General features: G+C 39.0%; 1 protein-coding gene and 3 non-coding genes across 4 annotated transcripts; 2 read left to right on the top strand and 2 right to left on the bottom strand.

Moving 5' to 3' along the window:
* The first annotated feature begins 59,290 nt into the window (after window positions 1-59,290).
* Window positions 59,291-221,587, top strand: SVEP1 (sushi, von Willebrand factor type A, EGF and pentraxin domain containing 1). The gene is made up of 48 exons (XM_010978720.3): window positions 59,291-59,875; window positions 89,924-90,179; window positions 93,278-93,454; window positions 114,551-114,709; window positions 115,564-115,743; window positions 123,211-123,390; window positions 128,663-128,860; window positions 131,336-131,454; window positions 134,202-134,331; window positions 137,802-137,909; window positions 138,656-138,787; window positions 139,562-139,756; window positions 141,054-141,175; window positions 143,459-143,567; window positions 147,313-147,477; window positions 148,000-148,233; window positions 150,304-150,465; window positions 151,898-152,059; window positions 157,685-157,846; window positions 158,246-158,337; window positions 159,450-159,546; window positions 161,439-161,552; window positions 162,203-162,316; window positions 163,293-163,494; window positions 165,269-165,426; window positions 166,705-166,906; window positions 168,828-169,003; window positions 172,102-172,226; window positions 173,177-173,300; window positions 174,059-174,229; window positions 175,257-175,430; window positions 175,855-175,974; window positions 177,335-177,511; window positions 177,718-177,802; window positions 178,442-178,633; window positions 179,639-179,806; window positions 185,184-185,856; window positions 187,529-190,308; window positions 192,200-192,425; window positions 195,752-195,907; window positions 199,864-199,927; window positions 202,535-202,708; window positions 203,871-204,047; window positions 207,202-207,372; window positions 209,055-209,150; window positions 210,921-211,016; window positions 213,551-213,644; window positions 218,197-221,587. Exons 1-48 carry the CDS (start codon window positions 59,327-59,329, stop codon window positions 218,216-218,218), a joined length of 10,719 nt encoding a protein of 3,572 aa, XP_010977022.3. The 5' UTR covers window positions 59,291-59,326; the 3' UTR covers window positions 218,219-221,587.
* TRNAA-GGC (transfer RNA alanine (anticodon GGC)) lies at window positions 81,332-81,403 on the bottom strand. The gene has a single exon. It is a non-coding gene; the product is annotated as a tRNA-Ala (tRNA).
* TRNAP-AGG (transfer RNA proline (anticodon AGG)) lies at window positions 143,057-143,129 on the bottom strand. The gene has a single exon. It is a non-coding gene; the product is annotated as a tRNA-Pro (tRNA).
* LOC116152820 (U6 spliceosomal RNA) lies at window positions 213,882-213,985 on the top strand. The gene has a single exon (XR_004136525.1). It is a non-coding gene; the product is annotated as a U6 spliceosomal RNA (small nuclear RNA).
* Window positions 221,588-236,690: the final 15,103 nt, after the last annotated feature.

The raw sequence follows: 236,690 nt of genomic DNA, 5'->3' as shown, positions 1-236,690 counted from the left end.
GCAGGAATTTCCAAAAGGAAAAGTTGTCTACTGAAATGGTCAATGTGCATCGTGTATGTCTTGGGCTGCTGTCTTGGTCCCCAGACAAAGTAGATGGCCCCCTCAGTAGAATAAAGGGAGGTATACAAAAGTGTAAGGTGTCAGTCAGGAAACCACAAGTATTAACACAGAAACCGAACCACTAACAGTCGCTCTTTGCCATCTCTAGGCCTGAGGGCTTAAGGAGCAGGAAATAGTTACTGGGACCTAGAGGCAGAGATGAGTGTGTTGAGAGAAAGCTTCCTAATAGGAGCTAAGACCTTTGGTTGAGGGATTCGACCAGCTCATGAGGGTGCCTTTGATTTCTGGCAGATTCTCACCATTGGCCAAACCCAACAGGAAACTAGAGGGCAGGAAAGGCCCATTGATAGAGTTCAAAGAAGTCAGTTTGCACAGGCACAGAGCAGGAGGGAAGCAGATCTGGACGACAAACGCAAGGACACCCGGGTGGGCCTCTTTAGGAGTTTCAGCTTTTTCTCGCACACAAATGAGGTAACAGGTGCGAGAGGCGTGCTAATGTTCCCATTTGCTGCAACAATTTCTCTTTGAATCATTCAATCATTATGTCGCACTTTCATCCACCTCTCTACTCGTTCCCAAAGACTGATTACACTGCTTCTATCTCAACCACTCTTTGCCCCTTTGAAATACATGTCTGATACTCCGAAGTCTTACAGGGGCTTTTCCAGACTACAGGTCTACTTCTCTGGCTCCTCTAGACTATGAGACAAAAGTATTCTCTGAGACCTCTAAATTTGTTGGTCATATGTCTGAATTCAGCACTTCTTCCTGGCTCATCTAACCCCTTTGGCAGCATCAAGAGATCAGTCTGAAAAATCTACGAAAAATTCTAATATGGCGATAGTTCAAAAACCCTAATGTTCCTACATCTGGCTTAAATAGTGCTGAGGGAAGAAGTCCTTCACCCTGACTACTGGGAATGCTGATTTCATCAGTTACCTGCTAGAGAAAACGTTACTCCTCAGGTTTTATCTCCCTTGCCTCTATTTTCTGCCACAGGCTTTTCAGCCCCTTAATGCTGCTGCCAGTGGGATTTTCAAGTAATTTAAAAAAATTAATCCCTACATATCTATTAGAATGGCCAAAATGTTGATCACTGATGACATCTAATGCTGGGGAAGATACAGAGCAACAGGAACTCCATCCATTGCCAATGGGAATGCAAACTGGTACAGCCATTTTGGAAGATAGTTTGTGGTTTCTTACAGAACTAAACATACTCTTAATTATATGATCCAGCAATTGCAATCCTTGGTATTCACCCAAAGGAGCTGAAAGCTTATGACCACATAAAAAGTTACACGCAGATGTTTATAGCAGCTCTATTTATAATTGTCAAAACTTCAAAGCAATGAAGCTGTCCTTCAGTTGGTGAATGGATAAATAAACTGTAGTACATCCAGACAGCAGAATATTATTCAATGCTAAAAAAGAAAGGAGCTATCAGGCCATAAAAAGACATGGAGGAAACTTAAATGAATGATACTAAGGGAAAGAAGCCAATCTGTAAAGGCTACATAATGAATGATTCCAACGATACGATGTTCTAGAAAAGGCACAACTGTGGAGATAGTAACATGATCAGTGGTTCCCAGGGCTGGGGGGAAAGATTTGTTGTAAATCTAAAGCTGCTCTAAAAAAATAAAATCTTAAAAAAAAAAAGAATTTTCCTACAGTATAGCACAGGGAACTATATTCAATATCTTGTAATAGCCTGTAGTGAAAAAGAATGTGAAAAAGAATATGTATATATATAAAATATATATATGACTGGATCACTACACTGTACACCAGAAACTAACACAACATTGGAAATCAACTATACTTCAATTAAATAAATAAAAAATAAAAGAATTTTTTAAAAAAGAATTGATGTTAAGAATCAAGTACAGTGATACTATTCAATTTATGTTTTGATTAAATTTTTATTATATATATATTAAAAATTTATAAGGGGGAGGGTATAGCTCAGTGGTAGAGTGCACACCTAGCATGCATGAGGTCCTAGATTCAATCCCCAGTTCCTCCATTAAAAAATAAATAAACCTAATTACGCCCCCCCAAAAAACCCCAAACAAACAAACAAGAAACAAAAAAAAGGAAACAATAAAAATAAAAAATAAAATTAACTATCATAAAAAAACTTATGACAACTACAGATGTCCTTTTATGGCCAAGTACTAATCATAAAAAATAGCAAGGAAGGCATTATCCTTTACATTGAAGTCTTGTTTTTATTTTTGTTTTTTAAACTCAGTATTTGAACTTCTTCCTCTGCCTGTGTGAGTTTGGGTAGGAGGCAAGCCTCTGCTCTCCCTGCAAAAGCCAAGAAAAGTGAGTACTTACTCTCGTGAACCCCTCTAGCTGAATATGCATAAGCGACCTCAGCTCAGACGACCAGACGCCTTTGCTGGGACTGTGAATCTGGAACAAGTGTCACAAAGGAGGAGGCAGTTAGAATTCATCCCAGTGGTGGTGGCATCAAGTGTTCGGCGGCAGTGGTGCCAAGAGCAGCATGTAGCCATGGCCGTGCCTCAGCAGTATCCAGTGTCCGGTGAAGGCAGTGCCAGAGGCTGTGCCCAGCGTTCAGCTGCAGAGCTGCGTCACCCTGACCAGGCTGTTCCTCTGCTGAGATCTTGGCCAGCATGCTTGCCACCTGACTGCTTTAGGTTCCTGCCTGGCTCTTCAGTGTTCCCAAGGTAACGTACCCAATATCCCTCCAAAAAATTCCTTTTCTCCCAAGTTAACCACAGTCATTCTCTGTTGATTGCAACAAGAAATGTCTATTTTTCAGATAAGAAAACTAAAACTCTGAAAGGTTAAAAAATGTGTTCCAAGTTTTGTGGCTGGTAAATGATGGAGGCATTATTCTCACGCAGATCTGTCGGACTTTTGAGTATGATTCTTCCCCACTGCCAAACCACTTCATCTACAATGCAGACACAGCATACACGCCATATGATTGGTGGGTGTTTTAATGGCCAATCAAGCTTAGAGTTTAAACTAGTCAAGGTACGCGGTGATTTTATCTTCTCTGATGAATATAAACTGAGAGATCAGGGAAACAGCAAACGTGGTTATCTAGTGACACTGGAAGAAGGATGGGGATGGCAAATCCTATCCCAGCATCACACTGGACACGATCTGCCACATGTAGATGAGTCATCCAGGCTTCTGTACAAATTGGTGCGAATAATCACGGCGAGCAGCCTGGCTTAGATGGTGACCCAATGTGTACACATAACTACTGATGAGATCAGCCAGAGTTCTGGTGGGACTGAGCCTCATTCACCTAGGAGGCCGGTGAGTATATGCCTCCTCCTCTCTGGGGCCAAAAGTAACTTCCTTAGCAGGCGCAGCTTAAGTATTCCTGAACTTCCAGGAGACCAGACAATTCATGCAGGGTTTTCATCCAACTGACCGCTCTCCTTCCACTTCCTGGTACCTAGTAAAAATAAATAAACAAACAAATAAATAAATCGTCAATACTTCCTTCCTTCAAACTTAACCTCATCCTCTCTATTTGTCTGCGGAGACGTGGGAGATTAGTGACTTCCCTGCAAGAGTAGGAGGTGATAGTGTTAGGAACTATTGACCCTAAAAACCTGAGTTTCTCCACTGAATCTTTATCTCTTGTGTTCACCCATTGCTTTTGCCACTGACAGGATTATGAATGGGGGACTTGATCACTGGATTTGATTTACTTAGCCTACTGTCATCAGTATGGACTATGAACTTCTTGGCCATCTACCTGTCTTGTGTACTAGTGAATTCCAGGGTAGTCATCAGTTAGTTACCAATAAATAGAAAACTGTAACCTGTCTTCGCTGATCAAGTTTGTTTTAATTGTTTTTATAAAACTGAATTTCTTCCAAGTGTCACTTAGCCTAAACAATAAGATGTTGGTCCAAGTTGTTTCTTTGGGAAGCTTGGAGTCAGCTGTATCCAATTTGAGCTTGAGCCGGTTAAGGCTGGTTGGGACCACTGACACTCCAACGGGGCATGCGTGAGTGTCCGCTCTGTGCCTGCGCAGAACTTCCGGGGCCTCAGGTTTGTTTGTTTGTTTGTTTGTTTGTTTGTTTGTTTGTTTGTTTGTTTGTTTCAATCTCCAATCTCTTTTCCCCATATTCCCCACGTTTCCCAGGCCCCAGCTTTATCCCATAAATTTCTTGAGCACCGCAACTGTGCGGAGGTGGATTTCAGATTTGTTTACCGGCCTCCTCGTTTGGCTGCCTCGTGAATAAACCATTTTGCTGCTGCAAACTTCCCCATCTCAGGGTCCAGCTTGCTGCACCTCAGTCAAGTAACATTAACACCCACGATATCAGGTGAGTATACAAGCGATGAAGAGGTTTGGGGGTTTGTTTTCTTCTTAGCGTATAGAAGAGTGTATTTCCCCCTCCACTGGGACCTCAATTTTACATCACTCCTATCTATGCATGTACCCTTAGTTCCGGCAATCTTTCTCAGAGCCAGAGATCAGACGCTAAAGGAGAGCTACCTGTAATAGCATTTCATTTATTCCTCGTTTAGTTTATGAAGAAGAAAAACAGCAAGCTGCGGTTTCAGCGGAACTGTTGCTCCCTGAGATACTGTGGTCTCTAGGCTAAAGGTAAGCCCAATTAAGTTCCAATAGTATTTTTAGAACTAGGAGAACCGATTTTAGGACGCGTATATGGAAACTGAAAAAGCAAAAACGATCAGGGAAAATCATTTTTAAAAAATAGAGTAATAAAGGGTAATTTGCCTACCAAATGTTAAAAGATACTGTAAAGCTTTAATAATTAGTGTGATACTGGACTATACGTAGATAGATGAAGGGGAAAAGAACTTATTATGTAAACTGCGTAGCCATCTAAAAAAAATCTTAATTGTATATGGACCTCATATATTATACCAAAGTAAAATTTCGAAACAATCAAAAGTACTAGAAGAATACATGAAAAAATGTATATATGTATACATTCTTGTGGAAAAAGTCCTTCATATGATACAAAACCTGGAAGTCATGTAAGGATGAATACATTTGACTACGTAAAGTTTTAAAATCTATGGAAAGCATATGCAAAAAGGCAAATATCAAAAAAACAAAAAACAAAAAAACTACTTGCTAAGCTAATATCTCAGTATGTATCTTACCTGAATTTTCCTCAGCATTTGACAGTATTGGCCAGCTCTTTTCACTTGAAGCTCTTTTTCACTTGGCTTTTCTGCATAATGTCTTTTCTTGTTTTTCTTGTTATTTTTTGTTGCCTCCTTTGGAAAACCCTTTCTTTCCCATGTAGAATTTAAATATTGATTTTCTCCAATGTTCAGTCCTTGGCACTCCTCTTGCACACCTATTCTAAGAGTGGTTTTGACCATTTTATAGCATTAGGCAACATCTATATATGTGTGTGACTCCTATACCTGTATCTTTGGATTAAATCTCTCTTTTGGAAACACCTGAATATCTGGTTACCTACATTGTTGTCCCACAGCAACTGAAACTCAACAGTTGAGATATGCATTTTTTAATTTCACTTATTTTATTTTATTTAACATTTTTATTGAATAATAGTCATTTTACAATGTTGTGTCAAATTCCAGTGTAGAGCACAATTTTTCAGTTACACGTGAACATACATATATTCACTGTCACATTTTTTTTTGCTGTGAGCTACGACAAGAGAGATATACTCTTTTAATCTTAAAAATGTTTAATATTCAACAAGAATTAACAATGAGATCAGAGAGGACAGAAAACCTTCAAACTTTGCTGTGTCTCCCCAACTTGGCTCAAGGGATTCTTTAAGAAAAGATGTCATTTATAAGTCACATCTCCACAATGGCTTTCTACTGTTCTCATTGAGCTAAAACATTTCTGGAAACCAACATATCTCGAGAAACTAGACCTAGTTCCAAACTCTATTAAATGAAGGTGAAACTTGGAGAATATGTGTTTCCTCTTATTGGTGAGTTCTAAGAAAGCAAGTATTTGAGAATAGTGATGGGCGTGTGGAATGTGTTTAATAAGTAAGAGTGGGACATAAATTCAGAACTTTTCCAAGTTGATGTGGCTCTAAACTGACCTGGAAAGCATGGTTTTCAATGCTGAAGTTTCCTTAGGGTAAGTTAGTAGCAGACAAAGAGCTAATCCTTCACACCTAGCTTTTCTTTCCTTTTTTGTTAACACATTTATTTTTTAAAATTTCCACTTCATTTTATAAGCTTCTTTTTGTTGGGGGAGGTAATTTAAGTTTATTTAATTTTTTTTAAACAGAGAACTAGGGATTGAACACAGGACCTCGTGCATAGTAAGCATGAGCTCTACCACTGAGCTCTACCCTCCCCACCGACAGCTAGCTGTATCATTATTTTTTTTTAATTTTTTTAAACATTTTTATTGATTTATAATCATTTTACAATGTTGTGTCAAATTCCAGTGTAGAGCACAATTTTTCAGTTACACATGAACATATATATATTCATTGTCACATTTTTTTCTCTGTGAGCTACCATAAGATCTTGTGTATATTTCCCTGTGCTATACAGTATAATCTTGTTTATCTATTCTACAATTTTGAAATCCCAGTCTATCCCTTCCCACCCTCCACCACCTTGGCAACCACAAGTTTGTATTCTATGTCTGTGAGTCTATTTCTGTTTTGTATTTATGCTTTGTTTTTTGGAGATTCCTCAAAAGACTAGGAATAGATTTACCGTATGACCCAGGAATCCCACTCCTGGTCATATATCCAGAAGGAACCCTACTTCAAAATGACACCTGCACCCCAATGTTCATAGCAGCACTATGTACAATAGCCAAACATGGAAACAGCCTAAATGTCCATCAACAGATGACTGGATAAAGAAGATGTGGCATATTTATACAATGGAGTACTACTCAGCCATAAAAACCGACAACATAACACCATTTGCAGCAACATGGATGCTCCTGGAGAATGTCATTCTAAGTGAAGTAAGCCAGAAAGAGAAAGAAAAATACCATATGAGATCGCTCATATGTGGAATCTAGCTGTATCTTTAAATAAGACAATCTCCGCCATTTGTTCCTCTTATGCCCCAATCCCCATACGGTAGTGGGAAGTTATTCTGGGGAGTTGTGAGAAGCAGCTTGGGAAAGTATGATGATTTCAGAGCTGATCGAATCTGATTCAAAACTTTCCCCCAAAGCTCTGAACACCTGGAGTCTAAATTTCTATGGACCGAAAGTTCTTCTTAATTTAAATGAATCCAAGATCCTAACAGAGGAAATTGATCCTAAGTCTGTACAACATCGGTGTGTCCAATACTAAACTCCTCTTCTCTGAAATGTGGAAATTCCTTTATCTCCTGTTTCAGTCAAGTATCAGCATCTCCTACGGAGCTTCCCAAGTCACTAAGCTGTGAATCATCCCTGACACTCTCCTTTTCCCTTCACCTTAAATTTAATGTCAGTCTTATCAGGCTTACATTCTAATTTGTCGCTCTGTCACTGCCCTCACTGCCTTACTTGAAGCCCTCTGGAATTTATTGACTGTTCACTACAGCAGCCCCCCAGTGGGCCTGCCTGCCAGTCATTTCTCTCCACTGATGTCGAAGTTCCTTTTAGTATATAAATTTGGCCACACTGTTCTGCCTAGGATGTCTAATGACTTCCCACAGTTTGTGGGGATAAAGGGCACGCTCCTTAGCACGGCGAACCTCTGTTCACCTCTCCTCCCCCTTCTCTCATCTTTCCGTCCTCACTCTTGGTTTGAGGAATAACTGTAGTGCCTTGAAATCACCATATTCTTTTTGGCCTCTATACCTTTTAACATGGCTTCCTTTCTACTGAAATGTTACTCTCCTGCTTCTTTTTTAGCCAATCCCGGCTTGTCCTTTTAGAGTCCACCTGGTTCTTAGCTCCCCAAGAAGCCTGGGCTAGTTGCCTCAGCCCAGGTAGGATGCCTTCTTCTCCAATCTCATCAGGGCTCCCACCCTGTGCTCCCCTCTCTCGGTATCACAAGACACAGTACAACAGAACTCTTCCCTGCTCGTGAACGTGATCTTATTGAAGGCTGACACACCTTATGGAAGGTATCTTTTATCTGTGTGGCTCCTGTGCCTAGCAGAGTTCCTGATACACTGTACCACTGGCAGCTATTTTATGATGAAAAGGTGAATGAATGAAACTGTATCGTCCTTTCTCCCTAGGAATTTTAGGCCTTGGCGGTGGTTTCTTTGGATAGGCGAACAAAGCATTAAAAGGGATTTCCTGGGCTTCCTTTGTTAGGTCTTATCTCTTTCCTTTCCTCCAGAGTAGCATTGGGAGTGTTAGGTTGTGCAGAATTGAATTTTGCAGCTTGAGGGAATGATCGTTTGAAGGCATGCTCAACACTGGAGAGAAGGCATGACTGGAGTCATAGTACTGGATACTTGCAGTCTATGCTTTTGGTAGGGGAGAAAGGTGATCTGTGATGTTTACCCGGATCACTGGGGGAAAAAAATGGCAAGCAGGAATTCTGGGCGTATTCTGTGTCCAAGAGAAGAGTGAATTAGATTTGGGCACTCCCTGGCCTTTATTGTTTGAGAACCTGAGGGTAGTGGTAAGCAAATGCCCTTCCTCGGTTCCTCTTATCCTAAAAGTGGTACCTGTAGTGTGAAGGACACAGAGAAGACTGGAAACCATCATCTAAACCTCTACCAGGATGCCAGAGTTGTCCGTATTTCTCACTGCCTGTCTCCTTCCTGCCCCTTCATCATAACAACTAGATCGTTCCAGATTTCTACCACATATTCCTCAAAAACATTAGATCTATTTTCAGGGCACTGTGGAAAAGACTGGGGAACACTGAACTAGTTCACCTCCAAAGGAAACATCCCATTTTTATAAGCTCGATTTCTCAATTCGGTTCCAACCATCAGCACTATTTACATATTCTGAGCCTGGCTTAGAAGACAATGCAGTTCAGTTCAGCAGGTCATTGTGAGGCCTCATGCCAGGCACTGGAATCCAAAAGAAACATGGACAACTGCTTCCACTCGGCCATGTGGCAGCGTAAGGAGAGACGTTCTTGGCAGGGCTCGGAGTGCTGCTGAGGGTCAGAGCGAGCCTCACCAAGCCTGCCTGAACAGTGGTGGAGTGTTTAGGCCGCCTCTAAGGTAGCCCCTAAATGTGGAATGCCCTTTTGTAATCCTCTTTCCTTGAATGTGGTCTGGATTCAGTGACTCACTTCTAATGAATAAAACACAGCAGAAGCGATGGTACTTCACTTCCGATACTAGGTTATAAAAAGACTGCTCCTTCATCTGGGGTGTTAGACCAACAGGACTTGGTGAGGCAGAAGGAGGAGCAAAAAGTGACGTCCAGGGTTTTAGGCTGAATATCTGGATGGATGTGGTGGCCTTGACTAAGATGCTGAAGACTGGATTAAGAAAAACCAAAAACAGCTTAAGAAGGAAAATGTTCTTAATCTCGGTTTTGGGTTTGGATGTGAAGTTTGAGACGTCAAACTAGGTGACATCCAAATAAAAATGTCTGCTAAGCAGGTTGGATTTAGGGCTGAAACTCTGAACAGAGATTTGGGCTTCAGTATCAACTTGGGCGTTTTTAGCCTGTTGGTGATGTTTAAGAATGTAGCAGCAGAATGTTTAATAATGGGCAGGGACAGGTGGAGTGAAGCTGAGGCCCCAGACCTGAGCTCTTAGGAAAGCCAACTTTTAGAGGCTGTATTGAGGAGAAGAGCATGTTCACAAGGCAGAAGGGAGGAAGAAACAATTGCTGGAGAAGCTGGAAATCCAGGTGTGTGGATTCCTGTGGGAAGAAGAAAGTTCCTCAAGAAGGACGGAGTGGTTGACTTGGTCAAATGCTGCTAAGAGGGTGAGGGGGTTTCAGGATGGAAAGTGTCCATCTGATTTGGCCACTTGGTGGTTGCTGGGGGCCTTGTCAGGAACATTTCAGACTTGCAGATTTAAGGGCCAACATTGCAGACAACTCTTCACATCAGGAGTTCTTAAGAGATCTCCATGTTTATTACGTTTCAATTTGATTCATCTTGATTTGTGAAATCCTCAGGTCAGAAAACAAAAGCCTAATACAGTTGTATGGTTGATGCCATATTTAAAACAGCTTTGCCGTTTGCCTTCCCAAATTACAGCCCTCATTTCTGCCAGGTGACTAAAAGAGCAGAAAAAGAATTGTCAGCCCTCCCGGCTTTTTGTCTTGCAGTAATTGCCAGTTGCACGTACAGATTATGAAAATACTTCTTTGTATGGTTGAATTCAAGCATTTTAAATGACTTTGACCAGGTGCTAGATACATCTTCTCGTGTTTGCTATAAATAGCGCAGTACCCTTACAGTGATGTGCTGGATAAATCAAGACTCAGGAAGTGTGTCCAAGTTGCCCTAGAAAGGAATTTTCCAGTTGTGAAAAACATCCCACCTCAGGGAAAGAGACGCCTTCTTTTAGCCCCCTCAACAGCTCAGTGGCACAAAACAACCCTCGGAAAATTATGCTGCACAGTGAATCAGTATGATGCAGTCAATTTATTCCGGGTTCTGTTTTTGCAGTGATCTCTATGAGCTGATGCAAGGATTAATAAATGTGGTTTATGCATAACTCTGACACTCTCAGGAGGTTCAATTTAATAAAAATATAAACCCAGAGATAAGTCTTATTTTTGTAATGTCCTGGTAATCACCAGGATTACAGTAGGCAGACCAACCATGCCTCTGGCCCTTTCTCAAAGCCTGGCTGCTTGTGGCCTGCAGACCAGACGCGAGGTTGCTTTTGGTTAGCCCAGGGCAAGGGCCAGCCTGAACCGTGCAGACGAGAGAACGTTCTGGAGATTCTGAGAGGCAGTTCACATAGGACTTTATGAATTATTACCATGCATTCTCAAAAAGACATGTTCTGTGGTTGTCTAGCTTTGGGAGTGAAGTAAGATTTTTGAGATGATTCTTTGTCAATAGTCTAATGAAACTGTTGGTTGTACTTCTCTGGATTCGGAAATATTTGAAGACTGCTGTAATCTGATGTGACTTTTAGGCACTCTTTGTTTGCTGGCATTTTCCTTTTAAACATCTCTCTGATTTTAGCCATCTGTAGTAAAAAAGGAAGGGGGAAGGGGAGGGGGAGGAGGAGGGAGAGGGAGAGAAAACAACACAAAACATTGAGAAGAATAAAAACACTAGTCAGTCATTTAATAGTAGTCCCTAGACTTAGCAAACAAACATTACTACCATGTTTGTGTATTTATTGCTCAACTTCTTACATGTTACATATGGAGGAGATATATGTTGAAGTTTGAAGAACACTGCACATTGTTTTGTGTACATTTCTTCCAACATTGATTGTTACACATTTTGTTTTAATATGCAGATATACTATTAACTGTGCAATCATTCACCCATTTTAGTGATTTCCAATTTCTAAGCTTCAAAATAAAATGTCAGTATCTCATCCATTCTCGCTCATATGATCCTCTGGCCTTCAGATAAATATAGAAATAGAATTACTGAGTCAAAGTGTGTGAATATATATGAAGCCCTTGATATATGTTTCCAAATTTCCTTCCAGATATTTTTTTTTACCAATGTCACCAATTTTCGCTCTATGGTGACATCATTTTCGAATTATCTATGATAATGTTTTTCTTCCAGTTATATTGAGATATAGTAAACATACACTTTGTAAGTTTAAGGTGTACAGTGTAATGATTTGACTCGTACATCATGAAATGATTACCACAATAATCATTCATCATCTCATATAGGTACAAAATAAAAGGAAAATTTTGTTCCTAATGATGAGAACTTTTAGGATTTACTCTTCTAACAACTTTCATATCATATGCAACATATAGCAGTGTTAATGACATTAATCATGCTGTACATTACATCCCTAGCACCTAACTGTTAATAACTGGAAGTTTATACCTTTTGATCACCTATATCCAGTTCCCCCTCTTCCCACTCCCCTACCTCTGGTAACCACAAATCTCATCTCTTCTATACATTTGTTGGCTTGTTTTTGAAGAATAATTGACCTACAACACTACGTTAGTTCCTGGTGCACAACACAGTGATTTAGTGTTTCTATACATTACAAGATGATCACCAAGCTAAGTCTAGTAGCTATCTGTCTGGACCATACAAAGATATTACATCATTATTGACTGTATTCCCCACACTGTATATTTCATACCCATGACTCACTTACTTTGAAACTGGAAGTTTGTACCCCTTAATCTCCCTCACCTATTTCTCTCATCCCCCCACTCCCCTCCCCTCTGGCAACCACCTGTTTGTTCTCTGTATCTATGACTCTGTTTCTGTTTTGTAAAGTTTGTTCATTCATTTTTTAGATTCCACATATAAGTGAAATCATATGGTCTTTGGCCTTCTATCTATGATAATTTGATGGGTAAAATAGGTATCTTGTGTTATTTTATGGGTGAAAAGTAACCTTTTGCAATATGTGTTTTGGCCATTAATGCTTCTATTACAAATTATGTGAGCTTATTCTTAGTCTTTTTTTCCCCCAAGATGTTTGTCTTTTTATTAATTTATCGGATCTTTATATATTAAGAACTTAAAGTATTACATACATTGTCAGCCTGTTCCTCATTTATTCAGTTTGCTTTTTATGACTGAAAAAAAAAGATTTTAATTTTTATAAAACATAATCTATCACTTTTTTCCATGTGCCTTCTACAAAGCCCCTATTTTTATGTTCATAAAAGCTCTCTGGATCCCAAGAAAAGATAATAATCACCTATGTTCTCTTCTAGACCAACTAGGTGTTTATTATTTTTATATTAAAATTTTCAATCAATTCAGAATTATTAGTATATGACATAAAGTGAAACTCTGACGTTATTTTTTAAAATAACAAGTATTAAGTAATCTAGTAAATAACCCACTGGTTAAATAATAATCACTTATTAAATTAAAATTAATAATTCAATGAATTAAATTGAATAATAATAATCTCCATTTCTTAAAAGGTAATCTCTTATTCATCCCATTGACCTGAGATCTCATTTTTAAAATATTCAATTATTGAGAATAATAAAATGGTAGGGAAAAGAAAAAGCAAAAAGGAATTACCTTGAGGGATGAGTAAGATGATTGCACTATGATAAACATACTCCAGAACAATTTTAGGATTAGAATGGAGTGCCATGACTGATTACTAAGGTCTCCTAGGATCTCATGAATGGGAGGGTAACAGTAAAGATGCTTTATATTTGTACATTGTGTTTCATTAATGTCTATCTATTCACCCACTATCATATACTGTAGCTTCATGCATCTAATGTATATATATAGCATACATATAAATTATATAGATATACACAGCAAAAATTTATGGAATTATTATAAGAAATTGTCAAATCATAGTCATTGCAGAACCATTCCAACCATTGTGGAAGATTTTAACACACCTCTTTGTAACTGATAATTCAAGTGGAAAAATTGTAGGTTTTTTCCAGCTTGATTGAGGTATAATTGACAAATAAAATTCTGACATATTTAAAGTATATGATATGGTGATTTGATATATGTATACACTGTGAAATGATTTCTACTACCAAGTTAATTAACATATCCATCACCTCACATAGTTCCCTTTTTTTTTTTCTTTTTCTTTTGGTGAGAAATCTTAAGACTTCCTCTCTTAGACAATTTCAAGTGTACAATATAGCATTGTTAACTGTGGTCATCATGCTGTGCATTAGATCCTCAGAACTTACTCCTTTTACAACTGTTTTATCAACCTCTCCATGTTTTTCCACCCCTACAAAAACAGTATTTGTCTTTCTCTGTCTGACTGGTTTTGCTTACCATAATGTCCTCCAGGTTCATCCAAGTTGTCAAAAATGGCTGTATTTCCTTCTGTTTTAAGGCTGAATGATGTTCCATTGTATGTATGTATGACATTTCCTTTATCTCTTCATCTCTTGATGAACGCTTAGGGTGTTTCCATATCTTGGCTATTGTGAATAATGCTGCAGTGAACATGGGAGTGCAGATATCTCTTTGAGATTGTGGTTTCATTTCTTTTAAACAGATACCCGGAAGTGGGTTTGCTGTATCGTATGGTGGCTCTATTTTTTAATAGAATTTTTTGAATATTTTAAGAAACCTCCATAGTTGTTACACCAATTTACATTCTTACCAACAGTTTTGTAAAGGGTTCTCTTTTCTCCATAACCTCATCAACACTTGCCATCGTTTGGGTTTTCTTCTTCTTTTTGTGATGATAGCCATTTTATTAGGTGTGAGGTGATATCTGATTGTGGTTTTGATTTGCATTTTCCTGATGATTAGTGATGCTGAGCTCTTTTTCATGTACCTATTAACCGTTTGTATACCTTCTTTGGAAAAATGTCTATTCAGTTCCTCTGTCCATTTTTTAATTTGTTTATTTGGTTGTTTTTACTGAATGTGAGTTCCTTACATATTTTGGATACTAACCCCTCATCAGATATATGATTTGCAAATATTTTTTTCCCATTCAGTCAATTGCCTCTCATTTTATTGTTTTCCTTTGCTGTGCAGAAGCTTTTTAGTTTCATGTAGTCCCACTTGTTTATTTTTGCTTTTATTGCCTTTGCTTTTGATATCAAAGCCAAAAAGTCATTGTCAAGACTGATGTCAAGGAGATTTTCTCCTGTGTTTTCTTTTAGGAGTTTTACAATTTTAGGTAGTGCATTTATGTCTTCCTCCATTTGGGGTTGATTTTTGTGTATATTGTAAGACACATGTCTAATTTCATTCTTTCACATGGGAATATCCAGTTTTCCCAACACCATTTATTGAAGAAACCATTCTTCCTCCATTGTGTATTCTTTTCTCTTTTGTTGAAAATTATAGTTAACATGTGTCTGGATTTATTTCTTGTCTCTCTATTCTGTGCTGTTGATCTCTGTGTCTGTTTTTATCCCAATACCATACTATTTTGATGACTATAGATTTGTAATGTAATTTGAAAACAGAAAGTGTGATGCCTCCAGCTTTACTCTTCTCACTTGAGATTGCTTTAGCTGTTTAGCTCTTTTGTTGTCGCATGTGAGTTTTATAATTGCTCTTTCTGTTTCTGTGAAAAATGCCATGGGAATTTTGATAGAGATTGCATTGAATCTGTAGCTTGCTTTGGGTAGTATGAACATTTTATCAATAGTAATTTTTCCGATCCATGAATGTGAGCTGTCTTTCCATTTATTTGTCTTCTTCAATTTCTTTTATTAATATTTTATTGTAATTCTGTTTTGTTTTGCTTCTTTTAAGAAGATGATTCAGTAAGCAAGATTTTTGAGTTCGGTCCAATGCTGAGATTCAGTGCACTGAGTTAGTCTGTGGGATATTCGTGTAGACACAGGTTAAAATCTTAAGGACTAAAGCAGAATTCCTAGGTGAGGGTATGAGAAAATGGAGATTACAAACAGGGAGAAGATGAACAAATTAAAGCTCAAATGTAGAAAGACATGTCAGAAGGGCCTGATTTGGGGTTTAATACCAAAATGGACTTTTAATACCAAAATGGACCAAAATGAACTCAAGAAAGGGGTAGGTTTTAATAAACAAAATTAATGCATCTTAATTTCAAGTAAAAAAAAATGCTCCATTGTGTATGAAAATAGTCTCTTTGAATAGCACCTACAGCTAAGGATCAAAAGCCACACTTAACGTATAGAGGATGGGGGTGAAAAGGTAGATGCCCTCACTTTAGTTGTTTTAGCAATGCGTTCTCACACATAACTGTGTGAGATTCTGACAACCATGGTAAGTTTCACCTTACAATATTATAATATATAGTTATTAAATACGGTGCTTTGCCCCATAGTGTTAATCCATAAAGCCTTTAAAACAAAGCAAATGAATAGAACAATGTTTACCTCTATTGTTACAGAATTATGTGTATTTATTATTTCTTCTTCTTTCCTTTCTAAATTTTATAAAATTTCCACCTTGAATATTGTTCATAATTCGTTGTTCCAGAGGTGGCCCTCCCAAGAACTCAGAAGTAAAGATGATACAGCTGCCGTTACAGTTAAGCTCTGACACCCATGCACAGTGGATCAGTACATAGACACAAAACATTGTGAAAAGAAGATAAAGTGGATTCTAGGCTGGAAGCCTTGTGTATGACCTGTTTTAATATAGTCATATATTTAATTAAAGGCTTTTTTAATTAAAAAAAAAGACGGCCTACTAAACCATGGAAACATAAGTATCTTCAGAGACACATATTGATTGTACCCATCCCAGTAATGTCCCACAGAAATTGAGTTTCAGCAGTCAGGCTTTCAATTTTTCATTGGGTTATTCTCTGCAAGAAACTGTTAAGAGCTAACTCTGCTTGAGTATGTCCTCTGTGCCAGTCACTGTTCCAAGTATTTTACATCGATTAACCAATTTAATCCTTATTAGAATGCTGTGAGGCAGCCACTATCCCTGTCCTCATTTTACAGATAAGGGGTCTTAGTTTGTAATTTGCTCAAGCTCACATAGTTATGAAGAGGCAGAGCCTGGATTTCAATCCAGGGAGCCTGAATCCAACACCTGTGCTCTTAGCCACTCCTCCGGGCAGCTTCTGGATCAACAGTCATGTATTCATTTAACAAATATGTACTGAATGCTTGCAGATGTGCCAGGCACCACGGTTGGTAACGGAGAATCCAGTGGGACTCCAGACAAACATGGTGCCTGCTCTCCCGGAGCTTACAGTCTACAGGGAGACAGGACTTAGATCAACAAATAAGTATCTAAGAGCAAACTGAGCTAAGTGCTATAAAGGGAAATGACGGAGTGCTCTGGAGTGTACAGTGGGGGCCTTTCTTAAATGAGAAGACCTAAAAAGTTCTCTCTAAGAAAGTGATAATTAAGCTAAGATTAGATGGATTAGTAAAAATTAGTGAAGAATGGGGAAAGAATGTCCCGGGCTTTGGGAGGAGCATGGCAAAGTGTTTCTAATCCCTTTAACAAGGGCTCATACGGAGATGGAGATATCAGACTCTCAGTGCCATTGAAAATCAATTCTGCCTGTCCCCTTGTTCTGACTTTATGTTCAGTAAACGATCTTAGCATAATTTGGCTTCACGTAGGGTTTAACAGTCAGAAGAGAATGCACTGATACAGACTCAGAGTGTTCTGGTTATTTTGAGAGTCCTTTCTCCTTGTGAATTAATAAATCCACATTTATATCAATCTTCAGTACACTCTCTTCTTGTTACCAAATTTGTCAGCCTCAGACCCTGAGTCTTCAAAGCAAAAGACCAAATCCCCAAATGGAATGATCTGCATTCCACGTTGAGTTCCTGCCCAGCTTCCTGCCTTTCCTTTAACGATTCAGACGTATATCTGTTCTCTCTCTCTCATTGCGAAGCCGTATTGCTAGTCAGTATTTGGTAAAGTAAAAGAAAGATGAATGCTTTAAGAAAAAGAAGAAGACATTTAGCGAGTACATGATCCACGACTATTCTGATTAGTTTTGCTGAAAAGAAAGTCCATCTGGGAAACAGTCTGAATGAAATCATGTTTTGAATATTTAGGGAATAAAACAAATACCGTCTTGTCTTAGTAGTCATGTGCTGGGTGAGTAATCCTGATATTCTTTTATGAGATTGTTTAAGTATAAAGCTGTAGTAAACTGTGGTAGTGAGTGTTTCCCCACTACAAGCCTGGAAACGAGACTTACTCATAATATTTATTTCTTCTCCGGAGTGCTTTTACAGACCTAAAACATCTGAACTAACAAAAGGCCTCCAACTTCTAATATAACACAGCTGCTCTGAGGATTGCGTGCGTGCATATGTGTGTGCACGACGTATTTATTCATTTACGTGCCCTCTGGAGCAGGGGCAAGTTCAGTCCAACTGGAATTCGAAGTGTCTTTTACTGGGCATTTGTTCGACGTAAAAAGTTGGCTCATGTCTAAAGTATCTTCCAGGCAGGGTGCAGCTGGGAGCCATAAAAGACAAGATTGTATATTGTTTAGCAGTGGTGAGGCTGATGGGTAACTATTTCGCAGTCAACAATTCGTTTTTCTCCTAGTGCAGAATAGTGCCTTTATTATAAGAAGTGGGAATTATATAGAAACTATTGTCAAAAGCTATGTTTATATACTCATTTGCTATTAGTAATTATTTACCATAAGTTAGCCTCTGACACGTGAGCTATGCCTTTAACAGAGAATGAACTAGAATGTTTATCTGCTCAATCATCCAGCTCTTTCTTTCTTTCTTTCTTTCTTCACATTTGTCTTCCCAAATTGGTTGAACAAAGCATGAGAGATCTTAAAATGTTTACCAGTGAAGGAGCCATCTAGAGGTTCTTAGACAATTTTTCTTCTTATCTTTTCCCTCTCTTTCCCAGATTGGTTCATTCATTTAACTAACCTAACTTGACCGTGGGGATCCAGTGATGGGTAGCTCTATCAGGGAGTTAAGTGTCTGGCTGGGGGATGGGTGGGTGCGTCAGCAGTGATGACTGAGTGCAGTAAATGTGACAAGAGGCGTGTTTAGAGCACTCTGGGGGAGAGCTCTGGGGATTGATGGGGGTCCCGCAATGGTGAGCCCAGTCTGAGGCAACTCCCCAGAGAGGAGACGGTTTGAGCCCAGCAGTTGTTAATGAGACAGATGTGAGAGCGGGGACAGGAGCAGAGATGAAAGGAAACGACGTCTCCAAGATGCGGGAGTATGAGAGAAACAGGCTATGTCTTTTCTTGCCTAATTCGTTTTTGCCTCAGACCTTTTTATGAATGCCAAAAGAAAGAAATGAGACAAGAATTCAAAGGAACAGGTGGAGCAAAATATTAAAAGAACTAACGCAGGTCACGCTGCCATCTGCGGGAAGGTAACTGCTTGACGACAGGTGTCTAACACGTCCCTTCCTGGGAGCTCGTGAAATCAGCCAAGACATGGAGAAGCAGCTCCATTCACAGGGGAAGCCAGGGAAGGGCGCCATCCCCACGCTAGAATTTCCATTCATTACAGGGCACGTGGGATCTGCTTAAAGAAGGTGAACCAGGATTGACTTGCAAGTCACCTGCCTTGGGAATTAGAGGCTTTCAAAACTTAAGAAGAAATTCTGAACACCATAAATACCTGTTAGTTTGTATGGTCAGGGCTTGAGTTGGAAACGCACCATCAGATCGTAGGAAAACCCTCCTCCTCGAGGGCCTTCAACACCTGCTTCTCACCAGCCTCCACTGGTGTTGGTGCCTTGGGGGAAGAGTATTCAAGAGTAGCTGGCCTGGGGGGTCTGAGCCCTAAATGGCTGTATCAAGTCACTGGCTGTGGGCAGTGGTGATACTGGAAAACTTTTGTCAAAGCCTAGGCCACTGACTGCTCAGAGGGTTAAAACGGGAGTGGGTGGAGGTAGCGAATGGTCTTCTGTAGGTGGCACATTTACGTCAGATTTCCCTGGCTTATGCTGCACCAGGAAAGAGTTCCAGCCATTCTCAATGTCATATCTGGCATGTAAGTTTTGAGAGCCAGTTAAGAAATTCTCCAGAAGTGAGATTTACCTGCCAGGACTGCCCATTGCCCCAGATCCCTCTGCACTCATTGTGGGCTACTGGATCAAGAACTGGAGACCAGCCTTCCTTATGAAGACCCAAGTGAAGTTTGGGGAAACCCAGTGGGTGTCAGCATTTTATTACTGGAGAGAGATACCAGGCCCTTATCAAAGGAATGAGTAAACAAAAAACATGTCTTTCAGCAAAAGTGGAAAAAAAACAGACCTTAAGAAATAGACTTTTTTTTTTTAATGGAGGTACTGGGGATGGAACCCAGGACCTTGTGCATGCTAAGCATGGACTCTGCCATGGAGCTATACCTCCACTCCCTCCAAGAAATAGACTTTTAAAAACAAAGTATTGCAGAGCACAAAAACAGATTTTTATTATTTAAGTAACAAATGTTCAAAATGTTGAAATTTCAGATATAGAAACCCATTGTTGATATATTTGTGTGTATATTTGTTTGTTTGCTGCCCAACACCCAGGCCTTCTCCTCTCCCTTTCTCAACAGAGTCTTGCTAAGGAGTCAAGGCCCAGCCTTACATCAGTGAAGCCCAAGTTTCCAGATTCTCTTCACTTGCCTCCCAATCCAGGTGGGCCCATGAGCAGGATCAACCAATCAGATGCTCCTGACCACGAGGTCGCCTTTTAAAGTAAGTCAGCAAAAGCCAATGGCACTGGGGAATTCATCCACCAACATGGCACAGGGCAGCAGCCGAGGCCAGAATAGAGGTACTGGTGACAAGACATCACCAGAGCCCACCTACTCCTGGGACCTGGCTTTGACATCATGCCTCCTGCCTTACTTTCCTTGGTTTTTAGCCATTTTTCAAGTTTGATTTGCTAGGCTTCCTGTTGATTCATTGAGCTTCACAGGATTCTTCCAGTAATTACTTTTCAGCCTAAATTCAACAAAGCTGGTATTAACTAGTGATATCTTATACAACAGATAGAAATTAAAAAAAAAAATACTTGCCTGATGAAGAGGTACCTTTGTACTCTCACATGGCCTTTAGAGTTTTCACAAACATAAAAATGTGACAATGTCTTGTCATAACCCATGAAGGTTCAGTGCTGGGATCTCCCCCAAGGCGATGTCCCCCTGGTTGGTGCTCAGTTACCCTGTAATGTTCACGCCCGTCCCGATCGGCGTCTCGCTACCTGCACACACGTCTCCTAGATCCGAGCTGCTCTCTCAGTGTATCCTTTGGTATCACCCACCTTCTGTGTTCTTAGTTGGTGCTATTTTCTTCTTACCTGGTCGAAAACCCTACTTCCAGCATTTTCCACCACCATGACTTAAATGCTCGGCCCTGTGCTCTACCTCACAGCTCAATCAGATTAAAACTGGGATCTAATTAATTGTATAGAACAAATCAAGTTTAAATCCTCTTTTTAAAATATAGGCCGATCTCTCCCAAATAGGTGTCATACAAACTTTAGCAAGACCGTCTTTCTCCTGGCTCAAAGAGAGAGACATGCCTGATTTATGATTTCTTGATCGCACTTAACATTTTATTTGGATTTAGAGATAACTCCAGACACATCAATCAAGCAGGCTGTTTTCAAATAGTTCTTCTCAGCTGTTCCTGGTGCCGGATTGTCTAACGAGTAGAGGCACAAACAGATGTAATCTGACTGGTGGAGGCCACTTTTGGTCGTGCAACAGGCCAGCTGGTAACACAGCTCCCAGGACAGCCCGTGCCCCTAACTCCCAGGCCGCCCATTTCTCACTCCTGTCACACGTAAACAATGTGTAGACATCACACTTACAAAATAATAAAAATTTATTGTGGGAAATTAAACATTTGCTTGCAAACTCAATAGCCAAAGATGGTACTTACGAGACTGTGCGGAGTAGAACCTTCCTTACCTGATTACAAAATATATATATACATAGGAAGCTATGGTGATTGAATAACTTTGGCAAAAGAGTCAGCAGGGTCCATAACTGACAGCCCAGAGACATGACATCTGCTAACATGTGTGTTAACACAGAGATATATATGTATATATGCATGTATGTGTAAAACATATGTATGTGTGCTTATTTTTTCCCCCAGTTGCTTTATTGCAAGTGACAAAGATCATTGGCTTAGTCTAGGAATGCCAAAGAAACTCAGCCCACTCGTCACATCTCTCCACCACTACCACCTCCCCCCATCCCTTAGGGAAAAAAAGGAGCTCCAGTTGGGAGGACAGTGGCAAGCCCCTCAGCACATGATCTGGTACATGAGGAGTAGTCCCTGGACCCTGGTGACCACCAGGCAGTTGTTGGGGGACATGTCACGGCACATGATGGAGAAGATCTCAGGTACCTGGAACACGCTGGTCGCCATGAGCATGCTGTAGATGCAGTCCAGGTCATCCATCCCAAAACTCACCCACCACGGGTGGAGGGGAGAGAAGTTGAGGCAGAGGATGGTTTTATCCTTACACCCCACCATGTACTTCTGTCCTCCTCCCCCAAGATGGACTGCAGCCACTGCTGCCCATTGGCTGAGCCCACCAGCACCCAGTCTTCTTGGGGTTGGGGGTACTGGCCCATTACCTGAGACACGAATTGGTATTTCTGGGGCTCCCCGCCGTCCTCCAGTCCCAGCACCACTGGCAGGAGTCCAGACTGCTGTAGTTTCTAGTCTTTGACAACGATGTTCTTGGTTCCATTTGGGTGACCCAGCAGGTCCCTGACCACACCGTGTTCCTGCAGGTTCCCAAATCTGACAGTGCCGTGGGTGAAGCCAAAAATACATATTGGGTAGTATGTGATAAAGTTTAAATAATGTATCGAGACAGAACACGTCTCCTAGACTCCCTGACCAGTCACATTTACCCGGGGAAAATGCCCCCAATTTGAATTTCTATGAAAGAACAGGGGGCCTAAAGAGAATAGAATAAGGAGTCTTATAAGGAAGATCATTGTTCTTGGTGACATAGTGAGAACCATACTCTCATACACAGAGAGTGGGTGTGTAAATTAATTGGAAATTTTTATCAAGAGTTTTATCAAGGTAATATCTTTTGACCCACTAATTTCTTGTTCAAGACTCTATCCAATGCAGAGATTAAAAGACATTTATATCTATGTTATACATAATAGCCGCCAAAAAGTAGAAATGACCTAAAGGCCCCTCCCAAAGGAAATCTTTTGAAATTATAGGATTTCTGTAGAATATAATATTCTGCAGAAATATAAAAAATCATGTTTTTTGAAATTATTAGATTTTATCCATTAGTAAGTTTTTTGTTTTGTTTTGTTTTTTATCAAAGTATAGTCGATTTACAATGCTGTGTTAGTCTCTGGTGTACAGTATGGTGATTCAGTTATACACACACATATATATATTCTTTTTCATTATAGATTACAACAAGATATCGAATATAGTGCTCTGTGCTATACAGTAGGACCTTGTTTATTTTATATCTAGAAGTTAGTATCTGCGAATCCCAAACTCCCAGTTTATCCCTCCCCCCGTCTTCACCCTGGTAACCGTAAGTTTGTTTCCTATGTCTGTGAGTCTGTTTCTGTTTCGTAAATAAGTTCATTTGTGTCATCTTTTTAGATTCCAGATATAAGTGATATCATATGGTGTGTTATTAAGTTTTAAATGTAAGAATAAAATGTGTTTATAGTATAGCTTGCAACATGATATATGTAGCAGGAGGAAATACACTGAAGTGTTAGGATTTTTTTTTCATAGGTAGAATTACGAAGGATTTTTTCTTTATTCTTTTCTGACTCCCTAAATTACTCACCATAATTTTGTATATTACTTTTAAATATACATATACATGTAAAGATGTATAAATAAACATTTATATATAATTTTCACATTTATAAACTAGTTTTGTGGCTATGTTTAAAACACTCTTTAGACAACTCTATATGTTATTCATGGGCTCATCTGTGTGTCTCAGAATCATCTCTGTTGGTGAATTTTGATTCATTTCTCTGTTGAGCAAAATATTTTTTCTTTTCAGGGTGTGTAGTCAGTGTGTTTTCTGAGGCTTTATGTAATCAAAGGATACCTGCTGAAGGCTCTGTGGGTAAAAAGCGAAGGATTTGAGTGTAGACTTTTCTTCATGTTCAGTCTGACGTCCAATATTACATAGAAGTTTGAGGCAAATCTAATTTTTGTGCCATTGGAAGTCACCTGTTTTATTTTGGTTTTGCCTAGTTATGCTAACAGAATTTCATTTCAATTATCGTTAAAATTCGAAAACCTTTGGGTCCGTTTGTCACTAATTTTACCCATAAGATAAAGGCCGGTTTTAATTTGAGGGTCATTGTCACTTGGAATAATATGGAAAGTTCTGTGGTCACCGTTGGTGGCCATAGCAAGGCTGTCACATGCATTCTTTCCCTAAGATCACGCAAAGCTCAGGGCAATGGGCAGAGCTAAGCTTCAACCCTGTGGGTGAAATTATAGACACTCACTCTGACTAGTTTAGAAGTCATTCATAAAAAACTACGATGTGTGACCCATGGGTGATTCTTTTAAAATCCTGTATTAGCTATCTTCCAAGCCCTGTCTCTTTTGTTTGCGGATGCTTTCATGAAAAGACCGCTAGTCTCAGGATCAGGATAACTGGATCTAAGCCACCATCAAGCAGGGCAGGTCAGGTATGAACTATGACTGTACAAACCAGCCTTTTGATTTTTGTAAGTGTTACTCCTGCCCAGTGGGTTACATTGCCTTTTCTTTGTCAATATAGCATCGCCCCCTCTCCCATTGTAGAATCCTGTATCTTCTATGCCATACTAGCCGACAGGTAAAAGTAGGACAGTTTGTCAAGAAATAAGCAAAATTTTCTGCTTTCAACTTCACCTCTTTATGTACATCAGGTCCTTTCTAGAATCTATCACATTCATTGGAAGTCCCCAGGGGTCAAGGGGAAGGGCAGGAATGTGCACTTGAATTTGCAGTTCAGTCTTTTTTTTTTTTTTTTTTTTTTTCAGTTTCACGGTCTTTACCTAAGAAGGTAACAGAAAATACTATTCATTTCAGAAAACTTTTTATGAAAATGTTGAACTTAATTTTCTAACTTCATGGCCTTGAAGTTATAAGCTTGAATTATCTTAAAGATGCATTTACCTGGAAAACCTCATTCTTCAAATATGCCAGATAAGTGAGGTGTCACTTTATTTTTTTTTAATTTTTCATTGAAATATAATTGATTTATAATTTTTAATATAGTTTCTGGTGTACAGCAAAGTGATTCAGTTATACTGTGTGTGTGTGTATATATATATATATATATATATATATATATATATATATATATATATTCTTTTTCATATACTTTTTCATTATACATTATTACAAGTTATTGAATATACTTCCCTGTGCTATATAGTAGGACCTTGTTGTTTATCTATTCTCTACATAGTAGTTTGTATCCACCAGTCCCAAATTCCTAGTTTATCCCTCCCTGCTTTTCCCCTTTGGTAACCATTAGTTTGTTTTCTATGTCTGTTGAGTCTCTTTCTATTTTGTAAATAAGTTTATTTCTATCATTTTTTGGATTCTACATAAGTGATATCATATGATATTTGTCTTTCTCTGTCTTACTTCACTCAGTATGATAACCTCGAAGTCCATCCATGTTTCTGCAAATGGCATTATTTCATTCTTTTTTATGGCTGAGTAGTATTCCATCATGTATATGTGTACACACACACACACACACACACACCCCACATCTTTATCCAGTCATCTGTCAGTGGAAATTTAGTTTGCTTCCATGTCCTGGCTATTGTAAATAATGCTGCTGTGAACACTGAGGTGCATGTGTCTTTTTGAATTAGAGTTTTCTCTGGATTTATGCCCAGGAGTGGGACTGCTGGATCATATGATAAGTCTATTTTTAGTTTTATAAGGACTCTCCATACTCTTTTCCATAGTGTCTGGACAAATTACATTCCCACCAACGGTGCAGTCGGGTCTTGACTACCTCCATATCTGCCATTATCTTCCTCTCTTGCACCAGCCCCTTCAATCAGCATCTTGCAAAGCCTTGGTTGTAAGCACCCCTCATCACCATCACTGCTTCTAAGGCTCCACCAGGCCCACCAAAGGAGCTGTCTCCTCATACTCCCTAAGCTGTCTAAACAGTCTCCGCCGTGGTTGCCACGGTGCTGCCTCTGGGCACCCCAGCCTCAAGTCCCCAAGCAACACCATGCCCCGCATGGTCATCTTAGAGTCTTGAATAAAATCAGCACTTTCAGTTTTCATTTGCAGACCTCTCTCTCTGGCATGGTTGTGGAAATAAAACCACAAACTCAGATGTTTTTGTTGAGGGGGTTTGGATCCTGGCTGTCTTACCTTGGGCGTCAACTTAATCTCTCTGTTCCTCATTTCTAAAATGTTTTAGTAATAATAATAATAATAATAGCTACATTGTGTAGATGTTTTGATGAGTAAATACTCTTATCCTGAATACCTCTCATTAAGTAAATGCCATTATTTTTTTTTAAATCCATTAATTTGAAGGAGAAATATTCCATTCCAACAAGACAGCTCCCCAGACATTAAGCGCATACGAGACACTTACATCCTCTTTTAGATCGTTTATATTATGGAATTCAAATTCTATTAATTTACAGTATGGGATGACATAGACCTGTGGTACAGGTTGAAGGAAGCCATTGAAAAAACATAGGAAACGTTATGAGTGAAATGTTTAAAGCTACTGAAAAGATCAACCTTTTCAACCACTTTAGAAGCATCTATTAACTGATGTATTAGTAATATGTGGATTGATATATTAATTAGGATGTATACTAAATACTATTAACTGACATATTAATATACTAATTGATATATTAGGACATATACTAAGTATAATTTGAGGGTTTTTTTTAAAGAAACAACTAAAAGGCTTTCTTTAAGCTAAAATGCAAAATCCACACTGAAAATATGAGTTATAAGTTTTAATGCATCAAATAGTATAATGATAAAATATAGCAAAGAAAAAACAAATGTTAAGTGTAGAAAAACATAACTGTCGAAAATTTTGGCATCTCTTCTTCATGAGAAATCAAGTAGTCAAAAAATAAATAACATTATGTAGGGAATTTGAGAAATATAACAGGATTGTAAAATTTGAATTCTATGGCATACAGTTATAAATGAACCCTTTTCATAACCCCTGGGGACACTTACTAAAATTAATCATAAAATAATACTCAAAGAAAAATTTCATAAACTTTAAAAAGAAGAAATATATTCTTTCCAAAGTAAAATAGTGCTTCGCTAAACAACTCTTGGGCTATTGGCATTGGGATATTTAGTGACAATGATAACCTTAATATATACAGAATGCTTATAAAATAAGCAGAGAAATCATAAATTATTCTGTTTTTCAGAAAAGATACAATTCATGAATATGAATTTTATAAAAATCAAGCAGATCATAAACCTATAAAGATTTTGAAAATATTTCATCAAAGAGACATTTTAAAAGTTACATTTTGTACCTATTTTGAAGCAAGTGATTTTTTAATAAAATATTTAAAGTATCAGTGGAAAAAGCAGAGTGTAAATTAGTATAGCCTTTCTTGGAATCAATTTGAAAATGGTACTTTAAAAGTAAAAGTATTTTGAAACAGAAGTTCTACTTCTAAAAATTTATCATGTGGGGAGACAGTTAAGTATGTAATGCTTGTAACTAAGGGATTAGATACAAGGATGTCCATGACAGTGTTGTTTATAAGAATAAGAAGTTGGAAATAATCTAAATTTTAGACATGTGATTCGTTAATTAAATTATGATATAGTTTTATAGACATAAAAAATCATGTTTCTGAGAAAAGTGACATAGCAATTTATTTATAATACATCATTAATTTTAAAACCTGGTTACTAAGCTCTTGTAGGATATACTCCATTTTTGTTTAACGTGTGAATATAAAACCTGGCTATGCATATGTTCATAGGGATTTTATCGGTTATTTATCTGATTTTTAAATTTCTTCTATCTACTTAACTTTATTTTCTCATCATTCTACACACTTGTACAATGAAAAAACTGTGACTGTTAAAAATTAGAGATGTAACTTTTTAAAAATTATTAATTTGTCTAGGAATTGGTTCTTCAAGTTAGCAGTGCCATCTGCTGATCATCTTGAGAGTATTTCCTTAGAACAACAATGAAATGTTTAGAACTTAGGGAAGAGAGTCGTTATCACAATTAAACATTATAAAAAAAATTAAGAAAAAGAAGAATATATATAGGAGAAATCTTGAGGAATTTACTTAGTGTAAGTTATCTATGGTGCCACTAAAATAGTTTTCAAAATCTGAATTATGGACTCTGTCACTCTTTTATCCCTTCATTTTACTTGGTGGTTTTATCATCTTTAAATCATAGCCATCCTTTTTCATAGAAGTAATCAAAGAGTGAATATGAGTTCCAGCCAAGCATAGCTGCAAGCCAGCAAATTGTAATGAGCAGTAGTTTTGAGGCTCAAGGTAAAGTCATAAATGGGAAAACGAATCAGGTCTGAAGTTGGGGTAAAATAAACATGAAACAAACAAGGGGAAATTGTTTAGAATGTGGTAGAGGAAAAGAATGTGTGGTTGGACCTCTTTTGTATGGCAGAGTGAGCGTCTGACCCAAAGAGGTCTGATAGCTTAGAGAAAATACTGAAAAGAAGATGATATTATAATACCACTGATATTTTTCCATTTTGCCCAGAAGGATGTAATGAAAGATTTGTCAAACGTCTTCTCAACTCCAGACACATTATATGTACAATAATTCCCAAATCTACCCATCCTGTCAAAAAAAAAATAGTCTAGCTAACCTGATGGTACTTCTTCCCGGGAACCCATGTTCAACTAGCACATCATCTGCATAGCTCCAAACTGCCTTTTAAATAACCATCCTACAACACTAGGTAGGTCAGAGTCAAAATTGCTATAATTATCTTACCTAATCCACCTTTCACATTGTGAAATTTGAAGCAGTTGTAGTATCCTTGCAACTGTCCCATGTCCCTTTGATAGCTCAAAGGCCATCAGGGGTGATTCCAAGGTCTCCATGACAACTCCTCTTGGAGCACAGGCCTGAAGACTTAAATATGTCTTTTGCTGTGAAGCATCTCATGCGACTTTGTAGGATTTTTTTTTTTTTTTTTTTTTTGCTGTTGAAAAAATACACATTATTTTCAAAGTTACTTTTCCCCCCTTAGATAATTAAATCATGTGAATGCTTTTATTTTTATTTACTTTTGGGGAATGTTTATGTATTGTTTTAATTGAGTTGATGATAATATATTAAAGTCTACCACTTAAAAATAACTGGGGGAATTTAGGGTTGCTAAAGCAACGTTAGTGGTGTAAATTCAAATCTCACAATGTATCTTCCGAAAATAAAAATCGGAATAACAAGAACAAATGAAACCATGCCAAACTCTAGTAGTCGAGAGTGTCCAAACTTCCAATTATGTGTAAAAGTAGAGAAAATAAAAACAAGATATCAGTGAACCATCACTTATACACCTGACAGAAGTGTCCATGGAGAGCAAAAGCCATCTATTAAAAACTGCATGAAAGAGAAAAGAGGGGAACTGGCAGTGGGCCTTAGATTAATCCAGAAATTACTTCCAGAGGAAGAAAACCAACCCTAAGTGTACAAATATTTTTAAAAGAGCTCTTGCCTCATGGAAAGGACTTAAAAATGTACAGAGGATGCAAGGAGGCAATTAGAAAAGAGTATGTTTTGGAGAGATATAAGGGTTAAAAAGATGGGAGGAACACATTATGGAAAATTCAATGTGAATGAGAAAAAGAAGCAAGAGAAGGAAATTTGAGATCCTGCGAGACAAAAGAAATAAAAATATTAAAGAGCACGTAATCATTCTCCTTACCTGCTGTGGAAAAACAAAAGCCATCTAGAAAGAAGTTGTGTTTTGCTATACTGATGGAAGAAGTTTCTTTTGAATTAAGAATCTCATCATCTGCCCCAACACAAACAGTCTTTGTGCAGATTATTATTAAAAGAGAACAGAAATGGAAATCAAAACAGTTTTCTGATAAATTTTTCCTTAAACAGAAGAAAAGCAAAGCAGAAGGAAACTGTAACACAATGTTCCAAACTGAATTAATATTCTCAAACAAGTACTTGGGAACTGAAATTAAAAAAGCACCTTAAATCAAAAATTCAAAAGTCAAGAATAGGAAGAAATGAAATGGGAGTTGATTGTATTCAGTAGAGAAGGAGGGAATCATATAAGAAGTAAACACTAAATTATGGGGCACCCAAGGGAAAAAAGATATGGGTGAAAATTTAATAAAGTGCAATGAATAAAAGTAAGAAAACAACCATGGGAATGAAAAAATAGAATTTTTTAAAGGCCAAAGAAAAATGGTTGAGATGGCATTCAAGCAAAGAAGAACAAATGTATGCATAATTGGAGTTTCAGAAGAAGAAAAATTAAACAACAGAACAGAACTAATACTTAAATGTATAATCTAAGTAAACTTTCTGGAATTAAATAAAACCTGTATTTACATTTTGAAATGATCTACCAGGTACCAGGGGAAATTGACCCCCAATGATCAGTGCTATGACGTATCCTAGTAAAACTATTAGACTTTAAAGATGAAGAAAAAAATTCTCAGGGCCACGAGGTTAAAAAAAAAAAATCAAATAAGCTACAAGGATAAGATAATTAGAGTAGCATCCCATTTCTTAGAAAAACATACAGCAAGGCATCAATGAGGCATACTTTCCAAAAAGGTCAGGAAAGGATGTGCAAACCAAGAGTGGTACAAAGCCAAGCTATCTCAAATATGCAAGAGATCAGGCCGTTCTGTATTCAGTAGCCTTTCTGGAGGGATTCACTAGAGAATGTGCATCTCCTAACCAAGATATGACTGTTGAAGCCAGAAAAATAAAAGACGATACGCAATTCATGTACTCAGTTGTAGATCTAAGTAAGACTAGAGTACAATAAAAATGAGGACAATGGTGGTAGAATAGTATGCTTTACGCAATGTAAGTTATGTGTTGTACCTTTGACAAGTGTAAATAATGCAACTAAAAATATGAGGGGAGAAAGGCGAGCAAGAGGAAAGCAGAATAATTTTGTTAACTTTTTATACATGTAGCGAATAGGTGAGAATGGATACCAGAAAAAACTAACAAAGGATTGAGTGAAAGGTTAAATAAGGAAACAGAAGACTAACGGCATTAAAAATAATGTAAGAATAAAGATAATCACTACAACGTTCTAAACAGCGAGAAAATGTTTAAAAGGTAAAAGAGCAAAGAAAAAATATATATAGAAAAATCTCTGCAAATGTAACAATAATAATTACAAAATGATAGACTTGAGATCACAAATATCAGATTTATGGTAGATCTTAATTAGTGGGTATTATTGCATTTTGTGATGTCATTGAATTTATATAATACATCTCCCCTTGATGGACATTTATTTTAATTCATTTATTTTTTTAAATGCCTCACTGTTACAAACATGTTTTCGTGAGAAAATTATTCTGTTAGGATTAGTTCTGAAAATAATTTTTCTTTTATAATATTCCCAATATATTGTTAACTGAAAACAAGTTGCAAAATTTCTGTGAAGCAGATAATAGAAAAATTATACAATTGTCAAGTAAACCCAGGAGCTTGTGCAAACATCAATAAAATGAACAAAATTCTAATAACCTAATGGATAATAAGAAAAACACAATTGTTCTTATGAAGGATAAATGGGACACACTACAGAAAAGGAAGAAATAATGTTTAAGTGGGAGACATAAAGTAAAAGAGTATAATTCAAAATGATAGACTATAGGTGAGCAAAAAAGATGGAAATAGTCACATCACCTAGAGGTATGGTGGCAGGTTAGGAAGGAATTTTGAATTTGGCTAAAACCAATAGGATATTCCAGAAGAACGATAATAACAAGGGAGGGTAAACATTTTAAGAAGTCGTCTAGAAGAAAACTCAACTGTAGATCATTATCTAAAATCCCAGGATGAGGTCTGAAGCACAGGAGAGCTGGCAGCTCATAGCCAAGGTCAAAACTCCATTTTCCTGGAAATAAAGAGGTTTTCTCCTGCACCTACTCCCGTGACCAGATGAATTCAGGATACAACTGTCACAGACCAGGGCCACACAAAGTCCAGCTCTGTGGTTCCCCCGGCTGCAGAACTGATTATTTGTGATGGTATTTGCTGCTAAGTTAACATTTTTCTGAGGTAGTGCTTTTAGATTACATGTAAGTTTCACGTACCAGGCTGCCCAGAGGGTGTATCATTTATGTGACCCTTCATGCATAATAGCACATGACAACACAGTCACCCACTTTTTATATTAACAATGGGCCAGAGCTGTTTCTAATAAAACAGTTGCAATTATTGTCGTCACGGTCACCACTATGTCTTATGAGGAGTTTTATGTGATAACACAAGTGAAAAAAATCTCTATAAACCATGAATGTACGAATGTTAGTGTTTATTGACATCATCTGTTACTAACTGCTGAAGTTTAACCTTCTGCAAATGGGAGGAGATGGATAATTCATTTGGTCTTGGGGATGGGGTCTTGATCCACCAAGGTAATAGCTCAGAGAACAAATACAAAACTCGTCTAAGAAAAATACCAAGCCCCCAGACCTGAGCATTCATACTCCTCTCACATAAAAATCTGGAAATGGAAGGCGCTTCAATTGAAGTCCTTCACAGTTAAGCCTTTGAGCCACTGGAGGGCAGCAGAGACAGAATTTTAATATACAAACTCAATTTAACAGTCATAACACCAATTGATGGATTTATTCCTTTCACACATAATGAGTGCTTATTATGTGCAAGGTGTTTACCTTTCATTATGACCGAAGTCATATGTAAACGTTTTCATTAACTATTTCTATTGTGAAAGAACATTTGACAGACATTTCTATTTGAATCCTTACTGTATCTAGTATGGACTAAAATGTACATTTTTTTTTGCATAGTACAATGGAGAAGTCATAAAATGATAGAATTTTAAAGATAGCAGGAAAAGTCACAGAACACCCACATCACTAGTCTCTTTTGACCAGTGTCGTCTTTCCTGCTCTTTCCTGTGTGTAAAAGTGTGTATTGGTTTTCTTTTGACCTGCTCATTGTCAATGTTTAGAAAACTAGCAAAAAGTAAAAAAAAAAAAAAAAAAAAAAAAAGTGAAATTCAACCAGAGAGAACTGTTGTTAGCGTTTTGCTGCAATTCTTCCCAGTCAAATATGCATGGATGTATGTTTATTTAGTTCATAGATATGATCTCGGAGTCTGTAGACATAGCTTAAAATCATACTATACCACTCGAGATCCATCTCAATAAACATTTAATAAAGAAACCAACGAAATAAAGCTTTTTTAGAAGTTCAGTAGTTTTGTATGCTATACTGTGCAGACTAAAACAATTTTTGCTGGCAAACATAGCTTTCATCTTTCTACTAAGGGCATATTTATGTCTCTAGGTTAGTTAATTTTTACTTCTTACCCTGCTTTCAAAAAAAAAACAGATTTAAATTTATTTTGGAGTTGCCTTGTATTTTGACTCATCCTAATACATCAAAGCAAGAATAAGCCACTTAATCTTTTCAGTAGGAAAGAGGGGCAGTACTGACTTCAGTACACAACGTTTTAATAATGAGTTAACATTAAAACGTGTGAAAAAGGAGACTATGCTTAAATGTGGGTATTTACTGTCACGTAGTTCAATCCCTGTAGTCAAGTAGTGAGTCCAGGGATAATTTCCCTTACTTCACACACGTGCCTCTATAAAGTGACTTCACCAAAATAAATGGGAAGAATGCATTTCAATTTTCCATTTACTCATTCAGCAAATGATCGCCAAGGCCCTGGTTCACATGATGAGATTTCCAGAGCAAACAACTGTCCTTGAGGGGTGGCCAGCCTAGTAGGAGAGGCAGATAAGTTAATAACTTGCTATGTTTGGTGCGAAGAGGTGGAAAGCATGGAGTGTTAATGTGATTCATAAGGGGGCCACCTGGTGGATGAAACTCAGGTGTAGAGCATCTGACTGCATAAGGGGCTCCTCTGACCAGGCTTTACTCCTGAGAGAAGTTTTAGCCAAGGAGATAGGCCAGAAACTATAAAAGGCAAGGAAAAAGAGTCAGAGGAGAGCAGGGAAAGCTTTTGAGCAGTGGAAACAGCATGCTAAGGCCTGACTTCTGTGAATGCTGAGTCATTCTGTGTGAGGCAGAGTGGCAGGGCTGGGGAGGTAAGCAAGTGTGAAACCATAGAGTGTTTGTAAACCATATTAGGGAGCTTGAACTTTATCATCTAACTTTAACTTTACAAAGTTAATTCCGGTTAGTATGTGGAAAATAGGTCAGATAAGAAAACACTGGAGGAAGGGAGTCCATATGTATCTATAAGATGATGGATCAGTTTTACTTAAAATTATAAGAAAATAATCAATTCATTACAGAAACTAATATAGAATCCAGACACAGCATGTTGTTGATATATATTGAATAATGAGTGAAAGGATGAGTATCTTTGTGAACAGTTTAACACCCACGTTTGGACTTCCTGGAGGGGGCTGTTGGCCTATTGCAATTTGTCTACCACAATTTCAGGATCATTATCTTAATACCACTTATTCCATCAGCCTTGCGTTGTGCACAGTGAAAAACTGGGCCACTTAATCTCCCATCCCTGCTGCCCCAAAACTGAAAGACTCAGATTTTTCTCTTAAGTATAAGTTTCAGTTTTACAGAAGAAGAGTCTATTTACTTTCTCAGATTTCTCTTACTGATGTTATTGCCTCTTGTTCAATCAGCTTTCCTTGGAGAACTTATTTTGGTAATCTAGTCATTTGTGAAATGTTTATCTATACAATGAATGAGACTACATGGAAATTCATCACATTTTATGGTTCAGATTATGAAGCTAGACCGGCATGTCTCAAAGGAAAATTATTGCACAAGTTGTGTGCACAGCACATAAAATACTGTTTCCTCCGGCACAGTATAGCTGTAAGGTCAGAGGGAAGATCTGAAGGAAAATGTTTGCTAATGACAACAGTCTTGCAGCTCTTTGTTTCTTGAGCAATTCATCTGCTGTTTGTCAAGAAACAAGCTAGGAGGAATGGAAATTCTTTCTCCAGTTTATTTTCTTTAAGAAACTTTCATGGAGATATTTCAAAACTGCAGTGTCTGAGAATGAAATTTTTAAGGCATGACAGTATTATAGAAGCAGATGGTGTGAAAGGATTTTTTTTTTTTAATGTGGAGGAAAAGTCACATCAAAACAAGACAGTAAGTCAAGGAAACATTGGAGTCATCTACAGCTATTAACATTTTAGTTTGATCACTTGATTATCTGTGATGTTTACTTGTAACTGCTTAAATATAAACCTTTTCAATTTTTTTTTGAATGGCAAGTTAGTTGTAATACGCTCAGAACAAATAGAAAGGGAAAGAAATTTAGCAATTAGCATTCCCTTAAGTAATTTTTAAAGATAAAAAACCAGTTGTCACAGATAATGATCAAAAACCCATCTCTCTTAAGACACACATGGCTTGAGTAAAAATATTAATATTTTCTAAGCCAAAAGTTAAAAACTTATAAAAGGTGGACCATTTTTGCATTGTACATTTGCATTCATTCAAAGACGGTCCATCATTTTAAATACACAAAAATGTATTTGAAAATGCCTTAAATAATTGCAAATCCCCTGCTGAGATACGTAGATGTTACTCTTCCTACTCATATATGCAGCAGGTGGTGATTAACGAGTGAAAACACCACATGGATCCAAGAATGTAGGTGATTGTGAATTTCACATGGATAAATTAATACCGGTGGTTATTATGGGGTAGTGAGAAATACCAGAAATTTTTTTCTCAGGCAAATGGTGGGAGGGAAATGGATGATAGGACTGTCAAGAATGATCACTTCATTTAGGACATGTTGAGTTTGATTGGTAGATCCAGGTTGTGAGCGGTTAAACAAGCTGAGTTTGGAGAGGGGGTCTGGGCTGGAAATGGAGATTTGCACAAATACTTGAGGAGTGGGTGAGGTCTCCCAAGGAGAATGTGTAAAGTATGAAACTCTGCCGCCAAAACCAGGAATATGCATAAAGGAAGCTGCTAAATGGTGGAAGGAGAAGGCAAAGCCTAGAAAGCAGATGATCACAGCGTGAGCAGAGTCCACAACCCACTGACATTCATTTCTCATTACCCATTGACATTCAGTGACAAACATTTATCAATTAAGTGTGGACGTGATGATCTTTACAAAAATTGGGTTTTTTTCTTCACAGCCTCGCAAGGAACATTTTGAAGTGGTGATTTTCTAGCTAATTTCATGTTTAGCATGAAACCAGGATGAATGAAAAAGAAAACAATGTCTACAGGTATAGAACATAAAATATGGTTCAGTTTATACCCCAGGTTGCAGGTTCCTGGGAAAACCCAAAGATAACAGAGAAGCCAGGTGGCAGTGTTGGAGCCATGCCAGGGAAAGGACAATTCCAGGTGGAACGGTGGTTAGAAGGGTTAAAACAGCCTCTGACTAGCAACCCCCAGTTTACCCTTTCTACGGCTCCCATTAAAATATTGACAAAAGCCAGACAGTCATGACAATCCAAAATAAGAAACAGTGAAAATTAATATTAACAGAGTGTTGCTAGAATCTGGAAGAAATTTTAATAATTATTGGGCCAATGAAGGTAGATTTTTTTTTTTAATGATCTGTGTTCTATACATTCTTCACTCCATGAAACAAATCTGTTCCTTTGTGGAAACAGTCTTTGGGACTGTTGGGAGTTAGCTGAAGTCTCCACTTCTTCGTTAGTAAGCCCTACTTATTTGGAATTGTTTGGTTGAGATGAGCTAATGCAGACTAACTGCTTATCAGAGTGCTTGGTACAAAGTAATTAAAGAGACTGTATTTCCTAAACAGATCCTCTCCCAGGTTGCCAGAAAATACTGATTCAAACAGAAAAATGAGTGCTGAAAATTACAAATACTGGTAGTGAATGTTGACGGACAAAGTGTTGCCAGAATCTGGGAGGAGTTTCCACTAATCATGAACCTGAATGAAACTCCATTTGGAAAACAAGTGGTTTTCTCTTCTCATTCTTCAACTCATGAAACAAAACTACTTCTTATCATCATCACCAACATTTATAACTTATTAAGTGCCAAGAACTGTGTGAAGTCGATGATTACCCTGAGCTCTAGGGTTGCTCACCCTTTGGTCATCCTCCGGGCATTTGGAATCGATGGAAATTATATGCAAAATTAGGAATTTTTCTGGGGAGAGGATTCATAGCTTTTATAAGCTTCTCAAAGCACTTTGAGCTCCTCCCACCCTAAACAGACTAAGAAAGAATGTCTAGTAGAACCTTCTCCTTTTACAGAGAGCCCAGATGGGCTGTCACCACATCATGTCACGTTCACTTGTGTTAGTCACCCATGGCTTCTATGCCTTCAGCTGTGAGCTCTCAGACTGGCGAGGGGAATCCTAATTGGAAACAAATAAGTACACATGTTACTGATTTTTATTTTTTTGCTAAAGTCTGCTAAATATCTTATTCCTAATTTTGAAAGATGACCATCAGATTCTTTAACACTTTCTGATATTTCTCTTTCTAGCCATTTTTATATCTGTCACCTCCTTAAACCTAGCACCTTAAATCTAGGGTTCAGCTGTCACACTAAAGCACCATCGTATTTGGCTATTTGCATCTTGTCTTAGAATTTGGAAATGTCACATTCTGATGTTTCAAAAAATTCGCGGGTTCCTAAAACTGAAGCCATTGCTTTAAAATGTGTATGAGCATTTAATGGGAACCAAATATTCTCTCTCCACCTTATTAGAAGACTCTCATCACTCAAGGTATAGAAAGTACTAAACGAACTTCAGAAACTGATTTGTCATTTACATAAAAATGGATAAACACTTAACGGAGTAGAATGGGTATAAAAATTATTAAGCCTAAATTTAAACCTAGAAAATAAAAAACTTAAAGTGGTCACCAGAAACACAGTTGTTTTATTAGAACTCTTCTGTGAAAATGACTCCCAAAACAGTTACTCGTGAGACTGGTGTTTCCAATTCTTACTCTAATAGGCACTTTTCAGACACTGATTTTTTTTTATGAACTACCACAAAAGTTATGTTTTTATTTCAAGATTCTTGGCACTTGCTTTTCTCTTCCAAATGAATTTACTTGATAGTGCATTATCAGAAAACTGTCAGGCCTTAATAGGGATTGCATTGTATTTCAGTAAGGTGCTGGGTGTACATATTCCAGTTCAGCAAAATGCACTGAAGTCGTATAAACTTGTTATTCCCGGTAAGAAAACTAGAAAGACCCCCACCCCGTATATTAGTAAACCAGTTACATTATACATGGAATCTTCATGTGTTCTTCCTACTTTTCAGAATGATCAGAATCAAATCTGAAACTGTTTATCATAGACTTAAAAGCAGAAATGTGGTTTGCTAGTTAGTTAACTTTTCCATTCTTGGATAAGACTGATTATTTGCCCTTGAAAAAACAAACATGTAAAAACTGAACATTATTATTTTTAACTTTTATTTTTATTAGGTATAGCTGATTTACAATGTTGTGTTAATTTCTGGTGTGCAGCATAGTGATTCTGTTACGTGTGTGTGTGTGTGTGTGTGTGTGTATGTTCTTTTTCATTAAAGGTTATTACAAACTATTGGATATAGTTCTCTGTGCTATACAGTAGGACCTTGTTGTTTATTCTGCATATAGTAGTTTGTCTCTGCTAATCCCAAACTCCTAGTTTATCCCTCCTCACCCCCTTTGCCCTTTGATAACCATAAGGTTGTTTTGTATGTCTGTGAGTTTGTTTCTGTTTTGCAAATAAGTTCATTTGTGTCATTTTTTTAGATTCCACATATAAGCATTATAATATTTGTCTTTATATAATATCTTTCTCTTTCTGACTTACTTCACTCAGTATGATAATCTCTAGGTCCATCCATGTTGCTGCCAATGGCATTATTTCATTCTTTTTATGACTGAGTAGTATTCCATTGCATATACATACCACATCTTCTTTATCCAATTGTCTGTCAATGGACATTTAAGTTGCTTGCATGTCTTGCCTATTGTAAATAGTGCTGCTATGAACACTGGGGTGCATTTCTCTTTTCGAATTTGAGTTTCCTCTGGATATATGCCCAGGAGTGGGATTGCTGGATCATATGGTATCTCTATTTTCAGTCTTTTAAGGAATCTCCATACTGTTTTCCGTAGTGGCTGCACTAAATTATATTCCCACCAATAGTGTAGGTGAACATTAATTTTTAAATATCACCAAAAAGAAAAACTACATCTGTATAATGCTGATAGGATTCTGTAATAGAGGACAGACACGGTGCTAAGTAAAGGCCAAGCACGAAGGCTCACATGTTGTTTATTCCCATGTATATGAAATGCTCAGAATAGGCAAGATATAGACAGAAAGTCAATTAGTGATTCCCCAGGGCTGAGGTGGGAAGCAGCTACCCAAGGGGGTGACGTTTCTATTTGGAATGATGAAAATATTCTTAAATTAATATCATTATGGTTGCACAGTTCTGTAAATATACTAAAAACCATTGAATTGTACACTTTAAATGAAAGAGCTTTATGGTAAGTAAATTATATCTCAATATAGCTGTTAAAAACAAAGAATCATTCAGTATTTTTTTAGAGGGGACATTCTTGAACAGTACACACTTTTATCTTAAAAAGACAGTCATTTTGAATTTCTCATTATATTACATCTTTTTTTGTAATTTCTCACAGCTCACGGAATTTTTATCATGTGTCTGTATAATGATATTGAAATGACAGTTGAACATTTCCTTCAAATTGGTGCTTTAGTACTAAGTTTTTTTCTCTTCACAAAATAGTATTTATTTAATGAATTCTCTACTCGTAATAGCTGACTTTCCAGGCTCTGATCTTTTGCTGTAGAAGTGTGGTCCAGGGATCAGCAACATTGATATCATCTGAGAGAGTATTAGAAGTGCAGAAACTCAGGTCCAGTCCCATTTTGACTGAAGCAGGCTTGTCTTTTAACAAAATCAAATGCACGGGAAAGCGATTCCCATGCACATGGAAGAGCTTTAAAGCAGCAGCTCTCAAAGTGGGGCCTCCAGTTCAGCACCATCAGCTTGAGGTGGGACTCCGTCAGACATGGCAATTCTCAGGCCCCCATCCAAACCGAGTCAGAAACTCTAGCAACCTATGTTTTATCAAACTCTCCTAGTGATTCAGATCATGCTGAAGTTTCCTACATAACAGTTACTTTGATGCACAATACAGTCACCAGGAGAAATTTTTAAAAATTTCATGCCCAGGCTGCAACTCATAAGAATTAAATCAGAATATTGGTGGATGGGATCCAGGTATGAGTATTTTTTGAAATTGCCTAGCTGATTCCAGTCTGCACTCAAGTTTGCAAATCAGAATTTTCAAGGAGGAAGACTATGCAAATTCATTTTATTAATTATTCCAACTGGCTCTGGTTCTCAGAATTACTTGAAGTTATTGGATGACATGCTTTATCAGGGAATAATCACTGACTGGCATTTCGATTTATTGGTTCCAAGAGAGTTTTTTCATTCTTCATTCGTCTCACACTCCATTTTTTTCCTTCACTTAATCCAATGTAAATCCTCTAGGGACGTTCCCACCACAAATGTGGGAAATGTTTCAAAATGAAAGTCAAAATATGAAAACAAATATATGTATGTATATGCATGACTGGGACATTGTGCTGTACACCAGAAATCGACACATTCTGACTATACTTCCATTAAAAAGAAAACATAAAAAATAAATTAATTAAAAAAAAAGAAAGTCAAGCCCTAACTTTTATGCTCCTCTGGATTTAGAAAGGGAAACGAGAACAAAAAGGAAAATACCTGTTTAGAGAAGGGGCAGGGCATAAAGAAAGAGGTAATTCTGTGACAGAAGGGATGGAAGCAGGGTTTGCTAGCCGCTGAAAGGTCGGAAAGAGGGCAGCAGGGATTAATTTTTCTTGGAGTCCAAGATGAGCACTTGCCGCAGATTCTGGTTCTAGAAAACTATAAAAAGACTGGGGCAAGGGATCAGCTCCGAGAGACACTGGTTCCGGCATTCAGCTGTTCCTGCAAAGGTGGGGATGACGTCAATGGGAAATTAGTCGTCAACATGTAACTAAGAGGAGAAGTCCGGTTTTGGAGAGACTACAAACACCACGTATTCCTGGTATTAAGCCAGAGGGAAGGGCTTGGATGGAGTTAAAATTCCCAGGGAGTGTGGGAGAGGAATGAGGCCCAGCTCTGGTGGTTTAAAGAAACCCATGTTAGTTATGGGGGTGGCTCTCGGGAGGTCCAGACATTACAACTTTTTGGCTTAACTAGTGAATCTGTTTGCACACTCCATTGCTTTTGCATCTTCTCAGAATATTGCCAGGAGGGCACCTTGCCATGCCTGTGAAGATACTGGCAAATGCTGCCTGGGAGTGTATGTTTGTTCCTCCCAGGCAGTGTTAGTTGGGGGATAACACTCCAAAATGAAAAGAAATTGGTAAAAAGCTAATCACTTTCAGACAGAGATGAGAACTTTGTTCTTGGTATCTGTCTTTTCCGTTTTGTAAACTAACACAAACTCGCTGGAAAGCTGCCAAGAGAGGAAGGACACTAAATGTTAATCCATGTACCATAATCTACAGATGGAAGCTGTATCCAACACATCACGTTCTTCCTTAACTTGGAATGAAGGGCCCTAGCAGATGTCCGTTTAGTGTCCTAATCTTGCCACGGTTATTCAGGCAAGGAGTTTACTTCCGCTGAGGACCCTGTGGGTCCTTTAATGCAGGAAATAAAGCTCATGAGAAAAGCCACATGCGACTGAAAACTGGCTGATTTGGGAGTAGTGTTGTGGGAGGAAGAGAACCCCTTGATTGAGGGTTTGGCCATGTGGAGAGTAGCAGGCAGGCACTTTGAACCTTCCTGAATGTGCGCTAATACAAAGTATACACATGCTGCTGAGAAAGATTTGGTAGAGCGCCCCAGGGGCAGGGACTCCTAAGAGAGGCTAATAAGACACTCCACATTTTTCTGCAGAACCTAAGCTGTCCAAGGTACCTGAAGGTTGTATTAATTCTCCCCTCAATAAAGATAGTCTGGGAAGGGCAGAGGGATGGAATTAGATGTTTGTAGCAAAAAGGGTGGACCAGTGAATCCAGGGACCAAGATTCAGGACTAAGCTTGGAAACTGGAGCTATGAAGATGAAAACGCATCCTGAGGCTGGAGGAAAAGCACACAGGTACAGGCAGTGGTCCTGGATAAAGCCTGGGGAATCTCCTGAGATAAATGCCCTCTAGTCTCCAAAAATTTGGTTTAGGTGGCTTTTGGTAGTTTATAGTTTTCAGGGGATTGGTCCATCTCCTGTAAGTTGTTGAATTTGTGTGATAAGAGTTGTTTGTAGTATTCCTTTGTTGTCCCTGTAATGTGTGGGGTCTGTAGTGATAGCTCCCCTTTCAGTCCTGATGTTGGTCATTTGCATCTTTCTCCCTCCATGGTCTGTCAGTGAACCATTCTTTCATTTCATTGATTTTTCTCTATTGTTTTTCTGTTTTCCACTTCATTTATTTCTGTTCCTTTATTTAGGGGATGTACTCCCCCTAATAATGCTTTTATTATTTCCTTCCTTCTATTTGTTTTGAGTGTGATTTGTTCTTTACTAGTTTCTTAATATGAGGTTAGTCAACTTGAGACCTTCTTTATTAAATACAAGCATTTAATGCTATACATTTCTCTGTAATGCGGCTTTAGCCACATTCCATAAATTATGATACGTTGTATTTTCATTTTTCATTCAGTTAAAAATACTATCTAATTGTCCTTGAGATTTTCTCTTTGGCCCATGGATTGTTTAATTTCCAAATGCTGGGGGATTTTTCGGATGTCTTTCTGCTACTGATTTATAGTTTAATTCCATTATGGTGAGCACATATTTCCTATGATTTCAATTCTTATAAATTGTTTAAGACTCATTTTATGGCTCTTATCTTGATGAATGTTCCATGAACATGTGAAAAGAATGTGTATTCTGCTACTGTAGTATGGGATGTTCTATAAATGGCAACTAGTGTTGATTAAGTCTTCTGTATCCTTGCTGATTTCTGTCAAGGTCTTTTATTAATTACTGACTATAGGTATCTCCAGTTATATTTGTTAACTTGTCCGTTTCTTCCTTCAGTCCTTTCAGTTTTTGTTTCTTATAGTTTGATGCCTATTGTTACGAATATACATATTTAGGATTGCTAGGTCTTGGAGAATCCACCCCTTTTATCAGTATCTAATGTTCCTTGTTATCCCTGATCATATTTCTTTGTTCTAAAGTTTACTCTGTGATAATATATTGAGTTTTGATTGGCGATTTCAAGAAGGTCTATCTTTTACATTCTTTTTACTCTTGTCAATCCATTATATTTACACTGAAGGTGAGTTTCTTATCGTCAACATATAACTGAATCCTTTTAAAAATCTAACCTGCAAGTCTCTGTATTTTAATTGGAACACGTGGAAATGCAGAAGCCCTACTCCACATATGTCCCTTTACATCACTTTCTTTGTTATAGTTGTGATAGATTCATATGCTCACATTAAAAACCCCATCAGACAATGTTACGATTTTTTGCATTTGATAGTTACACTGACTTGAAGAACTTAAAAGGAGAAAAACAGTCTAATCACCTGGATAGTTACCATTTCTGTTGTGCTTCCTTAATTCTGGAGTTATATTTTACCTCTTGTATCATTTTCCTCCATCTTTAAGAGCTTCCTTTAGCGGTTTTTTTTTTTTTTTTTTTAAGAGCAGATCTGTTGGTTTCTAATTCTTCCAGTATTCCATCAGCTGAAAACGTCTTTATTTTGCTATCATTCCTGAAGGAAATTTCATTGGCTGTCACATCTGGGGTTGACAACTCCTTCCTCTCAGTGCTTGAAAGCTGTTATTTAACCACTTTGGCTGTCATGGTTTTTGATCAGAAATCCATAGTAATTAAAATTGTTGTTTCCCTGTAGGTAATATGTCGTTTGTCTCTGACTGCTGTATTTATAATTTATATATATGTATTTCAATATAATATATATTTTAATCTTGGGTTTTTGATAGTTTGATTATGATGTATCTGGGCTTTTTTGTGTGTGTGTGTAAAGTTTATCTTGGGAGAGTTCTCAGAACTTCTGTGTATCTGTACATTTATATCTTTCTCTACATTAAAGAAGTGTTCACCTATTATTTCTTCAAAAAATACATTTTTTTCCACCAATTTATTTTTCCTCTCTTCTGGAACTCCAATGACACAAAGTTAGAACTTTGATATTGTCCCACAGGTGCCAGAAACTTTGTTCTTTTTTCCCCAAATCTTTTCTTGACTCTTTGTTCTTCAGATGGGATAGTTTTTATTTACGTATTTTCAAGTTCACTGAATAATTTCCTTGGATATCCCCTTCTGCCATTGAGCCCATCTGGTAGTTTTTTTTTTTTTTTTTTTTTTAGATATTGCATTTTTCAGTTTCTAAATTTCTATTTGGTTCACTTTTATGGTTTCTCTGCTCAAAACTTCTACTTTTTTATACATTTTCAGAATGTTCACTTTTACCTTAGGAACATGTTTACAATAGCTGCTTTAATATCCTTGATAATTCAAATATCTAGACCATCTTGGAGTTTGAATTTGTTGATTGTCTCTTCCTGGTTAGAAGTAGTCGGATTTTTCTTTTTTCATTCTTTTTTAAAAAATATAATTTTGAGTTGTATCCTGGACATTTTGAATGTGATTGTGAGATTTTAAGTCCTGTGATTTAAAATCCTCTGGAGATACAAATTTTGTTTGTGGGTTTTTTGTTTTGTTTTGTTTTTTGTCTTCTTGTTTTGTTTTAGCAGGGAGTAAACCTGGTTAGGTTTAGACCACACATTCTGTCTCTCCTTCTGTGGGTGGCGAGTCTAATGGAAGTTCAGTTTTCAAAGCCCTTTCTGTGCTGTTGAGGTCTGCTCCATGCACACACTTCACAGGGGTTAGTCTGGGATGCAGACAGTGGTCTACATTGTAGTTCAGTTCTCTCACTGTGGTTCCTTGTGTCTGTTCCTTGCATTTGCAGTTCATGACTAAGGACTGGTGTCATTTCATACACAGAATTAGAAGATCTCTTTCTCCAGATCTCTTCCTAGAATTTCCCCTACACTTTCTGTCCCTAATGGTCCCTTTTCCTGGTTTTTGGACTAGAAAGCAAGAATTTCTCTCCAGTTGTGCAATCTGTGCTCCTGAGATGGCCAGTAGGATGAAGTAGCAAGAGAAAAGAGAGATAGAAAATGATGGTAATTCCTTACATAGCCTTTGAACTACAAAGGTCCTTTTATTTGTTCTTCTAGCCAAAGACATGAGCTTTCTCTGTGGGCTTTAGGTGCCCACATTGCTGCTGCCATGGCAAATTACCCTAAAACACAGTGACTTAACACAACAATCACATCAAGCCTGACATTTTCTATGGCTCGGGGTTCCAGGTGTTGCTAAGCTGGGTTTTCTGGCCCAGAGTATCTCGTAGTTGCAGCCATGATGTTTCCCAGGGCTGCAGTCATCTTAAGTCTTGACAGTGGGAGGGTGTGCTTCCCAGCTCACTCGTAAGGCTGTTGACAGGCTTCAGAAGTTCCACTGCGAAGCTCACTACGTGGCTGTTGACAGGCTGCAGTTCCATGTTGGCTGTTGGCCAGAGACATCAGTTCCTTGCTCCGAGGGCCTCTCCATAGGGCATCTCACGATATGGCAATTGGCTTTGCTCACAGCAAGAGAGGGACAGAGTGAGCAAAATGGAAAGCAGAGTCTTTTTGTAACCTAATCTTGAAAGTGACAGTCCAACATTTTTTCCATATTTTATTTGTTGCAAGTGAGTCATTAAGGCCAACCCGCATTCAAGGGGAAAGAATTACAGAAGGCACGAATCTCAGGAGGCAGAGATTGTTAGGGTCCATTTCAAAGGTTGCCTACCACACTTTCTTAAACCAAATGCCCTGTGTGTGTGATTTTTTCTAACTGAAGTATACTTGACTTATGCTCTTAAATTTGCTTCAGGTGCACAGCATAGTGATTCAGTATTTTTATAGATTATACCCCATATAAAGTTATTATAAAATATTGGTTATATTCCTGTGCTGTACATTACATCCTTGTTTAACTTATCTATTTTGTACCTATTTGTTGGTACTTCTTAATCCCCTGCACCTATTTTGTTCTTCCCCCAACCCCTCTCCCCTCTAGTAAGCACTAGTTTGTTCTCTGTATCTGTGAATCTGTTTCTGTTTTGTTGTAGTTATTCACTTTTTTATTTTTTAGGTTCTACATAAGTATAAACATACAGTATTTGTCTTTCCCTGTCTGATTTATTTCACTAAGCACAATACCCTCTAGGTCCATCCCTGTTGTTGCAAATGGCAAACTTTCATTCTCTTTTATGGCTGAGTAGTATTCCATTGTATATATAAAACATCTTTGTTATCCATTCATCTGTTGATGGATACTTAAGTTGCTTCCATATCTTGACTATTGTAAATAAACCTGCTATGGACATTGGGGTATGTATATCTTTCTGAATTAGAGTTTTTATTTTCTTTGAATAGATACCCAGGAGTGGAATTTCTGGATCATACGGTAGGTCTTTTTAAAATTTTTTGTGATACCTCCATACCATTTTCCATAGTGGCTGCACCAATTTACATTCCCATTAACAGTGTACAACTGTTCCCTTTTCCCACATCCTCGCCAACAACTGTTATTGCTGGTCTTTTTGATGTGAGATAATATCTCATTGTAGTTTTGATTTGCATTTCCCTGATGATTAGTGATCTTGAGCATCTTTTCATGTACCTGTTGGCCATCTGTATGTCTTCATTGGAAACATGCCTATTCAGGTCTTCTGCCCATTCTTTAATCAGGTTGTTTTTCTGATATAGAGTTGTATGAGTTCTTTATATATTTTGGATATTAACCCCTTATCAGATACGTCATTTGCAAATATCTTCTCCCATTCAGTAAGTTGCCATTTTGTTTTGTTGATGATTGCCTTCACTGTGAAAAAGTTTTTAAGTTTGTGTAAGTCCTATTGGTTAATTTTTGCTTTTGTTTCTCTTCTCTGAGCAGACATATCAAAAAAATTTTTTTTCTAAGCCCTATGTCACTGTACTGCCTATGTTTTCTTCCAGAAGTATTGTGGTTTCAGATCTGAAGAAAAAGTTACTCTTAAAAATCATTACTGTGTGCCTGATTTTTAAGAGTGTATTTTATCTTCAGGCCTTTTCCATATAACATGGAAGAACATAAAATGCTGTTACATGTTTTGTTTTCTTTCTTTCCTGGCAAACATAGGTTTCATCTGGGTTCAATAGAAATTAAGGATGTTGAAAAATTCAAGGCAGACCTAGAAAGAGCCAAGGATATGGAAAATAAATGTGGGTATGTTTGGTGCATCATTCTAATGCTAGAATGGTTTTCTAGTCTGAATATTGTTAGGCAAGTTGAGCATAAGAAACATCTGGCTGGAGGAAAACAATGCAGAAATTCACAAGATGAACAGAGATTAGTGGAGTGTGTCGCTTCATTTTAAACTGTGCAAGTTTGCAAACATTGTAAGTCTGCGATCAAATCACATTCCATAAGGGATAAATTAAGCTACTGCAAATTGGTTCTTTATCAAGTAGTGAAATAAGAGAGACGTTCCCATTCTTTAGACTTTACATCAGCTTAAGACCCAATGAATACATTAAAGCTCTTTGAAGAACTAGAATCCTCAAGTATGAGGCTGGCAAGTTGAAGAGCAGGTAGGAGGTTCTAATTTGCTTCTAATATTGAGTTGGCAGAATGCATTTTCCAAAGAGGTCCACGATAATATTTTTCATTCCACATGATCTTCTGCCATGTGATCTCGCTACTGCCCTATCAAGAGGTAGAGTCTATTTCTCCACCCCCTTGAACCTAGACAGGCTTTTTATCTGCTTTGATCTGCTTCTGAATATGGTAGAGGTGAGGCCATGCTGTGTCCAAGAATCACTCTTAAGATTCAGCAGTTTCTGCTTCCTGCCTCTTAGAGCTGTGAGCTACCATATAAAAAGTCCAGGCTGTTCTCTTGGTGAGAGAACCACATGGAGATGCACTTAGTTTCCTACAAATGCTTGAAGAAGCCATCTTAGTCATCCTGCTTGATTGAGTCTGTAGGTGACTCCAGCCACAGCCTCTGTCTGATTGCAGTCACATGAGAACCAAGTGAGACCCAGTCAGCTGATCCCAGTTAACCCACAGACTCATGAAAAAGAATTATAAATTATTGTTTTAAGTCACTAAGTTTTAGGGTAGTGTTCACACAAGAGATCACCGGAAACCATTATTTACATAAAGCCAGAATTCGAAAAACACCTCTATATGATACACAGATATTTTAGCAATTTTCAAATATTACATTATTTAACCATTGGATACCACTGATTTTTATTTCATATTATCTGTCTGTTAGTTGATTCACAAACTTGGGAGCTTCCCAGGTGAAATCTGAAACTGGCCCTCGTACACCAAGGGCAAGGAGAGACTAAAGAAAGAGGTTTGATAAGCAAGGGAACTTACATCCAAGGTTTGTCTTGGACAAGTAGATCTGTGCATCCACAGGCCAGATTCTTAAAAGTTTATATAGAGGCCTTCACTGGGTCCAGTCACTGTGCTGTCCAGATGGTCTCAACACAGGCTGCATCCTTGAGAGTGATTCCCACTGTGGGAATAGTGGGCAGGACTACATTCCAAAGACAGGGGAGGGGGTGAAGAGCCTCCTATCACCCAGGTCCAGCTCCAGGGACAATCAGCAGTCACGTCCTCTCGATGACCTCTTCCAACACAATCTGGGTGTAGATACAAAGGTATATGCTGTAGTTTAACCATCTATATCCTGAAGCTTAAAATACAATGAATAAAATAACAATTGATAGCTAGCTGTTGCTCTACCTAAGATAAACATGATTACATGTTTGTATGTTTCCTTTCATCATTTTTTCTATGTGCATGTTTTTAAAAAAAAAAATCACGTGACACCAGTATGTTGTTTGCCTCTCCTCTCCCAATTTAACAGGATGCACTGAGTATTTTTATAGCGTTAATTTTTTGAAAACATAAGCATAATGATTATGTAGATTTTTCTTTTTGCATTTAATGTGCCTCAGCTAACCACTCTCTTATTAAGATTGTTTCCAATATTCCCAACACTTTACTTTTGTAATTAGTACTGTGAAGTGAAGTGCTGCCTTGTACATAAATATGTGTGCTTGTCTCTGATTATCTCCTTAGAAAGGATTCCTCGCTAAAAGATATGATTGTTATCATATCTTTTAAAAAATCATTTTGTTGAATTAAGGTGCCAAGTGCTAACCATGCGGAACAGCTCTACTTTCTGCAAACTTTAGGAATGGCAGATACATTCCATCTGGGCTTCCAGCATCAATTAATTAGTAGTGATGACTTGGTACTCCTTCAAGAGAAGGACTGCAAGACCACAGCTGGGTCCAGCAGCAAAGAACACTAAGATAAATTAGTGGTGTTTAACCTCGGTGAGGGGTGGAAGAGGGGAAGCACACATGCTTTGTGTCTGCCAGCCCTGCCTTAGCCAGTTCTGGGGCTGAATATATACTCATTAATTTTTGCCAGCATGAAATGCAAAAAGAAATTTTCTCGTTTCTTTGTTACGATGCATATTTCCATAGTAAATGTGGTCGAGACTTGAGTAGGTTTTCATATGCTTGGTGTCTGAATTTATTCTTCTGTGAATTGCTTTTCCATTATCCTTTGTCTCTAGTTTTAATTGTCTGGCTAATGTAGACTTACAAGAGTGCTTGATATATAAGGATAAGATTTTTTTTCTGCCATTTTCCAATTTGTTATTTTCCTTTTCATGTGTTTGTGATATTTTATGATGATAAAAGTGTTCATTGCCATGTGGTCAAATAAATTAATGTTTCTCTTTGTGATTTCTTCCTTTGTTTACATGCTTAATACATTCTTCCACACCCTACAGTCATAAATGTTCACCTCTGTAATCCTCTGGCTTCTTTAAGATTTAATTTACATTTGTCTCTTTCGTCCATCAGAAATCCAATATCCTCCAAAGGCATTTCAAAGATACACAGGCTAAAAAAAGGCAATAAAAAAAGACTGAGTGAGGAAATATCAAACAAATTGAAAACAGTGATATTTATAATGCTAATGACAATGATAATAATTATAAAAAAGCTGAGGTACCATCCAGACCTAGTAAAATTCAAGGTAAAATATGAAATGAGTAAAGGCTGATTTTATATTGTTGAAGTTGTGAAGTTACCTTGTTAATGAATGGATCTTTATTCATAGGAAATATATAACTGTTACAAACATTTATGCATACAATTTAATATATCACAAAAAACATAAAGCAAACCCTAAAAATTGGCAAAAATGACTGTACCCGATTTTAACATACTTTCAGTCTCAAACAGATGGAAAAGATTAAAGTGAATAATGATACAGAGTATTTGAATAATGTATACAATGAAATTGATTTATACGATAGAAGAATTTATATCTTACAACCAAAAATGGGTACTTTTTTCAAAATGGTACGTTTTACCATATGTCATATGTTAGGTCATAAGAAATTTCAATAGGAACAAAAAATGTGCAGTCCTGTTCTCTGACCTAAATGAAATAAGCTTGAAAATTAGCTTAAAAATAGTTTAACAAAATGTACAAACACTCAGTTAAAATAATAACGAAAATAAAATAAATAAATTTCCCACTTCAATAATTTCTGGGCCAAAGAGGAAATAAAAGTATAATTACACATTGTTTAGAAAACAATAATGACTCTACACATGAGATTTAGCTCACGTTATACTCAGTAGAAATTATATCTGTAAGAGCTCTGTTTGAAAAACAAAATAAAGGAAAATTAAGAGGTCAAGTCTAGGAACTACAAAAATTTTTTTCAAGATAAAAGCATGTATGAATATATCAGAAAACAAAGAGTCCAAGTGTTGGTTCTCAAAAAGGCACAACAGAATAGGCAGAATGTTCATGAGAGTGATCAAGAGAAAAAAAGTAAAATGACCAATATGTAACATTGGAAAGAAACTAAATAACACCACACATATGGTGGCAAATACAGTAATTGAAAATGTATGCTACTTAGACCTTTATGTTAATAAATTTTAAAATCTCCATGTAAATTAAGGACAATTTCCTAAGAAGATGTAAATTACTAAGACTTTCTTAAGAGAAAGTACAAAACTTTTAAATGAACAGATAACCTTGGAAGAGTAATGGAGGGGGATAAAACTGTTATTCAAAATATAAAGTAATGATTCTAGTTCTAAGATGGAACAAGTACACTCCATCCTATCTGACTACAACTATAAAATCTGTATAGAGTGCATGGAGCCGCCATTCAAGGACTTGGAAAAGTTAATAGTAGCAAATAGTGACTTGGGAAAGAAGACCAGAAAATACCACTGAACCAGCAGTGAGTTTATCATTTTCTTCCCCCCAGGATCCACTGGGGCTCAGCGCAACAGTCTGAAACCCACAAGTAGGTATAGATGTGGAAGGAAGAGAGCTACAGAAGAGGTGTTCAAGTGCAGGTTTAGACAGTGGGAAAGACAGAGTGTGTGTGTGTTTGTTTTTCCTCTCCCTGTTTTTTATTTCCCAAACCTCAGGCAGTCTCTTGGCAGCACCAGCGGTAGCAGAGGCTGCAAAGCAACAGAAATCTGCAGGAGCCACAACTTGGAGGAAGAACCTTCTTCTCTTATTAGTGGACTTGTAAATTCAGGAGGCTGGGGCAAAACCTCACTGTCCTCCTGCCATTTGGCCCAAATGCAAATATAGTCACAGAAGTGAGCAGGAGGGTGGGGCAAGTAAAGTCACAGCTTTTTGGTCGAAGGACTGAAAATGGGAGCCCTCAGAAAACTGGGATGTAATGGGGAGATTGTGGGGAGCAAATGTCTTGGGAACTTTTGAGCTGCCCACGCATATATTTGATCTTAATTAGTAACTGAACTATAAAAGAGAACACCACCCAGGTCCCAGATTAACCACTGAGGGCTCACACACAGGAAAAGTCCTAACAGCATTGCAAAAACTTTGAAATCCAAACTAACATTGGAACTAACTCCCACGGAAGGCTGGTTGGATCTTGTGACCAGAACCTCCCCAGGTTAACTGCCGGCTAAAACAAAAATATCAATACTTTCTATAGGACTTAAATAAGACCCAGAAACTCATTCAAAATACTCTGGATACAATTCAAAATCACTTGCCATCAAAAAAAGAAAAATCACAACTTGCATGTGAAAAGACAATACCAGCTGGCAGATATTGGAATTATATCACAAAGACTTTAAAGCAGCTATCATATAAATGCTTCAGCAAGCAGTTATAAACATTTTTGAAACACATGGGAAAATAGAAGTAGTTTTTCAACAAATAGAAGATATAAAGGAGAATCAAATGAAAATTGTAGAACTGAAAAATGCAATAACTGAAATGTAAAACTTACTGAATGGGCTCAACAGTAGACTCAATGACAGAGGAAAGAAGAGTGCAATCTAGAATTATATATTATATATATCATACATAAGTGTACACACACACACACAATACCATGTGCTGGATGAGATGCAGACCCACCAGAACACATATATTTCTCCTGTGAATGAGTAATGGTACATGCATCACTCTGAAAAACATTTTGGCAGTTTCTTAAAACATTAAACATACTTTACCATATGATCTAATAATCCTATCTCTGGGTATTTATCCTAAGTAAATAAAAATATAAGTTCACACAGAAACCTGTACGCAAACTCAAATAAATCCTGAAATTATTATACCAAGTGAAAAAAAACTAGTCTTAAAAAGTTACAAATGATATGATTCCACTGATATCAATCTTGAAAAGACAAAACTATAGTGATGGGGAACAGATCAATGGATTGCCAGGGGTTAAGAGTGAGGGGAGAGTGAAATTACAAAGGGAATTTTTTGGAGTGATGGAGCAGTTCTGTATCCTGATCGTGGTTGTGGCTACATGGATCTGCATATGTGTCTGAATTCATGGAACTGTATACCCACCCAAAGTCAATTTTACTATATGATAATTTAAAAATAAAATTCATAATGTAACTATAGTTCTGGCTTCTTCCAAATGGGAGTGGCGATAACATAGTTTGTCAATAGGAAATTAATTATCTTTACTGATTCCTTTATATTTCACACACTGGTGGGAGAAAGGGATAAATATAAAAAAGATATGCCTTTTAAAAAGCTTTTATCATTATTCTTTGTTTTTAGCAGAGCAACCTCTAGATTTGTGGTGAAGATCACACAGAGTTTGGTTCAACCTTGACCTTGGATATAATGTCTAGAAATATACATGATACTATTTTATTTTTACAGGTTGAAGATGATGAAGGGGGACCACATTAAGCTGCTACTTCTAAGTGGACACGGGGCTGGTCCTATCAGTGAATCGAAAGAGTCCTTCAGTGCATGTCCTTCTGGAAGAGAGCACCTTTGGGAAGCTGGTTCACAATTTCAAGGTCACAGGTAATGTTTTGGGCACACTGTTTTGTGGATGACTGTTTTTGAAGAGGGCAGGGAAGTGGTCACTGTGAACATAATAGCCAGCTCAAAGAGTGTTCTAGAAACCAGGGGTACCTTTTGGTACCACATGAAAAATTCTCAATCCACATGTCTTTCACCAGTTCAAGATGTAAATCTTGCAAAGTTTAGCCAAGGATAATCTCAGTGTTGTTGGTAATATGCTCGTGGCGCTCAGATATCTTGGATAAGAACACCTGCTTTCGCAAAGACTGAGACCAAACTACTTTCTATGTGAAAATGGAGGCAAACAGTAGATGCGATGTTGGGTCAGGAGCCAGTCAGGATAACCCACATGGACTTCATCCACCCAAACACAAGGCAAAGGTGATGGTGTGTGTGACCTATGGAAAGCACACGTCTCAGCCCATTTTTCTTTGAAGAGACGTATTTTATTGTGTTAAGTGACCAGTTAATGCCTACATATGACAGACTAGGCGAAGAATACCAGGAGTGGTTCCAACAGGCTGGCACACCGACCACCCCATTAAGCCAGAGGGCGAGGGACTGGTTGGATAATTTCCAAAACTGGATTGGCTGACACGGTTGTATAGAGTAAGCTGCCAGATCTGAACTCCCTTGAGTCCTTCCCCTGGGGTTTGTTAAAGGCTCAGGTTTTCCCCACAGAAATCAGAGACCAAATTATCTGAGGCAGAGCAACATAGATACAAATGCAGGGATTGACACGAGTGATGTGTTAATCACCGCCTTCACTGCAAGCTTGCATGGCCAGCAAGGGGCAACGTGATAAACATGCCGCACATTGCAGTGTAACAGCAGTAAACCGTTTCTATTTCCAGACTTTATGGCCACCTCAGATAGCTCTATTTCTTCTCCTATAAAAATGGAGTACCCAATATATTTATTTCAGGATTTATGGCAGGATTAATTGAGATAAAACACATAAAATGATGAGTATTTAAACATGTTTTATCTCTATCTAGTGGTATAAGCAGATTTACAACATTTATTTCTATTTACTGCTTTTTAATTGTTTGTGTCCACCGCTAGGACTTTTCCATCGTGGACTCCATCTTCAGCTAATTCTACCTAAAGAAACATACAGGGTGGCATATTTTTCCAATCTCTGTATGTGGGAGAATGTCTTCGTTACATTCACAACTGAAAGATATTCTTACAAAATACGGTCACAAGGGGGCATCTTACTGCCTGTCACTTTGATTCAGGAACACTATGTGATCGATTTCAAAACAAAACAAGACACTATTCCAAACATGCATAGAAACTGAAATTTTTCCTGCCTCTGCTTCCATTTCTTGGACTTGATTCTTGACATCTCAGAAGGACCTCTGCCAGTACGACTGTCTGCTTTCTTCCTCAGTTCCCTTCCATCTCCCCCTGCCCCCGCCACACATCCGTCCTATCTTTTTACAGCACCTGCTTTAACATAGGAAGAGAGCTGCAGTGAAGGGTGGGGTGAAGGTGGGTGTCCTTTACGTAAGTCCCAATGGATAGACAGGAATTGAGGTTCAGTTTCCTGTTGATCAGGATGCAGGCGGTGAGAAAAATATGTGTCCCCCACCCAATCCCTTATGCCACCAACACACATTTTTCTTTCTTTTTCTTTCTTCCTTCTTTTCTTTTTTCTTTTCTTTTCTTTTCTTTTCTTTTCTTTTCTTTTCTTTTCTTTTCTTTTCTTTTCCTTTTTTTCTTTTCTTTTCTTTTTTCTTTTCTCTTCTCTTCTCTTCTCTTCTTTCCACAGAAGTCTTGATGTCACAAGACGAATCCAGAGTCACTTTTTCTCAGTCTTGCTCCACAGTGTCATTTCAGTACCTTCAGGTTGCTTCTCCACTTTAGTTTTTGCTTTAGTGAAAATTTATCTTTTTTGTATCTGTTGTTAATTGTTGTATAGGCCAGCGTCTCTGAACCTCGGTGCTACTGACATGTTGGGCTGGATGATCCTTGGTTGTGGGGATTATCCAGTGCGTTGTAGGATGTTTAGTTGCGTTCCCAGCCTCTACATGAGATGCCAGTAGCACTGTTCCCCATACAGATATCTCCAGACATTGCCTAATGTTCCCTGGTGGTGGGGAAGGGAAGAGGGTTGCGGTGCAAAATCACTCTCCACAGAGAACCAGTGCTTTAGCCTAGAGAGGATAATATACTAGAGAACTCTGGGGAGCAGTGCCCAGCTTGGAGCATCAATCTTAATAACATACAGGCAAGACTTCTTTAGTCTCCACTCCTTCCCATTTGGAAAGTTAAGGTAGAAAATATACAATGCCAGAGTATGTTGGTCTTATGCTCTTGCCCCTAGGGCAGGTGTCAGAATTGTCCAGGGAGGTTTAAATGCATCTAGACCCACAGCAGATACCTCAAAATATTGTTATTACATCATCAATACTTTGGAAAGAAGCCATATTTATTAGAACAGTTGCTAGGCGATGTTATTTAATGTGATCATGAACAAGTCCATGTATGACAAATTTAGTTTTAAGAACCATTTTGATAACTGTATTTTAGTATAACTGGGTAGTTTTTGTGCTCCCCCAAACCAAAGATTCTAAGAAGGGCTGGGATGGAAAATGTCAGAAAGAAGAATTTAATCTCATACCCACAGCTGCTCAGTTACGTGGCCACTGCTATGTAATTCACCATGGTTATATGGAATAGAGCAGGCATCAGGTGAACTTACTATCCCACGCTAAAGATCAGAGAGTCATGCAGAAACTGATTTCTAATTTTTCCCTATTAAAACCCGCCCCACTTTTAGGGCAGACTAAACTTCCCAGGGTTTTGTCTCTATGTTGTTTTTTGAACTCAACTGTCTTCCATTTTATGTGACTCAGTATGGTAATTATTTGCTCTGTTCACCAAATATTTCTAGCTTTCTGGGGTTATGGTAGGATTGTACTTCCTACTTTGGACTTAGACATGGCCATGCATCTTTCTTTGGCCAATGAAATGGAGCAGAAGTGATGTGTGTCACTTTAGGTGGGGGGGCAGTGAGCAACAGAGGACATAGTGGTATGTCCTCTTATGAAAGCTTATATTGAGAGGATAGCCACCATGGCTGTAAGTTTGAGTTCATTCAACAGGATCAAGTTCAGCCAAATGTGACGGGAAAACTCAATACAGAAGGGGGAGGTAGGCAATCTGAGACAAGTATGGTGGTTCTGCTCCATGAAGTCTGCAGGAACTCAGGCTCTTTCCAGATTCCTACTCACCCATTGCTGTAACGTGATCATCATTCTCATAAGCCAAGATGTCTGCTAGAGGTCTGCCATCATATTCATGTTCCGGGAAGAAATAGGGAATAAGGAATGAAAGTAAGAGACAACAGAAAAAGAAGCAGCTGTCTTTGAAAGAAGTTTTCTGGAGGCTGCCACACAGAGCCATAATTTATATGTCATTGCCCAGAACCTAGCTACATGGCCACATCCATCTGCAAGGGAGGCTGGCATATGTCATCTTTATTTCAGTTACCTTTGTGCCCAGCTAAAACTCTGGAGCTCTACTGAGCATATGACCTAAATTCAGACAATTAGTAATTGTTACCCAGTCCAAGCTCTTGCCCCATGACAGGCCAACCAATTGAGAGACGAGTTGTTGGGGCAAGGAAGAGCGACTTTATTTGGAAAGCCAGATGGCAGAGTAATGTCCTAAAGAACCATCTTCCTCCCAGTTAGAATTCAGGCTTCTTTTATACTAAAAAAGGGGAGAGGGTAAAGTCCTGGTTCCAATGGCCTCTGGAGGGATGTGTCAATTTCTTCCTTCCTGCAACCATTCACAGGTGGGCTTGGCCAGGATGCCTCCTGTGAGCTATGCAAAGGTATTTTAGCTTAATGCTCTTTACCTGGGAGGCAGAGTTCCCAAAGATGGGCTATTATGTAGAATTTAAGCTGAAGGGCAACATCCCATTAACTTTGAATAGAATACAAAGGTTCTTCCCTACTACATAATGGCCAGTCCCCTCAACCACAGTGCTGGGCTAAGGGAGGGGTGTATAACCCACGCGTGCTCTTTAAGGTAGCAGTGGTGTTCATTTTTGTTGACTTTTTAAACCTGAGCTGGTGGGGAAGAGTCTTTCCTTCTCAGGTCAGAAATCTGAAGAAAGAAACTAAATCTAACACGGGAAGAGAAGCAGAAGCGAGAGAAAAACTGAAGACTTAGGTAGTTCTTGATTTCCTTTTCCAAGCCTTTCTGAGACCAGTCCACCCCTGCCTTTTCTCCAGCTGAGTTCCTAAGCCAAGAAATCCCTTTTTGTTTACAGCTAGAAGTTGGGTGCCTATTGCTTGCAACCAAAAAGCCCTAAAGCAATTGCCTACCTCCCTGGGTTTTTGTGGGGAACACAGAAGCTAGTACCCATAGTCAATGCCACGTTGGCACATAAAGGTTCTGAAACGTTAGCTCTTAATGATGTATTTGAAATAACACTGAGTCGATGAAATTTGGACACACTTTCTCTCTTTTTTTTTTTAAAGTCTCAGCTCAAGTGAGTCTTGCTTATTCGCCAGGAAGATGGAGAACTTTCTCCTCTTGCTCCCTCTCCTTCATTCCTACAGCCGTCCCACTGCTTTGTGATTGTTTGCAAGTTTATGTTTGCTTCTGATATCCTTTGAACTCCCACAGTACTGGAACTGAGGCTTACTCACCTTCAGATCCTCAGTATCTAACATTCTGGCATGGTAGATGGTCAAGAAATATTGCTAGAAAAATAGGGATTTGAAGAGCATTCATGATTAAATGTGGCAGTAACAGCAACCCGCATTTATAGAGTACATGCTATATTCAAAGCACTGACATGAGAAATTTGTTTTTATGGTTAAATCCTCACAATAACCCTTATTATGCTATTATTGCCAGGTACCATTCAAAGCCAAGGAAATAGACCTCTATGGGTCTCACCTGTTGAAAGAGACCACGGACACATGAAAAATAATTGAGGAAAAGGGCCTCTTACTCATTAGATCTTAGCACAAATTTCATGTCCTCAGCAAAGGCTTCCCTGGCCTTCCCAAGGTCAAGTCTGTCTGCCTAAGATCGCCTTCATAGCACTTAGCACGGTCAGCTATAATTATATACATTATTTCTGGAATACCTGGTTAATGGTCACCTCACTTGTTACCCTATAATTTCCTTGGGGAAAAGATCTTTGTCAGTCTTTGTTCCTCCTCATATTCCTGGTGTTTTTAGTATCTTTGCCAAATTGTTAGGTGAATAAAGGTACCATTTTAGCATTTCCCCAATCCTCAGCTACCCAGGCTGCATGGGGGTACATGCAACCCCTACATGGTGAGATCTGAGGGGACCCTCAAGAGTACACTCATACACACCACTGATGAGAAATCCTCACCTGGAAAGTCAAACAAACATCTACTTGGGGAGGGCTCAGAGGCGCCGGATGGGGAAGAAGAGACACAAAAGGTGAGCAAGCAGTTTTCAAAGGATGCTTTCAACTCCCTGGCCAGCCCGTGTGTGTTTTCCCCTACAAAGTGTTTCCAATTACTGTGGCACTCTCGGTATCTGGATCCATCTCCAGTGAATTCCTCCGCAGCTCCTGCCAGACATATGGGATCAATCAGGGCTTCGGCGCTGGTGCGCTTGCTGCGGGAATGTTGACAGCCTGACAGACGCGGGGTTCTGGTGTCATGGAATCTCCGCGAGTCTTTGGCTTGGTCCCGGGAGGAGAAATGAGAGGGGGAGGAGAGAGATAGAGGCAGAGATAGAGGAAGGAGAGGGGAGAGGGAGAGACGGAGAGAGGAGGGAGAGAAGGAGGGAAGCGGGAGGTTTTTCTTGACTGCCCCCTTTCCTTCAAACATTTTATAGGCTTCAGGGAGAGCGAGGAGCAGGAGGAGGAGGAGAGGGAAGAGAACAGGCGAGAGCGAGAGGGTGGCGAGCGCGCGCCGCTCCCTCCCTGGCCCCCCGGCTGCCGGAGGCGTCTGGATCGTGCCCCAGTGTCAGATGAGAGGGCGCTGAGGCTCGCGGCCGCCGCCCCGCGCCCCGCGCCGCGCACGCCCCTCCGCGAGCCGGCGGCCGAGCGTCTCTCCTCGCCGGGCCGACGCCTGCGCTCCGGGCGCCCGCTCCGTCGCCAGCGCAATGTGGGCGCGCCTGGCCTTTTGTTGCTGGGGTCTGGCGCTCGTTTCGGGCTGGGCGACCTTTCAGCAGCTCTCCCCGTCGCGCAACTTCAGCTTCCGCCTCTTCCCTGAGGCCGCGCCCGGGGCCCCGGGGCGGCTGCCCTCGCCACCCGCGCCCGGCGAGGACGCGGCGGCGGCGGCGGCGGAGGAGGAGAGCAAAGTGGAGCGGCTGGGCCAGACGTTCCGGCAACGCGTGCGGCGGCTGCGGGAGCTCAGCGAGCGCCTGGAGCTGGTCTTCCTGGTGGACGAGTCGTCCAGCGTGGGCCAAGCCAACTTCCTCAGCGAGCTCAAGTTCGTCCGCAAGCTGCTGTCTGACTTCCCGGTGGTGCCCACGGCCACGCGTGTGGCCATCGTGACCTTCTCGTCCAAAAACAACGTGGTGCCGCGCGTCGACTACATCTCCTCCCGCCGCGCGCACCAGCACAAGTGCGCGCTGCTCAGCCGCGAGATCCCGGCCATCTCCTACCGCGGCGGCGGCACCTACACCAAGGGCGCCTTCCAGCAAGCCGCGGTAAGATGCGCGCCTCTCTTGGCCCCAGCCGGGGCCCGAACCCCCGTCCTGTCCACCCTTCACTAACCCGGGCTCAGCCCCGCTCAAGCCGCAGCACCCCCCCCCCCCCAGCCCAGCGTCTTCATCCCCCAAGTCAGAATCGTACCTAACCTCCTGCTGTTCTGGGGGATCCCTTGGGATGACGGATTTTAAAAGCTTAGGGAGATGTCAGGTTCCTTATTAAGTAGTCTTTGAGAACCCTCTTAGGAGGGGGTCCTTGAGGTGCTGTTCACATTCACACTTGTAGGGACAGACCGTGGCCAAACTGCAACAGGTGGGTATGTTTTATGAAGTGTCTCTTAAGGTAAGAGGTGAAGTGACCTGAATGTTTCCCCAATTCTCTGGTACGTGATTGTATGTTTTCTATATGCATTCTGTTGCTCTGCATCCTTTACAAGAGTTTTAGCGCCTGGGGGAGGAACCCAGTTTCCCAAAATACAAGTTTTTCGGATTACAAAGTAGTATTAAGTTGAAAAAAATTTGGAACGTATAGAAATGTCGGAATAGCAAACCAGTGTTTGTGGAATGAATGAAACCGGGGGTGGGGGGGGGGGAGTCAAACCCTCTAATACCGTTCAGCCTTAAAAAGCGACTGTTTGCATGTTGTTCAACATCTGCACAGATTTTTAACCAAATTGTTGTCTTGCTGTTCTGTAGCCTACATTTTTTCATTTGTTGTACCATTGAAATGATCTACATTATTATATATCTGATATAACATAGATAGTATATATCTCTATGTTAGTTGCATACTATCCCAATGAATACAGGTGCTGTAATCTATTTGACCTGGCACCTGTTGTTGGACACAGGTTTTTTTATTAAGTAAGTTATGGTAAACAAATATTAGTGGATGCCTTTGATTACTGTAAACTTCTTGACACTATTGTCCAGTTCTTCCTTGGAGGGTTGTACAGATTTACATTCCCACCAGCAGAGTACCACAGCAGTAAGTTTGCTACATGGTCACCAGTAACATGTGCTGATATTTTTTTGCCAATTTGATAGGTGAATAGAGGTACCATTTTAGCGAATGTATTTTTTTAGTTTGTTGGGGTTGAACCTTTTCTAATACATTTATTGGCCATTTGTATTTTTCCTTTGATAATGATCTGGTCAAGAATTTTGCCCACTTTGCAATAATGGTGTATGTTTGTTTTAATGACTTGTGAAAGCTCTTTATATGGTAAGACTGGTAGCTCTTTTTTGTACTTTTGTGTATCACAGTGTTGTTAGGTGGATGATTCAAAGTTTTATATATTCAAATCTATCAAACTTTGCCCTTGAGATCTCATTTCCCAAATCAGAGAAATATTTTCCCATCTAACAGTTTAAGCCATCAGGAGCTCATTTCAGTGTATGGCATGACAATGATGTCTCACTTTATTTCTTAATAATTAGCTGACTAATTGTGGCAGCATCATTTAATAGCCATTCATCCTTTTCAATTCAATTGAATGCCACTCTTATCATACACTAAAAGCTTATGGGTATTTGATTTCCTGGTGTTCTATTAATTTTTTATTATCCTGAATGATAGGATATTCTATTCTATCATCTATCTATTTTTAAGCTTTGCAAAAGTGATTTAATTATGATAACTTTACAATATATTTAAGTATCTGGTAGTACAAATTCTCTCCCCTTGTTATCTATTTTTTTAAAATCAATTCTTAGGTACTTATTACTTAACTTGAATTTTTAATTCATTTCCACATATTCCAAATGAAACCAGCCAGGCTTTTGATTTCAATATAGAAAATATAGACTTAAGCTGGGGATTATTTACATTTTATAATAATAGTCCTTCCAAGTCAAAAGTATGGTATGTCCATTTATAACCAGTTCTTTTTATATTCTTTAGTAAAGTTGTAGATTTCTAATAATTAAGTCCAGGGTATACTTTTCAAATTTAGATCTAAATGTATTCTAGTCAGTATTGCTGTCATGAATAACCTCTTTTTAAATTAACTTTTAAACAATTATTCTTGATGTATAGAAACATTTTTGATTTTTTTTTTAAACATGACTTCTGCATCTGGATTCTTGTTGAAATCTCTTTGATTCATTTTTTAAAAATACATTTTATTTTACTGATAATCAGTGTTTACTGTAGAAAATAAAATAACTAGAAAAATTGTCTGTAAATCCACTGTAGTAGTTTAGTACATATCCCTCTTGACTTTTTGCAGTTGTCTAAGTAGTAGATATGTTTTTCAGACATGTACGTATATCATGCATAAATAAGGTTTACCCAAAAAAAGGATCCAATTGTATGTTCTCTTTTGTAACTTGACTTTTCCATCACATTTGCAATCTTCTCTCCATAATAAGAAATACACTTCTAGTTTATCATTTTTCGTGGTCACATAATATTCCACGAGGGAATGTGCCTTTATTTTCATTGTGCAGTTACCTTTTGTTGTGTATTTAGGCTGTTACAGGTAACACTGTGTGACCTAATCATTGCTTATATTTCTAATAATTTCCTTAATACAAATTTCTGAAGTGGTAGGTATTATTCCTTTGAAGAGTATTCCTGTTTTTTAAGGCCTTTGATACATGTGCCAAGTTGCTCTGCAGAGAATGGGTACCAAATTGCACTCCTACACACAGTGCCTGGGTTAGTATACAGAATTCAGGCCACACAGGTTAGTATCATTTGAACATGACCCCCTGGATTTATTTGTGAAAAGTAGGGTCTCATTTATATATTGCATTTCCTTGTTGATGAAGCTGAACATTTTTTTTCATACATTATTGGCTATATATATATATATATCCTTTAATACCCATTAAAATATTTGGGGGTTATTAGAACCATTTTTCATTTGAGGGCGGTTCTTTTTCTTATTGATTTGTAAATGTTCTTTAAATCTTAATGATATTAACCCTTCTGCTGCCAAGTATGTGGCAAGTATTTTTTCTCTGTGTTTCACTTGCCTTTGAATTTTGTTTATGATGGTAGCATTTACCGTTTTATCAATCTGTGGAATCTGTTTTTTCTTTGCATTTGTGCCTTCTTCCCTTTCCTATGAAGTTTGAAAGGCTCTCACCTTTAAGAGATGAAATAACTCCTTAAAGATAACCTCTTGTTTAGTAGTTGCGCCAGACAGGGTTCAGTTTTGCAGCCCCAGTTCTCTGTTGGCCTCCACTGGAGTTCCCATGTGGTCCCAGTGGCTGGCCTTATTCCTGATGTCACTGCCCACTCCATCTGAGAAGTACCCCACTGCATCAGGGAAAAACTTGCTGTAGACCAGCTCTTCTGTTTGGCTTGGCCACATCTGCGTGGGGCCTCTTACTACTGTTAATCCAAGACAGTTAAATGGATAATGAGTCAAGTATGAACTGCTCTCCTCAAGACCTGCTCCGTCTTTAGCTTTCTCCTTCCAAATACTACATCCTGTCTTGGAAAGTGGAATTGTCAGCAGGGTTCCCAGTGCCTTTCTTCGGTTTGGATCCATTTGTAATCTAACAAGCAGAGATTTCTCAAAAGTTTGTGTTGACTGAACTTTCCCTTGACATTATTTCTCTTTTCTCATTTTGGTTGGGTTATGGGATGGTGCAGGAGAGGGTCAGCTGGACTCAGCTCCTAACCTGGAAACCTACATGTCTTTATTGTAACTTTGCCAAGCCTCTGATGAGCATTCTTGGGTGCAATTAAAATATGATGCTTATGGAGAAAATTGAAAGAAGGTGCCCAGTGTTTAGAAATGACATTAGTGGAAGTTTGAATATGAATTTTTGCATAGAGATCAGGCAAACTGTTTTATCACAGGATTAGTTTGAAAGGGTAAGCTGTGTCATTTGGTTTGGAAACTTAAGACATTCTATCATGGTAATGAGACAGTTCGTCAGAGTTCCAAGCGTGTGCAGAATGGTAACTCTGGAATCGAGTGTGATCTGACATTTATGTGAAATTGACAGTCATAGGGACATTTTTAAGCTTATTAATTACTTTCCCCAGAAAAATTCATTTTTCACACTTTTCCCATTTGAAACTGAATGACCACACAGCTTACACAGACACAAACACAGGCAGATAAACATGCAAACACATAAACAGATGCACAGATGCACACTTGCCAAGTACACGGCTGCCCGTCACAATTTAGACATCTTCACACACCTCTTACGTAAAATCTTGAGATGTAGAATCTCCAGCATGAGATTTGCTGTATCTTTCAGCCCATGTGACTGACTGAACAAAAAGGATAACAGTGTTGCTTCATTTTCAAAACTTGGTGTCAGAATTGTACATCTTGATGGGGGCATCTTTATGTGGACACACTTTATTTGAATGGATAAATGACAGTGTAGATTTTTTTTTTTTGGACAATACCCCTGACACTCATCAGACAGTTCAGGACTAAAGCACTGAAATCTGGAGTTAGTACAGATCCTTCCAGAGACACAATCAGTAGAATGGGGGAAAAATTTAGCACCTTGAGCTTAATTACGTGAAAACCTTTACAAAATAAATGAGAAGCTCTTCTTTCCAAGGCATGATTGCTTCACAGGGACCTTTCTTCTTGGTTTTTCTTCCCATCACGTATTTATAAACCGTGTCTTCTACACAGTGTATTTTGGATTGGCCCCACTATGAATGCAAGACTCTCCATCTTGGAAGCATGTCACAATCAAAATAAAATCAGAGCTCCTCAGTCCCACTTCATATTTGCTAAATATCCATTAAACAAACATAATGTGGAGCTTCCTTTGAAAAATATTTCTGCTTCCTTTATTGTTCCAGAGTTCCAGAAATATGATCCTCTGGTGGGGAATGTGCTGTCTTGCCAAAAGTCTGAGCTTTAGATGGCCAGAAGACTGGGAGTCGGTAGGCAGAAACTCTCCCTAGCTTCAAGGGAAGGATATCATGGTCATATGGCCACATTGGTACACGTTCCCATCTTTAGCTGGGGAATAATCTGCTCTCCCAGGGAAAAAAAAGTATCTACTTTTAATTTTTCTAATAAAATCTGAAATTGTGTGAGATGCCACTAGATTAAAACCTTGGTAATACAATTAGAGCTGTATTATTTTCATACAATGGACCAATAATAGCCCAGGCAGCAGTCTTTCTATGGCTCAAATGCTGAAGGAGTAAGGGAAGTCTGGGTTCTCCTTTCCTACTGGAAAGGGTGGGGAGTCATACAATCTGTAGTGGATCCAGCTGTGCTAAACCCAGAGCCTGACTGAAATGTCAAGAATTGCTCCTTGTTGAAGGAGCTGAGTTCTTTTTTGATGCTGAAACGATGACCTTTCTAAATGCGCCTCTGAAAGCAGTCTCTCTTTCGTGCTGCTTAAACTTTTTAACAATTCTCATATTGCCTGGGTCTTATACAGGAACTTCTTTTGTAATCCCATCAGCACTTTCGAAGTGTGAATGAATGAATGAATGAACGACTCCTCAGTGCATACAACAGATCCAGACCTCTTGTATATTTCCCAGGCGAAGATGTTACTGAAATCCATTTGGAGAGAAAGAAAACAAATAATTCTCAAATAGTGAACTCAGATTTCTTCTTAGTCTAGCATTTGCATGTTTTATTTATTAGTTTTATTCCCAGCATGCAGAACACTGTGATACGTAATAAGAATGCACACCTAGGCTACTGTTCAAGATGCTTATCATTGGCTGCCAGTATTGTGTTTGGTTGAAATGTATCATGAGAGTACTTGGTCAAAGACTGAGTGCTTAAACATGGAAGGAGGGCATACTGCCCTGTCCCGCTTCACTTCTGTGGTCAAAGGACAGGACAGTCTCCCCCAGTGTCCTCGTGGTACGAATGTGCTAGAGAGGATTTCTCTTAACAGCAACCATGAAGTAGAATTATTAAATGTATTCAATCTTGACCAGATATACCTTTAATTATAAAGTGATTTATAATTACAGGGTGCTTTCTGTTATGATTTTACAGAATCAGTTTTACAGAAAAGGCATGGGTACTAGGATAGGTTAGCGAACTAAACGCTAATCACAAAGCTAAGTAAAAGCCAAAGACAGGATCAATCCAGGCGCCTGATGTCATCTGGTCTCCTCCTCTTCCCGCATCCACCATTCCTACCCACATTTTACTATATTCTATAAGATAAAATGTGTGTGTGTGCATGTGCATATACGTATGTGTGTATGTATTTGTGTGTATATTTTTAAATATACGTGTGTATTTAATCTATATTGTAATTTTTGGCAGGCATTTTCAAATCAGGAGATAGCATTATTTAAAAAAAAATCTTGAGTTTGGGGCTCACTCTTGACAAATTGGCATATGTAACAGAGTATGCAACTCATGTATGTATGTCGCAATTTGTGTGTAACAATTCTGGGTGTGGTTTCTCTCAATTCATTAGCATCCCCTCCTGGCCCCTGGAATTTCATTTTGTGGTCCTTCGTTGCTCTTCCATGAGCTATCATTGGCAGAGCCTGAGATGGTTTAATCCCTTCTAGTTTGTCTTCTGAGCCTCCTTTTTAAGCCAATAAATTAGCAAAAATGTGGTTTAGCTGGATGTAATAAACAAAATCTAAGGTACCACTGGCTTCAACATGATTAATGGTTATTTCTCCCTCAAATTAAGTCTTGAGTAGAAAATTCAGAGCTAATAAGGCAGCTCTCTGATGTTTTCAGGGACCCAGCGTCCTCCCTTTCAGCCCTCTGCTCTATCATCTTCAGAACACCTCATGGTCCAAGATGGCTGTTGAAGCTCCTGCCATCAGGGGCTCATTCCATACCCCAGGAAGGAAGAAAGGGCAAAGACAGTCACATTGCTCTTTGAGAAGACTCTGTGGCAATTTATACAATACTTCCACAGATATCTTATTGGGGAAAACTTGGTCTCATGCCCATCCTTAGTTTTATGAAGTTTTATCATTGAAGAGGAAGGAGAGGGTGGATATCAAACCAATGTGTCAGGAAGAGTGTGTATCTAACCAGAGAAGTGTCTAGAAATCTCACTCCATTTCTTCCTCAAATGGCACTGGCCTGTCCCAGCTCAAGATGGAAGAGTCAAGCCTTGCCTAACTAAAAAATACCTTTGTCCTTGTGCTAGGTTGTACTTTTCTTCTTCTTCTTCTTCCTCCTCCTACTCCTCCCCCTCCCCTCCTCCCCCTCCCCTCCTCCTCCTCCTCCTTCTTCTTTTTTCAGTAAAATCTATCAAAGGTCCTGAGCAATCCATTTAAATTTTGAAACAGAAATTTGCTATGTTAGCTTCCCAGCAGCTTCTTAAGAGTATGACATTGACTCCCAAATAAAAGATTATACAGAGAGTGATGGGGAAAAAAAGGAAACCCACAAAGGATAATCAATATTTTCTTGTTAATTTAGTAAACCTAAATGAGTATTTCTCAGGAAAGCACGGTTCTTTGGCTTTTTAGAGGAAGCTGGCAGGTTACGAGACTTCTACATTAAAAGGAATTTCCTGTTCTGTATTATCTCTGCCTTTCCCATTGATTTTTAAGACTCTCCTCTAACTCTCCCCAGGCTGTATGAAGAATGGATTTCTGGCATAGAATCTGCTTACATACAGTAACCTGCTTTGGTTTGGAGGCCAACTAGGGATGGGAAAAACTCTGTGAGATGTTGTAGAGCATGAATGTTATTACAAGTGAGTCACTTGAATGATGGTGGTGAGAAAGTGAAATCTGCAACGCATTAGTAGGTGCACTTCCTTATCAATCTGTATGAAACGATTTTAAAAAGTATTCATCTTCTTTGTTATCTGCCTTTCTCATGAGGTCATTCAAGCAGTTGCTGTTTCATTTGGGTAAAGAGTTCAGCAATAATGATTTATCAAATTCAGAGCATTTTTTTCTTGCATAGCTGCAGTGAATGTGAAAGCTGCAAACTTGAGGATAGAGTCTAATTTCTCCTTATGTTGAAACAGTGACGGCTACCTTGTTTTATGCGAGTAGACCTCATTCAGAGTTGAGGACAAAATAACTTCCTACAAGATTAGTAGAGAAAAACGTTTAAAAGAGTTCTTAGCAGGACTGTGATAAGATTGAATCATTTGCTGAGTTAAGGTAGTTTACTTAGTAAATTTGCTTAGTCATTTACTAAGTAAAGTCCAAGTTGGGTATTTTTTCCAGTAGTAAGTTATTGTCAGAGTGTATAATGTACGTTTCGAGGTACGTGGGTTCGATGCACTATTTTCTTAATTCCCGCTGAAATGCTCCTAATCACCTTAATTGTTTAATACCCACCCTGCTGCACCTGGTTATAGAATATGCTGGTTGCTAATGGGAAATGTAACTCTTTAAAATGTCAAAGATGATATTTAAAATGTATATATATAAATGTGTATGTGGTTAAAATACATACACTTTTAATTTTTACAGATATGAACTCTCTCCAGTTTCCCCTAGTCCCATCTATAGACTTACATACGTCTGTATTTAACCAGCTTATATTGGAATAAGAGGCTTTTCTCAGCTAAGCAAGACCTTCTACCAAGTATTTTACCTTCTTTCTTCTATCTTCAAGATCTTGCCCTTAACAGGTTCTCTTTTAGTGTAGAGCATTCACAAACATCTGTGTACTTAAAAATTGGTAGCATATTTTCAGGTCAATATGGTAAATTGTCAGTGTGTTTACAGGGGCTTAACAGTATACATCTTTTTTTTTTTTTTTGTCTTTTGGCAGTGGGGAGGGAGGTAATTAGGTTTATTTTTAGAGGAAGTACTAGGGATTGAACCCAGGACCTTGTGCATGCTAGGCATGCACTCTACCACTTAAGCTATACCCCTCCGGGACAGTATGCATCTTAAAACTTAAGGAATTGCTAATCAAGGCACTTCTCATAAGACATCATTCAAGAGACACAAAGATTCCTGTAAAAGGATGTTCATCCCAGCATTACTTGGGATAGGAGTTTAGAAACAATTCAGCGATGGTTGGAGAAGGCTTAATAAAAGACAGCTTTCTTCACCTCTCTTGAGTTCCCAATCAGGTGAATTATGACAGCAGAGAAGGCAGGTGGAGACTCCAGCATGCCCCCCCTCTCCCGGTTAGTGCAGAATGTGGCTCAGGTGCCTGGCGTCTGAATACTGAATCTCTAAATTAGATTCATTTGCCTCCCCAGGAACCAGCAGTGCTGGGCGCACGGAGCCTCTCTCTATAAAACAAAGATGGGGCAGCCAAAGACCAAAGAGAAGGGGAGAGGGAGGGGCCGAGGAAAGCCTCCTCCCCAGGGGAAGCGTGTGAGATGGGGGTGCAGGGACACCTGCGGGTAACTCTGATGCTGACACTCCACGCAGAAACTAGAGGCAGCACGCGCCAGGTTCCAAGTTTAACGGAATTAAAACGCATCGACACCGAAATGTCTACAAGTCGATAAAATCACATTTGTAAAGACTATTTAATGACATCGTCAATCGGCTGAATGTCGTAGAACAAGCCAAAACTACGTTTTTCAAACTGTGTATATGAAAGCCCAATTTAATAAAATACATGCACTCAGAAAAAAAAAATCTGAGAAGAAAAATGTGACACTATTAACAGTAGTTATATATAGGTAGTAGATTTAGTTGCTTAAATAGATCCTTTTTCTGCATTTGAAAAACTAGTTATAATGAATATGTATGACTGACTAGGATGTGAACCGTCATTGTTCACTTGAGCACAGATGATTGAAGACATGCCTTTGGGGCATTTGGAGGCACAGCCTGAAGGGTTTGGTCTCAAGTATAAAAATCCTTTTGAATCTCAGCTGTTAATCTAAATTTTCATGAGAACTTTGCATTCTATCCCACAATACAGCTCTGAGTTAAGAAACAAAATGTATATATATGTATGATTGAGTCACTATGCTGGGCACTAGAAACTATCACAACATTGTGCATCAGCTATACTTCTTTTTAAAAAAAAGAGAGAAAATGATGCTTTAGCTGATTATTAGGAAATGGAACGGAAATTATTCCCATCTCTTTGTGTGTGTGTGTGTCAGATGCCAAATGCTGTTGCACTGAGTCCATCAGGACTGGAGAATTGCACTGGGTTGAAAGCACAGATCTGACAGATCCTTTTACTCCCTCCAGCTGTCCCTCCCCAAAAATCTGCACACAGATGAGAGTGCTTGTCTCACTGCTTGGCAAGCTCCCGGTGGGTATTCGTGAAGGAGAGGAGCCTGGATAACTGGCCACGATGTGGCACAGAGCAGAGTGTTGAGGCTACAGATGGTGGAAACAGGTGACTCCGTCACCTTGCTGAGAAGTCAGGGGAACGTGGTCCTGCCTGGGCTGGTGACACACGGAGAGGGATGCCGACCCACTGCCCTGTCAATATGTCTTCCTCTCGCTCATCAAAGAACGTTCTCAGGAAAGAAAGATATTCTCCAACCCACTGATTTTTTTCACATGCAAATGAAATAATTGCCTCAGAGGACTCATTTCCAACAATCAGCTCTTCTCTAGCTCTCAGGCTTCATTTTTTATTGTGATTTTTGTCCTGTGCAGTAAAAGGCAGTCTATTTGCCTGCTGTGGATGGAAACAGTTCAGGCACATTCAAACGTGCTGTATTTTGATGATGGGATCTCTTTCAGCGTGGCTCGCTCATGTTGACCTACACCAGTTAAGTCATATCTGCAGCCAAGACCTCATCGTTTTGTATTTTTTGTTTGTTTACTTATTTTTTAAATTTATTTTTATTGAAGTATAGTCAGCGTACAAAGTTGCATCAGTTTCTGCTGTACAGCATAATGTTTCACTCATACATATACATATAGATTCATTTTCATATCCTCTTTCATTGTGGGTTACTGCAAGACATTGAATATAGTTTCCTGTGCTGTACAGTGTAAACTTGTTGTTTATCTATTTTATATATAGCAGTTAGTATCTGCAAACCCTGATCTACCAATTTATCCCTTCCCACCCCTTCCCCCTCTGGTAACCATGAGTTTGTTTTCTATGTCTGTGAGTCTGTTTCTGTTTTGTAGATAAGTTCATTAGTGTCTTCTTTTTTCTTTCTTTTTAGATTCCGCATATGAGTGATATCATATGGTATTTTTCCTTCTTTTTCTGATTTACTTCACTTAGAATAACTATCTGCAGATCTGTCTGTGTTGCTGCAAATGGCATTTTTTTTTTATGACTGAGTTATATATTCCATTATACACACACACACACACACACACACACACACACACCAGAACTTCTTTGTCCAGTCTTCTGTCATTGGACATTTAGGTTGCTTCTATGTCTTGGCTGTTGTAAATAGTGCTGCAGTGAACATTGGGGTGCACGTATCTCTTCAAATTAGAGTTCCCTCCAGATATGTGTCCAGGAGTGGGATCACTGGATCATATGTTAAGTCTATTTTTTATTTTTTAAGGAATCTCCATAGTGTTTTCCATAATGGCTGCACCAAACTACATTCCCATCAGCAGTGGAGGAGGGTTCCCCTTTCTCCACACCCTCTCCAGCATATATTGTTTGTAGATTTTCTGATGATGGCCATTCTGACCGGTGTGAGGTGATACCTTATTGTAGTTTTGATTTGCATTTCTCTGATAATAAGTGATATTGAGCGTCTTTTCATGTGCCTATGAGCCATTTGTATGTCTTCATTGGAGAATTGCTTGTTTAGGTATTCTGCCCATTTTTGGATTGGATTTTTGTTGTCGTTATTAAGTTGTATGAGCTACTTGTATATCCTGGAGATTAAGCCCTTGTCAATTACATCGTTTGCAAATAATTATTTCCCATCCTGTAGGTTGTCTTTTTGTTTTGTTTATAGTTTCCTTTGCTGTGCAAAAGCTTATAAGTTTAATTAGATCCCATTTGTTTATTTTTGCTTTTATTTCTATTGGCTGAGTATACTGACCTAGGAGAACATTGTTAAGATTTATGTCGGAGAATGTTTGCCTATGTTTTCTTTCTGGAGGTTTATGGTGTTTTGTCTTATATCTAAGTCTTTGAGCCATTTAGAGTTTATTTTTGTGCGTAGTGTGAGGGAGTGTTCTAACTTCACTGATTTACATGTGTCTGTCCAGTTTTCCCAATACCACTTTCTGAAGAGACTGTCTTTTCCCCATTATATATTCCTGCCTCCTTTGTCGAAGATTAAGTGACTTAAGAAAGTGTGTGGTTTGTTTATGGGCTCTCTCTTCTGTTCTGTTGATCCATATGTCTGTTTTTGTAAGGCCACGTCATTTTAATCCTATTTTTTCAGGCTTTACCTTTCCAGATGAGTCTGCAAATGACTTTGAAAGACATTATGTAATTTTTATTTGCTTATTTGTATTTTTCACAGCACTGTATCTAGGCACGATTTCTCAGTTTCCTTCAAAATAGGCAAGCTTGGCTTTTAAATGTTGCCCCCAAAGTGTTGATTTCAGGCAGTTTTTGTTGGACTTCCCTAGCAATAAACACACCAAAGTTTAGGCTTTTTGTATCTAATCAGTAGTAAAAACCTATAATTTGAATGCTCATCAGCAACAGGACGTGACGTAGAACTTCCTCTGTGTTCCCAGATTTGGCACCGGGACCCATGGCTTAAACTCATGAGCACTGAATAGCCCACCTTTTAGAGAGAGCCACCACCAATTGAGAATGATACATGCCCTCAGAGGTCATGGATGTGTGCAGAACAGGTCCTACACAATCAGCCGTCCCCACTACCCACAGCCGAGCATCTACTCTAGTTTATACCATCAGAGAGTTGAGGAGCAAGGGGAAAACTGAGACAGAAACAGAGCAGGCATTGGGATCTCTGCCTTTGGGGAGAGCAGGGTTCATACTGGAAGGCAGGTGTCTCCTGTCCCTCCTGGAGCGCTTTCCCCTTCCAGCAGCCAAGTGAAGGTGACACCGGCATTCTGTCGACTGGTTGGAAATTTACTTAAGTCGAAACCTTGACTTGCTCCTGTGTCTTTTAAATGGAGATAAAAGGAGCCAGAGACACGGCCAATGTCTCAGTTTGGGTTCTGAGATGAGGACTGAAGTGCAAGGAGCTTATTTAGGAGATGATCCTAGTAAACATCGCTAGGGGAGTATGGCTGTGTGACTGGAAGGGAACCCACAGTTTCAGGAAAGGGGATTTGTGCTTCACCCCACGAGGAGCCGGTGTGGAATTCAAGCCTTAGAACGGGCACAGCAGAGAGGGATCTGGAGCACTTACAGCCCTGCTCTCATCAGTCGCTGTTGAGGGTTGCTCTCTGGGGGGCATTCATTCTCTGTCACTCTGACCATTCCTGCAAGTGCATAGAGTGGTCTCCAAAGGAAGGCCTCAGACGGAGAGACTCAGATGCTGGGAGGTGGTGGGAGGGGCCTCAACAGGGAGCAGAAAGGGGGCCTCCGAGGAAAGCCTGCACCACCAACACTTGACAAAGCAAGGATGTGGGACTTTTCCAGGAGAAGGCAGGAGAACCATGGAAAATAACTGGACTTGCATAACTTTACTGGCCGCTAAGTGGACAGCTCCCTCGGTGAGAAATTATTGGGGGTACCACCGGAAGTGGCATCTGAGCAAAAACGGGGGATTCTCCAAAGAGCACACACGTGGGCCAGTGCTTGGCAGTCCACAAACACGGAAAGCACCAATGACTTTTTTTCTTTATTTCCTTTCACTTTTCCTCTTTGGAAATTTCCTCTTTCTCCTGTGGTTTCAAGACAGAAGACCCAGCATCTGAATGGAGGAGCCACCTCTGTGGCTGAAGTCCCAGCAGTACAGCTAGTTCTTTTATTTTTCCCAAATGTGGGGAAATACTGGAGGGAGGTATCTAAGCAGATTGGGAAGCGACAGGGAAACGTACCTGCTCGTAGCGCTTGTTGTCTGGGTAACATCTGCTCCCCTCTGCTCATTGAGGACAGAGATCATGTCTCATTTGACTTCAGAGCTCCTGTAGGACCTAGAAAGTGATAATTATAAGAGTTCTTGAGAAGACATCTCTTTAGTATATTTAGTATGTTTAATTTTAGTAGGTCAAGGATAGCATTCTGCTGCTCTGACTTCTAATTAAAATAAGGATAGTTCTGATGTCTTCTCAAAGGAATATTCAGTGGGTGCTTGTCTTCTTAAATGACAGATTGTAGTAATTTTAGCAGGTTCAGCCTTCAGACCACTTTCCTGGGAGAGCAATGTAAGGTGTTGAGTAGAATCTCGGGCAGGCATGAATCCTGCCTTGTTTCCCCTGAATCTGGTCAAGGAGGCAGACCCCACAGCATCCCCAGAGAGAACTCCATCCAGTGAGTTCAGAGGAGAGTGTGCAGGCATCGGAGGTTGGGAATTTGCGTCCTCTCTCCACACCACCGTCTGAGTTGCCCTTTAACCACCTCTGTAATGTCATCCTCAAAATAGCCCAAGTTCAAGTAGTTCTGTTTCTGTTCATCTGCCCGGGGCATTGTCACCTCCTCCTTGGCTCAGATGGAGTTCCCTGGGTTTTGGTTCGAGCGTCATTTTCCCTCCTATCTTGACCTATCTTATCAACCCCCACAAGTGTGATGACTTACTGTCATTCACAGCTCTGAATGAAGCGGTGGCTTCGTTGTCTTTGGTTTATCTCCTTGACAGAGAGCGATTCCAGCAGCATGTTAAAAGTTTCTTTTACTAGTCACAGTAATGGTAGCGTAATTACTGCTTGTCAGGTCCCACCCTAAGCACTTTTCCTCTGTAGATTCATTGAATCCTTGCACTTAGATTATTATTATTATTCCTCAAAAGCAGATGAAGAGACTGAGACACGGAGAGTGGAAGAAACTTGACCAGAGTTACACGGCGGGGAAACTGGTGTGAGGTACTGGAGTTCAAATCCAGGCAGTCTGGACCGAAGTCTAAGCTTCTAGCCACCATGTAACGCTGCCGCTGTGCTCTGTTGTCAGAGGGTCTAGCATGGGCAAGACCCACCGATACACACTCAGCGGTGAAGTTCATTGCAGAGACTTGAGGCAGAGGGCAGGTGCGAGGGGTCTGGGGACGAGGATGACCTCACAGAGAACCAAGTGGAACAGACGCAGGACTAGGGGGAGTGAACATTTGGAGACTGTCATTTGAGTGGACACGCTCTAAAGCACCTGATAATCCCAAGCGATGACCTTTATCCCCCATCCTCTTCACCGCCCCACTCAGTCAAGGGAATTGCTTCTCCGATGCCATTTTAAAAAATCTTTTCCTGTTGATTTTTTAAATTAAAGTATAGTTGACTTACAATGTTGTGTTAGTTTCCAGTGTACAGCATAGTGATTCAGTTATACCTACGTATGTTCTTTTTCATAATAGGTTATTACAAGCTATTGAATATAGTTCCCTGTGCTATACAGAAGGACTCTGTTGTTTATTTCTTTTGTATATAGTGGTTTGTGTCTGCTAATCCCAAACTCCTAGTTTATCCTTCCCCTCACTTCCCCTTTTGGTAAGCATAAGTTTGTTTTCTATGTCTGTGGGTCTGTTTTGTAAATAAGTTCATTTGCATCATTTTTTTAGGTTCCACATATAAGTGATATCATATGTGGTCTGACTTACTTCACTTAGTATGATTATCTCTAGGTTCATCCATGTTGCTGCAAATGGCATTATTTCATTCTTTTTCATGACTGAGTAGTACTCCAGTGTATGTGTGTATGTGTATATATGTGTGTGTGTGTATATATATACACACACATATATATATATATATATACATACACCACATCGTCTTTATCCAGTCATCTGGCAATGGACATTTAGGTTGCTTCCATGTCAGATGCCACTTTTATACAGTATAATTACATTGGCTGGCATCTCCCACCTTGTGTACCTTAACAGATGTCTCCACCAATCCTTGCAGAGACCAAGGCACTGAGGCAGTAGGAGATCACATCTTCTGTGTACAACACGACTGCTTCTGTCCTCTTCATTTATCTAGTTTTCTGAGTTCTTTGGTTCCTCTAACCCAAGGTCAGTGCTCAACCTCACATCTTTTGTTAAAATGAAAATGCGACTCAAGCAAAATCGCTGTTTTTCAGTCTTTGGTAATTCTAGTCCATGTCTCAAAATGCCATACAGTATAAACTTAAGTTTGTAAATTTATATGCCAAACCTCAGGATAAAACTTGGTCTTCCAGCGAAATTCAATTTGTCCTTATCTGGGATACTCAGTGTTCCCCTGCATCATAACATTCCTGCTTTTTTATATGCCATTTCATTTCACCAAAAGGGGAAAAAAACCTCCCTTATGATGATTTTTAGTAGTTTCTTCAGATAAGAAAACCTCATTTTAGCAATCAGCTCCATGGTCATCAATGCTTAAAAAAGTCTTTCTTCAAGTACCTTAGGTGATAAACGAGATTCATTTATATACCTCGTGCATATTTAAGGAACACCATCACTGTTCTAAGTGTAAGCATGCAATTAAATTATAAGAATTGTTTAATCCACTAGAGTTGTTTAATCCATTAATTACTATAAATTATTATAGTAATTTTAAAAGTTAGCATCTTTGAATGATGATGGATGTTTAAATATTACTACAGTCATTGATTATAATTTAAGTATATACATGTAGTAAGTCCTCTAATCTATGCAACTCAACCGTAACTCATTTGGGGTTGAATTTCAATTTTTTAAAAGATATGAAATGCAGTCTTTTGCCCTATAATGTTAATTAGTCATTCATACAAACTGAAATACAAAACAAAACTAAGAAAAGGAAAACAAAACAAACTTCCAAATGTCATTTATTTGGAATGCTAATAAATGTCACAGTTAAATGTGGAGATAAATTTAGGATAATTATAACAAATGAAATACACAGTAAGTTCATGAACTTAAAATCTCTGCTCATCTCCACCCCCTCTGAGTCTCCCATATGTCAGTACATTTGACTTGAATTACATCTGGCTTGTTGAAAAGGCGGGTTGTTCCTAAAACCCAGATATTTGCCATTTAATGATTAGATTCTCCATGTCTTCAGTACATTCTAAGCTCCTGCTAAACTTTTCCTTCATAGATACTCTTAAAATACCTGGTAAGAAGACGTCATTTCTTTCCTGATAGCTTTGAATCATACGTAGCATGTTTCTACTTTCTCAGGTGTATCTTTACACTTGAATTCTCCCTGTCTCTACACCATGTGTCCTAACATTTGGTGCTGTTTTGGAAGGACAGTTTGACCTGATAAGTTTCCAAAGCAGATTTTCTGCTGAATAAGTCTAGGCATGGCATTAAATTCTTCCTTTCCCTCATAGCTTGTTTCTTCTGTAGTCCGGGTCAGTCAACAACCATTTCCCCCGGAGAACCACACCCATCCTCCTCCTCAATCCTTTGCCCATGTCTGGAGGTTGTCCATTTCTGTGCAAATTGAGGGTAGTAATCCAGTGGTTGAGATGGACTTTTATATTTAGTCTCCTGGGAACTTGGACTCAGACACAAAGTGCTCTGAGAGAGTAGAATTTTTTCCCAGTAGGTAGGAAACAGAGTTAAGTCTATGCACAGAGAACCAGAGAAACCCCCTTGGTGTGACAAGGAGCGAATGAAGAAGTGTAGACAGAAGCTGAGACAAGGTATAGCATGACCCCAGAATGAAACAGATGGGAGCGTACAGGGGGTAATTACCACCCTGGTTCCTGCGACTTAGTCATTCCTGGTTCTAATCTGTCTTGGAACCCAATTCTTCTTCCTGCTCTTGGGTTTGGAGAGATATTCCTTATATGCTTCCAATAAACCCCCCATTTTGTTTAAGCTAATTCAGTGGATATCAAGTTTTTATTGACCATCATGTGTGATGAAAACATCTTTCATCAATTTTTATCTTGAAACTTTGCCGATACTTTTTATTCAAGGGTAACTATTCGGAATTTTTACTAACTTCCATTTGCAAGTGTTTCTCTAAAAATGATTTTTGCTTCTTTTCCTTTATTATGTAAATAATATACCAATGAATAGTTTCAGATAAAACAGAATAATATAGTAACTATCATAGTTTTTGTGTTTTAAACTTCTTCTATATTGTGTGAATACATATATAATTGTGTATAAATATGTAGTAAAAACACCTTTATCCAGTTTCATTTTTAAGGCTGCGTAATGCAGATTTCCCCATACAATCGAATTCTCCTAAAACTACCTTTCAAGTTTATTGTATCATAATTGAATTTTTAATTATCACCAGTCAGTTGTTACGACAGAACTTTGCAGTTAAAACAATTACCCTTGTGCATACCTTTCTCTGAGCTTCTCAGTATTTCCTTTCAGTTTGATTTTCTTTCCTTTGAAATATGAAAAAAAAATTTGTCACACATTTCCATTTCTTGCCTCATTTTATTAGCTAGATTTCCCACATAGAAGTGATGGGACCTTCTAGTCAAGTTACTGAATTTGATGAGAATGTTTCAAGCGTGTTTTCGCCCATTGGTTTATGATAGCTGTCTCTGTCACGTGAGTAAGTGCCTCTGTATTCCTTGCCTGAGTCGTTTGTAAAACCGTAAACTGATGCTCAAGTATCATCTGAGGTCTTCTTACTTTCTCCTTTGACCGCTTGATGTGAGACACATGAATAGACTCTCTAGTATCTTTGACTTTATGGGCTAATTGCTCCTCGGTCATATTGTGTAGACGTTTAACATGTTAGCGGAAATCCTTTTATAAATGTATTGAGAACAATATTAATCATCAATTTGACTTTGATTTTTTAAATAATTTTAAAAAATTCTTTATTTTATTTTATTTTATTTTATTTTATTTTATTTGGTAGTGGGGAGGTGATTAGATTGCTTCTTGGCTGTGCTTCCCCTGTTTGGTCCCTGTCCCCACATGCATCTGCTGCCAGCTTAGACGTCGGGTGGGCCCTGGGCCACCGTCAGAAGCTGGTAAAGCACTTTGTACCACAGGTTCTTTGAGGGGAGGATGCCCATCCCTTCTGGAATTTATTTACTTTTTATGGAGGTACTGGGGATTGAACCCAGGACCTCGTGCATGCTAGGCACACACCCTACCACTGAGCTTTACCCTACCCACCCTTGAATTTGATTTTATCATTTTGTAGTAAATTAGCAGTTTGAGTGACATCATTTTTTACCTCTTCCATTGTCATTCAGATTCTGATGACTTGACTTTCTGCTATCCAGATTTTCTTATTCCTTGCCTTTTTAATAGAATAAACGATGGAGTTTGGCATTGCTGGAAATTTGTTTGTTCTGTTGCGTGTTTATTCTGTTGTTTCCTTACAGTCTGGATTAATTCTGCTACTCATCAACTCCTTTGCACATCATTTCCCAATTTGATGTACTGTCCCAGCGGGTCCACTTCAGAATGTTTTGTGTCCATGTTTAATAACTAAAGCATGTATGTGGGTGGAAAACCTCTGTGGCCATAAATCTGAGATTAAGTTCTTTTTCTGACCCCCTTGTTCTTCTGTAATTTGGCTAGACTAGACTATAATAAATAGCCTAAATGTTACTTAAGCCAACATTTCTTTTTCATTTTAGAATTTCAGTCTAGGAAGCCTGAGTAAATACTTAAAATAAGTGAGACATACTAAATACAATTGATTTGATATTACAATATAAATAGGAAGTCTCAGTTATTACAGAATATTCTTTCCAGCTATATTTTTGTGATTGTTTTATTTTTTGTTGTTTGTTTTTAGTGAATGGTTCTGTTGTATCATTATGTATTATTATGATTAAAATAATAATAAACTAATAATATGTATGTATTAGTATGATTAAAAATCCCTAGCATGGTCTTTCCATGGTATATAATAGAGGCTCAGTATAGATTTGGTGAAATAATATAACATTTATAAGACTTTTCGTTTTGTAATTGCAGAACAGGATTTACTGGAATGACAATTTGGGCCTAGAATTTATTAGCTTATTCTTTATGTTGGACATACAGCTAGTGAAAATGAAGGCATTTGCTTGTTTACTCTTTCATCTACTTTTTCATACTTATTTTTTGATCATCAGTAGAGTGAAAACATGAGGCAGCCTTGCCATACGTTATCTTGCTGTCTAGCTTGGGATAGGGCCAGGTAGACGTGTTTAGTGTAATTATGATGGTGTCGGTCTAAGGGAATGTACTTGGGGGTGCATTGAGGTGGATTTAATATTTGGGAAAGTTTCAAGGAGGAGATGAATTTTGATCTGGAGTTTGAGGAAGTGGTAAAAGTAGAAGTCGAGTGGGTGATAAAGAGAGAGTTGTTAATTTCCAGGCAGAGCCAACATAAAGAATGCATGGTATGTTTCAAGACCTCCAAATGGGCTGGTATAGTGAGCAGATGGTGTAAGAGGTAGGTTGGGGAAGTAGGCAGGAGATAGGGATGCGGTAAAGGATGTGACTGGAGGTATTATTTAGGACTAGATGATAAAAAGACTTGTAAAGAAATTTAGACATTATTTTGTAGACAGAAGGAAAATGATGGAAATTTTAAACATGATTAGATCAGTATTTCAGGAGGATGACTTGAATGGCAGGTCAGATAATGGATTTGAAAGAAGAGCAGCTTTAGCTAGAGATGCTCTAGACAATGTTGTTTTTCGGTTTTCAGTAATTCAGACAGAATCAATGTCTGGTACCTAAACCGAGGCTGGGCAGTAGGATTGTGAGGCAGGTAGGTAATTCAGAGGTGAAGTGTATAGGTCTGGATGGGCTGCTAAAGGTGGTAGATCAGAAAGGAAGGATCATGGTTTAGTCTGATATTGCAGACTCGTAAAACAGAGTCAGTTATGGTGCCATATTTGACATGTTTTAAAAACAGGAGGAGGGGACCCTTAATTGTGCATGGAGAGGATATACTGAGTTTGAGAGACGTGTGGTCCACTCAAGCAGAGGTGTCTACTGGGCCATTGCAACTCACATTGGGAGTTTGAGTTGATTTGGCATAGATTTAGGAGTCATTAGTCGACAAGTGAGACTCAAAGTTCTGAGTTCACATGACATTCCCCAGGGGAAGCATAGAGGAAGGAGAAAGAGAAAATTTGGAAATGATATAAAACTACAAAATAGAAGTAAATAAAACCCCATAAATGTACTACCAGGAGGTAGTCGACATTTTGATGTACACGCTGTTGGTCGTGCTCATGTGTACGTGCACACGCATGCAGTATGTTCACACGTACGTGCATGCTAGTGTAATAAAATCATTGTTTTGGGTTACCTACTTCTTAAATTTAGTATTTTTCAGTAATATTATTATAAAGATATTTTGTGATTGCCCTGTAATTTAACCAAAATGTGTTGTTGGAATTTAAATTGTTTCCATTTTTTTATTATTGCAGCTCTTTCTGGGATATACCTCCTTTTGATCACTTTTTTTGTGTTATCCATGGTTCTTTCCTGAAGATAGTCTTAGATACAGAATTGTAGTTCAAATCGTGTGAAACTTTTGAGGCTTTGGTCACTGTGTCCCACTGTGCTCCCAAATATTACCCATCCAGGTGGCATTCCCAATAGAAGTAACTGTTTCCCCACATAGTTTACAACTTTTTGTAATTAATTTTTTTATGGAGGTACTGGGGATTGAACCCAGGACCTTGTGCATGCCAAGCATATGCTGTACCACTGAGCTATACCCCCACCTGCCTACAACTTTTTAATTTAAAACATCTTTGACCATTTAAGAAGTGAAAAAATAGTATTTTCATTATTGAACTTACCTTATTTTGGTTATTAGTGAAGTTAAATCTTTTTCACATTTTCTAATAAACAGAATTCCTTTTTGTTTTAGTCTTTATTTTAAAAAACCTGTGTTTCTGTTATTTTTCTCATTCTTTTCCTTTAGAGATAAATAAAAGTTCTTTATATTTTAAGGACCTTAATACTCCATTTGATAAGCATGATGAATATATTTTCTAGTTTGTTCCTCGCTTTCTAATTTTGATTTTTGAGAAGGAGTGGAAACTTCTAGAAATGGAATACTTATTGTGGTTTTGTCTTCTGGTCCTGGCTGGAGATTTCAAAAGGATTTTTAAATAAGAGTGAAAATACTTAGAATGGCTGACTTGCTCCTTATCGAATTGGGAAAGATGCTGGATTTTCACAGCTGAGTGTGATTTACACTGTGCTTTGCGACAGATAACTCTTTCATTTGAGGTATCTTTTTATTTCTGATTTTTTATTCATAAAAAAGCAGAACTTAACTTTATTGAATGGCTTTTTCATATTTTGGATTATTATGTTCTTTAATTGGCACAATTATTGTGTTGTATTATAGCAGAAGACTTAATTTTAATCTATTTTGGAATTTGAAGAATAAGCCTGAGTGAGTAAAGGAGAAAGGTCTTTTGAATGTTATTTGAATTCAGTCTGCGTGTATTTAGTTGAAATTATGCATCTTTGTTTATAAATGAGATTAGTCAGCTACTTCCTGCTGTATCTCATTACCACCGATGTGAATTTCTAGGTCTTTCATTGTCCTTTTGGTTCCCTGGCATTATTACTTTATTATCAGATCCCTCCCCCACACACCTCTTTTCTTTTCAGCCTGTTCTCTTTCTGTGGTTTTAGTTCCTGCTTCGTACAGGCTGTGCCTTTCCAAATCCTAGTGATGCAAGTCCCATTCCACGGTGCTTACTCTCTTCTTATTTCAGTATTAAATTCGGTACTTTTGTAAATCTTTAAGTTGCCTTTGCAGTTCTTGAGTTTACAGAGTATTTTTAAGGCCTGGCTTAGACTTTTTGTGTTTTTTCCTTTTGGGATGAGGCTCCATCTTTCTCGACCTACCTGGTCCAATGTTGTAGCCACTGTCTAGATGTGGCTATTTAAATTTAAATTAATTAAAAATTAAGTACAATGATGAATTCAGTTCCTAAGTTCCAGTAGCCTCCTTTCAGGTGTTCAGTATCCACATGTGTCTAGTGGCTACTGTGTTGAACTGAGCAGATAATATGTCAGTCCTTAGAGGAAATTCTGTTGGGCAGTGCTGATCTAGACCCCTTGTTTCCAGACGCAGAGGCTTATTTTTAACCGTCTTCACTGATCACTTGGGTAGGTTTTCAATTTGTTTTAGTAATAATAATAGTAGCAAATTTTATAGCCATATATTCCAACACTCATTTTATTCACTTGTTTTTTGTTTGGTGCAAACACTGGATATCTCTTCATTCATGGATGAGGAAAAAGGAAGACCAAAAAAACCTTGTATCAGGCTTCTTTGAAATTTTTTTGCTAAATAAAATAAAGGTAGAATATAAGATCCAGATAAAGTTCAAGAATTCACTATGAAAAACAGAACTAAATCCTAGAAAGCATTTGTTGCGTTCACTTATTAACATAAATAAATAAAACACTGATCCAGGAGATGAGAGATGAGATAAACAAAGGACTGAAATGAAAACAAAACTGGCTGAGAAGCTGAAAGGAACAAAGAGAAAACTGTGCAAAACAAAGAAATATTGTAACAAGGAAAATAAATGCAGTGCCTGGATTAATTCTTAATTAAAAGTAGAAGGGGAAAGAAACAACGCTGCGTAAAACCAGTGATATGGAAGAAAAACTTGCGACATTTCTACCAAATTCAGAAGGAAGTAGGATGAGATAAAAATGAAAAAAAGAATAGAATATTCCAGAAAATTATGAACCAGCACAGGAATAACTTCTTTTCCCAGATATACTCTTCAGAAATATAAAGCAATAAACGTTCCTTGAACTGAAGAATATTTGAGTATTCAAATTTGAAATATTAACTCCATAGCAGATGAAGCTTGGTGACATTTTGGAATTTGAATGATGAGGAAAGTGTTAGAAGTTGCTTATGGTGTCTCGTTTGTAATTAATGTTTCCTCCCATGGAAAAAAAAATATATGTGGAAAACAAGTTGAAACACTGGTATTGTTTATTAGTTTTCTGTTCCCTGGAGGAAAGTGGCTCTGATATAGTCACAACGTGTATCAGTTCACAAAATCAATTTTTTAAAAAGATAACTTATGAGTTTCTCTAGTTACTATCCTCAGTCCAGGTTGGCCACCGTGGGTAATTGCAGCTCAGGTTGTGATGAGGTTGGTACGCTGTTTACATGCAGTTTAATGAATGGATCCCAAGGGCAGATATTGTCCCCACATCAGCTTTGTTGTAAGCTCTCTTTTTCTTTCAAGGTCATTTTTCAAAACAGTCCCCTTGTGGCCTGACTTGGAGGGGCTGGGGGGCTGGGGGCACGGTTTGCAGTCTTGTGTAATGGTGATGGATCTCGGGTGTTAGAACAATGTTACACAACCCCGCATTTTTATCATTCTAATGACTATTACTGGACAGGGGGAGCTTACTTCCCTGCCAGATATTTATACAAGCTAATCAGAGGCTTGATACAATACAGATGGTGATAACCTTTTGCTATACAAAGTCCACGTTGAGTTTTTTTGTTGGCAGCAAAGGGTTTGCCTCATTCAGTATTCTGGACCAAAATATTCAATTTCTTGAATGTCTTTCAAAGGATTCCAGATGATGCAAACAATTTTAGGAATACTAAAAGGAGAATCAAGAGTTGGTCCTCTACCACATTCCTCAAATATTGCCACAGATCTATTTACTTCTTAGATCTGTGGAATGAAAAAACATTTTTATTGAGTTATGTTTTTATTCAAGTACCATGATGCACAGAGATTGGGGAAGCGGGGTAAATCATCCACTCCTCCTCTATCTTTAAAGTGCATTCCAAACCCAGATCTTGTGTTATTCTTTACTTGGACTACCCGTCCTGCTAGTCCTCTATTTTAAGCTTAATATATTGTCTTGCCAACAGATTTAATGGTTCCTGTAAGTACTCAGCAGTTCTCTGCAAGAAGAGAAGAAAAATAGGATCACCGCTTAGAGCGTTCTGTATGGGGTGAGCGGTACAGCCAGAAATCTCTGCAAATCCTAACCTAGATGTTAAGGAATGCTATTGACATGAGCTAAGATTAATATTACGGGTTAGTATTTATTTGTGTCTGAAGAACAATTAAGGCACAGAAAGGAAGGTCTTCTTTGGTACAAAACTGTACCGAATACAGCACACACACACCCTATACGTTCCCACTGCTTGCTCAAGACCAACTCACTCAAGTAACTCTCTCCAGAGTACCCTAGAGTTTGTCCAGTCCACTCATTCATTCATTCATTGAATAAATGTGTATGAGCACGTAGTCTGTACCAGGCACTGTCAGGAATACCATCCTGAAAAGGACATTTACTTTTTTGTTTTTAATCTTTTCCTTCTTTACATCAAATTTGTCTTTTTTTTTTTTTTTTTTTTAGTGTCTTGCTTACAGTTAACTGCCAAGCTTCGGGGAGTGTCCGTGGATGTTAGGTTATGATTTCGGAGTGGAACAACTCAGAATGAAAGAGTCTGTCACGTAGTAAAGAGCGAGGATGGTGTAAACACAACTTGCCACATCTTGGAGTATTAGAACTAGGCGCTACTCTTTGAAATCTGATGTCTAATTTTAAAGACAAAATAATGTCTAGGTCTTGCCATCCATAGCAAATAACTGGATTTTTTTCCACCAGTGGTGATGCTGCACTAAAAGACGTGTGTGTGTGTGTGTGTGTGTATGCTTTGATTTCTTCCAATTATCGTTTACATTGGTAAGGCTTTTCCCTGGGGTGTGTACTAACTGAAAATGTAAATATGTTCACACACACGAATATATATGTGTGTGTATCATACTTGCTACATTTAAATTCATTCCAATTATTATTTTTATTGATACTCAAGTTGCCCCTTATTTGGCCAGAAGGAGCTTCTTCAGGCTGGCCTCTGATTCTCTTTAGCATGTCCTTATAGCCTTGAAGAGCTTCTTTGCTTTCTGTCATGATAGAATGTTCCAAGCTCATGTTGTACATTTCTTGCCCTTGACCTGAAAGCAGTCATTTCTTCACAAATTCTTGGCCCCTGTCAGTGGGAAATGGTATTTGGAGACAGCAGTCAGGGTTCTGAAGATAGTTATTTTTACTGGGGCTGGGTTCTTGAGTCTGTCTTTCTATTTTTTGGCCAGTGCATCTTTGGGATAAATTTCTAGAAGTGGGATTGCTGATCAAACAGTTAGACAGAAACATTTTAATGAAGAATTTGATAAACTAACTCTCAAGCTCAATTGGGAAAGGGAATTTTCAGGGTTAACTACAAACATTTTAAAAGGGAAAAAAGGGATGTTAGACTTTCCTGACCAGATATGAAAGAAATACGGTAAAGATGCAGTACCCAAAACTATGTGGTGTTGGCCAAGAATAGGCAAATAAGTCGATAAAACAGAATGAAGAGACTATGACCAGGAAAGAACAGATCAACCTGTACATGATTTGGGGGATGTTCCTTATCAAGTTGAATGAAAATAAAGGGAGTGTCTGCTTCACACCAAAGATTAAAATAATGTATGGATTTAATAATTTAAAAAACAAGTATAAGAGCAAAGAGTATGAGAGTATTTTAATAGGCTTGGGGTGGTGAAGCTTTCTAAAGGAAAATACAGGAAGAGAGAGAAGATAAGGGTTAATTCAAGGTTGTATTTTTTTTAATTGAAGTACAGTTGATTTACAGTGTCGTGTTAGTTTCTGCTGTACAGCATAGTGATTTAATTCTCCATATATATATTCTTATTTAGATTCTTTCCCATTCCAAGTTATTACAAGCTATTAAATATAGTACCCTGTGCTATACACTAGAACCTTGTTTCTCTCTTTTACGTACAGTAATTTGTATCTGCAAAACCCCAAATTCCCAATTTATCCCTCCCCCCCTTTCCTCTTTGGTAACCATAGGTTTGTTTCTGTGTCTGTGAGTCTGTTTCTGTAAAGAAGTTCATTTGTGTCATTTATTAAGATTTTTAGAAATATGAACTCCAGAATGTTTGGCCTGAACACCTGCTGCATTACGGACTACTATTTATTGACTAATATTTATGGAGTGTGTACTGTTTGCCAAGCACTGTGCTAGGCTTTGGGAATTAAGGAATTGGAAAAGAAGACCAAAATATCTGCCTTTAAGGAAGTTTATTTGGGAGAGGTCTAGGCTTCTGTTTCAAGCTATCCTTGCCTTTGTTACCTCTGAATATCTTTGGGCTGTGTTGCAAAGGGGTTAAATCATGTTGACCTTCATCTCTCCCACCCCTGCCTTTCATCTCTAGACCTTGCCTCTCCCTCTAAATAAGGTGGGGGTGGCAGGGTTCCAAAAGAATTTTTTCCACCTACTTTCCCAGCTATCACTAGATTCCAAAAGGAAGAGAAGCTGTTTGTAAAAAAAGAAAATATTTTGCTGTCAATTCAGATTTTTTCTTTAAATTCTTTGTTTTTCTAATACTGTCATTTCTACATTGAGGCCCCACCGCACCAGATGACAGTTAACTCCATTGCTTGGTACTTCCAAGCAAACTCAACATCAGAGACTTCTCAAGCACTTCCCTTTTGAAAACTGAGCCACAGTCAGGAATTTCTTCCTCTTTCCTTTCTCCTTCTAGTTGAGTCTAAGCTTTGGAGCTTCTGCAGAGCTGAAGCAAAGGCGGAGATGTCCGCCTCTCAGCTCAGACATACCCTGCCTGTCCGGCCTCTGGAATTGTCTCAGTCGTCTCGCTGATGGTCATGGTGATCATCGTTGGGCATCCGCGTGTGGGTTTGTCAGCTTTGTCGCCCTTGGTGCAGCGATGTCCTGGGGCTTCCAAGATCTGTTCATATTGATACTGCCTGAGAGAGACACGTCTCCCATGGTCCATGCTGTCACCCACCGCCACATCCTTAATATTGCAAAACTCCTTCAGGAGTCTTCGTATTACACTGGCTTTCTCCTAAGCCTCTCTAGGAATACAGAAGTTTCATCAGATCCTCTCCCCTTTAATAGCCCACACAGTTATATTCTATTGTCCCCATCACTGTGGCACTTCTGAGGGACTTGCCCGCTATCCTGAACATCCACATAGAAAGAGGGCCCACAGATCCCTATACCCACCCCTGTAAAGGAATGTCAGTCATCTCACCTTCTGTGATGAAGTTGGGTGGTGTGCAGAGATGGGTGTAGAGCACAGAGCCTCACAGAGACATCTAAAATGTCTTGATCTCCTCTGTCTTTCTCTTCCCCTTTTCAGGGATTTTTTTCTTGTCTGGAGGGAGGAAATACCTCACACTTACCAAGTATTCATCCCACGTCTTCCTGTCCTTTGTCCAGAGGCCAGCTTTTTAAGCTTCGAGAGCCCAGAGTTTTGATGTAGACAGTAAACAGACAAATCCTATTATGATTAGTTTATGCCAATAAATTTGAAGCTAAAGGGAGGGAAAAAAAAAACACCAAGAATTTTGAGATCATTGATTGGGATCTTTGGTGTGTGTATTTGGAAGATGTGTGTTTGTATCTCATGTTATTCTGCCAAACACACCTTCCTTCTGTGCTGTCTTCAGTATGGTCCCGTCACACTATTTGTTCTCCTTCATTTTACTTGATTTTTGAGGAGTGTAGTGAAGTGTTTGAATACCTCTTCTCAAATTGCTGGCTTTCCAGATGGTTACCAGAGTAATTTTTAGTTTAATTGTCTTTAGATTCAGATTTCAGACAGAAAACAAACCATGGTTACCAAAAGGGAAAGGGGAGGAGGAGGGATAAATTAAGGAGTTTGGGATGAGCAGATACAAACTATTATACACAAAATAAACAGCAAGGACATACTGTACAGCACAGGGAACTATATCCAATATCTTATAATAACCCATAATGGAAAAGAATATGAAAAAGAATATATATATGTGTAACTGAATCACTTTGCTGTACACCTGAAACTAATACAACATTGTAAATCAACTTCAATTAAAAAAAAAAGACTTTAAAACTAAGAAAAACCCCAAAAAACAAAACAACAACAAAAAAAACCAAAACCCTTAATCCAAGTGCATTCATTACCTGATTTCTTAAAAATTGAGTTTAACAGCTTTATCTTTAGCTCACAAACACTAAAGAAAATTGGCAGGAATTATTGAATTAGAATAAATGCCTGTTGATTATACCATAATGAAGTATGCTTTCTTACAGACACGAATCTTCTAACATGAGAGAATCTGGACCTTATAGCTGAGTCTTTCCCCTAAAATAAATTGAGGCAAAGTTATTTTTTAAACTATAATATCTCCTTTTAACTTTAACAGAACATAGATTATGATAATTGTTCTTCCTAGCTATCTTCTGAATGTAGTGTTTCTTGAATCATTGCGTAAGAAACATGGAATTTTTTCTAAGAACCTGCCAGAAAATATACCCTTCTGCTTCTTTCCCTCTCATATCCATTTCTAATGAAAAGCAGTGACAGCAAATTTAGTTATAAGCCAAACTCATCACTGGATTTCTTGTGCTTTTACAGTTTGATGTTACAAAGCACTAATGGCAATAAATACATGCTTTTTTTAAAAGGGTTTTTTTTCCCCTTTATCTACAGAGAAGGAATAACATATAACATTAGAAAGCATAACTCGCTTGTCCTAAAATAATAACACCCGATTGTTGAATGGAGTGAATCCGTATTTCCTCATGAAGAGAAGATACCACCAAAAACAGCCGATTTTGTGCTAATCCTGGGTGGTCCAAAAAAGACAAAATATTGAATTAATTCTACAACTTTGGAGGAGCAGTGGAAAAACAAATATAGGAAGCAAATGAGCCATTATTAGCTCTGGAAATGACATATTCTGTGAAATTTTCTTCCAGTTCGGCTGTTATGGTAAGATGATGAGGTGGTCGAGCTCGGTTGGTTAAGTGGGTAGATAGATAGAGGTGCTAGGAAGTAGATACATGGGACTTAGATTTGGTCTATACTTTGAGCCTGAAAGTTGATGAAAAGTAGTCTAAGAATAATTGATATATTAATACAAATTCACTCCATAAACATTTGTTGCTCTTTGTCAGCAAGCTTTATGGCAATGAAGATGATGATGATAAATTTTAAATGCTTTTAAGGTTTATTGTGGTTCTGGGAGAAACCACCCCCAGAAGAGAGGCTCTGGTCTGTGTCTTTCTGTTTTACCCTCACTGATCAGTGTTCCATTCCTCACTCTTGTGGAATGTTACTCACAAGTACTCACCTTGTCAGGGAGGCACATAGTAGGTCAACCCAATACAACCTTATGCTGACATTCCCTATTTCATTACAGCAAATTCTTCGTCATTCTAGAGAAAACTCAACGAAAGTTATCTTCCTCATCACCGATGGATACTCCAATGGGGGAGATCCTAGACCCATTGCAGCATCACTGCGAGATTTTGGAGTGGAAATCTTCACTTTCGGCATATGGCAGGGAAACATTCGAGAGCTGAATGACATGGCTTCCACCCCAAAGGAGGAACACTGCTACCTGGTCCACAGTTTTGAAGAATTTGAGGCTCTAGCTCGCCGGGCATTGCACGAAGGTAATGGAAGCCTAATGGCATAACACGGTGCCTTTAAATGGGAGTTCCTTCTTGCTTACTGCTTGAAACCCACTGCACACCAAGCCCTGTGAGGTCTTTGCTGAGCATGATGCCCGTGTGTCCTTTGTGTATTATGAGATACGTTGAACTTCACAGAGATGACATTCTGACCTTGCAGCAGGAGTATTTATTTTGTTTTGTTTTACAGCTGTGATATATTTTCACTAAAATATCCATATGCTCCCACCTGGAATAGTTAGAATCAGTGGAATGAACTGAGGTGTGTTTTGAGGCCACACACAGAGTGGGAAGCCTTGACTTAGAATCCCATTTACAGTTATCTGGAATGAAGTAGAACTTCAGAGATACGCAGAGTGAATCTCACCAGAATGTTCCCAGAGATATACAGGGAGATTATTAGGGACAATAAATACTTAACACACCCTTCTTGACCTGACAATTTGAAGATAGGCTTATGTAAAGCTGAAGAGCAGTGCCAGCAACAGAATGGCATCAGTAAATCCACTCATTCAAGTTTTTTTTTGGGGGGGGGGGGTGCTGGTAATTAGGTTTATTTAATGGAGGCACTGGGGTCTGAACCTTGGCCCTTGTGCCTGCTAAGCACATACTCTATCACTGAGCTATACCCTCCCCCCTCAAGTTCTTTGTGTATTACTTACAAGGATGTTTAGTTGTGTGGCTTAAGTCAGATGAACTTCCAGGCGTGATATGGGCGTTTGTCTTGGTGATCCAGGGGAGCAAGGGCAGACTGGGAGGAGGCAGTAGGAGATCGAGCCTCAGCTCGAAGCCATGGAGCAAATTAGACTTGACCTCTGCAGGTATCCACGTGAAAGACTCAGTCTGATGGGAAGATCATGGCAACCCAAGGTTTCCTCGCAGTTTGTAATGTTCAAAATAAGTGCATCGGCCCTCCTGTAGTTCCGTGAAAGGTGGTTAGAGCATCATCTCAGGCTGTCTATGGACATAGCAAAAAAAAAAAAAAAAAAAAAAAAACCCCGTTAGCCACCTACTAACTGAGTGGATTTTGGCAAATATTTTAATGTTTTCACTCCTTAGATTTCTTGTTAATAGAATAGGGTATAAGAATAGTACCTTCTTCATAGGATTGTTCTAAGGATTAAATGGGTTAATATGTATAGTAATTAATAGTCACTGAGGTCTTACTATACTAAGCCATTGATTACTGTCCATTATTATTATTATCTTAGGGAATTTATCTAACATCTGTGAGCTTCAGTTTCCTCTACTTTTAAAATGGAGATATTACAATATGTACCATATAGTTGTGTCAGGAGGATTAAATGAAATATTTAAATTTCGCCAAGTGTAGTGTTTGGCACGTGGCAGACGTTCAGTAGCTGGGGCATCCTTTGCTTCCCCTTTTCTCAGGGGAAGTGATACGTTGAGTGGGAAGACAGAGTGGCTGTTTCACTAGACGGGATTATGAAATTCTGGGTGTTCCCAGCTGTGTCGTAGAGGACCTGTTTCCAGTCCTACCAACTTTCTGTCTTGTAGGTTTGGGGCCTTCTATCCTAATGCGAGTTGAGTCAGAAATTGGAGGGGACAGAGTCTTCAAGGAAAGGATTTTGGTTACCATATTACAACAGGGATTTGAAAGGCGTCTCTTTTATTACAATAAACTAATACCTGAAATGTGTAAGATTCTGATTGAGTTTCCAGGTTCCATAATAAAAAATCCTGTTTTTATTAAAAAGATATGATCGGGGCAGAGGAAGTGAACCTCATTTCCCCTGCCTCTGTGTTCTCTGAAGTGCCTTTTAATCTGGATGAATCTGCTTTTGGTCTCCCGACTGTCTTGTGTCTGTGGCCATTCTCAATAGACGTAAGTTGAGGAATAACAGCTTTCCTCATATGGAGCTTGTTCACCTCTCTCTCTCCCAGACCTGAATGCCAGTGCACCAGTCTTGACAGCTCCATTTTTCTTGCTTCCTAAGTTACTCTACTGCCAAATCTACATCTCAAAGTGAAGTCCTAGATGGCCGTGTTGCAGACCTTGTACCCACACCACAGTCTTGGATGGAGCTTTAACAGACTGCTTGGCTCTCCTAGTCTCTTTCCGTTAGGGCTGAGGTCTTCCCTTTACTTCGTCCTTATCTGTTGTTGTTCAGTCTTAAGGCATAGAGACGTGTTTCATAATGGAGGCCATCACCCGTCTCCTGGCCAGGTGTTCAGTGGCGGCTCACGTGTCTTGCTGAAACTCACCCATCGGCGTTCCGACTCTGGCCCCATCACTATATCCAAGGTTATTAGCACCACGGACCTAGCAGTGGAATTTAGGCTGAGAATTTTGAACTTCTTCCACAGGGTGAATGGAACTGCCTGCCTGATTCTGGGCCATCTGTCCTTGATAAGTCATATTCAACCGTAACCTGCCCTGTTAAGTCACTTTCTGAACAGAAGCAGCTCTGCCCAAGTTGTGGAACTCCCAGCATGGCTCAGGTAGTCAGGGTGGTCTCCTTTTCCGTGACTCGTGAAAATGTATTGAAGATTGAGAAGTAAACCAGATTCTGTTACTAGAATTCTATCATTCAACTTGTGCAGCGCTGTTGTTTCAGTCTTTAATCAAGTCATTATAGCAGTCGTGCTATTTCTTCTTAAGGCAGGAGCTCACAGTCAGCACCCCAGTGCAGCAGTCAGGATTGCCGTGTTATTTATTTATTTGAACAAGGATTCTGGAAATCTGGTTGCTGCTGCCTGACCTCATGCTGGAAGCCAGGGGAATGACCTGGAGAACCGACTGTGTTACTTCCTGCTGCATCTGGAGATTCCTCGCTGGAAAGTTCTGAATTTCTGCCTGACCCTGCCTGGCCTCGAGAACTTATGATGAGGTCCCAGACTGAGCTAACTTAACCGGCTGCAACAAATTCCCAGTCTGTGATGGTGCAAATCACACACATTCAGATTTGAGTGGGAGCAGGGAGCAGTTGGAAATTAGACAGATATGAAAAGATTCTTTCCTCCGGCTTGCACTTGAGTTGTGGTAACTAGAGAGTGTACCATTTAATTGCTAATTGCATTTTTCTTTTTAATTACCCCTTGTCATGTGTTCTGGATAGATCTGCCTTCTGGGAGTTTTATTCAAGAGGATATGTCCCACTGCTCGTATCTTTGTGAAGCTGGCAGAGACTGCTGTGACCAGATGGCAAGCTGCAAATGTGGGACACACACGGGGCAGTTTGAGTGCATCTGTGAAAAGGGGTATTACGGCAAAGGTCTACAGTACGAATGCACAGGTGAGTGCCTGGCTTGTGTGTACCTGTATCAGTTGTCGGGTGTGCAGAGGACGCCGCCCAAACTCGATGGCTGATGACATAAAGTATTTATTGCTGCTCATGAGTCTCTGGGCAGCACTGTTAGTCTCAGCCGTGATGACTCGTGCATTTGTCATTGGCTATGGGTGGGGTTGGCTGCCCTGCTGATCTTACCTGAGTTCTCTTACCTGTTTGGAGAGCAGCTAGCCGGAGTCTGGTCTAAAACGGCTTGTCTGGGACCACTAGGCTGGTCTTTATGTGACCTCTTGGACTCCATCAGGCTAGTCCAATCCTCTTCATGTGGTGGTGGCAGAGTTCCGAGAGAGACTGGCCCCCTGAAGCCTATGTGCAGAATGGGGTGGGGGAAGATTTATTTGTAATCCGTCAAGAGCCAGATCACCAAAACAGGCCTCAGTCTCTGTGCGAGATGGAAGCCAGGGGGATTCTGGTCCTCAGGTCCCAGGTAACTTGTGGGATTGTCACCAAAAAAATACGACATTCACTTGATGGCCTTTTAAGTCTTCGTAAATCTCCACGAAGGGACATCCAGAAGCTCTAAAAATGCCGTCACTTCAAAATGGAGTTCTCTTCTTTGACATGTGTAGTTTTACCTCCTCTAAGTTTCCTTACCAGAGGATCTTTTTAAAAAATATTTTTAACATTTTCATATTTATTATGTTAAATATTCTATTACAAAGGCGTGAAGACAACTTAGGGATCCCTGTGTTCTGTATTATATTTTAGGAAATCTTGGCTATTTAGACGTGTCACGTGGTTTTTCTGTGATAGCCTTTCATTCGTCTGTTCTGTTTTGCTTGGAAAGCAACGTGTGCTTTAGACCTCACGGCTCTGCCAGGGTTTGCCGTTTGGGGAAAATGTATTCCTGTGGAAATTAACGCCCACCAGGAGAGCTTAAGGGCGGGAGGTTTACTTTATTCTGTCCCATGTGGCCTTTCATTGCTCATTTCACGTGGACATTATTTTATTCTGACATTTGGAGGGTAGGTAGATCTGCTCTGTAACACAGATGTGTGGTTCTCCCCGGGGAGAACCTTCCAGGTCTTCTATCTGACCTGCTTTCTCTCTTTTCTTCTCCTCGTGGGATGTTTCCTCTTGTGTTCTTCTTTTACTCGCTTTCATTCTTATTGCCCCTCATCTCCCGTCCCTTAATTTCTCCTCCGCCCCCTGGCCCTGATCCTAGTAGGCGGACGTCCTTCCTGGGTCTGAGCATCCGAGCTCGCCCAGTAGAATCACTCCTTTCTTGGCCCTGCTCCCACTCCACCCAGCAGGATTCCTCATTTAAGCAGAAAAAAGGGGGGAAAAATCAGCCCAACTGCCTCTGAGTTGGCAAAACGCCTCCTCCTGAATCTTCCCACACTTTCATCCACAGCCCAGCTTGGCACTCTCCCTGACACCCCCTCCTTCCCTCCTCCCATCCAAGCCCACCAGACCCAGGCAGAAGCTCTCATTTTCTTTGCTTCATGCTGTGGTCAGCATGTCTGCTTTCCGTGTGGTCCTAGACTGAACTGCTCCCTGCCAGCAAGCCACTGCTGTGTGGCTGCCGGGCCACCTCAACCACACCTCGCCCAGCCCCCACTGCTCCAAGGCACTGTCATCTCACATCCCAGGAGATAAGATGCGGGATGGGGGGCGGGGCAGGCAGTTCACAAACTCACTGCCCCCAGTTACCCCTGTCACTGTGGCTGCTCGTTCCAGGAGTTATGCATTCCAGTCTGTAAAATGTGTGAGGTTGGATTGGAGCCTCAGTAGAGGGGGACAGGAGCAGTTTGGCTGTTGGTTCTAGCCAAGAATACTAAGTACAGAATTCATTTATCTATCCCTTCTCTTAAATTAGTAAGCCTTCCTTACATGCAAGCTTTCAGTTAGATATGGTTCATTGATATAAATGGTTGGGATTGTCATCTTCAACATTTGTTGAAGGGATGACAGTCAGGGATGAAAGAATGGTATTGGGACATGGAGCTGTACTTTGTACACTTGCAGGAGACAGTGCTAACGACTGGCTTCCCTGGCGTGCTAGGAGCTAAGAGAAAATAAGTTCTGTCCTTCCTAGGACATGAAAGACTCATTATTAGACACTTCTCGTTTGGGAAGGCCAAAAGAAACACTAGCTCTAACTGGAAGCCGTGAGCCCCTTTTAAAATCCATTTAGTTCACAGCTGTCCCTGAGCACGGGTTCAATGGTGAGCGGATAGAGCTGGTGCCCACCTTCTTGGAACTTACGATCCAACCTCACAAATTGATTTGTAATTGCATACTGTGGTGTATGGTGTGAAGAAGGGCCTCCAGGGAGGGCTGGACTGCCATCGGTCTCTCCACTGAGATATGAAGGATGCCTAAATGAGAGTTACTGTATTGCTCCAGGAGAGGACCGGCACCTTTCATTCAGAATAGCTGGAATTCTGAGCATTTATCCTCATTGTCAAAACAGTGCCCTTCAGCAGCAAGTTACCTCCCTTTAGAGCCAAAGGAAACCTTAGCAATTATCTGCTCTAAAACCTTCATTCTGCAAAAGGAAATTGAGGTCTCAGAGAAAGATGAGTAGTTTGCTCAAGATGGCATTTCCCTGTACACCAGAAATTGACACATTGTAACTGACTATATTTCAATTTTTTAAAAAAGAAAAAAGGTGGTGTATCCTGCCATCAACCAGCAGGACCCAGAAAGGGACCCAGGACACTTTTCTCTAAGTCCTATTTCCAAGATCTCAAACTGCTTATTTTGCAGTTTTTGAAAATAGCTTCTTGTATACATTGCTTTTCAGAGACCGTAAACATTGAACTGTGCTCAGAGAGTTTAAAAGCACAGAAAGATCTGGCTCACATTCAGCCTGTGACAATTACATACTCTGTGGCTGTGGATGATTAATTCCTCCTGATTCTCAGTTTCTTTGTAAAATATGCTTAATAATGGTATAGTTTTATATATACATATGTATAATTTTATGTATATGTGTATTTTCGTTTAGTTTTCTGTATATATGTGCGCGCACACGTATGGTCAGACTATTCAAGATGACTGATCTCTTGCTCTTTGTCTGTCCTCTGCTCAACCTGCTGCCTGCTTCACCTGCACCTACTCACAGGACTGACCTTCCTGCATACTTGCCCCAGGCCCCAGCTAGTAATTGTTCTTATCAAAAGAGTGGTCAGGGGTGTGCCCTTCTGCTGGTTTCCCTAGTAACTGATGAGCTAACCAGGTGTCAATTCCCCTATTACTGCTAACCTTCCCCTGTCCCCTGGAAGCCAAGATTGTCACCATGTCCTGCCCACCATGTCCTGCCTGCTGTCAGCCACACATGGTCGGGTGTCCTTCCAGGACCTTGCTTCAAATGAGTAAGCTCCCCCATCTGTTAAACCATTGATGTCTCTGTTGCTGACTGCAAAGGCTCTTTCTCTGGTCTTGAAGCTGGGTGAGTACAGACCTTGCAGGTCTGCAGGGTGCAGCCCAACAATAGATAAATATACAATATATATATATAGAAGTATACCTATAGATGTGTGTGTGTGTGTGTGTGTGTGTGTGTGTACACATATGTATGTGTGTGTAGATGGATGGTTGGGTAATTGAGAACATACTTAGAATGCTTAGGATAGTATCTGGCACATCAATTCTTTTACCTTTAATCGTTATTGTGAGATAATATACATATTGAGAAAGCTAATGAACATTCAAATAATTATCTCAAGAATGAGATACTTGAAGGTAAGGGACGCCATGTATTTTGTAAATTCCACTCTTCTGGGCTAGAATAGTGGCCCTAACCTGAGAGCTGAGCTATGGGGAGGACAAGGAAGATCCCTGCATGCAGGTGAACGCCATCAAGAAGCCTTGCCCCTACTGAGGGTACTGCATTGACCTGATGAGCATCCAGTGAAAGTCAAGAATCCGGAGTGAGAAAGGGCAGTGGGATCACGTGCCATTGGATGTTGAAGTGGAGGTTGTTTGCCTGATTAGGGAAGAGTTACATGCTGAGGCAAGTTGTGTTTGTTAATTAATTTCATAGAAAAGTAGGATATTAGCGCTGGCTGTAAAGGTTTTTCTCACTGTTCACTTGGGAGATGGTGCAGCTCTAGCCCATGATCATATAGGAAGTTTGGGGCAGAGCTAAAGTGGAATTAAGGTCTCCCAATTCCCAGTCCGCGATCCTTTCTTTGTACTATCATGTCTCGAAGGGTACCCGTGAAACTTTAAAGAAAACGGGTCAGCACGGTGTTAACTGTGATCCCCTCCTCCTTTTCCCTCTTTGTTCTGAGTGATTGCCATTCTGGGTTGCATGGGTCCTCAGTGACCTCCCAGAGCCCTGGCCAAGGCAGTGGCTCCACTCAAAATGGCCCAAGCACCTCTGTTATGGGAAGGCTGGACAAGACCTTGATGCACAAAAAAGATTATAATAATTGTGGGTCTGTTCCGTATCATGGACATCTTAACTTGAGCCCAAGCCTGAAGATATTCTTTGGAAATTACTAACAAGTAATATTGTGTCAAAGAGTTCAGTTTTATAAGACATTATTTAATATGTTTGAACTGGTTTTTCATTTCATTCCCCTTGGCTCAAAACTTCTTTGAGTTGGTTTCAAAATAATTCTGTGCTTTTAGCTGGTGGTCTTGAAGAGAGTGTACTAATAGGTTTTACAGAAGTGAGAACCATGTTAACATGTAGTCCAGAGTAGAAGGATGCTTTGTTCACATATGTCTCCGTTCATTCGTATAATGACACTGAACACAGAAACCGTGTTTGACGGAAGTGAAATGAACACATTCTCTGAGTCGTCCAGTCTAAGAGAGGCATTGCAATCGAACAAACCCAGTTCAGCAACGAAAATCAGTTTCAGCATAATACCAGTCCCTGTCGTGCCTCCCAAGCCCTAGCTGAAATCTCTTTTCCTTTCTGTTCTTTCCTCTCAATTGTTTTTTTTGGGGGGGGGGGGGGTCATAAATCAATTCTTTATGAAAGGCTGTTGATATTTTGTTTAAAAAAAAAACCCATTTGTATGATTCAGAAATTCAGGTATGGAACTTCACTACTACTTGAGCAGGTTTAATGGGTTGAGGAAACATCCTGCTAGGATTTGTTCCTGAACTTCAGCTAAGGGAAGAGGACTGAAAAACTGGAATCTAATGAAAAGAAGGTGCTTCCAATTTCTAGCTGTAGGATTGCTATCTTCCTTCTTCACATTTAACAGAGACATTTGGACAATGGTGGTGATGATGATGATGATGTTGAGAGAGCAATAATTAACTGATGATAATAATGGTTAATATTTAAGTAGCGCTTCCTATATCCCAGCCACCTTTTCAGCATCATTGATATACATTAACTCATTTAATGTTCACAATAACTCTCTGGAGTATGTCGCATTTTACGGGCAAGGAAACTGGAAGTCTGAGAGATTATTTGTCCAGGATCACATAGCTGATAGAGCTGGTTTATGAACCCAAGCTCTCTGGCTCCAGAGTTCACAGTCTAGCCATAGAGATAGACATGCAGCAAATAAACACAATTAAAAACATAATTTCAAATTCTGTTAAGTATAAGTGTGACCCTGATGAGAGCATCAGTATTTGATCATTTTCAACACAACAGCAGCTTCGTGCAGTTCAGTCAACCCAGTGGAAAGGCAGGAAAAGAAGAGAACAAGTTACATAAAATATAACTCTGATCATGCCACACCCCTGCTGACTGTTTTTTAATTATGACTGATTATTACAGGATAAACTTCAAGCTCCTTAGCATAGCCTAAAGTTTGTATGATTTGATCCCTCTTAACCTTTTGAGCTAAAAGCTGGAGCTAGTTATCATTTGCCCCAAATAGCATGCTATTTCATTCCTCAGACCTTTTTTCATGTTTCTTCTGGTTCCCTTTCCCACCCCACCCAACTATTTTCTTTCTTTCTACTTCATCAGACTAGTGATTTAATGGACGGAGATTTTCTAGTTCACTCTGTCCCCACTGCTTGCTTCCAGAGCCCATCAAGAAAAAAGATGTAGGTAAGAGGCCAAGTTTAATTCCAGGATCTTAAATGCACAGGAACTCATCCTTGAAATCTTAGGCGATTGCATGGTTTCCTTGTCTGCCTTGGGTACCACGAGATCCTTAGCACCCAGGCACATGGTAAAGGTGTTTAAGAACGTGTTTAATTTGTTTGAATGCAAAATATTTACATTTGGCTAAGTTTTGTCAACAATAAATCAAATACAGTGTATGGTTGATTTACTAGATTAGTCATTTGTAGATCATCATAACCAGTTGTGGGTAGCCAGGGAACTCCTGTTGTAAATCCAAGCAGTTGCAGCTGTTCTGAATTTCCCCTGAAGGGGTTTGAGAGCCACAGAATACAGAGACAATAGGCATCTTGAGGACACTGCTTTGCAGCCATTGACTCCAATTTCAAGTGAGTTTGGAATGATTAGCGGATTGAAAATTATAGCTGGATGGGAGCCAAGGCTGAGGACTAGATAATGAGCCAAAGCCCCGGTTATATGATTTTCCATAAAAAGGAGGAGACACTATAGAAATGGAAACACTGGCCTCTTTAACTGGGAATGCCTTATTATACATGGAAATACATGCGCACAAATCCCCACCCCCGTCCTGCGAGCACGCACACGCTTTCCTGTCTAAGTATTATATCATTGCTTTGGAAAGAGAAAGGACAGAGAGCTCTGGAAATTCTTGAACAGGAACCAGAACATTTGGAAATCTTGTTCTCTGAGCAGAGCTTAGCTGAGTTTTCTTCCCAAAAAGCATCCCCAGCGGTGCCCAATGATAGATTTGTAAGGTGTAGGAAATTTGTACAGTGTATTCCTGTTTGCTTTTTATGAGGTAATACTGCTAGCGTGTTGACACTGGTTCCCTTCAACTTGAGGAGGACGGGTTACTGTTGCCTGGACCAAGCTAGTTTGTTCAGTTTCCCACTGAATGAGGTGGGTGTTCAGTCCATCATAATTTTATAACAGGAAAACGCATATTATTGGTCTGTAGGTATGAAACATCACCAGACTCCGAAGTCAGGGTGCTGTCTTTTTAGTTCAGGTGTTGTGTTCTTCAGCTGTGTAACTTCTGTTTGGTTCTTGCCCATATTTGCTGTCTCTTTGTTGAAGTTCTCACTGTGTTCATCCATTCTTCTCCCAAGTTTGGTGAGCATTTTATGACCATTCCTTTGAAATCTTTATCAGGCAAATTACTTATCTCTGTTTCATCACAGGGTTTTTTTTTTTCCTGAGGTTTTGTCTGATTCTCCATGTTGCTTTCTGTGCATTAAGATGAAATTGCCCCCTCTCCCAATCTGCAAGGAGAGGCCCCATGTGGGAGATGAACCTTATGGTTCATCCCTCCCCTAGGTCTTGGTTGTCTCTCTGTGATTGTCCCAGCAGCCTATTTCATTTTTAATGGCTCCCATTAGCTGAGGTTGTGCCAAGACCTGTCAGCATCCCAAAGGAGAGTTATCTCAGACAGCACCTAGGTTTAGGCTGATTGGGAGCCAGACCCTCAGGGAGCAGCCTTTAAAGTATGTAAATATCCAGAACCACAAGTATAAGACCCACTGGCCACCAGAGTTGGATGATCTGGAGGTGTCCCCTGAGTGGCAGTCACAAAATTTGGGGCGCCAGACATGTGCAAAAACTCCCCTCCGGGTGGAGATACCTTAAAAAACTAAAAATAGAGTTACCATATGATCCAGCAATCCCACTCCTGGGCATATATCTGGAGAAAACTTTAATTAAAAAAGACACTTGCACCCCAGTGCTCACAGCAGCACGATTTACAATAGCCAAGGCATGGAAGCAACCTAAATGCCCATCAACAGGTGACTGGATAAAGTAGCCATGGTGAATAAACCATGCCTTCACTTCCACTTCCTCACCCTACAATGTATCTGAACTCAAAACGTCTTAGAAGTGAGCCAGAGTACTCTATTTCCAGTGTCAGAAAATATTGAAAGATATTTCACTGAACTATGTAAAAGGCAAAACAATTTCTTTGAGGTCTTGTTTATTGTGCCTTAGTCTGAAGGATCTCCAGATACTGAGATTTTGAATTGTGCTGGAGATTTATTGCCTGGGGGCAGTGCACCAAGATTTAGAGGGGATGAAAAGTACGCACTTCTTTTGAAAAATGAACAAAGGGCAATTGTGTTAAGGTTCCAGAGATACTTTCTCTGGCGCGTCAGTTTAGGTAAGAGTCCATATGAATGTTGAGCTTTCGGAAATCTACTGTCTCAAAAGATTCATGCCACATCTGCATGCCCCTTGCAAAGTCTTTGCCTGCTTGGGTGTTCTGATTTTGCAGAAGAGGAAACAGTGTGAAAGAATTTTAAGTTTTCCGAAGATCATTCGTCTCCAGAGAAATCAGTATGCAGACCCAACTCTCTTGGAGTCCAGCGTCCGTGCTGTCTCTGCACCATTATGTCGCCTACAGTCCATCCATGGCACTCACTGCACCGTCATTATCCATCAAAGAAATGATCCAGGAATATTTTCCTGCTCTTACCAGTTGCTTCTAAGTTGTAGCTGAGCATCCCAAATATCTGGTTCCGTGGGATCGGTACAGAGGTGGTGCTTACTAAATGGTAGATAATTAGCCAAGTTTGGATGGTAGCCAGTGTTAGCAATTTGAAAATGATAGTCCAAGTGAGAGAAAAATCAGGGTCAGTGAAATGAGGGCCTGTGTAAGTATCCTATGTGCTAGGGATGCCGAGATGGATGGTTGGGTCCTTGTACAACCTTGTGTTCGTAAATAGTTATGGGCTGCAGTTAGTGGCATGAATGCTACTGATGAATCCTAGTTCTGTAACTTACTCGCTGTGTATTTCTGGACAGGTTCTTTGATCTCTGGGCATCTTAGTTTCTTAGTCTATGAAATGGGGTTAGTAACAGTAAAATTGTTATGGAAATTCAATAAGATAATGTGTATAAAAAGCTTGTGGCAGTGTATGGTGTATAGTAAGTGCTTGATTAAAATGATTATGCTTTACTAGGGGTGGTTCTCAAAGGGAGAGATTTTTGTCCCCTTGGGGACTTTCGGCAGTGTCTGAAGACGGTATCAGTTGTCACAGCTGAAAGGAGCTACTGTCATCTAGTGGCTGACGGCCAGGGATGTTGCTCAGTAGCCTAGGATGCACCAAACAGCTGTGACAAATTCCAAACAGCAACCTCTACTGAGGTTGAGACACCTGTTCTGTATTGACAGACTGAATGCTTTAATGTAAGATTCAAAAAGCATTGCTGTATCTCATTTTAAAGTTTTAGAAGAAATATCAAAGCCGTGGGATGCTCCTAGGGTTAAATGATCTCTTGCAGGTGATCATTGCAGCGTCTAATGCTCCAGCCACCCCAGGCTGCTGGTGGCCGCTGAGACACTTCCAGCCCTTCTGTGGCTCCATAATTGTGTGCTTTTGTTCCCCTTTGCCTAGACTCTCCCACGTCTCGCCTGTCTGTTCAGTTCTTCCCAGTCTCTCATGATTCTTAACAATCTCACCTCTCTTGTGAAAGTTTCCTTTTCATTCCTTCTTGCCCTGGCACAGTTGGATCTGGACTTTTTTGGTTCTCTTAACTATCTTCTTCCTGTTAACACTCAGCACATAGTATCATCATTTTGGGTGGGTTTTTTCTTTGCTATTCTGTGAACTCCTTTAGGGCAGGTTTATGTCTGTCTGCCTCTCTCTCTCTCTTTCTTTTTTTATTGCCTCTGCTACATGGCAATGGACTTGGAGTAAGCATTAATAAATTTTGAGAGAATGAATGAGTGAGTAAATAAATACAGCGAATTGCATGTTTAGATACTAGAACACAGCATATGGAAACCCTGCTTGGTCCCCACCTTCCTTCCCGGGAATTTTCCATGCCTTTTTCAGAGAAATGAAGGTGAACAAGTCTACTGACCCTTAGAAGCACTGGCTTAGAATCAAAGTAAGCCATCTGGAAGGCCAAGTTCAACAATGGGAAGTGGCTAATCACACATTTATCTCTTTCATGGTATCTAGTTACTGAGATTATTTTCCAAATGTAGTTCTAAAACCAGGCTATTGCGATGTGTGTGCATGTATGTGTGTACAGCTATTTGCATGGACTGATGATGAGTGATGGTTTGGGGTAGTGTTACAGTTCATATCACAGTCAAGACAGCATTCCAGGATATGGTGGATTTTTACCATTTAGGCAATCAGTCAACAAATATAAAGCAAACCATTATTACTGTATGTAGCATAACTTTAGTGGTTGGGAAATTTTCCATAAAAGCTTGAGATATATAGATTTTGTCAAAATATGGAAGCAGGTATGTGATCATAAATTATGAGCGACAGAATAAGTTATGAGAAAAAAGTAATCAAATACACATTATATGTGAAACACGGGGTTGTGTGTGAAAGCACACCCATAAAAATTAATAAGGCAGGGTCACTCTTTTTCACCATCAATATTTCATATATTAAGCAAAAAAGAGCTGTTTTACTATTTGCGTATGATATGATTGTTAACCTAGAAAATCCAAAGAAGTCAATGGTCTGTCACTAGAATTAATAAAATACGTTCATAACGTGGCAAGATAATTATTTCAAATCAATAAATGTTTATGGAGAAAACACTAAGTTTAAGAATGGGATGAAATCCTATTTACAATAATTTAAAAGGTATGTTTCCAAAGAATAATTTGAAAGAGAAATGTGTGACCCTCAGGAGGAACTGTAAAGTTTTACAGATATATGAATAAGAGGGTCAATTTATAAATTTATGCGGGAGGAATACCCTACTCCGGTCATTCTAATACTCATTCATATTTTGCAGGAGAACTAAGGAAAAGTGCATGTGCTCCATCTTCCCAGAAGCAGATTCCTCTGCGTTTTGTGTGTATCATTTCTTCTCTGTTGACAGATTTTTCTAGGTTGCGTGTATCAATCCATCAGTGATATTGCTCTCCATGTGTTATGTTTTTAGGGTCACCCTTTGTAGAAGCATGGTGATGTCAGTTTTTCTCATATCTTATGTTGAAGGGTGACTTCTATTTCTAGAAAACCAAAAGGAACCAAAAGGAAAATGGAAAAAAAGTAGATAATTGCCAATAAATACAGGATAACAATTTTCGAAAGGGTTAAAGCAAAAAAACCGTAAAAGCAAGTAAGCAAAAAAAAGCATTAATTAATTATAGCTCAAATGTCTTAAATCAGCCTTATGTAGAGAGATATATGGGGATGAGTGAATCATAGTGTGTGTTTCAGAATGAATATTAATGTCCTTCAAAATCATTCTCCAAAAGGGATCCAAAGTGATCTTGTCATCTACCCTACGTTAAAATATTGTCATTATTCTCATTGTTTTAAGGATCAACTTCTAGTTTTTGAAAGTGACCTATCCAGCCGTGAAGATCCTGGCACTCAGTTTTCTAGCCTCACCCCTCTGTCCTCAGGCCAGAGTGAACTCGCATTTTCAAGCTTGCCCTCTCTTGCCTCTGGATCTGCACGTGTTGGTCCCTCTGTCTGGAATGCCATCACACTGTCTCTACCCCTCCCCCCTTACTTCTCTGTTGGATTCTGGTCTGACCTCCGAAATCACCTTGACCAGCAAAGCTCACCTGACCACCCCACCCTTGTCAAGTCTGGATAACATCTCTTTCGTGTGTTGTCAATAACATGATACTTTGCCTCTTTTTAATCATCTGTTGAAAACTGCAGACAAGGCTCTTATTCTTCTCTATCCCAACTATCCTATTACCTATCATATCCTTTTCATCACTACAGAACGTCATAAACTTTTAATTTTACAGCTACTTGGCTATCAACTTGATCACCCATGTGTTGTGGTGGAAAACTGGTTCTCCAACTGGTTACGTAACATAGAGAAGTTCAGACAGTGTGACAGCCAGTAGTAATTAGCAGAATTCTCACCCGAGGATTCTCCCTCGATCTTTTGCTCCACACCCTCATTTAATGGATGAAATGGGAGAAAGGTGGCGACATAGTGAAACTGAATGTGTTGAAAGCATTATAATTGCCAGAATAAAAGACTTTCCATTTTATTTACAGATTATTCAGAAAAGAATCCAAACATTTTAACATGGGAATATGGGAGGGGAAAAAAATGAGAGGAGTACTTCAAGGTGTGGTAGACTAGACCACACAGATCATCAGAGTGAATGCCAGGTGGAACGGGTCATTCTGAATCAGATTTTAGGGAAACTCAGAAGGAAGTCGTTTAAATCTGTCTACTGGCTCCTTTAACTATCAACTATCTTTTAGGTACTTCGGAATATATGATTGTGGCACAGCGTTTGCCTGAATGTTGTTTATTATGAAATAGAGCTCTAATTACCACAAAGAAGTCCAAATGTCTGCCATGAACCACGAATTGAGGTTCATCCAGTTCTAAGCAGTTGAGATTGAATGACGTTAAAAACTGATGTGACTTACGTGATCCTGAAAATGCTAGGACTGTTCAAAACAGATTTACTTTTAGTTATGGAGGTGATGGGATTTGAACTGGGTTTGAAGGATAGGGTTAGGACAGTTAGAAATAGTGGGTACTCTTGTGGACAATGGAAAGTACAGACTTGGGATGGGGCCTGAAGTTAGCTTGTATGATGGGAAAGCAGGCTAAATCTATGGGGAATGTGGGATTCCAGGCAAGAGAGGTAAGGAGCAGGCACTTGATTTTACTGGAACTTGAGTTCCGGGCTACAGCAATGGCCTTTGGTCCATTGGCAACTACAAGCCATTGAAGATTTTTGAGCAGGAAAGTAGCATGATGAAAATCGTGTTATAGAAATATTAATTTGGCATCTGGGGCCAGAAATCACTGAATCTGAAGTAACTTAGGAGAGGTGTATGTGTAGAGGTTACAGATCAATCAAGTCATAAATAATATAGTCCTAAATTAGTGTAACAACCCTGGGCATGGAAAACAGCAACTGAGATTATCTGTATTTTCAAACCCCCAAAGTCCTTGAAGTCTTATTGAACTGAAGTAGAGGAGAAGAGAGGGAACTATCCAAGGCTGCTATGGCTTGAGACTTTACTCATAACTTACCACCCTGTGGGAGACAAATTTGACAGCAAACACCAAACTATACTCACAATCTTTCTTCCTTTCTGATTGTGAAGGTCAAGTGTTACTAGGTCCAGTGTGTACCATTTCTCTTGTTCCTTAGGACAGGCTAGTATTCATCAGATATGCATCAGTACAGTTTTGAAAGTTGTTAAAATGTTGAAATATGGATGTATTGGTTGGTAAATAGTCACCACTCCCCAGTCTCTAAAGTTCCCTTCACTGATCTGACCCCTTTTTTCCAGGCTTACTGGTCTACCCCACAACTCAGCACCTATAGGGGTAACATCGGGCAGATTAGTGGGCACGCAGAACTCTGCTGGATGCTACAGCTGATGTCTGCTCTCATTGATCAGTGATCATGCCAGTGTGGTAACATTTTAAATATTACCCCTGTGAGGGATACAGTTTTCTCCCAGATAGTTCTCAAGTTCTTTAAGTAAACGGACTTATGTTAGGCCTACACCTGTCTGACTCTCAAAGAGAGATTCACCCTTGAGATTCAAGTTGAAAGCCTGTTGCATTGAAATTTGTGGGATTTCACATTTAAATAATGATTCATGGTTAATTTTAAAAACTGCTAATACCCAGTGCTAATGAGAGTACAGAAGATACGTACTTTTATTCCTGATAATGGGATAGAAAATAATTTGACAACCAGCTAATGAGTTTGAAAAGTTAATATTATTTTGCCTAAGGAAAAAAAATTTTCGATGGATGAAAGATACAAGGGAACAAGATGATTACGGAAAAGTTGTTTATAATTATAAAAAGTCAGAATCAACTTAAATATCAAACATTAAAATAACAAACCAGAGTGGTTTAGCTTATAGTAAATTTTATTTTCTTTTTTTATACAATTCTGCGTTATTAGCTATTTTAGAAAGAATAAATAAGGTTAAAGGTAATTCTAAAATCTTCTGAGGCTTCTTCTAAAAATGCTTACCCACGAAGATTTAGTTATAAAACTTAGGATGATTTCACATTTCCCACCCAGACATAAACACCTGAAGACAATTAAGAATCAGAGTTTTCAGCTAAAAAGACTGCCGAAGTGTTCTGTACTCGGCTAGGTTATATTTGTGCGCGATATATGTGGTTGGTTATGTGTGACACTTCACGCATGCATCCTCTTTTGAACACAGTTTTTTGAGGGCTTGGTTTTTTGTTTTTTGATAGACTTGTCCTAATCCATCGGTAATCTCCTTTCTAGTCCACGCAGGTGTTGATATTTGCAACATGGCGTCCTGCAGCTAGGGTGCCATTTGCTGGTACGGTATTGCACAGTTGCCCACATTCACAATTTGGTCCAAGTAGTCTGTGTTCCAGCCAAATGAGCTAACCATCATAGGGAGGTTGGCAGGATGCTAATTCATTTTACACAGTTTCAGATGTGCAGAATCCAGGGCAGTTAAAAAGTCTCCTCATCTAATTCTTTGATGAAAATAGAAAAGATCTTGGCCATTTGAGAAAAAGAAAGTCCTTCATCTGCATGCCTTGGTCCTTGTCTTGTATTGGTAATGAGAATTGGCTCAGCGTGGGGAAAGCTGGTTTTCTTCTAGTGCAGTCAGTCCCTGGGCTCAAAATCCTAGCACCACTATTTATAGGAACAGATTCCTTATTTGGAACAAATCCATAGAGTTGAGGAGAAGCATGATACTGCAGTAATAAAGAGCCTTCTAGGGGCCCAGGTGACTGGATTGATGCTCTACCTAGATAGAGCAGAAACGAGAGCTTTTGATTTGCACAGCTCCTGGGTACCATTACCGTTTATATAAACGGACACCCTTGGAGCTGTTGCGACTGTATTCTTTAAAGAGATTCATTAACCTTCCGACATGGATTGTGCAAAGAACAGAGTTCTTAATATTTATAGAGATTTTTTAAAAATTGCTCTTAGATTATGTATAAGAAGTAATTTTGTAAAAGGCAAGGGACTGTATAATATATATTATTAATTTAAATAGTCATCTAAACAATTGGTATTTACTGGGAAAGATAGATGAGAGAGAAGGGAAATCTTTGTATTTTACAGATTCCCAACTGGTTGATGTTTTTATTTACTTCAGTCAAAAAGCTGTGTTGTCAGCTGAAGAAAAACCTTATGTTAGCACAACATGATAACTTCAAGAAGCACATTTCCAGCAATAGTAGCTGATAACCACTGTTTCCTAAAAGAGAAAGTGCTTATTTTAACTGCACCAAAAAAGAGCAATTAAGAAATAATACTTGGTACATTTCCAGGAGGGAATCATTTGGTGTTATAAAGAAAACATCGTGACAAGTCAATCCTGACCCTTCAGCATCACTTGTGAAACTTGTTCAAACCACAGTCCATTTCATCTTTTCAACTTTTGCTTGGTTTTAGATGAGGAATTTTCCCCCTTGGGAATCAAAGAAGTTGATTCTACCTCTCCCACTAGAGTTGTGCAATGCCTTTAAATAGTTCTCCTGCAGTCTGTTTTCCATTATCATTATGAATTTCACAATACATTTCCAAAATGTACTTTTGGATATTTTTATCCAAAACACTGTTCTCCAGTGTTGTAAACTCTTTATTATTCAAAAGATTTCGGAGAGCAATAGGGTAAGATTAGTTCTTCTTTATGTAATATTATTTCTTTAATAATTTATGAAATCTGTAGCTAAAATCTGACTGCTCAGATGGAAGTTTTCTTTAACTTTTTAGTATATTCTATTTATGGAATCATCAAATATGAGCGTCGGAAAGGCTATAGCCATCATTAATTGTAACTCCTGTATTTTGTAGGAAAAAAGAAAAAAAAAAGTCACCTACCAGTGACCCTGTAGCTTGTTAGTGGAGGAGCCAAGATAGCAACTCAGTTGTCAAGACTCCTAGTCTAATGTCCTTTCACTTTGCCCCTCTGGTAGTCTCTGACTTTGGTCCTCCCTCCCCACTAACCCATCCTCCACCTTCCAGTTGAGCTTGTTTTATCTTGCCCTCCTTTGATCCGCTGCTGGCTCGGGCAGTGGGATGGGCAGTGGTTGGGTCAGATAATGGAGGACTTTCTGAATTAACAAGAGTACGTTGCCCACTGAGAGAGAGAGGCATGTGCGTCTGTTACATACAGTGTGACTATATACCAGAGCAGGGGTGAGGGTGATGTGCTCTGGGGCACAGAAAAGAAGGCAACGAAATCTGTCTGAAAAAGCTGGGGAAGCTTTGAAGAACCACGTAAGTCTTGAAGGATGCTGTAGGTTCACTCTGAGAAAGGACAGCATATGCAAAGGCAGAAGCTCAGTGGAAGATAGGAAAGAGAATGAGAATATTATTTACCAAGCCCCAGAGCATCTATTGGGCATAACAAGCCTATAAAAGAAGTACAATTATCTTTTTTATTGTTGAGAAAATGAAGAGTTGGGCACATTATTCTGACATTGACTGAATGCCAACTAACATGCCTGGCGTTGTTTTAGTCATATAATTTCAATTAATTCTAACAACAAATTTATCAGAGACATACTACTAATATTACATGGGAAGAAACCTAGTCTCCGAGAAATTAAGTAAATTGCTTAAACTCCCAAGTCCAGTAAATTGAGGTGGAAGAGGTGTGGTGGAAAACTAGATCCTACTGGATTCCAAAACACCTTCTAACCAGGCTATGGAATTCACTAGTTCATTGTAGCAGATGGTCAAGAAGGTTACACACAGACCAAAGATGTCCTTATAGGTCAGAGTAAAAAGAGAGGGCCTCATCCTCTTGGTGCAGTTTTTTGGTAGAAAGCGTTTTGATCATATTTATATGTTTATATTTGTATCAGGTGGCAGCGTCTAAGATAAATTGAAGAGTAGACATGAAGGCTTGAGGGACCACTAAACGGGCTTTGTAAAAACCTGGAAGAGAGATGATGAGTTCAGATCCAAGATAGGAGCAATGCTGATGGAGCAAGAAGCAAAATGCAAAGGGTTTTTAAGGAGTAAAATCTAAATGATATGGTTTTCATTTCGATATTGAACAAAAGGGGGAGAGAAGGAAGAATCAAAGTGATCTCCAAAGTCAGAGAACCAATGACTGAAATGAAATACAGCATTTGAGACAATGACTTTCTTTTATGTATTTTAAAATTTACTTTCAGTTGTTTTTACACACTGCCTATTCAGTGTAGCAAAATTTTAAAATTTAAATCAGCAAAAATAAACCTGGAAGCCTCATAATTCTACCATGAATATAACCCTGGATATATAACCTTGTAGATCAGTTTTAAATCTTATTATTTATTAGCCAAAAGGTCATACAATACATGTGGTGTTTGAAACTTGCTTTTTGTTTTTTACATTCAATCAGCTACACAATTTGATTGACTTTCCACGACAAGAATTATATTGTTATGGCTAATATTCCATTGGATGGATGTGTTATAAGAATTTAACAACCCCCTCATCTCTTGACATTTATGTTATCTCCAATGCTGTGTAGTGACAAACAATAATTATACATAATTAACAATTATATATACTTATATGTATAGGTAAAAAAATGTTCCTTTCACCTGGACAAATTCTTAGAAATGAAATGTATCAAAGGGAAAATTCCTTTTGAGGCTTTTGGTGTCTACACTCAGGCTGCCCTACAGAGCAGGACAGAAACTCTTTGCCCACATGCCGGCCAGCAATGGGTATTAGCATCCTTTAAAATTTTTGCCAGATTAAAAGCTAGTCATCAATTTGCATTTCTTCATTATAAGTGAAGTTAAAGTGTTTATCCTATGACTATTGGTCATCGTCCTTTCATCTTTAGTGAATTTCCAGTTCTTGTTCTTGTCAGCTTTTCTACTGAAGTATTCGTATCTTTTTCATAGATTAGAAAAAGCTCTTTATGTGTTAAGTTTCTGTTTCTCCTTAATTATAGTTTGTTTGCTTCCTGAAGATTTTTTGAAATATTTAAATATCTTTCTGCATCCAGTTATTTTTAACCTATGTGTCTGGCCTGTTTTATGTTTATATTTTATCAACTGGGTTAAATTAATCCATTATTATTATTGGTGGTAACTTATTGCCTTCCTTTAATGGTAAGAAATTCCTTTGCCTTAGTTTATGCCATTTGGTTATTAATTCTTTCTGCTATTTATTTTCTTTTCCCATGTTTTCTATCTTTGTTCTTTGGGCTTTTTTTTTTCTCCTCCATTGATTTGGAGGTTATGCATGCTTTTTCCGCTCATAGTTATTTGTAATTTTTCTGTACAAATTTGAACCTATGTTTGTCTTTCAGTTTTATCATATTGATATCTATAAAAAGAAATGAGAATTTCACTTTTTCCTCTTCCCAACCATCTCCCAGTTTCTCTCAGATTTTAAACCTTACTTCTTTATAATATGTTAAGATTATTCGTTTTTTCATTAGATCATGCCATTTTAAGAAGGGGCTTTATTTGATACTTGTTTTCATTTTCACAATTATTTTAGCAAGATATTTAACAATATACTATATGTCCCATTGCTTTCTTAGTCTCAAGCAGTTTATTAAATGCCATTTTTGTCATACTTGAGTTCTTTATTTTGATTACTTTTCAGCCAGTGAAATACATCTTTATTTCTAGAAGCAATGCACATTCTCAGATGTGTTTCTCTTCCTTCGTATTTACCAATAGCTTGCCCAGATATAGAATTTTGGGTTCATAATGTTTTTCCACCTAACTGAGTATCTGATTTAATTCTTTTTCCCGGCATTTGTTTTTGCACAGGAGAAATGAAATGTCAGTCTGATTTTTCCCATTTACAAGTATTTTGGTTTTCCTTCCTAGATGCTTGCAATACTTTTCCTTTATTCTGAGTGTCAATCACTTTTTATTAATTTTGCCTAGAACTTAATGAGTTTTATTGCACTAAAACATCAAGTAAGGAATATATTCTTGCCTTAATAATAACAACTCTTACTTCCCCAAGGTCCATTTAGTTCTGTTGTTCTGGAATTTTATGGCTTCTTTTTACTGCCTCCAATGACAACTTTAATTTTGCTGTTAATTTGTGTTTTATTTTCCGTCTGTGTGTTTATCTCAATAATTTTCTCCTACAGCTGCTGACTTCTGTTTAAAGGAGATAATGTTGTCTTGCATCTTCTTGAAGATCTGTGCAAATATTTACTGAGCTTTTTATAGAAGAGGGTATTTAGTAATATGAATTATTCAATAATAATTTAATATTAAATACTATGATGCTTTGAAGTAAGGTTCCCTTTTTTCCTGCTGAAGTATTTTTCATAAGTCACAGATCATTATAACTATTTTTTAAATGTTTCTCTCATTCTTAAATAGCTACATATTTATCATGCTCTAGAATTTTCCACCATATATCATGGGAAAATGTATCTTCTGTTTTTAAATATAACCCAGAATGTTAGAAGCATGGTTTTTTTTTCTAACAATTACATTATGGTATGCATCTTGTCTCTCAACGATTGTTTATATTTTTAGCATATTACAGTTGTTAAAACAAGGACTTTTGCATCCGAGAGACCTGGGTTGGAGACACAACAGATGTAGTGGTAAAGAGCGTGAGCGTGATCCAAATTCTCTGGGTTCGAATCCCAGCTCTGCCATTTACTCGCTGTGTAACTTTGGCAAGTTGTTTAACCTCTCAGTGCCTTAGTTTTCTCAGCCGTAAAATGAGATTAATAATATTAATTACTTCATAGGTTTTTAAAAACATTAAAAAGATAATGAGTATAAAATATGTAGAGCGGTTCCTGGGATATAGTGAATGCTAAGTAAATATTTGCTTTAAAATTCTAGCTCTAAATCTTCCTCTCAATTGTGTTGTAAACCTTAAAAAAAAGTCTTTCAAAAAATAAATAAATCAGCCAGGGCTTATCTACCTAGAAACAGGCCTTAAACAAATGACAGCGGGCAGAGGAAAGTATCTAAAAATATTTGACTTGCTAATTATGAACAAGATAAATGTGATTTAAAATTTCATCCTAAAAATATAATAAATCAATGTTGAATACTAAAAAAAACTTCCAGCTCAACCATCTATTAACTGAGTGACTTCAGTCAAATCATGAAATTAAGCCTCTATTTTCTCTTTAAAATGGACATAATACTAATAAAAATAATGCACTTATTAATAATAATATTAGTAATTATGAATACTACTTATTAATACTGTGAGGATTAAATGAGATCATTTATATAAAATATCATCACGTAAGTGCACATTACTTGGTTGCTACTTTTTAAATAATCGAGTGAATACTTGACTGTGCTGCATTTAATTGGCTTAACTAAGCACTGTAAGCCCCATTATTCTACAATTTCCCTATTATTGAGTTCTTAATTTTAAGTTGTTTTACACATGTGTAACTCCGGGGAGAGTAATTACAGATTCAAAGCCGCATTGTCAGTGTAGTTGGAAGATATGAAGCAACGTCAATTACAGCCTGCTTTTCATCTTTTTTTTCTTGAGCCTGGGAGAAGCAGGGTCTGTGATTCTTGTTTCTTCAAAAGGTCGACTTCCCATTGGTAGGATCCTTTCCCTCAAGCCCTTCACATCCTCTTCATCCTTTGTCAGGTGCTTTGAACAGAAACAAGGGGCTCTGTGCTTTCTGCCTATCTTCAGTTCTTCTCTTCTGCTGGGAGTGAGTTTGGGGGTGCACTGGGGGAGGTGCAGCTGCACAGGTTGGGGGATGGAATATGCAATGTACCATATTTATCAAGAATTTTTTGTGGGCTGAGTATCTTTGATTCCTTTTAGTCCCTGAATATCCGCTGCTATTTTGAGTTTTCCCACAAACGAGTACAGCCGTATCATGCTGGGATGTGTTGTGATTGTAACTCATTGTGGGACATGAGAGGCCACTTCATAACCTATATGTAGCAAACTACATCATCTTTAAAAAGAAAAAACAAACTTGGTTTCTCCCCTTGCTTGAATTATACCATCATTTCTATGAAAAGCTGTTGTGTGGGATTTTCCCCCCTAGTTAGTTTCCAAAATGTTGTTAACTTTCCATTGATGTCAAACTAAAATGGACTCCCACCCAACTTATCCACAGCCTGCCCAGCTGGGACATACAAACCAGAAGGTTCACCAGGAGGAATCAGCACTTGCCTTCCATGTCCTGATGAAAATCACACCTCTCCGCCTGGAAGTACAAGCCCTGAAGACTGTGTCTGCAAGGAAGGGTACCGGGCATCCGGCCAGACCTGCGAAGGTAAGGATCCCACCACTGGCAGAGAGGAAATATAAAGGCTGATCTCGTCTAGGGAGGCAGTGCTACTAGCTTCATCCAATTCATTGGGCATGATCTTTAATATTCCTTTCTCTAATCATATTTTGGGGGAAATTCTTTGTTTTTTTATGAAGCATTTCTTTTCACTGAACATATCAGTATCTTGCACCAGAGAAAGGGGATCCAAGACTCCAGGAGTAATTTAACTGTGAAAACAGAAAGATTTAGAATTGAACAAGATCAAAAATGAGTTGAAGAGAGAAAAGTCACAAATTTAACAACAAATTTGAATAGCAAATGAGCTAGTTTGGGCCCTGGTGGTCATTAAATTCATTTAAAGAAATCATTTTTATAAGTAAAATGGCTTAATATTATTTACACCAAAAAGTAAAAATATTTAATTAGCCTATAGCATGTCTAAGAAGCTGTGGCTCTTGGGATTTCTGGCAGACGTATTTTCTGGCCTTATTTGTTCTTTATTTCATGCCACTTTAATTGAGAAAGAAAATAGCTCATGACATATGAAGGCCAAGAACTAGAAAATTTCACATCCATATAGTTTTCAGAATTAAAAAAAAAATTTTAAGCTTAAAAGGTATTATTTAGTCTATTTTTAAATTTAATTGGAAGCGAATGTCTAGTAAGCGTGAGATATGTTCTTCCTCCAAAGATGTGCTTAGAAATTCATATGCAGTAAATGGGAATGCTGTAGGTAGTTTGGCTCTATATATAAAATATCCCCTTAAACAGAAAACAAAAAGAAAAAGAAAAATAGGGAGGATGCTTCATAGACAAAGGCTAACTTGGCTTTTTAATTTTACTACTTTAAATGCTAGTTGTCCACTGCCCTGCCCTGAAGCCTCCTGAAAATGGTTACTTTATCCAGAACACTTGCAACAACCACTTCAATGCAGCCTGTGGGGTCCGATGTCACCCTGGGTTTGACCTCGTGGGAAGCAGCATCTTCTTGTGCCTACCCAATGGTTTGTGGTCTGGTTCTGAGAGCTCCTGCAGAGGTATGCGAATTGCCAGTTCACATTTTTTATTGATGGCCTTGCTTGATTTCCTTGACTTACACTCTAATGGGCTAGTAAGTTCTTTGTTTCTTTTGATTTCATAGACCACAGACCACAGAAAGAGAAAAAAAAATTATGGGAAGTTTGAAGTCAAAACTGCTAAGTTCAATTGACCACATCATCGTAAACTAGACCCTTTGTGTTTCTTTCATGAACAAGCAAAGGAAAGGAAATGGACAGGTTACCCTAAATCTCAGATTTCAAGCAGCCAAGACAGGGTCCGGGGAGAGTTTGGGGATGGTCAGTGTGGGGCTTCGATGTCTACTTTGGTCGCAGGCCTTGGGGAGCCACGCCAGTATCCTGCAACGGGAGCAGTTAACCAGCATATACATCCCTAGCCTTCACTTTCAATGGACAGCATATCATAGAAAGTGGGAGTCAGCTAAAGTGAGATCCCAAAGGGCCTCTTCCAAGCCAACAAGAAAGAAGGCAGTACCACAGGTAGAACTTGAGGCTCCCACATCAGATACAGAGAAGCCAACAAAATGGAGGGCACATCAACTCACCTCCACTCTAGCCATCTCCAAGACCTACTTTCCAATTTCTTAGAACTCCAGCACGGTTGGGTAGGAAGAGGTAGATCTAAGAAGAGAGGGGAGCAAGCCAAAGGACTTGAGACTTTCTGCCCATGAAGCTTCTGAATGCAGTATTCACCCCCTACCTAGGGTTGCCAGATGAAATACAGGATACCCACTTAGATTCAAATTTTAGATAAGCAGATCCTTTTCTAGCATAAGGAAGTTCCATACAAGAGTTGAGACCTACTTATATAAAAATGTATTTGTTTATTTTCTGAAGGTCAGATTTAACTGCATATCCTCATTTGTTTGGTTGGTTGTTTGCTGAGCCTGGCAACCTTACCCCCACCACATCCCCTAGGCATCCTTTGGCAATGTATTTTGCTGAGGATTTAACTACTCCAAGATCCCATGTTGCCCAGGTCACTAGAGCAGGGTGAAAAGTTCTGTCTTCTAGTCTTCTCTTGGCTCCCACAACCATGGCGGGGCTGACCTGCTCACAACTCCAAGGTCTTTGTAAATCCCAGGAGACATTCACTGTTTATATTCATCAGCTACCAATACTGATTCCCATCTGTGAATCTGCATTTGTTTAAATCAGGTCACAATCCAAACTCTTATCTATATTTACAAGAAGAGAAAGAATAAGCAAATTGAACAAAGGAGACCTAAAGGGAAAGGGGGTGGAGATGGAATCACTGAGATTTGAAGGCAATTACATTGCCAAAATAAGACCAGGATTCCAAGAAATGGGAGAAATCTGAGAGCAAAAAGATTTCTTGGGGAGAAAAAAAGAGATTGCTGGCACAATGAATGGACATAGTTAAAAGCCAAATTAATAAATTAGAAAACCAACTCAAGAAATTCTTTTGAAAGTAGAGCAATATTTGAAAGATAAAAAAAAAAAAGATAAATGCACCCCGATGTTCATAGCAGCACTATTTACAATAGCCAAGACATGGAGGCAATCTAAATGTCCATCGACAGATGAATGGATAAAGAAAGTGTGGTCTATATACACAATGGAATACCACTCAGCCCTAAAAAAGAACAAAATAATGCCATTTACAGCAACATGGATGGACCTAGAAATTACACTAAGTGACGTAAGTCAGACAGAGAAAGACAAATATACAATATCACTTGTATGTGAGAACTGAAATACGACACAAATGAACTTATTTACAAAACAGAAGAAGCAGCACAGACATAGAAAACAAGCTTATAGTTACCAAACAGGAGAAGGGGAGGAGGGATAAATTAGGAGTTTGGGATTAGCAGATACAAACTACTATATATAAATTATAGATAAATAGCAAGGTCCTACTCTATAGCACAGGGAACTATATTTAATATCTTGTAATATACTATAATGGAAAAGAATCTGAAAAAGAATATATATATATGTATAACTGAGTCGCTTTGCTGTACACCAGAAACTAACACAACATTGTAAGTCAACTATACTTTAGTTTCTTAAAGTGATGAAAGAGTGAGTGATGTGAGAATAGTCCCAGGAAATAGAATCTTCCTGGATTAGGAATCGAGAAAGAGGATGGAGTGGAGGAAAAGCACTAATAGAAGATCAAAGAATATATCCACAAGCCAAAATCTCAAAAAATATGCACGACTGAAGTCTTGGATACTCAGTTTAAAATCACTTACTAAGTGCCAAAAAAATTATTGAAAGCAGATCCATGTCTGGAAATCATCTTAGTGCAACTTCTGAAAGCCCTGGAAAAATTAGAAAATTGTTCCTGTTTCACAGTTAGAAAGAATAACATTACCTGTAAAGGAAAGAGAATCTAACTCACCCTGAGCCCATGATCAGCCATTCTAAATATTATGAGAGAAGAGCATGTTTCCAGGATTCTGAAAGAAACGAATTAGACCCTGTATTTCTAAACTTTGACGAGCTGTCATTCATGTGGGCAAGCACAGACATTTGCAGTCATACAGTCTGAAATGGTAAAGAGCCTATTACTGCAAATGTTAATGATAAGGAACCTGTTAGATATATTCCTGTAAAGTCAACAGTTTTAAGTTCTCTGTGATATCTCTACCCCCATGGCAGAAGGTGGAAAATGTTGCATTTTAAATTTCCACTTCCTGGCCTTCCAAATTAAGAGTGAGAAAATCAGGCAGATGACCCATTTAGGATAAACTCTGGCCCCTGCCTCTTCCCATGAACATCTCCACCCTGAGCCTCAGATCCTACACTAAAGCCATAAGAAATGGCACCCTCCTCCCCCGGAAGCCATTCCTTTGAAAGCTGATCCGACAGCCTCGATTGTCTGATGACCCCACCTTTGCTCTCGGTCCTTTTATAAAAACACTCCCTGTGGCCAACCTCCCTGGCCTGGAAGGGGTGACCTGTAACCTCCGTACCTGTGTCCACAGACCTGTTGTGTCCCCATTCTGGCCCTCATGCTCTGTGTGTCGGGGTCAGTCAGAGAAGCACAGGAGACACACCATCTGTGTTCTGGGAAAAGGAACGTATTTTAAGAGTCAGCCCTGAAACAGTTTTGGGAGGAGCTGGCAAGTGGAAGATCCAGAAGAGAAACTGGAGCATCAGAGGAGTTACTACCGACAGTCTGTGAATCCAAGCCCACTGAGCTGCTGAAGCAGAAGCACAAGGGAGAAACGTATCAGAAAGTCCAGGAGACGCTTCACCTCTGATGCTCGACAGCCAAGAACCCAGCTGGGAGCTTGGGGCGACCTTAGGTCAACAGGGTCAGCAGTTGGGAGGGGAGATGGATGCCAGCAAAGACAAGCTGGAACCAACTGCACGTGTCAGCATTTGCCCATCCCCGAGCCTGACTGCAGTGATCCCTGCTTCTCTTCCTCCTTCCAAAGTCAAGTGCAAGTTCTTCTTTGCACCAGCCCCAAAATGGCCCATGTTAAGGGATTCTCACTGCATTTCCCAGCTTAACTAACTTGTTAGACTACAGACCACCATACTTTTATTAATTATCTTGTCTATCATCTCTGCTAGACTGTGAGCTCATTATGAACACAGAATATATCTCCCCCTACCCCGACTAATCCTTGGTGACAGCTCTGGTGAGTGATTGAAAACTTGACTTTAGCAAATAAACATGTGGATAAGGACACTGAGAAACAGATGCATTGATGGTCAGCTTGTGTCACTTCCCACTAGGCAGTCCCAGTTTTAAAAAGCAGGCTTGCTGTCTTTTATGCAATTTGCATTGACGTCCCAATGTAAATAAGAGAACTCTTATCAAAGTAAGAGCAATGCTCTGGGACGTGAATTGTCCCTTCAATTTCATCCCCAAAGCTACTCTCTAACGTGCTAGTGAACAGAATTGTCCTGAACAAAGGTGCTTAGTCAGGGTCTTCCCCATTAATGGATTTAGTTCCAGGCACACCTCATTTTATCATGCTTTGCTTGATTTTGCTTTGCTGCTACTGAACTTTATTACAAATTGAATGTTCGTGGCCACCCTGAGTTGTCAGATGATAGCATTTTTAGCAATAAAGTTTTTTTTAATTAATGGATATATATCGATTTTTAGAATAATGTTAATTTGCATACTTAATAGACTGCATTATAGTGTCAACATAACTTTTAGATGCACTGGGAAACCAAAAGAAAAGTTCTATGTCTTGTTTTACTGCAATAGTCACTTTATTGCTGTGGTCTGGAACTAAGCCCACGATATTGTCGGGGTCTGCCTATAGTTGAGATACTGTTTTATGAAACATCTACCATAATTCATTAATCCTAAAATACTTTCCCCCCTGCATGTTGACATCCTAAAACTGAGATCCGCCTTAACATCTGTGGCATTTTCATAGATATTATTGTTGCTTTATTAGTGGCACATAAAATAATGGTGTGCCTTACAATTGGGGCACCTGGTATTCAGTGAAATACAGCAGCTGTGTGAGGACTCACTTCTGTTTCAGGTTGGTTAATGTAGAGAAGTCATAACTAGCTAAACCACAACCACAACCAAGTGAATTTTGTGATAGTATTTTTTCTGAGAAAAAGATTCAAGCAACAGTGAGAACCCTACGTTTAACATCAGATTTATTTTATTTTCAGTACAGATGCTCTTACAATTGGGAGATTGACAGGAAGTGTGAGTCTGAGGAAGAATCTTATTAGTCTTTAAAAGGAGAACCAGAATGAGTTTTCACATTGTCTGCGACCTAGTAGACTGTTTTCTTAACAGACTAAATTGCCCTTTTCTTAAAAGACTAAATAAATATTTCAAGATTGCTTAAACATAAATATAAGTCCTTTATTACAATTTTTTCAGCTTACTGAAATCAACATTTTAAAAGTTGAAACTATAAGCATGTTCCTATCAAAAAATGATTTTAAAGTGATCATGATGGAAAAAGAGTGTAAAATGTTTAAGAACGAAATAGGAATTATGACATAGGCTTTGTTTTCCCTGAGCAGCAGTAAAAGTTTATTAAAAATCAATGTTTGAGAAGCAGTATAATTTGCATGTGTATGAAACACTAGCTCTAATTGACTGTCAGTTCTCTTGAGAGATGTTGCAAGTTCATTTCATCTCAAATTGGAATGCTGGAGTCATTTCAGCAGTTTATTGGATCGAAAAGCAGTTGTTGAGTATAATTTTTCCAGATTTTGTGTCTCTTGATCATAGTAATTTATCTTATTCACTTTTTAATCCTACCTGGCACTTGGCATTGGGCCATGCATGATGAGTGCCCTCATGAAACATCAAAATAATGAAGGCAAAATGTTTCTATGTACTTGATGGACACACTTAATAAAGATTCTATTTACATGATGGACACACTTAATAAAAATCAAGATGTGGAAAGCAAAATAGTTCTACTCATTTGTCATTAATAGTTGACTTTGGTCCAAACCATCCCAGTGATTGAAAGGCTGGGGCTGATGATTTAACCTCATATCTAATTTTTGAAGTTCCTCTAAGGAACAGTCCGTCCTAAAAATATATTTCATGCACCCAATATTTAGGCTCTGCCAACTAATATAATTGGAATGGCTTCCTTCAGAGTAGATTCTATCAAATTGTGACTTCAACATGCACTGAATATTTTACCCAGCTTCCTTTCCTATTATTGTAAAATTAACCTCTCATCATAAATAACTACATGCTTGATATGAAACGTTGACAAATGCATCAAAGTAGAGGAAAGAAAAAGACATCTTACCCAGAGTCTCAGCAAAATTCTGGAGTCCCACATGATTCTGTTCAAAAATATTTCAAGATTGCTGTGTTGTCTGCAGGCCTTTAGTGTTGCAGGAGTGTTATCTGAGAGCCTGTTGAACTTTGTTCTTTTGCAGGGGGTTGTGTTTGTGTTTGTGTTTTTGCAGTGCCTGGTACTTAGAGGATTATATCTGTAAGTTTTCTGAATGAGGATATGTGCCCAGCCTTTGGCATATTCAACAAGAATCCACTCTCTTGTCCTTTCAGTATCTCCGTCTATGACCAGGATGGACATGCCATCTGAGTGAAAGGGGGCTTGTCCTTATCTATGTAGCCCTCCACCTCTCCTTCTCCCTTCCCCATCCTCTTCCACGTCTTCCTTCTCCTCCTCTTTCTCTCTATCACCTGACTTTCTGCTCCCCTTCTCTTCCTTCCTTGCTCCCCTCTCCTTACTCCTTTTTCCTTTATTCTCTTCCCTTCTTCTCCTGATTGGGAATCCTGATTGAAGTGGGTCTAAGCTAGTACTGGAATAAACAAAGTGTAGAAAACATATAAACTCTTTAGAGATGATTTTATCTAAAGAACATAATAAATTGGAGGCTTCAGGAGGGTATAGAAATTGATGGAGTTGAAGCTCTTGAGGAAGTTATTCAAGAAGATGAGAGAGTTGAATGTCAGGGAGAATGATGCTTGGATTGGTGATGGCGAGGTCTGGAGGATAAGGCAATGGAGGAGAGGCTGAAATAGAATGAAAGATGTGGTTATTGGAGAAAAAGAGGTGAAGAATATGACTCTAGGATACTGGAATGATCATCTACGTTGATAGTAAAGTCACCAGCTTGTGTGTGTGTTTGAGAGAGAAAGAGAGAGAATATAAAATTGTCAAAGAATGGGAAGTGGTGCAGAGGTCAGCAGACAATTAGGGGAATAAAGGATGTTGGGCATACAATATGATGCTTCATTGTTGGGTATATAATATGATACTTCAGGGAGCTGGAGGTTTTTAGGAAGAAGGGAGAGAGAATGATCTGGGGGGGCAGTACGAAGTAAAGAAGACATCCCTGTCAATGAGAGACAATATGATTTTTACTAGGATAAGAAAGTGAGGGAAAAGTTCATAAGAGAAGTTTAGGATAGGAGAGGATTTGCTGAAGACCAGTCAAGTATTCCAGAGGGCAGGTGCACGGGTTTGAGACTTAGGTTTGGATGAGAACTGTATGGGGATGACCCTGGTGGATGAAGCGCTTGTCATGAACAGGAATATAGGGCGTGATGGAATTGACTGAGCTGGACACGAGGACACTTTATGGGGCTTTGGTGGGCTAGGCGGTGATAGACTCCTGCCAGAACTCAGATGTTATTTGTGGACCTGCAGGAGTAGTCCTAGTGCCTTCCTGTAGCTGCTCTGATGCAGCGTTGAGGCAAGTGAGTCGGAGGTGGCAGCGCCTGGGAAACTTCTTTGGACGTTTCGCTGGACACCTCATGGCATTTCCACTGCTGGTGCGTTGAGGCTGGCTGAGGTGCAGAGGCTGAGCACGGCGATGTTGTTCAGGTAGTGCATTTGATAAACACAGGCTCTTAATTGTCCCATATCAACTCAAAAAAAGAATGATGTGTTATTCACTGTTTGCAGTGTGTAGGCATTATTAAAATTTTAATTATCTTTGTCCTTATTAAGTAAAATATGATCTAATTGTTTTCATGTAATGTAGTGAGAACATGCCCCCGTCTCCACCAGCCCAAACACGGCCGCCTCAGCTGTTCTGCCAGGGAGATGGCCTACAGGACGGTGTGTTTGGCCACCTGTGATGAAGGGTACAGACTCGAAGGACGTGCTAAGCTTACCTGTCAAGTAAACGCCCAGTGGGATGGTCTAGAACCCCGGTGTGTGGGTAAGTTCTTAGAAGGCACGGTGCCTTGCATGATTCATTTCTCTTGCTGTCTGATTTCTCTTGTCTTCTGTGAAGACCCAGAACTAAAAACTGACTCAGAATGAGCATAAAAATACACATCCCTATGAATAGATGTATAGTGCTATAGATACATGTACAAATACGTGGTTTTATTCCTCTCCACTGATAAAAGGACTTCTCCAACAGAATCCAGTTTTCCAACTCCTTAAAGTTTACAGCTTCAGATGGTAATGATTTTTGTTTTAATTGGGACAAATTTGGATGGATTTTTTTTTTTAAGCGTATGTAATTCCCTCACTTATTTAAACGCTATCTACCTTTACCTTGTTGATGAAAGGACAGAATTATGAACCAGGGAATCTTAAGATGGGGCATAAAATTCGATCTCATCGGCAGATTTCCTGCCTTGTCCCTCACTAAGAGTTGTGACGTCTCACTCCTGGAATTGGGTCCAGCAGGGAGGGTATAGCTCAGTGATAGAGTGTGTACTTAGCATGCATGAGGTCCTGGGTTCAATCCCCAGTACTGCCATTTAAATAAATAAATAAATAAACCTAATCCCCCCCCAAAAAAAATTTAAAAAAAAATTGGGTGCAGAATGAATAAACTCAGTGACTTTTCCAGTTTTCTACATCTTCTACATTGTAGACACATTAACAATGATAATAATGATGGTGATGATGACAATGAAATGTTGATAACTACCATTCAGTGAATCCTTAGTTTCTGTCAGCGACAGTATACATGGAAGCACTAACAGGTATGTGATTAAATAACCGACCTCCAAAATAGGAAGAACTATATGTAGGGAATACATTGATGGGAAAACTGGATGCTGTAATGATCTCAATTCCTTTTCAATTGATTTACAGATTTATTCCAGCACAGTCTAGTATTGGGTCCAGAGCTGATAAGAAAGGAGGGTGTCACCAGGGGATTCAGTAACAGTGCAAGCGTTGACCCTTGTGCAGGCTCAGAAAGCGTATGGAGGGGTATTAAATAATTAAAATATTAATAATAGAAATAATAGAGTTTATTAACAATGAGATACCTGTTGCATGGCTACTGAAAGACATAAGCCTGGCCGGCATTGTATTTCCCTGTAGGCAGAAGCTACAAGGGGTCCCAAACCACAAACAGAGTTAGTTAAAGTGGATGCAAATCCTGATTAACCATCAAAAGGAAATTACTTCCTTATTTATGGTTTGTTAGGGAACAACTCAATTAATAGTCCCCAAATTCTGACAACAGCCATAATTACTATGAAAATCCCCACTTTAAAAAGCTGATAGAAATGAGTAGAAAGTGTCTTGAAGAATAGACAGGTGCAAAACAGGAAAATTTTGAACTTGAGTTATAATGAGAGAAAACTTATTCTAACCGTCATAAAATAGATTATGAACCCACAGTAATTAAAATAGTACATTAATGGTACAAGGATGCACAGAACAACGGAAGCAAACAAGGCTCAGAAACAAACAATAGTTTACAGAAGAATATAATATTCAATAAAGGAAATTTCAGATATCAATGGGGAAAAATAGGTTATCTAAAAATTAGTTTTGACTTTCACCTCATTTTAAAAAAAATCACTAAATTAAGTTAAATTAATGTAACTAATTAATTAAATCAGGCAAATTATGGGGTGAAATAGAAGAAAAAATACAGATTTTTAGTGGAGAAGAACTTCCTTAAAATAAGAAGAAAGGACAATATATTTGAATATATAAAATTTGAATATATAAAGTTTCTATTTAGAAACTAACACAGCATTTTAAATCAACTATACTTCAGTAAAATTAAAAAATTTTTTTAAATGAATATACAAAGATTTACATGTCTGTATTTCCAATGAATTCTCTATGGTATTAAAATGCAAACCAGAAAAAGGATAGGTTATTTGAACACATATAACAGAGTCAAGGTTCCTGACATTTTCTGACATACAGAACTAGACCAAAACATGAAAATACGAAGACACCAATGCAAAGAGAAATAAAGGAAAGGAATTGAATGGACAAAGGAGAAATTTTTTAAATTCTCTTAAAAAATAAAAAATGAAATTGAGAAAATTCTAAAACCAAAGTTTTGATATGTGGGCTAAATTATACACTGATATAATTTCATAGATATAAATTTTTTCATTATTAATTAGGAAGAATGAAAATAACTAACCATTAAATTCAAACGTTAGGAAAAGAATGATTGCAAGAAGAGTTGAAAGAAGTACATGATAATAATTAAGGAAAATGAAACTACAAAAAGGAGATGGAATGGAGTAGAATGAATAAGAGGGATATCTTTGAATAAAGCAATAAAACATTTCACAGTATAAGTAAGAAAAATGTAAAAGCAGAATTTTTCTAAGAGGCTATAACAAAGAACTATATAGAGGTCCGAGGTTTTTTAAAAGAATAATAAAATGCCATAAGTTTATTATGTATGATTTTCTAAGAAAATGAAAATTCTTAAAGGAATCAAGGAAAAAAGTAAGAATGCAAATGTGTAGTTACCTATGAGTAATTTATGAAGAAATGGAAAATGTTAGAGTATTAACTTCTCCTCCAAAAATGGCCATGGGATCAATGCAACTCTTTCAAACTTTTAAGAAACAGTAATTCTCATACCATGTAATTGGGCCCAAATAATGGAAAGCTAATCAATTCATATTATCAAGCTATTATTCTCCTGTTGCCAACGTGATAACTTTTGTCAGAAAAAATGTACAAAACTATGACAGCAAATATACTAGCAATCCACATTCAAAAGAATGGTCTGCCAGAAAAAGTAGAGTTTATCCTAGGAACGCAAGAAGGGTTTAAAATTAGGTATTCTATATCAACATAATAAATTACTTCATTATAACAAGCAGGAAAAACTTATATGGTAGAAGATAAAAATGTATTCATTATCATTTAAATGAATTTTTTAATAAAAGTCCAAGAAGCTCACATTGATAACTGACAGTTTTTTAAAAGTCCATCTTGAATCTGCATCTGCTTATGAAAATAATACAGACCATCTTACTGAATCTAGAAAAAGAAAAGGCTACTCAGAATCATTCGTATTATTTAGTATTGCTCTCTTAAGCTTTAGCTCTTGTAATAAGTCATAAGGTTAGAGCTTTGAGGATTCAAAATTATCATTTGTAAAGTGCGTGTCTACCTCCAAAATAGAACAAATCTACTGAAAGACTGAGCGTTCACTATAGTCATAAGAATACCAAATAAGCAACTCTTCTATGTAAATGATAAACAGAATATATAATGGGAAAGCACATTCAAAAGATCTATAGAAAATATAAAATATGTAAGAATAATGTTACACAGATAAGTGGAACCTGTATTACACAAACTACAAAATGTTACTGAGAGATGAAAAGAACACTTTAATATTTTTATAAAATTGTACCAAAATGTGCATTCTCTCCAAATATATATATATATATATAGGTAAAATACAGCCTCATTCAACAGCCCAAAAGGGATTTTCTTTTCTGCCCCCTTTTTGGAACTGGGGAGTAATTCCAGGATTCATCTGGAAGAATATGCAGGCAAAACTCACTAAAATCAGATTGAAAGGGAAGGGTAATAAAGAATAGAAAAAGTAAGTAGCTCTACTGGGCTTTAAATATACTAAAACTGCAAAAATGAAAAGCATGCAAGAATTGTTGTCAGATCAGCGGGACAGATAGATCCCAGAACTTTTGAGTTTCGTGTATTGTTGAGGAAGCATCACAGCTCAGTTGAGAAAATGAGGTTTATTTGACTAATAATACAGGAAAATTGGCTAGCTCCTTGGGAAAAACAAAATGAAGCAAATTGAAACTTCCATATGTCCTTAATCCACACCAGACATCGATATAAATTATTCATAGTTTTTAAAATATAAATTAAAAATAAAACCATTAAAAGGTAGAAGAGAGTATATTAATATATGTGTATGAATGTTAAGCAATCTCAGAATGTACTAAGCATAAAAACAATGAAGAAAGATTTTCCATTAGGTTAGAATGGATGAGATTAGACTATATAAAAATTAGAGTCACCTTCATTGAAAATACCATCAGCAAACGATAAGAGACTATTAACAGGGAATGAAATCTTCAACAATTATGCCAGCCAAAAGGAGAATTTTCCTTATAAATAACCATCCCTAAATAAAAGATGTTGAGCCCCATGTAGTTCTAATATTTGAACCACGAATTTGCTCTGTTCTTCCTCTTAATTGAAGCAGAACAGGAAGTCTGGGCTGTCACATGGTACATACTGTGCAGAAATAAAGAAACAAGCCACTTTCTTGGGGAAAAAATTGAGTTTGCTCACACAGAGGTTTGAAAGCAGTTGTTTCAAGGGGAGGCATGATGGTGGAAGGTTTTGGGAACACACGGGTTCTGCCACTTATCTGTTGGGTAACCTCAGGAAAATTAACTACGATACAGTTATTACAATGCCCCAGCATCCTTGTTTGTAAATGGGAATAATAACAATGGTCCTTTCTGCACAGGATGAAAGGAGTCAGTCCCTGAGAGTAATGCCTGGTGCATACCAAGTTCTGAATGTTAGTGATTATCACATGGACAGTACAGACTAAAGACGCTAGCAGTGCTCCAAGTAAAATCACTACTACAACACACAAATGTGTATATGGGTTCCGTGCACACACACACACAACACCCTACTTTAAGTCCTAGTCTTGATTTTCTGTTCTGTCTCCATTCTACTTAATTCATGTGCTATTATCCATCCCTGCTGAAGGTAACATTAAGAGTTAAGACCCTAATTATAACACAGTGATTCTAGGGAGAGGATAAATCCTTTTCTTGTAATGTGCTTGCTGAAAGATGGCACTCAAAAACTCATAAAATGTGGACTGATTGTAGAATTGTCACTTATTCCATGAAAGATAGAATCTCATTTACTATTTTATACTTCAGAGCCATAAAGTAATATTCTGCAAACTGAATGAAGATACTTCAAGCAAACGATAAAAGTTGCAGGTGGCATTGATTAAAATACCAGTTAGAAATTTTTCAAGGTTTTGATACTGGCAAAATAGCATGAAGTAACCAAAGAGACAGAGTTGAGCATTATTTACAACACAACATTTTTTCGGTGTCATAGACAGACATCATTTAGTGATTTATGTCAATACCAAGACAGCATAATTGTATGTTTCTTGAGTAAAGAAAATTGGTGGCATTTGTAGTTTGTGGGAATGCAGATAACATTTTCTCCCTCTCCTCTGACAGAGCGCCACTGCTCCACGTTTCAGAAGCCCAAGGGTGTCACTGTGTCACCCCCCAACTGTGGCAAGCATCCAGCTAAACCTGGGACGACTTGCCAGCTCAGCTGCCGCCAAGGATTCATTTTATCAGGAGTCAGAGAAGAAGTGAGATGTACCACCTCTGGAAAATGGAGTGCCAGAGTTCAGACAGCAGCTTGTAAAGGTCAGTCCCCACACTGGTCAGGTTGAAAACCAAATTCCTATATGATGACACATTGGTGTAGCATGAGACTGTCCCTCTTTGGAACTTAATGCTGCAAATCCGTGGTAAAATGGTAGATGTTACCCCAGTACGTTCTCTGAAGATTTCTGTTTCAAAATGATGGATTTACAAAATCCAATTACCATATGCCAGGCAATGACAGAAGACACAGAAAACCATGGATGGCATTAGAGCTGGAAATCAGGTAAGTTTTCCATTGGGAGTTGAAAATCTTTGAGGAATTTCTGGTCCATATAAAGCAGGGGAAACTAAATCAATTAAAAAAAAAGACCCAAACAAGTCACCAGCCCTTTGAAACCTGCATCTCAATCTCAGTGTGTTCACAAGAGAACTTTGCCTCTTCCTTGCAGCAAGAGCAGACGTATATGAAAAGGAGGTATTGAGAGCAAGAAAGAGTTCTTAGAAGTAAAAATATAAATGTCTCTTAAGAGAAGAGCAAAGAAGTGGAATGGATATTGTTGAAAACAATATTAGTGATTTGAGGAAGCAAATTGAGAGTTTCTTCAGAATGGAGAACTGATAAACAAGGAACTTGACTATTCCAATGGATCAAGCCCAAAAGATGGATGTTTAGAGATACCTACGATTGACTGAGAAACCCTAATGTCCATTTAATAAGGAGTTCCAGAGGAGAGGGGAAAAGGGATAGAGGAGGAGAATTTTCCTACCAATAGAAGAATGTTGCCCTGAGTTACAGAAAGGCTTGAACCACTAGAACAGAAATAGCGTCTGACCTTGTTGTTTATCTGTTTTACAGAAAGTAGTGTATATCTGCTAATCCCAAGCTCCTAGTTTATCCCTCCCCCAGACAACAAGGACCTACTGTGTAGCACAAGGAACTATGTTCAATATCTTGTAATAACCTATAATGAAAAAGAATCTGAAATATACATATATGTATAACTGAATCACTGTTGTACACCAGAAACTAATACAACATTGTAAATCAACTATACTTCAATATAAAAATTAAAAAATGGAGTACCATTACCAGTAAAAAAAAAAAAACAGTTTATTGATCTATATTCAAGTACACAGTGAAGAATATGAGTCAAAAAAAGAAAAAAACAAAAACTTCTGAATGTTGGGCAGGCATTCTTTTACTCCCCCTGGTTAAATTTTCTGAGGTCTTAAAGTTAAGGATTAAAATCTGAAGTTTCCAGAAATAAAAGAGAAATTTCACACAGGAAACAAGATTCAGACTCACACTTACTTCTCGTTTACAACTCTGAATGCCAGAAGGAGATGTAGCAGTGTCCTAGGAATACGGAGGGAAAATAGATGTAAACTTTAAATTCCACATCCGTTCAAGCTATTATTCAAGTGTAAATGGAAAAGAAAATACTTCTTTAGATTTTAAGAGTCAATATGCTAATGTATCTTTGTGGGGAACAGTTGTCTAAGAATTAGACCCTCTGAGAAAAAGAAATTATAAATTGAATAAAATTTTAAAGAAACAAGGTGAGACACAAATCAGATCAATTCGGATATATTCAGCTGTGAGTTACAGGAGACATAATTTAACGTAAACTTGAGAGGATTTGTTGTATTATCTAATAAGAACTTAGCTCTACAGTGACTGATGTGGCTCTGTGGAGTGTTTCCACCTCTAATTCATCCTCTGTGCTGCAAAGTTTCAAACTGCAAAAAATAATCATTGGCTTTAATTTGTTGTTTATTTTGCCAGTACGTTTGAGCATGCTAATTAATTCTACTTGACAGCCTTGTTTTCCAGTTCAGTTTCTTCCTGCCACACAGTCAGCATTCATTTTTTTTTTTCTGTTTGTTCCTTTATTTCATTCCAAAAGTATTTATCAAGTTCCCATTCTATGCCAGGTACTGTATAATACAATGGGACGAGAGATATCCTGGCATTCAAAGAACTTAAATTCTTTGCAGGGAGAAAATGCAGTTTCAAAATGGCGTGATGAGTTGTGGTTAGAAAGGACAGGGGGCTTTGGGAACTTGTGGAGTGAGCACCTAAAATGGACCAGCAGGGTCCAAGAAGCTTCCAGAGGAGGCTGTGTTTGTGGTGAGAATTCATGGACAGTGGGAGTTATCCTGGTAAAGGGGGAAGAGGGCATTGATTCAGGCAGATAAAAGAACATGGACAAAGACTCAGGTAAAAGAAGGACCACGGAGCTCTCGTGGGACTGAGAGTATTCAACCTGGAGACTGCGTTCTGGTAGGGGACCTTAAGAGATGAGGCTAAGATGTAGCCGTTACCAGTACAGGAAGGGCCTCACAAGCCATGCTGATCCACGGTATCCTGAAGGCAGTTGCAAATCCCAAATCAATCAGGAATTGGGATGTAAAAAAGGAGCCACAGAGTATGACTATCTTTTTACCTCTTTCTTTGATGATGTAGAATTACATTATCAATATGTTCATTAATTTGAGTATTTTCTGAGTCAGATGTGGAAGCTCCTCAAATCAACTGTCCTGCGGACATAGAGGCCGAGACTCAGGAACAGCAAGACTCTGCTAATATCACTTGGCAGATTCCAACAGCTAAAGACAACTCTGGGGACAAGGTAAGGTTTGAGCAAATATTTGCATCCTTTTTCAAATGGTTTCTAAACATACTGCAAATACGTGTGATATTGAAAACTTACTAATACTCTAATGGTAGTACACTCTCTAGAGGTACTCATAAATGTTAATGCCTCATCTGATAGAAGAATGATCAGCTTTGAGCTTCTAATTAGGAATCTCAGGTAAAAATCTCTAAAAACGGAAAACCTTTCATTCTGTGGGTTTGTTGTATTGTGCATCCACTAGGATGATTTGGCTGAGAATTTTTTGCCTTTTACTAAGCTTTTAAGAAAAAGAAAGATGGGGACTCAATCTTGGTTCCTATTTATAAACAGATCTTTTATTTTTCTTTTCTTTTTTTTTTTTTTTTTTTTTTACTTTTCAAGGAAATATGTTTATTAAAAATACAAGCCCCACACATGTGCTTTCCTTCACATCTAAAATAATTATACAAGCTCTCCGGGCAGTGGCTTGTGGCTTGGACTTGGTTTTTTTGTTTGGTTTGTTTTGTTTTTTGTTTTGTTTTGTTTTTATTGAAGTACCATCAGTTACAATGTGTCCATTTCTGGTGTACACCACAATGCCCCAATCGTGCATATACACACATATATTCATTTTCATATTCTTTTTCATTAAAGGTTACCACAAGATATTGAACATAGTTCCCTGTGCTACACAGCAGAAACTTTTTTAAAATCTATTTTTATATATAGTGGCTAACATTTGTAAATCTCAAACTCCCAAATGTATCCCTTCCCACCCCCTTTCCCCAGTAACCGTAAGATTAAACAGATCTTTTAAAATATGATCCTGAACTGGTTGCATATTGGCCAGTCTAAAGAAGATAACATCAGTGTTTCTTAGTTGTTTTAAAACCAGCATTATTCAGAAAGCAGTATTTTAATATTCTATGTACAGTAGCTTGAGATAATTATCCATCAGATGCTAGAAAAGGAATTAATTTAAATCTTAAATCTGTACTATTAGTATTCACATACATACAGATGCCCTTAAACAGTATATAATTTTCACACCTGCATGTAAATATGTATGTAACTTATGTATCATTCAGGACATGTGGTGGGAGGACGGACACACACAGACACACACACACACACAGACACACACACACACACAAAACCTGTTCTGATAATTGTGTTGAAAATACTTAACTATCAAGGTAACTTTTTAAAAAGAGTATATTGTTAAATATAGTCATCATTCTGTATATTACATCTCCAGGACTTACTTTTTTTAGAAGTGGAAGTTTGTACCTTTTGACCACCTTTGCCCATTTCGACCACCCCCACACCCCTCCTCTGGCAGCCACCAAACTGTTCTCTGTATCTGTGATCCTTTTTTTTTCCCTTCTGCATATAAATGAGATTGATTATATGTTATTTATCTTTAGGTCACTAAAGACAGGGACCTTTTAAATCTGACTTTAAAAAAGCAAAGGTGATTTCTAGGAGTAAGTGTACTGCAGGTGACGTGTGTGTTGAGTGCTCCTTCACGTGTGGTTCCCACTGTCCACTAAAAGGCCCATGAAGACATGCATTATCAGCATCATTGTCATCGTGATCAATGTCACTGAACACCAAGAAGAGCACAGGGACATACTTGAGGAGCTATGAGAATTTACTCTAAATGTAGCACCTGTGTGTTAAAATATTTTTTAAAATATAATGGAAAACACAAATGTATTTGACTACAAGTGTATTTTTCAATTTGTATTTTAAAAAATTTCTCAGGAGGATGGATATAGCTCAGTGGGAGAGCACATGCTTAGCGCTCTCGAGGTCCTGGGTTCAATTCCCAGTACCTCCAATAAGAAGAAGAAAAAAAATACAAAAACATTTTTTTCTCAATTAGAAGACAAATAGCAAACTAGAGAAAAATTCTTCAACCTTGTCAAGTTTTAGAATGTTTATTATATAATATATTAATATAAATTTATCTTTATCACATAATTTTCAAATGGACTAAAAAGGCAAACATATAATTCAAAAAGGAAAGAGTATATGTATCATTCAGTTATATGAGAATTTAATCTTAGCATAAGACATTAAAAAATTACAAAATAAAATAATGGCCTGGTTCCAGATTTTTGACTTACCAGAAAGTAATGTTACTTAATATAAATCAGAGAACTTTGAGTAGGAACTTTGACACTGATACTATCAAAGAGCAACAGTAGGAAAGCAAATTTTTACCATGATCAGGAAATAAACTTTGTATTACCTGTCAATAAGATGTTCATGACTTTGAGGTTAATAATTCTGTTCCTGGAAATTTATTATAAAGACAAACTAAACCTTTAAAAATTTTCTGTGCAAAACTGTTCATCCTAGTGCTGCTTACAATAGTAAAATTTGGGACCAATTTAAATGTCCTTGAATAGATTTTTCTTTAAAAAAATTACTGTGTATTCTATATGTTATGGAAACTTTCGGGAGTCGTCTTAAGTTCTAAAAGCTATGTAATAGCATAAAATGTTTTAAAATACTTTGTTTAAAAAACAAGGAACAATATTTCTTATGTATGCCAACTCTATAAACTATGTAGATAGAATAGTCTGGAAAGAAATGTACCAAGGGTTGTGTCTGCTCCCCCCACCACACACACACTAGGTATAAAACATTGTGTCATTTTTAACTTCATTTTGCTAATAATATATAAGCCAAAAATAATAAAGTTACTATTGATACTAACGGAAACTTTCAAAATATTTGTGTATCTCCAAAAGGTGGCAATCCACGTTCATCCAGCTTTTACCCCACCTTATCTTTTCCCAATTGGAGATGTTGTGATCACGTACACGGCAACTGACCTATCCAACAACCAAGCCAGCTGCACTTTCCACATCAGGGTTATTGGTGAGTCTTCAAATTACTTGTTTAGATTTGTGAAAGTAATCCAGTACCCCCAAGGCCTTTGTTTTTGTTTATCTTCATCAACTCCCTTCCCACTGAGTCTTGGAAGCCTATTCAAGCCTCGTCCTCTTTGAAACCTACATACCTTTTAACCATCATTGTATCTCTTTATGTATATGAGCCTTTTGGAGAGTTCCCAGTGGTTGCCGTCTCTTTTGGTTTATCTGCCATTTATTCTCCAAGTCACTCAAGTCTGGCTTCTGTCTTCTCTCATCGAAAACTACTTTCATCAAGGTCACTCTAGTGATCTCTAGAGTTATTACTACTGCACATTTGTTAGTCCTCGTTTACCCAATGTTTCCATAGTTTTTACATTATTAGTGGCACTCTCTTAATCAAAACTGCCTCCTCCCCTAGCTTCTCTGACACCGGCTTCCTTGTTTTTTCCCACGTTATTCTCATTTATCCTTCCTTGTTGCTTTTGTAGGCTTCTCTTTCTCAGACCAACTGTCAAATGGGGACCATCCCCAGAGTTCCAGCCTTGGCCCTCTTCTCCTTCTTTCTCTCTAGTTTTCCTGGTAATTCTGTTAACTGACAGCTCCCAGATTGCTATCTCCAGCTCAGATCTCTCTTCTGGAATTCAAACCAACGTGTAAAACTGCCTACTGGACTTTCCCATGTGGATGTCCCTCTGGCATTTCAGACTCACCCAAACCTAAGATATTTCTTAGCTCAGAAAATGGAGTTGAAACCTAGCTACCATGCAAACATCTGGAAGCCACTCTTGCCTCCTCTCCCTCCATCACCAATATCCAGTAAGTTATCACGTTCTCCTGGTTTCATCTTCTTACTGTCTCTGAAATCCTTTCCAGTCTCTCCACCCTCACAACCCACTGCTATAGATCAGTGTTTCTTTTTTATTTTATTTTATTTTTGTGGCCTGGTTTACTCCATCATCTCCCGATTGGTGTTTGTGCTTTCCATCAATTCTAATAGATAGCAGATACTCACCAGCAAGACTTAATACGTCGAGAATATATGAAGTGATCTGCAGTGGACAGGAGCCCAGCCTCTGGAAACTACTTGAGTCTGTCCAGCTCTACTGCTTAAGGCAGTGTGACCAGTCTGTGCCTCAGTTTCTTCATCCAGAAATAGAATTAAGAAACATATTACCTATAAGGTTATTGTGAGGTTTTTAAGTAGTTCAGATACCCAAACCACTCGAACCAGTGCCTGACGCATTAAGCTCTAGGTAAATATATTAACATTGTACTGTTTTTGTCTCAGATAGATTTTTCATATTTATTTTTAAAATTCAGTACCATTGAATTCATTTTATTTTAAGAATTTTACATGACCTCTTGAAATAACTGATGTAGATCAAACTGGCTCCTTACCCTAGAAAGTGATAAGTTTTGGTCAAAGTAAATAAAAAGACAAACAAAAATGCATCTGATTCAGTTCACTGGGCTTAGTTGTTTTTAATTGCTTTTTCAGTGTTGTTTTAAACATGAACTTTACCCGTCGCGTGAAAAATATGTTGGATTCGTTTTTATGGTGCTGTGATTTTTCAACAGGGAAATGTGATTCAAGCGTTTGCCAAGTTTTCATTTTTCACAATGACGCGTCAGCATGGGGAAATGTAAGATATGTGCTCGAGTGTCTAGCTGGGCACTGGCTGAATTTTCAAATTATGGAAGAGAGAGAGGAAATGGGAAGGAGGAAGGAACAGGAGAAAGAGAGGGAAGGAGGGAGAGGAGAGAAATGGAGGGGGAGAGAGAGAGAGACAGAAAATATTCCAAAGCCTGCATTTTCTTGTTTTCCCCAGATGACAGGCTGCTGGTGTCTTAATGATTAATGAGAGGAAGTGGAAATGCTTTTGCTTAGCATTCCACGGAATGCGGCCTCGCTTGCTTGGAAATGGACTTCCTCTTTTGGAGACAGTGCATCTGCTAGGACCTCCAGTTCTTTGACAATAATCGGCCTCGTCTTAACTGTTCTCTTGCACCTGAGATTCAACTCTAAAATTTTGGCTAAAATCAGAGAAGTTTAGAAAACCTTGGAACTCTTTCATTTGCAATTTCTTTGAGGGAAAATAGTAAATCTTGTCAGATTTGTAAATTTAACTGTGCATCGACTTGATTCCGCATTCTCCAAGTGCGCTGGCCGCCTACGAGCGTTCCTTCATTCTTTTCTTTATTCAGCAACTTGTTCCAAGCACCTGTTGTGTGCCTGGTGCCCTGCTGTGGAGTGGAGATCTAACAGTTTACAGCCTAGGAAAATAGTAAATTGAAGGTACTGTGCTAAGGAAATGACAGGCACGAGGAAAAGAGAAAAACTCAACATTTATTCATCAGACTTAGCTTAGAACAGAAATCTATATATAGTCTCACAGGTACAGCTGGTTTACTTTCAGAATACGTCTTTCCGTTTAGCATAGATGGTATAGCGTCCTAGTCTTCATGCCTCTGACTGTAAGTTACCAGCGTATGACCTCAGGCAAGTCTCTTAAGCCTGCCTAGTTTGAGATTCCTCACCTGTGTAATTAGAAAAATAGTATTTGTCCAGTCTCCCTCAAAGGCATGTCGTTACAAACAGAAGGGCATTCCAAATGTATAAAAATCAATAGTTACATTAAAACTTCCTCCTACACCTTCTTTGTTGCCCTTTACTGACATCCTAAAAATTCCACCACATCCCTCCAGAGCTTTGCAACCTGGCTCACAGGCACCCCCTCACGCCCCTCCTTCCATGTAGATTACGGTGCTCAGCAGTAGACTCACAGCTCTTTCATTTCTACTGTGGCTTGCTCCCCCTTCTCTGTCTTAGCCCCCCCATTCCCATGTCTACACCCTCTTCTTTGTCTTGACGTGGAATTTATCAGCCTTAGGAATGAATCTTAGACTGGAGCGTTCCACCTTTAGACATAACCTGCTAGCCTTCCAGCAACATCACATCCTCACATCTTACATCTTCCTCAACAGTGGCTCAGACCTCTGCCCGTTGGGCCTTCCATTTAACCTTCAATCAGCCCAGCCTTGACCCTTCAGTTAAGAGGAGGATCATGGGAGTGATCCCAAGGAAATGACTGGATCTTTTCACGCCTTCCGACTTTCTGGGAAGGTTCTCTTCTCTTCTTGGTGTATCAGCTCAACTAGCACTGGTGAAACTCACAAATTAAATGCTCACCGTATCCCAAATTGTCTTTCACACTGTGGCACTCATGGTGATTTTAGTAATCTGGTATTTCTTCTTCAACAGGCAGAGGGAAGCGTGGCAAGAATCATTTTTCTTTTGACGTTGAGATCAGGGATAAGACATGCCTCATCATCCAAGGGGCCCAGGGCCGGCCTTGTGCCTGACACGGTCAGGGTTTTCTGCCGGCACAAGTAGACTTCAGTTCTATCTGGCAAGTCCCCTCATCACTTTTGAACATCAGTTGTGACTCCGTTCTCTGATTTCGTGCTCTTTAGATGTAGAACCACCCAGCATAGACTGGTGCCGGTCCCCGCCTCCAATCCAGGTCTCAGAGAAGGAGCACGCTGCCACCTGGGATGAGCCTCAGTTCTCAGACAACTCAGGTGAGGATGCGGGGTTCTTGCTGGCAGCATGTTCACCCCAAATTACACTTGATTTTTAAGAGCTTTTACAAGATCAAAGAGAAATGAAAAATCATATCTAAACCCAATGAATCATTATAAAAGGTAATATACTTTAATGCTAGAATAATTATATAAAATTTAACACTATTAATCCTACCTATCCACGGAGTTGCCTTCCATTCAATATTCAGTGGACATTTATTAAAACTATGCAAGGTGTTTTATTTGAAAGTGTTCTAATAAATTCATTGAGTCTCTAAGCTTCTATTGTACTGAAGGTATAAACTATGCATTCTATTGGTAAATCTAACATCATTCTATGTACTCATACTCAGTTCTCAAACATTTGCCAAAAAAAGTTATAAAAGTTCATAGGAAAATAGAAAAAAATGAGCAAATACAACTGAAATTCACCTTAAAGCTTTCACCAAATCCCAGAAAACAATAAAAATGCAAATTAGATTTCTTAATTAAATTTCCAATACTTACATAGACTGACCTATGCAAGGAGAATGATTTATTTAGCAAGAATGCCTTAATTTAATGAGGTTTTTGAGTCAACTATTTCTGTGTTAGTATAAAGATTATGTCTTCTATTTTCTGCCAGTGGCCAAATCAACATAAGCAGAATGCCCAGCTGGCTTGTGAAAATAATGAAAACTCAGATCTGATAAAGTGACTGCAGACTAATAACTCCCAAGTCAGATTCCTTCTTCCCCTTCCAGGAGCTGTGTTGGCCATCACCAGAAGTCATGCACCCGGGGACCTCTTCCCTCATGGGGAGACGGTAGTGCGGTATACAGCCACCGACCCCTCAGGCAATGACAGAACGTGTGACATCCACATTGTCATAAAAGGTATTCCCTTCACAAGCCTCCAAAGATCTAGTGGACATTTGATATGTGTAATTGCTGTTGCACTGTGTTTGTGAAAGAAAATAGACTCGAGCAGTAGATTTTTTTTAACTGAAGTGTAGTCAGTTTACAAAGTTGTGTTAATTTCTGGTATTTTGCCTAGTGATTCAGTTACATATATATATATATATATATATATATATATATATATATATATTCCTTTTCATACTCTTTTTCACTATAGGCTATTATAGGATAGTAGATTTTTTAAGTTAGAATGCTGATAAATTTTATTGAGGTTTCCAGTTATTATTACTTCACTTCATGATAAATAGAAAGATTTTCTTCCAAAGTAGTCTTTAATTTGCAGCTTATTAACATTTTATCCCAAGTTACAAAGTGTGATTGTCATGATCCTGTTTTGAAGGCTTCAGGAGACAAGATTCTGAAAATGTATTTGCAACATAACGTTAGCGGTTTGCATTTTTATTAAAGGAATTGCAGAAATAACAACTTCAAATCAGAAATACTTTTAGCTTTTCATAACATATGCACCACCTCTAGTTACACAGAGGTACAGCTTTTCAACTATACCCACCTAGGAGTTAAAAAGCAGACATTACTGCAATCCCACATGAAGGATTTTTATTGTGAGAGTTTTTCTAGGAATAGTTGTGAACAGGAGGAAATCTTTTTCAAAATTCAGCCTAGACTCCTGGATTTTAATTTGTATTTCTTATAGCACTGTATACGATTGGTACAATTTTTCCCCCACAGGTTCCCCGTGTGAAGTTCCGTTTACACCTGTAAATGGGGATTTTATATGTACTCAAGATAGTGCTGGAGTTAACTGTACATTACGTTGCTCAGAGGGCTATGATTTCACAGAAGGCTCTACTGACAAGTATTCTTGTGCTTATGAAGATGGTATCTGGAGGCCGCCGTATTCCACTGAATGGCCAGACTGTGCTAGTAAGTTTTAATATTTTTCTGGGCTCCTTTAGTATATGTGAATCTGTGTTCGTCTGCCTGTGTGTATAAAGTTCTAAACATTAAAGAGAAAAATTGCCTTAACACAGGGACTGGGTTTGCCCAGCTGATTTGTATAAATAGAAAATGTAAATTCAAATCTAATGAAGTGACTGCAGAGTGGAAAAACAGTGCCATGAATTTGAAATGCTTGCAGATAAATATTCATCTCTCAATTTAAAATATGAGCCCACAGGAGTCTTGCTATTGATTGGATTGCTATAGGACAAGATTCAGGTTATGGCAAAACCCTCTCATTGTTATCTACCGGAATTATCCAGAGAGTTGTCAGCATGTCATTCTTGACCTGTAAACTTGAACGTAAAGTATAGCGTATAGTCTGCAGAAGAGCTTGTATTTAAAGTAAGAGCCAATATACTTGATGAGATCAGTCACGTTCTCTTCAGATCTAATTTAGATTTAGAGCTATTCTATAATCTTAAATGTATGTTATTAGAAAAATAATACAATCCCTTTGTCTATTGTAAATAATATTCTCTGGAGTGAATCTTTGATCCAGTACCCTAGATGAAGTTTGAATGCCAATGTCTTGGAAAAAGAGCAAAACTCACTCACTCGAGCTGTTTTTCTCCCCCCCAAATTTGGGAAGTAAATAAAAGTGTTATCATTTGCCTCTGTCACAGATGTAGACAGTAGGATTTTAATGACGACGCTGTTAAAAGGCATTGTCTTTGAATATTTTAAGACGTCTTGCTGAGTCTAATGTCTGAGCTTCTGACTCAAGGAGAAGTTTGTCCCTGTGAAATTACACTTTTAAGAAATATAATTTCACATAATATTCAGAAATGTTTCAATGTCTATTGGCTAAAAACATAATATAAACTTGTATGTTATAAATTTATATAAATATAAAATAAAATATCTTTGATGCAATATAATATCTTTGGGTTTTTCAAAGATTCCCAGGAATGTAATGAAAAGAATTTTTAGGTCTCTTTTTCCCTTAAATGTTCACTTTTTCATATGACTGGAAGATAAAGAATCCTGTTTCAAAGCAAATTTGTCACCGAGGAACTGGGTCCAGGCCTGCTTGGCTCATGGTTTATTATGATCAATTAATGCCTGGAAACATTCCTTGACTGTCATCTTTGTTTTTGTCACAGTCCCACAAATTGTGTTAGGATTAAAATACTAAATTACAGTTATTCCATGGAAAATTAAATGCTTGTTTTGAAAACGCTAACCAATTGAAATTTTTTTTCCCCCCAACATCTTCCAGTAAAACGTTTTGCAAATCACGGATTCAAGTCCTTTGAGATGCTGTACAAAGCAACTCGTTGTGATGACACAGATCTGTTGAAGAAGTTTTCTGAAGCATTTCAGACTACCCTGGGGAAAATGGTATGTCAGAATTTCTTTATTGCTTGCCATGTTTCAAAGGATGCTGTTGAGTTTTTTGTAGCCTCTCTGGGTCACGTGCAACAGAAGTTCTCTGTCCTGATGGTTTCCCTCTTCTTTGTGACCCAAACTGGCTTCTAATATTTAGAATTATTCATAGGCTTTGGAGTGAATTATAAGTAAATCCTTATTAAAACTCTTTGAAGTTTTTAAAACACTCTGAGTCAGAAAGAGAAGCTTACTTACTGTCCGCGTGGTTTCAGAATGTCTGCTTTGTTATTTAAAGAATGACAAAAATGCCATTGTAGATGGTATTTCTTTTATGACGAGGAGATAATTGAACGTTTAAAGGATTTCTTCATGCATTTTTGTTTATGACTCAGTCATTACAGGCAAGCAAAGCAATGTATTTAACTGTGTTGGGCATCTTGGAGGGAGGAAGTAATGTTACAGATGTTTGCATCCCTACCAGAGTGAGTGGCTTAGATGTTGGATAGATTCTGAAAGTAGATTTAATAATAGTAGTAGATTTGATGTCAAGCGTGAGAGAAAGAGCAGTGTCAAGGAGGCAGAGTGTACAGGAGCCCAGATACAGGAGGGGGTACACAGAGCAGTGTTAAGTGTGTGAAAGAAGGATCTTTTGTGACTCTTTTATCTGTGAAGAAAAGATGGAGACTGATCAGCCTCAAATAGGGGTGGGGAGGAGTTGTTGGAGGTTTGAGAAAAGAGTAGACGGTATAAAACAATTTTCTTAGAGAGCGTAAATGGATATACTAGAGAAATGTGGCAGGACTGGCAGTAAGCAAAGCTGTGTTTTCTCCCAAGCTGTAGTTGACCCTGTGGGAACAAATGTGGAGAAGACACAGCAATTAACCAGGTTTAAGGGTTCTCCAGATAATCAAATTAAGGAGGGTGCACGCAAGGGAGTAATTCATGGTGATGGACCGTGGAATCTAAGATGGGTAAATAAGGAAGTGAAGACATCAGGCATCATTTACTGCCTGGGGACAGTAAAGTGGTGGTAGGATCGGCAGATTACAGATTCTGATGAAGTCAAAGCATTGTTGGGTTCCTGAGAGTAGGAGTGCAGTTACTGGGAATGGTGAGGTCTTAGGGTGTGACCCCATATGGGAGTAAGTGACAAAGTGAAGCTGGAAGACAGAGGAGGAAAAAGAAAGAGAAGCCAAGGTGATGGGAGGATTAGTTGAGGGGATATAGAAGTCAAGAACTGTAACAGGGATGGTTAGTTCCTAAGGGTTCTTGAAATGAGGGGTGGCTTAGCGTGGGGGAGGGCTGTAGATGACAGTGATGATATATGGTGTGTTGATTGCAGGAGCTTCAAAGCTGTGGGGCTTCAAGCAGGTTCCTGCGAGCGTGATCTGGGAACAGCAGGGGAGGGTGAGGAAGACGTGTCCTCCACCTCCATGCCCACCACCCAAGGAAACTGGGAAGTTAGGTTCCATTGAGAGCAAAAGGGAAGAAAACATTAAGAGAGAAGGTTAAAAAAAACAATAACGTAGATTGCTGGGGAGGTTATAGCTCAGTGGTAGAGCGCGGGCTTAGCATGCATGAGATCCTGGGTTCAATACCCAGTACCTCCATTTTTAAAAAATTAAGTAAAAATAAATAAATAACCCTCATTACCTCCCCCCACAAAAGAAAACAAAAATTAAAAAAAAAAAAAAGTGGATTGGCCGATCACTGACCAAACATCAGAGGGCTTTGAGAAAGGTTTTGAGGACTTGAAGAAGGGTGGAAGATAGGGTGAGAGAAAAGGGATCTAAAGAGCCAGTAATATAATATTGTAAATTAACTATCCTTCAGGGGTTTTCGGCGGGGGTGGGGGTGGGGTGGTAATTAGGTTTATTTTCATTTATTTTTTAATGGAGGCACTGGGGATTGAACCCAGGACCTCATGCATCCTAAGCACACACTCTACCACTGATTTATACCCTCCCCACTGATACTTCACTTTTAAAAACGCCAAATGAGGTGAAAGTTCAGAGGCAAGAGATGTCCCGGGAGTCCTGGGCTTCTTTTGGTAAATGATATAAACACAGATAGAAGGCAGGCGACTGATCCTTGTGGTCCATGGGCAGTGGGAGGAGGTAGGGGAGGGCACCGAGGAGGGTCAGGAGCCTTTTTAAGAATAAGCAGAGGTCTAGGGCCCTTGCTCCTGCTGATGGAGGTGTGAGACCAGAGGCACGAAGGCTTGGCACGACGGCTTTACCCAAAGCACGCCCAGATGTGAAGTACCTTTTTGTCCTGTTCTTTTTTTATTTGCAGGTCCCGTCGTTTTGTAATGATGCTGATGACATTGACTGCAGACTGGAGGACCTGACCAAAAAATACTGCCTCGAATATAATTATGACTATGAAAATGGCTTTGCAATTGGTAATGACATTATTTCGTGTGGGTAGTTTGCAGAACTAATCTGCAGAATAAGAAAATAATTCCTGAAGAGTGGAGCAGACTAGAAAAATGAACTTTTGTGAATTTATTCATCAAGTATTTTAGGATGACTGGGTAATTTGATATTGTGTTTAATGAGCTTTATAGACATAGTACATTTTGGGTATCAAATAAGTTCTTTCCAAATATTAGCCAAAACTCTTCAGGATAATAATAACTAAGAAAACTAAGTCACATTATGATTGTAAAATTCAAATATTCATATGATAGCTTAGAAGAGAACAGTAATAGTGGTAAAGTACTAATAGCAACTTTATATGGCATTTAACTTAAATTACAATTAAGCCATTTATTTAAGATAGTTACACGTGTAAAATATTCCGATTCCTAACCTGGAATATGTTAAGACTCAATCTGTTCAAGTCTAATATATCTTTGAGTGGTATTCGGATATTTTCTTCATGTAGACTCTGAGCATTTTTCCATCTGTTTTTTTTTTTTTTTTGAGACATAATTGACATATAACTTTTATTGAGGCTATTCTGAAGCACAGCTATGTGATTCTTTTGCTGGTGCATGTGGCCACTTAGCTTACTGTCTTCATCTTTCTAGGCAATTTCAGTTGTGTCTCTTGATTAGCAAAATTGTCCTTTCCGGTAATTATACTTACTTTATTTCATTCTTATGAAACTGTCCAGAACTTCTGGAGTAATGTTTAAAAAATAATAATAGTGTCGTGGTTAAGGCACAGAACTCTCTGACGAACTACTAAGGTCCAAGCCTTGACATCCCCAGCCACTAGCTGTGTGGCCTTGCACAAGTTCCCAAACACTCTGTGCCTCCGTTTTCTCACCTGCAAATTGGGTGCATAAGACTACTGAGCTTATAGGGCTGTTATAAGGATTAAATGAAGAAGGACAGGTAAAGCGCTTAGAAGGTTATATGAGATAGTATTACATGACAGCAGACATCCTTTTTGTTCCTGAAACTAATCATATTTATATTTTTAGTGATTGAGCATTAAAAGGTATGTTGACTATTGCTTTGGACTTTTTACATTTCAAAATACTATTTGTGCACACATGTTTATTGCAAAAATTTGAAAAATGCTAAAAAAACAATGAAATCAAGATAACCTGCAATCTCAGAAATAATTCTATTAATATATTAACATATATGTAACTGTGTGTGCATATATGAGACCCGTACTATTTTGTGAACATGAATTTTTAGTTAGTGTTTTATTGAGGACATTTTTTATGTCATAAGTATTATATTTCAGTACAGCTTTTATGGCCACATATTATTTTATCCATCAATTTGCCTTAATTTATATAAACTGCTTCCTATTGGTAGACTTTGGGTTGTTTTCCGATCTTAACTATTGTGTGCTACTTCTCGGTGAACATATTGGATATTAAAGTTTTAGATAGAAAAAATATGAAGTGGCATTGGCAGGGAGTGACAGTGGCACATCTAGAATAACCAGGCCTCTCCTGTCACACGTGGCCCGGCTTCCCCTCCCGGCTTGTGGAGGTTAGGTTGCAAGGACAAGGATACACACAGAGGGAGTCAGTTGTCATTGTAAGGCTTTGAGATGGGCAATATCTGTCATCTTGTAAGGATCCAGATGGCTTGTCGTACAAGTGTACAAGTCATCCTGAGAGACGAACCTTCCTCCTTGTGTGTCTTTACAGTAGAGTCACAAGATGAACATATTTATAACAGCACCTTGGCCACCAGTCCTAATGTATGAAAAACAGAGGGCCAGTAAATATATTTAAATGGTTTGATCTCATCCTAATCATGTAATTCAAATAAAAACCAATAAAAGATGCCACTTTTGACCTATCAGAATAACAAATTTGAATAAGAATCATACTACCCAGAGTTGGCAAGGGTGTCAGGGGGAAAAAATCATATGCATGTATTGTGTGCAGAGGAGAAATTGAAGGGCATTGGACAGTATGTATCTAAAGGAGTAAAAATGCTCAGACCCAGAAATTCTGCTTCTAAGTGTATTTCTCAAGATAAAAATCATGCTACTGTGCGAAGATGTACCATGTTTCATAAATTCTAAGATGCACATTTTTCATTTCGACATTTCTGAAATTGGGGTGTGTCTTCTTGCTGATGGTGTCTTACACTCTATGAAATACTAAATATTCTAAAACATTGATGTTCTAAAATGAAGGATGTTCTAAAATTTTGAGATAACCTAAGTCTGAAAGTAGACGCCTGGTTAGTTTTTAGTATAGCTATAGATGAGAATATTATGAAACCATTTGACTCAGAAATGTTACAGTATATTGTTGAGAAAATGTGAGAAAAGATTACCAAATAATATATACAGTGTATGATCTTGTTTCGTTATAAGTATGGTATATTTATTTTTATTCTATATATTCTATATATGTATGTGTGTGTATGTATGCATAAATGTATATGTGTGTGTTTATATATATTCGTAGAAAAAATTTTGCCTAAAATGTTACAGTAGTTATTTCTATGTGCTGGAATTATAGGTAATCTTTTATATTTTTCTCTTCGCTGATCTGGGTTTTTTTTTTTCTATAATAGCTATATGATACTTGTAGGAAAAAATGTTTAAGTGAAAAACAAAAATATTGAATTGATCTCAGTTCATTTTAATGACCAAAAATGTGAGTTAAGCAAAAAAAAACCAAAACCAACCTCAAAAACCACTTACAGAAGTGGACAAGCCTTTATAAATAGAATTTGATGTTTAAAGCACATAACTAAGCAACAGCTGTATGCCTAGGCCGATATTAATATCATTTACATTCACTGAGGTTTTAGAATGAGTCAAATACAGAACTAGATTGTTTGTTTAAATGGCTCAGTTATCCCACAGACAGATCTATGAGGTAAGAATAATTATTTCAGTTTATAATTAAGTAAACTGAGATTCAGAGAGATGAAAGTAGTTTGACTAAGATTGTTCAGCCATACATCATATAGCAAGAAGCCCCAGTCCGAATCCATGGTGTCGATCACAGTGATACAGAGGGCATCTAAAGAATCACATGTGGAAGGGAGTGTACAGCTCAGTGGTGGAGCACATGCTTAATGTGCACAAGGTCCTAGGTTCAATCCCCAGTACCTCCATTAAGAAAACAAACAGAAATGAACAACAAGCTAATAACCCAAAATTTAAAAAAAATAATCACTTACAATAGTGCTGCCTCCAGCAGAGTTGCCTTAAATATGTAAGCATTTAAATTATACGCTGCCTTCAGGAACTACCCCCCACCTTTAAAAATATGCTGCAGATATGCAGATACCTTGAATAATCTTCATAAAAGGACATCTATTTATGTGCATTAAGTTTTTAAAACTGATACTGAAAAAAAAGAATGGAGCAAACCCTGAAGGGAAATAGGAATTAATAAAAATCTATTCCTACCTCCGTATTTACCTCTAAAGCTAAGGTAATTAACTATTAGGTCAAAGATAGAATGGTTCAAATGCCTACAGAGCTCTATAGCAACTTTTCTTTGTACTTTTAAGTTATTCATTGGTAATCTAAATTTAATATGAAGCCAAAAATTACAATGTGTAAAATTGCAGGTGAAACCTTGTATTGGTACATTATGGGCAATAGTCAATGACAGATGGTCAATGACAATTTCATTTGTCACTTGACATTAAAACCTGATAAGGATGCAACTGTAGAATCTTGTATTTCTCTGCCCCAACTGTCCAGGACCTGGTGGTTGGGGCCCAGCTAACAGGCTGGATTACTCCTACGATGACTTCTTGGACGCCGTGCGAGAGACACCAATGGGCGCTGGCAAAGCCAGATCTTCACGGATTAAAAGAAATACTCCATTAACTGATCACAAAATCAAGTTAATTTTTAACATCACAGGTAAGGATAGACGGTCTATTTGAAAAATTAATATGATGTGAAATTCTTGGTTGGAGACCTATTTTTTTTTCAAATTGTCATTATTAGGAAGTGACTGTGGAACTGAAAATTAGGGCACACACAGTCACCTAACTCCTGTCATTTTGTGCAGTTTAATATCACAGATGTATGTGACGGTTCTCATAGCGATGAGCTCTGTCCTCAACTTGACCAGATGAACTAAGGCATGTTTTTAAAAACAAGAATTTGCAGGAATTTAATATGTAATCATGAAGAAGGCTACAAAAAGGTGATGTAGCTCCAGCATGTGAGAAGATTTAAACAAATCATGTTGTTCTTCATATGATCTGTGTACTATTTGCTCAGTACGTGGTGGTTAAGTTTGAGTTCGTTTTTCCTGGAAGAGTTTCAACATGCCACTTCTTTTCAATAAAAAACTAACTACATATGGCTTCCTGCAACATTTTGTGTGTGTGTGTGTGTGTGTGTGTGTGTGTGTGTTATGTTTTCTTTTTATCTCAGCTAGTGTGCCACTACCTGATGAAAGAAACGATACCCTTGAATTGGAAAATCAACAGCGACTCATTAAGACGTTGGAAACTATCACAAATCGACTGAAAAGGACCCTCACTAAGGAGCCCATGTATTCCTTTCAACTTGCCTCTGAAATGCTTGTCGCCGACAGCAATTCCTTAGAAACAGAAAAGGCTTTCCTCTTCTGCAGACCAGGCTCTGTGCTGAGAGGGCGTATGTGTGGTAAGACCCCTCCCTGTAATCAAAAATATTTTGGGGGAGGAGGGGGAGGGTATAGCTCAGTGTTAGAGGCTTAGCATGCACGAGGTCCTGAGTTCAATCCCCAGTACCTCCATCAAAATCAGTCAATCAACCAGCCAAACTAATTCCCCTCCCCTCCACACATGCACACACACAAAAAAGAAAGTTGGTGCATATTGGGTCAGATGAGGTGGGTAGAACCCTTTCACAGCTATAAAGGGATATTGAGATGAAACATACATTTTGCTATTGTTATGTGGTGGTTGTTACCACTGTTTTGTCTCAGAAGTTAATGACCACTCCTGGTCAGGACAAGAAAGCTATTTTAGGTGAGGGACTCAAATCTTAGTTTTATTTGTAGAACTAAGCTTTAGACCTCACAGCTTTCAGCAGCAACTCGCATATCAAAAACTATTACTTTCTGACTGCTTGTGTGTGCTGGCTGAGCTGTTCTCATGTTCAGTCCTGATTAGCAGCTCTGTAAGGTACCAGTATTATTAAGCACATTTTATAGATGAGAAAACTGAAGCCGAAGAGGCTAAGAACTTACCCAGTAAGTCTTCGCAATTAGGACAGTAAGTGATGTAGCTGAGATTCCCACCCAGGTAGCCGACGCTAAAGTCACATGGCATGAAATTAACTACTGAGTACAGTTCAGAGGTATTTAGTACAGTCACAATGTTATTCAACCATCATGTCTATCGCAGTTCCAAAGCATTTTCATCACCCCCAAAGAAGACCGCAGATCCCTTAAGCTATCACTCCTCATTCTTCTCCCCACGACCCCGTCCCTTAGCTTTTACCCCTATTCTGGACTGTCACAATTGGGATCCATTACAGCCCGCTTCCCAAAATAAGTCACGTTTATAGATAGCAAGATCTCCTCTAAGCAAACTGTACACTCAGCAGAGCCAAATGACAGGGTCTTCTTTTGACTCTCTGTAGGCATGGGATCTCGTGTCCTGGTCGGAAAACCTTCTCAGCAGTTCTCACTGCTATTCCCAGAGCTCAGTTGGGTTTTTCATAGTGTTATAAACTCAGCCCGTCAAAAGCACATCAAAGTTATCATTCTGAGCCTTCTGTGGTTTCCTTCTGAACCTGGGAGTAAAATCAGTTATCTGTTTGGACTGCGTTTTGCATTTTTCAGTGTGGTCGTCAGATGACCTGTGTCAGCATCACCTGAAGTACTTGTCAAAATGCAGGTTGGTTCAGGCCCCATCCCAGGATGAATGCATCTCACTCCTTGGGGTCAGGGCCTTGGAATCTGAAATTTTAGTACCTTCCCAGGTAATTCTTAACGCACCTCAGAATCACCCTGGTACTGATTTCAAGAGTCCTCTCTGTAAGAACACTAATTTTGATAGCAGCCTTTCAGTGAATTTAACGTCCCATTTTGGTCTCAGAAATTCTGAGTCACTCCAAGCCTCAAATAGTAGACCAGATCTCCAGGGAAGGAAGGTTCTAAAATTGACCTGTTTCCTGGGGTCTTTGGGTCTGAGGGTGCCCAGGACTTCCTTTGAGTGGGCAGTAACTCCTGCGAGCAGAGGCAAGGGTCTACTTAACTCACTTGTTTTAGACTTAACCATCTTTGCCTGCTTTTATGCTGAAATGGACAAGCAGTCAGTTTCATAAGGGAAGCCATTCCAAAAACCTGTTAAGAAACTGTTTTTAATATCTCAAGTCCTCAAATTAACCTAATCGTTCATGGTTTTTTCCTTTTCTTCCAAGCAGTCTTTTCTTCGTTAGCTGTGTGTTTCCAGGATGATTGATTTATCGATTGCTGTAACCCACACTTTAAAGCGCCCCCCCCCAACGGCACGTAAGCCCTGAGCTTGGTCAGCAAGAATTTACATTTTCTGAAAAAAGAAATGAAAAATGATCTACTGCTGGTTTCTAGGAATACATTTCCAGAAGATTTATCTTGAGATAAACCTTTGGCAGTAAAATTTAACCCATAAAAACAATGGTACCTGAAAACTTACAACGCTCATGCCTTAGAACTAAGAGTATGTTCTATACTGTATTCAGTTTTCTCGTTTGTTTTCTCTCCAGTCAACTGCCCTTTGGGAACATACTATTCTCTGGAGCATTCTGTCTGTGAAAGCTGTTTGATGGGATCCTATCAAGATGAAGAAGGGCAACTTGAGTGCAAACTCTGTCCAGCGGGGACTTACACCGAGTACCTCCATTCAAGGAGCAGCTCAGAATGCAAAGGTAAAGGTTTAGTACATGCTTTGCCCAGAAGCCCGCATTTTGTTTCCAGTTATGAAATCGAAATGGCAGATAGGATGAAATAAGAGCATTACTGGAAGCAATTTCATTCATTTGTTTTGTCTTCCTTTTAACTCTAAGATATTACCTGAACATTTGCCCCCGCTTTAAAGAAATCCATTTATCTTTCCTTTCGGGACCTCCCTTTGTTCCCTCTACATCAGACTTCACTGTCAAGAACTCTAATCCATTTTCATCAGTTGGCCTGGATTTTTTTTTTTTTTTTAGTGAATCTCATATTAATTGGTGGAAAGGACTTCCGTGACCCTTAGCAAGCATTAGATTGCTTTTTGTTAGGGAAAAATTCAATATGATGAGATTAATTCTCCATTTACTTGGAAGTTAAAAACTACAAACCCATATACATGTGTTCTTGCTACTAAAATATCCAATATTTTCAAAATATTGTTACAGTGATTCTCAAAGCATTTCTAATGGAAACATCTTCATTCGCAATTGAAGTTACAGTAAGACACACCTACAAGAAGGAATTTCAAAGTTGTTCCTCTTCACCTATCACGGCAGATGCAGAGGGTGTGGGTACTTAATGACTAATATAGAGAGTGGTGCTAGGTAATAGGAAATGCACTAAAAATGTTAGCAGTGCCGAAAGTGACAGTCACCTGGAGGACAAGGGCAGATGGACAGGGCAATGCACCGGGGAACGTGGCCATTGCTGGGAATTTTGGAAATTCGCTTAATTGACCTCTCTGGGCTTGATGCTAAGGCTGCTCTTATGTCCCACTCTGCCAGCCCTCAGATGAAATGCTGTCTGTAGACAGGAGGAGGTAAGAGGCCAGTTCTTATTTAGTGTAAAAAAGGTGACAGTGTGGTTATGAGACTGACCCCGTTTGGGGTTTTGTTTCTGTCACTCAAGAAAACAGTGTACGAGCTGAGAACTTGTACAAGGTTTTCTGTGTAGGGCTTGTTTTTCTGAGAGTGCCTTTCTGAGATGCAGATTTCTAACTTCCCCCCAAAACTGCTTATCAACATTTTCTTTGTGTCAGATACCATGCTAGGTAATAATAGAAGCTAACAGATAGTAACTGGAAATGGAGTCTCAGACTTACCAGTAGACGGAACTATGGAGAGTCTGAAATTTAATGTGTGTGCTTGGAATTCTTCGTGACCCTCATTCTCTTCTTAATCAATTAGAACGTGGGAAACCATATTTTAACAGTACTATTTTTAAAAATACTTTTTATTTATTTATCATTGTATTATTGAGTTATTGTATTTTGGTGGAGGGGTAGGGGAGGTAATTAGGTTTATTTATTTTTAGAGGAGGTGCTGGGGATCAAACCCAGGACCTAGCAGTGCTAATTTGGTACAGCTTGTGTCACCGTTATTTACCATATGATATTTTTCGTTCTAGCTCAGTGTAAGCAAGGCACCTACTCATCAAATGGGCTTGAGACTTGCGAATCGTGTCCACTGGGCAGCTACCAGCCAGCGTTTGGTTCCCGGGGGTGCCTCTTATGTCCAGAAAACACTTCAACTGTGAAAAGAGGAGCCGTGGACGTGTCTGCTTGTGGAGGTTATCAGAGTCTTAGATATTGCTCTTTCTTCAAGCCTCCTAGATCCTGTGCATGGAGGAGGGGAATATTTTCAGCAAAGCCATATGACTAGTGTATGCAAAGAATGTAAATAACTGTCTCTTCCTTCAAAGAGAGTTTCCTTTTATTCAGCCAGTCAGTACTTAAGGGTAAACACCCATCATATAAACAGTGTGCTGGTGCAATAACTAGAGGAACTCAAAGAAACACAGGACTTGGCCCCAGTCCTCAACGTTAGTAACCACGTGGCTGCGTGGTGTGATAGGAAATACATCTCAGCCAGAAACTTAGATTCCTCATTTGTAAAATGAGGTCCTGTCTAATGTGCCTTGAAACTCTGAAAATACATTCTCTGAATTTTAAAAAAATTTTTTTCTTTTTTTTAAACTCATACATGTATTTTCTTTCTTTCTTTCTTTCTTTCTTTCTTTCTTTCTTTCTTTCTTTCTTTCTTTCTTTCTTTCTTTCTTTCTTTCTTTCTTTCTTTCTTTCTTTCTTTCTTTCTTTCTTTTTCTTTCTTTCTTTCTTTTTCTTTCTTTCTTTCCCTTCCTTCCTTCCTTCTTTCCTTCCTTCCTTCCTCCCTCCCTCCCTTCCTTCCTTCCTTCCTTCCTTTCTTTCTTCTTTCTTTCGAGGGGGTTGTTACTAGGTTTATTTTATTTATTTTTAGAGGAGGTACTGGGGATTGAATCCAGGACCTCATGCATGTTAAGCACGCGCTCTCCCAGTTGAGCTATACCCTCCCCCCATTCTCTGAATTTTGACATTTCATTCCCTGCAGTTTGACCATATTCATGAGTGGTTATCCCCTCTGACTGCATGCTAGAATCACGTCACATTTACGTCAGTCTTTTGATAATATTGAAACCAATCTCCACCCCAGGATATTCTGATTTCACTTTTCTGGTTTTCTTCTGAAGTTCCCCGATATGGTTCTAAAGTAACAGGGAAAAGTTGAGTCTAATTTGGGTTCTCAAACATCACCGTGGAAGGCTTGTTAAAAACAAAGATTGCTGGGCCCCACCCCGAGAGTTTTTAATTCAATAGGTCTGGTGTGCAACCTGAGAATTTGCATTTCTAACTAGTTCTCAAGTGATGCTGACTCAGCTTGGTCCATGGACCATGTATTGAGAACCACTGGTTTAAATAGACCATTTTTCAAATGGTTCTAACATTCCTACCAAGTACAGTTTTCCTACAGTGTAAAAACCAGAAGACACAAACAGAAATAAAAGATGAAAACTTCGAATCAGTGAAACTAGGTCTGACAGTCAAGGTCAGCCTATTGCCAAAAACTCCAGAAAACTGCAATGACTTTGCATAGTCGATGGAATTTTGCAAAAAATAAAAAATTATTAGCCTCCCTCTGCTACATCCCTGGGAACAGAACAAGCATGCCTGGCTGAAAGATGACTTTTTAAAAAATTGTGTCTCTTCCCCATTCTTTACACCCTTATTTAAAAACCAGAGGTCTATGGCAATCTGAAAGTTTAAAAACTTCCCTTATTGAATGAATGACATTTTTAAGAAGCTAGTCTGCTAGTTCCCCATTCTCTTAATCTGCACACACACGCACACACACACACACACACCCCTCCCACCCTCATTGCACACCAGCCATATATACATCTGCATCTAGTTAGAGACAGATTCCTGGAAAACAAATGCTTTGGATGTTTGAGTATAGTGGTGGGGAGGGAGCGTGAGTGTCCAGCATTGCATCCTGGGAGTTGTAGTCCTCGTAAGTTACATGCTACAGGGAATACATGCTATGAATTTTAGGTTTTTATGTACAACTTCTGTTTGAATTATCTCAATGCCAGGATTATAGTAGATGAAAGCCTCTTAGACCTGAGGTATTGGGTGAGTAGTGTTCATCAACCTGTTTCACTGCCGAGTTGAGAAAAGAATTTAACTAGGACCTACTTGAAACTCGTAAGCCATGTATGTTGTGTAATACCAGCTGTGGATTTTTTTTTATTTTCAATTAAAAGTCAAAGCCTCACATTATGGTTGAAAGAAGTCTACCAGAGACTCTTTTATTTTGTCAGTATACAAGCTAATTTTGGAAGAAAGTCTGCAGGAAAAAATTCTCGTTTTCTCTTTCTCTTTCTCTCTCTCTCTCCCTTCGTCCCTCCAACCACAAAAGCAACCAGAATTTTTACAGTGAAAGAAGTTCATATTTGACAATTTTTCCCTTTAATTTTCCAAATAAGCCTTGAGGTTTTCTAATACCAAATCATTGCAATTAAGTAGTTATGATTCCCAGAAAATCTCTAAACTTCTGGTAACTGCTCCATTTCTCCTAATATTCCTAACATATGTTTAACCACATTCTACTTGTCCTGAGTGGGAATTGGTAATAACAAAGCAACGTTCTCCCCTGCGGTACTGGATAAACACCATTTTACTTTAAATTTAAATGTGTGTGAGTTCTAAAATGATTCTTGTATATTTTCCTTAGTTTTCAACCCCCTTTCCCTTCCTCCCTTCCTTTCTCCCTCCCCCTCTTTCTTTTTTTCATTCCTTTTCCTCTTTTTTCTTCCTTTCTGGATGATTTATTTTTATGGGCATGTTATACAGTTTATTTTATTTTTTGCTAAGATAACACTTTTTGCATTCTTTATCCTGTTGAACTTGAAATATCTTTAATGAATATGGCAATTATATTTCAGTATATTACTGTGTTAACACAATGTGATATTCTTAATACATTCACCTTTTATCACTTATTAGGATATTATATATTCTTAAGTCTGTGGTTACAAACTGAATTTTTTATTTGTAAAAAATTATTTTTATCAAAGTAATAAGTCCCCCAAATGATTTTATTATGGCTACGGTGTTGTTTACAGATGGTCCCAATAGAAGGAAAGATTATTTGTAGAACGACACTTCTGACTCCGACGCTCTAGGATGAAGTTAAAAGGAGGCTCAGAATGAGGGGTTTGACTTCTGGCTTTGTCGTAGGAAACCATTTAAAAGGCAAAATCCACTGGGCTCCAAGGCTGTGCTTGAACATTGACATTATCGGGGGACACATATGTGGGGTCACATTTTCCCTGCTCATTTCAATGCTCTATTTTCAATTCTATTTTGATACCACTTTTTGCATATTTTGATTTTTTATTTCCTCTTTCTCTACAATAGAAGAGGTGAGAAGGATTTCATTCCATTATTCTTGACTTAGAAACCACAGTTTCTTTGGCCAAGATTCAAAATGAAACCTCCCCTCCTCTTTCCTTATGATGTTAGTCCATTAGGAACTGTGTTATGTATGTGCATGTGCATGTGTGTATTTAATACCATATTATGTGCTGGATGGTGTTATTATGTATATGTGTACATTTATATATTCATAATAATATATAAATTATATATTAAATACTGATTATCCACTCCTGGAAAGTATCTTCAGAATGACAACTGTCTGCCCTTGGTATGTAAATTTAAACTAATTTCCGCATGAAAATTTATTTTATACTTTCTAGGTCGAAAAGCAAAGTTTAGACATCACAACAACATGTTTGCTATTTTGAGATGCCAACTGGCTTATTGATTTTTAATCTTAAGATTTTATTATTATTATTATATCTTAGTATAATTTTTGATTTTTATAGCATCTTATGTAATTACTTACTACAATTGAGAGTATAATCCTGTCAGTTTTTAGGGGTATAGTCTTTTTTTTTTTTTTTCTTTTTAAGGGTAAGGTTGTACTGAGAAAAATTACATGGGAAAAACAGTTTAATTCATTATAGCATCTTTGATTTTCCTGGCAGAATTGTTACTTCTACCTAACCACACACACTCATAGGTAGCCTCCCAAACAGAAACTTTATACTTTTATTAGTGGAAGATTCGTGCTTTCAGTTAACTAATGAGCTGTTTGGAAGTTTCCTTTTCCAAATAGGCAATTATTTTTGGAACCTGAAACTCAGAAAACCCGTTTTAAACTCAGCAGGTTTATAGTATGTTGATGCAAAGCCCTGTCTGCCTCTAGTAACAGTAGATTAATTCATTCTTGGTGAAACAAAGATACTTATAGTTTAAACCTTTTCTTGACTGTAACAAATGTAGCCACTAGAAGTAATTTTTTTCCAAATATGTGTTAATATTTGTGATATCTTCTCCCATCTCTTGATTTAACTCCTAACTCTTCATCAGTTGGGTATACAAAAGAGCACTTTTGCAAAAGATTTGGATGACTGTTTTTGCTTAAGGAATTTGATCTAAACGTCTTGAGATGACCACAAATGTGTTACCATTTATTTAATGTTTATTGTCATACCAATAAAAAGAGATGCCATCACTTGGAGAATCCTGCTCCCTTGAGCTTCAAGTGCATCTGTAAATTTTTCAACCGTATTGGTAATTATTTCTGCTGTACTAATTTTTATTATCAAGAATCAAAAACCTAAATGATAAGTATACTGATAGCCTGAGTAGCTGTTTCCTTGTGTTCTGTCTTCTATCCTTATATCTATGCAGACAAGCCTTAACAGTTCTAGTAGTTTGCTCAGTTGAAAGTGGTTTTAGGGCTCACCCAGACGATTCCAGTTCACACACTCCACCTGAATTTGCCTTTGGATCACAGTGTAAAACCTCCCGCCAAGGATTTAGTCATGTGTAGTCCACCCCAATATCCATCTGCCAAATGTAACCAAAATCTACTGAAGAAAATCCAAGCTCATATTATGTTTGGGTCTGTTTTCTCATATTCCACCAAATATTGGCAAGAGAATTTCAAATTTGGTTAAACAACAATATTCAGCTATGTGTTGTTAACAAAAAGCATGTCTGACGCAAGATGACTTTAAAAGATTTAAAAATAAAAGACCCTCAATAAGTAATAAACAACTATACAGGTGAAATAAACATTTTGGATAAACATAAAAAATGTAATTGCATTTATCATCAAAATGCAAGTTAAAATAATAGCATGATTCCACTTTTACCTTCAAATAGAAAGAAATTTAAATAATCATCCATGTTGATGGGTGTACATTGAGAAGGCAATTTCATACACTGCTGGTGGGATGTGAATTGGAATTACATTTTTTTAATGATTTTGGCATTATATTTATGGCTTTAAATTTTCATGACTTTAGATCTAACTACTCACCTACTCAAATTCAACTGTTATCCTAAGGAAATAATCAGAACTATATAAAAAATTTATGTAGAAAATCTCATGTCAGCATTATTTCTAATAGCAAACAAGCAGAAACAACCTAAATGTTCAATAGTAGAGGAAGTGTGAGATCAGTTATGATCTGTCAGTGAGATGTAATATTTTTCATTTATTAAACACCATATTTAATGATTTGGGGGATGATTTAGGAAATGCTTGTGGTATAATGTTAAATGGAAAAACCGAAATACAATGTTATGTGGCCAATTCTAATTTTCATTGAGTTAAGGTGTGTTGTTAATGACGGGAAGGGGAGAAAATGTTTATCTAGGTGATAAAAGGGTCTGGAGAAAATACATGCAAGAGAAAATATTAGCAATTCGGTAGCTTTCTTACAACCAAAGGTTAATGCTCTTCTTTTCAGTGTGGGGTCTGTTGCTTCATAGGCACAAATGATTTGTTCTTCCTTTTGCAGTGCCTTGTCCAGTAGGAGAATTCTCTCGTTCTGGGTTAATGCCCTGTTATCCATGTCCTCAAGACTACTACCAACCCGATCCAGGGAAGTCCTTCTGCTTATCTTGTCCTTTCTATGGAACCACAACCATCACTGGTGCCAGATCCATCACAGATTGTTCCAGTAAGATGATATATTTCATTCATCACGTAATCCTGTGTTGGAGACTCTTGTCTGTCTCCGTGGTAGCTTCAATTCTGAATATGACTATTTCCAGTGCATTTGGATGTCTGGACGTGTTAAATTGTCCTTTTGAGGTCTTTCTGATGACAATGACTCCAAGATTCTTCGTTTGGGAATGTTGAACTTGATAACTTCCAAATTTCTAAGAGTCTAGATTTTAATGACATATCCCATCTGTCTCCACGCTCTCTTTTTTATATTACTAAAATAAAATGTCTGTAGCTTTACGCACTCTGAGAATCAGAATCTTGGCCATCGAGTTTAAATAGAGTCTACTTATTGGCAGTATCTACTATACACAACTATGTTTTTCAGATGTTTTCCCATTAACTTCATTAGGTTTTAGTTCAACTTTCTCAGCAGCAGAGGAAAGTATTGTGCACCCTGCTTCTCCTGGGCATATCAAGAAGAAGTATGAAGTCAGCAGTCAGGCAAGTTCGTTTTATGTTTATAGAATTTTCTCTAAGGGAGTGCTTGGAAAACCATTTGTCATGATACGTGTCATACAGAGGAGAACTACCTGAGCTGAAATTCCAAGTAATCAAGACTCATGAAAATTATCAATGAATAATTATATTTGCTTATGACTTGTAATATGTACTTTCAAAAAATGCAGCATTAGGAGTTCTGGGTACCAGAAATGGGAACTTCTCCCCGCAATGTCTGGCATAGAGAATTGTAGATGTGGGGAGTCTTTTGATTCACTAGTAATTAACACTTACCATAAGCATAACTCATCATTTCAGTAAGGGCATTTGGATTAGCCAAAGGCAGGGAGTTACTCAACTTTCATGAAAGTTATTTAAATTTTTTTGCAAGCAAGAAAAAAAAATCATTCATTGGAGTAAGTTTTGGGTTTTTTTAAAAATTAAGAAACATAACTCATAAACATAACTAAATTGTTTTTCATTTTTTTTTTTAGAAACAAGATAAGCCCAGTTATTTGGGGTGATTCATCCATTACTCTGAATGTACCTTGCCCAGTGTCATGACAAATTCTTTGGCTTTAAGTATTTTTAAGAAGGATAATGAAGTTATATTTCTTATTTTAGCTTCCCACATCTTCACATCCAAACATACTCACTTGTAAGGGCTTTGTAAGTCATATTTGAAACTAAGCCTAATGGACACAGAAATTTTTAAGAACCTTTTGAGCTGTGACTATCGACCCTGGAGACATATTTGAATCCACTGGCCAACTTTTTAAAATAATGATGCATGCATCCCACGTTCAGAGTTTCGTGATTTCACTGGTCTGGGTTGGAGTCTGTCCTTAGCGTACAATTTTAAATGCCTCAAATGGAGGCTAACATGCAGCCAGCATTTAGGGACACTGCTTGGGTTTATCAGACCTTCACTCAAGTATAATATGTAGCTTTTGTGCCCATTTATGGTACCAACATTATATAAGCAACAGTCCCGCTGGACTCACCTGGAAATGAACCAGCTTCTGAATGTTACAAACCTTCTAAACCCCTACTCAGAATTGCTTTGAAATGAATAGTGTTTTGTCTCTGATAAATTTCTTTTCTGCCACTGGTAGGTTTTCCATGAGTGTTTCTTAAACCCCTGCCACAGGGGTGGAACCTGCCAACAACTTGGGCGTGGTTATGTTTGTCTCTGTCCACCTGGATATACAGGTAACACAGGGGAGTGCAAATTGGAATGTATTTAGCATATAATATCATTGTGACTTGCATTATCAAACTTTGAAACATTCAAAATAAACGATGTAAGATACATTAGGCTGTATCAATGCACAAAAAATTGCTTGAAGAAGATAGACCAATAAGTGGAAAAATTATTCGTATCTTATGAAAGCCAGTTTTCTTTGCACATGTTGGAGGAAGAATAAAGAATCATCTTCTCTATGAAAAAGTCATATCATAACTCACAATTTAAATTGGAATACAACTCCAGAGGCCATGTCCAAGGTTTCACTCTAACACAAATTAAATGCATGACACTCAACATAGAACAGATTGTCCAGCAGAAACATTTTTAAACAAACTCCACTTTCTCTCATTTGCTTCACACAAATGGAAGTTCTTGTAAATAGCCACGGTTTGTTGCTTTATTTCTTTCTGAAAGTTGCGCTTAGAAAAACAATATGGCTTTGAACTTGATTATGTAGGAATTGGGTAAGAATTATGTTTTCTTGCAGTTTGATTCACATTCCAATTCAGTCCAGAAATACAATTTCTGAGGAAAAAATGAGCTATAGTTTAAAATTGCAATTTATTTAAAATAATTTCTTGTTTTATTCTAGAAATGAAGTTTTTACATTTTTTGAGTTTTTTGTAACCAGCATGAAGTGTTTTAAATGAGAAGAGTGGTATTTAAATAAAAGAATTCACTACAAAATAAGCAAAAAAAGAAAAGTTGGAAAACAAAGCACAGAAAATTATTATTTCACTTATTTTGGCTTGTGTGTGTGCATGTGTATGTGTGTGTGTTTCAATTTTAGAAACATTTTTGTCCCAAACAGAAATAGATTCACAGATGTAGAAAACAAACTTACAGTTACCAGAGGGGAGGGGGGATAAATTAGAATTTGGGGATTAACAGGTACAGACTACTGTATATAAAAGAGATAAACAACTAGGACCTACTGTATACCACAGAGAACTGTATTCAATGTCTTATAATAACCTATAATAGAAAAGGATCTGAAAAAGAATACATGTATGTAACTGAATCACTTTGCTGTATACCTGAAACATTGTAGGTCAACTATATTTCAATAAAAAATGCAGTTATAATGCTTAAAAAATTTTGTCCCAACACTCCATAAGAAATACTGATCTTGTCCTAGAATTTTGTAAATGATGGTTGAGGAAAGGGCATAATACAGGACAGTGGTTCTCTAGTTTTTATGTAGGTCGGAATCATCTGGAGGACTTAAAACACAGATTGCTGGACCCCAAACCCAGAATTTCTGATTTAGTAGGTTGAGGGAAGGCCTAAGAATTTGCATGTCTGTCACATTCCCAGGGGATTACTGATGCTATTGGTCCAGGGACCACACTTTGAGACTCCTGGTATAGGAGAACATGGGTTTCAGCAGAACTAGCTCATAGATCGCATTGTGCACCCTGCAGGAAGATGCACCCCGCCGTAGGACACCTGGCATATGAGCCGAGATCTGGCAGGATTGAGCACCACCCCACTTCTCAGCCAGGTGGCCTTGGTAGCAAGTATATAGGAGTTTATATTTTTCACTTTGGAATTAAGCTAATTCCTGGACCTATTTTATGCTTCTAGATGTCCCTCTTTCTCCTCTACTTCTAACTTGGAATCTTTTGCTGTCTTTTATGTATCCTTATAAAGATATCTTAAATCTACTTAAGAAGAAGTAATATCTTCATTAAGTACTTAACTAGATGATAGCTCGTCACAAATATTGCCCTTTCCTTCGCCACCACCACGCCCTATAAATTCAGATTATTGGGTAATTACCTTTAAATGATCATGGTTCTGTTTCTGTTAATCCTCTCTTTGATTGTCCTTCTTTGTTCCGTTTGCATTTTAGGCTTAAAATGTGAAATAGACATTGATGAGTGCAACTCACTGCCATGCCACAACAATGGAGTTTGTAAAGACCGAGTTGGGGAATTCGTTTGTGAATGCCCGCCTGGTTACACAGGTAAGGGGAACGTTTCTCATCTTTACAAGAGAAACCTTGGAATCATTAAAACAATGAGATGTCACCTCACACCTATTAGAATGGCTATAATCAAAAGATAAGAGATAACAGTGCTAGTGGGGACAGGGAGAAAATGGGACCCTCTGCACTGTTGGTGGGTAAACTGGTATAGCCACCATGGAAAACAACATGGATTTTCCTCAAAAAAATTAAAAATAAAACTACCATATGATCCAGCAATTTCTCTTCTAGGTATCCATCCAAAGGAAATGAAACCACTGTCTCAAAGAGTTTATCTGCATTTGCATCACTTCTGTGTTCATTGCATGCAATTATTCAATATTCAATAGCCAAGATATGGAAACAACCTAAGTGTATATCAAGGGATGAATGGATAAAGAAAGTGTGAGATAGATAGGTAGGTAGATAGATAGATAGATAGATAGATAGATATCATATATATGTATCATGGGTAATGGAGTATTATTCAGTAAATAATTGAATTAGGCAGAGATTAAAATTTTTCACAAGCACGTTAGCCATGATTTCCAACTGTCCTGCTCTTATACCTGAAGAACTTGCTTGAAAACGATTAGTCTTAAATTACTTTCAGATTTTCACCAGCTCAAATATTCTGTGATTCTTTGCAGGTCAACTATGTGAAGAAAATATAAATGAATGTAGCTCCAGTCCTTGTTTAAATAAAGGAACTTGTGTTGATGGCGTGGCTGGTTATCGCTGCACCTGTGTGAAAGGATACATGGGTAAGATGTCTCCATCCTTCCGACATTGTTTTAGCGTCCTGTAAAGCACCACAAAGTATTAGATTTACTAACTTTATATATATATGTAACATTATATATATTTATGTTAATTTCATGATTTTATAACTGCTGTGATTTCGTAAGAGAAAGTCCTCAGTTTTGACGAAATTCATGTTGAAGTATTTAGGGGTAAGAGGACATCAGGTCTATAATTTACTCGCAAACAGTTCAGTAAAAAATACTATATTTTTGTGCACGTGTGTGGGTGTGTGTGTATAAAGAGAGAGAGAGAAGACGAGTTTATATGTTAAAACAAACATTCAAGAAGGAACTGGAGATAAATTGTACAAAATCATATTGCAAATGGGTGCTAAATAATATGGTTAAAAATACTTCTCAGCCACAGCCCATAGCATACTATAAAAATAGATAAACAAATTTTTTCTGTATAGCACATGGAACTATATTCAGTATCTTGTAATAACCTTTAATGAAAATGAATATATGTATGTATATGTATGACTGGAACATTATGCTGTATACCAGAAATTGACACATTGTAACTGACTGTACTTAAATAAATATATATATACATACACTTATAAAGAATAAGTCCAACAAAGAAAATGATCAGTGAAGGAAAGAGGCAAGGTCAAAGAAACAGAGGAATATTTTAAGCTAAATTGCTCGTTTTATTTTTTTAACATTATCTCAATTAGATGTTCATTACTCATGTTAGTTTCAGAAAGAGGTAAGATAAAAAGAGTGGACTGTCAAAAACGCAGTCCTAGGATGATTTAGAAAAGCCAGAGATTGTTAAAGAATGGATCCCAAACCAGTTTGGGAGGCCAGCGGCTCTACAACCTCCATCTGGATGCTTTAGAAGCAGCATCATCCTCCAAGGGTTCAACACCGTGATTCCAGTTTTCCCAGGGGCTTAAGATTTGGGCTCTTTCTCGTCCTCATCCATCCCCAGGTCTGCACTGTGAAACAGAAGTCAACGAATGCCAGTCCAGCCCATGCTTAAATAATGCAGTTTGTGAAGATCAGCTTGGGGCATTCCTGTGCAAATGCCCACCTGGATTTTTGGGCACCCGCTGTGAAATAAACTTGGATGAATGTCTCAGCCAACCGTGCAAAAATGGAGCTACCTGTAAAGATGGCGCCAACAGCTTCCGGTAAAAAACCAAATCTGACTCTTTTCACTGTTTTTATTTTCTTTCCTGTTCAGTCATTCTTCAGTCTTAACAGAGTATTCTTTGTCAAGTCAGCCATTCCCAAATTCTAGACCGAGGATAGGGCACGGTAGATCCTGCCCACCGTCTGAGGTTCCAATTCCCTAAGTCTAGGGTAGGGTCCGTAATTTTAAAACAGGCCGCCTCTGTGTTTTAAGTTCTCCAGTGATTCTGATGCACAGCCAGATTTGGGAACCACTGTTTTGTACATGGAAAGTCATAAAAGATGAAAGGAAACAGTTACACAGAAGTAAATACAGAAGCATTATACAAAACTCATTTTTAAACGCTTTACATTTTAGCTGGAATTTTCCCACTAGCTAAAATGGTAAGGAATTCTGCGATCATACTGTCACAGCCCCATTCTACATTCTGTGACCATGGTTTTTAAACTTCTTTTTTTTTTTTTTTTTAGTTTAGTAACCCTTGTTTCAAAAGAAATCTTAGTGTAAACAAATAAAATAATAAAAGCTAAGCCTTTGTGGTTGAACATAGTGCATTTGTGGGGAGAAAGATTTTGTCTTCCTGAAGCAGCTCTTAGGGTACCAGTAGCATACGGTGTGAAAACCAACATTCTTTTTTAGTGCTATCAAGTTTGCCCATTTCACCCCCTTCCCCTTGCAGGATCTGTGGCTTCTGCAGTACAAAAGATAGACTAGTGTTGCTTGCAAAAATCTTAGGAAACTATATTGTCCTCAATATGCCACCAGTTCTGTAAGTTTTCAAAAGTTAAAAGCAGAAAAAAAAAATATATATATAATATGTAACTGAATCACTTTGCTATATACCTGAAACTAACATTGTAAATCAATTACACTTCAATAAAAAACAAAAAATTTATGTTTTTTTTTTTAAAACAAACCATCCCCCAACAAAGAGCCAGGCACTGTCTGGAAGAAATAGGAAGCCAGTTCCACCAATGAGACTTACTCACTCTCAATATGGAAATGAATTCTTACCAGTGTAGCATAATTTTTTTCGTAGGCATTTTATATCTTCTGGCATATAGCACCTAATCACTGGCAGTGAGAAATTTCCAAATGAACAGCAAGAATTCCAAACTCTCCCAAGGGTACAAAACAATTGATGAATACCAAATTTGTCTAAATCCTGACTAGAGGAAAGGTGATGGTAAACTCTTCTAGTTCAAAAGGAATGTTAGTTGCCACCAAAGTGAATCTTGTTTATGAACGGCTATCATGATATCAAACAGGGACAGATAAAGATGAGTGAAATTCTAGCCAAAATAGATTTACCATCAAATACAGAGAACTCCGTGAAGAGTCTCCCAGTTCCAACTGAGATTTTCTTTTAAGCTTCCAAATACTGTTTATTCATATTATCACCATTAGGCCAATATCAAAGAGGTCCCCATATAAACGTGCTAGTAACAATATTAATTACATTTATTAGAGAGATCCTTTTTAATTAAAAAATATTTCAGACATATAGAAAATTTCAAAGGATAATAAAAGTCATGCAGTCATCATGGTATTTATCAAACCTTAGCCTTTTGCCATATTTGATTCATATGTTTTGTTTTAAAGAAATAAATTCTAAAGATAGATTTAGGGTCCCTCCAGTACACATGCACATAAGAGAGATCACATTAGCATTTCAAGTTTTCAGTCTTTTGAGACAATGTTGTCGTTAATGGGAGACTTCTAATGCCTTTCTGCAACTGTTCTAATTGTTACAACATTTTGCTTTCTTTTAGGTGCCACTGTGCCCTGGGCTTCACGGGACCCCATTGTCAACTGAACATCAACGAATGTCAGTCTAACCCCTGTAGAAATCAGGCCACTTGTGTGGATGAATTAAACGCATACAGTTGTAAATGTCAGCCAGGATTTTCAGGCAGCAGGTGTGAAACAGGTATATATGAACTCAAAGTTACTAATGACACACTAACGATAGTGATATAGGAACAATGTCAATTTTTAACTGCACTAAGCACCACCTGTATACCAAAAACTATGCTAAGCTTTTTGTACGTACTCAGTCTTCACAGCCATCCAATAAACTGGCTTGTGTTATCTCCAAATGCACGGATGAGGAAATTAAAGCCTAGAGATGTAAGGGGGAAATGGAGAAAATCGAATTTAGCCAAATTCTTCATGCTCTACATGCTCGGCATGTTTAGAAACCACACTTTGATAAGGCACTTGATTTAGAAGAACAGAGCCCATAGACATGTGTGAGGATCAATGCTAAACAGCTTTCTCAGAGCACTGGAGTCTTCTAGCTGTTGTTCTGTTGAGTAGGACATGCAGGATTGGGGCAGAGCTGAACTGCTCATGAAACAGGGAGGAGCCAGAGCCCTGAGCAGGGAGGGAGTGTGGCCCCACAGTTGCCACTCCTTCACCTGCAATGAGTTACTCCGCTCTACTGAGCCGTTCCCATGAGCACACACACGTGCTGAGTGTCTCTCATCTTTAACGGCTCCCAGTCCCACCTCTTCTTCCCACTGTTTCCTGTTCCTCCACTTCCTTTCACTGCTGAGGGTCTTCCCTACCTTAGATATTCACTGATGGTTATTTTATTTTAAAGAATTTAAAAAAAGAAAGAAAGAAAAGAAACAGACACACAGATATAGAGAACAAACTAGTGGTTACCAGTAGGGAAAGGGAAGGAGGGAGGGGCAGTATGGGCCTAGGCAATGAAGATGTGCAAATGATTATGTATAAAATAAATAAACTGGGGGGGGGGGTGTATAGTGCATGCTTAGCATGCATGAGGTCCTGGGTCTAATCCCCAGTACCTCTGTTAATTAAGTAATTAATTATCTATATTATTAAATAAAATAGACTACAAGTATATATTGTACAGCACAGGGAAGAGAGCCAATAGTTTATAATAACTATAAATGGAGTATAACCTTTAAAAATGGTGAACCACTATGTTGTACACCTCAAACTTACATAGTATTATAAGTCAAATATGCATCTAAAAATAAAAATACAGTAAGTATACAAAATACAAAAGAGAATGCTCTACATATTTTGTAAATAATATGTATTTAAGTTTGAAACTGCTTCTCAGATCATCACACTTGCTGAAATGAGCTGCTTTGATGACAGTGCTGCTTACTTTAGACCCTTGAAAAATGCCTCCCAAGTGCCACAGCCTGCACACTTTTCTTGTTTGTTGCAGAACAGTCTGCGGGTTTTAACCTGGATTTTGAAGTTTCTGGCATCTATGGGTATGTCCTGCTGGACGGCGTGCTCCCTTCTCTCCACGCTGTAACCTGCACGTTCTGGATGAAATCCTCTGATGCCACCAACTATGGGACACCCATCTCCTATGCACTTGAGAACGGCAGCGACAATACCTTCCTTCTAACCGATTATAATGGGTAAGCAGAGGCGTCAGCAAGGCCGGGCTGGGACTCAGCCTGGCACCAGGTTAGAACTGACATGGGGGGGTAGGGGGGCGGGTGTTGCAGCAGGACAGCCCAGTGAAATAATCAAGTAGTGCATCTGGGCAAGTCTTATAAGAAGGCAAAGTTTTAGTGATAATACCTCATACACGTATTGTGTTTTGCTACGTGCTAAGTATTTTCATATGTATTTCTTCGTTTGAGCTTCACAGTGACTGGAGGAACTCATGCCCCTTTTACAGATGGTAAAGTCAAATTTCAGAGAAACTAAACGCTTTGCCACAAATCTCACACCTGAGGAGTGGCAGAGCTAAGTCTCAAACTCTGATTCCTCAGACTGATGGCCCTTTATTTACATAGCAGAGCGGCCAAGGGTCAAGGGATTTCAGTGACATTATAGACCCCTGGGAGACACTTGGATTGACTATGAATCAGCCTACAGGTGCAAGATGACATTTTTTTATGTCTTTTTGGATCCATTCATTCCAAATGCAGGGCCCCATCCCTCTGGGCTGTCAGGAAGGTCAACCTCAATTGTTCCTCTGATTTCTTTCGCACTGACTGCTTTTCTTAGATTCTCCCAGACCATCTAAAACCCACAGAGTTTAACTCTTTGTTTCAAGAGCCACAGTCTTGGGCAGCACCTCCCTTTGGTCATCTGTCCACACTGCTTGTCACTGAGCTGTCCACTGCCTCAGCCTCTGCAGCCCTTTCAGAACCACAGCTCTTTGCCACGTGTGGGATCCCTGGCAAGGCTGAGAGTTCACCCCTTGAGTCTAGATTGATTCTGTGACTCACCACATGGCCTTGGCCTCGTCTCAGATCTGCCTAAATTCGTCGCCTTTGCTACTGAGCAGGTTATAACCCCCAGGGACCCACTGAGCTCTTTCCTCCCATCAGTCCATGAAAGTGTCACTGTTCTGGTGGAAATCTTCCCACTCTTAAACCCGATTCTTCTTAGTGGACTTGAACTTTCAGAAACAAAATCTGAGAACTTTGCAGAAATCTCCCCAGAAGCGGAATGTATGTAAAGAGAAAGCCTCTATGTCGTACACCAGAAAATAACACAGCATTGTAAATCAACTATACTTCAATAAAAAAAAAAAGAGAGAGAGAGAGAGAGAGAAAACCTGTTGCCTGCTTGAATAGGGGGAGGAAAATAGGTAAACACAGAGGGAAACAATTCATATTTTTAAAATAACATTTTTTAATGAATGTCTTGAAATAGGGGCTGAGAAGATGCAGTAAGTTATTCAGTGAACTCTTACCAATTTTCCCTAATCTTTTCTTTTTCTCTGTTTGCTTTTGAAGATATTTCACTTTTAACCTCATGTTAACTTTGACATTTCTGTAAGTGGCATGGTTGTTGGAACCTTCTCGTGGTTAGTCAGCTTTGTTTAGTTGCACGTATTCTTTACCTTGGAGTGACATAGTCGGTCTGCCACGTGACTGCCCGCCTGGCAACCAAGAGACAGGGCTGACTTTCTGTGTGATCTCTGAAGTCTGTTCCTAGTCGTAGGGATATACATTCCAGAGGAAGGAAACCAGCCTGCCGTTTGCACAACCCTCATTCCTCCCATTCTTGACTCACTTTCTCCGGAATAGACAGTTGGTGAACTGTCTCAAACTGGACCGACTTGCTTCAGCTCATCCTAAGATTTTTTCTGATCTCTCAGTGTTTTATGAAACAAACCAATTTTCAGTGAGTTACAATAAGGGGTAATTAGGAAATCAAATCTGCTTCTGTGGAATATGACTAACTGGAGAAAAAGAAGGAATGGTTTTACACGAAGGGCTCTACCCACAGAAAAAGAAAAAGAAGAACGTTAGTAACGTGCCCCACAGATGGGGTTACAACATATGACTGATGACTGTTTCCCTTGGAATCTTTCCACAGCTGGGTTCTTTATGTGAATGGCAAGGAAAAAATAACAGACTGTCCCTCCGTGAATGACGGCAGTTGGCATCACATTGCCATCACTTGGACAAGTGCTGATGGAGCCTGGAAAGTCTATATCGATGGGAAATTATCTGACGGTGGCGTGGGCCTCTCTGTTGGTTCGGCCATCCCTGGTAGGTCCTAGCCAAAGGAATGTATTTCCATTCAATGCTAGAGGTGGTGGTGCTTTGATGAACATCAAGGTTGCTAGCTCTGTTGTCTTTGGTTTCAGACCAAGGTCAAGAGTTATCTCTCCCATTTAGTACCCCCTGGTTATCCAGACTCTGAATTACTAGCTTTACCCAGGTGACCTGTGTGACTCTGTGTAAGAAATACCTTTGGGATCTATATTAAGACCACCAAGAAGCATGCTGAATTAACAATGGGTGGTTACTAAACTCTCTTCCAAGGAGGAGATTAACTGCTGGTGTATTTCTGTTAGTTGGTGGTGTTTGTTTTGTTTTAGGTTTGGTTTGATTTTGTGATCAGAATACACAGTATTCAAGTAGATCCAGAATCCAGGCTGGAACACTGCTGTTAGCTATCCATCTTTTATGCCCTTTTTCTGAAGAACTTAGACTTCTCTTCTAAAAATACTTTTAAATAAATATTTAGAGAGTTTAGTTTGAAGGAATGCAAAAAGTGCTAGGCGATCCAGGGTTCTCTGCACTGTGCCTGGCAATAAGCCTGCTCTATCTAGGTCCTTCCGTGACATGTGTCATATGAGGAGGAATGGTCGGAGGTTCCCTGCAGTAAATAAGGTAACATTTCAAAGTGTTTCTGCAGGAAGTGGCATTATCCTAGGAGGTGGGGTGGTGGCTTCTTTTTGTGTTTAATTCAGAATATTTTTGTTTTTAACTCTCGGTTCTCTTGGGTGGTGGGACTGCAGGTGGCTTTTATTATTCTTCTTTATTCTTTTCTGATATTTTTATAATGCACATTTATTTCATTTATGGTCAAGGAAAGAACATTTCTACGTTTAAAAAAAATCCTAATAGAAGAATAAAAAGTAGGTTAGAGGAAGAGGAAAATAAAACAAGAAAACTGTAATAGTAGCCACCAAGGAGATGGTTGTCTGACCACAGCGATAAGAATGAATTACAGCCCATGAACAGTGCAGATCTCCAGTTGACAGACCTTAGTGAATTTAGGTGACCAGATTTATTGAAGAGTCTGTTAGCTGAGATAGGAATTCTAGAGAAAGGATAGTTCTCGAATCTGGAATCAAGGATGAGTGTAGATTCTATATTTGGTTTTAGACATACTGAGTTTGAATTCTAATCACAGGAATATATGTAGCTAAAAACATAGGTTGGTACCACTTTCTATCAAATGGATAGAGTTGTTTTTTTTAGTGATGACATATGACTGGCAAGGATTCGGCATAGTGGATGCTCTTATAGAGTGCTGGAAGGTGTGACAATTGATCCAGACTTTCTGGGAAGCAATGTAGAAACTTTCATCAAGAGCCTTCGAGAAGCCCTTTGCAGGCAACCAATTCACTAGCAGGAATCAATCTAAAAGAGATAATCAATGATCTGGACAGATATCTGTGTATCAATATATTTATCTCAGTGGTATCTTAGTACCAAACTTGGAAGCAACTCCAATATCCAGTAAGTGGTTGTTTAACTAATTAATTAATAAAATTGTGGATAGTGGTACAGTCACATGATGAAATAGAAAAGCTATTAAAACTCATGAAATGAGAACATGTTCAAGAAAAAAAAAAAGCAAGCTTCCAACATCATATAAGGTAGGATCCTATCTGGTGTGTTTTAAAAGCTCTCTCACACACATATACACACACACTAAAAAAATTTTTTAAATAGTAAAAATATTACTTAGAAAGAAAAACACAGCTGTTAAATGATTATTTCTGGGAAGGAAGAATTCTTTATACTTAACTTAAAAAATGTCCTTCCATGTGTACATATTAATTTTAATTATTAATTTTTATAAATAAAAAGGTACAGGTTGGGAAATCATGAGTGAGAGCTCTACAGACATCGATTGGCAGGCGGGAGATGAGATAGAGAAACTAGCTGACGGAAGAAGGGAGGAGGCCAGGGTGGAATCCTGGGCGCATGAGCATCTGAGAAGCAGGAAGAGAAAGGAGACTTGAAAATGAGGTTCAAAGAGAACCAGAGAGGATGCTGTCATGGAAACCAAGTGGAATCAATATTGCTCCTGGCAGGAAACAGGTGGTACACACCAGGAGGGTGACTGAAGAGGTTCATGAAAAGACTATTTTTTAAAGCTGTGTGCAAAGTCAAGAGAACCAAAATATGGTAGTAAAACAGCCCATGACTAGCAACAGGGGAGAGTCACAAGAGATGGACATGAAGTGACAAGGAGTGGGTGTTGTTGCCAGAATTTAGGCAAACCTGCAGTGATGGAGAGACATCACCCAGAGGGAGCCATGATGTTAGAGAGAGGAAAGCAGCCCCTACCATCTGTTGCCTGGGAGGAAGGTATCCAGGAAATTAACCTTCTCTCTAATTCCACTTTCTTACCTCGGGCTGGTCTTTCCATTGATCAGACAACCAGAAGCTGAGGAAACCAGGTGGCATGGGTGATCCATAGGCATCAACCTTTGAGGTCACAAAGCAGAGTGGAGAAAGGTGGAGGGTAGCTCTGGAGGGGCAACACAGACCATCCAGTGTGGCAGGAAGGACAGTTTAATAGAATGAAATGGTTAATAGAAACAGGTGATGCAGAGAATTCACCAGAGGTGAATATGGAAGAGTTTCCATTGGATTTGGCAATTAGGTGGAAACTGGCAGCTTTAGAAGGTTCCTTGGAATTAGTGATAGAACTTTAAGCATTGTAGGCTGAAGACTAAGAAGACAGGCTTAAGAAGAAGGTGGAGAACAACTACTGGTAGTCTGTCATGGAGGGCAATTTCCTAGAACAGAGGGGGCAAGATAGGACTTACCTATCATGTTGACATAAAATATTATAAGCTTATATATGTGTGTGTATATGCAGTTTTATAGTTAAACATTTATAAATCCAATATCATATTCTAAGTCCTCTTAGCCTGTTTTTTAAGTTGCTAGATAAAATCCTAAAGTCATCTTACTGGAAAATCATGCAGTGAATAGAGATCATTTCGCTTTTCAGTAATTTTCCCTGGTACATTGATAGAAGCTGTGCCTTCATCAAGTTAGCCCTGTGGAAATAGCAATCAGGCCAGTTTTCCTCCTTTTTTCTCTCCTTCTGTCTGTAGGTGGTGGTGCATTAGTTCTTGGGCAAGAGCAAGACCAAAAAGGAGAGGGATTCAACCCAGCTGAGTCTTTTGTGGGCTCCATAAGCCAGCTCAACCTCTGGGACTATGTCCTGTCTCCACAGCAGGTCAGTTCCATTTTCAGTGTATGACCGTAATGAGGTGCGAAGGTACAGACCTAGTACAAGTGTGCACAGCCTAATGACGCCATATCTCAATGCATCCTCTGGGTTTTTAGGCTTTACCACTGGTGTCATTTGATGCCATGGTTGTTGACTAAGCCAGACAGAGACTACCAACAATAACTTTCAATGAATCTCTTTTTCAGTTTCTTGGTGATGTTTTACAATTGTATTGGATGTGATCATTTCATAAAATCTTATAATTTAGGAGCTGGAAAGAAACCCAGAGAAAAATACTTCCAAACCGTCTGACTAAAGGAGGCAGGAATTTAGGGCTGGCACAAGATCACACAGAGAGAGGAGCAGATGGCCTCGTGTTCAAAGCCAGTCCAGTGGCCGGGGTTCAAATCTCAGTTTTACCACAAACTCACTGTGATGGTTTTGAACATGTTACCCCATCTCTCTGAGCTTCAGCGTTCTTGTCTACCAAAGATAAATAGAACCGCCTCGTGGAATTTCAGCAGGATGGAGCAAAGTCCTGCATGCACAATTGAGGTGTTGTCTGGTGCATTGTAAAGGCTTGTTATTACAATGGCAGAACTTGCCTAAACGTCATTTTCTCAGCTCTAGGTTAGAGGTGGAAGGAAGACAGGAGACTGGAACCCTACAACACCTTAACAAACTGCAGAGTTTTAGACAAGAAATTCCATACGTACAACTTCCGTATTTCCAGCAACAATGAAATACTTGGGAAAGGGGAAGATGGGAGTAGAAGGGGATGGGGGAGAGAAGTTTCCTGTTGCCTCTGAAATCACACCATATATACAAAAGCCTGCTTCTCTCTACCCTGCCCCCCAAATCTGTGAATGTTTCCAATAGGACTAAATTAAGACATAATAACTCTGTCTTCCTGAAACAAGTGAGATTTGTCTAACGATGGGTTTTTAAACTTTCAGGTGAAATCACTGGCTACGTCATGCCCAGAGGAACTCAGTAAAGGAAATGTGCTAGCCTGGCCGGATTTCCTGTCAGGAACTGTGGGGAAAGTGAAGGTCGATTCCAAGAGCATATTCTGTTCTGGTTCGTTTCCTTCTTTAGACTCTGCTGTCTCTTGACTGCTCTGGGATTTTCTAGCTCAAGGAGATGTTTGATTCTCTTTTGGTCAAATAGGGTGTGCCTGCCAGTCTATTGTTTACCTAGCGATTCATTTGCACCCTATCTGCCTCCAAAGAATTTATTATTTTTGTAATTCTCTAGTATATTCTGTACAACAGAGTAAAAAATAATTGTGCAGGAAACTTGGGCACAGGTAAAATAAGAATAATAGGATGAGAGAAGGGATATGGCTAATTTTGTAAATGCCCGCTGAAATCTTATCCTCCTGCTTGAGACGGAATGTTGTCTCAGCTCTGTACTTCCTAGCAGGGGCAGGTAAGCACCAGGAGAAAAGAAATGGACTTTATAATCCACCCACTGAATAGTCAAACTGTGAATGATCAAAACTGCCTCCTGAAATTCAATGTATTTAAATAAGTTTCTGAAGATGCCCTAGAATTCATTTTTTGATAACTTAGAAGAATATTTTATGAATTCTGAAATACTATTTTTTCCTTAAAATCATATTCAGCCGACTTCTGCTGAAAGAGAAGTTGTTTGTTGACTCAAAGAGTGTTTTCCAGAAATTTTGCCTGCCAACCATCTGGTTACGTGTTGTCTTGTTTTAATATCGATAAGAGTGTCTGTCAAATGCTGGTACCACGTGGGATTTGAAACCCCTAACCTGGTGATGCTCCTGCTGTGTTACTGACAAGCTCTGAACCTGTGTTCTTTGCTCTCAGATTGTCCACCTTTAGAAGGATCAGTACCTCATCTGAGAACTGCATCAAAAGACTTAAAGCCAGGCTCCAAAATTAGTCTGTTCTGTGATCCAGGCTTCCAGATGGTCGGAAACCCTGTGCAGTACTGCCTGAACCAGGGACAGTGGACACAACCACTGCCTCGCTGTGAACGTGAGCTGCCTTTGTTGGAGGCATTTCAGTAGCTCTTGAAAAACACCGGAACCCTAAGAACACTTTTCAGGAATGCTAGATAAAAGCTACATACTTCGTAGTAGACCATATAGCAATTATTCACTGAATGCTTGCTTGGTGGAATGAAGTGTTCTGGGCACCATGAGGGAGGTGGGAAGCGAGAATCCCCAGAACCCACCACCTGTGAGTGCGCCCAGGTGGCCCAAGGAACTGGATGGGCGGGAGAGGCAGGTGTGGGGGCTGGAGCCCAACGGGAGATGGGTCATTGCTGGGTAGGAAAACAGGAAGCGATCTCTTGAATTGGCTGCGCCCATTCATCCATTTATTCAACACTGTTTAAAGCACCTAGTACGTTCTGGACACAGATCTAAGCTCTGGAGATGCAGCAGTTGAGGGAAAAGTCTCTCTTCTTAATGGAGTTTACATTATAGTAGCAGCAGCAGAAAATAGCAAGTAAATATAAAATTATTTATTTGTAGTAAATAAGAATGGCAAGGGCCAGAAGTAAAGGCTATTAAAAAAAAAAAATAAAACAGAGTAGGGAGGTAAAAAGTGAGGGGGCTGAGTGGAAGCAAGACTCCTATTATAGATAGGGTCATCAGAAAATTTCTCCTTAGCATCTATTCCTATAGAGAGATATGTATGTCATATATTTATCTGTTCCTTATGTCTCTATTCTGACTAGACAGTAAGCTCCCAAAAGCAGGAATTCTGTCTGTTTGGTTCATTACTGTAACCTCAGCACCAGAACAGTGTCTAGCAGGTAGCAGGATCTCTAGCAATATTTTTTAAGTGGATGAATTATGTGCCTACCGTGAGCCAGACAGTATGCAAGATCCTCTGGGCACAGGTATGGCTATGACCTGCCACCACCCCTAGAGCGTCCTCAGCCTAATGTTGGTGTGCAATGAGATGTTCATGCTTAACTCACAGTTAATATAAATAAAATGTTCTTTGAATATTTTGCTTTTCATGTCATTGTGTTTTCTTTCCGGTCACACCCTAGGCATTAGCTGCGGGGTGCCACCCTCTCTGGAGAACGGCTTGTATTCAGCCGAGGACTTCCATGCTGGCAGCACGGTGACCTACCAGTGCAACAATGGCTACTATTTGTTGGGTGATTCAAGGATGTTTTGTACGGATAATGGGAGCTGGAATGGCATTTCTCCATCGTGCCTTGGTGAGCTAAATCTTGGCCATTACTGTGTGTGTTGATTCTAACTCTGTGGGAGACAGTCATCCCAAATTCCTGAGGCTCTTGTGGCATTCCTTGGTTAATTTCATCTCATCCCAGTAAGCTCTGGGCAAGCCATAATGACAAAGCAGCTGTCCCTAGAAGTGCCAGACATGTTTGAAATTTTTTTACCAGGCTCAGTATTAAGAATCTCTTCATCCATCTCCGTTCTTCTACTTACCCACCTAGAAACTGGGGAAATGATAGCTGTTATTGTACATCTGCAATGTGATTATGACTATTCTATCCAAATGTTACAAAAATACATCTAGTGGAATGCATTAAGTGCTATGTAGTGATTTAAAAGTGAAAACAAAGGTTTGATACTTAAGAAAAATCCATCGACTTTGCTATTTGTAAACCATTTCAGATGTCGATGAGTGTGCGGTTGGGTCAGATTGCAGTGAGCATGCTTCCTGCCTGAATACAAATGGATCCTACATCTGCTCCTGTGTCCCACCCTACACGGGAGATGGGAAAAGCTGTGCAGGTAATTATGTGGAACTGGGAAGTCTATTTCAATTTTTTAATTCAAGTATGTATTTTAAATGAATGTTATTTAAAAATAAGACAATATTTCCAACTTCCAAGGGGAGATGGAAGAGAAAAACCATCTTTAAAAAGACACAGAAGCAACAATTAAAGGCGCTTTAAACTAGCATTGTGGTTTTCCTAACTTCCCCATTTCTGAAAAACAAAACTGAGAGTCAGCTTTATCACTAGAATGTTGACAATGTGTCTACGTAGAAGAAGAATAGAATGGACTTAGAAATATAAGCAGTGGCCTCTACTGCCTCAGTCAGAGCAGAGAAGATGCTTTATCACATCCTCACCTTCATCACATCCTCGCCTTCATCACATCCTCGCCTTCATCACATCTTCACCTTCATCACATCCTCGCTTTCATCACATCCTCGCCTTCATCACATCCTCGCCTTCATCACATCCTCGCCTTCATCACATCCTTGCCTTCATCACATCTTCACCTTCATCACATCTTCATCTTCTGTGTGCCCCAACCACACAGGCTGTCATTGCACATCTTGCCCTACTATATCTCTCTCTTTTGTGGTAACGTTGATAATCCTGGCCCATCTCTCCACCCTTCGATGTTTCCCTACATCAATTGTGACAAAGCAACTACTAGAAAACAATTAGAAATTGAATAGGAATTCTCAAAATCAGTCTTACAATGCTTTTACTTTTTAGGAGAGCTTCTTTTAAAATTTCTACAGCCACAGTGATCTTCAGAATAGTTGAAATCAATATGTTTTCCCTTTTTGAGAATTTAAGGATTTATTCCCTCCTGTTGTGTAACTCTAGCCCCAAACCTCCCTTTAACTTAGTGTCCTTCCTAGAAGTGGTGACTGACTCGAAATTTGCACATGGGAGGGGCTTAGGATCTGTAGGCTGTTTGGAAGGGGAGGCTGGGAACTTCCCCTAAATGTGCTTTAGTCCAGCCTTTACATCAGCTTGAGAGAAAGTCAGTTGCTCTTAAAAAGTGGGCATGAGTTTGGGAGAAGGAGGAGGAGCTAAAGCCCTTCTGAGCCCTGCCCTGGCACCACTTCTGCTTATCCATAAACAGCTCCCTTTTCAGCGTGATAAATTTTATTTTTCCTTACTCGTTTCTGTTTTAAAATACTGTTTTTAAAATGTCAATTAAGTCTGTCTTCTGGTCTAATTATCTAATGTGTCCATGGACTTCATGCCTTTTCCTTCAAAAGCTTTTTCTTTTTTCCAAGATTTAACTGGTACCTTAACTGTAGTGGAATTCTTTTGCTCCAAGGCTTTGCATGGCTGTGTGAAAGTCACCTCTTGCCCCACAAAAAAAACCATTTCTCTCTTTCAAGAACCTATAAAATGTAAGGCTCCAGGAAATCCAGAAAACGGCTACTCTTCTGGGGAGATTTATACAGTGGGTGCCCAAGTCACATTCTCATGTGAAGAAGGACACCAGCTGGTGGGAGTAACCACAGTCACCTGTTTGGAGTCTGGAGAATGGAGTCATCAGATTCCACATTGTGAAGGTGTGTTTAGTAAAGTGTTGGGCAATCCTAGAAATTCAAGGTGGAGAAGTGCCAAGTGTTATGTTGTATCAATAGTCTGCATTTGAAGCCCATCATGAGGCTTGTATTTAAACAGGACAGAAAGCCTAGAGCTGCCTTGGGGGTTTTAGAGGTTTTTGCACACACTCGCTAAGAAAAGCAATGCCTTTTGGTTTTCCTCCTTTAAGCCGTTTCTTGTGGTGTACCAGCTGTCCCTGAAAATGGCGGCGTTGATGGATCAGCATTTACCTACGGCAGTAAAGTCATCTATAGGTGAGTGCCTAAGCTTAACACTGCCTTGTAGCAGCTGTGGATGACATGTGGGCAGTGATCCAATACTGGAAGAAAAGACAGAGTCATCCCAGAGGATGTCTTTGAATTAATATGGAATTAATTGAATTACATGTTTGGGTTTGGATCCAAAGCTTTTTATAACCAAAAATATTCATTAGTTTGCAGGACCTCTTTCCATGGCATCCTAGGGACTTATTCTACAAAGGACCACTCTCAAACCAAGAATCTTTCTGTTTGGGAGGGGAAGGTCATAGCTCAGTGGTAGAGTGTGTGCCTAGCATGCATGACGTTCTGGATTCAGTCCCCAGTACATCCATTTTTTTAAAAAGGGGGGGTGAAAAGGATTTTGTTTGCAGCTACTAACCCATGACATGAACTGGAGGCAAGCAAATCCTTAAAGCTATCCTTCTGCTGACCACCCAGCAGGGTCCCTGTGGGGAAGATGTGTACTATTCAACGTGGAAAAAGATTTTTTTTCAGAGCATTATTTCCGTAGGGAAAAAAAATGTACTCTAGCAACATGTGTAAATTCTCAATCTTTTGGGAGGTTTGAGCACAGAGAAAATTATGCAAAAATAAAACAAATTGTGTTCTGTCATTTTCTTTTACCTTCTTTAGGTGCAATAAAGGATATGCCCTGGAGGGCGATGAAGAGTCATCTTGTCTCGCCAGCGGTTCCTGGAGTCACTCTCCTCCTGTGTGTGAGCTGGTCAAGTGTTCCCGCCCCGAAGACATAAATAATGGGAAATACACTTTGAGCGGGCTTACCTACCTTTCTACTGCATCCTATTCTTGTGAGAGTGGATACAGGTAAAGCCCTAGGCACCAGCCAAGCTTCCAGCAGCACCCTGTTACTTGTTATTTATGCAGTAGATTGCGCTTGCATGTGACTGGCTGGCTTGAAATACAAGTTTCTAAATGTAAGAAATAGCCTCCAATGCGTCTGCCTCGTGAGGCTCAGCCTGTGGTAAATACCCAGGGGAATACTCCGTCTGACTTTGACTCTGGGGGCTCTAGTTCAGTGCTGTGAGCATTCAGGCATTAAACATGAAAGCAGAAAGTGTGTGAGGCGTAACACAACACCTGATAAAATGCTCTAGGGTGGATTCTTTCGGTAAACAAAACATTGCATAGGATGTTGTAAAAATCATGTCATGATAAGGGCCTAATTCTCTCATACTGTTAAGAGATTAGTTTGATTAATGGTGAGTGTGTGTGTGTTCAAGCAGAAGGGACACTAGAAAGACACAGGGTATGATCAAAAGCTTGGCCAACAGGGTCTGAAGTGAAACAGATCAGGTAAACTGAAAATGCGGTGAGTTGTGAAGGTGGATACGCCATGCCACAAGGATGTGAGGCTTTTCAATTCAAAGGGAGACCAGAGGTCGGAGTGATGAGCAGCACTGTTCAGATGCCCAGGCTCGTGGCAAGGACCTTTGCCCTTTGACCTCAGTTTCCCTGACTTCCTGGGTACCGGTCTCCCTTATCACTGGATCTTAACCAGCCTATTAACCCTCTTCATCCAAGTAATCTGCTAATCACAAGGTTTGGAATGCCCACCAATGAGCACGTTAAGCCATTCTATTTTGCACCCTAGTCACTGACTGTTAACATTGTTTTAGCTGACCCATAGTTTCAAATAAATCTATAGCCAGCTCGGATTTCCCTGGTTTTTATAGAAAGCAATAAAATAGGAAGAAACTTTGAGTATTAAAATTCCTCGTGTCCCCTATTCTCTCCTCAATCCTTCCTGGTTCATCTCCAAAGCAGTAAATAAATAGCCAATGAAAGCAGTGGTACCCTTCTTTCCCGTAGCTTGCAAGGCCCTTCTGTCATTGAATGCTCAGCCTCAGGCAGCTGGGACAGAGCGCCACCTACCTGCCGTCTGGTCCTCTGTGGGGAGCCGCCGGCCATCAAAGACGCCATCATTACCGGGAGTAACTTCACCTTTGGGAACACTGTCACTTACACTTGCAAAGAAGGGTAAGTAAACCCTGTGAAGGAAGGGAACACTGGGAGACGATGCTTCCGATGGCAGGTGGGCTCCGCTGAATGATACATTAAATTTCCTGGCAGCCAGAGCCAGAGAGAGCTTCACACTCTTGTTGTCCAACAGCAAACAGAGAGCATATTCCCCTGTGGAAACAATGTTTTCCTGGAATTAGAGTCATTTATCCAATTAGAGCTTGAATATCGGGCATTGGGCAACGCAGTGGAAAATATCTTTATACTTTAATTAAAGATGCAGAAAGCGCATTTAAATAGGCATTTGTGTATTCATCCTCTGTAAAACCGAAGACTTCGTCACAATATAAAGATGTCACGTCTGCATGAAAAAAAGATCATGAAGTTTAGATTTTTACATGTTTAATGATCTCATTTAATTCAGAGACGAAATTTGAAAAACCAGGAAGCAGACTACAAAGTGCTTTCACACTTGTCTCATTGTATCCTCTACAAGGGGGAGGGTTAGGGTCTCAGGCAGACAGTGAAGAATTGAGGGGTGAGTAAAGTCCAGATCGTCTAGCTGGCATTTCTTTGCTCATTTTTTCCCCATGCTTCCTCAATAAATGTCCTCACCAGTAATGATTTATAGCTTTCACACTCCAGATTTACCGCAGTTGCTTTTCACACAGTTGGAACGAGTGACAGCAGAGTGGTTGCTGTTTCTAGATTTGTATCTCAGCTGTGTCATTCACCTGCTGTGTGACCTGTGGGAAATAGTATAACCTCTCTGTGCTTCTATAAATTTATTAATGGTTCATACACTTTATGGGCATCGTGAGGAATAAAATGATATAATGCATGGACTAGCCAGAAAATAATAGCTCAACAAACTTTGCCATTATTATGATGTTTGGACAGACAAGAGGACACAGTTTCTTTAACAGGAAAGTTGAAGTTCATTTCACCCAGATAGACCATCCCACTAATACAGAACTGCCAGCAGGTGGCGACAATATTTTCCTGCAAAAGACCATTGAGAGAAATAGTTGCATGATCAGAAATCCAAAATCTTAACACCTTCTTAAGTGAAAAAAGAAATCTGTAATATTAAAATCTCAGTGCAGGAATTAGTTTTTGGTGACCCTATCTCTCCCCTGTGGATAGACTCATTTAAAAATTGCTTCCTAACGAACTATGTAGTACTATTTAAATTAGTTATTTAAATGTTTGTGAAATCTTATCAAATATAAGTGTTCCAAATAACAACCAACTTCTGGGTCTTTTTCTGATTAAAAAATAATGTATTGCCACATATAAAACTAGAAAGTAAAAATATATATTTTTTTAATTGCCCAAAGATAAGTGTTGGTGATATTTTACTATACCTCCTGCTAGAATGTTATGTTTGCATATACTTTTAAATATTAAAGATCATACTCTTATTTTTTAAAAATCTCCATTTTTCTTCTTTTCTTTACAAATCATTCTCTTAAATCATAAGAAGAGTTCTGTGTCTGCCTAGTGTTAAGTCTGTGTATTATACAAAAAGGATTTATTAAAAGAAGCAATAAAGACAATCATGAAAATCACAACAAATTCCTGTGTAAGTAGAGAGTTTTACATTTTTCAAAGGACTTTGCCATGAATTAAGTCATGTGCTCCCTTCTACAATGAGGAAGGTGTAGGCTTTAGCAGAAGAAATATTATTCCCACTTTATAGTTAAAACACGGCCCAGAGTTAGGCCACAGTATTTGTACAGATCCCTTCTGCTCTAAGCAAGTACACACTCTGTGGGAGCTCTGTTCTCACTGAAAAGATGGGAACCAAATCTGCCCACCTGAATCAGACAGCTGTTAAAGGGTATGAAGCCATTTTTATAGAAGTGCTTTATATGTGCACACAGTACTATATAAATATGGCTTTGTTAATATTTTCTATTTCATCATTATGGTTATGTAAAGTGATGTCATTTAATAATGTATGGGGAAACGATCTTAAATATTTAATCAAATTAATAGAAAGTACACGTAGTCACAGATCACTCCCACCCATGTTTTTTTCCTAAAAGAAAAATATCAATAGCCATTAGGAGATAGTTTTGTTTTCCTGAAAGTAAAACTTTTGGTGAAGGAAGAACATTTTTGCCCCCTTACCAACACTCACTCCTCTTTAGTGTGTTTTGAGGGGTGGCTGGACTGGAGACCTTCTGTCTTACTCTTTTTTTTCTGGGCAGATGTCTAATGAAACATTTAAATACACAAGAAAGCACAAAAATAATTAAGTAATCTCCAGTTTCTAGAAATGCAGTCACCCTTTTAAGGATGTCACCATTGACTCATTCACCTCCTTCAGTGAAACTCCATCGTCTTTCACATTGGCTGCCACTAAGCCAGGTTTCCCTTTGTGCAGTTTTTCTTTATTATCTATGAACAGAACCTCCTTTTTTATCTTTGTTAAAGATTACCTTGTAAGATTAGAACCATTGAAGTGGCCTCTAAAAACCCTTATCCTTCACCCTCCAGTTATGTGTTGCTTACAACCTGATGGATGTACGGGTTAAGGACAGAGTTTTGTGGCATTCACAAGATACGAGACGCCCAACTAGCTTGCTTCTGTTAACCAGTACCCTTTGGGTCATCCAGTTAATGAACCACTTAAATATATTTCTGTTCCAGCGACATTTTGTCTGCTAAAATCTCTGAGTGTCCTTATCAAAGTAACCGTCAAAAACCATTCCCAGTTAATCTGGGCCTGCTACATCTTCACCTGTGAGCCATCACAACCTCACAAACACTCAAGATCCCAGTGACCACCTTTTTACCAGGTGTTTGTTCTAACTGTGTGTAAATCCCCAGAATTCTCCAGCTGTATCACAATCCCATTTCTTTGCTCATGTTACTTTTCTGCCTTGATTCCTTTTCCACTTCTCTCATGACTCCCCTCCTAAGCTATTTCATCTGGGACACAGATGCGTAAGCAAATAAACGCACTGGCATTGCCTTGTGCACTCTGGAAGGGACTCTAGCGTGTAGCATGGCCAAATTGTCCAGTGAAGGGCTGAATCTTGATTGAGAGTCATTAAGAATAGCCAAGCTCTTAGGTCAGAGAAGAAGATAGTGCACGTTCTAAGAAATGATGAGTAGTATCGAAAATGCATTCTTTAAATTCATTTATTCAAAATACATTTATTCAGTGGTCATCTTCCATTCCACTAGTCAAGAGCTTTTTGCTGTGATCTTCCATTAGGGAGAGAGAGTTGGTGGAGATTTTCCAGCAGATCAGGGGTCAGAGGCCTAAATAAGAGCTGCCAAATTACAAAACACAGTTTTTGTGTCCTCAAGAGCCTTGGAGGAATAGGGAGGTTTCTGGAAGCAGAAGGATCTGCCCCAAAGCAGCTAGTCCCATGACGTAAAGGAGGCATTTTATCGATGGCACAGTGGACCCTAATAAATCAGAGATGGCTCACGTGATGTCTGTAAACTTTCAGCCAATGAAATGTGGCAGCAACATCAAGGGACCCGTGAAAATAATGATGCGTGGTTCAGCGTGTGCAAAGGATGCAAACTGTGCTATAAAAATATAAAACATCAAGAGCCTTTACACTTGGAACTTCCATCTAGAGCACCTTGTGTACGGGATGGTAGAACCCGGGTGCTCAGATCTGGGGTGATGGATTTTTTTAATAATATAATTATGCTTTTAACATACTGTTTTTGTATACCTTCCCGGATCATTTAAGAGAGAAGCCATTTAAAAATGTATTAGGTTTGGATTGGGGAGGGTGTAATTCAAGTGGTAGAGTGCATGCCTAGCATGTCTGAGGTCCTCCGTTCAATCCCAGTACCTCCACTGAAAAACCAAATAAATAAATAAACCTAATTACCTACCCCCTGCCAAAAAAAAAAAGGAAAAAAGAAAAAATTTTTTAAATAATAAATTGATTTCAGGTAAATTTCATAATAAACATTAAAAAAAATTTATTCGGTTCGGATTCTTATACAAAGAACCGAGCTTGCCCACAGCAGGGAATGGCAGCAGGATCCCACTGGAGACTGAGCTCAGCTATTAGGGACAACTGAACATTCGCTTCGACCACTTCCGTCCACAGCATGCTATATGACCGGAGGTAGGGTGGACACACACATCTCTGATGGTGCTCTGTCGTGTTTTCCTTGATCTCTCTGTTTCCTGTTGATTCCACAAATCTTGGCAGCAAAGGGGAAAGAATTCCAACCTCTCTGCAGTCGCTGATTCTTTATAAAACAGAAAGGGACCTCAGGAGAGATGCTCGCTATAACTGATGGCTGAGGAATCTTTGCTGAAGGGTGGTCAGATAATTTGCACTAGTGACACTGCCTACAGTTTCCACAGGACAGCCACCAACTGTGATCTAACCTACCTCATTATAAAAAGAGAGAAAGAGAGAGTGACATCATGGGAAAGATAGAAGTATTGGAGTCTCGTAAACCAAATTTAGATCCTCAGCAAATTTCTTAGCCTGTCTGAACCACCATTCACTCATCTGTAAAATGAAGAAATTAGTATTTCTACACAGGGTTAAAGTGGTGCCAAATTTTAGTCCTCTTACCCTTCATTAATATCAAAACGATGGATTAATGGAGTGTTAGACGTTCCTCTAGAACTCCCTGAACTCCTCCTCTTCAGCGAGAAAGTGAGAATGAAAATAAGAATGACTCAAATGTAATTATTCTAATATGCATACTCTAGTATTTTACTCCCCATTGTGAGAGCACCTGAGAATAACTGTAAGATTTTTGTAAGTCATCAGTATCATCATATATAGAGAAATACCTGTGCATAAAGAGAGACAGAGTTATTAAGCAAAATTTATTCGTGCTGGTTGAATAGCAGAGCCACATACAGACACAGCATTTAACGATCACCACATGGTTAAGGGTTTAGGAAGCATTGGAGACTGAAACTACCGCTGCTTTAAAGCTCATTGATTCTAAGTGGGTAACTGAGTCATATGCAGGCCACGGATGGTTCATCCATGGGCTTTTGTTTCAGACTAGTAATAAGATCAAGCAGCTGAAACCATCTGTAGATCAATGAGGTTCCAACTTGGCGGTGAGTCAAATAGGACCATAGCTTACTCCTTTTTTTTTTTTTTTAAAGAAGAATGTAACAATTTTTAGAGTTTCTTAAATAGCAAAAGTCTTAACTCCACTTCCCTCTCTGAACAAGCCCTAGTATTAATATCAAGATGTGTATCTTCAGTGAAGGTTGTTTAATCAAAAGCTCGATATTCAAACAGTAAGTGTTGTTTTAAAGAATGAAAGTAAAGTCATTGTTAGAAAGATTTTTAAAAAATGGAAACAAGAGTAAGATGCAAACACCTTTGCTCAAGTATTAGGCTTAGGTTTTGTTCCTTTCTCCCCAATCTCGTAGCTACACCCTTGCTGGTCCGGACACCATTGAGTGCCTGGCCGACGGCAGGTGGAGCGGAAGTAACCAGCAGTGTCTGGCTGTCTCCTGTGACGAGCCCCCCAGCGTGGAGCATGCCTCCCCGGAGACTGCCCATCGGTTATTTGGAGATATTGCATTCTACTATTGCTCAGATGGTTACAGCCTGGCAGACAACTCCCAGCTCCTCTGCAATGCCCAGGGCAAGTGGGTGCCCCCAGAAGGTCAGGCCATGCCCCGTTGTATCGCTCATTTCTGTGAAAAACCCCCCGCCGTTTCCTATAGCATCTTGGAATCCTTGAGCAAAGCGAAATTTGCTGCCGGCTCAGTTGTGAGCTTCAAATGCATGGAAGGTTTCGTACTGAACACCTCAGCCAAGATTGAATGTCTGAGGGGTGGGCAGTGGAACCCTTCCCCCATGTCTATCCAGTGCATCCCCGTGCGCTGTGGCGAGCCACCGAGCATCACGAACGGCTACGCGATTGGATCAAACTACAGCTTTGGAGCCATGGTGGCTTACAGCTGCCACAGGGGCTTCTACATCAAAGGGGAAAAGAAAAGCGCCTGCGAAGCCACAGGACAGTGGAGTAGCCCCATGCCCACCTGCCACCCTGTGTCTTGCAATGACCCACCTAAGATTGACAATGGTTTTCTGGAGGTAAGTGACCGATGAGCAGGTGTCCGTGGCGTTCATCACTTACAGGGCCAGCCCATTGTGGCTTATTCAGAAAAGCAGGCACAGTGAACCCCTTGATTGTTGAATAGCAGAAGTGGCTACATCTGTAGGTAGTAAATGTTGGAGAGAATTTGATAGAGATTATGAATCCTTTTAATCAATAGCTTTCTACTTTCTGCTAGCATGTAGGCACTTGAAACACTTTGTAGCAATATCTTAACTATGAAGTTAGATTAACCCATTTTAACAAAATACTGTTTTGCTTTATAGAAGTCATTCCAAGTTGGATGTAGCTTTCTTTTAAATAGAAATCAAGGTCTGAATGGAGCCTAGAGAAATCTGTTGTCATGTCTAATTTTTAGACAAAAGATGGGGTAAACCATCCACTCACTAGAAGGCGGTTTTTGCAGTTTTCTTTTAGTGAACATAAAGGTAATTTCGTCAGGACAGAGAGTTCTATCAGCTCTGCTGATGCCCTCCTTTCTCATTCAGATGTGTCTTCTCATTAAGTCTATCAAGAAAACAGCAGCAAGAATCTGTTGCCTCAAATCAAGGACCATTTTAAAGAGACAGTATTCTAATTAAACACTTTTTTTCAACCCACACATACATAGTGCCTTTTCTCCTTTATATTTTAAAACAGCAGTAAAAGCCTTTTATTTAAGATTTTTGCTCCGATGTAGCTTTCCATTGGAAGAGACTGTGTAGTATATGCAGGGAGGCTTTTTTCATTTCTTCATTTATCAAATATTTCTGGAGCTCCTACTAGGTGCCAGGTAAGCATGGGAGATCTCTGATTTAATGACACAGATTAGGTCTGTGATGGCATGGTGTTTCCGTACATGTGAGGTACCCAAGAAATAAGTAAATAAACAAAGCAAATAATTATGTCCAAATACCAAGAAATTTACTGTAGCAGGAAAGCTAGATTTTTACCATTATCACTAACAAAAGAACCATTGTAATCTTTTTAAAGTAACTAACTCATCTTTGTACTGCCTAAAAACGACCCATTCTTATATTATACACTTACATATTTGCATGTGGTCATGAATATAAAATTCATTGTTTAAAAGATAACATATTGCTTTTTATTTCCCATCCTTATGTGATAGCAGCAACTTTGTTAAAGTATGTTAAGAATGAACACTAAACTCTAATAGTACTCCTCGGCCCATATCCATGGAAAATCTTTTATTTCCTTTTTTTTTTAATCTTCTAACAGCAGAAACAAAATTGTATGTGTGTGTGTGTATTTCCTTTGCTGTGATTCAAACAACAAATTTTAGCATTGCTTTGGTCAGTGAGATTTTTTTAATTTACCAAGTCATTTATAATTTTTGGTATTTCTCCATTAATTCATCAATCAGTTTAGAGACTATCTTTTACTTACTATGGGCTTACCACTGTGGCAAACATTTCTGCCATTGGGAGTACATAATTTGATCTACTGTCCTTTTCATTTATTTAAAAAAATAGAGTAGCCCTTTTAGCAAAAACTAGAAGTCCTCGTTTGCTTAGGTCTTAGTTGATTAATTACATCATAGGCATTTTAGTTTAGTTCTTTTTCTTTTTTACTAGGATTCATTGTCTTTTGTTAGTTATATCATCTGATCTACAAATTGTCCTTAATTGTTTTCTCCCTATTATCCAGCACACAACTGGCAGGACCTTTGAGAGCCAAGTGAGATACCGGTGTAACCCAGGCTATAAGTCAGTTGGAAGTCCTATATTTGTCTGCCAAGCCAATCGCCACTGGCACAGTGAATCCCCTCTGTCGTGCGTCCCTCTCAACTGTGGAAAACCTCCCCCAATCCAGAATGGCTACATGAAAGGAGAAAACTTTGAAGTAGGGTCCAAGGTTCAGTTTTTCTGTAATGAGGGTTACGAGCTTATTGGCGACAACTCTTGGACATGCCTGAAATCTGGCAAATGGAATAAGAAGCCAAACCAAAAGTGTGTGCCCACCAAGTGCCCAGAGCCACCCCTCTTGGAGAACCAACTTGTATTGAAGGAGTTGACCACCGAGGTAGGGGTGGTGACATTTTCCTGTAAAGAAGGGCATGCCCTCCAGGGCCCCTCTGTCCTGAAGTGCTTGCCATCCCAGCAGTGGAATGATTCTTTTCCTGTTTGTAAGATGGTTCTTTGCCTCCCACCTCCCCTAATTTCCTTCGGTGTCCCTGCTCCTTCTTCTGCTCTTCATTTTGGAAGTACCGTCAAGTATGCTTGTGTGGATGGATTTTTCTTGAGAGGAGATCCTACCACGTTCTGCCAAGCGGATGGTACTTGGAGCTCTCCACTGCCAGAATGTGTCCCAGTGGAATGCCCCCAACCCGAGGAAATCCTCAATGGCATCATTGATGTGCAAGGTCTTGCCTATCTCAGCACAGCTCTCTATACCTGCAAGCCAGGCTTTGAGTTAGTGGGAAATACCACCACTCTTTGTGGAGAAAATGGCCACTGGCTTGGAAGAAAACCAACCTGTAAACCCATTGAGTGCCCAAAGCCCAGGGAGATTCTGAATGGCAAATTCTCTTACACAAACCTGTACTACGGGCAAACCGTTACCTACTCTTGTGATCGAGGCTTCAGGCTTGCGGGTCCCAAAGCCTTGACTTGCTTAGAGACTGGTGACTGGGATGTGGATGTCCCATCTTGCAATGCCATCCACTGTGATCCCCCACAACCCATTGAAAACGGTTTCGTAGAAGGCGCAGATTACAGCTTTGGCGCCATGATCATCTACAGCTGCTTCCCTGGGTTCCAGGTGGCTGGTCATGCCATGCAGACCTGTGAGGAGTCGGGGTGGTCGAGCTCCATCCCAACCTGTGTACCCATAGACTGCGGTCTCCCTCCTCACATTGATTTTGGAGACTGTACTAAGGTCAGAGATGGCCAGGGATATTTCAGCCCAGAGGAAGACATGATGGAAGTTCCATATCTGACTCCTCACCCTCCTCCTCATCTGGGAGCAGTGGCAAAAACAAAGGGACCTCCTGCTGCACATTCAGCCAAATTTCTATACAACACCATGGTTTCATACACCTGTAACCCAGGATATGAACTTTTGGGGAACCCTACCCTGATCTGCCAGGAAGATGGCACTTGGAACGGCAGTGCGCCATCCTGCATTTCAATTGAATGTGACCTGCCTGTTGCTCCTGAAAACGGCCTTTTGCATTTTACAGAGACTACCATGGGCAGTGCTGTGCAATACAGCTGCAAACCTGGACACACTCTGGTGGGCGCTGACATAAGACTTTGTCTACAGAACAGAGAGTGGAGTGACACGTCCCCACACTGTGAGGCTGTGTCATGCCCCAAACCAGACCCCATTATGAATGGCTCCATCAAAGGAAGCAACTACACATACCTGAGCGTGTTGTCCTATGAGTGTAATCCTGGGTATGTGCTGAACGGCACTGAGAGGAGAACTTGCCAAGAAAATAGAAGTTGGGATGGGAAGGAGCCACTCTGTGTTCCTGTGGACTGTGGTTCACCTCCGGTTTCAGCCAATGGCCAGGTTAAAGGAGATGAGTATACGTTCCAAAAAGAGGTTAAGTACACTTGCAACGTAGGGTTCTTACTGGAGGGAGCCAGCAGTCGTGTTTGTCTTGCTGATGGACATTGGAGTGGAGCCACTCCCACCTGTGTGCCTGTGAGATGTGCCCCCCTGCCGCAGGTGGCAAATGGGGTGATGGATGCCCTGGACTATGGCTTTGGGAAGGAGGTGGTGTTCCACTGTCAGGAGGGCTATGTGTTGCATGGTGCCCCCAAACTCACCTGTCAGGCTGATGGTAACTGGAATACCCAGGTACCTCTCTGTAAACCAATCAACTGTGGCCCTTCTGAAGATCTCGCCCATGGCTTCCCTAATGGTTTTTCCTTTTATCATGGGGGGCATATACAGTATCAGTGCTTTCCCGGTTATAAGCTCCATGGAAGTCCTTCAAGAAGGTGTCTCTCCAATGGTTCCTGGAGTGGCAGTCCACCTTCCTGCCTGCCTTGTAAGTGTTCCACACCAGAAGTTCAAAATGGAGCTGTCAATGGGACAGAGTTTGGTTGTGGAAAGGCAGCCCGGGTTCAGTGCTTCAAAGGCTTCAAGCTCCTGGGACTTCCTGAAATCACCTGCGAAGCCAATGGCCAATGGAGCTCTGGCTTCCCACGCTGCGAACACGCTTCCTGTGGTTCTCCGCCAACGATACCAAATGCATTCGTCAGTGAGAGTGACTCTTTGGAGGAGAATGGGATAACTTACAACTGCAGGCCTGGGTATGTCATACAGGGCAGTTCAGATCTGCTTTGTACAGAGAAAGGGACGTGGAGCCAGCCTTATCCGGTCTGTGCGCCCGTGTCCTGCGGACCCCCACCACCTGTCTCCAATGCAGTGGCAACCGGAGAGGCACACACCTATGAAAGTCAAGTGAAACTCAGGTAAGACCGTGGCTCAGGGTCTCCCAGGGGCCGATCCAAAACTGGGCTAATTGGGAAGAAAACACCATCTCTGGACTGCCCTCCAAAAACTGCAGCTCTTAACATTTGGCTTTGTTCTGCCATAACTGTATAGAAGTTCAATTGGTTTTACATTTTCCGATTGTAGTTTCTAATATCATTATCATAATTATCATGTTCTGTTGAGCTTCATGAAGCAGCAAGATCCTCTAGCTAGCTTTGATAGCTCTTAAATCACAGGCTCTTTTTTAAACATTATGCAGATAAATTTCTTTGGTATCACCTTATGATTATATTCATATATGCAGATATTGGGGAAATAAGGCAAAAGCTGAAGAATTGAGGTCAAAAAGCACAGACTTTCATTGATCGATATAAATAGGGAGATACTGTTAAGGGCACTTCCAATCTGTGCTGTCTGAACAAACTAAGCATTTAATGCACAAATAGTGATTTTTTTTTTGCTGGAAAGCTCCCTGTCTAGGATGTAGTATTAAAAAAAGATGAGATAACATGGAATGAGTTTGTAAATTAGATTTTTATTGGAATGAATGCCTGCAATGTGCAAATATGTCTCAACTCTTTAAATCAACTTAGATTTTATTGACATCTCTGAAGGAATTATGGATTATCTGTCACATATTGGCTTCTTAGCTTTTATTAGTAACTCAGGACTTTTTTTTAAGCTTGTCTGTTGTAGACATTTTAGTCCTACCTTCATTTTGTCTTAATTACAGTAAGAAGTAGAGCCAGGGGAGGATTGTCAATGATATGAAAGCTAAAGAATAGTGGATTATTGCACCAAGAAGAAAAGCAAAAATGATTCCTTGCTTTTGAAATGCATTTCCAATTTTCTGTTTGGATGCTGGTGTGTCAGATATCTTGAGAAATCACAATATCACCCCCTTCCCAAGGCTCCCCTTTTTGTTATTCCTTGTGGGTTGATTAATCGTCAGATCTTCGCTGATTAGTTGAGCTCATTCCAAGTTTGCAAAACCTGTGACTCCTACCTGGCCTGGTAATGTGTGCAATTTAAAAAACATATCCACCCAATAAACGTTAATTAATTAAATGGTGTAATTAACAAATCAGCATAGCATAGCAGTAAAGCGTGGACTCTAGAGCCAGATTCCCTACGTAGGCATCTCAGCTCTGCCGCTTCCAGGGGAAGCTACTTCATCTCTCTGGTGTCAGTTTCATCATCTGCAAAATGGGAATAAGGATAATAATCACACCTATTCATAGGGTTGGTGTGAGAATTAAATGAGTGACTATTTGTAGAGTAATTAGAATGGTGACTGGAATTTAATAAGTGCCCTGTAAACATTTGCTGAAGGAATAAAGGCAAGTTTTAAAAATCATAGAGGGTTTTGAGCCAGACTGACTGGAGTTTGAACCCAATACCACTATTACATGATGTCTACTTAAACAGGATTAAAGGAAGTTCCCTGTGTAAAGGACTTAGAACAGTGCTTGGTACAAAGTAGATTCCAAATAAATACTGTGTTATATTCTTACTAGTACCTGAGTCTGGTTTGGACTTTGCTTCGAATTTCTTGAACTGTTGGATATTTTCAGAATAAAAATAGGTTTAATAATGATATGATCCACAGCAAAGGTAAATCATGTCAACAACATTTAAAACGGCCTTAGACTTGGCTAATTCTTAATGTGGATAAATAGGGGTTGACCTGGTTATCATTGTTACATTGGTGTTTTTACATGGCAATTCCATCCCCCTGGCACTTAAATCAGTTTTAATATATCACATAAAATGTCTGCTAAGCTTTGTAACAGCTTCTTAAATCCAAGGATAAGTCACCAACTGTACTGCACTCCCTTTAAAGAGCTCATTTTTGCTCTTCCATTGCAGGTGTCTGGAAGGCTATGTGATGGATACAGATACGGATACATTCACCTGTCAGAAAGATGGCCGTTGGTTCCCTGAGACAATCTCCTGCAGTCCCAAAAAATGTCCTCTACCAGCAAACGTAACACGTATCCTTGTTCATGGGGATGATTTCAGTATGAATAAACAAGTTTCTGTGTCATGTGCAGAAGGGTATACCTATGAGGGAGTTAACATATCAACGTGTCAGGTAAGATTCTCCCTCTTAATTAGAACATTCAAGTGTAACTCCTTTGTATATATTATACTATATGTGTGTGTGTGTGTGTGTGTAGATATGTAAGTGTATATTTTACTATATGAGTGTGTTTGGATGTATATGTAAGTGTATGTTATACCATATATGTATATGTAGACATATATATATACATATGTGTGTGTATATATACGTGTATGTATATATGTATATATATGTTGGGATAGATACCTATGTAGATATGGACATTTCCACATAAGCAGTATCTTGCTGTCCTGAAAAGAGAAAAATGCTCAACTTTCCAATCATGTCAAAGAATTTGAGAAGTTTTCTGGTAGAAATATGATAAAATATATCTTTCTTTCCAGTATTCTCATTTGTAAAAATTAGAAAGTGCCAAGGGTAGGTGAAAGGCGTCAAAGGTAGATAAAATGTTCACATCTATAATAAGCTACTCATGACAAATTAACCATGTGTATGGTCTACACATAGTCTTATGTGTAGAAATGAATGCTGATTGTTACCAGGTGTATTTCCAGTTTTAGTAAGAAGAGCAGAGGTAGCAGAAACATAAATTGGAGTCGAATCCTTACTACCTGTGTGACTTTAAGAAAGTTTACTTAAAATTTCTGAGCTTCAGTTTCCTTAAGTGAAAAAAAGAATGTATATAATAATGCTGTCTTGTCTGGTTGGTGTGAGAAACTAGCGAGACAATGGGGGAAAGCGCCGAAGTCGGCGCCGTGGACATAAGACCTCCCTAGCCCATCGCCTTCTCCTAGATTCCATAAGATGCACCAGAGAGAGAAAAACAAAATGCGTTAGTGATACGCTCTTCTTGTGCTGGAGTTAGGGGTAGGGGGATTTGAAAGGGAACGAATGCTGCGTGGTACAGGAACGACTTTTAAACGTTCCTTTGAGCTCCATCTCAGATATTTATAAACTCTGTGACTTCATGTTCCTCCACCTTGTTTTCTTTATTTGTAAATCTGAAATTTGAAAGGATTAAATTATTTAATGTGTGTAAAGCATCTAGTACCTGCCTGGCATATAGTAGGGACACAATAACTAGTCCATTCTCCTCCAAATTTTCCATTTATGAATCGTGTGTGCTCAGTGACTGGTTGCCACCAAGACTGAAAGCACGGACATCACAGGGAGCAAGTCAAATAGCTGTCAGATTCCCGTGCTGTCAGAATTAGCAGCGTTACAGATGATCCCTTTTAGATTTTTTTTTTTTTGAGTTTCCCTTCAACTTCATTTTTTCTATTTTTTTATTTTTTTTATAGAGTTATAGTCAGTTTACAATGTTGTGTCAGTTTCTAACATACAGCACAATTTTTCAGTCATACATGAGTACACGTTATTGATGTTCATGTTCTTTTTCACTGTGAGCTACTACAAGATCTTGTATATATTTCCCTGTGCTATACAGTATAAACTTGTCTATCTATTCTATATATACCTGTCAGAGCCCTTTTAGAGTTAGAGCTGACGCAGTTTGAGGGGCAGCTTCCTCAAAGGCCCCGAGCAGTCTGAACCAAGCAGAGTCCCACCATACTGCAGGGAACCAACTTGACATTCTCTCAGACCATCTCCAGTTGGGTGTATGGACAACTGGGTGGTCCTTCACCTGCCCAGCAGGACCCTGACATTCCGGAAACTATGAATCAATAATTCATTTTTGACAACCCTCATTACTTCACTCAGCTGAGTTTTAGTTTAATTTTTCAGTCTGAAAAGTTGAATACACCCTAAGTGTTTAAATGCATAAATTATGTAAACCTATGATCCGTGCCTATAAATATTTTATTGTAATACAACAAAATTATTCTGCAGTTCATAGAACAAATAAGCAGATGAGAAGATAAATAGGAATTTTGAAAAATGAATAGCAAAGGAGGTCCAGTCCCCATTCTGAAATTAAGACATATTACAAAACTGACTATACTTCAATTTAAAGAAAAGACATATTACAGAATTACAAAGCTCCTATCAATGTAATATTAGTGTAAAATTCAGTAGAAGGGGAAATGAATGGAATGGAAGAAGTGACAGATAAGTAGATCTTGCTGAGGTCCTACTGTACAGCACAGGGAACTACATTCACTATATTGTAGTAACCTATAATGAAAAAGTATTTATTTATGTGTATGTATAACTGAATCACTATACTGTACACCAGAAACTAACACAACATTATAAACCAACTCTACTTCGAAAATAAATAAACAACACATACACACACACACACACACACACACACACACACACACAAAGTAGATCTTGATAAAGAAATCATCACAAGTCAATGAAGAAAGGAGTCATTAATAAACAAGTCACTCTGTTACAATGAGGTAACCCCTACGGGAGAAATTAAAATATGCCAATATCAAAAGAAAACAATGCTATGTAGCTTTTAAAAGTTAATAGTAAGCCCAGAATAACTTATGCAAAAGTATATTTATTGAAGCAGTATTTGTAGTATTGAAAAATTAGGTACAATGTAATTTTCTGACATTAGAAGAATGTTTAATTATGAGGCAAACATATATATATATAAAATTATTTCTGGCTCATCTGTAGAATAAAGGGTTTAGCCTCAAGTCCTGTTTTAGATTACTATCCAACTCATATGTTATTTTCCCGAAGAAAACAGAAAAGTATTAGAAAGAGAATAACAATCTTCAAGGGGAACATCTGTGCATGCCTCACTATACCCAAAGAGAAGATTGGGAACATGTTAATTCTGACTCTGGTGATGGGGAAATAAAGGGCGCGTGTGTGTGTGTAGTTTTTTTTTTTTTTTTAAACTATGTGACTTGCTCATAATATATAATAGAATGTTTTCAAGTATTCATGTTGGAATGGAGAAAAGGAAGCCATCTTCCCTTAAACTTTGAGTGGTCTGCCTGAAATTTGCTGTTTCTGATCAACTTTAGATTAAAATGTAGAATGATGTAAAATACAAGGGTGTACTAGTGTAAGTCAGGGAATATTTGTATCAACCGTCCAGTCCATGCACCATAATGAAAACACACTGCTTGGTGTTCTTCATTTTTTAAAGGATTCTATTGGGAGGAAAATGCTTATTTTAATGAGTTTAAGAAATGCCTAGGTCGTTTAGTGATGACTGTTAAGGCCCTCTAATAGTTCGTTGTATTTTTTAAGGCCAAAGATAACAAGTAGCCAACGTAGGACCGAAGTCTAGGTCCTTTGACGATCATCTTGGGGATTATTCTGTTCTGGAACCAATGCTTGCAGACTTCTTGGGCCATTCGCATGCACTAACGCCTGAATTTCACCTATAACGTGCTCTTTAGCTTGATGGTACCTGGGAGCCACCATTGTCTGATGAATCCTGCAGTCCAGTTTCTTGTGGGAAACCTGAAAGTCCGGAACATGGATTTGTGTCTGGCACTGAATACAGCTTTGAAAGCACGATTGTTTATCACTGTGAACCTGGCTATGAATTAGAGGTAAGCGAACGAATTGTTTAACTAGAGTTAATTTGTTTTTTCCAGTCTTCTTAGGAAGATTTTTAGTATGACACCATTTTGTTTCACTGATTTCGGTCCTAAAAGATATTTTTGTAATTTGTTGCCTGATAGCATCACACTTTCTAAGGAATGTTTAAAGTGACTTACAATTTTAAAACGCAAAACAAGTCTTGGAAAATCGAAGCCATGAAAAAAGAGGGTATTTGCATACCAGCCACAGGACTGATACTGTTAATTTAGTTGGTCATTTAAGCCTGTGTTCTGGCCTCTTGTTAATCGTACTTCGGGACAAGGAAGTCCATTTCTCACCAAGGGGAGGCAACCACAGAGATTTAGGTACGCAGAGCTAGGATTTCCTCAATCAGTGGGCTTAAATACCTTGGCAGATTTTTGATTGAGATGCCCAGTTCCCACATGGCAGATGTGGCTTGAAAAATCCTCAGAGCAGTTCTCACCAAACATCATGTTTGATCTCAAGACCATGTTTGGTTTGTAATATTAACATCCCCTCTGCAGCACCTAGGTCTCCCTGTTTACTTTAAAGGAAATGCTGCAGTCAGTTTTGCAAAAAGCACGATCATATCATCAAACTTGACACTTCAAAGGCCTGTTTTATATTATATGATGTTGTCATTTGGTTTTTCAAGAAAATTCTTTCCTGTTTTTGCTGTTACAATGTATTACACATAGGTTCTGCAGAAGTAGGCATTGCCAGTGATTTGTTAAATGTGTATTGCATGTTCCATTATTTTCTTACTGATGGTAGAATCAGAGAATTTTCATAAGACAGGCTCATGAAAGTTGGAACTAGGCTTATATGGGTCTTGCTTTATTTCTTCAAGAGATGTTTCTTAAGGATAAAAAGAAGTTAATATAAATGGTTGATTACAACTGGAGAGTTTTTCTGTTTTTGAAACAGTTTCTCTTCATGTGGGAGAAGTAATCTTGTAATTTGTTAAAAGAAAGTTGGTGCTTGCAAGCAAATTCATTATTTTGAAAACAGACAAGGGAAGTGGGGAGAAGTGTTTTTTCAATGCTAGTGATGACTAGATAACCAAGTAACAGATGAAGGGGAGTTTCTGGTCAATAAAGGATAGAATTTAAATCTCAACATTTGCGATTCTTATGAATTAATTAGGTTATCACCATCATGGCTACTGATGGCAGAAAAAAAATAGAGGCACCAGACATTGTAACACCTCTGGATGGAAAAATACACTATTATGAAAAAGTCTTACCCAAAAAAGAAAAGTTAAATTTGAATCTTTTGTATTTTTAACAAGTTCTCCAGAGGCCAAAGGTCAATGGCTGGGAATAATGTGGCTAAGGACAGGGACTTATCCCAGCGGACCTCCACTACAGGCTCTCTGCTGTTGATGGATGCAAGACGTCAGGGAACTGACCGAACCTCTCTGAGCCTCAGTTTCATCCTGTCTGTAGTAGAAATGCGATCACTACCTTGGCAAAGATGCTGCGAGGAGTTAAAAGGAAAGAAAGTAGCGAGCACCACCTTTTAAGTATTGTCTGAATTCAATATAGGGGAGTTATTATTATCACTCTTAGTATTCATATTATTAACCAAAATCAGACAAAGCAATTCGGACAACTAATGTAAATCATGTTAAATTTTTCTATGTAAATAAGTTACCATTTTTATTTAAGGTAAACAGCTATCTTGAGCCATCTAAATTTCAAAATTTTTAGTACACGTGCAACCTTATTGAAGTAAAAATTGCTCCAGGCAAGTGAGGAATAAATCAAGATAAAGAACTCAAAAACAGGATGGTTGTGTTCTAAAATCCCTGCGAGGGAGCAAGTGGTTCCTCTGATTCTAAAACTTAATATACACTTAAAGGTTGATTCAGCAGATATGTCAAAAAGAGTAACAATGCTAATCTGGATCTAAAACTCCATCTTAATTCATCAAAAACAAGATATGTAAAGGGACAGAGAGAGAAAACGAAAGAACAAAGAAAAATATGATAAAATTTGCAGCTTACCAAGGAGGGAGCCAACAGATGGTGTTTGATTTTTTTTTAATCGCAATAGTTACAGAAAATAGATTTGAGCTTTCGTGGGAACAAACATTGACATAGTGGGAACAGAATATTTACTATTCAAATTATTAGAGGAAGGAGAATAGCGAAAAAATATTAGTGGGAAAAATGGTACGTTAGTGACTAAAATTAACTACTTGAGTGTAGTCCATTCTGGAAGTACCCAAATAGTTAGGGAGCTGGCTTCAGTGGCTTGTCATCTACTTCCTCAAAATAAATTTTAAAAATTCACGAATTAGAATAGTATATTTTCCTGTGCATATAGAAGTATATAAACACAGAAAAAGTACAGCAAATGTTAATAACAGTGATTATCTCTGGAGGAAGAATTCTAGAAAACTTTGTTTTTCTTTCATACTTTCCAATCTTTCTATAATCAACACATACTACTTTTTCAATAAGAAGAAAATAATGAATATATATTATTTTTAAACCTTTTTTGTTTGTTTGTTTTTTGCTTTATTATGTTTTTGAGTGCGGGAGGTAGTTAGGTTTATGTATTTATTTTTTTGATGGAGGTACTGGAGATTGAGCCCAGGACCTTGTGCATGCTAAGCACGTGCTCTACCACTGAGCTAAACCCTCCCCCCTCCCCCATGAATATATATTAAAAGAAGCATTTAATTTTATTGGTTCAATTATTTTCTTGAAAAGTCGGGATGGTATCCTTCCATCAAAGTCAATGGAATTTTTACAGGTAGAGATTTATCAGTAATTAAACTGATAGACAGCTCAAAGGAAATACATTTGAATAGAAGATGAAGCGTGAAAGATACATCAGTCAATCTGAGATAAAAACCAACGTAGAGGGGTAACTCCTTTCCAGACATCTTGCTAATTTACAACACAGCTTCAAGACGATATGATATCCAAAGGGCTCTGAGGATTGAAAAATCGTGAGACAAAATCCATGTCCTGAGGTTCATATACTTGGCTTAGAGTCGAGCCCCTTAACACGTTACTTAGAACCGAATCTTTTTTTTTTTAACATATAGTGTTACGAAGTTTTATTTCTCTTATTTTTTATTCCATAGTGAATTAGGAATTTAAAGCATGGGAAAAGGTTATTATTAAGAACATTGATGATTATAGTAAAAGACAAACAACAAAGAAGAAAGAAGGAAGGATGTGTAAAAATTATATTGAGAAATCAAAACCCAGTAATCTTAGCCTCTATCAGTCTATCATAACTGTGAGGGGGTTGGGGCGTGGAGCAAACAGCCTATAAAGCTCCCAAGCCTATGAGATATTGGAAAATATACCAAAAGTACATTGAGAATAACAACTATAAATAATTTTTCAAGTAAATTATATTATTTTTAGTCTATTTCAGAAGACAGGGAAATACATTTTAGAAAGATTTTTACTCAAAATATTTAAAGTTTTATTTGCTTGGGTCCTTAATAGTGTAAGTTTGTTTTTAATGGGTAAGTTGTGTTGTCAAAAAAATTCAATCCTGATAGCAATAAGGTATCTTGACAGATTGTATGTTCAAAGGTATAAAAAAAAAACAAATTCACATTCTTTGCTGTACCTCTCAGATGCTGAAAAATGAACTCAATTCAAAATATTTTAAAATATCCTAAGCAAATACCTCTGTCTGACATTTCAAACACATTCGTCATCAGTCTTTGCTATTATTGGCTGTAATTAGTTGTCATTGAAATAGAAAGTGAAACAGATTATAAATTTTAGGTAGTTTGATAAAAACATTTTTGAAAGTCTGAACCTACCTCTTATATTATATTTATTCAGGGAATTTATTTAGCATCCCAATGCCAAGAGTTTCAAGTTCATAGCTGAGGTGACTTTGCATTCCCTCATTTTCTCATTATAGAGGTACCATCTTGTCAATGACCTATTTTCATTGGTCCACAGGGGAATGGGGAACGGGTCTGTCAGGAGAACGCACAATGGAGTGGAGGGATGGCAACGTGCAAAAGTAAGTCAAATGGCACTTAGTCCCCAGAATGATATGAAGGACACAAAATCCTGATGTGGCCACATTTTCTTTTTAAGTCATTGTTGTAACTAAAGAAAAAAAAAGGGAGTCCACGAACCGTATGAGAACCTCTAATGAGCTTTTGTTCAAGGGCACCAACCCAATAAAAGGGTAAAAAGCTGTATTAGAGATTAATGATTAAGTTGGAACAGAGCACAAGACTGCTGACTCTGGAATGGCAAACATTTTGTTTAGAAACTAGTTAATTATTGAGTTAATTTGCCTTCTTTTTATGGGTCCCCCTCCCCCCAAATAATTACAAATTAGAATGCTTAGACTTGTTGCTTTTCAGTGACTACTGGGTGATACAGACATCTTCTTAAAATGGTGTTGACGCATCTGTCCAATAAATGAATATTCGCATTTTTGGTGGAATCGTGCATCAGCTCATTTTATGAGAACAGCCAAGTTGATTTAGCAAGCCGTGGGTTAATTCCTATGACTTTATTCCCAATATATGGCCCAGATGATTCCTCTGCCGAAAGACAAGCTATTCAGATATAACAGGTTACCAGCTAAAGTGGCCAGCTTTTGATTTCTTTTGTTTTTAATAATCCTGGGCGGGGTCATCAAATTTTCAGACTGGAAGAGGTCTCTTAGACAAGCTAGTCTTCTATTCTCCGGGGAGTAACCAGGGCTAGGAGAGGGGGAGTGACTGGTACCAAAAATGAAGTTAGTGGCAGAGCAAACACTAGGACTCGGGGTACTGAATCTTTGTGGTTTGCTGTTGTTTCAAACATATTTTCTGGAGTGGATTCATGACCTGATTTTACATGCATAGGAATCTAAAGTCTTTTAAGGACTGTTATATGGCTGAAACTCATTGGAGAATATGACTGATTTTTAGTTCTCAAAATGTTGTATAAATATTATATATCTATGCTTTTAAAAATTGAGTGACATCTCAAGTCACAGAAAAGCACCATTGGGCATTTCTGATAATAAGATTTTTTATCCCAGCTGTTCATGATCAAAAAGTTTGTGAATGTATGTGCAGGGAGGGGAGGTGGGAATGAAAAGAAATGTTACGTCTGGCGTAGAAAGCTGCTATGGTGTCGGTGTCGGGGATTGCTTCAGTCTGGCAGCAGGTTTAATTCAAACCACGTGACAATGATTTGTATAACTTCCGTCTCTAATCTCTGAAATGCATGATAGTAATAAAATACTCTGTATTTTTATAGCGTTCTATTATTCTCTATGGGAATAATATTCTTAGAGAATAAGACACCTGTAGCACATTGGAATACCCCAGGGAGCTTTGAAAATCCCTTGCTCTTTGGCATCCTGTATCAGTTAAGTCAGACTCTCTGAGGGTGGGACCCCACATCAATCTATTTTTGAAAATCCCAGGTGATTCCAAGATACAGCCAAGGTTAAGATCTGTAATACTCACCAGGCTGAAAGAAGTCGGTTAGCATCTTATTCAGTGGCTCTTAACTCTGAGTGAGCATTAGAATCACTGGGGGAGCTTCGAAGAGAATACCAAAATCTAGGCTACTACACAGAGATTCTGATCCATTTGGTCTGGGACAGGTCCTTAGGCATCAAGGCTTCCCGGGGACTCCAGTGTGCAGCCAAAAGTGACACCCCTGGTCTGGACCCCCTCCACTACCTTCACAAAGATCATAAAATCCAGATTCAAAGTCACTTTCGAAGATTCTGGGAGGGGTAGTCCTGACTTCCTCGCAGCAGTTTCCTGTTAATAATATTTCTCACTGATGCAAAATCATTCCTTACAATTACACTAAAACTATCCATCCGTTTATCAAGTCTGTATATCCCCAGAAGCCATATAAAATGTCCCTTATCTAATTTTCCCCCAAGCTCGTAGTTCCCTGTTCTTGATACTTTCCTATTGTATTTTACTTTCCAATAATTTTATCTTCTATCTCTCCTTACAAGCAGCATGACCGTGACCAAATTAATCTCTCTGAGCCTCACTTTAAGTGTGAAACAGGATCATCTCAGAAAGTTGTTTGAAGTAAAATTGCTAGATTTAGCCCCAAAAAGAAAAAAAAAACCAGGACACTCAGCTAAATTTAAATTTCAGATTAAAAATACATTTTAATGGAAATATATCACATGCAATATTGGGGCATACTTATTCTGAAAATGTGCTGTCTCTTTATCTAGTAATCGATTTTAACTGGACGTCCTGAATTTTATCTGGTCCTCCCTCGGTTTAAGAAATAAATTTGATGATGTATGAAAAATCCTTGACTACTGTTGCGTCTGAACAAATGGGAATTCCTTTATTTTACCCATCTCCTCACCCATACCTCCAGCATTACTGATAACCAAAGATGACACTGTACATGAAGGCAGCTGACAGCAACAGCACAGAATTCCAACCTTCAGCTGTCTGCACGTATTAATCCCAAGCTTACTTGTGCTAGGTTTTTTTTTTTTTCCTTCTTCGGTGCGTATCATTGCATCTCACAGACGAGTAGGCTTAATACTGTGTATGTTGCATCGAGTATCTTTAGTGGTGATAGCAGAAGGAGGAAAGAGTCAGGGAATCATTTAATACGAAGTTTTTCTTTTTAGAGACCAGATGTGAAGCTCCACTTGGGTTTCAGAACGGGGAAGCTGAAGTTGAAAATGTTACCACAGGAGTCCGCGTGATGTATTCCTGCAACAGAGGCTACAGCCTTGAAGGGGCGCCCGAGGCATCCTGCACGGAAAATGGGACTTGGAGCCACCCGGTTCCTCTCTGCAAACGTGTGTGTTGACCTTAGGAGAGGTTTAAGTCACATTCACTTTCGTAATTAGTTTCCCAAATGTCTAGAACACAGTGGAAACTCCACTGATAAGTGAGCTTGGCCCAGAGAAAACGATCCTTGCATATCCAAACCAAATTCTCTGGGGTATTTTTAAAAATCGACTTACATTATCCAAAACATTCTCGCTGAGCATCAGCGTTTATCAGATTCCTTGGATGATTACAAGTCCAAGGCACTGAGAGAAAATGCAATTTAACGGAAAACTTTTGACATCAATGTATAATGAATTTGATTGGGGATGTGAAACGGGTGGAGAAAAATATATTCAATGTGCAATATTAATATAATAAGGTATATATAAATGTAGTGAATGAAGATAATTAGTTATATCCATTGGGATGAAAACAGTGTTCCCAGGCAAGGTATAAATTGAGAGAATTCTGGTTATCGTTTAAAATATTACAGTGCCTTTAAAATTCTGCTAACTCCCATCTCCCTCACCAAGACGCCTTTTGTGCCCAGTGAAAATCAGAAAAACCGAAATCGTTTGAAATCAGGGTTAATATGTGCAACCCACTCTTGCACTAAAAGCATCATTTCCTGTTTTTCCTTCAGACCCACAGAAATGAATTCATCTTTATCCATGAGCCCGGCAAATGCTACCATTTAAGTTCTCATACCCTGTTTATCGTACTGTGGGTCTGGAGTTAATATTGTTCTCACTCAGAAATGCCTGCTGATTGTCTGTCCTTCTGAAGGATGTTCAGTAAAAGGAAGTACAGAGACAGTGAGAAGTGTTTATTCCATGTCCTTAATATTCTTCAAATACTGAGGGAATGTTTGATACACCCCTTGATTTCTAGCAGTGAAGGGCCATGATTTCAGACGAGTATTTAATTTGCCATCTTAGAATATTAGGACCATGCGTGAGTGGTTGAATAACGTGGCATTTTCAGACCTTCACCTGATTTTATCCTGATGAATAATTTCATATGGATGGCAAGCAAGTCTGCAGTCTAATGTTTGAAGTTCTGTATTTTTAAGCCTCACATGGTCATCACTGAGAGCCCAGTTCCCACAGGGCTCGTGCTCTGCCTTCAAAGAGGTCAATTAAGAAGAGAGGGAAGCGATCAGTAAGCATGTTGTTTCCTTTGTAACAGCAAACCCGTGCCCGGTGCCGTTTGTGATCCCGGAGAACGCTCTGCTTTCTGAAAAGGAGTTTTATGTTGATCAGAACGTGTCTATCAAGTGTAGAGAAGGCTACCTGCTCCAGGGCCAGAACACCATCACCTGCAACCCTGACGAGACATGGACACAGACAAGTGCCAGATGTGAAAGTAAGTCGACACGTGGACTCCCGTTAATTTCATCGGTGCAGAATGTTTTCTCGTCTTTGTGAGATTGTTTTCAATCAGGTAACTTCAGTGTGGATATTTAGATCCCTATCTTACCATGGTCATCAACTTCTGTGTTGCTACTTTAAAAATTTTGTTTTAAAAAAAGGTCTTTGTGTTTCAAGCATAAAGAGAGAAAAGAAAAAAAAAAAAACAGCTTTCTAGAACTAGGCTAAAACCTACCTGACTAGAATTCACTGAACACATTTTTCAAAACGTGCTCTTCTGAGAATGAGCGAGATGTTAAATCTAAAATACGTATTTTTCTCCACACCGTCAGAGCCTGTAAATCATCCTTTAATAGGTGTGGATACAAAAACCATTCACAGTCTGTCTCCAACTTGAGCCTGTCGGAACTGCCTAAAGGGCTTGTTAAAAACAGATTGCTGGGCCCACCTGACTCCGTAGATCTGGGGTGGGGCCTGAGAATTTGCATTTCTAACAAGTTCCCAGGTGTGGCTGATGACAGCGCTGCTGGTCCTCGGACCACAACTGGAGAACCTCTGGGCTTGCTTCGTGTTGATACTTAACACACAGTCTGGCAGCGTCTCTCGCTGCCTTGTGATAACTCTCAACATCTCTTAACAGACTTAAAGCCTCTCTCCTGCCCAATATCCTGCCCTCCCTTGTAGTCCAGGCTACTCCCTCCACAGCAATCAACTAACAAATATTCATTGAGTCTAACCAGAGGCAGATATACTGGGCTGCCTCGTGTAACTATATATTATGCCTACAGTGGCCTTTGTCTTCTGAACACTTGGGCTCCAAATAGTAAGATTAAAAAATGTGCGTATGAACGCCATGGGGATTCTGAAATCAGAGATCTGAGTTTGAATTCTATCCTTATGCGAGTGCTCTAACTCCTCTGAACCTCAGAATCCTCCTGTGTTAATTATCACCAATAATACTTGCCTTATAAATTCGTTTTGAAGAATAAATGAACTGGTACATATCTGCAAAGTCTCCTGATGGGAAGAGTTGTAAATAATCCACGTCCCTGAATTTTCAACTCGCAGCTGACTGCAGTGTTAGAATTTTGATTTGACTCCAGGAAAGTGTGTACCATACTTTTAGCTGGGATTTGCATCCCAAATCCTTAGGAAATCTACCCCGAGTGAAGTGGGAAGAACTAAGTGTGTATAAACCTTGACTGTCTAATCTCATTTAAAAAGCCACCAGCCTGAGCTAAAGCAGGCCAAGTGGCCTGATTCTGCCCACACATCCTCACACTGGTCTTGGCTCCCGGAGACTCACCCCCGGAAAGACATGCACCTATTACAAAGGTCCCTTCAGTGCATGCTTAATTATTCCTCAATATTCTTGAGAAGATCAGGGGTTGCCTAGGAGAGAAGGGGACAGTTTCACGGTTGTTTGTTGTCCTCAATCCCTCTTTTGCATTTTCTGTTAGACAGGAAGCCTTGGGCATAGGACAAATCTCCTTCCCCAAGGATCTGAGCAGCCCCACCTTAATCATTTTTTTTTCACTTTGTCCTGATATTCATAGCTGAAAATCAGTGATTCAAATTTAGCAGGCATGAGAATCCCACCTAGGGGGAGTATGTAAGATGCAGGTTTATCAGCTGGAAATCCCAGAAGTTTGTGTTGTTAATAGGAACCCAAGCTGGTTCCCATCTAGGTGGCCTGAAATCCATGCTTTGATAACCACTTCTCTAAACAAGCATCAGCTCACTGTGATCTTTTTACACGCTCTTCCCCGAGCCAGGAAGCAATAGTCCTCCAGTCCACTCAAGGCCAATAGCCTGCTCCAAAGGCCACTTTCTCTGTAATGCATACCGTGACAATCCTAATTAGACAGGCATCATTAGGTACATTCACCTCAATTTTTCTCTAGTGCAGTATCTCTAAAACAGCTCTTTTTAAGTTGTATTACAGTATTTCTTTGTCTATCTCCACCCATTGGTCTGAGCATAGATACAGCATTTTCTTCATTTCTTTCTTTACAGTTTCTGCAACAGAGTAGGCATTAATATATATCTGATACGGGGGGAAGGTATAGCTCAGTGGTAGAGTGCATGCTTAGCATGCAAGAGGTCCTGGGTTCAATCCCCAGTACCTCCATTAAAATAAATACATGAAAACCTAATTGCCTCCCCCTCAAAAAACCAAATATATATATTTGGTATTGGACTGACTGAATTAATTTTTTGAACTACCTTAGAAGCAAAAGAAGATTTAGAAGAATCAGATAAATGGACCGTCCCTTCTGGAAAGTTCTTAATAGCATAGTGACCACAAAGTGACCTTTTAGAAGCCAGCTCTCGAAGACTCATCCTAAAGTTAGCCTTATCCGACCTGGATGCTGATGAGAGTCCTGACTCTGGTCCAGTCCCTGTCCTGTGAGCCACCACAGGGCAACTCGAGTCATCTGGTTTATTCCTGTAAAATTCTCAAAGCAATATTAGTTATAAAAAAATTTTTATTTAAATATTCAATATATGTAGTTTTAAAAGAAAGAATTATCATTCAGTCTATTCATTCCTAAGGTGAAAGCCACTGCTTTTCCATCTTGGAAAGAGGGAAACTAGCATGAAACCTTGAGTTTCATAAACTTCATCAAGCTGTGGATATTGATGTCTCTTTAGGCTACAGTGTTCATTCATTTACTTATTTTTCAAATGTGTATTGCGAGCCTGCTGGATGCCAGGCACAGTTCGAGGCGCTAACAGAACAGCCTTGATGGAGTGGGCAGCACCGCAGTGAATGGTAAAGATAGACTCTCAGTACTCCCCATGCTGTTCTCATCTCATTTGAAAAGCATCCGCTTGGAAGTTCTCCTGCAGCCACCTCTTTGGCGAGGTGTAAGAAGGCAGGAATTCTTGCCTTGAGTACAGAATAGCTCAGCTTCAACATATGAATCAGAAGACAAAACCTTTGATCCCATATATCTTAATTTTTGTGGACAGCAGCAGGTGATGCCTTTAGCGTCTGCTGTCTCTTAGATATTGTATAGGTGAAAAGGTTACCTTTGTGTATTTTATCTTAGCTCTTTAAATTAATTCGGCCTTAGAGATGAGACCGTGTTCTCGCCTATCCACTGCTTGGGTTAGTAGCACAAGCTTTTTTTTTTCCCCTATAGAAATCTCATGTGGTCCACCAACTCACGTAGAAAATGCGATTGCCCGAGGCGTGCATTATCAGTACGGGGACATGATCACCTACTCGTGTTACAGTGGGTACATGCTGGAGGGTTCTCTAAGGAGTGTTTGCCTAGAGAATGGAACCTGGACATCACCTCCTATTTGCAGAGGTAGGTAAATATTTGAATGCTTAGTTCTTAGTGAAGCTGTAGGAAAATGTACATGGAAGCCTGGTGTGGCCAACCACTGTTTTATTTTGCCTTGGTTTTCAATTGTCTCTTAACATCTGTGTCATTCTCCTTAACTTTGTGGGTCTGAGTTTTCAAAGCTGGCATACAGAACTCTGGCCCGGCACACGGCCCCTGTCTGAGTCAATCATGGCTCCTTCCACAAGTCTTTGCTCCAAATCTTGGGAGTGTCTCCAGCTACTAGGGGGAGCTGTGTCGTGTCTGGAACATGGGGGCACCTCCTGGAGATTCAGGTGTTTCAACACAGATTCCAATTCTACCCACCCATCCTGGGCAGACCCCTGAGCCCCACAGGGGACGGGACAGCCCATCCCACAGGTGAAGTAGGAGATAAGAGGTACAGGGTGGCCCCAGGGGAGCAGAGCCCATCCCTTGGTCTCCCTGGCCGTGTTGGGGCTGGTGAGGTGTGCTCCACGTTTGCATGACCTCTGCTGTCTCCTTACTGGCTGGATTGAATTAGCAAACCCAAGGATGAATTTTGTGAGTACGTTCAATAGTATCTTCTTGAGGGGAGAAAGTTTCTGTGTTTAAAATTCTGTGGGAGGAGGGTATAGCTCGGTGGTAGAGTGCTTGCCTAGCATGCACAAGGTCCTGGGTTCAATCCCCAGTACTGCCATTGAAATAAATAAACAAACAAATAAACAAACCTAATTAACCCCCCAAATTTTTTTAAATAAAATTATGCAAAGTCGAAAGAGGTAGATAATGAAGCACCCTAATACGCTCTTCTGAAACTTACATTTTTCTAATAAGTTAGGATTTTTCTTCTACCAGTCATAATAATTGGTCCATTCATTCTACAAATATTTACTGAAAGTGAGGAAATAGGCTAGTGAGCAAGACAGACATAATCAAGGAACTAAAAGAATAATCAAGCTGTTGGATGGGCTGTCCCCATGGCCACGAACGAGGACATAGGTCAGATTTGGATTTAGACTGAGAAGGCCGAAGTCTTTAATGACTTTGGGGGCTGGGAGAATTGAGTAAATCAACGAATGAATGGCATGAGCCTCAGAAGAGGTAAGGGTTTATTGCAAGCGGAAGGAGATGCATTGTCTGGAAGCAGCTACAAGAAATGAAGCCACCAACACGTGGGTTGTAAGAGACTGTACAACCTCCTCTTGGGAGGGTTGCTGAGAAGGCGGCATCCTCACGGAATAGCCCAGGTTTCACTAAAAACCAGAAGTCGAGTGTGGTGTGTCTGTTTACTCTCTTGTCCCTTTCTTCATTTGTTTAAGATACTACGGCACAGTGGTGGCACCAAAGAGCTACTGACCATCAAAGGCCTCCTTTGGCAGGGGCATTTCCCCTGGTTGCAGATCAAAAGAGACTATCGTTTATTTAAACCACCTTGTTCCCTCCTGCTGTGAATCCCCGTGTTACTAAAACCTTGCTAGTTGCGGTCTCAGACCTACCCAGGCGTGTTTATGTCTCCCCTGAGCTCCTCGCATCACCCCCCAACCAGATCTTGACATTGGGTTTTGTTTGTCTTCCTTAAAACTCAATTCAGGGAAATACTGTGAAATGTACATGAGCTGTCCTGTTTTCTGACAGCCATCCTTCCATGATTCTTAGACGTATGACGCATCCTGCTTGTTTTCCAGCTGTCTGTCGATTCCCATGTCAGAATGGAGGTATCTGCCAACGCCCAAATGCTTGTTCCTGTCCAGACGGCTGGATGGGGCGCCTCTGTGAAGAACGTGAGTCGCTGTGTCCTCAGATCTTCCTCTGAGTCCCAATCATGTGCCTGGAAGCTGCCAACTCAGGGGAGTTCCTAGGAACTGGTTTTACTAGGGGTAGAAATTCATTTGCTTAACTCCTGTAGCAGACCAGACAGAGCGCCTAGGGCTGGTCTAAATATGTCAGTTAATTGCAGCAGATCTAGAATTTTAGTGACGCTGAAAATATAGTTATCAAGATCCATTCAAAGCCATCTCCACCTGCCACCTGGCATGAATTTCCAAGTACTTTCTCGGGAAGCAGCATGTAATAGAACGTCTCCCAGCCTTGGTCTTCCCTTACATCAAGTCCATTTATGTCCTACGCCGCTCACTGCTGCAGTTGGTATAAAATCACGGCTTTGCACAACACTGTACTTTGCAGGAAAAACTTGGAGTGCACCATTCACCCTTTTTCATTGAGGATAGCTCTTCCCAATTAAGAAAAGAAGGAAAGTGGGTGCTCCTGTATCTACACAGTGCTTGACAAATTACTGTAGAATTTTGATTCTCATAAAAATACATTTAAATTTGAACTTTGATAAGAATGTAAATGAGTGGTTTTAATTTTTTTAATGTCTAAACTACACTTTGTTTCAGTATCTTAAAATATATATATCTCTGAGGATAAAATGATTTCATGTTTCATTGGGAGTATGTAAATCACGTGAAGAGTCATTGACGTCATGGCCATTGGTCTCTATCAGTTTTTTCCAAGGCCAGACATTTTTTAAGAGATTCTAAAAGTTTTTTAAGTATAACCGCTTTGCAAATCTAGAAGGGAAAATATATGATGGAAATAAATTTAGGCTGCTAAACAGCTCACCAAAGCACGTGTTCTCTCAGTGGTTCAGAAAGAGAAGAACCACATTTTTCATTCCTCTTCTCCCCTTCCTTCCCACTTAAGGCTTCCACACTTGACCTGCTATCAGGGTCCAAAGACTCTGGAAACATTTACCCTGGGGTAACAACAGACCTAGCTTGCTTTGCCAAACATGTTCCTGTTCTGCATTAGACTGGGGCTTCCCAAGCTTGACTCTGCTTACAGACCATCTGGGAGATGCTAAATGCAGGTTCTGATTCAGTAGATCTGGGTTGGGACCTGAGAGTCTGCATTTCCGGCCAGCTCCTACCTCATGCCAACGCTTTTGGTTTAAAAACCATGCTTTGGTAGCAATCCAGTAGACCATCTCACTCCGTTTAAACAGACTATGCCTCTTGAAAGAGCTCAGTCGTTCCTACTGGGAGAAAAGATTGCCGTGGAGGGTGTAGAGGAGGCCTGGTTCAGTCACCGTCAGGCCTCAGCTCCAAGGAAGGATGAGTTGTCCCATCCTGGCTAACATGTTGCCAACACCAGCCCACAGAATAGCTCATCTGACTCCCATTCTCATATTTAATTCAAAATAAGACGAGAACCTTAAGGCAGCCACACCCTCGTAGAGCATTTTATGTAATGTGTAATGGACATTTGAAATGATAATAAATGGAGAACATTCTGCTCATTTTGTGAATAGAAAGCAAAGCACTTAATGTATCCTCTCCAAAAGAGTGCATTTGGCATTGGAGTCATTACCTTAGAGCTAAGGGTCCAGACTGACTTTCTCAACTGTGTTTTCCCAATGATACTGATTGATAAGCAGAACATGTGCGGCAAGTTTATGTAGTGGTCATCCAGGGTTTACTCCTGCAAAGTGTCTTTTGAACCCTTGAGCGTACGCATTTTGATCAGGTCCTTCTCCATCTCCTTTCTAGCAATCTGCATTCTTCCCTGTCTGAACGGTGGTCGCTGTGTGGCCCCTTATCAGTGTGACTGCCTGCCTGGCTGGACAGGGTCCCGCTGTCACACAGGTAGGCCTCCTCTCATGGCTTGTTTTCTTGGTGACTTGGCTCCATGAAGCCCTAGAGGACACTGATGAGTGCGACTCAGATTCAGAGATGGCAGTGAGACAGAAGGGAATCAGAGTTTCTCAAGAATTCCTCAGGATGGCTCCCTGAATGGCAGTCTCCGTGCTAAACCTACAGTTGCCTCAAAGGCACCTCTTGGGGTCGTGTGACAACAGAGAGCATCTGAGTGGACTCAGTTATCAGCCTTCTTTATGTCATCTGCTCTCTTTTGCACAATGTAGAGAAAACATGATGCAGAATTTCAGAAGAATATTTATTTTAAACTCTGTGAAGCTCAATAACTAAATGTGTAGAAAGTACACAGCTCTAAATAAATACAGTTTAACTTAAAGTGGAAAAACTTATCAAAGTACACAGCTCTAAATAAATACAGTTTAACTTAAAGTGGAAAAACTTATCAAAGAGACAGTTCGTTAACATGACGACAGTAGCAAACTGTTGTTGATTGACTGGTGACAAATATGTGTGGCCCCTTATCAGTGCCTATCTCAAAGACAGCATTTATCCTGCTATACTTTGATACCCATTTAATTGCTTGATTATGTATCTGTCCCTGCCCTCACTAGATTATATCCACTGAAGGCAGGATGTTTCTTTGTGATCTCTGTATCCTCAGTACCTAGCATAGCACCTGCATGGGATAGATTTTTCAGTAACTGTCTGATAAATCAGTAAACTTAAAAGAACATATTTTTACCTTTTTAATGTCCTGATTTTTAAGCAGGCAAAAAGCACGGCTTAAAATAGGGAGACTGGTTAGGGAGTTATCAAAGCAAGAGGTAATAAAGTCAGGAAAAAGGATGATCCAAACAGATGAATTTGAGAGAAGTTAGGGAGATGAATCAACACTCCTTGGCTATAGATTTATCATGAGAGTAAAGGTCTGAGAAGAGTCAAGACGCGTTTCCAGTTTGGGTTCCTGGTGGAAGGTGGTACCATTTGCTGAGATAGAGAAACCATGAGGAACAGGTGTGAAGGTACAGGTAAGGAGTTAAGTATGGATGTGCTGAGTTTGAGGGGCCTGGGGAACATATAAGGGAGAGGTCTGACGGGCAACGGGGTGATGGTTTAGGCTCCCAGATCAGATGTGGAAGTCAACCTTGGAAAACTTATTCACGGGGGTAAAAATAAGACTGGGCAGAAGACACATAGCAGGAGAAGGTAGCCCAGAATGGAACATTGGAGGCACGCATGTTATCAGGATGGAGGAGGATACAGGCTTTGAGACAGGGAAGTGAAAATAATGACAAATTTGCTAGCACAGTCAGGTACTGCTAAATCACACTCTTGAAAAGGAGTAGTTTTATATGTATATATATTGCAGAATTTATGGAGAATTAGTTGTGGATTATTTGGTTTTATTTTTGCTATTTTTAACCCTGCTTTGTTTCATAATTTCCTTTTCGTTATATTGCAAATATGCGCATTCTGTTGGCCTGCTTACGAAGAAAGCTCTCCAAGGGCCAAGACTGTATTTTGTTTCTTATTCTCTCTTTCCATGCTTGTCAAGTGCCTGGTTTGCTGGCATTTTCCACATATTTTATGAATGAATGATTTAAACAGTGACATTTGTTTAATATCTCACCAAAGTTGAGTTTTTCAGCTGGGGAAGGCTACATTTCCAAGCTCTAATGAGGCCAAAATGATGAGACTGAAATGTTTCTCTTTTCCAGCTTTCTCCCAACAGGCATTTTATTTTCTCTTTGATACGTTAAATTTGTTGGTGTTAGATCTTTATCAGTTTTTAGCATCTTTAGGGTTTTGGTTTTTTTCTTTTTAACTAATAGATTGATACCGGGGAAGACTTTGATTATGAGACTGTGGATTTGTGAGAAAGATATCTGTCTGGTAAATCTCTAGGTGTCCACTCAGGATTTCATCTGTAGCTAAATTTTTAGGCTAATTCAGAACCCAAACAGACTTCAGGTTCTGTAATTCCAGTTAAAGTTGGTTAAAAAGCCATGAAGTTTGTCTCCTAGGAAACACAAAGGGCTTTTGAGCCATCGGTTATTTTAGACCATCAACGTTCCTGGTTTATCGCCATAAGCTCTGATGTCTGATGGAACGACTCAGTCGATCACAGAGTGCAGTGCTAGCTCCCTCAAGAGATTTACAATTTAATTGCACATATGAATAATTTGCGGCTCAAAACAGTGTGTCAAATTGGTTGCATAAAGAAAAAGATTAAAGAAGAGAAAAATCACTGGACTTGGAGTTATCAGCAAAGGTTTCAGTATGTAGGGAGATCTTGACCTGGGACTTAAATATGGAAATTGACTAGCTGGGAAGGGAAAAGGGAGGTCATCCCACATAATGACATGAGGTCGAGCAAAGTGGCAGAAATGCAAAAGGTAGTCCCTGGGGAATGGCGGTGGCTGGAGCAGAAAACAGAGTCAAACCTTATTCTCCATGTCTTCATGGACATCTTCAGAACTGCTAAGTATTAATTCAATAAATGCATGCATTTTTCATCCCAGCTGTTTGCCAGTCTCCCTGCTTAAATGGTGGAAAATGCGTCAGACCAAACCGATGCCACTGTCTCTCGGCTTGGACAGGACATGACTGTTCCAGGTAAGACAACCAAAACTCCTGTGTATCTAACATTAAGAGACTGAAATTCAAGTTACACTGTCTCAAGAGTCAGAAGGTATCTCTAGTTCAAATGTAAGCATTTTGTATCCAAAATCACCCATTTCGAGATACTCTCTAAATCTCAACTAAAGCCAACACAAGGAAACATGAGTTAAGGATTGGCAAATAAAACAATGATTTCTCAAAAAAAAACCAAAACAAAACACAAATCATCTTGTGCTCACTTTTGCAACACAGGTACTAAAATGGGAACAATGCAGAGAAGATTAGCATGGCCTTTGCACAAGGACATGTAAATTTGTGAAGCACGCCATATTTTCCCACAATAAAAAAAAAGAAACAAGGCTTAATTAAACAAATAAACCAACTGCCTTCTTGAACAGAAGCTGGCATCCTTTGGATGCAAGGATGCAGAATAAACTCAGTACATTTTATCGATGTTCATTTGCATTCCTGATAACAATAAAAAATAGTATTGAAATTGATGATAAGAATTTTTTTAACATTTTTTTATTGAGTTATAGTCATTTTACAAGGACTGTTTACTTTTAAAGTCAAAATTTTTGTTTCATATATTTTACTGTATATATATATTCAGGATTTAATTGACTGCAAGAAAATTTATGTAAAAATACATTCTAGCAATTCCCATTTCTAACCAGGTAAACATCATAGTTGGGAGAAGATTATCACAAAAATGAATCAAGGGAAAATAGCTTTAAAATAATTTAAACTTTTCTATTGAGGTATAATTGCATACAACATTACAGTAGTTTCAGGTGTACAATGAAACGACTCAAGATTTGTGTATCTGTTGCGCAATGATCACCACAGTGTCTAGGTAACATTGTGACCGTACATAGTTACAAAGATTTTTTCCTTGTGACGAGAACTTTGGAGATTTACTCTCTTAGCAACTTTCAAATGTCCAATGCAATGTTTTATTCATTATAATTGCCATTACTGTACATGACATCCCCATGACTTAATTTATTTTATAACTGGAAGTTTGTATCTTTTGACTCCTTTCACCCATTTCCCTCACCCCCTACCCCCACCTCTGGCAACTGCTAGTCTGTTTTCTGTATCTGTATGTTTGGCTTTGGTTTTGGTTTTTAGATTCCACATACATGTGAGATCATATGGTATTTGATTCATTTAACTTAACATAATGCTGTCAAGGTCCGTCCATGTTGTCTCAAATGGCAAGATTTCCATTCCTTTTTATGGCTGAATAATATTCCATTGTGTGTATTTCACATTTTCTTTATGCATTCAATTATCAGTGGACACGTAGGTTGTTTCCATGTTTTGGCTATTGTAAATAATGCTGAAATGAACATGGAGGTGCAGATATCTTTTTGAGTTTGTGTTTTTGTTTTCTTCTGATGGATACCCAGAAGCGTACCTTAGAACATATGGTAGTTTTATTTTAAATTTTTTAGGAACCTCCATTCTGTTTTCCACAGTGACTGCACCAATTTACATTCCCACCAGTGTTCCCTTTTCTCAACATCCTCAACAGCACTTGTTATTTGTTGTCTTTTTGATAACAGCCATTCTAACATGTATGAGATGACATCTCAGTGTGGTTTTAATTTGCATTTCCTGATGATTAGTGATGTTAATCATCTTTTTATGTACCTACCTGTTGGCCTTCTGTTAAGTCTTCTGTGGAAAAATGTCTATTTGGACCCTGTGCCCATTCCTTTTGGAATATTTTGGATATTAGCCCCTTATCAGATATATGGTTTGCAAATATTTTCTGCCACTCAGTGGATTGTCTTTATTTTGTTGATGCTTCCCTTTGCTGTGCAGAAGCTTTTTAGTTTGATGTAGTCCCACTTGTTTATTTTTGCTTTTGGTGTCAAATCCCCCCAAAAAAATCATCTTCAAGGTTGAGGTCAAGAAGCCTACCACCTACATTTTCTTCTAGGAGTTTTATGGTTTCAAGTCTTACGTTCAAGTCTTTAATTCATTTTAAGTTAATTTTTGTGTATGTGTAATTTGTGTAATATAGCAGTCTAGTTTCATTCTTTTGCATGTGGCTGTCCAGTCTTCCCAACACCATTTATCAAAGAGACTATCCTTCCCCATTGTATATTCTTGGCTCCCTTGTCATAAATTAATTGATCATATATGTGTGGATTTATTTCTCGGTTCTCTATTCTGTTTCATTGAACTATGTGTCTCTTATTAAGCCAATACTGTACCATTTTGATTACATATTTCATCAGACTATTGATAAAATATTTTCAATATTAAAACATTGTTCTCACAAATATTGCAGTGTTGGAACATTACCAGCTCTATTTTGGAGTATGGAGAATTATATTACATCACTTAGATTTGTATTATGTACATTTACTTCCATCTTATAGGAATCATTAAAAACAAAGGGATACTTTCATACTCATTTTTATAAGTGGGAAATTTAGTTAACTGAGAAGAGCTTTCATTTTCCCGTGGCCTTTTATTTCATTTTGATTGGAATATGAAAGTCAACTTGCAAAGACAAAAACCTATTTAAATACAAACTGAATTAACAACAACAACAACAAAAAACTGTCTCATGACACTGAATTTCTTCATATCATCTCAAGTATATGCCATCTCTGCAGAGGGGGAAGAAACTGAACCTCAAAAAACAAATTTGAATTGTACAAGTATGTTTAGAAGCTCCCAAGATAAAGATGCTAGTTTTACCTGAGAGCAGAGTTGAAAGAACTTAAGAAAATGAGAGTAAGGTGGGAAAGGATTTCTGGGGAAAAACAGAGAACAAAGAAAAGGAGAAAAAATAAGGAATGAGAATGACAGTGACTCAAAAAGGAGCAGGAAATATTTGCAACATTCTTATTATCGTAGACCTTGTGTTTCAACTTCTTCATCTTACAGGTGAGAAAAGGAGATTCAGAGTTTGTGTGGTTCCCTAATATCAAAATAGAGTTGACCTTTAAACAGGATAGATTTGAACTGTGTGGGTCTTCCAGACTTGTTTCAATAAATACATACTACAGTCCAACACAATCTGCAGTTGGTTGAATCCGTGGATGCGGAACCACAGACACAGAGAGCTGACTATAAAGTTACACACCGATTTTTGACTGCGTGGAAGGTTGGCGCCTCTAACCCCCACATTGCTCATGGTCAACTGTCCTCCCATAGGAGCTCCTTCTTGACTAGGGGAAAGGTAGTTATTCGCTTATGTGAAAATATTCTCCATGAATAAAAAGAACAAAATCTATATATTAATGCAAAAGAGTGATAAAGGAATCCAAAAAAAATGATGGCAAATTAACCTGAGAGGCATTTCCCACATTCATGGAAAGGTCAACTTCAACCCAGAGAACTCCGCCCCCTTCTACTGTGATGGATTTTTCTAGGAGACCTGTGTTAGGTAGGACTCGCTTACTGCAGCTCCACCTGGCTTAAGCAAAGGGGAAGGGGTTTGTTATCACCGTAATGGGGCCTTGTATGGAACTCAAAGACATGGGTTGGCTGAGCTTCAGGAGGACCAGACTGAGGACTTGAAAGCCGCCTGAAGCCTCTCCACCTCCCGTCTCACCTCCTCTCTCCAGCATCTCCTCGGTCCTCGCTTTTGCTGCAGAGTGGTTTCCTCTGCTGTTCAGTGCACATAAAAGGACAGAGCTCCATTTAAAAATCCAGGAGAAAAGCTCACTAGTCCAGATTGATTCAAGACCCCACAGCAGATCAGTCAACTGTGGTCCTAGGTTCTAACACGAAAGGTCATTCATTTTGCTAAAACTTTTGCCTGACCTCTGGGTAAAGGGCAGAGGAGGCTGGCAGTTCCCAGAAGAAAGAAAGGTGGAGTGCAATTCCCTGAAATGGGAAGGGGAGAAAACTTCCCTTTTGAAATCAAAACAGTAAATGTTTACAAATAATTTTCAATTTCCTTCTCTCCCATGAGCTTGAGTGCCTTAAAGATTGTCTCCCTCAGACTTAGTACCAGCACAGAAAAATTGGTGCTCAATCGATGCTTGTTGACAGGGCAATTTCCGGGCATCCGTGACAGCTGGTGGAGAAACACTCCATGGCATTCATTAAGTCCCTCCACCTGCAGCTTTCCCCACTGACGAATAAGACTGAGCTGGGACCATTCCCAGAAAGTTCAGCCTTAAGAAAAGAGATTGTGTTTTCTCTGATCTCTGTGTGCAGAACGTTGGTCCTAAACAAATGCCATCAATAAAAACCATAGATGGTTAGTCCTGTCAGAGACCTTCAAGTTCACGACGTCCAAACCCCTCGTTTTGCAGGTGAGCGGATTATGAGAAGGAAACTAGGGACCGAGTCAGGACTAAAACTCAGGTATCCTGATTCTCAGATCTCTCCGCACCTTCACATTTCTTCACGCCCCTCGTTCTCTCAAGGAGTAACCCTCATCCATACAAACAACGTCTCAAATGATGCCCAGATGTCTGAGACGTCCAATCCCGTTTTAAGCAGCTACTGAACAGCCGTTGCCCCTTCAGTTCAGTCTCTTCGGTTGAATCTCTTTATTTTTTTGTTCCAGGAAAAGGAGGACTGGGTTTTAGCCACCGCACAACCAGCCAGCTCTCCTAAAAGCAGGATCATCTCTTCCCGGTCGTCCTGGACATCCTGGAACTTACGCAAAGAAATTCCAACACGGTGCTGGGTCTTGTTCTGTTTTCGTCAACTTGTTCGCTTTGGGTTTCCCTTTTGATCTTGTGTTATCTTTTGTTATTTCTTGTGACAGCCTTTCTGACATGTTTCCATTTTTAAATATGCCTGTATTTTCTATACAAAAATATATTCAATAGATGCTGCTCCACTCTCACAAATGTACATACTCTGCTGTCTATTGAAAAAGTTCCTGGTACACATTTTTATTCAGTTACTTAAAATGATTTTTCAATTAAAATATATTTTGCTACTAAATAAAAAAAAATTTTTTTTTTGTTTATTGGATAGTGCCATTTTGTGAGGTGGCCAGGGAATAACAAAGAGGTTTGATGATCTATTTTTGCTTTTTTTTTTTTTTTTGGCATAGTTGACAGGATTCATGATGATCTTTAACCTTTGTTACTGGCACCACAATACAGGACCATATGTAGCGTACAAAGAAATTACAGTAGAGGAGACCCCATCCTTCGAGCTCCATCTTCTTTACAGTATGTGTCACAATAAAGATTCCCTTTTGTTTAATCAGAAAGTAACTATTGCACATACTACCCTCCATACAAAATGCTGTCTGTCCTGGTGCTGAGGGCAGCCTGGCTAATTCCTTCCCCAGCATTTGGAAGGCTACAGGCATCGACTTAGTGGATCAGAGGGGAAGAGCATAGTGACCATGGTTCACCAAATAAAATGCTCCTCTTCCTTCTCACAGCTGGAATAAGAAATTCAAGAACTGGAAGATTAATAGAGAGCTTATTTCTGGGTCATAATCCCACTACTCACAGCTTTGGGATAAAGGAGATAGGAATAGGAAGACAGGGAAAGGGAAGGAGAAAGACAGATGGGAGAAGCTCCCAGACCTGTGCTCCTGGCTCCACCTGCAAGAAAAGAATTGAATTTGCACAAGGCAGAGCTGAGCTGCCCCTTGGTCCCACGGCTTCACCGTTAACTCCATCACTATCCTTCTCCCGGGATAAAGACTTCCCCAGACTTCTGAGGGAAGAAAGCCAAAATACTCGATTTTGTTTAAAATGGGAAAATCACAGTCAACAGTGGTAATGTAATTCCAATCATACTTGACATATTGGATTTTTGTTCTTGGAACATGACCAAATTATTTATCCTAATGTTCATTAAGGAGAAAAAAAGGAAAGTAAACTATTTTAAAGAAAAATAATGAAAAGGACTGTCTTTACTGAAAATCAAAACATAATAAAAAGCTGCACTAATTAAAATAGTGATGCTAGATCAAGAATTGCAAAAGCATCAGTGTGAAAGTCTACACCTATCAATTTAAATATTCTATTTAAAAACTCATAAAACATCAAGAAAACATCAACAGTGGAATTTTTGTTGTAAAAATACTAGAAAATGAGAAATATTGAGTGACTGATGTTAGACAATTGGTCAAAATTTTTTAAATCTTTTAGTTTATATTCTCACCACATAAAAAGAAACTCAAGGTGGATTAGGTTGGTGAACATTGATATTAAAACCATAAAAATGGGTTTTAGAATTAATTTTTCTCAAATATTTGAATGCTTAAAAGAACCTTCTAAACTTGGAAGTTACAGAAAAATCACAGTAGGAATGATAAACATTTAATACCATAAATAAATAGAAAGTTTGGGCTGTCATTCAGAAGTTCATAATCAGAATGGAAAGATGTATTTTTATGACAGACCAAGTAATAATGTTTTATTGAAATTTTTTTTGAAGTACAGTTAGTTTACAATGTTATATCAATTTTTGTTGCACAGCATAATGTTTCAGTCATACATATACATACAGATATTCCTTTTCATATTCTTTTTCATTATAGGTTACTACAGGATATTGAGTATAGCTCCCTGTGCTCTACAGTATAAACGTGTTGTTTATCTACTTTATATTTAGTAGTTAGTATCTGCACATCTTGAACTCATGATTTACCCCTTCCGACCCCCTTTTCCCATAAGTTTGTTTTCTAGGTCTGTGAGTCTGTTTCTGTTTTGTAAATAAGTTCATTTATGTCTTTTTTTTTTCCGATTCCACGTATAAATGATATCATATGATATGTTTCTTTCTCTTTCTGACTTACTTAGAATGACAATCTCCAGGTCCATCCATGTTGCTGCAAATGGCATTATTTTATTCTGTTTTATGGCCGAGTAGTATTCCATTGTATAAATATACCACATCTTTATCCAGTCATCTGTCATGAACATTTAGGTTGTTTCCATGTCTTGGCTATTATAAATAGTGCTGCTGTGAACATTGGGGTGCATGTATCTTTTCAAATTAGAGTTCCCTCCAGATATATTCCCAGGAATGGGGTTGCTGGATCATATAGTAAGTCTATTTTCAATTTTTTAAGGAATCACGATACTGTTTTCCATAATGGCTGCACCAAACTACATTCTCACCAGCAGTGTAGGAGGGTTCCCTTTTCTCCACAGCCTCCCCAACATTTACTGTTTATGGACTTTTTAATGATGGTCATTCTGACTGATGTGAGGTGGTACCTTATTGTAGTTTCGATTTGCATTTCTCTGATAATAAGCAATATTGAACATTTTTTCATGTGCCTATTGGCCATTTGTATGTCTTCATGTAATGTCTTTATTATATAAATTGGAAAAAATGTATGGAACTCGAGAACACAGACAACTCACCAAAGAAATGCTATATATTCATATGTGTGTGAGAAAACGTTCAACCTTACAAATTTGGTATCCAAATTCAAACAACAGTGAGAAACCATTTTGTTTATCAGACCAGCAGTGACTTATTTTCAATGTTAATAAACAATGCGGGCAAATATGGGATTAAAAGAAGAAATTTTATATATTGTCAGTGAGATGGTAAATTGGTACAATAATTCCAGAAAGCACTTCAACCATGTATCCTTACAAGTGTATTTATATGCTTTGAGCTAATACAGCACAAGTTTCAGGTGTTAACAAAGCTCATCGCAGCATTATTACAATTGTGGACATGGATGAAAGGCCCCAAAATAAGGAACTCTAACTTATGATAGATACCTTAAGCACATTTCTGAATCATGTGTCACACAGCCTTCAAAGATAATGCAATAACATGGAAAATGCATGTAGTGTAAGGTTAAGTAAGGGGGAAAGTAGATATAAAATTTCCCATACATATATGGTTAAAAACCTACAAAAAATAATGCATAATGAAGATAAGAAAGAGAAATGCCCAAGGTCAGAGAATTATAAGTATTGGGATCTGAATTAAAATTCAGATATGCTGGTCCCAAACATTTGTGCTTTTTTCAGTGTATTCAAACACTACTTCCTGACTTTGGAATATCCATCCATATGGCAAACATAAAATAGTTAACAACTATAAATAAAGACAGATTCAAGAATACATGCCAGTTAAGTGGAATATGATTTTCTTTTTTGCCACAAGAATGAAAAAATTGTCCAACCATAGTAAAGTTACTCCTACTCTGAATCATTGGAACATCAAGTACTCAAAGCCATGCGATCATTTCAAGAGATGCAGGAAAAGCTTTCAGAAAAATGTAATATCTATTCTTGATAAGATCTCTAAAACTCAGACGGAAAAGACACTTCTTTATGGTAGTAAAGCTTTTCCTTTTCAAACAAATACCCATCATGCTTAATGCTCTGATGTAGGAGGCAATAAAAGCTGGACAGCAAATTCACTGAAGCCAGTGGGTTAAGCTGTACTATTGCCAAATAAATCTTAAGTTTCTGTGGCTTCTCAAAAAAGACAAAGGATGTAGCAAAACCAAACATGGTCAAAAGGTGACAAAAACAAAGGCTGACCTTACCCTTGGGAGCCTTGAAAACATTATGTTAAGTGAAAGAAGACAGATGCAAAAAACCATATATTGTTAGATTCTATTTATATGAAATGCCCAGAACAGGCAAGTCTATAAGGACCGGGGATGAGGAGGGAGAGGATGAGGAGTAATGACTAATAGTACAGGACTGTTTGGGGGAGAAGCTGATGAAATATTCTGCAATTAGATAGTGGCAGTGGTTGCGCAACTTTGTGAATTGTATACTGAAAACCACTGAATTGTACACTTTAAAAAATAATTTTGAAATAACATTTGAAAGGACTCACAAAAGAAACAAATATCTTTGACTACAAAAATGTGGAAACTTCTCTCACAAGTCAAAAATTAACATAAACTACATTATAAAACCAGACAAAAAAAAAAAAGTACATGACAAAATAATATTCTAAAATATTAGAATTTAATAGAGAAACATGAGAAAAACGTTTTTCTTTGGGCAGTGATATGAACAATTCTCCTGAGAAGAAATACAGATAAAAACTGAGTAGCCTCACTAATTATAAAAAAATGATGTAAATTTTCACCTGCTGACTTGGCAAAGGTTATGGTGGTGATGCTGGTGGTGGTAGCACTTGTTGTAATGAAAATATGCAACTGGCTATTAGATAAAATCATTTTCTTGAACTTCTGTAGGGGACTGAAAAACCATATATGGTCAGATTCTATTTATATGAAATGCCCAGAATATAAACTATAAACTAGTGCAACCTTTCTTCAAAATGATTGGCAACATGTATCAAAAACTTTTAAAATATGCATGCCTGTATTTTACTTCAGTAATTCCTTGCCTAAGAAGCAATTCCTTTAAAAAAAAAAATCTGACTTGAGGCAGAGATCTATGCATCAGGATTATTATCACAGCATTTTTAATATTAAAAGTCAGCAACGACTTATATGATGAAAAATCCTGGAATCGGTTATGGAATTCATGGTGTATTTATAAGATTACGTAAGATGAAGCCATTAAATATTACATTTCCAAAGGGTTGTAATAACAAAAAATCATTATGGCATAATGTTCAGTGGAAAACAGCATATAAAATACGGTTATAGTGTGAATATAGCATATTCTCTATTGCCTAGAGTATGTGTATACAATATGCATAGAAAGAGACCTGCCAAACTTTGTTAATAATGATTTTCCCTAAGACATGGAACTTGGGGTGATTTTTATCTCTTATCCAAATTTTCCCTTTATTTCTGACTTATTTTCAATGAAACTATATTACTTTTACATTCATAAGTATACTGTCTCATTCATACAAAATAATCTTAAATTTACAGAATTAATTGAAGTAAAAGCCCACATTGAGTATATCATCTTTCTGTTTATTCTAATTCATCTAGTGTATGTATTGGCATGTATTGTCTAAGTTTAAAGATCATGCTTCCATATAGTTAAAAAAAATTTTTTTTTTTAATGGAGGTAGTGGGGATTGAACCCGGGACCTCATGCACACTAAGTATGTGCTCTACCACTGAGCTATACCCAGGTCTCAATGTGTGGTTTTATTTAAACACTCCTTCAGGAATCTTCAGAGAAGAGTTCAGATCAAGAGGCTTATTAGTTTAACATAAAAGTGGAAACTGTTACCAAGAGGAAATATCAATAAATTGTGAACTATTGTGAACTATTTGTATACACAGAAAATATTTGTTGAAGATCAAATTAAGAAACTTAATTACTGAAACTATCAGTGTACTTATACAGTGAATCCTTGTGCTTTATGCTCCACTGAACAGAAGAGACGGACACTTCAGTGTCTCAAATTTACCAGCCAAGTTACATCAGAATTACTTTCTTATGTTTCCTTAACAACCCACATAGCAGCAGCAATACTTTTTATTTGGAAAGGATTACACCTTAATTACTCATGATTCTCTCCTAGCTCTGACCTTAAGGCAGTGACAGCAACCTCAGACCTTCATTTTTCCCCACCGATTATCTTATAAACCAACCATTCAAGATCACCTGTGTCCAAAGTGTAGCGCTGGGTGGAACCTGAAAGAAATGCACTGTTTTGAATAAAAAGCTGCCCACATATTGTAAGTGCCACCTGTCCTTAGCTGGTACCCCAGCTACATGTCCCAGCTGCAGAAATCTGCCAACAAAACTACTTAAAATATATGATCCTTAGTGGAATAATTCTGGGCTGTTAAGTTTTGTGAACACAGGCAAGCTGTTTTAAAAAGACACGTAGAAGGAGGGGAGGGGAGGAGGAGGGTGGGGAGAAGGGGGAAAGGGCGGAGAGGAGGGGGAAGGAAGGGGAGGAGGGGGAAGGGATGGGATAGCTCAGTGATAGAGAGCGTGCTTAGCATGCACAAGATACAAGGTCCTGGGTTCAATCCCTAGTGCCTCCATTAAAATGAATACATAAATGAACCTTGTTACCTCTTTCCCTCCTGCACCAAAAACAAACAAAAAAAAGACACGTAGATCGAGGCTGTTTGGGAATGTGTAAGCATTACAGTACAGACGGCCCCTTCTCTTCGGAGGAAACACCCACTTCTCATAGAAACCATTTTCTAGTGCGTTCGCTCCACCCACATGGGTCCCGACCTGTCTAATTACATACCTGGTCCTTGCCCTTCTGAATCATTAAGATTCCTCCTTTCATTATGTCCGCTGGATCTTTTACTTTCCCAGTTGAATGTTTAAGCTCGTTTATGCTTCTGTAAGTTAAAATACCTGATCAGCAAGGGTAATAAAGACTAACTGGCAAACTAGAAAAACCTGTAAGAATGGATTAAGGCGAGAACCACAAAAAAGGAGCAGAAACCACCTGTGTGCATTTCTCGGTTCTACCATATTCTTCAAAAAGAATCGGGATCATTTATTGAGAATCTATGAAATGTGTAGTCACGGGGAAGATAATTCCCAGCTCCTTTTTGCACACCTTGTAGTTTGTTTTCTGCCTTGTAATTTCTAGTGCATAGAAAATTTAAATGCATTTAAAATGCATTTTCTCCTACAATGTCTCATAAAGTTGTGAGAATAGAAAGTTTTGTGGATGCCTCACATTTATAAATATCGGCATCCTTGTCGCTTCTCAGCCCCTCCTGAACCCATCTCGGCTAATTCTGCAAAGCTCCCTCTTTACACTTAAGAAAACTGAGGTAGAGAAGGAATGCCTACAAGATCTAGAAATTACTGCCCGATGCCTCAAGTCCAAGGCTAAGGTTCAGAGTAACCAGCCACGGCACGCTTTCTAGAAAATAAGCCTTAGGTCGTATACGGCTGGCATTTTCCACCCCCAGTCAGCTTTGTAACTATGCTATTTTATTATTACAGCCTATGTTTCCGAGGTTTGCAAAAGAAAATGTTCCTAATCACAAAGCAGCCTTGGTTTTTGTAAGAGTCCCACCAAATAACTCCAGGCTATGTTTAAAGGACAACCCGAAACCTTCCGTAAGTCATAATTGCAACACTGGGAAGACCTCATGATGAATGGCTTTCAGTTCTCTGAGTTTCCATGTGCTCATCTCCAGGTCTTTGCACAAGCCATTTCCTTTCCCTGCGTCCCTTTCCTCCAATCCCAGTGCTTGCCCAGCCCACCACCTAATCACCATTTGTTTTTGAGTCCTGCGATGCTGTTGACTTTGTTCCAGACTCCCCTGCCTCCACTCCGGGATCGACTTATAGAGGACACGGGGAGAGTGAGCTCTGCTCTTACTCATTCCAAGATTTCTTCCAGCCAGAAGTGCTAAGGAGTAGAACAGGGAAGCTGACATGGTGATTCCACCGTAGGATGAATATACCCTCGGTGTTGGTGGGTGTGGGTGTTAGAGAGACCTTTCAAGATTCAGGAGAAGTTAACAGATCAGATGTATCCAGGGGCTGTATAACACATACATAGACCACAAACCTTTTTATCCCTATCAGAATAGGTCAGGTTCTTGGTCTTAAGTCACTGCCCAGCTTTCCACACTTGAACTTTGAGTAGACCCCAAAGTATAAAATACGCAAACACTTTAATTGGGTAGACTCTTGGGTGCTAAGGTGTCTCCTACCAAAGGAAGGGTGGAACAGGCACCGAGCTCTGGTTGATTCCTCACTGCACAGGCTACCAAGAGGATCAAACTCTGAGAACCCCAACAAGGGGAGCAAGGGAGGCAGGAGGGCGCCCGCTCATTTGTATTCCTGGTCTCATATAAGGCATATTGTTGTATGAATATTTGGCTGGTCCTACAGTAAACTGAAGGCAAAGGAAATCTACCCAAGTCACAATCATTCCTGCTCACTAAGAAGCAGGACCAGCCTTTGTGTGTTCTCTCCTAATTTCACCTTCTGACATATAGCACACTTTAATTTACTAACTCAGCTCCTTTTACGCAGACTGCCAAACTCGATGCCTTTCCCCTCTTCTGTGGACCAGATTCCCCTTCTAATTTTCCGCCTGACCCGTAGTTGCCTCTTCATCACAGATCTGAGGTTAGCTCACAGCAGAGAGTTACCATCTGCCTGCCTCCCTCCATGTAGATAGAGGTTATATCTTATTTATCAATATATCCTTGGTGATATTTGCTGTAGAACATGTGCTCAGTAAATACCAAGGAAAGAATGAAATAGTTAAGACTGGTGGGGAAAAAAAAAGCTTTCCTACAAGATAACAAAAAAAAATGTTGAGAGCAGTCCTGGAGTGTAGTATCATAAAAGTATAATATTTTAGATAATGTGTGGATGTATCTGTCTAACCTCTTGGTACAGACCTCCACGGGAAAAAAATGGATACTTGGCATTATCTTGTCCTGTACTTAGTAGTCAATCATGTATTCATTTCCTCTTCAGTCTTTGTTCTTCATTCATTCCATCCAACAAATGTTTTACTGATTGCCGGCTACCGGTCATAGACCATTGTTCGAGCTGGAGAGACAGCAGGAATTAAAGTCAGTAAAGTCCCTGCTCTCAGGGACAGACAAACAAACAAACAAAAAATACACACACACACACACACACACACACGTAATTTTTCTTCAGAGGAAAACAACCCAATGACTCAATTCTGTTTTCATAATTTGCGTTTCCGGAGTCAGAGACAGAAGAAATCTAAAAGATGAAAATGTTGACAGTTAACTTGATGTTTGGATTGATTCAGAGAATGCTGAGAAGCGGTCCACACATAACTACCTATTGGTGTGCTGATGAGTTTTGGAAGACGTTTGATAGTGACAGATTACTTCGGTCAAAGAAAAAGAGTGAACAGCGTTCAGTGTACCTGCGCACAGGGACCATCCTTTTGTCCTTGGCATTTGAGAGTTTTCGCAGCCCACCCCCTCCGTGGCACTCACCTTGGCACGTGCTGTTTCATGTCCATCATTGCCAGGCATTTGCTTTTCAAGCCACTTTGCAGCTTTAAACTTATAAATAAAGTGATGCTCTATCTGTGATCTATAAAATCTGTTCGTTTTATTTTTATTTCCTAACAACTGAAATTGCTCATCAGAAACCTTTAGTGTCTTTTGCAAATATGCCAGAATAGAACTGAGAGGGACAATGGTCTACCTCTATTCTACACAGAAGGAAAAGTTCTTCCCTTAAAAGCATGTTTATTAAGCCGGACATGAGTCTTAATGTGTCCTAATAGGTTTTATTATTATTAAGACATAAACTGGGTATTGGATAACTATTTGGAATTATAAATTTCATTGGTTGGGATAATGGCATTTTCAGTATTTTTTTAAGGCTTGGTAGTTTAGGTAGTCACACCAAAGTACGTACTAATGAAATTACACGGATGCTTGGATTTGCTTTCAGATGCTCCAGAAGGAGAGTAAGTGGAGGGGGTGGAGAGGCAGGTAAAGCAAATACAGCAATAGCTAAGGCTAAGTTAGGGATATGTGGGCGCTCATTACACTCCCCTCTCTCCTTTTGTATGTGTTTGCCGTTTTCCACAATCAAAAAACAAAAAAAGTGTTTACATCACATTTGTTGGCTATGATCTGATGAATCTTGTGTTTGATATTCATGAAACTTGGAGTCAGTGCATTACTGTTTGCTCCCCAAACTGACAAATGCATGGTCTTTAGGAAACCCATGGTCTGAAATTATGGAACCATAGGATGTGTCCCTTCTTTAAAAAAAAAAAAAAAAAAAATGTAGCTGACTCATTCTCATGCCGTTTTCTTATTAATATGTAAGATGCATGAACTTGCTTCATCTTCTGGGCCACGTACCACTTCGTACACATGTCTATTAAAACACTTTTATCTTATATATCATGGCTAATTTATGTCTGAATCTCCTTCATGGCAAGATTTATTTCTTATTCATGGCTGCAGCTCTGGAATTCAACCACCCACGTTCAAATGCCGGCCCCTGCCCCTGCGAGCCGCATGCATTGGCCGGGGTGCCTCCCTTGCCTCATTTGCGTAATGGAAGCAACCCTAAGACTGACTCCAGCTGCTGTGGTGATGACTGAGTCTCACAAATAAGTCGGTACTCACATAATTTGCTGAGTCAGACAATTTTTCTCAAGCACGTACGTTTCCTTGTGAGTCCCATTACTACACTAACAGTCTATGGGACTATAATCCAGGCTCTTTTATCTCCTAATCTCATACTCTGTCCTAGACTAGAAGAAGCCTCGTAACAAGATTGAAAGCCGAGTCCTTCAAAGGAAAGTGCAGGCAGCGTTAACCCCAGTGCGACGTTGCTGACGCCCTAGACAGGTGAGTGAGACCTTCTGTGGACCTTATGGATTTGATGCCTCGATGGTCCCAACCCTCTTCCACTAAAGAAGGAACAATATGGTGATAAGGGCGCTATCAAGGACTTGGAAGTAGAGTTGAAGAGAACTTTTATCCTAGGTCTGTGGTGCTATGCTATCAGTTTGGCAAGACAATCAATCTGCCTATTACCACCCCGAGCCCCTGCCGCCACCACACCAGTGACCCTCCCCACTTTGTTCTGCCAGCTTGGTGTTCAGGATTCTGACTCAGGTATCATAATAAGGACTTGAGGATTGATAAACCTTTGGCCAGAGTTGCCTCGCCACATCCCCAGATGCTATAACTGTGTCTAGGTAGCAGTTAAAATTAGACTTAAACACAAACCACAATATTCAACAGAGTTAGGCTATTAAACATATGTCACTCATCTAAAATATGTATGTTTACCATCTCTGAAATGGGAATGCCTCTTACAATGGCGTTGTATGGTATTATTGGCAGTTTAATAGTATATCTTGCCATCATAGTATCTTATTTTTTTATTTTTTTTAATTGAAGTATTGTTGATTTATAAAGTTGCGTTAGTTTCTGGTGGACAGCATAGTGATTCTGTTGTACGTATATAGTTTCTTTTTCATTATAGGTTGTTACAAGCTAGTGAATGTAGTTCCACGTGCTGTATAGTAGAACCTTGTTTATCTCATCATAGTATCATAGATTCGGTAAGAAGTGATCAGATGAAATCCTTTCAGACCCTAGCTTTGTGTCAATATCACGATTGACGTATGGAAACTTGCAGGCTTAGGTGATTACTGGCCCAAGTCTCTAGAGATATTTGCTGGGTCTTTAAAAAGCCTTATTTAGTCTCTGAGTTCTCTAAACCCTGCTATTTCTAATAAAAAACAAACAACACGATAGATGGAAAACATGTGAGTTCTTTGAAACCCTGAACTTTGATTTGAGAAATTGTTTTTATATGAGTCATTGTGGGATGTCTCTCTAGGCCCTAGGCCGCCACACACACACCCTGCCCACTGCCAGTTCTTGGGTTTTTCTAATAGATGAGTGGAGACAGATAGGAAAACTTGAGAGTTGGCTAAATCCACCTTCTTTGATAGTCATTTCCTTTCACATACTTAAACAACCTTCTCCGCCCATTATCAGCCTTATCATCAAGTTCATGGGTAATTCACATAAACATGCCCTGGAGGGTTTGTCTGTTTGGCAGCGGGCTCTGGACTACACCCCTACGCCCTGCGCAGGGTGACTTGGTCTTCTGATCCTTTTCTGGGTGTGCTGACCTTCAAGTTCATATTCCTCTTTCCCAGAAAATATGCCTTTCCTTCCATTAGCTTTTGCATTAACAACTACAACTAGTCGGTCATTCTCAACAGCTTCACTCTCTGCAACGTTGTTGTTACCTGAAGGGATAAGGACCTTAGTGAAGTTCTTAAGGTCCTTAGAGAGCCCAAGGACTCTCATGTTCAGGTTTTCAAAACGGAGCTCAGGGGTGAGGGACTTACCCAGAGTGACATCCTCATTGGCAATAGAGTGACGAACAGAACCTTGGCCACTGCCTCTGGGGGGTGTGTACCTCACCCCTCCAGCTGCAGTCCAGATTCCCTCCAACTGCAGCCTTCAGAATAGCAGACAGACCGCAGAACTGGACAGCGAGGATCCTCTTCATAATCGTTCTGGATTATAATAAAAGGGTAGGAGAATGCACTGGACGTTACTATTATCACCAAGACTATGGTGGCGTTAGAGGTACAGCAGTGTAGCTGGAGAATGGAGCTCAAAGGTCCACTTGCAGATGACTTTAAGATCAAGAAAGAATCAGTTGTCCACATCAAAGAGGGGAGGGGATGTGGAAAGGGGTTAAAGCATGTCTCACACTGTATCCTTGACCCCCTCACCTCCGCCAGGCAATAGGTTCCTAATCTTTGGTCCTTTAAATGCCTTCCCCATTTGAGGAGCTTCCTTGGCTGGATTCCTGCATTACCATTCTTCTATTACAGTAAAATTATATGATGTGGACCTGGGGATGCATTCGCCTCCTCATCCTATTGAAGATCTTGGCTACATTCCCTCTTAAACAAAAACACACAAGAACACACACACACACACACACACACACACACACACACACGATCCAAAGAAGGTTCAATACTTCTGTCTCAAATTAAGATGATAAAATCAAAACTTAGCAGACTTAGTGATAAGACATGGGAGTAAAAAGAATCTGACCTCTGTGCCTGTTAGTCTGTCTGGTCTCCTTGCTCTAGAAAATTAGACCTTCCTGCCCAGAACTTCATGTTTTCACTCTTAGATGTTCCCTAACGTGATGGAAAGAGGCCCAGTCTAAACCTTCGCTTATCTCTTCTACTCACCCTTTTGTCATTTTGTTTTCTGCAGAAGTCTCACCTCCCCGTCCCCATTGCCAGATGCCACCCCTTCTCCAGAAACTGGCAGCTCCCACGACTCTTCCTGTGTAGTACAAGTTTTCACGGTCCCCAGCTTATCTGTTTTTCTCCTCCATCTTTTAAAACCACTGGATAAAGCAGTAGGGGAAGCTTTTAATTGCCAAGTAGAGAAGGAGGACATCTGGACTCAAAGCACAATTTCCTTTACTTTTTTGCTTTTTCTCGGAATCGCCCCAGACTACTTGCAAGGGTGAACGCCCTGCTGATAGCATCCATGTTGCAAAAGGTGATGAATCTGGTCTGACTCTCTCCAGCCAAGATAAAAGAAGGAATTTATCATGGTGGCATTAAGTAAGAAAGCTTATTCTGAGGGTGTGCTGGGTCCACCTTATCTGTTTTTTGGAAGCATGTGAAATACGAACTTGACCGTGGCACCTGTGTGTTGTCAATGTTTTTTCTACTGAGCATCTATTGCTATTGTAAAACCTCCAGGTCGTCCCTCCCTAATGTGTTCTCAACCATTTCGGGGGGTCCTGAAGCTACCTTTACACTCTTCCCCAAATGAGTAACACCTGCCATTCTTTCTCTCTTGACTCTGGTTCTTTAAAATGAGACATCCCTGGAACTTACCTTATGAAGTTCCTTCCAGAACTTGTTGCCGTTTCCTTCCCATCACCAGGTATCCATGGCCCCCAAAGATGACCCGTGCCCATCGCACTGGCTTATGATGCTCTGCTTTTCCCAAACACTCATGGTCGCGATAATCTAGCATGGTGATTGCCAAATGGCACTGCTCACATTTCCAATATCTCATGAAGATTATGTGTGAAATCCAGTTCTTTTGCGACAGAGGATTATTCTCTGAGACCCTGCTCCCCAAATCCTCCTGTCTCTCTACTCCCAGTTACTCCTAACCTGCTCCCATGCCTTCCCCAATTAGCCCAATTCAGTAAAACCTTGTGTTTTATTTTGAAACCACCCATTCGTGTAGTTTAAATTTTTTCAAAGAGGTAATACAATCTCCTAGGCCTGTCTGCAGTGGCTTTGCTCCGTGTTCTGTCTTTATCTCTTGGGGGAGGAGGATGGAGGGAAGAAAGGCAGGCATCCGGGAACAGCGCAAAAGGTGTGGATCAAGCACCAAACTGTTTTCAAGTGGCAAGGCTGGGTGATTAACTAACTCTAGTAGCGACAGAAGGCCCTCACAAGGTGTTTTTGTCCCAGAATCATTCATGTTGGGCAAGCTAGAAATCACAGACCATGTGCCCTGCCTACGTCCTGTAGCACAGGTGGAATTGTGGTAGAATTCGCAGATTAGATCATGGCATCTGTCGAATAAGCATCACCGGAAAGAACGACAGTGGGAAAGGCCTCGGGAGTCACAGGTGATGGAACGATATACCTGATCATCCAGTAGCTTCTACAGAAGTGGGCTCACACATGCTGAGATCTGCCTCGTCTATGACTCCCACGTGCTCATTTTGTTTGTTGTTACTGCAAGTGCAAAAGCATGGTTTGAAACCGAAAGAAGGAAGAAAGGAAGGAAGGAAAGTAGGAAGGAAGGAAGGAAGGAAGGAAATGATGGAGGGAAGGAAGGAAATGATGGAGGGAGGAAGGGAGGGAGGGAAAGAGAAAGAGAAAGAAAGTAACCTAATTAAAGAACAGGATGCTCTAAGTCATCTACTTGAGTTGTTTTGCTTCTGTGGCGAAATAGCATTTATCAAAATCCAGACAAGGTTTTTGCCCAAACAGGGCAAAACTGGGCAAAACAAGGAGAAACTTCCACAAATTTCAATTAATTTAAGACCTATTCTATTTAACTTCTGTGTCATCTTTATGCCCCAGTAGAGGTGCTCACTGACTTTGTGCTCAGTGTTAAATGAGTAACAATGACAATTTCATGGATTTATGGAGCAATCTATAGTTTTCAAAGTCGGTTTCCACATATAATCTCATCTGATCTCACAACAACTCAGGGAGGTGGGCAGGCCAGGTGGCCTGAGGCTTGTTTTATAGATCAGCAGTTCTCAAACTTGTGCAGGTTTGGAGCGATCAGAAGTCGTGGTGCCCCCTGAGAAACGACGTGAACTACTGACATTGTCAATTACATGGTAATGATTGTTGATTCTGGGCAGGCAGTGTCAGACTGCAGGTCAGGCAGAAGCCACGCGGGCTGCTGGGGGACCAGGTGATTAGACCTGGGGCTGGAATAGGTGGGGGGAGAAGCAAAGTAGGGCTGGAATGCAATAGCAGAGACTTTTCTACAGAGGGATCAATTCAAGGAGCAAGTTGAGGAGCCCAAAGTAGGCAATGCAAGAGGCTCAGTGAAACAGACATGAAAACACAGAGAAAGGGGTGAGAGGGCTGCATATCTGGACCATGAACAGGGCTAGGGTCCCTGGGGTCCTGCTGATTTCATGATGGTCAAACAGGGAACCAAAATTAGCCCAAAATGTGGAACCCAAATGCTGAAGGAAGGTCAGTATTAGTCTCCTTATACTCTGATGAGATGGGTTGGACCATCCTGGAGGGCTCTTCTCCAAGACCTAGGTGAAGGATGAGGGAGGTTTGACCCTCTTCTTCCCTCTGCATACACTGATGATAGGGCCCCCTGCACCATGTGAAGAGCCTCCATGAGCGTTTGTCTTGCACAGGACTTGGGGAGAGTGGAGGCAAGCTAAGAACCACCTGTAAGTCAGAGCACATGAGCGATCATCACAACTGGACTCCCCATTCAAGGATTGATGGACAAAATAACAAATAACAACAACAAAAAAAAGAAAACCACACATAGGAATGTTTGGATTCCCCTTGGGAGTTATTGCAGAGAAAAGTGATGAGGGCGGAGTCTCCGGGGGGTTAGTTTTAGTTGAGTTGAGTGAAAAGGGGGTCTCCAGCAGTCCACAGAGTAGGAGAAAATGTTCCCATTTGGTCAGTGACATTACCATTCCTTCAAGTATAAGACTCGTAACCGTGGCATCCTCTGACTCTTTCTTGTCCGTTATAGACCTGGAGAATATAGAAACTTGACAAATATCTGTCACGCCAGTGCCATCATTTCTATTTTACGTATGGAGAAAACGTTGCCTTCTGCTCCAATGCCACTCTTGTAAAATTCCTCATTCTATCGTGGATGAATTTCTGTATTTCCCAACATGCTGCCCTGAATCGGTATCTCTGCCTCTAGCCTGTATAGTATTGCTATACTCATCCTTCCTAAAGGATGCCTTTCCCCCATCCCTGTCCCTGCTCAGGAACACTTAATGCTCCTTCTTCGTTGCTTACTAACCTCAAACTTCTCTCTCTAATGTCCCTCCATAATCTGATTCTGGTCTACAGAGCCAGTCTTAATTTCCTTACCTGTCATCTCAAACCTGCCCTCCACAGGGGAATTCAACGTTCAAACATTTAACTTTCATACAACTCACATTTCCATATGTCATCTATTAACACTTTGTTGCCCTGCATGTGCAAAAGTTTGTTTGTTTGTTTGTTTTGGTAGGGGGAGGTAATCAGGTTTATATATTTATTCTTGGAGGAGATACTGGCAATTGAACCCAGGACCTCATGCATGCTAAGCATGCGCTCTACCACTTGAGCTAAAAGTTATTTTTTAATCTAACTTTACCAGCACTGATTTCTTTCCAGAGCTTTCTTCATCACTAAGAAAGTTTTCAGTGGACAAGTAATATTAGCTTTTTATACTTTAATTAAATATGTAATAAATAAATGTGGGTCTGATGCAAGAATAAACACACAAATCGCGGGGAGAAAAACAGAAATACTTAAACATGCCCTCAATAGTAATGTTATCACAAAGCAATGGAGAAAGACTGACCTTCAGTAAATTGTATCAAGGAAAGTGTACATATATTCTCATCTGTTCCCTCAACAACAAAATAAATAGTGACAATTATTAAAGAGTAAAATGTACCTGGACACAGTAGGGGAGTCATATATGTAATATTTTATTTGTTGAGGGGTGGGTACACCCTCTATCCTTTATGTATTTTGATTGTCCTCAGTTTTTGTATGTGTTTTCATCATTACCAAAAAAAATTTAATGTTAAAACTAAAATTACTTCTTATTACTAGGAAAAATATGAGTATACACCAATAGCCACAAAAGGAGAGTTATCTTCTCAAACATACAATCAGTGGGAAAATGAAAAAAAGACATCAATATATTTGGCTAAAAAAATTAATTTCTGTCCCCCAAAATGATTAATTACTTAAAAACTTAACATATAGAGTCTCACACGTTAAAAAAAAAAAAAAAAACCAAACAGCCCTCCTAATAAAAATAGTTCAATATTCAATCATATTATGTAAAAAAAGAGATATATGTTCAACCGTGTTAGTAATCAAGAAAATACAAACTAAATACAAAATGAAAACTATGATAATGTAACACCTTTTCTATGTTTAACAAAAAATAGGGTTATAAAAATTAGTAATAATGCTGGTGATGGTGTGACGCAATAGGCAAGTTCTTGGACGTGCTGGTGTTTGTAGGTTTGTGCAAGCACTCAAGAAGGAAGGGTGGCATCAGACGTCAAGGTCACTAAACATAGTACGTTCCTAGGAAATGACTCTAAGAAAGTGAGTTTCCACAATTACTTATTAGAAAGTCACTCATCACAATTTCATGCGATGCTGTTTTATGATTGTAAGTTTATAGAGAATATAAGAAAAACATACGAAAAAAAGTCAATTCAAACACAATGCACCCAAATGATAGAATGGTTTGTAGCAGTTAAAAATCATGCAGTCTGAATATGTAAAAATAGATTAAAAAAGAAATGTTTCTTTTGTATAGCACAGGAAACTATGCTCGATATCTTGTAATAACCTTTAACAGAAAAAAATATGAAAACAAATACATGTATGTATATGCAAGACTGGGACATTGTGCTATACACCAGAAATGGACACATTGTAACTGACTGTAGTTCAATTTAAAAAAAAAAAAAAAGAGGAAAATCATGCGGTCCAAGTATATGAGATAATGGGAAAATGCCCCTGGTGGAACATTCAGAGAGAGAACGGAATACAAAATCATGTAGTAATACAACGGTGATGTAATTAAACTAAGTTACACATGTATACGTGTGTGTGTGTGTGTGTAACATCAAAATATAAACAATGGTGGTAATACAATCTTGGAGATAGTATCCCAGTTAATTATTTTTCTCTTTAAAAAATTTTTTTTTCTTAATGGCGGCACTAGGGATTGAACCCAGGACCCCGTGCGTGCTAAGCACGTGCTCTACCACCGAGTTATAAACCTCCCCCCATTTAATTATTTTTCTGTTTTTTTGTTTTCAGTAGTTTGAAATGTTTTTATAATAAAAACCATCAGGAATACATAATTAACTATAGATTTTTACAAGAAGTATTAGAGGCTTTTAGAGAGACCGTAAGCCACCTGTGGCAATGAGCGGG

Source organism: Camelus dromedarius, chromosome 10 (assembly GCF_036321535.1).
Source record: "Camelus dromedarius isolate mCamDro1 chromosome 10, mCamDro1.pat, whole genome shotgun sequence".
Taxonomy (NCBI): Eukaryota; Metazoa; Chordata; class Mammalia; order Artiodactyla; family Camelidae; genus Camelus; species Camelus dromedarius.
Note: the sequence above shows the minus strand (reverse complement) of the source record. Positions and strands in the feature narration are given on the sequence as shown.

Coding starts and splice junctions, on each gene's coding strand:
- SVEP1 (XM_010978720.3), top strand. CDS start 59,327: ATGTGGGCGCGCCTGGCCTTTTGTTGCTGGGGTCTGGCGCTCGTTTCG. Junction 139,757..141,053: donor TGAATGGCCAGACTGTGCTA/GTAAGTTTTAAT, acceptor AACATCTTCCAG/TAAAACGTTTTGCAAATCAC. Junction 190,309..192,199: donor GAAAGTCAAGTGAAACTCAG/GTAAGACCGTGG, acceptor CTTCCATTGCAG/GTGTCTGGAAGGCTATGTGA.